The sequence below is a fragment of the Mustelus asterias genome, chromosome 3, assembly GCF_964213995.1.
Source record: "Mustelus asterias chromosome 3, sMusAst1.hap1.1, whole genome shotgun sequence".
NCBI classification, from domain to species: Eukaryota; Metazoa; Chordata; class Chondrichthyes; order Carcharhiniformes; family Triakidae; genus Mustelus; species Mustelus asterias.
This window is the reverse complement of record NC_135803.1, coordinates 61,537,423-61,775,399: the sequence shown is the minus strand read 5'-3', so window position 1 is coordinate 61,775,399 and position 237,977 is coordinate 61,537,423. Positions and strand designations below refer to the sequence as shown.

The 237,977-nt window shown below is 44.3% G+C and overlaps 1 protein-coding gene and 1 non-coding gene across 2 annotated transcripts; one reads left to right on the top strand and one right to left on the bottom strand.

The window, feature by feature from the left end:
* Positions 1 to 32,280: 32,280 nt before the first annotated feature.
* Positions 32,281 to 157,834, bottom strand: LOC144491355 (pinopsin-like). Its single transcript, XM_078209052.1, has 4 exons — positions 157,528 to 157,834; positions 129,952 to 130,280; positions 73,380 to 73,610; positions 32,281 to 32,826 (listed from the first exon to the last, which is right to left on the bottom strand). Exons 1-4 carry the CDS (start codon positions 157,772 to 157,774, stop codon positions 32,578 to 32,580), a joined length of 1,056 nt encoding a protein of 351 aa, XP_078065178.1. The 5' UTR covers positions 157,775 to 157,834; the 3' UTR covers positions 32,281 to 32,577.
* Positions 157,835 to 163,425: 5,591 nt separating this feature from the next.
* Positions 163,426 to 163,507, top strand: trnas-uga (transfer RNA serine (anticodon UGA)). Its single transcript has one exon. It is a non-coding gene; the product is annotated as a tRNA-Ser (tRNA).
* Positions 163,508 to 237,977: the final 74,470 nt, after the last annotated feature.

The following is a 237,977-nucleotide window of genomic DNA, read 5'->3' as shown; positions in this document are numbered from 1 at the left end:
AAAAGCCAACTTCCCTTGGACAATTGCGCAATGCTGGGAACCATCCGACAAAGCGATTTAAATCACTAACTTTGGGTGGTAAGTGTTACAATAACAGTTACTCTGAAAGAGCTAGAAGAAATATAAAACCACTTCTAACTTCAGCGTAACTGTGTTAAATACTCGGACCGAGTGCCGCACAGGATTCAGTCCACACAACCTACCCCAGGAAGGACTCCGACACCCCCAGTAAACACCCCACCCATGGTATTCCTCACTCACATCATGGCCCTTTAGATCATTTTGATCATCATGTTAAGTGTGCCGGTGAAAGGAACCTCATTCACTAGCTTTGCAAGGTCATGTTGGGCAGAATTCTCCCAACCCACCCACGGTGGGTTTGATGATAGACGGACACAGAGAATCTGGCAAACTCATTGCTAAAGAGTGGCGTGCACAAGGCGGTCCTCAGTTTGACAGAGACTTTGAGATAAGTGTAACAAATCTTTCTGCCTTAGTGCTACACTGCTCCTGATCCACTGTTCACCACCCTACCGGTGCAAACCGGTTCCTGCCCACAATCTCCATGCCAAGCTGGTCTTCATGGACAGCACCGTGCAGCTGGACCCATGGACCCTCTTGAGTTACTGTCTCAGATCAGCACTGTGCCTGGGGCTGGGTAGCACAGGGGTCTCCTTCCATACACCAGTGTCTATCTGGACAGCACTGAGCCGTGGGACTCAAGCAGCCACCGCAACTATGATCCAAAGTTCAACTGAGGGTGGCGTGCAAGGTGAGGTCAGTGGGAGGAGGTGGCAGGAAGTGATCTGACAAAGACATGTGGGGGAAAAGCTCGCAAATGAGGGGATCAAAGGGATACCACATTGGTTACTGGAAGACTCCAGATGTGGTGGGTGGAGGTCCAAGTGAGCATGGGAGCCTTGCAGGTGATGGGCTCAGGGTGGAAGGAGGTTGAATTAAGGAACAGATTTCTTCCTGAGGCTGTTAGTCTTTTCCCTCTGGCTTGCTGACATCCTGCACAGTCTAATAAAAACAGGTGGGCTGGAGAGGGTGATATGAGTGTGCTGGACTGGTGTTTAAATATGGCACCAGGACCTTTGAACCCATCAGCTGATGGCGGACAGACGAATCAGCTGCCACCAGCCGGCGACTCAGAGGGGAACTCACTTTTGCATAATTAATGAGGCTCCAAGTTCTGAATCTGGCGCGGGATCCCACTATTCTGCTTGGCAGGTAAAGTGCTGCCAGAGCCACACACCACTGCACTTAGTCCCAAAATGGGAGAATTCCTCCCATCATGTTTATTTTTGGCTATGTAAAACTGAGGAAGAGGTGTTCTCCTATCTCATCTGCATTCTTGAAAGGTGAAGGAACTGTGTACAAGGAGAGATGTGTTTATGCCTGGGGGTGGGTCATTTAGGTGCAGCTCCATGTAATCTCTGTCATCAGGCAGGGTTTTCATGCTATGAGCTCATCCTCAGAACTCATGTGAGTTGCTGTCTGCCAATTGCTTTTCTGACTTTCCAAGTGTACATCTGCTAAGCTGACTAACAAATGGAGGACCATGCCACTTCGCGCTGCCAAAGCTCGGCCCCTCTCAGCACATTAGGTCTCTGACATTCAGGCCGACAACTTTGAGCATTTCTCAACCTGTAATCACCTGGATTGCAGCCAGAAGCTTCTTGTCACAATGTTGGATTGCAGTGCTCTGCATCCCAACACCTAAGCACCCACTAAGACATATGATGCGAATTGCAAATGGCGATTTTTGACGGCCAATAAACCTTTTGAGCATGGTCTGGAAGTGCACAATGTTAGGGGGAGCACTGGGATAGGAGCGAAGGTGCACTGAAGCTGGAGTCTGCTCTTTATTAGTAATAGCTCTTCAACTGGAGGGCTTCATGGAGTCTGAGCATTTTGGAGTTTGCAATGAGTCAAAGAGTCATTGAGGTTTACAGCATGGAAACAGGCCCTTTGGCCCAACTTGTCCATGCTGCCCCTTTTTTTAACCCCCTAAGCTAGTCCTAATTGCCCGCGTTTGGGCCATATCCCTCTATACCCACCTTACCCATGTAACTGTCTAAACGCTTTTGAAAAGACAAAATTGTACCCGCTTCTACTACTACCTCTGGCAGCTTGTTCCAGACACTCACCACCCTCTGGGTGAAAATAAATGCCCTTCTGGACCCTTTTGTAGCTCTCCCCTCCCACCTTAAACCTATGCCCTCTAACTTTAGACTCCCCTATCTTTGGGAAAAGATATTGGGCCCGATTTTACCAAAGCTTCACGCCCATTTTCGGGCGCGAAATCGCGGTAAAGTTGGGTGTCGGGCCTATACCACGATCTGCACCCGATTCCGAGCAGACCGCGGCTTTACCGACACCCAATTCGGGCGTGGGTCCGGCCCGCCCCAAATCGGGCGGCCCGACGATTTAACTGCATTAGCATGCATTTAAAATGACTTAATGAACCGCGCGCCCAACCCTACCGCCAAATCCCACTTTACCGTCTTCTGGCCCGTTCCGCATCCGCGCTGTAAGCGACCTGCAAAATAAAAGTCTGAAGTCGTCGCTGCAGCTTCCGAAGAGCGGGGTCAGAGCCTGCAACGGCTCTCTGACCCAGGTCATCCTCTGGTTTGGGGGGGGGGGGGGGTGGGAGGAGGAAGGGGGGGCGGGACCCAGATCATCCTCTGGCCGGGGGGGTGGGGGGGGGTTCCGCTGCCAGTCTGTGGCCGATCGGTGGGGAGGGAGGGGGCAGGGGATCCACCGCCACTCTGCGGGCGATCCCTCCTCCCCACCGGAGGAACGAATCCCTCCTGCCGGAGTGGACGTGCGACCATGCCATTCCACAAAACCATCTCTCCCGCTCTCTTTGCCCCTGCAGGGAAGAGTAATCTGTGGCTGGTAGTGTACCAGTGATGGTGTATCCCTTTACAGGCCCAGCTTGGTCCTTCTCCAGTGTCTCCTCTTGGACTTGTACTGATCTTGTAGCTGGTTTTCATGCGGATCCACTGTGGAATCGGCCGGTTCTGCTTCATCTTCTTCACGAGGAATCGCTTCATCCTGAAGGTTTTGTGGGACGGCATGGCCGCACGTCCACTCCGGCAGGAGGGATTCGTTCCTCCGGTGGGGAGGAGGGATCGCCCGCAGAGTGGCGGCGGACCCCCCTGCCCCCTCCCTCCCCACCGATCGGCTGCAGACTGGCAGCGGACCCCCCCCCCCCCCCCCACCCCCCCACTGACCAGAAGATGATCTGGGTCCCGCCCCCCCTCCTCCTACCACCCCCCCCCCCCCCCCCCCAACCCCTCCTCGCCGACCAGAGGATGAGAGGATGATCGTCAGAGAGCCGCTCTCTCCGCTTTCTGCTTTTTTTTTCTTTCGCGCCTGGGCGCGCTCTGTCAGATTTTTTTGCGAACTGCGCATGCGCAGTTCAGAGCTCCGATCGGTCCGCCAGCGCTAAGCCCCGCCCACAGCGCGGATTGGACCGGAGCCAGCAAAACGTGTATGGGCTCGCTGGAAAGAGGATTCCAGGCGCAGATCTATCTGACGCTCAGATTCGGCACTGAGACTCAAAATGGTAAAATCAGGCCCATTGACTATCTAGCTGATCTATGGCCCTCAGTTTATAGACCTCTATAAGATCAGCCTTAAGCTTCCTTCGCTCCAGAGAAAAAAGCCCCAGTCTATCCCGCCTCTTCTTATAACTCAAACCATCAAGTCCTGGTAGCATCCTAGTAAATCTCTTCTGCACTCTTTCGAGTTTAATAATATCCTTTCTATAATAGGGTGACCAGGGCAGTGGTCTTAAAGGGGAGACATTTTAATGCCTGGCATGCAAGTGGTTGAATGTTGTCATCCTCAGGTGGTTACATATAGTAAAGGTGCATTTGAATAGATTTGCTGCAAGATGCAGTTGAAATTGCACTCAAAGTGCATTTGAAATTGCACTGGTCTACTTAGGTTGCAGTTCAACTTTCTATTCTTAATTTATTTGCATAATCACAATCATAAGTGGTGTGTTTGGAATTTGATATCAAACTACAAACCATGAGAAAGGCATCAAAGTTTTACTTTGGAGCTTATAACATCAAACAATGTCAGAAATATTGTTAAGTGAATGTACAAGAATATTGTTTGCTATTATCAGCTAACCATTCTGCGGGAGTGTGGAATAATGTGACATTTTGAGATATATGGCTGGGAGTGAGCATTAACTCACCTGCAAAATTACATTGCTCTGCTGTACCCACGACACCTATTGTTAGCAAGTACATTTCCATTCAGAAATTCCATACACAACAGAACTCATTGAAGAGCAAAGTGTCATGAATGCTGGAACTGGGAAATGAAAACAGAAAATAATGGTAATATTCAGTGGGTCTGGCAGCACCAGAAAGCTTTCATTGTCAGGAACTCGGGCATTAAGGGAAGGTGATCAATTTGATCATTAACTAATTTGGGGACAAGGCCCACTCACTGCTGTTGTTGCAGAAGATTCAATTTTGAACACCACATACTCAGGCTGAGATGAAATTTAAGGGGACCCAAGTCCCCACCTGGTAGCTCATGGACCATAAGACCAGAAGTAATAGGAACAGGAGTAGGCCATTTGGCCCCTTGACCCTGCTCCACCATTCAATAGGATCATGGCTGCTCCAGCATTCCTCACGTCCTCTTTCCTGCCCTTTCCCCGTAACACTTGTTTCCCTTGCTGATCAAAAATCTATCTAACTCAGCCTTAAATATACACAATGGGCAGGACTTTACGGCCTCACCCATCCTGAAACCGTAAAATCCTGCCCGAGGTCAACGGACCTTTTCAGGTTCCGCCCCTTCCGATTCCCATGGTGGGTCGGGCGGCAAAGTTCCGACCAAGGACTCTGCCCCCACAGCTCTCTGTGGCAAGGAGTTCCAAAGGCTCTCAAACCTCTGAGAGAAGAAATTCCTCCTCATCTCAGTCATAAATTGGCACCCTTTTATTCTGAGACTATACCCACTGGTCCTAGACTCTCTCATGAGAGGGAACATCTTCTCAGCATTCATCCTTCCGAAATGGCGGCCGGTGCTTGAAGCCAGTTTCACCAGCGTGATTAGGCTCTGCCCTACCCCCGTACCAGCGCCAAGCTCCGAACACTCCCAAAAAGTGACTGTCGAAAGTGTGCCTGAGAGACCGGCACGGATCACCTCATGTTTCTCACCACTATGACATTTAGAAATTTTTGGAGAAAATTCCGCTCAATATCTTTCAGTGATGTGAAAGGGGAAAGAACTGAAATCAAGTTGGCAGTTCTGTATTTCAACAAGAAGTTGAAATACTTCTGTGAAGTATTTACTTTGCACTGCCTTCATAGTTGAGAAAAAGAAATATTCATGTTATTCCAAAGAATTGTACTGGGAGCTTGATTGAGTACCATAAAGAACTAACGTACATATTTCTGTTCGCAACCTTGATCTGTGACCCTCCAAACTGGTCCATATTTGTCAGTGGATTTTAACGGCTTTGGTGTTCCAACTATTCAAATAAATATAAAGCCAGATACTCACATCACAGTTACACCCTTGTTTCATTTACACAGCAGCTAAATCAACAGTTCCAACCTTGGGTGTCCTGAGAAAACAAATTAATATAATCCTTGGATAGCGGATGTTGTGAAGATGCTTTGCTTCTGATTGTTTAATGATAATGTGGAGATGCTGGCGTTGGACTGGGGTAAGCACAGTAAGAAGTGTCACAGCACCAGGTTAAAGTCTAACAGGTTTATTTGGCAGCACCAGCTCTCGGAGTCTCAGGCTCCTTCGTTAGGTGAGTGAGGACTTGTGTTCACAAACAGGGCATATACTGACACAAACTCAATTTACAAGATAATGGTTGGAATGCGGGTCTTTACAGGTAATCAAGTCTTAAACGTACAGACAATGTGAGTGGAGGGAGGGCCAAACACAGGTTAAAGAGGTGTGTATTGTCTCCAGCCAGGATATTTAGTGAGGTTTTGCAAGCCCAGGCAAGTCGTGGGGGTTACAGATAATGTGACATGAATGCAAGATCCCGGTTGAGACCGTCCTCATGTGTGCGGAACTTGGCTATCAGTCTCTGCTCAGCGACTCTGTGTTGTCGTGTGTCATGAAGGCTGCCTTGGAGAACGCTTACCCGAAGATCAGAGGCCAAATTCCCATGACCGCTGAAGTGTTCCCCAACAGGAAGAGAACACTCTTGCCTGGTAATTGTCGAGCGGTGTTTATTCATCCGTTGTCGTAGCATCTGCATAGTCTCCCCAATGTACAGTCGGGTACAATGTTCCCCAGTTATGGGACCCACACTTTCCAATTATTTTCCAACCGGCTTGAAAATTTGGTGAGAAAATCTGGCAGGGCAGGTTGCCCTCCGCTTTTCTAAACTCGAGACTACACTTTGAATCAAAACATGAAATTCCACCCTTTGTCTCCTATCGTTTCTTAATGTTATGGAATGAGAATCATTGTTTGACAGTCTGGGTAGGATTTTACGGCCTCGCTTGAGCGAGACTGGAAATTCCCACCCGAGGTCAATGGATATTTCTGATGTCCGCCCCTCGCCCGCTCCAATTTTGTGGCGGGTGAGGCGGTAGAATTGCGGAGTATGTGTCCAACTGAAATGAGGAGGAGTGGTTCGGAAACCACTTGGTTTGTGGAAATATTGAACTCTATTGACATATAGACACAAAAGCAGGATCAAAATTCCAAACTTGATGAATGTTTTAACATATAAAATCCTGCTCATGGGCTACCACAAAGTCAGTCAAGTTGATCATCTTCAAACCTTGTCGATGCACACTTTCTACTGATTTACAAGCTGCAGGTGGTGAAAGTGTGTACCTCCTACCTCCACACACACCTGCACAACTCCACATTCCCTAAGCTCACCCGTGTATCTGTCCCCTTTCAGATACCTAAGAGGTGCAACCTGACCAGGCAGTGGAAAAACACCAAAAAGAGAACAATGGTGCAGACACAGCACTGACACTTCATTTTATACTTGTCGCCACCAGGTCATTTACTGTCACTCCTGAAATAACACTGACAGTGACATATCTTAGAGGATAGATTCAACACAGGACCTGTCCATGATGAGATACTTGGCATGAGCGGGCAGCAGTCAGATTAGAGCAGAATATTAGCCCAGGTGCCAACTCATCAATGGACAAGGTTGCACACAGGTTCTGTTGCAGAGGAGTCTGATGAAGACTTCAATGGGAATGCCTACTGAAGAATGCTGACCGGCATGCAAAACAAAATACTTGGTGCATTGGCAAGCCTACCAGAAGGTTTGTGGTCAATGTTAAGGCACATAGAGGAGTGCAGCACCAATCTGAGACAAAGCTTGGAGTCTATGCTCCATAGAATTTAAGTGGCGGCCAATTAATGTGTGGACCCAACCATGTTGCAACATCTGAAAGCCAATGTTGCAGCCTCCATTGCAGCAGAGACAACAGCCACACAATGTCTGAGTGTTGCAGTGGAAGCTTAGACTTCTGTCCTGCAAGGTCAGCTCGCTACCCTGAAGGCTCAAGCTGCTGCTGTTATAGCTGTGGATATCAAGCATGGTGTCAAACAGTCTAACTAATCTGTCCTTTCATAGATTGCCTGGATTCCTATGAGATATCTTGGTGTGTCTGACTGGAGCACCAACTTGCTGTCTTCTTTCAGAGTTACAGCATTTGTCCTCCTGCCCTGCCACTTCACAACCTTTCTGTTTGCTCTCAGCCTGTCAACCTAGACTCCTGCTACCCATGCAAAGATGGTGCAGTCAAAGCCAAGCCTTCTTCACCCAGAGCTGCTCCAAGGTAACTGCAGTCTCCTCCACTGGAAGTCAGCAGCTTCCACTGGCCATGCTGTAGTCACATCAATAACACTGTGTAGGAGTACTAGTAAGAAGTTTAACAACACCAGGTTAAAGTCCAACAGGTTTATTTGGTAGCAAAAGCCAGACAAGCTTTCGGAGCTCTTAGCCCCTTCTTCAGGTGAGTGGGAATTCTGTTCACAAACAGAGCTTATAGGGCAGGGCAGGAGGGCAAATGCTGTAACTCTGAAAGAAGACATTGTGTGGCTGTTGTCTCTGCTGCAATGGGGGCTGCAACATTGGCTTTCAGATGTTGCAACATGGTTGGGTCCACACATTAATTGGCCGCCACTTATAGAGCTCTGTTTGTGAACAGAATTCCCACTCACCTGAAGAAGGGGCTAAGAGCTCCGAAAGCTTGTGTGGCTTTTGCTACCAAATAAACCTGTTTGACTTTAACCTGGTGTTGTTAAACTTCTTACTGTGTTTACCCCAGTCCAACGCCGGCATCTCCACATTAGGAGTACTAGAACAGACAAAGGCACCTGGAAGACAGGTACGCAGGGAACACACAAAGGGAATTAATTGACTTCTGCATGTGATAATGGATAAATGTAATTTATAAATTTGGTTTGGGATGTTTATTTTGTGGAGGCTGTTATTTTTTATTGTGGGAATGCAGATGCTGAGATGGTCAGTGACAAGGAATGGTCAGGTGGAGTCTCAGCATTTCTGACAGCATCTGTGGGGAAACAGAGTTAACATTTTGAATCTATGAGATTCCTCTTTTAAAGAAGAGTTATATCGGACTGGAAAAGTTAACTGTTTCGCTCTCCACAGCTTTTGTTGAGTTTTTCCATTTCTTTCAGTTTTTATTTCCGATTTTCTGTATCCACTGTATTTTGCTTTTATTAGAGAAGAATGGAGACAATTGATGATTAGGGAATTGGAATTACAGTTACTAGCATTACAGCCAGATGAGTTCATAGACAGCCCGGCTAGAAAGTGCTGTCGAGATTGCTTTGTCTTTCCCCTCTCCCTCTTCTTCTTTCACCTCTTCCTCCTTCTCTGGCTCCTCAGCCATTTGCTGTATAGTTTGTGGCAAGGCTTATGCTGGCGAGTTGGTGCAATATGCAGCAGGCAGCATGAATCTTCAGGTGCTTCCTGTTGAATACACCAGACTTGGTGGTCCAGGAAGTGGAAGTGTTGTTTCAGAGTGCCACTGATCTGTTCTATCATATTTTGTGCAGTAGCATTGTATGCATGCTGGATACATGTATGTGTGAGTGTGTGTGTTGCATTCTAGACTCATCAATCATGTGGTCACCGGACAGTTCTTCTAGCCCAGTAACCAGCTTTAGGTTTGTACAATGATTCAAATACAGCTGGCATCGTGAAATGCCAACTATAGAAAGCACCACTGACTGCTGCCTGGATATGGGGCATTGGCCTCTATCTTTCACTCTCTATGGTTGCATGACAACTGGGTAAAGTGGAATTCCTTTCAGTTGTGTTATAAGGAAGAATTTCCGTGGTGCCCACAAAGTAATATGTGTGCAATCAATGCTTTCCTGCAGCATCAGGAAGACTGCAATCCCAGCCAAGTACATATTCATTCTGATTGCTTGTCTCCGGCAAGAGAGAATGAAACGTAATGAGGCCACATTATTAGATATCGCTCTTGGGGCTAAAGGGATCAATGGATATGGGGGAAAGGGAGGATCAGAATATTGAATTCACTGATCAGCCATGGATGGCTGACCATCAAAATGAATGGTGGAGCAGGCTAGATGGGCCGAATGGCCTACTCCTTCTTCTAGTTTCTATGTAGAAGGTCTCAGTGATCTTCCTTATGCAACAAACAAGATGGTGGAAATATCTCCAGACCAAAAGGAGCCAGCTGCTTAGAATGTCATCCTCACTGTCACCTTCACCATCACCATCATTGTGATCCTTATTCTGGCCTGTGGCTGTAGCCCGTGGAAGATTTCAATGGGGCCAACCTTGCTAAAGTTCAGACCTCTTACATATTGCTCCTTACTGATGTTCAGGTAGAAGAATTACTCCTTGAAAACCAGAATAGTTATGGCCTACTGCTAATAGCCTGTAATTCCTTCCTCCTCCCACTTCCAGCAGCTTGTCCTGCTCTGCATGACCTCTGTTCACTCTCCAAGTCATACCACAGTCCAAGGAAATGTCCACTTGTTCACCCATGCAACTGGTTTGTGCAGGAGCCTTGAAGTTCCTGCCATACCAGTCCAAATATAGAAAGCACCAACAAAAACAGAAAATGCTGGAAAATCTCAGCAGGTCTGACAGCATTGTGAGGAGAGAATAGAGCCAACGTTTCGAGTCTAGATGACCCTTCAAGAATGCACCACGTACAGAATCAAAGTAATACCCAGAGGGAACAAACCAGCAACCTATAAGTAACTGATGAAACCTTTTAGATAATTGGGGCGGCATGATGGCACAGTGGTTAGCACTATTGCTTCGCAGTGCCAGGGACCTGGGTTCGATTGCGGCCTTGGATGACTAACTAAGTGGAGTTTGCACATTCTCCCCATGTCTATGTGGGTTTCTGCCCACAGTCCAAGATCTGCAGGTTTGGTGGATTGGTCATGCTAAATTAGTGTCCCAAAATGGGTAGTTAGGAGGATTAACAGGGTAAATATGTGCAGTTACGTGGATAGGACCTGGGTGGATTGCTCAGTCAGAGAGTCAGTGCAGACGCAATGGGCCAAATGGTCTCTTTCTGCACTGTAGGGAATCTATTCTATTCTATAACACTGGCACGTTTGGGTCCCTCCTGTTGCTGCATGCTCTTTTAGATGCCAGAGTTCAAAGAGAGTGTTTACTCAAAAATGGCACTGTTGCTTTCAAAGCACTGCTGCATGCTGGCTGGTATCTCAATCCGCTAGCTCTTTATACCTCTGTTCATTACATGCTCACTAATGTCTGGACCAATATGGCATTAAGTACACTTTAACTCACAAATGTGCATGCATGCTGAAGCTTTGACTTTGGAGTTTTGAAGCACTCACAGCATACTAAGAACAGGTGCTAATGAGCTCAATTTTTCACCAATAGAGTCTGTACAATTCTCCCCCTTGTCTTGGAGCCCAATGACCAAATCTAATGTAGGTTTCTCAAAGGAGAGATGTCAGGTGAATGTTATTATAATGAATAGTACTTTCTGGTCTCTAGAATTATTTTAAAAATTATCTAGAAACCGATCACACACTTTTGTTTGAATTCACATGTCAGCCATTAACTTGCCTTTAAGTAAAACATGTAATCCAATTTTGGGATTAATTCACCCGTAAAGTGTAATCTTACACAGTCTGTTGCCCTACAGATTGTCTTTCCTTTGCAGTTGCTTTTACTTACATAGAAATTACGACATGTAAACGGACTGTTCACCCCACCCAGCCCATGTGGATATTCATTCACCACATATCACTAGATTAGTAATCCAGAGGCTCTGGGAACACAGGTTCAAATGCCACCAAGGCAGCTGATGATATTTAAATTCAAATAATTAATTCAATTATTTAAACAAAAAAAAATCGAGAAATGAAAGCCAGTCTCATTAATAACACCAGAAAACTATCACTGATTTGTTGTAAAACCCATTTGGTTCACTAATATCCTTTAGGGAAGGAAATCTGCCGCCCTTACCTGGTCTGGCCTACGTGTGACTCCAGACTCACTGCAATGTGCCCTCTGAAATGGCCTAGCAAGCCACTCAGTTGTAGCAATCCACCACAGAAAAGTCAAAATAGATTACCTGGCATTGATTTAGGGAATAGAAAAGCCAACGGCACACATGGTCCTGCAAAGTCACCTCACTAACATCTGGGGGGATTGTGTTAAAACTGAGAGCGTTGTCCCACAGACTCCTCAAGGAAGAGCATGATACAATCATACTCACTGACTCACCCTTTACAGCCAATGTTCCAGACACCACCATCACAATCCGTTGGTATGTCCTGTCTCACTGGCAGGTCCGACTTAGAGGTGGTGGCATACTAGTATATAATCGGAAGGAAGTTGACTTGGCAGTCCCATGAAATCACACGGTATCAGGTCAAACATGGGCCAGGAGACTTCCTGCTGATTACCACCTACTGCCCTCCCTCAGCTAATCTGTACTCCTCCATGCTGAACAGAGTGTGGCAATGGCACAGAATATATTCTGGGTGCGGAATTTCAATGTCCATCACCATGAGTTTCTCGGTAGCTCCATTACTGAGTGGGCTGATCAAGTCCTGAAGGACATATGCATCAGACCTACTAGATCTTGTCCTCATCAATCTACCTGTTGCAAATGCATCTGTCCATAACAATATAGGCAGTGACCACTGTACAGTCCTTGTGGAGACAATGGCCCAACTTCACTTTGAGGTTAGCCTCCATTATGTTGAGTGGCACTATCAATGTGCTAAATGCAATTGCTTTAGAACAAATGCAGCTGCTCAAAACTGGGCATTGATGAGTTACTGTGGGCCATCGGCAGCAACCGAATTGCATTGAACTACAACCTGTAACCTCATGGCTGAGCATATACCCCACTCAACCATCACAACCAAACCGGGCGATCAATCCTGGTTCAGTAAAATTATAGGAGGGCAGACCAGGACAGCATCAGCCATATGTAATGAGGTGTCAACCTGTTAAAGCTACAAGATAAGATTACTTGCATGTCAAAAAATGGGAGCAGAATGCTAAATAATTCCACAACCAATGGATCAGATCAAAGATCTGGAGCCCTGCCACTTCCAGTCACAAAAAGTGTTGGACAATTAAACAAATAAGAGGAAGAGGAGGCCTTACAAATATTGCCATCCTAAATGATGGGGAGAGCTCAGCACATCAGTGCAAAAGACAAGACTGGAGCATTTACAACCATCTTCAGTCAGAAGTGCCAGGTGCAGACGGGGGTATTCACAGACATCTTCAACCTCTCTTTACAACAATCTGAGGTCCCTATCTACTTCCAAAAGACGACCATCGTCCCGGTACCTAAGAAATACAAAGCAATGTGCCTTAATGACTATCGGCTGGTGGCTCTGACATCCATCATTATGAAATATTTTGAAAAGATAGTCATGGCACGAATCAATTCCAGCCTCCTGGACTACCTGTTATCTACCGCCGCAACAGGTCCGCAGCAGACGCCATTTCCCTGGCCCTGCACTCAACCCTGGAACACCTAGATAACAAGGACACCTATGTCCGACTCCTATTTATAGACTACAGCTCAGCCTTCAACACCATTATTCCCACGAAACTCATCTCCAAACTCTGCGGTCTGGGCCTCGCCTCCCTCTGCGACTGAATCCTGAACTTCCTAACTCACAGACCACAATCAGTAAGGATAGGCAACAACACCTCCTCCACGATCATCCTCAACACTGGTGCCCCACAAAGCTGTGTTCTCAGCCCCCTACTATACTCCTTATACACCTATGACTGTGTGGCCAAATTCCCCTCCAATTCGATTTTCAAGTTTGCTGACGACACCACCATAGTGGGTCAGATCTCAAACAATGACGAGACAGAGTACAGGAATGAGATAGAGAATCTGGTGAACTGGTGCATTAACAATAATCTTTCTCTCAATGTCAACAAAACAAAGGAGATTGTCATCAACTTCAGGAAGCGTAAAAGAGAACATGCCCCTGTCTATATCAACAGGGATGAAGTAGAAAGGGTCGAGAGCTTCAGGTTTTTAGGTGTCCAGATCACCAACAACCTGTCCTGGTCCCCCCATGCCGACACTATAGTAAAGAAAGCCCACCAATTCCTCTACTTTCTCAGAAGACTAAGGAAATTTGGCATGTCACCTACGACTCTCACCAACTTTTACAGATGCACCATAGAAAGCATTCTTTCAGGTTGTATGACAGCTTGGTATGGCTCCTGCTCTGCCCAAGACAACAAGGAACTGCAAAATGTTGTGAATGTAGCCCAATCCATCACGCAAACCCATTGACTCTGTCTATACTTCCCGCTGTCTGGGCAAAGCAGCCAGCATAATTAAGGACCCCACACACCCCAGACATTCTCTCTTCTGCCTTCTTCCTTCGGGGAAAAGGTACAGAAGTCTGAGGTCACATACCAATCGACTCAAGAACAGCTTCTTCCCTACTGCTGTCAGACTTTTGAATGGACTTACCTTGCATTAAGTTGATCTTTCTCTACACCCTAGCTATGACTGTAACACTATATTCTGCACCCCTTCTCTATGAACGGTATGCTTTGTCTGTAGAGCGTGCAAGAAACAATATTTTTCACTGTATGTTAATACATGTGACAAGAATATATCAAATAAAAAAAAAGGTGGATAATTCAACTAAGCCTCATCTGGAGATTCCCAGCATCAAAGATGCCAGTCTTCAAACAATTTGATTCATTCCACATGATGCCAAGAAATAGCTGAAGGCATTAGATGCTGTACAGGCTATGAACCCTGTTAACATCCTTGCTATAGTACTGCAGATTTGATTTAAACTGGCATTAAAAGCTGGGGTGATTAAATTTGATACCCATTTACTCCCCAATCAAATCATAAGCAAGGGCATCACTAGAAAATATCTTGCACCTGTAAACCAGGGGAACACTTTATTGGAATCATTAAACATTGGGTATTAAAGTGGCAGGATGTTGGTGCCAATAAAATCCACCTGCACAGTACAGATACTCAGAATAGCATTAAAATTGTTAGCTTCCAGGCATTCCCTCTCCCCTACTCTTTCCTCCCTAATGTCGTCCTTAATCCCAGCAGACTAATGTGCATAAAGAATTGGGAACATAATCCTATCATCCTATAACCCTTTGGCTTCTTAAAATAGGCAAGTTTTTTAAATATTGGAGCTTTGTACACAAAGTTTATTTTTAATTTAAAAATATGTAAAGGAGAACAAGTGAAAGCACCAATTGTACATTTGACCTAAATGTTATCTCCATGTAAACATTCTACTGAGACAAACAACCAAATAATGACAGTGCCTTTTAAGGATGACATCAAAGTTACTCCCAGCTGAGATTTAGCACTGAGAATTTCACAAAATTAAGCCAATATTCCAAATGTAAATATTCACTAATCAGCCACAGAAGAACTTTGTAGACTGCAGCAAGCCGATTGCCAACAGTTGTGGAGTTGCCACATTTGTTGATAAATTGCAATTATAATTCATCATGACTTCACAGTGCCATCCCCACTTATGAAGCAACACATGCACAATAATTCACTTTGATCTACTGTCAATGAAACATCCCGTGGAGACAGAAGGAGGAAGTCTCAAATCATAATCCTAGCTTTAATTTAGAGTTTAAAATTGATGTGCAATGTGGAAGAAGACAACAGGTGGAAGAGAAACATAGAAACATGGAAACCAGAAGCAGGAGTAGGCCATGCGGCCCTGTGAAATGGAACGGAATGTTCCGTTCCTTTCTGTGGTGGGCATCATGGCTGGTGTGAGCGGAAAATATCGTGAGAGAATGAAATCGGTTTTACAATGTTGTCAAACCAGTTTGCGACAGCGCCACCAAGCCTCCAATGGCGGGCTGAGTTCCCTTCCGTGCAAGGTTGGGAATGTCTTTAGAATAAATGCAAATGTCATGCCTACTCCTTAAAAGTGATGCCGACCAAAATCCTTCCCCCCATGCTGAATCTTTGTGCATGAGACGCAAAAACCCAGTCTGCAGGTGCAACAGGTGATCAAGAAGGCAAATGGGATGTTGGCCTATATCGCAAGGGGGATAGAATATAAAAGCAGAGATGTCTTGCTGCATCTGTACAGGGCATTGGTGAGGCCGCAGCTGGAATACTGTGTGCAGTATTGGTCCCCTTATTTGCGGAAGGATATATTGGCCTTGAAGGGAGTGCAGAGAAGGTTCACCAGTTTGATACCAGAGATGAGGGGTGTTGATTATGAGGAGAGACTGAGCAGATTGGGTTTGTATTCGTTGGAATTTAGAAGGCTGAGGGGGGATCTTATAGAGACCTTTAAGACAATGAAGGGGTTGGATAGGGTAGAGGTGGAGAGATTCTTTCCACTTAGAAAGGAAGCTAGAACTAGAGGGCACAGCCTCAAAATAAAGGGGGGTCTGTTTAGGACAGAGTTGAGGAGGAACTTCTTCTCTCAGAGGGTGGTGAATCTCTGGAATTCTCTGCCCACTGAGGTGGTGGAGGCTACCTCGTTGAATATGTTTAAATCACGGATAGATGGATTCCTGATTTGTAAGGGAATTAGGGGTTATGGGGATCAGGCAGGTAAGTGGAACTGATCCACTTCAGATCAGCCATGATCTTATTGAATGGCGGGGCAGGCTCGAGGGGCTAGATGGCCTACTCCTGCTCCTATTTCTTAGGTTCTTATGTTCTTAACAGCCTATGATTGGACACCAAAGTCTTCCACATTGCCACGTAAGCGTTGTACACATGGCGAGTTGCACTTCACTCAGGATCTGAGATTCATTCACCTACCTCATGCAACGGTTCTGCCACGGAGGAATCTTCATCAATCTCAGCTGCCAACAGCCTTTTGATATCGGGGTGTGGGGTTGAGGCAGGAGCATTGGCATGGAATGTGGGGGGCTCCTGTGTGACTGTGTGGAGTTTGTGCATTCTCGCCATGTCTACATGGGTTTCCTCTCGGTGCTTTGGTTTCCTCCCACACTCCAAAGATGTGTAAATTAGGTGGATTGGCCATGATAAATCTGCAGGGTTGTGGGTTACGGAAAGAATGTGAATGAGGATGAACTCAGTGAATGAGTTCCCTGAAGGCCTCTTGGATGATTGGTGCATTACATTGTGAAGCCGAGTAAAGGGCCAGGCAGCGGATATGAGTACTCTCAAATGAGGAGAGCTACACAGCTGAGCCAGGTTCTCAGCCCTTCATTCACAATGCACTACATCAGCTTGGTCAGCAATGATGAGCACTCATGTGAGATTAATGCCAACAAGTGACACGAATGGATTATGTTTGTCACAGCCTTGACATTCCCCAGAGCGAGGTGGGAGTCAGGAGCATTGGTGCAACATGAGCTGCTTCACATACCGGTTACAATAATTCCGCCCACACGGTCACTCATGAGAAACGTCAACCTTTTTCCCACACCCCACAACTGATCACATTTCTTGACTAAACATCTAATGCCAATAAGTCTAGTGTCATCATCTAACAGGTATGAGGAAGGGTAATGTAGAAATACACTCTACACACGTCCTGGTTTCAGAGGGCGATTATTTACCTTCACTATTACCAATCTCACTCAACCACCAGTGACTCAGCTGTCCTTCTGGGAAGAAATAGGACCTTTGCATCCTCACAGTGACACACATCTTTTTCACATCCGCACTGCAGTGAGATGACCATCAGGAAGATGGACGCTGCACCGATTGCTATCACCAATATTATGTGCACTGAGGAGAAAAGGAGGGGAAGACAACAATGGGAGTGCCAGGTAGACCAAAGACAAAGGATTCACCTTCATTGGGAAGGGGCAGCAGGACACTGATGTTGTGGCTCCCAGGGAGCTTGTCCATCACACATGTCTTTCCTGAGGATGAACAAGAAACAGCGTCTCTGATCTTTTCGCATGACCAGGGATCTAGTGGCTCATATATTCCACCTTCACCAGAACATGGTGCCATGGGGACTGGGAGGACATCCATTGTCAGTGACACTTAAAGTCGCCACCACCCTGAATATCCATGTCTCTTTCCAGGGCTGAACTGGGGACTTCTGTGGGATCTCTCAGGCTTCAACAAAAAATGCATCCAGGAGATAACAGACACTTTCTTCTCCAAGGCCCTCAATTACATCAATTTTGTGAGAGATCAAGCCAGGACACCATGGCACTGGGATTCAGAGCTATTTGCAGATTCCCACAGGGGCAGGGTGCCATCAACTGAACTTCTGTGGCTCTCTCTGGCAACAGACACTCTAGTACATCCATAGGAGGGGTTTCCAATCACTAAATGTGCAGTGGGTGCACGCCACACCATGCAAATCCTGCAGGTTTGCACAGGTTTCCTGGAATTGTCCATGATTCCTTTATCTTAAGCAGATCACAGATGATGGACATCTTTGACAACCCAGAATCCAGGGTTGGCTCCTGGGGCACAAAGGGTACCCGTAAAGGGCATGGCTGATAATGCCTGTCTGAAGGCACAAACCACTTTGGAGAGAAAGTACAATGATGCTCATGTCGCTACCCAAATATTGGTGGAACACACAGGCATTTTAAAACTGAAACTCTAATGCCTTGTTAGATCTAGTGGGTAGCTGCAGTACAATCCCCAGAGGATGCCACAAATCATGGTGGCACAGTGGTTAGCACTGCTGCCTCACAGTGCCAGGGACCAGAAGAAACCCATGCAGAAATGGGGAGAATGTGCAAACTCCACACAGTCACCCGAGGTCGGAATTGAACCTGGGTCCCTTGCACTGTGAGGCAGCGGTGATAACCACTGTGTCATTGTGCTACCCCATGGGCCCACATTAACAGCAGCGTGGCTAACCTTCCATTGCAACTATCCACCTCACTCTGAGTCTGAATACTGACACATTGAGGCTCACATCATCCTGACCCTTTGAAGAATGGCAAGACCTCGACAGAAGATGTCCTTCCCGAGATGGGGTGTTAACTCGAGTAGGTTGTCCTGGAATCAGACATCTGAAGGTGCAGTCTCTTGCAGCATCTCTCACATATCCCAGTCATGCCAGATGTCTGCAGGAAGCAACAGCTGCTCTACCATCTTTGCTGCACTCTTATCTGCCAGCCTTCAGTGTCACAAATCATCCTCCAGGAGAACCCACAGCAGCAGCAACTCTGCAACACCTTCACATTGAGGGGCAAAACTTGGGTCAAGGCTGCCCAGGATGGAATGCATGTTTCAGACAACCAATTAGACAAGACTGAATTCTCCGTTTCTCCTTCTTCGCAAGTGATATGAGATCTGGCCCTCACACTGATGGGTGGCAGCTGCATTCCTCCTCAACATTTGTTATAGAATCATAGAAATCTGACAGTACAGGAAGAGGCCATTCGGCCCATCGAATCTGCACTGACCACAATCCCACCCAGGCCCTACCCCCATATCCCTACATATTTTACCCGCTAATCCCTCTAATCTACACATCTCAGGACACTAAGGGGCAATTTTTAGCATGGCCAATCAACCTAACCTGCACATCTTTGGACTGTGGGAGGAAACCGGAGCATCCGGAGGAAACCCACGCAGACACGAGGAGAATGTGCAAACTCCACAAAGACAGTGACCCGAGCCGGGAATTGAACCCAGGTCCCTGGAGCTGTGAAGCAGCAGTGCTAACCACTGTGCTACCGTTCTCAGGCCCAGGCATCATGGTTGCCTGGGCCTGAGAATATGGAGCATGCATTGGTTTCATAAACTATTGCTCCTATTCAACTGTTTCCCTCTGCATAGTTTGAAGCCAATAGATGTGCTCTCAGAACTTGCTAAAAGGCAGCACAATATATCACAATTTTCAATCACCATCGCTTAACTTAGCAAGTGTTTAGCTGAGGCTGCTCACAGCATTGCATTCCTAAATTGGGAACGGAGCCTAAAGGTCACCAGACAGACAACCGAAAGATAATATACTCTCGGATGGAAACATTAGCAGCATGACTACAAGGTGGCTAACAGAGGCATAGCCTTGGCACATTGAAATGGCATGGTGCTCACAATTATTGGCGAGTTTACTGCACACACATTTGGAAAGTCTGAAATGCGATTGGCACACAAGAGCATACATGGTCTCTGAGAAGGGACTCATTGCTTGCATACCCTGCTGTGGTGCAAAGAGTACTTGGAGTTCCAGGATACATGACCCTTCTCTATGTCAACATCTCTCTTTCTACACTAGACCGTAACCTTTTCTGAAAGCAGATAGCTGGTAAAACACTTCAGCCTCACTGTTACACATGCAAGATTTGGCAGTGAATTACCCAGAAAAATATGTAAAACAGGTTCTCCCACAGGGAATTTTACAGTTAGGACGATACATCACTGATGTCGGGAATGATGTGTGAATGGGCACACACCGTTGTGCAATGGGAGCAGGCTATATGGAGGCGAGATGCATGATTGTGTTATCAGCAATAAGTTAGGGAGGGACAATAATGGCACACTTGTTTGACACTGATCCAGCTCATGAGAAAGAGGAGGCAAACACGAGTAAATGTGTTGTGATCTGTGGACATTGATGAACATTATAAGCATGCGGTTAAAATATATGCCATTGTAGTGCTCCTAATATTCCTTAGATCTCCTAACCCTATCATGACGTTTTGGTGTTTCCCCAACATCTACATATCTGCCGACTGCTACGCCTTGTTGTCTGGGATGGCTTTGGGGCATTCTTTGAAGGGCTAAGAGCTGGAGGGCCCTCTAAGCAGGAGTGTAAGTAAAATAACGTATGGAGTACAAACAGTTAAAAAAAAAGTTTGAGAAACTAATTACATTTATAAAGTCAGGCTGACCCTGAAACAGAAAAAGGTGAACCAAGCAGCGAGGAAGCTTGTTTTAAATCAAGGATCAACATGAAAGCAAAAAGATTGAAGTGACTGGCTGAATATTGCACAATGCTCTGATCGATCCTCCCAATGAACTGAGTTGTCTGAATGAGAAACAGGGCCACATGAGCTTCTCTTGGATCTTTGTTCTTTTGCTATATGTTCAGAGGTGCAGAAGGGTCAAATGCTGCCTGATACTTCCTGTGGAGGAACGAATAGCCTCAGCTCTGTGTCTCCTCGTAACATTGTAGCAGGATCAGGAGATCAGCGCGTGGGATAATCAAAAGCAATGGGATGATGGACAAGAAGACCACTCACTGGAACATTTCTAAAGATATTGAACAGTTTTCATGGAGGACCAAGGCTCTTTATACAGGGGTTCAATATTTCTAGTTGCATGTTCTATCCTTTGTGAATGAGTAGGGGTTGCTTTAATGAAGGCATATAATAGAATTAATGAACCTTTTTGTGAAGTTTGTAATTTTGATTTGTAGCGCATGAAAGCCAAAGGACGGAATTTGCTCACCATGGGAATCATAGCGGGTGGGACAGAAATTTTGGTGGACCATTAAAAGGTTTGTTGAGCTCGGGTGGAAATTTCTGGTCTTGGGATGCGTGTGACCTGAAAATCCCGCCCAAGAACTTTCCCGCTTACTCAGCGCAATAACATCACAAATCATGGAATTATAGGGTCATAGAATCCCTATAGTGCAGAAGGAGGCCATTCAGCCCATTGAGCCTACACCAACAACAATCACACCGAGGCCCTATCACCGCAACCCTCCCATGTATTTACCCCAATAATCCCCCTGACACCAAGTGGCAATTAAGCATGGCCAATCAACCTAATCTGCACATCTTTGGACTGTGGGAGGAAACCGGAGCACCCAGAGGAAACCCACGCAGACATGGGAGAATGTGCAAACTCCACACAGACAGTCACCCAAGGCCGGAATTGAACCCAGGTCTCTGGCGTTGTAAGGCAGCAGTGCTAACCACTGTGCCACCGTGCCACCCAAATGATAATGATATGCTACTTGTTATATGCATGTTGTTGCACTGTGGGTCAGCATTAAAAGTTTAATGTCAGGAATTGTACTTCAACTGACAAATGCTACCATGGAAGAATGGTCAGTTGTTAATGAAAATTTCCTGATATATGTTGAATTTCTCTCTGATGGCCCCATGTACTGATGAAGTTACTGTTTTTGCTCATGTAACAAACTTGATACCCCTCCACTTGGGCAGCAACTACTGACCTAAAATCTGTGGCCAGCAACAAAGCAATCATGCCTAACATTGACCTCAAAGAAAACTGTCTGCAGAAGATATAGCCAGCTCTGTGACATCGATCTCACCTTGGCCAATGTTAATTACACCCTGCCGCAACTATAAGGGATCTTGACATCCAGTAACAGTGATGCCACGAAGCAGACTAAACTGCCAATCACCTTGAAGAATTCTCACAGCATGAAAACCAGGAAGTAAAATGTACAGATTATCCTTTGTTTTGGAGAGAGTGCAGAAGAGGATTACAAGAACGGTTCCAGGGATGAGAAACCTCAGTTATGAGGATAGATTGGAGAAGTTCACCATCTTTTCCTTTTTCTCTGTCCTCCCTAAATACTGAATACTCTTTCTTCAGTTCCTATCCCTGGTCACCCTGCAGCCATGTCTTCGTAATCCCGACTATATCATATCTGTTTACATCTACTTGTGTGATTAATTCATCTGATGGGCCAAATGGCCCTATTCTGCACCATAAGAATACTGTGACATTGTGATTCACATTTTAATAATTTTATAGAGAGGGAAATGAAAATTGAACATATGTATGGGATTAGGGTAGAAGCTGAAATATAAACAAACTGGACTTGCTGGGCTGAATGGCTTCCTTTTGCGTATAATCATTCTATGACTGTATTTTTAAAATCTCTGGATTATTTTCATTATAATGGAAGATATTTAATATTAAAGGGTAAATTTTCCTGTCCTGCCAGCTGCAGGAATTGTAATGGGTGGGACAGATAATTTGACAAACCGCTCAAGGTTTGTTCACGCTGGATGGGAATTTCCCATCTTGAGGTGGCACGACCAGGAAATCCTGCCCTAAGAATAAAATGAGCTTTTCAGGGCCAGGGAGATTGTTCATCAATAATTATGACCAAGTACAACATTAAAGATCCAGTTTTATTGGCCATGCTAAATTGGCCTTTAGTGTCCCAAGATGTATAGGTTAGGGGGATTAGCAGGATGAATACGTGGGGTTACGGGGATAAGATATTCTGTTGGAGAGTCAGTGCAGACTCAATCGAATGGCCTTGTTCTGCATTGTAGGAATTCTATGACTCTACGATAAGACATAACTTTTTCAAATGTTTTTACAATGAGAACAATAGTGTTAAAAGTGGAAATTCATATCAATTCAAAGAGGTGGATGTCTGAAATATCTATCTCGGAGGACTTCTACAGGGCCCTGTGTGGAGGAGAGGGCAATTACTGACATCAGCTTCTGGATTTCCACATTGAGGTTGCCAGGTGAAGTTGCCTCAGTTTCGCAGACTACTGACTGTTTCAGTTTTTGTTGAATTGGTTTCACTTTTAATGGAGTGTTATCTTTTCCTTTGGTATTTATGCAGGAGAATATGCCAACGCTATTTCACTCTGTAATATGGATCAGTAAGGTGATTTTATTCACCAAATCTATATTCTATCTTTCTGCGAGGAGGTGAATGGAAAACACATTTTCCACATTTTATGCTCATTCAGAATTCTCCTTGGCAGCTTAAAAATGAAACATCAATAGCTCTGCCTTACTTGTAGTTCAGTAAGTACAAATTGCGCTCTTCTGCTGCATTTAACCAATGATATGGACAGCACCTTGTGTGGAACCAAATTAGTAAAATTTCTGCTTGTCTTCATTCATTTGATTTGAGGTTCAACCCAGTCAGACTCTGAATTCAGTGGCGCTTGTTAATTTTAGTTCCTCAGGATCATTGTCAATTGGAGCAATGTGAGAGACAGAGGCAGCCAACTGTTAGTAGATAATGGCAATGTTCAGGGCCCAGCATGCTGAAAAGGCAATAACTTGCATTAAATCAGAGAGACGTTGTTCAATTTCATCAAATCAAATTTGGATGCTGTTGCTAAAGATCAAAAGAGCATAAAATATCTGAGAATATCTGCCGTGTTAGTGCTGTAAGGATTGCTTTAAGGTTACAATGGATGTGTATTTGAATTCACACCTCTCTCTATCGCTGTAATTTCCTCCAGCCCTACAAGTTTCTAAAATATTGGTGCTGCTCAATTCTAGCCTTCTGCACACCCCTGATTTTAACCACTCCACTACTGGCGGCTCTGCCCTTCATCTGCTGGCTCTAAGTTCTGGAATTTTCTCTGTAAACCTCTTTAGTTCTTTCTTCCTTGAAGACACACCTTCAAACCTACCTCTTTGATCAAACTTTTGGTCATCTGCCCTAATATGGCTATAGATATAATAGACCGTAACATGGCATACATAGATAGGTGAATAGAAAGGGAGAAAGTGGCAGATGCAATATAGACAAAGTGGTACAGTTCTAAAGGGTGTGCAGGGACACAGGGACCTGGGATCAAGTGCAAGGTTCTTTGGAGGTGGCAGGGTATATTGAGAGAATGGTTCGCAAAATGTTTGGGATCTTGGATTTCATAAATAGAGGTATTGAGTGCAGGAGCAGGGAAGTAGAGCTGAACCTTTATAAAGCTCTGTTTAGGACAAATATTAGAGCATTGTGTCCAATTCTGGTCACCACAATTGAGAAAGAATGTGAATGTCCTTTAGAGATGGCGGAGGTGCTGTACCAGAGCAGTTCCAGCAATGATGGCATTAGCCACAAGGTTAGGTTGGAGAAACTAGTGTTGTTCTCTTTAGAGCAAAGAAGTTTGAGGTGAGATTTGATGAAGAAGACAAAGAGAAACTGTTCACGTTAGCTGACGCTACAAGCACTCGAAGATGCAAATTAAATGTTTTGTGCAAGTGATACGGGGGGGAAGTGAAGAAGAGCTTTTTTACACAACAAATGATAATGACTTGATTTGATTTGATTGATTTGATTTATTATTGTCACATATATTGGTATACAGTGAAAAGTATTATTTCTTGCGCACTATACAGACAAAGCATACCATTCATAGAGAAGGAAAGGAGAGAGTGAAGAATGCAACGTTACAGCCAGAGCTTGGGTGTAGAGAAGATCAACTTAATGTGAGGTAAGTCCATTCAAATGTCTGATGGCAGCAGGGAAGAAACTGTTCTTGAGTCGGTTGGGTACATATCTTGTCCCCGATGGAAGAAGGTGGAAGAGTATGTCCAGGGTGCGTGGGGCCCTTAATTGTGCTGGCTGCTTTTCCGAGGCAGTGAGAAGTGTAGACAGTATCAACAGGTGGGAGGCTCGTTTGAGTGATGGACTGAGCTTCGTTCACGACCTTTTGTAGTTTCTTGCGGTCTTGGATAGAGCAGGAGACATAGCAAGCTGTGAAACAACCAGAAAGAAAGACTATTCACGCAGTCCCCAATTACCACAAATTCTGCAGTTGAGTATCCTGCATTTGGGGACATTGCAGACATCAGCACACCTGGAATGCAATGGGATAGCCTCATCCTGGGAGATCAGCCTGCCTGATCATTGACTCTCCCCGGAAGATGCTGTCTGCAATGGTAGTGGAAGCAGAGATCATCATTAATTTCAAAACAAAATTGGTTAGGCATTTGAGTGTAGCAGGGCTACAGGGATAGAGCTGGGGAATGGGATTAATTGCATTGATCTATAAAGAACGATCATGGACTCCATGGATGCAATGGCTTCCTTTTGTAATGACTCTGTCTATGACTCAAATCAAATGGGATCTTGGGCATAAATAATAGACTATAGGGCCACTGTAGTTACTCAGGAAGGCTGACTGGAAAGGAAAATAGTTTATTACAGAACGCAAACTAAAACCACTCCCATGGTTTACAAACAGGTCCTTTTTTCTCGTTTGTTCTCTCATCACCTGCTGCAGCTTTATCCTTCAGAATTCAGCCAGTTCAATCAGTAGTGTGGTGCTGCTGGGCCACTCTTGGTGATGGACATTGAAGTCCCTCACCCAGAATACATTCTGTGCTCTTGCCACCCTCAGTGCTTCTTCCAATTGCTGTTCAACATGGAGAAGTACTGATTCATCAGCTACGTGGGGGCTGCAGGCAGCAATAGGTGGTAATCAGCAGGAGGTGTCCTGCCCCATGGTTGACCTAGAATCAATGTCGGTAAGTCCCAGGACAATTCTCTCCTGACTACATGCCACCATTCTGCCACCTCTGGTGGGTCTGTCTTGAGGTTGGGACAAGACATACCCTGGAATGTTGATGGTGGTGTCTGGGACATTGGCTGGAAGGTATGATTTGGTGAGTATGACTATGTCAGGCTGTCACTTGACGAGTCTGTGAGACAGTTTTCCAAATTTTGGCTCAAGCCTTCAGATGTTAGTAAGGAGGACTTTGAAAGATGAACAGTGCGGGGTTTGCCTCTGGTATTTCTGCCACGTGAATTGATGTCGGGTGGTCAGTCCTGTTTAATTCCTTTTAGGCTTCGTAGCAGTCTTGTATATGATTTGCTGGACCACTTCAGAGTTAACCACATTGCTGTGGCTCCGGAGTCACGTAGAGGCCAGACAATGTAAGGATGGCAGATTTCCTTCCCTAAAGGATGTTAGTGAACCAGATGGGTTTTTATGACAATCAACAACCCATCTCTCCAGGGCATCAACCTGGGTGTATGGATTTCTAGTCCAGGTATAGAACTGCCTCCTCCTTGTACATCTTTTACTCTTCCACCTGCACATCCCAAAACATTTATGTTCTTGAGTTACTATTACCTGGCACACCTCAAATGCAACAACTAAGATGCAGCTAGAGGCATGAAATGCTACATTTCCCGTTCTGGCTGTGTCACAGTCTCATGAGAGAGATCCAGCACTGTGCCAGCTACACAGCCCCAATCTCAGAGGACAAATTGGGTTCATAACACAATCACTTCACAACACAATTACTTGCTGTGTCTGATCCTTTGTGTGTTCTAGGTGGTCCAATGTGTTTGACATTGAGCCAGTCAACTAAATCAAGAATCACACTTAGATGTTTAATTTAATCAGAGTTTATCAATATGACAATCTAAACTGGCTCAGACATCATTTTAATAAAATTTGCTTAACAAGACAAAATATCCTTCATGACTTCTCTAAATCACAGCAATAATGAATACATGCTCATATTTTTAACATTTTAATACCACAGACAGTAACACTTAGTTATATTGTGCTTTGAACTTCAATGCCATTCTATTGATTCTATATGAAACTTAGTCGATTCCTAACATGTTTTATGAGATGAAAATCAACCCAGCAATAAACATTAACACTCAGATCTAGTATGAAGTTTGCATTGAAATAAGCTCTTCACTCTCTGCTAACTGGAGGCGACACAGTGGCATAGTGGTTAGCACTGCTGCCTCACAGCACTAGGAACCCAGGTTCAATTCCCGGCTTGGGTCTGTGTGGAATTTGCACGTTCTCCCTGTGTCTGCGTGGGTTTCCTCCAGGTGCTCCAGTTTCCTCCCACAGTCTAAAGACATACTGGTTAGGTGCATTGGCCATGCTAAAATCTCCCTCAGTATACCTGAACAGGCACCGGAGTGTGGCGACTTGGAGATTTTCACAGTAACTTCATTGCAGTGTTAATGTAAGCCTACTTATGACTAATAAATAAACTTTATATGTAGGCTTCTCTGCTTCATCGAAGCTTTGAATTGCTGGAATTTTGCTATGTATTTAAGAAAGACATTTAGAAGATCAAATCTGCGAAAGCTAACGTTAATATAAGTTCAATTACATACCATTTATCAGCATATGAAAACTACTGAACAGATGTTGTTTTACAATAGACAATTGGAAGCTTTTTTTAAATAATGCAATTCACATGGCCAACAAAACCAGCCTGAAGAACGAAGCACACTAAAATATAAATACTTTCATTGTGGCATTTTGTCACATTTTACAGGACGAAAACATTGTAACAAGATGACTAATTCGAACATACAACTGGACGCGATCTTATCGGCTGTTCCCGCCTCGCCCCCATTGCAGCAAATTCAGAGAACTTGGTACCCGAGCAAATCTCCGTTCACTGCAGTGGGATGGGAAAATCCTGCTGGTGTGAACAGCCGTAACAACAGTGTAATGCTATTAGCTTAGTGAATTGGTAACGGATGCAAAAACAGTAAATGGATTACTAGCCTTTTCCTGTAGTGATTTTACCCTTCAACAGGTAGTGAAGTAATTCTTCCCCACAAGTGATTTAATGGCTTATTTTGTGAATATCTAAGGTATCCAGCCCATAACGTTTATTTCCAATTTTGTGTTTGTTGAATTACCAGTTCTCTGATAGGATGGCAGGGCTATTCCCAACTGCCCTGGGAAGAGGAAAGAATAAATGCCCAACATTTTATTCTTGCTTCCTATTCATTGGTCTTTGCTGGAAGAGCAGGGTTGGATGTCAGGTAACCTGCCAGCACTCTTTCAATAGTGTTCATTGTGGAAGCGCGCCCCAGCAGGGAGTCATCATTCGAGGGAAATCTGGTCCTGCTCCTTGGTTTATATCTATGAAAAGGCGACCAGAATTATTAATAGCTAAGTTTAATCCAGCAAATTCCCTTTCTTGTGCCTCAATCATTATTTGAAGATGTGGCTGGACTTGTGGCTGTCAAAGCAGGACTTTAACTGTGTGCTGGAGATATAGCGAAAGAAATTATGTTGATGCAGAGTTAAAGTCAACCTCCAGCTGCTCTTAGCTCCACTGATGCTTAAAATTGGACAAAGCCCTTCTCTGGACCCGAACCTATCACCCTTTTTCAATGAGGACTCTGTGTATTGTAATGCTGAGACACACAGAGAGGGAATACCCCAGATTGGATCCTTGTGACAATCAGAGTCTGCTGATTTCAGTTGCATAATTGCAGACATACTAAAATTATCCTCAGCAATTTGCAGCTGCAGAGAGAAAATGTTCAGGTCAAGGCTCCTAGCCCAAGGTGCATTAACCGGTTTAACCTTAATATTCAAGCAGTCAATGTCAAAACCTTCGCGGATGATGACAACCATGATTGTTGGCAGTTTCATGCATTTGGCGTTTGTCTAAATTCGTACTGGGGGGATGGGGAGCAGTGGAGGACCCCACATTCAGAACATTCACAATAAATTAAACCAAAAGATAGCATTTAATAAATTCTAAATGCACTAAATTCACAGTGCTTACAATCACACATTTTAACATTATCATCTGTTTATCTTTTGATTTATTTAGCTCTCACTTCTGACTGGAACTGTGGTGCTTAAAGACTGATTATAAGTAAGAACTAAAGTGAAAAACAGTTTGGTGAGCTGCTTGACTACCAAACAAATTGAATTCAGATTATTTGCCAAGGGGAAAATGCAACTGAACCAGTCAGAAACATAATTTTCCTCTTGACTGGAACATGAAATAAGTACTGGCTGTCATGGTTTTAAGCAAGTATAGTCATCTACAGTTGAAATGTACATGTAGTATTTGTTCTTACTCTGCACAGCTACTTGTAAAATATATTGTTTTAATGTAACAAGTTTTTATGTTGTCAGCAAAGAGACAACAACCAGATGGTTTGTACATTGCTTCACATATCACATTTTTTCAGTGAAGATGGTAATGCGATACTCCACAGTTGCTTCTTGTTTGAGTGTTTGATTTCAGTTTGAAGAACAGCATCAGTTCTGCTTTCCATAAATAATAGCAAGCCAGCATTCCAATGAGAATACAAATCATTGTCATACAGATATGCCAACAGGATTTTATCTGTTGTTCTGACTGCAATGCATACAGGTATAAATTTTTAAATGATTAGAAACTTATCTCAACGTGTGTGAATGCAAAACAGTTTGATTTCTCACAATCCATAGCCTGCTGTTCTCATGAAGGCTTTAACATGTTTATTATTGACGAGTTAATGGCTGTATTAAATTAGCAGATGGAGGAATTTCATGCAGACATGCCATGCATTTATTTCTAACATCGTGATGAAAGTTCGACTCCAGAGTTCACATAATAAATAGAGATTATCGCTGATGTTTGAATCCTTAGCAATGTTGTGGTTATTCCTGCAGGCAGTTTTTTGTGTGTGCTTGTATATACCCTATTACAGAGAGGGACGAGGTAAAAAGCTGAGAATAGTCTGGATATTGTGAATTAGAGCCAGAGGATGAAGAATAAAATTAAGAGACAGCCAAGTGTGTAAGAGAGAGTGTACAAACAAATGAAGCGACAGATTAAAAAATGAGCAGTATTAACTGGGAAATAAAGAGAATGCAAGAGATAGAAGGAGAAAGTAAGTTAAGGCAATATTGGAAAGGAAGTATTATAAAAACAGATACGCAGAAAAAAAGCAGATTAATGAATAAATAGCAGAATAATGTGCCAGTTGAGTAAAAGGTGGGCAGGGAAATTTGTGGGCGGGGAGAAAGTTAAAGGAATAAGTACACATTAATATTCACTTGTAAGAAAGAGAGTGTGGGATAGAGAGACAGACACACGGAGGGAAAAATCCCTCTGATCCTTGAAAATAGGCCTCATTATGTGCTGAGATTAGCACAGATTATTGTTCCGTGGATGACAGTATAGTTGTTGTTTTTGAGATGTATTGAATTTGACTTTCTTTTATGATTTCCGTTTTCTCCAAATATGTATCTTGATATTTTTCTCTGAGCATTCTCGTTAAAGCTGTTCAAAATGGATCGATGGATTCATTTAAACTAGGATATGGGGAGAATATGGTTGTTCATAAGCAGCTTTCATGTTAGTTACATTAAGAGAGACAACACTTGGCATGTCATAACATTCAAGGCTATGGGCCAAGTGCTGGTAGATGGGATTTAGTTGGGAGTTCAGGTGTTTCTCATGTTGGTGCAGACCTGATGGGCCTGATTCTGCACTGTATGATTCTATGATTCCAGCAGGAAGTGAAACAACAGCAGCAAACAATATATGGAGTCCACTTTACAAACTTAGGATAGAGGTTCAATAATAAAAGCAAAGCTGGAAAATTTCCGCAGCTCTGGCAGCAACTGTGGAGAGAAAAACAGAGGGTGGAATTTGATTATTTTTTTCCTCCCCAAAGTGTTATCTCAGGCAGGAAAAGCGAAGGGCAGCACCCCAGCTGTCTCATCTGCTTTTCCTGCCAAATTTTCAAGCATTTTGAAAGAAAATGGAAGGGACAGGACCCAAGAAGCCATGCTGGCAGGGCAGACTCATTCAGAGCCCGCCAGCAACCTCGGCCCCCGACAGGTCGGGGTGCCACTTTTAAAGGGCGCCTCAATCGGAAAAAAATACCAATTTAAAAGAGGACACCCCCCCTCGCAGAAACAAAAACCCGCCCCCAAGGACACAGGGAGAATTTCTTACATGGGGGAATAACACAGCGGGAAAGCCTGCTAATGATATCTAACTGGGTTCCTGACCTGACATGGTGGGAACACCATTAAGTCAGTGGCAGGCGCACGAACAAAGTCAATGGCAAATCCCGCCTGTGTAAAAGCCGTTTCTGGACTCCCATTGGATTTTCTGCCTACACCAGCTTTCCCGCCTGCTGAAAACGGGGGCGGAAATTACCCTCAGAGTCAATATTGAGTCCAATATCATTCTTGTTCAGGCTGCCATTTTGATACGTCTAATTTATCTTTTCGATAGTCTATGGGGGCGATTCACCCAAAACATTTTAAGTGCCAAATTTGCATGAAAATTGGAGTAGCACCCGCCGATTTTTTTAGTGGGATGTTCAGATTGAATCTCCAACACTCTGAGCACTGCAGAGTGCCCGAGTGTGAATCATGTTGAAATTCAGGGGCGGGACCTATTCCCACTGGAGAGGCCGGCAACATAGTGCTGAGTGGGACACTGCACATGAGTCAACCTGTCAGTGCCAAGATCAGTGCATGCGCAGTAACCCCGCACTGCCTGCCCCACGATTGCTGGCAAGCCCCGCGACTCTGCATCACTGCCCTCCCCACCTCCTGATTGCTGGCCTCCCGGACATCCTTGGGCCAGCCCCTATGTCTCCCCCCACACCTCCCCCCTCCCCAGCATGCCTTGATCTCCCCCCTTCCATCGATGGCCCTGACCAATCCCGCATTCCCGACCGCGCAGCCCCGATACTCCCCCTGCAGGCCAACCGACCCCCCACCCACCCTGATGGCCAGCCCCGATTGCTAGCAGAGTTGTAGAGGGACTCCCCACTCTCATGGATTGCCCCCTGATCCCCCTTCCCAGTTAGGCCCCACCCCCTCGGCATGGCCCGATGATTGGTGGGCAGTGCTAAGGTGCCACCTGGGCATTGCCACTTTGCCCCTTGGGCATTGCCAGGGGGCAGTCTGGCACTACCAGGCCATAAATGCCCAGTGGGCACCCCCCTTACTTCAGACCCGCTGGGTGGCCTCCATGGCCCCCCTTCACTCTAGCAGGGTCGCGCGGTTAGCTCCCGGTTAGTGGGGAACTGTTGTAAACTCCGCTGGAGTGAACTACTCCTGGCAGTGGGGGAGAGGCTAGCGGGCCCTGAGGCTTCAGCCCCAGGCCCACCAATGATATTTAAATACTCATTGAAATATTTAAAGTAACTCCACACCAATTTCCAGTGTGGGGCTGACGCTGCCTGAAATCCGGGGCTTGGAGATGTGCGGAGGCCATGGCACCCAGCTGGATGCCCACTAAATGGTTCTGCTTACGTCTCCTGGCCTTGTTAGAGCAGCGCAATCGGCTGGGAGAACCGCCCCCCATATTCTTAAAACTTATTCCATGTTATACATTATTTTATAGAAAGCCAGGGCAATAAATTGTATTATGATTGGGCAACTTTGAAACATGCAATATTTAACATGGAATTGGAGAGCCAGCCATGGCTCAGATTCTCAATGTCCAAAAGATTCATTGATCCATAAGAATACGTTTGCTCTCTGTACTGTTCAACCATCACACAAAAAATCTATTTCATTTCGATTGTTGTTGCAGGCAACTTAGCTTTCACCAGCTGTGGATTAATATAATTTCCATAGGAATTTTTTTCCTTCCAAAGCAGTGTTCATGTGTCATGGAGTTGCCATCAAAAGTTTCCATTTGGTTAGTCGTTGTAGTGTACCACTAGAGAAACTGGTGGCTTTGAAATTTCACACGAAAGGTCTTTGTCTGCATCTTTTTGATCGCTATCAGACCGGCTTTTATACGCTGATGTGTGTTGAGCAATAGAGGCCTTTAGGAAGCTGGTGGTGTTCTTTCTTCGATCATTCTTTGTAGTCTTCGACAGACTTTTGGTGCTCGTACCAATGGGTAAATTCTGACAGCTCAGCAGTGCCTTAAAACATCTGTAGAACTAGACAAATTAAAATAAATGATCAGAACATTCGAGTAAGTCTTCACCAGTTAGTAGAATTAGTGCTTTAGTGGTGACATTATCTGTGAAATAAATCCAATTTGGCAGTCACATAAAGACCTGTGGCACAAGCTAATACGTTAGCAAATGCATAAATCAAACTTTTGGCACTTTCCATTACACCTTTTACATGAAGAACAGTGATTTCTCACCTAATGTTTGTTTGATTTTCCATTCTTTTCTTCAAAGTGTAGATGTGTAACCTGCCCTCGGGCCTATACCACCTTCCAACAAGTTTCAAGCCTCCCACAAGTGACAATTTATGCCTGAAGCACCGTCTACAGTCATAAATTTCATTTGGAAGAAAATGTGTCATAAAAGCTTTACTGTGTTATTTGATTAGGACTTGGACCAGACAGCAAGTAAAACAAACAAATAATCAGCTAAATCTATGAAAGTTAAGTTGACAGAATCAAAATTGACGTAATTTGTGGTAATTACGCAATAACAGAAAGGCCATAAAATGCAGCTCCAGAACACCCATTTTTCCAGCATTATGAGTTCCATTTAAGTTTATTTATTCGTGTCACGAGTAGACTTACAAAGAAGTAACTGTGAAAATCCCCCAGTTGCCACACTACGGCACCCGTTTGGGTACATTGAGGGAGAATTTAGCGAGGCCAGTGCACCAAGCCCGTACATCCTTCAGACTGTGGGAGGAAACCAGAGCACCCGGAGGAAACCCAAGCAGACACGGGGAGAATGTGCAACTCCACACAGACAGTGATCCAAGCCAGGAATCGAACCCGTGTCCCTGGCGCTGTGAGGCAGCAGTGCTAACCACTGTGCCACTGTGCTGCCCATTTGCTTTTAAAATGACAGACCAGATGCATGTGCATGTTTGCCTGTTCTGGATGCCACTTTGGTGAGGTTGTTAGTGTAAATAAAAGGAGAGATGGCTGGAGTTATGCAGAGTAAGTGGATCATGACATCTATCAACATCCAGTGCTAAGATGCTACCATCGCTGCCATTTTGGAGCTCAACACTCCAGCCAACACTGTCTCTTAAACATGCACAGCTAAACACCGCCTGTTCAGCATGTTAATTGCTGCTTAATTTCTACCGGTTCTTGTTGCAATTGTAGAAGTGTTTTTTGGTTTCTAGAATCATTTAAGTCTACAGGGAATGGTGTGACGCATGAGGTAGAACTTTGTTTGAACTTCAGGCCTCCCAACAGCCCACGGGAAGTTGAGGAACAGATATGTAAGGAGATTCTGGACAGGTGCAGAAAAAATAGGGTTGTTGTAGTGGGAGACTTTAATTTCCCTCACATAGACTGGAAATCGCTGAGGGCTGGGGGCCTGGACGGGGAAGAATTTATAAAATGCGTACAGGAAGATTCTTTGGAACAATATGTTGACAGTCCAACTAGAGAGGGGGCTATACTCGACCTAGTACTGGGGAATGAGCCCGGTCAGGTCATCAAAGTTTCAGTGGGGGAACATGTGGCAAATAGTGACAAAAAATCTGTAAATTTTAGGATAGTAATGGAAAAAGATGAGTGTTGTCCTATGGGTAAGGTGCTGAATTGGGGGAAGGCTAATTACAGCCGGATTAGGCAGGATTTGGTGGCTGTTGATTGGGAGAGGGTAAATCCACATCTGGCATGTGGGAGTCTTTTAAGGAGCAGTTGATAGGACTGCAGGACAGGCATGTGCCTGTAAAGAGGAAGGATGGGAAAGGTAGGATTCGAGAGCCGTGGATAACGTGAAATTGTGGGTCTAATCAAAAAGATTAGATGAGGTCCAGGCAGCTAAAAACAGATGGAGCACTGGAGGAATACAGAGAAAGTAGAAAAGAACTCAAACAGGGAATTAGAAGGGCAAAAAGGGGTCACGAAATGTCCTTGGCAGACAGGATTAAGGAGAATCCTAAGGCATTTTATCCATACGTTAGGAACAAGAGGGTTGTCAGAGAAAGAGTCGGACCTCTCAAGAACAAAGGAGGGGAATTATGCTTAGAACCCAAGGAAGTAGGTGAGATCCTAAATGAATACTTTGTATCAGTATTCACAAAGGAGAGGGACACTATGATTGGTAGTGTCTCAGAGGGATGTGGAGACCCGTTAGAAGAAATCTCAATTATAAGGAAGGAAATGTTAGGTGTTTTAGGAAGCATTAAGGTAGACAAATCCCCAGGGCCAGATGGCATCTGTCCTAGATTACTGAGAGAGACAAGAGATGAAATTGCTGGGCCTCTAACAGGAATATTTGTCTCTTCACTGGACACAGGTGAGGTCTCAGAGGACTGGAGGATAACAAATGTGGTCCTGTTATGTAAGAAGAGTAGCAAGGATAACCCGGGTAATTATAGGCCGGTGAGCTTGACGTCTGTGGTAGGGAAATTGTTGGAGAAGATTCTTAGAGATAGGATGTATGCGCATTTAGAACTGAATAATCTCATTAGTGATAGACAGCATGGTTTTGTACGAGGGAGGTCATGCCTCACAAATTTGGTTGAGTTTTTTGAGGAGGTGACAAAAACGATTGAAGAGGGAAGGGCCATGGATGTCGCCTATATGGATTTTAGTAAAGCGTTTGACAAGGTCCCTCATGGCAGGCTGGTGCAAAAGGTTAAATCTCACGGGATAAAAGGTGAGCTAGCTAGATGGGTACAGAACTGGCTTGGCCATAGAAGACAGAGGGTAGCAGTGGAGGGGTCTTTTTCCGGTTGGAGGTCTGTGACTGCTGGCGTTCCGCAGGGCTCTGTACTGGGACCTCTGCTGTTTGTGATATATATAAATGATTTGGAGGAAGATGTAGCTGGTGTGATCAGTAAGTTTGCGGACGACACGAAGATTGCTGGAGTTGCAGATAGTGATGAACATTGTCAGAGAATACAGTAGGATATAGATAGGCTGGAACATTGGGCGGAGAAATGGCAGATGGAATTTAATCCAGATAAATGCAAAGTAGTTCTAATGTAAGGGGGAGCTATACAATAAATGGCAGAACCATCAGGAGTATAGACACACAGAGGGACCTGGGTGTACAAGTCCACAGATCCTTAAAGGCGGCAGCACAGGTGGAGAGGGTGGTGAATAAGGCATATGGCATGCTTGCCTTTATTGGACGGGGCATAGAATACAAAAGTTGGCATATGATGTTGCGGCTGTATAGAACGTTGGTTAGGCCACATTTGGAATACTGTGTCCAGTTCTGGTCGTCACACTACCAGAAGGACGTGGAGGCTTTGGAGAGAGTACAGAGAAGGTTTACCAGGATGTTGCCTGTCTTAGCTATGAGGAGTGGGTAAACTGGGGATGTTCTCCCTGGAAAGACGGAGGATGAGGGGCGACCTAATAGAGGTGTATAAAATTATGAAGGGCATTGATAGGGTGAACAGTGGGAAGCTTTTTCCCAGGTCGGAGGTGACGAACACAAGGGGCCACAGGTTCAAGGTGAGGGGGGCAAGATTCAACACAGATGTCAGGGGGGACGTATTTTACACAGAGGGTGGTGGGGGCCTGGATTGCACTCCCCAGCAAGGTGATTGAGGCGGACACGCTGGGATCGTTTAAGACTTATCTAGATAGCCACATGAACAGACTGGGAATAGAGGGATACAAACGAATCGTCTAGTTGGGCACATGAGCGGCGCAGGCTTGGAGGGCCGAAGGGCCTGTTCCTGTGCTGTATTGTTCTTTGTTCAAGGATTTGATAGAAACCACCTCCTCCGAGACATGATTGCAATAGTTTGCATCCCTCTTTGCTCACAGTATGATAGCGAGAGTGACACAGAGTAGGGAAAGTTGCCGGAAGGAGGCGGAGGAGGAGGGGGAGAAAGGGCTCTCAATAGGAGGCCATTTCTATCCACAGCATTTAATGAGCAATTCTCCTCCTCAAATCTCAATGAGGAACAGTGTGTTAAAACTTCTCTATTTCTCTGAGGATGTCCTCAGCGAAATCTGTCACCTGCAGCAGCCTCAGAGCCAGCTGAGGGTTATATCACCAGCGGCTGTGAAAGTGATTTATTTTGCATCTGACTCCTTCCAGGCTGAAGCAGGTGATTTAACAATATCTCCAAGTTCTGTGTTCGCTTTTGCACGATGGAGGTCATTGAAACTCTGAATTTCAAGAGAGCTAAATACATTGCATTCTGTCCAGCTGGAGGGAAGTAGGTAGAATGACCAAGTGGCTTTATAAAGTTTCCAGGTTTCTCTCAGTGCATAGCGCAATTGACTGCATGCACATCACTTTGTGAGTGCTGTGTGTCTATTCTGATATGGTATATTGGAAAGTCTACCCCATCCAGAAGGAGTTAAGTAGATTCTGCATGACTTGTGCCTTTTATTGTAGAGATCATGCCCATGGAACTCAGGTTGGCTGTGCGTAGCTGTTGGCTGGAGATCAGAATTGCTCCAAGAAGGAGGATCTTCACGAACAAGAACAAGACAGAGTTTGAAGGACCTTATGACTGAGTGTGTTCACCAAAATTTGAGTGTACTGCTGAGCCAATTCGTAAGAGCAGTCTTAGTTGTATATGCCATTTACTGTGCAATTTATAGTTCATATTCAACCAAAATGTGCTTGTTTGAGTTAATTGTGGACGCTAGGGTATAGGATCAACAGTATTTTGTGTTTGCTTTGTTGACTCTTGTATGCTAAAAAAAAATCTTCTTTTAGTAAGTAAATAGGATTTTAGGGCGATCTTGACACCGATCATCACAGCTATCCGCTTATACTACCTTCTCAAAGTTTGGCTGAGGCTTCCTAGCCACCCCTCTCCCCAACTCTCCTCCCCTCAACCTCATGCACCCCGGCCTCCAGTGCTGTGTTAGAAAAGCTTGCAGCTGCCTCTCTGCCACGTTGTCTTGTGTTTTTTGTCATTCCCGTATCAAAGTCACTTCTAGAAAGACTTCCACCCTCTGCTCCAGCCAAATTATGTCTCCCCAAAAGAGGTGAAGCTTGGCTTTAAGTGGCTTAGCTTGAACTTCCGCCAGCTTCTGAGGATTCTTTCCCCTCAAGTCAGGCATATAACCACTCAACAACATGCTTAACAGTGACTGAATGCTGCAATCATTTGAATGAGCAGGCAGAATGAGTTTGCATGCTAGCAGCATCGGAAATAATGGGCAAGGGTTTATACCCTTATTGCTCTCCCAGCACTCGTTATAGGGAATTTTTGCACTGTTTGCTTTTAACCTTTAAATAAAAGTTTAACGTTCCCTGCGAGAATCCTTATTGACCCAGCAGATCAGATCAACGAAACAAATTCTCACTGGAAGCAGCTCATTTTTTTGAAGCCCATTATCTGGGAGAAAAGGTCAGAGTTATGTGCTGCTTGCAATCATGGAGATGTGTTTCTGAGTGACAGGAGTGTCCAGGTTTGAGTGTCCTATTTGTACAAGATACTGCACTTACTGTCAAAATGCAATCCATTAAATACTGATGAGCTGGAATGACTGTCAAAGCTGATTTTGAAATTAATGACCCGCAAAAGTTGCTTGTCAGCCCCACAAATGATTAGCCTTTAAAAGATTATAGTTTTGACAGCAGTCATGCTGTAACCAACTTATTCAAAAAGCATGTAAACCTTATTGAAGAATCACATATACAATCAGACATAACAATGGTGCTGATTTTAGTGGCTAGGCTAACCCTGCTATTATAGAGTAAATCACTAAGCAACTTCTGTAACTGCGCAGCCACGGGTAAATCTGGATAACAGCAAGCTGCTAGTTGGAATTCTCCAGCCGTTCATGTCCTGTTGCTGCTGCCAATGAAAACAGAGAATTTGGTGCTCAGCCAGATCTCCATTCACTGCAGTGGGACTGGAGAATCCCAGCCCCGTGGGCGAGGTCAGAGAATCTGGCCCATAGTCCGCATTATCTTACTGTTCCAGAGGCTCTGCTAAAACAGTATCTCACTGACAGACGCGACATTGAAATGCATGGAACATGTTAAGCCCTCACAAATCTACCCTTGTATTCAACAATCTAGCTGTTGGAGATACATCAGGCCATTACAGCATCGGGTGGAGTAACCACTGCAGAGTTCTTATGGTGACAAAGTCCAATTTTCACAATGAGCACTCTCCATTGTGTTGTCTTGCGCCTTCACAGTGCTAAATGGAATAGATTCAAAACTGGTCTAGCCACTGAAAGCTGGGATTCCATGAAGCCATGATGTGGAGATGTTGGTGTTGGACTGGGGTAAACACAGTAAGAAGTTTAACAGCACCAGGTTAAAGTCCAACAAGTTTATTTGGTAGCAAAAACCACAAGCTTTCGGAGCACTGCTCCTTCGTCAGGTGAGGCTCGTCATATGACTCACCTGATGAAGGAGCAGCGCTCCGAAAGCTTGTGGCTTTTGCTACCAAATAAACCTGTTGGACTTTAACCTGGTGTTGTTAAACTTCTTACTGTATTCCATGAAGCAGCAGCGTAACCTCATAGCACAGCATATCCCCTCACTCTATATGATCATGAAGCCAGGGGCCCAACTCTACTTCAACGGGCAGTGTAGGAGAGCATGCGAGTATCACCAGGACTAGTTAAAAATGAAGTGCAGAGTAAAGCTACAACACAGAACTATGTGCATGCTATACAGTGGAAGCAGTATGCTAGAAGCAAGGCAAAACAATCATATCAACAGATCAGGCCAACATTCTGCAGCTCTGTCACTTCTGCACATGGTACTGGTCAATTAAACAATTTATTGAAGCAGAAAGTTCTATGGAGCCCAACAGGTCAATGCAAAAGCCTAAGCTGGAGTGTTCCCAATTTTCTTCAGCCAGAAGGGTCAAGTGGATAAGTCCAATTTAGTCTCTTCCTGAGGACACAGCATCACAAGTGCCAGTCTTCAATTGATTTGATTCACTCCTTATGATATTAAGAAATGATTAAGTGCTTGGGAGACAGCTGAGACTATGACCCTCAAAGAAATCTGACTGTCTTGCTGAAAACTTGTGCTCCATAACCAGTGATGTATCTCGCCAAGTTGTTCCAGCACAGCTACAACACTGGCATCACGAACAAAGTGGAATTTGCCGAAAAATGTCTTGTCCACAGAAAGTAGGAGAAAATCCAATCTGACTAATTTCCACCCCATCAGTTTACTCTCAAAACTCAGCAAAGTAACAGAAGGTGTCATTGATAGTGCTATATATCAGCACTTACACTGCACTGACCTGCCCACCCATGCTCAGTTTGGGAGGACCATTTAGTTCCAGACCTCATTTCAGCCTCAATTGAAACCATACCAAAAGAGAGAAATTCCAGAGGTGAGGAGAGAGTGTCAATCCTTGACATCGAGGCAGACTGAATCAGTTTTGCATCAAAGGAATCTAGCAAATTTATGTCAGTGGAAATTTGGGAAAACTCTCCAAGGGGTTCCAACTAATGGAAAGGAAGATTGTCATGGCTGTTGTCATGGCTCATCATCTCCCTCTCGGCCAGAGAGGAGTTGAAAATTTGGGTCAGAGCCCCTGCAATCTCCTCCCTTATCTCCCACAGTAGCCTAGGGCACAATTTATCTGGACTGAGAGATTTATCTCTTACTTATCTTATTTAAGGCTGCCAACACCTCCAATGCCTTGTCCTTCCCTATTTCAATTTGCTCAAGAACCTTACAGTCTCTTTTCCTGAATTCCACACTGTTGTCCTCATTCTCTTGGGTGAAGACAGATGTGGGTATTCATTCAACACTCTACCAATGTCCTCTGGCTCCACCCACAAATTGCCTCCTTGGTCTCTAATGGGCCCTACTCTTTCCGTGGTTATCTTCTTCCCATTGATATACTTATGCTGTATATATGGGGAATCACTAATTGATCTCTCTGTGGAGCTCGTTGAATATGAATTCCTTAGAACTCATCACCTGAGCCCTTTATAAGGCAGATACCGGGAAGGGTCTGCAGAACTAGGTCCTCATAGAAATCATAGAAACCCTACAGTGCAGAAGGAGGCCATTCGGCCCATCAAGTCTGCACCGACCACAATCCCACCCACGCCCTACCCCCACATATTTATCCGCTAATCCCACTAACCTACGCATCTCAGGACTCTAAGGGGCAATTTTTAACCTGGCCAATCAACCTAACCCGCACATCTTTGGACTGAGGGAGGAAACCGGAGCACCCGGAGGAAACCCACGCAGACACGAGGAGAATGTGCAAACTCCACACAGACAGTGACCCGAGCTGGGAATCGAACCCGGGACCCTGGAGCTGTGAAGTAGCAGTTCTAACCACTGTGCTACCGTGCCGCCCCGTCCTGGATAGGAGTTGTAGACCACGGAGCAGTGGCTTTATTTTGTGTTTAACAATCAATGCCGCTCCTTTCCAGTCAGGCTTCCTGACTTATTAAAAGAACAATTATCACCGGGGCATAGAGTCAAACAGGTTTACAGCATGGAAACAGGCCCTTCGGCCCAACTTGTCCACGCCGCCCAGTTTTTATCACTAAGCTAATCCCAATTGCCTGCATTTGGCCCATATCCCTCTATACCTATCTTACCCTGTAACTGTCTAAGTGCTTTTTAAAAGACAAAATTGTATTCACCTCTTCTACAACCTCTGGCAGCTTGTTCCAGACACTCACCACAATCTGTGTGAAAAAAATGCCTCCTGGACCTTTTTGTACTCTCCCCTCTCACCTTAAACCTATGCCCTCTAGTTTTAGACTCCCCTACCTTTGGGAAAAGATGTTGACTATCTATCTTATCTATGCCCCTCATTATTTTATAGACCTCTATAAGATCACCCCTCAGCCTCCTACACTCCAGGGAAAAATGTCCCAGTCTATCCAGCCTCTCCTTATAACAAACCATCAAATCTCGGTAGCATCTGAGTAAATTATTCGGCACTCTTTCTAGTTCAATAATATCCTTTCTATAATTGGGTGACCAGGACTGTACACAGTATTCCAAGTGTGGCCTTACCAATGTCTTGTACAACTTCAACAAGACGGTCCAACTCCTGTATTCAGTGTTCTGACCAATAAAACCAAGCATGCTGAATGCCTTCTTCACCACTCTGTCCACCTGTGACTCCACTTTCAAAGAGCTATGAACCTGTACCGCTAGATCTCTTTGTTCTATAACTCTCCCCAACGCCCTACCAATAACTAAGTCCTGCCCTGGTTCAATCTATCAAAATGCGTCACCTCACATTTATCTAAATTAAACTCCATCTGCCATTCATTAGCCACTGGCCCAATTGATCAGATGCCATTGCATTCCGAGACAACCTTCTTCACTGTCCACTATGCCACCAATCTTAAGAACAAAGAACAAAGAACAATACAGCACAGGAACAGGCCCTTCGGCCCTCCAAGCCCGCGCTGCTCCCTGGTCCAAACTAGACCATTCTTTTGTATCCCTCCATTCCCACTCCGTTCATGTGGCTATCTAGATAAGTCTTAAACGTTCCCAGTGTGTCCGCCTCCACCACCTTGCCCGACAGCGCATTCCAGGCCCCCACCACCCTCTGTGTAAAATACGTCCTTCTGATATCCGTGTTAAACCTCCGCCCCTCACCTTGAACCTATGACCCCTCGTGAATGTCACCACCAATCTGGGAAAAAGCTTCCCACCGTTCACCCTATCTGTGCCTTTCATAATTTTATACACCTCTATTAGGTCACCTCTCATCCTCCGTCTTTGCAGTGAGAACAACCCCAGTTTACCCAATCTCTCCTCATAACTAAGCCCTTCCATACCAGGCAACATTGTGGTAAACCTCCTCTGCACTCTCTCTAAAGTTTCCACGTCCTTCTGGTAGTGTGGCGACCAGAACTGGGCGCAGTATTCCAAATGCGGCCGAACCAACGTTCGATACAACTGCAACATCAGACCCCAACTTTTATACCCTATGCCCTGTCCTATAAAGGCAAGCATGCCATATGCCTTATTCACTACCTTCTCCACCTATGATGTCACCTTCAAGGATCTGTGGACTTGCACACCCAGGTCCCTCTGCGTATCTACACAGATATGTGTAGATACGCAGAGGGTTCTGCCATTTATCGTATAGCTCCCCCCTACGTTAGTTCTCCCAAAATGCATCACTTCGCATTTATCTGGATTGAACTCCATCTGCCATTTCTTTGCCCAAATTTCCAGCCTATCTCTATCCTTCTGTAGCCTCTGACAATGTTCCTCACTATCTGCAAGTCCAGCCATTTTCGTGTCGTCCGCAAACTTACTGATCACCCCAGTTACACCTTCTTCCAGATCGTTTATATAAATCACAAACAGCAGAGGTCCCAATACAGAGCCCTGCGGAACACCACTAGTCACAGGCATCCAGCCGGAAAAAGACCCTTCCACTACCACCCTCTGTCTTCTGTGACCAAGCCAGTTCTCCACCCATCTAGCCACCTCCCCCTTTATCCCATGAGATCCAACATTTTGCACCAGCCTACCATGAGGGACTTTGTCAAACGCTTTACTAAAGTCCATATAGACGACATCTACGGCTCTTCCCTCATCAACCATTCTAGTCACGTCTTCAAAAAGTCCACCAGGTTAGTGAGGCATGACCTCCCTCTCACAAAACCATGCTGACTATTGTTAATGAGTTTATTCCTTTCTAAATGCGCATACATCCTATCTCTAAGAATCCTCTCCAACAACTTCCCGACCACGGACGTCAAGCTCACTGGCCTATAATTTCCCGGGTTATCCTTCCTACCCTTCTTAAATAACGGGACCACATTAGCTATCCTCCAATCCTCTGGGACCTCACCTGTGTCCAGTGACGAGACAAAGATTTACGTCAAAGGCCCAGCGATTTCATCTCTCGTCTCCCTGGGCAGCCTTGGATAGATTCCATCAGGCCCTGGGGATTTGTCAGTCTTTATATTCCCTAAAAAACCTAACACTTCCTCCCTTGTAATGGAGATTTTCTCTAATGGGTCAACACTTCCCTCCGAGACACTCCCAGTCAACACATCCCTCTCCTTTGTGAATACCGATGCAAAGTATTCATTTAGGATCTCCCCTACTTCTTTGGGCTCTAAGCATAATTCCCCACTTTTGTCCCTGAGAGGTCCGATTGTTTCCCTGACAACCCTTTTGTTCCTAACGTATGAATAAAATGCCTTTGGATTCTCCTTAATCCTGTCTGCCAAGGACATTTCGTGACCCCTTTTTGCCCTTCTAATTCCTCATTTGAGTTCTTTCCTACTTTCTTTGCATTCCTCCAGAGCTCCCTCCGTTTTTAGCTGCCTGGACCTAACGTACGCCACTCTTTTCTTTTTGACCAATCCCTCCATTTCCCTGGTTATCCACGGTACTCGAATCCTACCCTTCCTATCCTTCTTTCTTACAGGCACATGCCTATCCTGCAGCCCTAACAACTGTTCCTTAAAAGACTCCCACATGCCAGATGTGGATTTACCCTCAAACAGCCTCTCCCAATCAACAGCTGCCAATTTCTGCCTAATTCCACTAAAGTTAGCCTTCCCCCAATCCAACACCTTGCCCTTGGGACACCACTCATCCTGACCCCAAACTCGTCCCCAGCCTCTACACTTGTAGACATAATTTTTTGATCCCCACCCCCCTGCCATATTAGTTTAAACCCACCCGAACTGCACTAGCAAAACTCCCAGCCAGGATATTCGTGCCCTTCCAATTTAGTTGTGACCCGTCCTTCTTGTACAGGTGCCCTCCTCTCTTGAAAACTTCCCAGTGATCCAGGAATATGAAGCCCTCCCTCCTGGACCAGTCCTTTAGCCAAGTGTTCAATTGTACTATCTCCCTATTCCTAGCCTCACTGGCCCTAGGCATTGGGAGTCGCCCAGAGATTGCCACAATCTTGGTGTCATCTGCAAACTTACTAACCATGCCTCTTAAATTCTCATCCAAATCATTAATCTAAATGACAAATAACAGTGGAGCAGCACCGATCCCTGAAGCACACCGCTGGTCACAGGTCTCCCGTTAGAAAAACAACCCTCTACAAGCACCCTCTGGCTTCTGTTGTCAAGTCAATTTTGTATCCAATTGACTACCTTACCCTGAATCCTGTGAGAATTGGCCTTATACAACAGCCTACCATGCAGCACCTAGTCAAAGGCCTTGCTAAAGTCCATGTAGACAACATTGACTGCCCAGCCCTCATTTATCTTCTTGGTTACCCCTTCAAAAAACTCAATCAAATTTGTGAGACATGATTTTCCACTCACAAAGCCATGCTGACTGTCCCTAATCAGTCCTTGTATCTCTAAATGCCTGTCGATCCTGTCTCAGGATAATTTCTAACAACTTACCCACTATAGACATTAGGCTCACTAGCTTGTAGTTCCCAGGCGTCTTTTCTTCTATGTATTAGACTTGATGAGAGTAAGTTTTACAAAGAGGAACACAATGTTGCTGGAAAATGGTGACAGAGTATCCATTCATTTGTAAATGTTGTAATGAACTGAGTCTCCTCGTTGTAATTTTAATCTACTTTGGGAAGACCGGATTGACATGTCTACATTGTAGTAATCAAATCCCCAGGGCATTGTGTTATTCGCCTGATGAAAAGACTTGTGATTAAACATGTAAACCATATAATCAATTAAATTGTTAAAACACGCTTTCAGCTTTGTAGCACACTACTATGCTTTTTAAACTTCTTCTTGAATAATACATTTTTGGATGTCAGGAGAGGTCGGAAAAAACAGACAGGTTGTTGTTTCTCAAGAAGAGCTGGCAAGGAGCTGTGGAGCATGACCATGGAGAAGACAATGCTTCACAGAGACTCTGTCTGGGACCAGGGCTGAGTACATACTCAAGAGCTTGTTCAAAATAGAAAGGGGGGAAAATGAGAAAAGATTAACAGTCACCGTCTTGGATTCATGTAATATTTGAACATAACATCATCTGCCCTGTATTTGACCCTCGGTTGTCTTCTGGCAGTCCCTTCTAATTAAGTGATACAGGGAAGCACCCTGCATAGTTAATGCCTGGCAATAATCAAGCTAATTTCTTATTATAAAATCAGCCCAAAAGTCATGCTTTTAGGTAGAGAAATAATGCAAGTTAGACACAAGGGCCATGAAATTCTGCTCCATTACCCTCGGCTTTCAGTGCTATGAGTGTAGTTTTGCCTCGTAAGAGACATTCCTGGCACCCTGTACATAGTTTTGGTGCTAGTCACACCTGACGCCATTTTGGTGAGAGCAATGGAATCCCTGCGATGAGTATCTGCTGGAAGTGTGCAGAGTAGGCAGATCATGATGTCACTCAGTGTCTAATGTAGATGTGATGCAGGCACTGCCATTTTGGAGCTCAATCCGCCAGCTAATTTCTTCGCTTAAAAAGGCACAGCTGAACATGCAGAAAGGGACCCAACCAGTGTAATTTAAAGGGATGATCAAATGGGTGAGTTGCTGACGATTTCTATTGGTTCTTGCTGGGATTGTGAGAGCGTTGGTTGGTTTTTAGAGTTCTTTAAAATTGTTAAAACCTACAAGGACTTCAAGGATTCAATCGCTTCTCAGCCATTTGGCTCAGATCAAGTGTCAGATCAGGCTCAAGATGGGGTGCAATGCCTTATCTTGTCAGCTTGGATCGTGTTTGTCTCTCTTGAGGGGTCTACAAATTGGATTCAATTGGATTTTGAATTTGGTTTTCGGAGCAAACAAGGACTGGGTTTGGGATTGCCCGGTCCATTCAGAACATTGGCTTTGTAACTTTAAGGATGGAGTAAAACATTTTTGAAAATATTAAAAATTTTCCTTCCTGGCACAGGTGCAACAGTTTGCATTTCAGGGAGAATGAGCAGAGGCAAAACAGAGCATGAAAAATTGATGAAAGCAGGAGGGGGAAGGCAGAATCTGAGAGGGATTCAACTCCCTCAACATCCAGCTAGTGTACGGTCATACTCACTGTAGCATCCGGGTCAATGCCTGCTCTCCTGGCTGCAGCCATGATGCCTTTATTCTGAGATAGTCCACTGTGTCAGCTGCATTTGAGCCACCATGTCAAACCAGAAGGTCGCTGGTTTGCTGGACATCAATAGCTGACTGGCAGGAGGTGCTCCGTCAAGGTAAGTCATCCTTCCAATCCCTCTAAACTCTCACCATGGCATCATTTAATTAAACTGCTATTCTCTTCATGGATCTCACACAACCATCAGTGGGGAACACTTAGCACCACTGATTTGCTTAAAAAAGCTTTCACATCACCATCTACCATGCTGCTCACACTCCATCCTCAACCCTTTCTGGGAAGGGCGCGCCACACACAGGGAGCATACATGTTTCCCAGCCTCTGCTCCATCCCTTCCCATCACATTCCTTTCTTTCATTTTCACCCAGCACAAGCTGACCCATAACAGATGGGAAAGATCCCAGACCAGGGAATGGGAGTGGGCGACATAGTTACCCTCATGCATTTTGAGGAGTATGTCATTGAACTCACTGGGGAGGACAGAGATTGATATTGGGAGGAAAGTGAGATCAGATTGCCCCAGCAACATACATTCACAGTCAGTGACATGAAATCTTGTAATCCATCTGCTTGCGAACCAAAACTTTCTTCTCTCTTAAAGGAGCCAGTAGATCAAGGCCCACAATGGTGACCAACTTAACCCCCAGACCATGTCAGGTGAGAAACCAGAGAAGAACTGTCACAGCGCTCCCCCATATCCTCCACTAGTGCAGAGACACACAACTTAGTGGGACATAGATTTAGATTAGGCTTGGGCTTTACTACTGGAGTACACCTCACTGACACATCCCTGCAGCAGTCAGAGACAGGGAAAGCGCAAATCTTGGGGCTGCTGGAGACCAGAACGTTGATGAGTCCAAGTCACATGATGAGTCTCTGTGAGTGGTCGCTAACTCAATGCTGGAGATACAAAGACAGGTGGCAGAACATCAGGTGGACATGAGGCAGTCACTCAGCAGCCGAGAGTGAAGGATGGAGGGGTTTGTCCGCATTCTGTCTGGCACCTTTGCTGTTTGTAATATATATAAATGATTTGGAGGAAAATGTAACTGGATTGATTAGTAAGTTTGCGGGTGACACAAAGATTGGTGGATTTGCGGATAGCGATGAGGATTATCAGAGGATACAGCAGGATATAGATCGGTTGGAGACTTGGGCGAACAGGTGGCAGATGGAGTTTAATCCGGACAAATGTGAGGTAATGCATTTTGGAAGGTCTAATACAGAGAGGAAATATTAAGTAAATGGCAGAACACTTAAAGAGTATTGATAGGCAAAGGGATCTGGGTGTAGAGGTACATAGATCGCTGAAAGTGGCAACACAGGTGGAGGTGGTAGTCAAGAAGGCATACGGCATGCTTGTCTTCATTGGCCGGGGCACTGAGTTTAAAAATTGGCAAGTCATGTTGCAGCTTTATAGAACCTTAGTTAGGCCGCACTTAAAATATAGTGTTCAATTCTGGTTGCCACACTACCAGAAGGATGTGGAGGCTTTGGAGAGGGTACAGAAAAGATTTACCACGATGTTGCCTGGTATGGAGGGCATCAGCTATGAGGAGAGGTTGGAGAAACTTGGTTTGTTCTCACTGGAATGACGGAGGTTGAGGGGCGACCTAAAGAAGTCTACAGGACTATGAGAGGCATGGACAGAGTGGATATTCAGAAGCGTTTTCCCAGGGTGGAAGAGTCAATTACTAGGGGGCACAGGTTTAAGGTGCGAGGGGCAAGGTTTAAAGGAGATGTACGAGACAGATATTTTACACAGAGGGTGGTGAGTGCCTGGAACTCATTGCCGGGGGAGATAGTGAAAGCCGATACGGTAATGACTTTTAAGGGCCGTCTTGACAAATACATGAATAGGATGAGAATAGAGGGATATGGTCCCCGGAAGGGTAGGGGGTTTTAGTTAAGTCGGGCAGCATGGTCGGTCCAGGCTTGGAGGATCGAAGGGCCTGTTCCTGTGCTGTAATTTTCTTTGTTCTTTGAACCAAGGCCTCCATGGTGGTTGCCAACCTTGCTGTGATAACTTTGCGGTGTCTGTGTGTTGTTCACTGGCGGTGGGATTATCTGGTCTTGCTGCTGTCAACGGGATTTCATATTGATGTCACCCCACACTGCCGCAAAACCCACGGATGGGAGTGTGCTGCTGGCAGTGCCAGAGAATCCCTCTGGCGTGAACGGCTGGAGAATTCAGGTCAATGTCCCTCTAAGAGATCCACATTCATTCAACCTCACTGAAGATAGTTTGTGTGATGTCAGGGAGATGTGTTAAATTTTTTAAATCAGAAGTAAGTGATTAATGTGCTTGTAACCTATTTATCCTCATGACACACCCTGTGTGAGGCCATTTTGTTTTCCTTTGTACCTCTTGGTACTTTATTCCTAATCAAAAAAGCCAATTAAGTCCAATCAGAGTCCCCATGAGGGACAAACCAGATCCAAGCTGACATTACAAGCGTGGGTTTCCTCCGGGTGCTCCGGTTTCCTCCCACAGTCCAAAGATGTGCGGGTTAGGTTGATTGGCCAGGTTAAAAATTGCCCCTTAGAGTCCTGAGATGCGTAGGTTAGAGGTATTAGTGGGTAAATATGTGGGGGTAGGGCCTGGGTGGGATTGTGGTCGGTGCAGACTTGATGGGCCGAATGGCCTCCTTCTGCACTGTAGGGTTTCTATGATTTCTTCTATGATTACAAGAACATACATCCCATCTTGGGCTTGATCAAACAAGATCCAAGCTGACAAGATGAGGCATTCCACCATCCTCCCAGGCTTGATCTGAGCTTCAGCTTAGCCAAAAGGCCCAGATGGATTTGAAAAATTGCATCAGGTAAGGCCTCAGTTTAACCTCATTGGCTACCCAGATCACTTGCTTTACCCAAGCACAGGCCGGCCATGATTGCAGGCATCAGCACACCCCAAGTACAATGGGCTAGCCACACCCCTGCCTGATCAAGGTTTCACCCCTGCTGACAGCTCGACAGCCTTGAGGGATTGACAGCAGCTGGTGGAAGTGCTGCTGGAATACACCAGACCATCATTCCAGCACCTTAAAGCAGGCTTGTTCAACTCAATGCAGCCCATCAAACTTGTTTGATATTTGAATGATTTATATTTCAAAAATGCTGTAAAGCTGCTTACGCAATCGCAGACTTTCTCTTCCCTACATTTGCTGATAGGATCACTAGTGAGCCTACCAGCAGCAAGTGCAGGATGGAATCAGTCTGTGATTGGATGAGCAGCAAAGAGTGTAAAGGTAAGGTCCAGACTGTGAGGCAGACAGAATGGCAGGGCCACGGGGAGACTGAGTGACAGGGCCAAAGAGAGTAGGGGTGAAAAGCGAGGCAAACAGAACGGCAGGGCCAAGGGAAGACTGAGTGACTGGACTAAAGAGAGTAGGGCTAACCATGAGGCAAACAAAACGGCAGGGCCCAGGCGGGCCTGAGTGACAGGGCCAAAGAGAGTAGGGGTGAACTCAGTGGGCCTGGAGGTCTGGAGTGCATCTGCTTCAATGCAAGGAGCGTAACGGGCAAGGCAGATGAACTTAGAGCCTTAATGCTTGCGCGGAACTTGGATGTGGTTGCAGTGACGGAGACTTGGTTAAAAGGACAGGACTGGCAGCTGAATATTCCGGGGTATAAGTGTTTTAGGCGAGACACAGGAGGGGCTAGAAGAGGTGGGAGTAGCAATACTGGTTAGGGAGTATATTACAGCGGTACAGAGGGTGGACAATTTAGAAGGATCATGTAACGAGACACTGTGGGTAGAGCTGAGAAACAGGAAGGACGCAGTCACTATGCTGGGGGTATACTACAGGCTTCCCAACAGCCCATGGGAAGTTGAGGAACGGATATGTAAGGAGATTCTGGACAGGTGCAGAAAAAATAGGGTTGTTGTAGTGGGAGACTTTAATTTCCCTTATATATATTGGAAATCCCTTAGGGCTGGGGGTCCGGACGGGGAGGAATTTGTAAAACGTTTCCAGGAAGGTTCTTTGGAACAATATGTTGATAGTCCAACTAGAGAGGGGGCTATACTGGATCTAGTACTGGGGAATGAGCCCGGTCAGGTCATCAAAGTTTCAGTGGGGGAACATGTGGCGAAAAGTGACCACAATTCTGTAAACTTTTGGATAGTCATGGAAAAGGATGAGTGTTGTCCTATGGGTAAGGTGCTGAATTGGGGGAAGGCTAACTACAGCCGGATTAGGCAGGATTTGGTGGCTGTTGATTGGGAGAGGCTGTTCGAGGGTAAATCCACATCTGGCATGTGGGAGTCTTTTAAGGGGCAGTTGATAGGAGTGCAGGACAGGCATGTGCCTGTAAAAAGGAAGGACAGGAAAGGTAGGATTTGAGAGCCGTGGATAACCAGAAAAATTGTGGGTCAAATCAAAAAGAAAAAAGAGGCATACATAAGGTCTAGGCAGCTAAAAACAGATGAAGCACTGGAGGAATACAGAGAAAGTAGAAAAGAACTCAAACAGGGAGTTAGAAGGGCAAAACGGGGTCACGAAATGTCATTGGCAGACAGGATTAAGGAGAATCCCAAGGCATTTTATACATACATTAGGAACAAGAGGGTTGTCAGAGAAAGAGTCGGACCTCTCAAGAACAAAGGAGGGGAATTATGCTTAGAACCCAAGGAAGTACGTGAGATCCTAAATGAATACTTTGCATCAGTATTCACAAAGGAGAGGGACACTTTGATTGGTAGTGTCTCAGAGGGATGTGGAGACCCGTTAGAAGAAATCTCAATTACAAGGGAGGAAGTGTTAGGTGTTTTAGGAAGCATTAAGGTAGACAAATCCCCAGGGCCAGATGGCATCTGTCCTAGATTACTGAGAGAGACAAGAGATGAAATTGCTGGGCCTCTAACAGAAATCTTTGTTTCTTCATTCGACACAGGTGAGGTCCCAGAGGATTGGAGGTTAGCAAATGTGGTCCCGTTATTTAAGAAGGGTAGCAAGGATAACCCGGGTAATTATAGGCCAATGAGTTTGACGTCCATGGTAGGGAAATTGTTGGAGAAGATTCTTAGAGATAGGATCTATACCCATTTAGAACTGAATAATCTCATTGGCGTTAGACAACATGGTTTTGTATGCGGGAGGTCATGCCTCACAAATTTGGTTGAGTTTTTTGAGGAGGTGACAAAAATGATTGACGAGGGAAAGGCCATGGATGTCGTCTACATGGATTTTAGTAAAGCATTTGACAAGGTCCCTCATGGCAGGCTGGTGCAGAAGGTTAAATCTCACGGGATCAAAGGTGAGCTAGCTAGATGGGTACAGAACTGGCTTGGCCATAGAAGACAGAGGGTAGCAGTGGCGGGGTCTTTTTCTGATTGGAAGTTTGTGACTAGTGGTGTTCCGCAGGGCTCTGTACTGGGACCTCTGCTGTTTGTGATATATATAAATGATTTGGAAGAAGATGTAGCTGGTCTGATTAGTAAGTTTGCGGACGACACAAAGATTGCTGCAGTTGCGGATAGTGATGAACATTGTCAGAGAATACAGCAGGATATAGATAGGCTGAAAAATTGGGTGGAGAAATGGCAGATGGAATTTAATCCAGATAAATACGAAGTGATGCATTTTGGTAGAACTAATGCAGGGGGGAGCTATACAATAAATGGCAGAACCATCAGGAGTATAGACACACAGAGGGATCTGGGTTTGCAAGTCCACAGATCCTTAAAGGTGGCGGCACAGGTGGAAAAGGTGGTGAAAAAGGCATATGGCATGCTTGCCTTTATTGGACGGGGCATAGAATACAAAAGTTGGCATATGATGTTGCAGCTGTATAGAACGTTGGTTAGGCCACATTTGGAATACTGCATCCAGTTCTGGTCGCCACACTACCAGAAGGACGTGGAGGCTTTGGAGAGAGTGCAGAAAAGGTTTACCAGGATGTTGCCTATTATGGAGGGTATTAGCTATGAGGAGAGATTGAGTAAACTAGGGTTGTTCTCCTGGAAAGACGGAGGTTGAGGGGCGACCTAATAGAAGTTTATAAAACTATGAAGGGCATAGATAGGGTGAACAGTTGGAAGCTTTTTCCCAGGTCAGAAATGACAAACACAAGAGGTTACAAGTTCAAGGTAAGGGGGGCAAGGTTCAATACAGATGTGCGGGGGAAGTATTTTACCCAGAGGGTGGTGGGGGCCTGGAATGCACTACCAAGCAAGGTGGTTGAGGCAGACACGCTAGGATCATTTAAGACTTATCTAGATAGCCACATGAACAGACTGGGAATAGAGGGATACAAACGGATGGTCTAGTTAGGAACACATGATCGGTGCAGGCTTGGAGGGCCAAAGGGCCTGTTCCTGTGCTGTATTGTTCTTTGTTCTTTGAAAAGCAAGGCAGACAGAACGGCAGGGCCAAGGGGAGACTGAGTGACAGGGCCAAAGAGAGTAGGTGCTAACCATGAGGCAGACAGAATGGCAGGGCCCAGGAGGCCTGAGTGACACGGCCAAAGAGAGTAGGGGTGAAAAGTGAGGCAGACAGAACGGCGGTGCTCAGCGGAAACTGAGTGTCCCACGAGACAGCCAGAGCTAAATGGGTTTTTGTTTTGCAGTTGCACTGTTATCAGGCACATTGTATATAATGTCGTCCATGGCAGATTGTGCCATTTGTTTTAACCATTAGTTGCACAGAAGCAGTATCAAAAGTAGCGGAGCTGAAAAAAATGAATGTTCAACCGCAGCTGTGTCCATGACAAGGTAAACTACTGCCTCCAAATGTCGTTTCTTGTTTTATTATTTCCTTCCAAAATCAGGTGGCCAGATTGTAAGGTAATGCACTGCATTGCTGGAGCTAATGCAGTTATATTTCTATCATTACTCTGGATTCAATGGGAAAGCCTCGACAATATGAAAGAGATGCTTTGTGCAGTCTCCTATTTCACATTAGGGCCATTGTTAATGCTTTAGTTAAGTATCATGACGCACATGCTCTCAGGCATAACTAAAAGAGGAAATGGATGGCCGGCATGACATGTTACTGAATAAATCACAGAATTGTTACAGTGATGAAGAAGCCCATTCAGCCCACCATGTCTGCACCGAGACAGAGAAATCTATTAATAGTTCAAACCTAATCCAGGAGGAACCACTTTATCCTTGAAGATGTACAGTCGATATTTAATTTTTCATTTATAACTGAAAACAAAACAGAGCTACAAAATGAAATGGCATGTTGGACTTCTTAACAACATTACTGTTTCCAATTGGCAAAGCATCGATAGTACATTACACCAGTGAAGAGCCAAAGAAACCCTACAATTCACAACTCCAGTTGATTTACGAACGACAATAGTCGCTTTCAAGAGGGAAGTGAAATGTAGCTATTACTGTGAGTGAAAACTGAAACACACAGGTGCAAAGGGCAGCTGCATCAATCTACCAAAGCAATCAATGTTATTCAAGATGTAGTGCATGGGAGCCCCAAAATTGATCTGTTTCGCAACCATTCATTAATCACATAGGAAGTGGCAAATTTGTTGTGAAGTGCCCATTTTTGGCAATTAACCGTGGTTAAATCAGACGGTGCCCTAATAACTAAAATTCATCATCCTCCCAGGCGAAAGGACTTCTCATTTTCAAGAAGCCAGTGGTCATTAATTCTTTAATTTAGGTACCGTTTCTACATTCCATTTGCTCTAAGTCAAAGCCACTGTGAGTGGTGGTGTCAGCTCCTCTATGAAGAGAAAGAGAGACCATGGCTGGAATTTTACCGCCCCAGGAATCGGAGCGGGCGAGGGACGGACAATGGAAAGGTCCATTGACCTCGGGCGGGATGAGCGAGGCCGTAAATTTCCAGCCCAGATGTTTTCAGATGGATGACCTTTGGTCAGAACTGACATATTTATTTGTGGGTCATGTGCCACAAGTCTGATTATCCACACTCAATGTTCAGAATTACTCAATTGTTGCAGTCAGGTTTCAAGGTTATGGGGCAGAGAGGGAGGGGCAGTGAGGGGGAGGGATGTAGTGGGGGAGGCGGGGGGTGGGAGGTAGGTGCAGAAGTGATGGGGGTGAAGGAAAGTTTGGTCACTTTCTTAAGTTGTGTGGAGCTGGAAGGCAAGATGTTCTTATTGGCCAGGTATAAATAACCTGAAACAAATGTTGTGGATGCATTTTATACTCAGTGTGTAAACAAATCACTCCAAGTATGGCTGCCTTCCATTGCCCTGATTGTTATATGTGGCATAATAATTTTTTTAGGGATTGAATATTTAGTCTAGGACCAAAGGGGTAAAATGGAGATGAGGAGGAATTTCTTCTCTCAGATAGCAGTGAACCTAGCAGACTTCTGCGCTAAAGAGGTCTGTAGAGGCTGGGTCATTAAGTTTGTTCAACACTGAGATAGACAGGTTTTTAATTAGTAAGGGAATCAAGGGTAATGGCCATAAGGCAGGAAAGTGGAGTTGAGGATTATCAGATTAGTCATGAACTCATGAGTGGAAAAGCAGACTCGATGGGCCAAATGTCCTACTTCTGCACCTATGTTTTATGGTGTCATTGAGTAGTTTGGAGGGCAGGGCATTAAAGCAAGGTTATCCACACAATCATAGGTTGGTTACAGCATAGAAGGAGGCCATTTAACTGTCTCTGTGATAGTGCTGAAACATACAACTCAGTCCCACTCCTCCACCTTTTCCATGTAGCACTAGTCCAATAAAATCTTTCCTCTTCAGATAATTATCCAGTTCCCTTTCGAAACTTCAACCACGTCTGTCTCCATGATGCGCTCAGACAGTGTATTGCCAATCCAAACTATTTATTGCATAAAGATGTTTTCCCTCATGTTGCTTCTGGTTCTTTTGTTGATAACCTTAGGGTTCTCAACCTTCTGCCAATGGGAACTGTTCTCTACATTTCCTCTATCCAAAGCCCTCATGATTTTAAACTTGTCTAACCCTTCTCTGCTCCATGGAGAACAGCCCTGACCTCATAAATCTATCCACATAACTGAACACTGTCCTCTGCCGGCCATCATTGCCCCTCCTCCTCCACCCCCTCTGGGGGGATAGGGGAGGCTCCATCCAGCCCAATCATCTGCCACAGGAAATTATGTTTTCTCTTCAAAGCCAGAGCCTTCTGCAGCACTGGGCCTCTGTCATATCAAGGTAGTTGGATAGCTGCCTGTACACCCTGGTGTCTTCTGCAGGCCCATCCCTTGCTGGCCCTGAACACCTTGTGCCTGCAACTCTTCTCTGAGGTGATGCCTGAAGCTCCCGGCTTCCTCTCTCATCGGCCCCTCTCTTCCTCCTTAGCGAAGGTGCCCTCTACTGAGTAAACAGGAGCCACCTGAGCAAATTGGGCTGAGATGTGCACAATGTACCAATGGGTTGAAATTCTCAGTGATTTTACAAGACTACAATGTCCTGAAAAGTCAAGAAAATATGCAAAGAAACTAAAAATTATTGAAAACATTTTCACAACTCTCGTATCTTCTTCTTTGGCAGTGCCTCAGGGTTGAGGATGACTTGCTTCCACTCCGGGGAGGTGGGTTCTGCAGTGACTGAACAGTCCAATCCTGGAGCCGCAGACTCCGCCACAGGTTTGGCAGGTGGTGTTTGATGAGGTGAGTGAGTGAATGCTCTAGATTCTGCGTTCTCTTTCCGCTGTTTACACTTGACCTCTGTGTGCTCCACCTGGTGACGCCCGAGGTGATTAGCGCCTTCACAGAAGCTTCTTCTCTAGTTTTTGCGTTCTAAGGCAAACGATTCCCACGTGTCGATGGGGATGTTGCATGTATTTAGGGAGGTACTTGTAGCGTTTCCTCTGCCCTCCTAGTGATTGCCTGCCATTTCGGAGCTCGATGTGGAGCATTTGTTTCAGGAGTCTTGTGTCAGGTCAGTCCATTGCAGCTAGTTGAGCGTGACCAGTGCCCCGACACTGGGGATATTGGCCTGGGGGAGGACGCTCACATTGGTACGTTTATCCTTTCGGTGGATTTGCAGGATTTTGTGGAGGCAACATTGGTGATATCTCTCCAGGGATTTGAGGTGTTTGCTGTACATTATCCATGTTTCTGATGCCTACAGGAGGGCAGGTACCAAGGCTGCTCTGTAGACCACGAGCTTCGTGCTGGATTTGAATTCCAGTATAGGCTCATTACAAACTCTCACTAACTCTTGCCAACTCGACCTGTCTTTGTTCCTGCCTCCTTTTATCCCATCCTTGGTTGGCAAATTGGCAAAAAGGGATTGGCGGCCTGCATATGTGTCAACCTAAAAATCTCATGGGCAATGTAAAGCTCAAATCAATTGATCCTTTAATCCTTTTTAACTAGCTTCTTAATTGTTGGCGGGCGCGCATCCAATTTGTGTTTGCTGACCGAAATATTGTACAAGTGCAATTGAGGCCGGGATGCGCAACTGACATCTTCTCATGCAATTTCATGTACATTCACGTCGGGCACATACTCGCACTTTGAATGTGAAATTCTGGCATGGGTCGGCCCTAGTCAGTTAGATGGAGCTTGCTGATCTCCAGCAAGGCTGCAACAGCCATTGCTGACATAACTTAGTGAATACGCAGTAGAAAATGGCGCAGCTGGGACATAGAGCGATTTGCAGGAGCTGGCAACAAACTAGCCCAAACAACAGATCTACCACAACAGAGTTAGTTTAATGGATCAGTGAATATCAGGCTCATAATTAGAGACAGACTCAGTGAAATGTGCAACTTGGCCCACCAAGATCTCGAGCAACAATCAACAGTCTGCATTGTGCTCCCAGTGGCAATGGAGATACACACATCCCTCATCTGTTGTGCCAGATGGTCTGTCCAGGGATGAACAGGGGATATCACAGAAAGTGGTTGCTTCTCCATGCATCATCCCATGTGATGTTTTGCTACTACACTTCAGGTGGGATTTTGTCCAAAGGAAAGAAGTGTGAACAGCAGCCTCTCTTGACTATGCTGATATCTCTAGACATTCCTTGTAATTGGTAGGAGAATGGACACAGTAACAAAGACAAAGGCATTTGGATAAACCAGGTCTGGCAGCATCTGTAAGGAGAGAAAAGAGCTGACGTTTCGAGTCCAGACAACAAAGCTTTAACAAAGGGTCATCTGAACTCGAAACGTCAGCTCTTTTCTCTCCTCACAGATGCTGCCAGACCTGCTGAGATTTTCCAGCATTTTCTCTTTTGGTTTCAGATTCCAGCATCCGCAGTAATTTGCTTTGATCCAGGGATAAACCAGGGCACTCACTGTACAGGCAATTGGAATGCCAAATCAAAGCTTGAATGGACAAGGGGGGCAGCTTGTGACCTGCAACATGCTCTTAAGCAGGTTAACACAGTTCCATAACAGTGCACTTAACGCACTTTTTAAAGTTTATTTTTTAGTCACAAGTAAAGGCTTACGTTAACATTGCAATGAAGTTACTGTGAAATTCCCCTGGTCATCACATTCTAGCACCTGTTCGGGTCAATGCACCTAACCAGCACGCCTTTCAGACTCTGGGAGGAAACCCACGCAGACACAGGGAGAATGTGCAAACTCCACACAGGCAGTGACTCAAGCCAGGAATCAAGCCCAGATCCCTGGCACTGTGAGGCAGCAGTGCTAACCACTATACCACCGTCCTGCCCCGAGTGTATAGTGTATAGAAATAGGCCATTCAGCCCAACCAATCCATGCTGGTGTTTATGTTCCACTCAAGCCTCCTTCCATTCTCCCTCATTTAATTGTCAACTTAACCCTCTATTCCCTTCTCCCACAGATGCTTGTCTAGCTTTCTCTTAAATTAATCCACACTATTCATCTCAGCTACTCCCTATAGTAAAATTCCACATTCTCATTACTCTCTACGTAAAGACATTTTTCTGAATTCACTATTTGACTCCTTGGTGACTATCTTATATTGATGACCTCTAAGTTTTGCTCTTCCTAGCAAGTAGAAGCAGTTTCTCTGCATCTACCCTATTAAAACCTTCATCATTTTAAAGATTACCATTAGGTGACTAGTCAGCCTTTTCTTTTCGAGACAAAAAAGAGCCAGCCTATAACTGCATGCGTGCTAAAAGTCTGTATTTCACAAAGGCGGACAGTGTTTTGGGTCAATATCTACTTGTCTGGGTGTTCTTTAGATAGTAAGAAGTCTAACAACACCAGGTTAAAGTTCCACAGGTTTATTTGATAGCAAAAGCCACTAGCTTTCGGAACAGGCTGTTCCTTCATCAGGTGGGTGCGAGTTCTGATCACAAACAGGGCACAAAGACACAAACTCAATTTACATGAATAATGATTGGAATGCGAGTCTTTACAGCTAATCAAGTCTTAAAGGTACAAACAATGTGAGTGGAGGGAGCATTAAGCACAGGTTAAAGAGATGTGTATTGTCTCCAGACAGGACAGCTAGTGAGATTTTGCACATCCAGGCAAGTTGTGGGGGTTACAGAGAGTGACATGAACCCAATATCCCGGTTGAGGCCGTCCTCATGTGTGCGGAACCTGGCTATCAGTCTCTGCTTAGCGACTCTGCGCTGTCGTGTGTCGTGAAGGCCGCCTTGGAGAACGTTTACCCGAAGATCAGAAGCTGAATGCCGTGACCGCTGAAGTGCTCCCCAACAGGAAGAGAACAGTCTTGCCTGGTGATTGCCGAGCAGTGTTCATTCATCCATTGTCGTAGCGTCTGCATGGTTTCCCCAATGTACCATGCCTCGGGACATCCTTTCCTGCAGCATAACAGGTAGACAATGTTGGTTCCGCACACATGAGGACGGCCTCAACCGGGATATTGGGTTCATGTCACACTATCTGTAACCCCCACAACTTGCCTGGATGTGCAAAATCTCACTCGCTGTCCTGTCTGGAGACAATACACATCTCTTTAACCTGTGCTTAATGCTCCCTCCTCACATTGTCTGTACCTTTAAGACTTGATTAGCTGTAAAGACTCACATTCCAATCATGATTCATGTAAATTGAGTTTTTGTCTTTGTGCCCTGTTTGTGATCAGAACTCCCACCCACCTGACGAAGGAACAGCCTGTTCCGAAAGCTAGTGGCTTTTGCTACCAAATAAACCTGTTGGACTTTAACCTGGTGTTGTTAGACTTCTTACTGTGCTTACCCCAGTCCAACGCCGGCATCTCCACATCATGTTCTTTAGATACACATCATTGTGGATTTAAACTTCCTAAGCTATTTAAGAGTTATCCCATCAATCAATCGAGCTCACATTTAACGTGTGTGCTCCACCAATGTTGCTGGCTCCCACAGCACAGTTGCAATCACGGGGTAAAGTTAAAGGAGTAAATGTGAACATTTTCACCACTGGTTAAATCTGACCCATCAGTTGTTGATTTTCAGAATCAATGGGCAAATATTTGTCTGTAAGAGCACTGCATTCAAATACAAAGATTGATTCGTGTTTCTGCAGTGTGGATAGATGACCTTGGAACGTGAACCTTGAAAGTAATTGTTAAGGAACTTTCCAGTATTATACACTGTATATAACATGACTTTTAAAAGCAAATTCATAGACCCTGAACTGCACATTGGAATACCAGTGGGGGCACAAATTTGTTTTGAAATTCCTCTCTTTCTGCTTGTCGAGAGGTTGTATGAAAGGATGGGGAAGAAAGGGGCAGCAAGGTGGCACAGTGGTTAGCACTGCTGCCTCACACTCCAGGGACCTGGGTTTGATTCCGGCCTCAGTTCACTGTCTGTGTGGAGTTTGCACATTCTCCCTGTGTCTGCGTGGGTTTCCTCCAGGTGTTCCAGTTTCCTCCCACAGTCCAAAGATGTGCAGGTTGGGTGGATTGGCCATGCTAAATTGTCGCTTAGTGTTGGGGGACTAGCTCAGGTAAATGCATGGGCTTATGGGAATATGGCCTGGGTGGGATTTTGGTGGGTGCAGACTCAATGGGCCGAATGGCCTCCTTCTGCACTGTAGAATTCTATGATTCTAATGTTTTAGGTTAGTACCTACCTGAAAGTAATGACATTTCAGACAAGCATGTTGAGTTTTGCATAGTTTGATTTCATGGTCCTGGTTTCTAAGGATTATAATTGGACCTGAGACATCCATTTATACTGGACCTTATCACATCACTCTAATATCCAGGATGTTTCATGTACAGTCATCTGTTTATGAAATGGAGAGACAGTTTATGTGCAGGAAAAATTAGCAGTCATTTTGCAGACAGCAAGATCCCAGCAATATTAATGAATATCTAGTTAATTTCTTTGAATGGTATTGGTTGAGAGAGAAATGTGTGTCAGAAAAATAATGTCTATCTCATTAAGAAAATTAAGTCTATCTAAAATGCAGAAACAGACAGATTAGTTTTGGTTGAACGTCTCATTGTAAGAATGACACCGCTGTCAACCCATGTTTTAGTACAGCATTAGATTCTCGGCCTAGGTTACGTGCACAAATCCTGGAGTAAGACCTTGAATTACAATCTTCTGAGTGAAGAGTAATGGCAAATGAGCCAATCAGAAGGAAGAAAGATAACCAAGATTTTACATTAAATTTATGGTTCCATTTAATTTGAATTCTGTGAAAATCAGGTTTGTTTACACAAATGGGTAAGGATGCATCACATTGATGTAGAGTGATATAGTCCAGTAGGATAGGATGAGTAAAATGTGGATTATATACTTGTTCATGGGCCAGATTTTCATGTTGTTCGGGTGGGCGTGTACCTGATGGATAAAAACATCCAGGCCATGGTATGCTTGAAGAAACAGCTTCTTGGTTACTTATCATATTATGAATTGTACGACTACAGAACTGATTTCATTCCACCCATGAAAGAGGGAGCTTTAATCATACATGCCAACCATCAGTATTTTCTACAGACAATGAATGTTTCGGACTTGCGGCATCTGCTTATAAATATTGACTGTAAAGGAGCAGTAAGCTATCAAATTTTGTTGCTGCTCTGAGATTGTTTGTGACCACCATTGTTGGCCCTTTATTCCCTCTTTCCTGAGCTTCCTGCTTAGTTATCATTGGAAGAAAGAGAGAAAGTGGGATCAGGGATTGAATTGAACTCTGACCATATCAAAAGCTTTTGTAAACTAAAATTATTCATTGGATGAATTCACAATGGTATGATTAAAATGAAGAGTTCATTCATGTGAATTAAATGTTATCCAGAGCGAGTAAAATGTTACATTATGAGTAATAATTAAACTGTGATTAAATCAATGTTTCCCAGCAATGTGAACCATTAAATGTGATTAAAAATAAGATAGGAATTTGAATGAAAGTTTACCTCATTATACCTTCTGAGGGCCCAGCCAAACCCCTATCTAATCTGTCAACAATGGAAAAATGTCGCTTCTGTCAATAGTGATACAAGTCATGGTGTAGAGGATGAATGCTCAGGACAACACTGGTCAACTTGAAGCATCAAGGGCAGCCTAAATTGGAGTTGGTTATCTATCAGCAATTATGGGCCTGATTCTCCCATCGCGACCCGCAACTTTTCTGGCGGGTCTGGTCCAGAGAACCGTGTGCCGGCCATTTCGCAGGATTCGCGCATGTGTTGGGAACGCATGCAAGTCTCCCAGAGCCGGAGAACAGTCACAGTCAAGACCGCACTGGAAACTGGCAGGAAGAAATTTGAATTTTTAAAAATGTATTTTAAATATATTTTGCATGTGATTATCGGGCCCGGCTCGGAACTTGCCGGGCCCGATAGAATCTCCCACCCCGCCATGAGTACTTCATTCTGGAGGGGGTTAGAGTAGCTCCCCACATTCGGGGAACTAGTGGGAGACCCCGCTGGACTGAAGGGGGGGGGCAATCGGGGCCCCCCAGGGAGTCAGGCAGGAGGGGGGGGGTGCCCCTGGGCACCCTGACAGTGCCAGTCTGTCACCCCTGGCACTTCCCAAGGGGCAAAGTGCCCATTGGGTATCGGGCTGTGCCAAGGGGACAGGGCCTATTGTGGACAGGACCTGGGGTGATTGGTGGGGATGGGGAGTCCCGCTGCCACTCTGTATTGGGATCGGTCTGGGATGGAGGGAGGGCAGCAATTGGGGTGGGCTGAGGGGGGGGAGATGATATTCCGGGTGGGGGCCTGCCCCCGGGGGGAGGGGGGGGTGAGGGGGGTGGGGGGACCACCACTGCTGGGGGGGTGGGACCGAGGTATCGGGGTGCTCCGGGCCGGAGTGGGGGGGGGGGCAGGGGGTCGGGGCTGGCCCAGGAATTGCTGTGGGGGCTGGGATCAGGCTGTTGGGGCAGTTGGAGGTGCAGCACTGCAGGAGTCCCGGGCTGGCCAGTGATTGGGCTGGCCAGCAAACGGGAGGTTGACAGTTTGGGGCCACTGCGCATGTGCAGAGTTCCAGAACTGGAAGTCTGCACATGCACACTCAAACTCTGGCGCAAATAAGCCCCGCCCTCCTGAATTTTTAATGATATTCATGGCTGGAACCTCTTCAGTGCACAGAGTGCGGAGATTCAAACTCTGGCGCAAATAAGCCCCGCCATCCTGAATTTTTAATGATATTCATGGCTGGAACATTTTCAGTGCACAGAGTGCGGAGATTCAGGTGAGAAGCTGAACTGACAAGACAGTCGGGATTTAGAACAGTTTTCCCGTCAATTCAGCACTTTTGGGAGAATCGCCCCCTATGTGTGCAGAATGCAGAATATTGCAATGCATTGGTTGGATCTGTACTTGAAGTGCTGTAAGCTTCAGGGTTATGGACCAAGAGCTGTAGGGAAGGATTGGACTGGGTAGCCCTTTGTTGGCAGGTGCCAAAATAATGGGTCCAATTGGCTCCTTCTATGCCATAAATGTTCCTATGTTTCAAATTCCAATTGCAGGAGTTGGATGTCATAAAGTTGTCTCTCTTCCTGCCAATGATAACTAAGCAGGAAGTCAGATCTCAGGAAAGCGGCAATAATGTAACTCCATTAGTTTCCTATTATTTGTACTTTTTCCTTCTACTTCAAAGGCAGAATTTCACAAAGTTCCCAATGCTACAAAAAGAACCAAAATGTCACAACCTCAGACGCACCCCCACAGCCCTCATAAAAAAAATGGCATATTTTCCTCTTCTGCATTCCTGAATCAATTTAAATGAATGGCCCAAAAAGTCCTGGGCCAAAGATGTAGAATTTCCCAATATTCGGGACAACCAAAGTAGAAAAAGATAGAAAATGATCTGTTGAATATGGAGGCTTATAAATATCCTGGGATATATCTTGTTCCAGTCCTACTCCGGGGCTCCCTCTCCCAACTTTTTTTCCAGTATTGGTGCCGTGTCCTGTTCTTGCCCTGAATTGGAAAGCTTCATCAACGTTGCTCCCAATTATCCACCTTTCTTTCAGATTTACGTGATGCATGTCCAATACTTGCCACCTGTCCCTTGACTTCTCTGTTGCCGTTTCAGGTGATAGTCGCTCAATTAACATTCTTTAGAAGCTAACTGACTCCCATAGTGACCCTAACTGCACTTCCTCACAACATGTAAGAACTCCACTCCATTCCCTCAGTTCCCCAGACTCTGTCATATCTGGTCCAATGATGCAAGCTTCCACAACAATGCTTCTGAGATGTCTTCCTTTTCCTTCAATCAAGGAAGTCCCCCCATACTATGGTTGCCAGAGCTCTTGACCATGTTTGCCAGATTTCCCGGACTTCTGCGCTCATCTCTTCCCCTCCCTCCCACCACCATAAGAACCCTTGTCCTCACCTTCCATCCCATCAGTCTTCATATTTAACAGATCATTTGCCACCATTTCACCACCATCAACATGATGCCACCACAAAATACATCTTTCCCTCCCCTTTCAGCATTCCAAAGGGACCGTTCACTCGGTGATACTCTGGTCCACTCCTCAGTCACACTCAACATCCTGTCTTCTTCTCACAGCACTGTCCCATCAGATGTAACACCTTCCCATTTACCTCCCCTCTCCTCAGCATCCAGGGCCTCAAACACACCTTCCAGGTAAAGCAGTGAATTTTGTGTACTGTGTTCAATCTAGTCTGCTGCATTCACTGCAAACACTGTGGTCTCCTCTATTGGAGACACCCAAACGCAGTCTGGGTGACCACTTTGCAGACCAGCTCTGTCCCGTCTGCAAGCGTGCTCCCGAATTTCCAGAGGCCTGTTATTTTAATTCTCCACCTTGCTCTCATGCTGACATCTCTGTCCTCGGCCTGCTGCACTGTTCCAGTGAGGTTCAGTGTAAGCTTCAGGGACAGCACCTCATCTTTCAATTAGGTGCAAAACAACCTTCTGGACTCAACAGTGAGTCAATTTTAGACTGGAAACTCTGTCCAACAATGTGTTTCCTTTTCTTTGCTTGTTTCATTTTTTTTCTCTTTCAATCAACTGCACACGTGCCCAAGGGACATCTTTGTTTCTTTTCTTGCCCCCTTACCATTTCCATTTGCCCTGAAGACTCTTCAATCCTTCATTGGTAAGGCCACACTTGGAATACAGTGTGCAATTCTGTTCACCCTATTATAGAAAGAATATTATTAAACTAGAAAGAGTGCAGAAAAGATTTACTAGGATGCTACCGGGACTTGATGGATTGAGTTACAGGGAGAGGCTGAATAGACTGGGACTTTTTTCTCTGGAGTGTAGGAGGCTGAGGGGTGACCTTATAGAGGTCTATAAAATAATGAGGGGCATAGACAAGGTAGATAGTCAATATCTTTTCCCAAAGGTAGGGAAGTCTAAAATTAGAGGGCATAGGTTTAAGGTGAGAGGGGAGAGATACAAAAGTGTCCAGAGGGGCAATTTTTTCACACAGAGGGTGGTGAGTGTCTGGAACAAGCTGCCAGAGGTAGTAGTAGAGGCGGGTACAATTTTATCTTTTAAAAAGCATTTAGATAGTTACATGGGTACGATGGGTATAGAGGGATATGGGCCAAATGTGGGCAATTGGGATTAGTTTAGGGGTTTTAAAAAAAAAGGGCGGCATGGACAAGAAGGGCCTGTTTCCATGCTGTAAACCTCTATGACTCTAATCTCTCCTGGCTTTCAACTTACTGAATGCAGACCTATCTTCTATGCTTGCACCGCTCCCCGCGCCCCCCCCACCCCACCCCTACCGCTGCCCCCCCCCACGCCTTGCTCAAAATCAACTGCATCCCGAACTTCTCCCAGTCATTTGAAAGATTGTGGGTCTGAAACATTGACCGGAATTTTACCATCCTGCCCGGCACGGGAATCGGAGCGGGCGAGGGGCAAACAATGGGAAGGTCTGTTGACCTCGGGCGGGATTTTCCGGTTTCAGGATGACGGAGGCAGGAAAACCTGCCCAGTAACTCTGTTTCTCTCTCAGCACAGCTGCTGCCTCACCGACTGAGGATTATTTCATTTTTAATTCAAGAAATCACAAAATAATAGGAGCAATTTTGACTTTTATAGTGTTGATAGAACACAATGAAAATTAAAATGAGAGCTGTAAAATTGTCTGCCAAATTGCTCATAAAGCTTTGTTCTTCAGTGTGAAGTTTTACTGTCCTGTAGTGTCATTTCAGGCAACCTTTGCAGAATTGACGTGAAGCCAACTGATCCATGGTAAACAATAAAACACTGAAGGTGTTAGAAATCGAAGATAAAACCAGGAACAGTGGAAATGTTCAGAAGGTCAGAAAAGGCAGGCATGCTTTGAGTGAGCAAACTCTTTGTTGGAACAAGAAAGTGAAAAGCCTTTTCAAATGGAACGAGACAGCTGGGCAGAAGAAGACAAAAACAACATACACACAGGAAAACAAGTAGAATGACCTGTGAACTGTTTGAATAAAATAAATAGGAGGAGAAAAAGCAATAGTGATATTTGCAGGAGAAAACTGGGGGATATCTGAGAGGAATCAAATAAATTAAATGAACAGAATTTTAATCCCACTCTGTTGAGTTTCAGGGGGGTAGGGATGGGGGCTGTGAAATTTAACAGTGCCCTGTCCGTTCATGCTTTAGCCACTGAAATTTTACCAAGGCAGGCAAGGTCTAAGGCCATCCTCACTCCAACTGAGGCCCATAAGTGGCCAATTACTAACCACTTACTGCATCCCCACTTGCAATCTTGAGACCAGCAGGAGGAGGTCAGGGATGGTGAAGAGCCGCCCAGAAGGTTACTCTGCTTAGCCTTGGGCAAGAAAAGTGAGGCAATTCCCTCTTGGGCCCTCTTCTTCGATAGCGACCCTCCTCCACCCCCAACCCAAAGTCTGCCTTCCCCAGGTGCTCCCTCCTCCACTGGTCCTTCCAACCCTACTTCCAGCCGCCCCCACCCCCCCCCCCCCACCCCACCCCACTTCCCCCTCGCCGACCTTCACTTCCCCACATCAATGACAGTCCCCGCTGCAGGATCCCGGTAGTTACCTGGTCCTGGGTTTCCAGCACTTAGACTCATCAGTCTAGCTGTAGTCCCTGCAGTGGCCACTACTCCCAGAGGTGCTGCTGGAATTAAAGCTGCCAGTAGTTGACCTGTAGTTCTCTGAAATGAAATGTCCTCTTGAGTGAGGGACAGAGGTCCTGTCTCCTTCCTGACTCCCTGTGTTTCAATCAGTGGTGGGAAAGTTCAAGGACAGCCCCCCCAACCTGTGGCCAATGGAGGCCCTTAAGTGACTAATTAAGGGTTATTTAAGGACCCCATCCAGCCAGTACTCTTGTACAATTGGGGGGGGGGGTTGCTATGTCACGTGGGGAGACCACCCAGTAAAAGCTTGAGGCCTCCTCGTGTGCCAGAGTTGTGGGAAGGGCCATTGATGGGTTGGTTTTCCCACCAAAGCATCTCTCTACCGCCTTTAGCAATGGTTACCCCCACCCCAACCACCCCACCAGGGGCTGCTTGACTGACCTCTTGCATGGATTCTGAGGCCTTCTCCATTCCAGCAGTGAGCACTACTCTCGGCGGCATTGTTAGGATTGAGGAGCTGTTGGGATCAGATCTTCAACTTTAAAAGGAAGGAGACCCAGGGTTGCCCCAGCTTCCTGACATGCTGTCAGGGTCATCATCCCTGCCCGTAACTTAGGCCCCAAGGGTGGAGCCTACCTTCCAACAGTGTTCTGACAGGAGATCTCCTCACTCTGCCTCAAGCAGCCTTACATTCCTGCCCTCACCTGGAAATGTTGACACTCCCATCACACAAGTCTATGTATGCACAACTCTGAACCCTTTTCTGAATGGCAAGGATTACTTCGCTATTTCTAAATAATTTGGAATCTGGTATAAGTTCAGTGAGCTGTGAAAATATATATAAATTGATTTGCAATTTATGGGAAGATGGTGGCATCGTGGTAGTGTCCCTGGAAAGTAATCCAGAGGCCCAGGCTAATGCTCTAGGGACACTTGTTCAATTTCTACCATGGCAGCTGGGGGAATTTATATTTGGTTAATAAATCTGGAATTGAAAACAAGTCTCAGTAATAGTAACCATAAAATTGTCATCCTTTATTGTAAAAACCCATCTGGTTTAGCGAAAATAATCTACTATCCTTCCCTGGTCTGGCAGACATATGACTGCAGACCCACCACAATGTGGCTGATTCATAACTGCCCTCTGAAATGGCCTAGCAAGCCAGTTCAAAGGAAATTGAGTCAGAAACTCTGATAACATTTAAGAAGTATTTAGATATTCACTTGCACTGCAGTAACCTCCAGGGCTCTGGACCAAGCACTGGAAAATGGGATTAGTGTAGTCAGATCTTTGTTGATTGGTGTGGACACCAGTTGACTGGTGTGGCTGAATGGCCTTTTTCTGTGCTGAGGAAAGGCATGGTGGCACAGTGGTTAGCACTGCTGCCTCACAGCACCAGGGACCAATTCCAGCCTTGGGTGACTGTCTGTGTGGAGTTTGCACATTCTCTCCGTGTCTGCGTGGTTTCCTCTGGGTGCTCCTTAGTCCAAAGATTAGGTGTATTGGCCATGCTAAATTGCCCCTTAGCACCTAAGATGTGTAGGTTAGGTGGATTAGCCATGATAAATGTGTGGGGTTATGTGGTTAGGGCAGAGGGATGGGCTTGGGTAAGATGCTCTTTTGGAGAGTTGGTGAAAGTTAGAAAGAGTTTTAAGGATGGGGGGAAGGGATGAAAGTAGAAAAAAGAATTTCATGTATTAAGCTTCCTCCTTATTCAGCGTTTTTTGAACCAAAATAAATCACCCAGTAATCATTAAGATGGGGAAGGAACTTTAGGCCAGCAAAAAGCGAGCGGTAACAATGTATAACATTTATGCTTTATACTGGCAGCAATCCAAAAAGAAGGAAGAGGCACAGTAAATACTGTAGATGGGAAAAGAAAGTTGCCAAGGGACAGTGATTAAGTGAGTGGCACAACTGCATTAGAAGGAGTTGAATGTGGGAAATGTCTTTAAGGGCCCTATTTTACCATTTTGATTCTAAGTGCTGGGCGGACTTGAAACTGGGAGTGTTTCAGATCCGACTTTTAGACCCGTTCTCAGGTGCCCCCATACGCACTCTGCCTGAAAAAAATATCAGCGATTCCAAATCGCACTGCACAAGCCTGTGGGCGGGGCTTAATACGCCTTCAACTGCGCATGCGCAAAAAAAAAGATAGAATGCCGTTCCCCTGCCACATTGCCCCCAGGCCAGAAAATGCCTCCCCCTGGCCCCCACAAACATTGCCCCATCCCCTCAACATTACTGATCCCCTTATTCCCCCCACCTTCCCCCCCGCCGCCATCCAGACCGATTGTGGGCCTCTCCCCCTTCCCCCCCCCCACCCATCTCAGGCAGAGTGGCAGCGGACCCCCCTTCCCCTTCACTGATCTCAGGCAGATTGGCAGCGGACCCCCCCATCCCCCCCATTGATCTCAGGCAGAGTGGCAGCAGACCCCCCCCCTTCCCCCCCCACCGATCTCAGGCAGAGTGGCAGTGGACCCCCCTTCCCTTTCACTGATCTCAGGCGGAGTGGCAGCAGATCCCCTTTCCTCTCACTGACTTCAGGCAGAGTGGCTGTGGATGCCCCCTGCCCCCCCCCCCCAACACACACACACACAACCGATCTCAAGTACAGAACCGGCAGATCCACCTTCCCCGACTCTCCCCCTTCCCCTCCACTGATCTCAAGCAGAGATTCGTCGGATGCTAGACACTTACCTCCTCACTAACTGGAGCGTCCGAATTGGACTTTTGTGGAGCATATCTGTTTCATGCCGATTCTGGATGGGTGAATGCGGTGGTAAAGGGGGAAGTGACGGTAAAGCTGGTTGCGCAGCACATTAAGTCAATTTAAATGCATGCAAAGGGGGAACCGGTCTGGAGGCGGGCACGGATCACGCTACTCGCCTCACGCTGACTTTACCGAAAATGGGCGCCACACGATGGTAAAATCGGGCCCTAATTGTCTTATGAAGTGTTTGGGCCTCTACTTGTTGGAGTTTAGAAGAATGAGAGGAGATCTAATTGAGGTATATAAGATGCTAAAAGGGTTGACAGGGTAAACGTGGAGTGGATATTTCCCCTTGTCGAACACTCTGGAACAAGAGGCCATAATTTTAGGCTAATGGGTGGCAGATTTAAAACAGAAATGAAGAGGAATCTGTGGAATTCTCTACCCCAGAGTACAGTGGCTGCTAGAACACTAATCAAATTTGAGGAGGAGATAAATAGGTTATTAATTAGAAGCGGGATGAAGGGTTATGGGGATTGGGCAGGAACATGGAGATGAGGTCAACCATGATGATATTGAATTGAATGGTGGAGCAGGCTTGATGGCTGAATTGCCTACTCCTGCTCCTAGTTCTTATGTTATATGAGTGCGAAGTCTTCCACTTTGAATTTAGGAAAGAAAAATCAGTAGTTCCTAAGGAGTGAGAAACTAGGAACTGTGGTGGAACAGAGATAATTAGAGTTCCAAGTCACTAAAAGCTGCTGGACCGATATGAAGAAAAACTCAAGAAGGCAAATGGAATTCTGGCCTTTAACTCAAGGAGGAGCAGTTATGTTACAATGATACAAGGTTCTGGGTTAGACCGCAGTTAGAATACTCTGTTTCCACTTACATCTCAGAAGGATATATTGATCTCAGGTGGGAAGCATAGGGGGTGAACCCCAAGGGGGCATAAGATTAAAATGAAAGCTCAGCTCAGGTGACGTCAAGGAACATTTCTTCGCACAATGTGATCACTCTCCCCCAAAAGTTCTATCCAATTGAAAATTCCAAAATTGAGATTGCTAGGTTTATGTTAGGAAAAGACATTAAAGATTACCAACATAAAGCGAGTTGGTGGGGTTAACATACAGGTCAACCATGATCTAATTGAATGGGTTTGATGAGCTGAAAGGTTTACTTCTGTTCCTGTGTTTCTCTTACCAATATAATGTTACAAAAGTGTAAGTGACGGAGAGAGCACTCAGTTACTACTGACATTTTTCAACTTGGCAAATCTGAATGAGCACATTATTTCAGATTGCAATCTCCATATAATCTACAAATATTCAACAACTGCCCTTTGAAGCCTCCTTCCTTTGCATGAAATCATACAGAAGAATCATGGAATCCCTGCAGTGCAGATGGAAGCCATTTGGCCAATGAGCCTGCACTGACAACAATCCCACCCAGACACTCTCCCCGTAATGCAATGTAACCCTGCTAATCTCCCGAAGGGACAATTTAACATGGCCAATTAACCTAACCAGCACATCTTTGGACTGTGAGAGGAAACTGGAGCACCCGGAGGAAACCCAAGCAGGCACAGAGAGAACGTGCAAACTCCACACAGACGGTGACCTGAGGCTGGAATTAAACTTGGGTCCCTGGAGCTGTGAGGAAACAGCGCTAACTACTGCCACCACGTCACCCACAAATCAAAGTTTCATTTCCTATCATGTGGAAATTATTAATACTTTTACTTTTAACACTACATTGGTCTACCCTGGGGTATAACTTGATATGGTTGATGCAGTCTTGGATTAAATCACAGAATGTTTATTTGGCTCTCGTTTGTCTTCCCCATGTTGACAAACATGTGCATTTTAAATCAAGCTGCCATTGTGAGTGTCTCACAAATCTCAGTCTCTGGAAGAATCATATATTTTAATAGCTGCCACACACTTTGATTTCAGAATACTGAATCTTCAAAGATAAGTAAGGCTCTGAAATGATCAGTTCCATTTCAAGCTATGAAGGTTTAAAGTCACTGGTGCAGCTTTGGTAATTAATTATAAACAGCTTTGAAAAATCTGGGAGTACACACTGCCAGAAGGACGTAGAGGCTTTGGAGGGAATACAGAAAAGTTTTACCAGGATGTTGCCTGGTATGGAGGATAATTGCTATGAAGAGAGATTGAATGAACTGGGATTGTTCTCCCTGGAAAGACGGAGGCTGAGGGGCAACCTGATAGAAGTTTATAAAATGATGAGCGGCATAGAAAAGGTGAACAGTTGGAAGCTTTTTCCCAGGGCAGAAATGACAATTACAAGGGGGCATAAGTTTAAGGTAAGGTGGGAAAGGTTCAGTAGAGATGTGTGGGGGAAATGTTTTACACAGAGGGTGGTGGGGGCCTGGAATGCGCTGTCAAGCGAGGTGGTTGAGGCACGTTAGCAACATTTAAGACTTACAGATCTGGATGGGACAATGTGATCAGTGCAGGCTTGCTGGGCCAAAGGGCCAGTCCCTGTGCTGTACTGTTCTTTGTTCTTTGGGAGAAAGACACTGTTATTCTTGGCACAGCAGTAGCTGGGTTACAGGGTGGCAATTTCAATCTGCTGCCTCTTTACTTGCATTGCCAACACAAAAATCCTTTATCCAGGTTGCATTACAATATACTTCAACAACAACAACAACAACTTGCATCAATCTAGCACCTTTAATGTAGTAAAATCTCCAAAGGTGCTTCACAGGAGTGGTATCAAACACCTCAAGTTACATTAGGAAATATCAGGACAGATGAACAAATGTTCAATTAAAGAGTTAGATTTTAAGGAATGTCTTAAAGGAGGATAAAGAGAGATCGAGAGGCCAAAATGTTTAGGGAGGGAGTTCCAGAACTTAGGCCCAAGGCAGCCTCTAGCATGTCCGCCAATAGTCAGGTGATTATAATCGGGAATGTGCAGGAGGCCAGAGTTAGAGGAACAATATCTCAGTGGCTTGTAGGGCTGAATGAAGTTAGAGAGATAGGGAGATTGTTGAAGTCATGGAGAGATTTGAAAACAAGGATAAGAATGTTAATATCTGCAGCCAGTGTAGGTTGGTGAGTATAGTGATGATGGATGAATGGGACATGCTGCAAATTAAGATACCAGCAGCAGAGGTTTGGAAGATTTTAAGTTTACGATGAGTGGAAAATGGGAAGCCGGCCAAAAGTGCTTTGGAACAATCAAGACAAGAGATAAAAATGGCACTGGTGTATTAAAATTTCAGATTCTGGTGTGCCAAGCAGGAAATGCAGATATTCAATTGCACGTTAAGCATCTCAACTTTCACACCACTGCAGTTTTGAATCCATCCCACTCCCCCACCACGCCAAAGACGGATATTCTAAGTATTTACAGTAGAAATGACCTCTTGTTTTGTGGGTCTGTGATTCATTCTGTTGTCAGATGGAGGAAATAAATGTTGACAATTTGAATGCTGGAATGTGATTTTTCTCCCAGACCTGCATTAAAGAAGTGTCAGCGACATCAAACAATCTTTGCATGCATCTTACCTGTTTGTTCAGAAATACATAAATAATGGGGTTATAGACAGTGCTGCTCTTTGCAAGGACCGATGGGACAATACTGGCAATTGGCGAGACCAAGCCAGGATGTCCAAAAGTGGCTACAAGTGCTACAGTTCCATACGGCAACCAGCAGAGTAAGAAGCAGATCACCATTAGAGTCACCATGAGCAGCACCTTGCGTTCCTTTGCATGTCCTATGGAATGTCTGGCAGTCACCTGTTGAGACAAAATGTAGGGGAAAATATCTGAAACACATAAAGAGTTCAGATCCAAGAGTAAAATTAAGCTGGAGTTTGTTATAGGTTTGTCGATAGAATTACTGCATTAGCAAAGATTTGGAAAATACAGTTATAGATTTTAATCTCCGCTTTAACCAAATCCCCTTTCATTTTGTGGGGAATGGTTTCACATTATAGCTAAAAGGTTGTAGAATCTGAAGGTGCCCAACTTTGATACAAAGAAAGGACTACACAACTCCTAGAATCACAGAATCCCTACAGTGCAGAAGGAGGCCATTTGGCCCATCGGGTCTGCACCGAACACAATCCCACCCAGGCCCTACTCCCATATCCCCATATATTTACCCTGCTGATCTCCCTGACACTATTTAGCATGGCCAATCAACCTAACCCACACATCTTTGGACTGTGAGAGGAAACCGGAGCACCCGGAGGAAACCCACGCAGACACAGGGAGAACGTGCAAAGTCCACACAGACAGTCACCCAAGCCAGGAATTGAACCTGGGTTCCTGGTGCTGTGAGGCAGCAGTGCTAACCACTGTGCCACCGTGTCCTGATTTGCAAAGAATCAACACTTTTATACAGAGAAGTGGTGGACTCATGGCAGAACATACTAACATAAGAAATAGGAACAGCAGATGGTCATTCAGCCCCTTGAGCCTGCTCCGCCATTCAATAAAATCATCTGTTTGCATTTCACTTTCCCATTAACCATTAATTATTGGTCAAAAAGAAAAGAGAGGTGTACGTTAGGTCCAGGCGGCTAAAAACGGAGGGAGCTCTGGAGGAATACAAAGAAAGTAGGAAAGAACTCAAACGAGGAATTAGAAGGGCAAAAAGGGGTCACGAAATGTCCTTGGCAGACAGGATTAAGGAGAATCCAAAGGCATTTTATTCATACGTTAGGAACAAAAGGGTTATCAGGGAAAAAATCGGACCTCTCAGGGACAAAAGTGGGGAATTATGCTTAGAGCCCAAAGAAGTAGGGAAGATCCTAAATGAATACTTTGCGTCGGTATTCACAAAGGAGAGGGATGTGTTGACTGGGAGTGTCTCGGAGGGGAGTGTTGACCCGTTAGAGAAAATCTCCATTACAAGGGAGGAAGTGTTAGGTTTTTTTAGGGAATATAAAGACTGACAAATCCCCAGGGCCTGATGGAATCTATCCAAGGCTGCTCAGGGAGACGAGAGATGAAATCGCTGGACCTCTGACGCAAATCTTTGTCTCGTCACTGGACACAGGTGAGGTCCCAGAGGATGGGAAGATAGCTAATGTGGTCCCGTTATTTAAGAAGGGGAGGAAGGATAACCCGGGAAATTATAGGCCGGTGAGCTTGACGTCCGTGGTAGGGAAGTTGTTGGAGAGGATTCTTAGAGATAGGATGTATGCGCATTTAGAAAGGAATAAACTCATTAACGATTAGTCAGCATGGTTTTGTGAGAGGGAGGTCATGCCTCACTAACCTGGTGGAGTTTTTTGAAGAAGTGACTAGAATGGTTGACGTGGATGTTGTCTATATGGACTTTAGTAAAGCGTTTGACAAAGTCCCTCATGGTAGGTTGGTGCAAAAGGTTGGATCTCATGGGATAAAGGGGGTGGTGGCTAGATGGTTGAAGAACTGGCTTGGTCACAGAAGACAGAGGGTGGTAGTGGAAGGGTCTTTTTCTGGCTGGATGCCTGTGACTAGTGGTGTTCCGCAGGGCTCTGTATTGGGACCTCTGCTGTTTGTGATTTATATAAATGACCTGGAAGAAGGTGTAACTGGGGTGATCAGTAAGTTTGCGGACGACACGAAAATGGCTGGACTTGCAGATAGTGAAGAACATTGTCAGAGGCTACAGAAGGATATAGATAGGCTGGAAATTTGGGCAAAGAAATGGCAGATGGAGTTCAATCCAGATAAATGCGAAGTGATGCATTTTGGTAGAACTAACGTAGGGGGGGCTATACGATAAATGGCAGAACCATAAAGGGTGTAGATACGCAGCGGGACCTGGGTGTGCAAGTCCACCGATCCTTGAAGGTGACGTCACAGGTGGAGAAGGTAGTGAATAAGGCATATGGCATGCTTGCCTTTATACGATGGAGCATAGAGTGTAAAAGTTGGGGTCTGATGTTGCAGTTGTATAGAACGTTGGTTCGGCCGCATTTGGAATACTGCGCCCAGTTCTGGTCGCCACACTACCAGAAGGATGTGGAGGCTTTGGAGAGAGTGCAGAGGAGGTTTACCAGGATGTTGCCTGGTATGGAACGGCTTAGTTATGAGGAGAGATTGGGTAAACTGGGGTTGTTCTCACTGGAAAGACAGAGGATGAGGGGTGACCTAATAGAGGTGTATAAAATTATGAAAAGCATAGATAGGGTGAACAGTGGGAAGCTTTTTCCCAGGTCGGTGGTGACGTTCACGTGGGTCATAGGTTCAAGGTGAGGCAGGGGAGGTTTAACACGGATATCAGAAGGACGTATTTTATTCAGAGGGTGGTGGGGACCTGGAATGTGCTGCTGGCCAAGGTGGTGGCGGCGGACACACTGGGAACGTTTAAGACTTATCTAGCTCGCCACATGAACGGAGTGGGAATGGAGGGATACAAAAGAATGGTCTAGTTTGGACCAGGGAGCGGCGCGGGCTTGGAGGGCCGAAGGGCCTGTTCCTGTGCTGTCTTGTTCTTTGTTCTTTAACCTCCAATAACCTTTGATTCCCTTGCCTAACCTATCTACCTCTGCTGTAAATATATTTATTGACCTCACTTCCACCATCTTCTGAGATAGAGGGCAGAATTTTCCCATCCCGCCAGCCATGGGAATCGTAGCAGGTGACCATGCAAAGGTCCGTTAACCTCGAGAGTGATTTTCCAGTCTTGGGGTGAGCGTGGCCAGAAAATCCTGCCCAGAGAGTTCCAAAGTTACACTACTCTCTGAGTTAAAAAAAACTCCTCATCTGTGTCCTTTCCCTGATCTCTAACTGTAAACTCAACAGAAGACTGTTGGGAAGCCTGGAGTAACTCGCTGAATAGTGAAGAATCATCACAAAATTTACTGACAGAGGTCCTGGGGATTTGGACAGGAGGATCAAAGTTTGCTGATGAAGAAGACTGTGAATGCAGCAGAATGTGAGTTGGAATGGACAACCTATATGTGCAGGGACGGATGGAATAGTCACAATAATGTTACCGAATGTGATTTTCCAGCATTTTCTGTTTTTGATTTAACGCACTCATGTCTGCACTTGTAGACCCTGCTTGCAACATTCTATATAATAATGACCCAAAAAGCTATCAGGATAACTGTTCATTCCCAACAATCCCGGGTTATTCCAAGTAAAAATAACATGAGATGGGCTTTATCAACCTGTGTTGTCACTAAGATCAGCTATTTCCACCGAGAATACATTGCCTGATGTCAACCCAGCCTCAGCTTATCTTCCGCTGAACCTCATTTGTACCTATCAAACCTGTAGTCTTGATTATTTAAACCCACTCTTCTATCCTCCATAAACATGAGGTCCATAAACATGTGTGGCATGCTGGCACAGTGGTTAGCATGGCTGCCTCATAGTGCGAGGGACCTGGGTTCGATTCCTGGCTTGGGTGACTGCGCACATTCTCCTTGTGTCTGTGTAGGTTTTGTCCAGGTGCTCTGGTTTCCTTCCACAATCCCACAAGATGTGCTGGTTAAGTGCATCGGACATGCTAAATTCTCTCTCAATGTACACAAACAGGCACTGGAGTGCAGGACTGGGGGATTTTCACATGAACTTCATTGCAAGCCTACGTGTGACATAAATAACTAGGTTATCCAAAATCTTGCTGCCCATGTTCTCGCTCACACCAAATCCCACTCCCGGATCACCCCTGTGCTTGCTAACCTACATTAGTTCCCTCTCAAGCAACTCCTTGATTTTAAAATTCTTATCCTTGTTTTCAAATCCCTCAATGGCTTCACTGGTATGTAGAATTCTCTTCACCGGAATGTAGTGGAAGATGGATCTTTGAATTTATTTAAGGCAGAGTTTTAAGATTGTCATTATGCGAGGGAGTCAAGAGGCAGACAGGAAAGTGGAGGTGTAATCTCTTCTACAATTACAATCCTCCACGATATCTCTGCTATCTAATTCTGGCCACTTGAGCAGCCTTGATGTTAATGGCTCCATGCTCATAGCTGCAAAGGCCCTAAACTCTCTAATTTCCTCTTAAACCACTATGCTCCTCTACTTATCTTCCTTCTTTTAACACATTCCTTAAAACCTACCGCTTTGACCAGGGGTTTTTTGGCCATCTGCTTTAATATCACCTTATGTGGCTTGGTGTCTGATTTTGCTTCATGGAGCTCTGATGAAGAACCCGAGACATTTTAATACATTAAAAAAGGCTATCTAAATTTAACTTGTTATACAAAGGAATGCAATGCTACTGAATTGAGCTTCACAGTTGGAAACACTTTAATGTGCTTTTATTACATGGGTGTTTTACCGGAGTCTGCCTGGCAAGCAGTTGAACATTTGCTGTCCAGGTGCTGTTTGTTGGATTGGATCTGAAAGAGAAGATACCTGCCCGCTGTCTGGTACCTTACACTGGTTAGAAGCACAGGCAGTGACTCTGGTGAAAATAGTAGGTCCACAATGCCACCAAGGTAAACCAGGCTATTTATGTTTCCAACCCCAGGTAAAGTGAAGAGCAATCTTCTAGTCATCAACTGCATTTAAATAACATGAGGGCACCTCATTTCTGTTCATTAAGAATTGTTCGCTTAACTTTGAAACTTCCCACTGTGTTCGATGATTTAACTGACAAGACCGTTCCAGTTGGTGAGAGTCAGGGCACACGAAGCCCAGAAAATTTAGCATTCAACAATTTTTCTGGTTGGGTTTGAGAAAATGAAAGAAATGAAATCACATCAGACCTCATGTTATTCCAGAATCAGGGATCACAGTCTGAAGACACGGGGTAAACCTTTAAAATAAAGGGCATCACAGTGGCACACTGGTTAGCACTGCTGCCTCACAGCACCAGGGACCTGGGTTTAATTCCAGCCTTGTGTGACTGTGTGGGGTTTGCACATTCTCCTCTTGTCTTCAAGGGTTTCATGCGGGTGCTCTGGTTTCCTCCCACACTCCAAAGATGTGCAGATTAGATTCACCATGGTAAATTGCCCCTTAGTATCAAAAGATGTGTAGGTTGGGGGCGATTAGCAAGGTAAATATGTGGGGTTACAGGAATAGGGTCTGGTTGGGATGCTCTATCGGAGTTAGTGCAGACTCGATAGGCCGAATGGTCTCCTTCTGAATTCCACGGATTCTATGAGATTCTATGAGATGTCGATGGATGGTTTACAATATGTGAAACCCATAAATGCTGACAGTGTACCAAGTTCTCCCATGTAAGTTGCAGCTTAAATTGATGTCATGTGGAAGTATCCATTAAGTGCTATGCAGATTGTGAAGGGTGAACAGTAAATGTTGAACAAATTGATGGGTACTTTGTGACATGCATTCTAGATTTGTATGACTTCTGTACGGTTCTGTTGAATAGCCTTTCCAAGTTCCCTAATGTATTCAGCTTTTTTCCCAGCTTTTTTTCCTGGATGTTGCAGGTATGGTAAGCCTGACCTCCGTTTGACGTGATGGACTGTCATTTTAAGAATAACTGCTGCAGAGGAAAGAACCATCTTCAGTTGTGCAGGTCACCTCCACAGCCATCATAGGAACATAGGAGCAGATGTAGGCCATTTGGCCCTTCCAGCCTGCATCATTCAATAAGATCATGGTTGGATCTGTTTGTAGTCTCACCTCCACTTTCCTGTCTGCCTCTTGACTCCCTCGCATAATAACAATCTTAAAACTCTGCCTTAAATAAATTCAAAGATCCATCTTCCACTACATTCCGGTGAAGAGAATTCTACATACCAGTGACCCTTGGTGAAAAACCTCCTCCTCATCTCTGCCTTAAAAGGAAGGCCTCTTATTTTTAAACAGTGTCTCATAGATTTAGTCTCCCCCGCAAAGAGGAAACATCCCCTTGGTACGCACCCTAACCAGTTCCATCCAGATATTGTATGTTTCAATAAGATCACCTTTCATTCTCCTAAACTCCAATGGGCATCGGCCCAATCTGTTCAACCTTTCTTTATAAGACAACCCTTTCATCCCAGGAATAAGTTCAGTAATTCTTCTCTGAGCTGCTTCTAAAATAATGATATATTTTTTTAAATAAAGAAACTAAAACTGCACACAGTACTCCAGATGTAGTCTCACCAAGATCCTGCACAGCTGTCTTAAAATTTCTTACTTTTATACTCTGTTGCTCTTGCAATAAATGCCAATATTCAATTTGCATTCCTAACACTTGCTGTACCTGCATATTAACTGAATGTGATCCATGTACCAGGACACCTAGATCCCTCTACTATCAAGTTCTGGAATCTTTCTCCATTTAAATAGTACATTGCTTTTCTATTCTTCCTCACTTAACTGGTTTTTACAGGCTATTTACCTCTGCTTGACAACTTACATCTCTACCTATCTTGGTATATTTGGCAAATTGATTAACCATAGATTTGTTCCCTTCATCAAACAAGAGGTCCTGTGCTCAGATTGTTCATTCTCTGTTTGCACAGCTATCCAGTTCCACACAAACATCTTTTTTTCTCCTGGATTTCTGTAGAAGAAAGCTGAGCTGGGGTTCAGAGGAGTGGGCAAATGTCTTCACACACATGGGAGGTCTAAGTCAAAGAGCTTGCCTCCCTTGCTTATTATCTGCCAAATCCTTTTGAAAAAGAGAATTGTTTTGGTGCTTTCGATGTGCAACTTTGTAATGTAGGAAAACAAATATAGCTTTTGAAAAGGTTGGGAAATGCTCTAGTCAATTGAAGCCCACATATGCCACATTTCACAGCTGCATTCGAAGAACTACCAGGTTATAAGTTGTGCCTCCTACTTATTAAGCATTCTCTTGGGAGCTGAGTCAGCATGGAAATAGCCAGGGTCAACTCTCTCTGCCACTTGCTCACTGTGACACAACTCCATAATGAACATTACAGTATTTTTCTCTGAGTGCTTTCACTCAGGACATGGTATGCAGTGAGAATAGATAGCATGGTTTAGAGGAACAGGTAGCTTTGGAACTAAGCTTTTCACCACTAGGCGCATTTAGGCATGCATTTGGGTCAAACCGTTATAGGGAGTACACAATAAATGGGGATATACGAAGAGGGTTAGATGAAGTGAGAGATCTTGGCGTACAAATACATAGGTCCCTAAAGACAACCAGATATGCAGGATGGCGGGGCTGGCCAGCGATTGAGCTGGTCAGCAATTGGGAGGCTGGCAGTGCGGGGCTAGAACGTATGCACTGATCTTGGTGCTGAGAGATTGGCACATACGCAGTGGCCCGCTCAGTACAATGCCACCAGCCTCTCCAGCGGAAATAGGCCCTGCCACCTGATTTTCAGCGTGATGCATGCTAAGGCACTCTGATGCAGAGTGTGCGAGCTTCATTTTGAAAATCCCACTGAAAAATCAGTGGGATTTACTTCAGTTTTTATGTGAATTCTGCATTTAGAATTTTTTTGAGAGAATCCCACCCTTGGTCTCTCAGGAAATCAAAGGGTATGGGGAGCTGGTGGGATAAAGTGGGCTTGACGATCTTGTTAAACAGAAGGCATGAGGAGCTTTATGATGTACTCTCACTCCTATTTCTTTTGTTCTAATGTAAAATTAGCATACAAACTTTTCGTACATTTGTACTAAATTGTGTAGCGTGCTATTTAACATTAGTCTTAGTTCATTAATTTTTAAGGCCACATGCTTGAGAAACAGAGATCTGAAAAGATTTTGATGCCACTGATCATGTAATGATTAGCATTTACTGCGACATTGAAAACAGCAGGATTACTCTAACTTGTCAGGAATAGAAATCTCCCATATACAGTGAAGAGATATATTGTACAGCTAAGTTCAGTGGGCTGGACGCCAGGTTTGTGATGCAGAGTGATGCCAACAATGCAGGTTCAATTCCTGTACAGGCTGAGGTTATTCATGAAGTCCCCACTCTCTCAACCTTGCCCCTTGCCTGAGATGTGGTGATCCTCAGGTTACATCACCACCCGTCAGCCCTCCCCCTCTAAGACGAGAGCAGCCGATGGTTGTCTGGGACTATGGCGGCTTTACCTTTACAGCCAATAGTTTCAGACTAATTGGCGCAACTCTTTGTTCAAATTACAGAGCATCATACTAGTGACTGTGGTTTCTTTTAAAATTGATTCATCAGAGCACTTCATATGGATGTTTTTTTTTAACATTTCACTAATTGACTTTTCGTCAAAGCTTCACACTTTGCTAGAAGGAATCTATTTACTTATTTTAATGTGCCACTCGCAAAATCAATATTCTAGACTGTGGCATTTAACATGTCAATTACCTGAGATTGCAGAGATTAACATGTGGATTAGTTGGTTGCAGAGATTACTAATGCTCAATGTATGTTTATTCTCTTATTTAAATACAATTTGGCATGCCTTTGTGACCAAAATCATTTAAAAAAGTTGCCTATGAGTTATGGACATCAGTAAAATATGTATTTATTACCAAACCCTGAATATGCTGAAAGAATGTTGATCCAGGTGCTTTTTTCAACCATTGGGTGATGTGATATCGGTGATGCCTTGTGGATCCCCGCACTCACCTCCATTTCCCAATGATGTCACGCCCCACCCAATGACAATGGTGCGACACGATGGCACAGTGGTTAGCACTGCTGCCTCATAGCGCCAGGGACCTGGGTTTGATTCCAGCCTTGGGTGACTGTGTAGAGTTTACACCTTCTCCTTGTGTCTGCGTGGGTTTCCTCCGGGTGCTCCCGTTTCCTCCCACAGTCCAAAGATGTGTGGCTTAGATGAATTGGCCATGCTAAATTGCCCCTTGATGGGCAAGATGTGCAGGTTAAGTGGATTAGTAATGATCACTGTGTGGGGTTAGGGTGGGGAATTGGGCCTCGGTAGAGTGCTCTTTTGGAGGGTTGATGCAGTCTTGATGGGCCGAATGGCCTCATCTGCACTGTAGGGATTCTATGATTTATAATGCCGCACCCTCCAGCAAAATCATGCCCCATGCCCAATGATGTTTGTATTTCAAATGCTAAATAGTTATTGGTCTTACTTTAGCCAATGTTCATCCCTCATGTGAACAAATTATTACAGGATATTAAAGGAGAATTCAGTACCTGCCCTTGATGAAAGTTTTTAAAAGTTTTTAAATAAAGATGCAACATTGATTCAACACATTTCATTTCATTAGACAGTAAATACTAATTTAAAATGATACTGTGATCCTACAAAGCGCACACTGCAGGTGGTTTTAAACTCATTCTTTCACTATTTATCTGTTAGCATGTTGTTTCCTGACCTTTCAGTTGCATAATCGACAGTGGTAATATTACGGGAGTCAATCTGACATATCACCAGTGAACACTGAAACCACAGGTAGCCACTCACTTACTCAGCTCCCCCTGAAAATAACGTGATTGGCACAGAGAGCCCCCAAATAATTCCTGTGGTTGCTGCATCCACTGTTTGAATAAAGTAGACAGGTTTAAGCATTTGTTACAATATAGCAAACAGAGGAAAGTTGCGTCAGAAATTAACCACCTGGGGCACAGTGGTTAGCACTGCCGCCTAACAGCACCAGGGACACTCGTTCGATTCCCGGCTTGGGTCACTGTCTGTGCGGAGTTTGCACGTTCTCCTTGTGTCTGCGTGGGTTTCCGCTGGGTGCTCCAGTTTCCTCCCACAGTCTGAAAGACATGTTGGTTAGGTGCATTGGCCATGCTAAATTCTCCGTCAGTGTACCTGAACAGGCATCAGAGTGTGGCGACTAGGGGATTTTCACAGTAATGTCATTACAGTGTGAATGTAAGCCTACTTGTGACACAAATAAATAAACTTAAACCATCTGTGTAATAGCACCAACAAAAATTTCACAATCATCAAGGTCCAGAGGGTCATCCTGAGGTGCATCCAGGACATTCAGAACTCAGTGGATCAGTGTCTGGGTCACTGATTCAAACACACGGCTGAGCACGATACTGTGCTTCCTAATAATGTGACTAACATCTTCAGAGAGCAACGTTGTGCTGGGAATTTGCCACTCTGTCTGGGTTGGTATCTCTGGCCAGGCACTGGGAAGAGAAAATGTGGCCTTGCTGTGGGCTGTGTGCCAAACTGATTACTGCCCCAACGCGTGGCTGCAAATAACCGCAGGAGCCCCAATTTCCTCGCAGCTTGGCACAAATTGGGTGCGAATCCGGGGGAAAGGCGTGCTGTCTGTAATTAGCAAAGAAATAAATGCTGGTCTAGACAGCAGCGGCCACATTCCATGTGGGAAGCCCAAAATAGGCGGGTCTAAGTATGAACCAGAGGTGATCATCCACCTTCAACTGCAGAACCAGGGAGAACACAGAGGAAATGAGACTTAAATGAGTTCAATTAAAATAAAAAGAAATAGCATTAAAGAGGAACTACATTTGGAAGGGAAATAAGTGGAACTTCAAATAAATGTGACTTAACCAGTTTGCAGCTTGGGTCTAATCCGACAGAAGGGAGATAGGAGGACACAGTCACAAAAGCCAGGCTGCAATGATGCAGGAAAGCTTGAGCCAACGCTTCCCCTGAAACATCCCTGATATCCCCCTGCCACTCTCCAGCAGCTAAACTCCCTGTTTGATAAGCCACGACAGGTCAACTTCCTTTGCTCAAACCCCTTCCATTCTTCATCCTCCCTAACCCGCTCCTTTAGGGGATCCTGGCACCCACTCTTCCCAACCTGCTCTTTGTGCCTTCAGCAATTTCTTGACCACTCTGGGGACTGATAACATCATGGCTTCGGCAGGAGCCACCACTACTGGCGTAAGGGAGAAGGCGGTGGTGGTAGCAGTGCCTAGGGGGCAGTGGTGAGGGTGGATCTGGAGCCAGGGTGAGGGCTGAGGCTGGGGTGGGGACCTCAGGTGATATTGCAGCTTTGACCGGCCTGGCAGAAGGCACCACTTTGGCCACTTTAGTTTAGGTTTTTCTTTCTTCTTCTCTCTTTTGGCATAGAAAACATTGAGGCTCTTGTCATCCTGCTCGGCCATGCTGGGCTGCTGGTAGTGGGAGAGAATGCCCCTTAAAGGATCTAGCTTTAAGCCTTCATGGTGACCTGTTGGAGTGGGGAGGGACTGCTCACCCGTCCCCAGAGCTGCTCATCGAACAGGGTGTCAGGGCTGGGCCTGAAGCCAGACACTCACAGCCATCCCGGCTTGGTGACTCAGGGGGGCAGGGCAACACAGGAGGGAATGGAAGCAGGCCAGAGGCGCCTGGAGTAGAGTGGACAGCAGCATGCAGAGACGGACTTACAACAACTCTGAGCTCCGCGCTCTAAGGAGACTCAACCAATCAAAGCCTGATGTTGCTTTGCATTGCCTGCTGACAGCTCTGAATGTGCCGATTGAGTCTATCAGACTCTGATTGGCTCCCCCACAGCCATCGGACAGCCTGGGGCTCCCATTGGTCAGGGCCCTGTGCCGTGGCATAGTGTGTTTCATTGTAAGTCTGCCTCTGCTTGATTGGCCAATTTTGTAAGTATTCAGAGTAGATACATAGCATGGAAATAGAGTCAGATATAAGGATGAAAGCAGGAATGATCAGTTATATAATTATCTGAACATTCTAAAATGATCCAAGAAGAGTGTTAGCAGACAAAATTTGACATCAAACCACATTATGAAATATTGGGAGAATGATCAAAAGATTAGTTCAACTGGTAGGTTCTAAAGAACATCTTTAAGGTGGAGATTTAGGGAGGGAATCCCAGATTTTAGGATTGAGGCAGCTGAAGCCATGACCAACAGAGATGGAGCAGAGGAAATCAGAAAAGTGCAAGAGGACATAGTCGCACAACACAGAGACTAGGGAGAGTTTAGGGGATGGACCAGATTAAAGGGAGTAGGAAGAGTGAAACCATGGACAGAAATGAACACAGGATGTGGACTTTAAAATTCCGGCATTGCTGGGTTAGGTATGCATCGTAGATTCCCTTCCCTGAAGGACATTTCTGAATCTTTTGGTTTTTCTGACTTCCAGAGTGACATCTTAAAAATGTATTCATTAAGAGGAAGCAGGTGTCATTGGCAAGCCAAGCATTTATCACCCATCCCTAATTGTCCTCGAGAAAAAGCACTGTAGATACACCCATGAAGGTTCTGGATAGAGAAATCCAGAATTTTGGCTCATCAGCCCGTGAAGGGACAGTGAAACTTTTTCCAAGTCAGGATGGCTTGGAGGAGAATTTTGAGGTAAGGCTGTTCCCATGTGCCTGCTGTCCTTGACCTTCCATGTAGTAGGGTTTATGGGTTGTTCTTGAGACAGCCTTGGTGAGTTACTGCAATGTATACTGTGTTTGGTACATACTGCAATCACATTGCACTAGTGGTGGAGAGAATGAATGGATGGGGCGAGTAAAGAGAGATGCTTTGTCCTGGAGGGCATCGAGCTTCTTGAGTGTTGTTGGAACTGCACCCATCCTAGCAAGAGGAGAGTATTCCATTGCACTCTTGACTTGTGCCTTGTGGATGGGATTTGAGGAGTCAGGAGGGTGAGTTACTCACTGCAGAATTCTCAGTCTGCGATTAGTTCCTGTAATACTATTTATGTGTCTGATCCAGACAAGTTTTGCTTTAATAGTGAACCCTGGGATTTTGATAGTGGGCGAGTTATGATAATAATGCCATTGTAGAAAGTAAAAGCTCATGGTATAGGGGCATGGATTGAAGAATGGCCAGCTAACAGGAAACAGAGAGTTGGCATAAATGGGTCTTTTTCTGATTGGCAGGATGTGATGAGTGGTGTGCCAAAGGGTTCAGTGCAGGGGCCTCAACTTTTTAAAATGTATATAAATGACTTGGATGAAGCAGCACTTACAATCCAGACTCTTCTGTTTTTGATGCCTTGGTAGGCAAATGCAATATAATCTTGAAAATTATCATACTCAGTCTTCTCATAGTTCATTTGTTGATTAAATTAACTCATTGTATGTGGGTCAGAAACATTTGTCATTCTGTCACAAGCTATCTTCAAGCTTCCTATATCCATTTGAAAGAGACAGAGTTGTATCTCCAGGGCATCCTGTTCTACATCAATGAACTGGACTATGTATGGTTGTCAACTCCTAGTCACTCCCTTTCCTGAATTTTCAGCTTAATATCTGGGCCTGTGTGTTTCAACCGTGATATTGGTAGGTCATTCCACACCTTCGGCAAGTCTTCAGAGCTCTGGCAATCATTTGAAGATTTACATCTGACAGATCTGATACATCAGTTTTGCTCCTACATTTTGATTCATGGATAAAACTTTAATGCCCCATTTCATTTTTCCCAATGGTTCATCTAGTGAAAGTTCTGCTGTGTGTGAAAGTGAGAACTGTAGATGAAGAAGATGTATATGTAGATCCCAGGGTGATTCTGAGTATGTTTTCCTCAAAGCTTTTAGGCTAGATTAAAGAGAAACCTTGTACAGCATCCCAGTAATTTTTGATTATCAGGTAGCCATTGCCATAAGGTGTGAATGTGTTGAATGTGGTATGTAGAGATCGGTTACCTCTGTTGGTTGCAATCACTAGAGTGTAATGCAGAATAATGCCAATGGCATGTGTTCAATCCTGTACCTGCTGTCGTAGTTCACGGAGGCCTGGTCCTTTGCCTTGCCCCAAACCTATGGAGTAGTGAGCCTTAAGCTATATCTAACCAATTATCCCTCTCAGGTGGAGAGAGAGCCCTTTGGTCCTTCGTAGCCGATGCTAATTGTGAGAGCAGGAATTGGGTTGGTGACGGTGCTCAGCACAGTTGGATTGCAAGCTTACACTCATGCAGAATGGCCAACGCAATGAGGCACAGATTCCCACTGAGGAGGAACTGTAGCATGGTGAGAAAATGTTGCTTCTTCAGTAAGGATATACATGGGAGATGACTGTTACATTTGCAAGCTGCTAATCTGCAAAGGTAATATCAGTTTATGCTACACTGTTAACAATTATAAAATGAATTATTGTTGCTTCTGACATATAAGTTGACTTGATGTATAAGATGACACTATTTGATTCAACGCTAAAAGTCATTTTTTGCATATACTCGGAGTACAATCAACCCCTCCGTTTCAGCTATGAAATGCGTTACTCACCTTAGTGGTCAGCCTCACATTTTTACTGCAGAAATGCTTGTTTCACCTACATAGTTCTGGAAGTCGGCACATGGGATCAAGCAGGCGATACTGACTGTGTTGAGAGGATGATGCATAGGAGTTTAAGGCACGCCCACATTGAGCAGATCTTGCGTGACATGGTGAGTGACAAATGGAAATGGACCCTCCAGCAAAACACATAAAGTACAAAGCTGGTTTCATGCTGAAAGTGCAACATTTGCGAACTTGTCGAATAACTGCTGTCTGAGGGAATTCGGTGTCAGTGAAAAACTGTTGCGAGAATAGAAGAAGAAGAAAGCTGCATTGAAGAAGATGCCCAAGACCAAATGCACCATGAAAATAGGTTTCAGCCACTGGCCTGATTTTCATATCCGTGCGTTGAATGGGTTCTTGAAAATCGACAGAATGGTTACATCGTCACCGGGGCCAAATCAAACCCCAAGTTCAGCAAAGACTTCAGGCCAGTGGGGTGAAGTCACTTTAATGAACAAAACAGTCTAATGTTGTGGCAGAAGATCTCGATGCCAAAATTATCATTTTCCAGCAATTCATCAGCAGACAGTGGCAAAATCACAAGTACCCATTAAGTCACATCAGTAACATGCCCAGCAGCTAAACTGAGAAGTGGAAAGGTTCAAAAGCAGTTCTTGCAAAAATTACAGGCCATGGTTTTTTTTGTTTCTTCATGGGATGTGGGCATCATTGGCTGGCCAGCATTTGTTACCCATCCCGAATTGTCCTTGTACTGAGTGGCTTGTGAGGCCATTGCTGAGGGCAGTTAAGAATCAACAATGTTGCTGTGGGTCTGGAGTCACGTATAGGCCAAACCAGGTAAGGATGGTAGATTTCTGTCCCTCAAGGGCATTAAGTGAACCATTACAATCAATGATAGTTATCATGGTCACTATCACCAAGACCAGCTTTATTAATGGAATTTAAACTCCATTAGCTGCTATGGTAGGATTTGAGCCCCATGTCCCCAGGGAATTAACCTGGACCTCTAGAGTACGAGTCCAGTGACATTACCGCTTCTCACCTCACTGATAAGTCATGATTCACGATGGTACTAGCCTGCATGGCCAATGGATTGAAATTAAAGCCTGTGGCGATTTTCTGAGGGTGAAACCATGCCAAACATCAAGGTCTCTGCAGGAGTTTGTGCATGTCCATGCTAACGGTTGGATAGATGAGGTTGGAGTAAAATTAGGCTTGGATAATGTGTGGAATAAACATTCCGGTGGTCCACATAGAGATTTGCAGCTTTTAGTGTGGGATCCCCTATAACTGATGACAGCAAGAGGTGCCTGTGAAAAAATAACACGTTGCAGTTATATCAGGAGGTCTAGTGTACGAGTGATTCAGATGGAAGAGGAGAAAGTTTGGTCTCAAACCAGTGTCCTCTGTTTGAACAGAGGGAAATATGATAGGATGAGGGATGAATTGGCTAAGGTAGACTGGGAGAGCAGGCTGGCAGGTAGGATAGCTGAGGAACAGTGGAGGATTTTTAAGGAGATCCTTTTCAGTTCTCAGCAAAAATATATTCCAGCAAAAAACAAGGATTGTAAGAAAAGGGAGAACCAGCCGTGGATAACGAAGGAAATAAAGGAGGGTATTAAAATAAAAACAGCTGCGTACAGAGTGGCCAAAAATAGTGGAGAAACAAGTGATTGGGAAAAATTTAAGAAACAACAAAGAGAGACTAAGAAAGCGATAAAGAAAGGAAGGATAGACTATGAAGCTAGGCTAGCAATTAATATAAAAAATGATAGTAAAAGTTTTTATAAATATATAAAAAGGAATAGAGTGGCTAGAGTGAATGTTGGACCCTTGGAGGACGAGAGGGGGGAGTTAATAGTGGGAAATGAGGATATGGCTGAGTCTTTAAATACGTTTTTTGTGTCGGTCTTCACGGTGGAGGACACAAATAGTTTGCCAAATATTAACGATAGAGGGTTGGCAGCAGGAGAAATACTTAATACGATTAATGTTACCAGAGAGGCAGTGCTGGGTAGACTAATGGGACTGAAGGTGGACAAGTGCCCGGGTCCGGATGGAATGCATCCCAGGGTATTGAAAGAAATGTCAGAGGTAATAGTGGATGCGTTAGTGATTATTTATCAAAACTCGTTGCATTCTGGGGTAGTGCCGGTTGATTGGAAAACGGCTAATGTTACGCCGCTGTTTAAAAAAGGAAGGAGACAAAAGGCGGGTAACTATAGGCCGGTCAGCTTAACGTCTGTAGTAGGGAAAATGCTGGAATCCATTATTAAAGAGGAGATAGCAGGGCATCTGGATAGAAATGGTTCGATCAATCAGACGCAGCATGGATTCATGAGGGGAAAGTCGTGCTTGACGAACATGTTGGATTTTTATGAAGATGTGACGAGGGCGGTTGATGGAGGAGAACCGGTGGATGCGGTGTTTTTGGATTTCCAAAAGGCATTTGATAAGGTGCCCCATAAAAGGCTGCTGAAGAAGAGTAGGGCACACGGAGTTGGGGGTAGTGTGTTAAAGTGGATTGGGGACTGGCTATCCGACAGGAAGCAAAGAGTCGGAATAAATGGGTGTTTTTCCGGTTGGAGGAAGGTAACTAGTGGCGTGCCGCAGGGATCGGTACTCGGGCCGCAACTGTTTACCATTTATATAGATGATCTGGAGGAGGGGACGGAGTGTAGGGTAACGAAGTTTGCAGACGACACAAAGATAAGTGGAAAAGTGAATCGTGTGGAGGACGGAGAAGATCTGCAGAGAGATTTGGACAGGCTGAGTGAGTGGGCGAGGATATGGCAAATGGAGTATAACGTTGATAAATGCGAGGTTATACACTTTGGAGGAAATAATAACAAATGGGATTACTATCTCAATGGAAACAAATTAAAACATGCTACCGTGCAAAGGGACCTGGGGGTCCTTGTGCATGAGACGCAAAAGCCCAGTCTGCAGGTACAACAGGTGATCAAGAAGGCAAATGGGATGTTGGCCTATATTGCGAGGGGGATAGAATATAAAAGCAGGGATGTCTTGATGCACCTGTACAGGGCATTGGTGAGGCCGCAGCTGGAATACTGTGTGCAGTATTGGTCCCCTTATATGAGGAAGGATATATTGGCATTGGAGGGAGTGCAGAGAAGGTTCACCAGGTTGATACCAGAGATGAGGGGTTTGGATTATGAGGAGAGGCTGAGGAGATTGGGTTTGTACTCGTTGGAGTTTAGAAGGATGAGGGGGGATCTTATGGAGACTTATAAGATAATGCGGGGGCTGGATAGGGTGGAGGCGGAGAGATTCTTTCCACTTAGTAAGGAAGTTAAAACTAGAGGACACAGCCTCAAAATAAAGGGGGGTCGGTTTAAGACAGAGTTGAGGAGGAACTTCTTCTCCCAGAGGGTGGTGAATCTCTGGAATTCTCTGCCCACTGAGGTGGTGGAGGCTACCTCGCTGAATATGTTTAAAGCGCGGATGGATGGATTCCTGAGCGGTAAGGGAATTAAGGGTTATGGGGATCAGGCGGGTAAGTGGTACTGATCCACGTCAGATCAGCCATGATCTTATTGAATGGCGGGGCAGGCTCGAGGGGCTAGATGGCCTACTCCTGCTCCTATTTCTTATGTTCTTATGTCCATCCTTCAACATTTGATTGTGTGTCTCAACAAACCATTCAAGGATCATATTTGCATCAATTGGACTAGGTGGATGATTGCTAGAGAGAGAAAACCTTCAAAAATAGTGGAAATGTGTGTGCTGCCCCACTTGATGTTTTGTGTGGTAACATTATTAAATCCTGGGACGCTATTCATGCAAAAGGTGTCGTCAGATCACCACACATGGATGAAGTGGAGATGCTGGAATTGTTCTCTTAAGTGTAGAGGCAGCTAGGAAGAGATCTAATAGAGGTATTTAAAATCATGAAATGTTTAGGTAAAATAAGTAAAGAGAAACTATTTCCAGTGGCTGAAGGGTCATAAAGCAGAGGGCACTGCTTTAAGGTGATCAGCAGAAGAAACAGTGGTGACATGAGGAAGAAACATTTTCACACAACAAGTGGTTAAGATTTGCAATGCAATGGACTGACGTGTAGAGAGATGGATGCAGATACAAAAGAGAATTGTATAAATACTTGAAGGAAAGAATGTTTTTTCTAAGTGTTGTCTCGGGTGAGGAAGTGAAGGGTAGCCTGCCAACTACCTTGCCAGGTTTTCACACCATATTTTCAGACTGTTAGAAGAAAACGGAAAGCACGGGTCCCACAATCTCATGGTGGCAGAGCTCAACCCTTCAGCAACCTCGGCTGCTGAAAGATCCAAGCACTTTTTTTAAAAACTGGAAATAGGAAAAAGAACCCACCCCTCCTCGACTTGAAGGATCTTACTCCATCCAATGGACACCAGACTCCCCCAGGGAACTCCACCTCCCACAGACCTCCTCAATGGAAGACCCCTCTGAAGTCTTGTAAACACTGCCAGTGTGATGTCACTCGAGGTAGGGAGGAGGATTCCTAGTGTGAGGGGATAATACAGCAGGAAACCCACCAATGATATTTAAATATAGAGTAATAGGGTTCCCAAGCTTTCATGGTGGGAAACTCATTACATCATTGGCAGGGATAGAAATAATCTTGCAGGGAAATCTCATTTTGTAACTCTCCCCTTCCATTCCCTCCTGCCAAAAGTGGGGGGCGAAGAATCCTCCCATTATAAAAATTCATCTTAATGTAATTGCTCTTTTCGTGCTACTGATAAGACTTGTCTCACTGGCAATTAAAAATGGGGTGAGCTCTATAATATATAGGCAATCTTCTCCGACAGTTTATCATCCAAGTGGGAAAGGTGAAAATTACAATCCGGATTTTACTGATATACTGATAACAGTAAAGGAATTAAGGGTTATGGTGAGCGGGTGGGTAAGTGGAGCTGAGTCCATGAAAAGATCAGCCATGAACTTATTGAATGGCAGAGCAGGCTCAAGGAGCCAAATGGCCTACTCCTGATCTTGGTTCTTATGTTCTTATCATGTTTTTATACGAATGTGTTCGTTACTTTTCTGCCCATTTAAGGTGAACAATATCAATATTGGACCATGAAAAGCTTCATAGTTTCAGGTATCATAGGTCAACTGTAACATATTTTGATCTAGGTTTGTCCAAGAAAATTCTAAACTGGAGTTTCCTTCTGTCAGTCTTTCCCACTTCTCTCCTCACCCATCTTTTAGCCTCTCAATTCAACTGGCCCAAGATGCCAACTCATATTAAACTGGATTCATTCTAAATTGTCAAACGGGTACAGCTTCATGAATTGAGCATATGTTCCCTCGGAATGAAGCTTGACTGTTAGATCCTAATCCTCACAGGACATAATAAATATTGTGAAGTTCTTTGACTCTAAATATTTTAATTTCATATTGTTGTTTTTCCACATTTCTTAGATGTTGGAAGTGCTAATTGGTGCTCTATTCTTCAGATCTGGACTTTGATTAAGGGATTGTCAGTGTAATGACAAATGTGTATCTCCAATATGCAAAAGGAACGACAATGCTTCACGGAAAGGGAATATTATATGAAAAAATTCAATTGGGACTCAAGAAATGAATCAGAAATTAATATTTGATTTCAGATGCCTGCTTGTACCACTGCTGAGTATGTGAATACATGTCAGCATGATGTACTGATCGGATTAGAGTCCTTCTGTTCAAATTAATAGTGTGTTAGACAGTCTCTTCAGACAAGTGACAAAACGTTAACAGAACCTAACATTTACTTTACGAATCCAATTACTGCCAAAATGATTCATTATAAGACAACTTATTCTATAGTTTTAACCCATCACACTTTATTAATTCAGGATACATGATGGTTCCCAACAACATACAGTATTTAAGTAACAAATAAACTAAAACAGGTGCAATAAATCAGATCTAATAAGAATCCACCATATGGTTCAGCTCTTACCGGGGTTTGGAGTGAGAAATTAAACTATCTCAACACAACTAAGTTAACAGTGAGTAAACAGGAAGGACAATTGCCTAAATTTTCCTCATTCAACCTGTGAATAACCTGATGAGATACGTTGAAATTTATTTGTACGTTTCTTTCAAACTGCTTTATCATCAGGCAGATTTCCTTCATTCACACAGTGCAGGTATGTGAACTTGGGAGACAATTGCAAAGTTGGGCTCAGTGCTATTTTTGCTTGCTACAAGGTTCTTTACAATTACAAATTGTATTAACAATCTACATTTTACTTAAACCATTCTCTGGTACCAAAAGACTGATGGGTTTTGCCATGCGTTCCAAGTCCATGATGTACTACGGCTGGAGGGCTTCAGACTCTGGCCCTCCCCATTGAGCCTTTGCAGTGCCTGCCCCGAGATTTTGTGCATCCCTCAGCAGCTGGTCTGGGACCTTGGAATTTGCCAGTCTGCAATATGTTTCAGGCAGACCAAAAATGTTTTTCACCAAGTTGATGGCCTTCCATCAGCAGTTGACGTTTAAGTCAGCGTGCGTCCCTGGGAACAGCTGATGCACAGAGGCCTGTGTTACGGAGCAGTTCAGGATAAACACCAATCAATCTCTTTCCATAACTTCTTTGCAGAAAGAACTGGTGACAATCTCTTCCCCACTGCAGCCACCTCAAAGGCATTGTGTGGAGGTAATGTGACTTTGGGTGTGTCGGAAATTCTTGACCATCTCATTACCAACCAGATTATATCTTGGTGCTTCTTTATAAGATCTGACCGTGAAGCGTTCTGCTAAATGACTTTGACAGTCTTCTCCAGGAACCATCTGATAGGATACACCATCTCTTTTTTCCCCAGGGTCTTGAGGATGTTATGGTGCAGACTTGATGGATTTGTGCTCGAAGGTATTTTTCTGCAAATGCCAGGTGGTACTGAACGGAACGTTTGACATGAATGTGGCAAGACCCATCCTTCGCAACACCAGCGACAGGTAGAACATGGTGGTGTTGTGGACTGAGGATGCATATATAGTATGAGAAATTGATTTTTTATATAATTTTGGGGAATTATTGTGTAAAGAAGGCCGCATCAGTGTTTATGTGGACCAGTTGACAGGGGTATTTGCAGACATCTTTAACCTCTCCTTACATCAATCTGAGGTCTCTATCTGCTTCAAGAAGATGACCATCATACCTATGCCAAAGAAAAGCCAGGCAGCCTGCCTTAATGACTATTGCCTGGTGGCTCTGACATCCATCATTATGAAGTACTTTTAAAGGTTAGTCATGGCACAGATCAATTCTGGCCTCCCAAATTGCCTGGATCCACTACAGTTCACCTATCGCTGCAACAAGTCCACAGCAGATGCCATCTCCCTGGCCCTGCACTCAAACCTGGAACACCTAGATAACAAAGACACCTATGTCAGACTCCTATTTATTGACTACAGCCCAGCCTTCAACACTATTATTCCTACAAAACTCATCTCCAAACTCCATGACCTCGGTCTTGGTTCTCCTTCTTGACTGGATCCTAGACTTCCTAACCCACAGACCGTAATCAGTAAGGTTAGGCAACAACATCCCCTCCACGATTATCCTCAACACTGGTGCCCCTCAAGGCTGTGTCCTCAGCCCCCTACTATACTCCTTACACACCTATGACTGTGTGGCCAAATTCCTCTCCAAGTTGATTTTCAAGTTTGCTGATGACGCCACCGTAGTGGGTCAGATCTCAAACAATGAGATCAGTACAGGAAAGAGATAGAGAATCTGGTGAACTGGTATGACAACAATAATCTCTCCCTCAATGTCGGTAAAATGAAGGAGATGGTCATCGACTTCAGGAAGCGTAGTGGAGGACATGCCTCTTTCTACATTAACGGGGATGTTGTGGAAATCGTCGAGAGTTTCAAGTTTCTAGGTGTCCAGATCACCAACAGCCTGTCCTGGTCCCTCCATGCCATCACTATAGTTAAGAAAGCTCACCAACACCCCTACTTCCTCAGAAGGCTAAGGAAATTTGGCATGTCCACTACGATTCTTCACAATTTTTACAGATACACCATAGAAATCATCCTATCCGGATGTATCACAGCTTGGTGTGGCTCCTGCTCTGACCAAGACCGCAAAAAACCACAAAGGGTCGAGAATGAAGCCCAGCCTATCTTGCAAACCGTCTCCCATCCTTTGACTCTGTCTACACTTCCGACTGCCTCGGAAAAGCAGCCAGCATAATCAAGGACCCCACATACCCCGGATATATTCTCTTCCAACTTCTTCCATTGGGAAAAAGATACAAAAGTCTGAGATCACGTACCAACTGACTCAAGAACAGCTTCTTCCCTGCTGCTGTCAGATTTTTGAATTACCTTGTATTAAGTTGATGTTTCTCTGCACTCTAGCTATGACTGTAACACTACATTCTGCACCCTCTCCTTTCCTTCTCTATGTATGGTATGCCTTCTCTGTATCGCGTACTAGAAACAATACTTTTCACTGTATACTAATACATGTGACAATAATAAATCAAATCAAAGTGCGTCAATTATTTAATTAAGTGGGCAAAGGTTAATGGAGGCCTTTTGGATGGAAGAGTTGAAGGTAAAGGAATAAAGGTGTTTGCATTTATAATAAGACTTCCCTGGTCAAGTGGTTTATAAGTAAATAGGCTAGGTTTAGAAATAAACATTAGAAGATACCTAGGGACCTGCTGGTTTCAGCTGTTAAATTTCAAAGCAAATTAAAAAGCTTTTATAGCTTGCAAAGATTTGTAAGTAAACAGGGAAGGTTATTAAATTCTGTTTGATTTGAAAGTGAGAGCCACAGGAAAAAATGAAAGATTTTTATACATTGGGGGACGTAAGCCCAAAGGGGCGGAACGGTAGCACAGTGGTTAGCACTGCTGCTTCACAGCTCCAGGGTCCCGGGTTCAATTCCCGGCTCGGGTCACTGTCTGTGTGGAGTTTGCACATTCTCCTCGTGTCTGCGTGGGTTTCCTCCGGGTGCTCCGGTTTCCTCCCCCAGTCCAAAGATGTGCGGGTTAGGTTGATTGGCCAGGTTAAAAATTGCCCCTTAGAGTCCTGAGATGCGTAGGTTAGAGGGATTAGCGGGTAAATATGTGGGGGTAGGGCCTGGGTGGGATTGTGGTCAGTGCAGACTCGATGGGCCGAATGGCCTCCTTCTGCACTGTAGGGATTCTATGATTCTATGAACTGTTGACGACAATGGAATCGTAGTTGAAAGGTAAAAAAGATACTGAAGCAAAGATGTTGAGAGCTTGGGGTTGAATATGTGAGGAAAAGCTACTGGAAACTACCCTAAGCTGGGAGAAGAGGTGCAGTTTGAATCAGCCATCCACTCAAGCCAGAAAAGTCTTGAGGCTATAAAAAGCAGTTGGATTTCCACAGCAGAGTGGGGTCGAGTCTGAGAGATCATGTGGTTTGCTTTATTAAAACAACAGCAGCTTTACCTTGGGGTAATATTACTAGATTTTTGGAGGTAAATATCTATAAAGGAATATTTATAAATAAATATATATAAAGCCTGATGTTTACTTTTGAGTCTGACCAAATAGGGAACCTTTTTGGGGGAATATTTTGTAAGACTAATTTTTACTGTAATATTGTGTGCTTAAGTTTTTTTTTCCTGTTAATGAACCTTTTGCTTTTAATTTTAGTTTTAAAATCCCAGAAGTGTTATTGGGTTTTATGCTGCTGACATTTTCTTGTCACTTTCAGAATATGAGTAAGAGGGTATGGCCCATATACCAAGTTTCCTTCTGGGATTTGTGGTCATAGCAAGAACTTTGTGCAACCACACACAAAGGTGGCATCCCATATGAGGGTGGTGTTGGGTACATATTGCCCCCCTCACTACCTCCCTCCCCCCACTTAACACACCCGACCCCTGGAGGCTTATACATCATATTCTGCAGACATGGTGCATTTTCAAGTTCCAAATAACATGGAAAATGGGCTAGGGTGATTGATGTGGAGATGCCGGCGTTGAACTCGGGTAAACACAGTAAGACGTTTAACAACACCAGGTTAAAGTCCAACAGGTTTATTTGGTAGCAAAAGCCACACAAGCTTTCGGAGCTCCAAGCCCCTTCTTCAGGTGAGTGGGAATTCTGTTCACAAACAGGGCATATTTACATGAAAGTTTCACTGGCTGTCTTGTCTGGAGACAATACACATCTTTTTAGCCTGTCTTGATGCTCTCTCCACTCACGTTCTTTGTATCTTAAAGACTTGATTAGCTGTAAGTATTCGCATTCCAACCATTATTCATGTAAATTGAGTCTGTGTCTTTATATGCCCTGTTTGTGAACAGAATTCCCACTCACCTGAAGAAGGGGCTTGGAGCTCCGAAAGCTTGTGTGGCTTTTGCTACCAAATAAACCTGTTGGACTTTAACCTGGTGTTGTTAAACGTCTTACTAGGGTGATTGACTCAGTGGAGAAGCAAGCCAGACCAACCGCATGTCCAGGTGAGTACCTCATATCTGACAGCCATCTTCCTATCAGAGGTAGTGTCACTCCTACATGTCCAATTTCTGTTTGACCCTGGCTATACACTCCTCCCAGTGTTTGGTGCATGACCCATTCTATCCAAACCACATTCCCAGCACTTTCAGATAGTTTGAGCTGATGGTGAAGGAGACAAAGGATCAGTCAGCCCAGTTTCCAAAGAACATATTTGTCGTTGCAGCTCAGATATAGGTACTGCAGCAAATTGCCGTAAATTGAAGGCACTGTGACTGTTTCCAGCACATCAGGCCTGCACAGTGCAATGTGTTTGATCGTACACCAGCAGGACATTGAGGGAATGGTATCCTTTCCAGTTGCAGTACATCTCAGGGTTCACATCCATCGTCCGAGAAGCAATGTGCGAGAAGCCATTGGCACTCTGCACCATGGGAAAGCTAAAATACTCACAAAGCTGTCCATTGAGAGAGAATGGAATGTATTCAGCTCTTTTTGCATACAGAGTCTCGGTGAGCCTCCTTTCACAAATCTGCCAACTCTCAACATTTAATCGCAAGAGATGGAATTTCTCGGTGAAATTATGTTTGTCTCATGACCCTGTGAGAGCTCCGAAATCTCAGGACTTTGGTGCCAATCTGAGGTGAGGCTGGCAGAGGCGCGCGATGGAAAGAGACCTTGGTAGTGATGCCGGCGGCTCTTTGTAGGTTGGACTGGGTACCTCCAAAGAGCCCATTTTCAATAACTGTTTGTGTTCTGTGAAGTAAGTCACACATTAACAATTGTGTTCACTTTAAGGAAAATACAAGATATCAGATCTTGCACCTGCCTGCAAAAATTCTTTAAAAAATGGTCACAGATCATAGCACAAGTGAGATATATTTGCAGAAAGAGCTACTCAAGAATTACATTGCAAGATGTTAAATCTTTCATGTGTTTAACAGATCCAGATTAATCTCTTCTGCTTTTGCAACCAATCTACAGCCTTGTCTGTAATGAATAGAAGTAACATCTGTTGCCAGTCAAACTTGAGGCCTTTTGTTAGCAAAATCCCACTTTGAATTTAAATCAATCGAAACAGAACCAACTCCAGACATTTTAATATTAATTCTAACACATCGGTCATCACTATGCCATGGATATTGCTCAAAGGAATGGCAGTCTATCCTGAATTTCTTCCACACACATACAAACTCACCTTATTGTGTTTCCCCCAATGTCAGTGCATGACATTTTATCGAATCATAGAATCCCTACAGTACAGATGGAGGCCATTTGGCCCATTGAATCTGCACCGACTCTCTAACAGAGAGCCTTAACCAGGCCCATCCCCCCCATCCTATCCCTGTAACCCCACTAATTGTAAATTAGTGGGATTTACCCTACTAATCCCCACATTTTAACATCTTGGGACACTAAAGGGCAATTTAGCATGGCCATTCCACTTAACCTGCACATCTTTGGACTGTGGGAGGAAACCCACGCAGATATGGGAAGAATGTGCAAACTCCACACAGGCAGTGACCTGAGGCTGGAATTGAACCCGGATCCCTGGCGCTGTGAGGCAGCAGTGCCACCATGCTGCGCTGTGCAGGCAGTTGACTCTTTATTGCCATATTCAAAAATATATTGGTGTCTTTCTGAGTTTGCAGTACCAGTAAAAAGGACATGCAGCAGGACAATTTGATCTATTACCCTCTCTGTTCAATCAGTGCACCATTGCATACCTCAAAGGAGATGCAAATGAACAGAGGGGACAGAACTTGTCTGTTAAAGTATATTGCTGAGAAGGAGCACAAATACATTCTTACGGTCATGTAACTAAACATCAAGGTTTGTCCATTCATGTACAGCTTTGATTTTACAAATTCCACAGTGGAATTTAATATCCAATTCCCCAAGGTGGGTTTAGTGTTGGATGGGGACACCACCATCTTTCCATCTCTGTCCCAATTAGATCCAGTTTGGGAAGTGTCAGATACTGCACTTGTTGGATAAAAGAACATGATGTGATCGCATCTAGTGTTCAGTGCAAACAACAACAGAGGTTTATTCAATAACTGTCAACTCTACAAAGGCTTGATCTAGAGTGAGGCAAAGCCCACAAAGCAGCCAATTATATCACAAACCATATATGTGACTAAACTCTTAAAGGGACAGCACCACTACACAACAACAATCCCAAATATATAACAGTTCCAACTCCACAGCCAATTGAGGTTCTTACTGGGCAATTAATGCCTTACGGGTGTCATCTCATTGATAGATGGGAGACTCAACCATTCGGGAAGCCAAAAAATGTCAAACCCTGTCAGGGTTCCTTGCAGACTTCCGAGGGTCCTTTGTTCAAAGGCACTCTACACCTGATCAAGAAACCCAGCATGAGGAAGGCGAAGACTGCTGAAAGCAAGCCTCCCTGCTCTTGCTCCAATCCCCCTCGTTTTCCTCTCCTGCAACCACCCCCGCATCTGCAATATCATGATCACATTGTCATCAGCTTTGACAAAGGGTCATCTGGACTCGAAACATCAGCTCTTTTCCCTCCTTACAGATGCTGCCAGACCTGCTGAGATTTTCCAGCATTTTCTCTTCTGATGCAATATCATGTCCCCTGCCCCACCATCACTCACCTGTGGCCCCTGGCGCTGCCGAGCAATGCGCAGCTGGTGGCCTCTGATGGGCTGGCATTTCCGCCCCTGGGGTCCTTGATATCTGGCAATGCTTACGGCTGCCCTTTTAAGTGCATGATTGGCATTTAAATGAGCAGACCTTACCTAAAGGAGATGACACGGGGCTTTCACCTACTCTCCAGCCTCGTTAAGTATTGGCCCCAGTTGCAATGACTTCTCACTGGCAAAATGATTCTAATGGTAAAGGAATTCTCTATGTTCGGATTACAAGTGGTTGGTTTGGAAGTGGTTGATTTTCATCCTCACCACCTTTGGGTTAATCTGAAGGAGTGACCTTTTATAGCACTAGCCCAAAGTCAGTGGATAAGCAAAAATCAGCTGAGATGATGAAAGGTGGCTGATCTGATATTGCAATCTCTCCGCTGGTGCTGATGTTGCAAATTACCTCAGTTATTTATGGCTGACACGCCAGGCCATGAATCATGTCACCATTAAAGGTGTAAAACTTATTCATTAGGTGACACCAGCCTTGAACAATGTGGGAAATTATAAACTTTTAATGCTGTAATTACTTCTATGAGGGGCATCCAAGGTGAATGTGGCACTTTCACAACTCACACAGATCAAGATTTCATCTTTGGATCAGTTTGAACAACTGTGTCTGATTTTAAACAATTAACTCGAGCTGTAAAGTCTCCAGTATCTTTCATGCTTGATGGCAAAGTTCTATATCATTGGGAAAAAATGGTTCTATCAAAGTTGTACAAGAAATTAGCACTGGCGGAGAGATTGCAATATCAGATCAGCCACCTTTCATCATCTCAGCTGATTTTTGCTTATCCACTGACTTTGGGCTAGTGCTATAAAAGGTCACTCCTTCAGATTAACCCAAAAGTGGTGAAGATGAAAATCAACCACTTCCAAACCAACCACTTGTAATCCTAACATAGGGAATTCCTTTACCATTAGAATCACCTTGCTGGTGACAAATCATTGCAACTGGGGCCAGTAGCAGGGCAAGAGGGGAAATATCTTCATGACAGAACGTGATCAGGATCTGAAAAACTCTGCCTAAGAAGTCAGTGGAAGATGATTCCATAAGTTACTTTACAAGGGAGTTGGACAGGTGTTTGAGATTGAGAAGCCTACAAGTTTACTAACAGAAAAAAACAAGAATGCAGGACTTATCATTCCATAAATTGTTATCCATGCATTGGCCTGAAGTGGTGAGCTGTTTGTGGTGGACTTGAGTTGTGCTTTTGTCCTGCCTGGACCACCGTTGTGTGTTTGTTATGCCTGGACACATCCCCTGCCGGCTCGGCTCCTCCCCTTGTCACCTAGTATAAAGGTGGTTGTCTCCTCCCCCTTGTTCAGTCCGGGTTGGTTACCTGTTGGGATGTGCTCCTGATTCTGTTATGAATAAAAGCCTACAGTTGTATTGGCACACAAGTAGTCTTTTGCCTAATTGATAGCGCATCACTGTTAACTATTTAAAAGCATAAAAACACAGAAAATATACAGTGCAGAAGGAGACCTTTCAGCCCATCATGCCTATGCCAGTCAAAAAAAGGTTATCCTACCTAATCCCACCTTTGGTCTGTGGCCCTGTCAGTTACATCATTTCAAATGCATAATCAAAGGCTCTAACAGGCTTTCAGACAGTGAGTTCCAGATTCCGTTACCCTTTGGGTGAAATAAATTCTCCCCTCTACTTCCGTCAATGAATGTAAAGCTATGCCCTCTTTGCTCAGGGTAATAGATCCTTACTCTCCACACTTATCTTGGCCTCTCACAACTTTACATACCTCAATTCAGTCTCCCCTCAATTTCATTTACTCCAAGGAAACAATCCCAGCCTATCCGGTCTTCTCTCATAAAGAAAATTCTCCATCTTGGCAACATTCTGGTAAATCTCCTCTGTATCCACCAGTGCAATCATATCCTTCCTGCAAGGTGGCCACAGTACTGTGTACACAGTACTCTAGCTGTTAGCTAACAGGTGTTCTAAACATTTCCAGTATAACCTTCCTGTTCCTATATTCTATGCCTTGGCTAATAAAGGAAAGTATCCCATGTCCCTTCTTAACTACTCTACCTACCTGTCCTGCTACCTGGTAGCTGTGAGTGTGAAATGGAGAGATTCAACAGTCTTCATGCTCTTGCTTTTCACATTCTTGCACCATGACTTGATCAGGTTGCACCTCTTGGGCATCTGAAAAGAAAAGGCCATGGGGGTAGGGCTTGGAGTGAGGTGAGGGGGGCATGAGCACACCATCTGTAGATTGTACATCAAAAGAGATCATGGGCTGTAAGGGGGAAATGGGATGTGAGAAAGAGATGAGGTGGGAGTATATCGTCACCTTCCATGCTTTCAGCCCTGCCAATAGCCAAAACCTCTGTCATGGCCATGTACTCTAACGATAGCAAACACGATCTCCTCTATAGAGGTGAGAACATGGAGCTATGCCATGTCCCCTGCCAGTTAGTTGCTACTGATGTCAGTTGTATGCCACTTTTTTTCTGCAATAGAGACAGAAATGTCCCGGTGCATGTGATACAGTGTGCTTGGGTGACCCAGCAGTCATGGTTGAATAGCTGGGAGTGTGCACAAACTGTGGGATGTGTCTTGCAGCAATCTCATGTGTGTAATGGTGAGATGAAGTTATGAATGTGACGTATGAATCATGATTGATAGAGATTGCTGCTAAGTGAATGGCGGGTCTCTGATATATTGAACACTGTGTGAGGTTGGGTGCAGTTGGTGAGATTTGAACATTCACTGATCTTGACAACCGGTACCAAGTTATTGAACTTCTTTCAGAACTTGGTTTTGGGGCTACACTGCTTGCATTGACTTATATGGTTATCTGCTTGCATTGCCTTCACTGAGTTACCCTGGAGCACCTCCTGGTCTCCTGTGAATACAGGATCTCTTCCCTCCTGTCCATCTCCTGTACCAAGGCCTCTAGTGCTGCGTTTGGGAATTCCGGAAGCACTCACTGCTAAATTATGACATTCCTTGTCATTATTAGGTCAAAGTTACTTCTGCAGTGAATTCTAGCATCTGCTTCAGCCAGAATGCATCTCTCCTTTAAAAGGTACAGACTTGCTTTTCGTACGTAGGCTAATTTGAGATCCTGCTCGCCTTTCATAATGTTATGCCATCTGTTGAGGTGCAGCCACTTAACATCATGCAATCATTGAAATTAACAGGCAGCACAAAGTCTGCCTACTGCCTGCAGATTTAATATGGGTTGTCTTCAGCCACCACCCCATGAGTGCAAAAACATACACATTGTTGACCTGTTTTTGTGCATAAAATCACCAGTAGCATCTGTTTAATCCGTTCCCAGTGTTTCTAAACTAACAGGCTGACAGAAGAACATATTATTAAACGATTCATTGCTTCGACTCAGTAACCTCCAATAAACTAAATTTGTCCAACCAAATTACTCACTCTGCAATGCAATAATTGTGAGATGATTATTACCAATAAATTCCAATGATGGGAATGAATTCAAAATTTGCAGCCTTTTCACCATTAATAAATATCAAAGCAGAGAAGGGGATGATGAGTATGTACTCAAATTGGAATGAAGTGATTCGTCAAGCTCCATTAGGCTTTTGCTGGGGCCTCAACTGTATTCACTATATTTATTGATAACTTAGATAACACAACAGACAACCATAAGTCCAGTTTTGTCAATAGTGCAAAGATTGTTGGTAATTCATGTAGACGGGTGTATAAAATTACAAAGGGACATTGACAGACTAATTGATTATGTAAACCCGTGGAATATGAGCTTCAGTGCCGGTCATTCATTTTGAATATTAGTTAAATTATTAAAATTAGTTAAATAGTGAAAAGCTGGAAATAGCGGAGGTCCAAAGAGATTTAGGATTCACTTAACACAGATTAGCAAAATGCCATAGCCTGATACAAACAAAATCATGATGACAAATAGAATGGCCTTTATAACTAGTTATAGAATGTAAAGTGAAATTTCTGCTGCAGCTATACAAAAACTTGGTTCGACCTGTGACCAAGTGGCCCACAGCCTGAACAGCTAGGCCAGATACAGAATTGAATAATCCAAATTAGACAGCAGCCAGGCCTGATGGGAATTCGGACAGGCCAGGTTTAATACACACACATGCACAGACAGATCAGAGGTGAGCAAGGGCAAGTCTGGACTTGTATGGGAATCTGGAACCAGAAGTGCTCAACCTGACCAAATCAGGACAGTATTTGTGTGTTCCCTTGTTTCAGTCAGACTCTCTGGCATCTGGGATTCCCATTGTTACCCTACATGGAAAGGGAATGCATGCACCTGGGGATGGACACCTAGGGATCCCTGGCATCTTGCATATATGGAATCAGCAATCTCGTTGGGTGCTGCAACTCCTGCCTGGTAAGCTCATTGGTTAGAAGCCAGAGAACCTTCCAGAAGGGCGTCATGAGGGTGGATAATAAAAGACACCTGGAGGCCAGCCCCAGCGAAGACTCGGTGTTCGTAGCAGAGACACAGCAAGGATCGGGCGAGGAAGCAGCAAAGACTGGAGACCAACCTTCGCCATGTGGTTTGGAACTCAGCGAATACCCAAGACCAAGACTCGTACCTGGTGGAGTGAGCCTGGCCAATTCAATTTCACGGGTAGTATCTAGGTTTTGGATAGATTAAGGTAGAGTTGCTTATTTGAGTTAATAGAGTGTTGTAAGAAGTTTGGTACCATGAGTATGGAAATAAAGACCAAAGTGTATTTTAAGTATAATTGCGAGTTGACTCTTGCCCTTTGTTTGTCACATAAGTAAGAGCACCTGGGTAAATGGTCGAAGTGTCGAAATTTCCAGACAACATTTGGGGTGCCTGGGTGGGCCTTCAATAACAAGTGACCAAAAGTTGCTCCGAAGTTAAACCCACCAGTCCTGCATTCTCAGACATCAAGTCTGCATCTGAATTAAGATGGCAGTCACCCCACATGACGGCCAGGATTCAAGTGAGGAAGAGTACATGCATCCGACCAGTAACTGGGCCATAAACCAGGACTGCGATTCTCCCATCCCAACCTGCTAATTTTTTGGTGGGTTGGGCTGGGATAATCGCCTGTGCGCCTATTCCCAGGATTCACGCATGCGTTCTTGATGCGCTCCATGCACTTCCCAGCGGCGGATATCCGGCGCGATCGGGACCATGTTGGAAACAGGCAGGAACAGGAGGTAAGTTATTTTAATTTTATTTGAATCTGATTTAAATGTTATTATCAGGCCTGGGTGACTGAATTTTCCGGGCCCGATAGCATCTCCCACTCTGCCAGTACAATTTCACTCCGGCGGGATTTACAGTAGCTCCCCACTTTCGGGAAATCAGCGGGAGACCCCGCTGAAGTGAAGGGGGGGCAATCAGGGCACCCCAGGAGGTCGGTGGACGGGGGGGGGGGGGGGGTGGTGCCCCTGGGCATGGGCACCACCCTTGCCCAAAGGGCAAAGTGCCCATGACCAGGGAGCACCTTGGCACTGCCCACCAGGCATCAGGCAGTGCCAAAGGGGTGGAGCCTATGGGGCGGGACCTAGGAGCGGGGCTTAGGGACGATCGGTGGGAGTGGGGGTCCCACTGCCAGTCTGCATGGGGATCGGTCGGGACTGGAGCGAGGCCAGCGATCAGGGCAGACTTGGTGGGGGGGTCTGCCTCCCGTGAGGTGGAGGGGGGGGGTTGGTTTCTGCCGGGATGGTGGGGGAGATCATCACTGCTGTGGGGGGCAGGGCTGGAGATTGGGGTGCTCCGGGACGGGGGAGGTCAGGACTGGCCCACGAATGGATGGGGGGGATGCAATCGGGCCGTGGGGCCTGGGGGGTGAGTGGGGCTGCTGTGGAGACAGCACTGCGAGGGTCCCGGGCTGGCCAGCAAAGTGCAGGCTGACAGTTTGGGGCCACTGCGCATGCGCAGAGATCTAAAACTGTCAGACTCCGGTGTGAATAGGCCCCGCCCCCAGAGCTTTTTATGATATTCATGATTGTGACCTCTGCATTGCACACAGTGGGGAGATTCGAGTCTGAACTCCCACTGAAAAAACAATTGTGATTTACACCAGTTTTATTGCAAATTCAGCACTTAACTGTTTTGGGAGAATCGCCCCCCCCCCGGAGTGTCTGTAAAGTGAGATGAAGAAACAGCAGATTCGAAGCTAGGTTAGTCAAGGAGTAAGGTAAATTCTTCAAGTCAACCCTGAGGGGTGCTAGGCAATATCTCTTGTGCAGTGGCTCGGAGGGACTGGGCGGGAGTTTAGTGAAAAGCAGACCCCTACCCCGGCTGACTTCCATACCCCTGTGATGAACCCTCAAGAAAGTAATTGTAAAAAAATAGCAGAGTGCCCAGAGTGAGAGGAGACACAGAGAACATATATGAGTAAGAAATGGCTCAAGTGGGTTGAGTATTGCAGTAAGTCAGTGTCACAAGATAAGGGGAGGAGATATGGAGAGACCTAGGGAAGTGTGCTTCCAAGCTTAGCAAGGCCAGCTGTATGGAGCAGCTCTGTGCAAAGGAAGCTGAGAATTTAAAATTCAAACAGCAGAATACAAAGTTGAGGGAAGAGTTAGAGAATATGAAGCAAGAAATGGAAAAATGAAAACAAAAGCCTTTTTTTAAAGTTGATTTATTATTGCCACAAGTAGGCTTACATTAACATTGCAATGAAGTTACTGTGAAAATCCCCTAGTTGCCACACTTCGGCACCTGTTCGGGTACATTGAGGGAGAATTCAGCATGGCCAATGCATCTAACCGCACATTTTTCAGACTGTGGGAGGAAACCAGAGCACCCAGATGAAACCCATGCAAACATGGGGAGAACATGCAGACACTGCACAGTGACCCAAGCCAGGAAGCAAACCCGGGTCCCTAGCACTGCGAGGCAGCATTGCTAACCACTCTGCCACCATGCTGACCTATTTATCCTCACAAGAACCTTCTGCCATTTTATTTACTTTATCTCATTCAATTTTTCCTTTTCCAGTCTCTGTCATGAACATGTCTGGTTTCTCCTGAAGTGCAATTCGCCCAAAGTAAGTTCCACATTCCAGATATTCTCTGGGTAAAGAAACTTCTCCTGAATTCCTGAAAGGAAATCTTGGTAACTATCTTACACTTATGGCTCCTGGGGAAACATATTCTGCCTGATTTTAAAAACTTTTCTATTCACCATTAAATTTCTGCCTGGAATAAAGAAAGTAAGAAGTTTAACAACACCAGGTTAAAGTCCAACAGGTTTATTTGGTAGCAAAAGCCACACTAGCTTTCGGAGCTGCAAGCCCCTTCTTTAGGTGAGTGGGAATTCTGTTCACAAACAGAGCATATAAAGACACAAACTCAATTTACATGAATAATGGTTGGAATGCGAATACTTACAACTAATCAAGTCTTTAAGAAACAAAACAATGTGAGTGGAGAGAGCATCAAGACAGGCTAAAAAGATGTGTATTGTCTCCAGACAAGACAGCCAGTGAAACTTTGTGGGGGTTACAAATAGTGTGCCATGAACCCAATATCCCGGTTGAGGCCGTCCTCATGTGTGCGGAACTTGGCTATCAGTTTCTGCTCAGCGACTCTGCGCCGTCGTGTGTGGCGAAGGCCGCCTTGGAGAACGCTTACCCGAATATCAGAGGCCGAATGTCCGTGACCGCTGAAATGCTCTCCAACAGGAAGAGAACAGTCTTGCCTGGTGATTGTCGAGCGGTGTTCATTCATCCGTTGTCGCAGCGTCTGCATAGTTTCCCCAATGTACCATGCCTCGGGACATCCTTTCTTGCAGCGTATCAGGTAGACAATGGCATTCGGCCTCTGATATTCGGGTAAGCGTTCTCCAAGGCGGCCTTCGCGACACACGACGGCGCAGAGTCGCTGAGCAGAAACTGATAGCCAAGTTCCGCACACACGAGGACGGCCTCAACCGGGATATTGGGTTCATGGCACACTATTTGTAACCCCCACAGAGTTTCACTGGCTGTCTTGTCTGGAGACAATACACATCTTTTTAGCCTGTCTTGATGCTCTCTCCACTCACATTGTTTTGTTTCTTAAAGACTTGATTAGTTGTAAGTATTCGCATTCCAACCATTATTCATGTAAATTGAGTTTGTGTCTTTATATGCTCTGTTTGTGAACAGAATTCCCACTCACCTGAAGAAGGGGCTTGCAGCTCCGAAAGCTTGTGTGGCTTTTGCTACCAAATAAACCTGTTGGACTTTAACCTGGTGTTGTTAAACTTCTTACTGTGTTTACCCCAGTCCAACGCCGGCATCTCCACATCATGGAATAAAGAACCCAGTCTTTTCAATCTTCCTTGATAGTGGTATATTCTCAGTCTGTGATTGCTTTGGATATTTTAAAAATCACAGTTTTAAATTTACTTTTTGTCAGGCTTTCTTCTTATATTAAAAATAAAGTCAACATTCAGATACCAGTGAGAACTCCATTGTTCCCATGTGTGCTGAATGTGATGTGGCAGTTGACCTTTAATTTTGGGGCACCAAACTCCAATCATACTGTTCAGGGCACGTTGTACCTCTGGGAATCCCTGAATAGAACTCAGGACCATATGTAGCATTCTAGCTCAATGAATACTGTATTTTCAAGTGCATGCCCCTGGGGATAATTTGAAGATATCTGAAGGTATTGAAAAACTCTGTCTCATACAACTTTTGCAGAAGAGAACTCCAAAGATTCATGACCCCCTGAGAAGAAAACAAAAACCTCATTCTTGTTTTAAGTTGGTGACTCATTGGCCGCGATTTTACCAGCTTGCCTTGTCCATGGGCGGGGCGAACCTGTAAAATCGTGTGAGCGCCGAGAAATCAAGATCGCGCCCGATTTCTCGGCTCTCACGATCTTACCAGCAACGGGTATCCGGCGCGATCAGCCTCTCGCCCACTTCCAGCAAGAGCCTGAATATATTATTTAAATGGTCATTAGCATGTGATTAGCAAGGCTGAGGTGCAATTGTCCGGGCTCACCTACCTGTGTGGCCTCACTGGGAGAGATGCTCTTCAGCGTGGAATACACCTGGTCCCAACAAAGGAGAACAGTCATGTTCGTCTCGCCGGTCGAACTGGAGGATATTGAGCCCCCCCCCTGGGGAGGTCGAGGGCAAGGGAGGGTGACCCTCAAGCAGTGCCAGCCTGGCACCTTGGCACTGCCAGCCTGGTATCTTGGCACTGCTCATCGGGCAGTGTCAGAGGGCAGGGCCAGAAGGGGGCAGAGCCTAAAGGGAGAGGGCCAGGCCAGGGCGGCCCAGTCGGGGAGGGGAGGGTAGGATGACATTTCTGGGCACTATGGGGCTTGTAATCGGCCGTGGGCCCTTGTGATAGCAGGGGATGGGGCTGGGTTGAGGCCGGCTGCAACAGCGAAGGCCTGACAGGTCTATCTCTCTCTGTCAGGCCTCTGCTGATGCAATTATGTATGTGCAGCCATAGAGGTCTGCACATGTATAATAGCTCCCTCTGCTGCTAGAGCAGGCTGGCTGGTGAATTAAACCCCGCCCACTGCCTCTCGTGGCTGGAAACAGTCTAGCCCATTTTTTTGTGCACTAAGTGCATACAATTGGGAGTAAAGACTCGCTCCAAAAAACGGATCTGAAACTCTCCCATTTTCACGCTAGCTGGATACTTAGAATTTTTCTAGTAAAATTCTGCCCATTATTTTTAAATAGTTCCAGTCTCTCCCACAAGAGGAAACACCCTTTCCACACTCACCCTATCTAGTCCCCTCAGGATTGTAAAAGTTTCAATCAAGTCACTCCTTCCTCTTCTAAACTTCAGTGGATACGAGTCTAGCCTGGCCAACCTTTCCTCATAAGTCAACCCCACCCATTCCAGGTATTAATCTTGCAAACATTCTCTGAACTACTTAAAAAATGCAGTCACATCCTTCCTTTAATCAGGAAACCAGTATTATACACAGCACTCCAATTGTGACCTCACCAATGCCCTGTATAATTGAACCATAACCTGCCTACCCCTCAAAGTAAAACGATAACATTCTATTAGCTCATTACATATTGTAGCTGCAGACTAACCTTTTGCGATTTATGCACCAGGATACCCACATCCCTCTGCATCTCAGAGCTCTGCAGACTCTCAACAGTTATGTAATATGCTTTTATTTCCATTTGTCTTGCCAAAATAGACAATTTCACATTTTCTTACATTTGCCAGGTCTTTGCCCACTCCCCTAACTTATCTATATTTTTTTCATAGCTTCCTTCACAACTTATTTTCCAACCCATCTTTATGTCATCAGCAAATTTAGCAACCATCCAGGTCATTTATCTAAATTGTGAAGATTAAGACCCCAGCACTGAATCCTGTTGCACTCACTCACCACATTTTGCCAACAAGAAAATGACCCATTTATGCCTACTTTGTTCCCTATCAGCTAGTCAATCGTCTATCCATGCGAACATGTTACACCATACACCATGAGCTTTTATTTTCTGCAATACACTTGATGTAGCACTTTATCAAATGCCTTCTGGAAATCAAAGTTCAGTACATCCACAGCACATGTTACTTCTTCAAAGAGCTTCAAAGAAATCAGTTAAATATGATTTTCCTTGCACAAACCACATTGACCCTATCTAATTACTTTAATTTATCTCGGTGCCCTGCTTTAAAAATAGCTTCTAATGACAGATGTTAAACTAACTGGCCTATAACTTTCTGCTCTCCCTCCCTTCTTGAATAAAGGAGTTAGTTACATTAGCTATTTTCCAATCTAATGTAACCTTTCCTGAATCTAGTGAAAATTAAAACCAATGCATAAACTATCTCACCAGCCGCCACTTTTAAGACCCTAGGATGAAATCCATCAGGACCTGGGAACTTATTAAGCCCCCGTTCCAACAATTTGGTAAGTACCACTTCCTTGGTGATTGTAATTTCCTTGAGTTCTTCAATCCTTCCCAATTCTTGATTCACAACTCTTTCTGGACAATAGATTTTACAGTTATTCTCTAAAATTAACATATGACTATTGTTGTAATAGGGGATAAAGAAGCATCAAAGAGCTTACACATTATTAATTAAAATTACACCTTGGTATAACGCTGCTGTATAAAGTTAGCCCTGAGGTTTGATTTGCTGAATATTAAGTCTTTTCCAAACTGGATACCTGAATAATTTGTCTGCTGAGCAGGAAATTGAACAGTATTAACAGATTCGCCTGAGCAGTTTTATTTCACTCAGTTTATTTTCAACATTCCTGTTTTCAGGAGGAGGTTACCGAATGTAAAATGGATTTTATCTTTGATAAATGCCTCGTCACTTTCTTCCAACTTTCCCATGTAGTCTGTACTGAACTATTAACAGTGTCAAGTTTACTGCTCTTGACTAAATACCAGATTAAACAACAGCTGGAAATGCCAATTCCCAGAATAAAGTAAAAAAGACAAATTTTCATTTGTACGTCATGATTCCGAATCTCAGGATGCCCAAAGCACTGTACATAGAACACAGAGCATAGAACAGGACAGCACAGGAACAGGCCCTTCGGCCTACAATGTTGTGCCGAACATGACACCAAATTAAACTAATCCCTTCTGCCTTGGCCCATATCTCTCTATTCCTTGCATATTCATGTGCTTATCCAAAAGCCTCTTAAACACCCCTTTCGTATTTGCCTGCACCACTAGCCCTGGCAGCCCTCCAGACACCTACCACTCTGTGTAAAAAACTTACCCCTCACAAATCCTTTGAAATTTCCCTCTCTCACCTTAAGGGCATGCCCCCTAGTATTAAACACTTCAACTCTGGGAAAGAGATTCTGACTGTCAACCCTTTCCATGCCTTTCATAATTTTATAGACTTCTGTCAGGTCTCCTCTCAGTCTCCACTGCTCCAGAGAAAACAGCCCTAATTTATCCAGCCTCTCCTTTGAGCTTATGCCTTCTAATCCAGGCATCATTTGTAAACTTCTTCTGCACCCTCTCCAAGCCTCCACATTCTTCCTGTAATGTGGCGACCAGAATCGAATGCAATACTCTAAATGCGGCCTAACCAAAGTTTTCTAAAGCTGCAACATGACATCCTGACCCTTGTACTCAATGCTCCGACCAATAAAGGCAAGCACAGTGAAGGATTTTTGAAATGTAGTCACTGCTCTGATGTAGAAAATTGAAATAACTCCACCAAGGCTGGTGTCTCTTCACTAAATTTAGATTTATTTACAAAGTAAGCGACACTTAGATAGATACTTTCTTGTACAGAGTATACACCCAGAGTTGTCGTAATCTTGACACTCCACATTATGTGCACATGTAGAGCTCCCTGATTGGAAAAGCCATTACTTCCTTAATCAGGGAGCTCGTATTCCAAGAGTTCCACAACATAGCCTCGTTAAATGCATTACAAAAATGCAGCAGTCTATTTGGGAAAGCAAGCTCGTTTAAACAGCAATTAAATAAATTGCCAGATATTCTGCTTTGTGGTGTTGACTGAGGTATAAATATTATCCACAATACGATAAGATACTCCTCCCCTATTCTTTAAGTTATTCCATGGAACCACTTATGTCCATCTGAGTGGTCAGTTGGTTTAACATCCTTTACGAAAATGTAAATACGTTTTATAATTCAGAATTTTTCATCAATCTACCTTACTAAAGATATTTTTTTTGCACTGAGGGACATTAACAGATCTCAGTTACTAAGCATAACTGAATTCCAGGCTGTAGATGGAATTTTCTGTCGCTGTGGAGGCAGATTTGAGCAGATTCTGAGCATCATGTGTCAGGTTGTCTCCCACCCTTGTGCCATCTTACCTGAGGCAGGTGTTTGGCAGCAGTGGGCAGAGGCTTGGCAGTGGAAAGAAGCCATTTAGGACTACTTGAGTGACTAACTAAGGGCAAGATGCAGTTGCTGCTGAGATCTTCATGGCAGTGGACAGGCCTCCTGTGATGTCCAAAACCCAGTAAGTACTTGAGGCAGGCCCGGAAGCAAATGGTGTTCCCGGGCCTGCATCCTAAATTCCACAGGGATCAAGGGGCACAGCCGTGACTACAAGCAATCCTCTGGAGAAGTTCCTTCTCGTCAATGATAGCCAGACAATAGGGCCATTCCCATATGTCTTGCTATGTCCTCATTGTCCCTACATGCTTCAGTAGCACACACCTCTCATGTTGGAGTTGCCATTTATCCACATCTTAAATCCCTCTGCCTCTCACTTTGGGGACCCATCAGCCAGCCTTAATTGGATGACGAACGTGGAGAAGACCTCTTAATGGGCCATCTCCAAGATCTGAAATTTCACTATGGTGAGGCTATGCCCCCACTATCCAAAGAGTCAGTGGGGAGCACATTTGGCTCCAGTTGCTCTGGTGCCATGTTACACACCAACCAACATTTATTGGCATGAGCCAGGACTTCCATTCCTCACTTGGGAGGAAGTCTCGCTTTGGAGAGCTGCCGATGTATCAGATTGGCCAAGGCTCTCCAATCTCTCAAGGCAGAACACTGCAAGGCCAGAAGAGGCACTGGCACTCAGTTCCAGGTGCCAGAAAACAAGGCAAGTGATAGGTGCCCCAGGATAGGGAGGGAAGGGAAGGCCGGGGGGGCGGTGGGGTTATAAGGGTGCTGTTTGGTGTCTCCAATGGGAAAAAGGAGAGGGAGATCTGGCCTTAAGGGGAAGGCACCACCAGTCAGAAGGAGACTTCTAATGGAGGCATACCCTCCCATCCAAGATCCAACTATCTTTACTTAGGTGCTTTCAACCACCTCCCAACTGAACTAACAGCTGCCTGCCAGCCTAAAAATTGAGGCTGGACAGGAAAAGTTATTAAGTGGCCACTTAAGGGCCTTCATTTGGGCAAGAACAGGCTTCCCATCTGAGACTGTGGCCACCCCAGCTTAAAGTCACTACCAGGTCATGGCAGACAGAGCCCATAGAGAATCCTGTCCATGCAATTTCATGCTCTGCCCTCCCTTCCTCCCCACTCCCGCACCTCAGATCCCTCTGAGAGGGAGTGCAGCATTAAGTTCCAGCCCAGGAAGCTCATGCAGGCATGAAGGTCAGGATCTGAAAATTGTTCCCACATCCAAGAGCCCACTAAAACCAGAGGATTCCACCGGAAGTCTCTAGTGTCAGATTAAGTATGAACACGGGAATGTCATTTAAAGTGACATAGCACCAGTCTAATTACTTCCATGAAGATAGCTGCTTTAAAAGTTCATTTTCAATTTCCATCATGTATATGTTCAGAAATCAAGTTGCTCATAACTGCATACCCACAGGCAAAGAAATCATGCAGAGAATCTGAAATATGTGGCCAGTGCAAATTTAATCAAAGGAATGCCTCAATCATGAAGCAGCTCTGCACTCTGTAAGATTTATGTTACTATAGGCTCCTCTAAGCTCAAAATCTTTATGTTTAGAATACATCCGGCAAATATAAATGTTCCATTTATAGAATCTTGAAGTGATACTCAGTAGTAGTTGCTGGTCCCACTGCTATGGAAATATACTCTATTAATACGCCAGAGTGATTTACAGCAACTTTAAAACATTTGTAACAAAATGCTTCAAGAATCACTTTTCCTAAAGCACATCATTGAAAAAAGGAACCCTATCCCTTGATAGAAACATATTTAGAGTAAATATATGACTAAAAATTAAATTCAAGTGTCACGGCTAAGCATTAAAAACAGTCGGGTAGATTTTCTTTGTCACCTGGGTGAAATATCACTTAACTGGTGGATTATCCGTTATGGAAAACACCTGATATTTGAGTTCATTGAGTTCAATGGAAATAAAAATGAGGCAGTTTCTATAATGGACAGATGAGCTGCAAAGCCAGGGCTCTCCCGAGGTTTACCAGACTAATCCCTGGGATCACTGGATTGTCCTATGAGGAAAGATTGAGCCTATATTTTCCAGAGTTTAGCAGAGTTGATCCCATTGAAGTGAACAATATTCTTATAGGATTCGACAGGGTAGATGCTGGACGCATGTTTCCTTTGATTGGGAGTCTAGAACTAAGGTGCACAGTCTCACAATAAAGGATAGGCCATGTAGGACAAAGATGAGGAGTTAGCTCAGCCGGGGGTGGAAAATCTTTGGAATTCTTTACCTCAGAGAGCTGCTGGGGTTCAGTCATTCAGCATGTTCAAAGCAGAGTGGGACTGCAACCTTACGGCACCAGGGATCCGGGTTCAATTCCGGCTGTGGGTGACTGAGGGTGTGGAGTTTGCATGTTCCCCCATGTCTGCGTGGGTTTCCTCCAGGTGCTCTCATTTCCTCCCATAGTCCAAAGGTGTGTCGGTTAGGTGGATTAGCAATGGTAAATGTGTGGGGTTATGGGGATTGGGCGGAGGGGAAGTCCTTGGTGGGATGCTCTTTTGAAGAGTTGGTGCAGATTTGATGGGCTGGATGGCCTCTTTCTGCACTGGAGGGATTCTATGGTTCTTCTATGGATATATTTCTGGATATCTAATGACATCAAGGAGTATGAGGGTAGTACAGGAAGTAAAAGATCAGTCATGATTCAGTTAAATGGCGGAGAAGCCTTGAGGGGCCGAATGACTTCTTATGCTCCTATAAATGAAAATTCACCCATGTTAGTAAATTAGAAACACTATGGCCAGAATTCTCCAGCCATTCATGCCTCACTGCCAATGTAAGTGAGAACGGATAATTTGGCGCTCAGCCAAATCTCTGTTCACTGCTGTGGAACGAGAGAATCCAGCCATCAGGAATGGCCAGAGAACTCCGGCCCAAATCATTCCGAAAACTTGTGCAAAGACCATTGTAAAGGTTAACATCTTTCTCCAGAACTGAAGTTAATTTCATAACTGTGAACAGAGATCTCAAATATGTGATCATAGAAATCATAGAAACCCTACAGTGCAGAAGGAGGCCATTCGGCCCATCGAGTCTGCACTGACCACAATCCCACCCAGGCCCTACCCCCACATATTTACCTGCTAATCCCTCTAACCTACGCATCTCAGGACTCTAAGGGGCAATTTTTTTTTAACCTGGCCAATCAACCTAACCCGCACATCTTTGGACTGTGGGAGGAAACCGGAGCACCCGGAGGAAACCCACTCAGACACGAGGAGAATGTGCAAACTCCACACAGACAGTGACCCGAGCCGGGAATCGAACCCGGGACCCTGGAGCTGTGAAGCAGCAGTGCTAACCACTGTGCTACCGTGCCACCCGTGATGTACTTTTGGCTGTTGTAATAATAGATATTGATCATTAATAATGATAACATTAACTGCTTCTCTCTCCACAGATGCTGCCAAGCCTACCTTGTATTCCCAGCATTTTCTGTTTTTTACAGATTTGCATCATCCACAGTATTTTATCTATACATTTTATTATGATTTATAAATTACATTTTAGAGGTCCATGTAACATCTATATTTTATTGTTTAGAGCTGTCTTGATGCCATCTAAGTAAGACTAAAACAAAGAGTTCATCTTTCTTGTGCTAAAGTTGATGTGAGTATACAGTGAACTTTCGCTTTTTCTAATTGAATTGCTCATGGGGGAGCGTACGGCATAAACGTTGTGACACTTCCAGTCATCTGAGAGAATGGAGATTCCCTTAAGTCTCAGCATTCTCCAATGCAAAACATGCTCGGAATTATGAATTTGGAGAATGTTTGCCAAAATTTGAAGTGTGCTTAATACCCCAATGTTGACAAACTTTGCTGAGATTAGCACAAAAATCTATATCAGATCAAAGAGATCTAACTGGGTAAGAGAACAAACTAAATATAGATGCTAAGGTAAAAATATGTGACTCCAATTCTATGCTGCATGGTTGACTCATACTGCCCTCACCATTCTGGGGAATGGACATTAAGTGCTGGTTTGCTAGTCTTGCCCACGTCCCAAGAACAAATTTAAAAAATAAGCATGAACCTAACCTGAACCAAAATGTAGGTTTAAAATAGACACGATTGGTTTTATCTGATACCTGCTCTTCTGAGAATGAATATCCTCATTTTACAACAACTATGATTCGAACAGGGATCGGGCCAGATTTTAAGGCCTCTCTCAGGTGAGACCAGAAATTCCTGCCCTAAGGTCAACGGAGATTTCCATTGTCGGACCCTCGCCAATTCCGTGGCAGGTGAAGTTGCAGATTTCCGGCAGACTTCGACTGATGACACCTTGACTGGACTGCTTGATTAAAAGCAGGTGCAGCTTGAAAAGAAGTCCAAGCTACATTTAAGGTTATGCTGTGATTAAGTATGATTGTCCTGAGAAGAGATTTTTCAGAATTTTAATTGTTGGTTGACAGAGCTTCTGGGGGCATTCAATTCAGGGTCAAAGCAACAACATTAGATTATGACTTTGGGCATCTTAACTCAAGTTGTGTCTGATGTCAGGAGGAAAAGATATTGCTCTTAGTGATCATATTTTAGCCGTTCCTTCTGATCCCAGCCGAATCATCGAAGCATCGGTGCAGTCTCTCGGGGAAGACTGTCGGCTGCAACAAGAAACAGAAGGGAGAACCCGTCCCCTTTGAAGAAACCTTTGAGCAGAATTTTTTGGTCCTTCCCACCGGTGGGCTTTCTAGTCCCACCGAAAGCAACCTCCCCATGGTTGGCCCAACACATATGGCCACTGACTTTGGTGGGACTGGAAGATCCTGCTGGTGGCCAATGGTGAGCCGCCTCCGCCGCAGGAAAACACACCTTGGCGGATCGGAAAATCCCGGTCCTCGTCTTTCAGTAAGTGACCAAGTGAAAGGATGAGCGAGTTGGTGGTTAGGCGGGTGAGGGCAGCTGGGTGGATGAGGTGGGTAGGTAGTTGGAGTAAAGTTGAGCTTTGGGGGGGGATAGTTGGGTCTGGTTGGACGGTCACGGTGGTAGCCGGGTCTGGTCGGATTGGTAGTTGGATGGTCATGGGAACAATAGAGGTGAACAGGTGGTAGTTTGGTCTGGTTGGTGGTAATTGTATAGTGGGAATGGTGGTCGTGGGATAGTCAGGTGGTTGGGGGGTATTCGGATGGTCAGGAGGATAGTCAAGTCGGGCTGGGTCAGGGATTGATTGGGGGGGGTGGGGTTTGATTCTGGTACTCAGTTGAGTTACACTGGCTAACCACCAAGTTAGACTCGATATTAAACAGTGTAGCATTTCCAGAGTAAGGAAACAGGTAATTCCTGCGGATCCATGCCCTACGCTTAGGTTTGGGACTTTCACAGAGGGTCCCAGGCAGTGGAAATCAGCCCATTGGATGTTTATACTTTCTGGGCAATTTTCACATATATCTGTACATCAGAACTTCCATGGGGACCTGGACACACACCTTAGACGCACATCTCAAACCCATCAGAATGTGTTTCAGGCAGATTACTACCTGAATGGCTGTAAATTGGGAGAGGGGAGTGTGCAGCGGGACCTGCGAGTCCTTGTGCATCAGTTGCTGAAGGTAAGCATGCAGGTGCAGCAGACGGTAAAGAAGGCAAATGGTATGTTGGCCTTCATTGCGAGAGGTTTCAAGTACAGGAGCAGGGATGTGTTGTTGCAATTATACAGGGCCTTGGTGAGGCCACACCTAGAATATTGTGTGCAGTTTTGGTCTCCTTTTCTGAGGAAGGATGTTCTTGCTCTCACGGGAATGCAGCGAAGGTTTACCAGGCTGATGACGGGGATGGTGGGACTGATGTATGAGAAGAGATTGACTAGGTTAGGATTGTTTTTGCTGGAGTACAGACAAACGAGGGGGGATCTCATAGAGACTTATAAAATTCAGGGAGGATGTTCCCGATGGTGGGTGTGTCCAGAACTAGGGGTCACATTCTGAGGATTCAGGGTAGACCATTTAGGGCGGAGATGAGGAGACATTCCTTCACCCAAAGAGTGGTGAGCCTGTGGAATTCATTACCACAGGAAGTAGTTGATGCCAAAACATTGAATGTATTCAAGAGGCGGCTGGGTATAGCACTTGGGGCAAATGGGATCAAAGGTTATGGGGAAAAAGCAGGATTAGACTATTGAGTTGAACAATCAGCCATGATCGTGATGAATGGCGGTAAGGCTTGAAAGGTTGAATGGCCTCCTCCTGCTCCTATCTTCTATGTTTCTATTTTTCTATGTCCCACCTTGTGTCCCATCTCCAATGATCCGGAGTCTGGAAAATTTGGTTCAATGTGTCAGTTCAGGTGTTTGACGGAAAGGCCCAAGTGTGAGCACGTTGCAGTTGGAGAATAATCGTTAACATAGTATAAAAAATAAATACTGATTAACTAAACTGAGTCTTCTTGGCTCATGTTCTTACGATCTACTAAACAATCAAGACATTCAATTTATTTCAGTGGTTTTGATAAAGCAGTTATCCATAAATAAGTAATGAAATACTTGAGCAGTGATATAACCATACGATTCTTTACACTGTGGCAGCCCCAATCATTTAGTAAAATGCACTTTGATCATTTCAAAGCAAAACATGTTAAGATATGGTTGTCTTGGTTCTAAATTTGTCAGTATTACTATGACAATTGTTAAAATACTGGCAGCAATAGAATCACAGCATGTGGGCAGTTTAAAGATGTCAGGGTCAATTTATACAGAAGGTCTCTGTTCATTTGCTGTCACTTCAGTGGAAGAGCTGTATGAATTCAGGAAAAATTGTATAAATGTTGTTGTGTTAAATTGAGGGAGTTGACCTCCACCACCCCATTCACCACCTGACTGGTGTTTCCCCCCCCCCCCCCTCGGCCTGTTGTTGACGACTGCCTACAAATAGCAGTGGGGGTGAGTTTGGATCCTGGTACATTATCTCTTTTTTTGCACCCCTCTTACTGCCACTTCCTGGGTCTGTCATGTGCAAGAGAATGGTAGGCTGCGGGAAGTGGAGGTGAAAGGCCAAAGTTCCCCAATGAAGAGAGGGAGCTTGCAGGGTTCTACTCTCCCTCTGTCTGGTCACAGAGAGTTAGGAGGGAATTTTAACCCCAAGAGTGGCTGGGTTGGGGATGGGTGGGGAGCAAAATTTGGTGATTTTTTTTTGCAGTACTGCAACCAGGCTCCAGCGTGGCAACTTCCGAATTAGCAAAGATGCATTTGGATTCTGGAAGTTTTGCTGAAGACAGGCATTTTCTAACTGGATGAATGAAAAGCATTGGTCTGGGAAGCATTAATGAGGTATTTTTAAATTGTTTTTAACTTGCCTCCATATTTCACTCCATCAGAATGGGTTTCCTGTGCTTGTGAAAATTACCAATAAAATGGAGGCCAGATTAAGCAGCAGTACAGGTGGGTATTTAAATTTGTCATTGCCCCAGTTGAAGAAAAACTCGCCCGTTGAAACTGGTGTCTCAGTTCCCTCTGGCAAATGTTCAACAGAGAGTTTTTGCATGGATACAACTTTATTTTAAACTTTGAAGGTTTCAAATTGACAAGATCAGCATGGGGAGGAACTTGGATTGCAAATCAGTGATGGCTTCTTTCCCAGTGAAGAATGGCTACAGTGAGCAGACACTTGGATTTGTCTCTTTGACTGTATTCCCATAGGTCCAGGGAGCCACTGACTGCACAGGCATGACTATTCAAACACAGGTGTGGAGATGCTGGCGTTGGACTGGGGTGGGCACCGTAAGAAGTCTCTCAACACCAGGTTAAAGTCCAACAGGTTTATTTGGAATCACGAGCTGATGAAGGAGCAACGCTCCAAAAGGTCATGTTTCCAAATAAACCTGTTGGACTTTAACCTTGTGTTGTGAGACTTCTTACAATTCAAACACTACCACAGCAACCAGGAGGTACCATAAACTGCAAGGGATATTCACCCATCAATATGCAGCTGGTGTGCAACCAGGAGAAGAAGTTGTCAGAACTGCAACAGATTTCCTCAGCACGACTATCATACATTCATATCAAGGTGAGAGTGGGGAAGTGAGAGAGGTGCAGATAGAAAGTCGGGGAACCCTAGCTGATTTCCCCTCTCTCTCCAATGCAGGGAACACTTGGCAGTGATCAGGAGCAGGGACCCTGTAGCCCAACATCCCGGATCTTTTCTTTCCTGGGAGCAGACTTATCGGAGATGAGGGATGTCCCCATCCATCTTGGATCATAGTCCCAATGATTAAGGAGTGATTCATGAGGGCATGTGCCCACCATTGGTGTTGCTGAGCAAACTATTGAAATAGATAGGTCAGGAGGCAACATTCTGTACTCACCAGCCAGTGTGAACAGAGTGATCATGGTGTGCTGTGTTCTGCACAACACACACTGCAGGGAGGGTTACAGCTGGAGGAGGATAAAGGGGCTGATATTCCTTCTCTCTATCTGAGACCAGTGGGTAGTAACCAGAAGCAGGGGCCATGGCTAATATTACAGCACTCCTGCCATTCACTTCCTCAGCGATCTCTAACCATACCAGCTTGGTCAGAGCGGCAGCTTTATTTCTCCCATTGCAGGGAAGAATTAAGTTCTTCCTGCCCTTGGCTGCATCCAGTGTTGCATAATTGAATCTTGCAGCCACGCTTACTCAATGTCACCATCCATTCCTGAACTCCCTCAATCTCCCTTTGTTGATTGTCCTTTTAAATATAGCTCTGATGCTGCTGTACAGGTCCACACCACACCTACTGAACATTCTGGCGATGTAGAGCCTGGAAGTCCAAATGAATTGGTACGATCGAGATGCGATCACAAATTCCAGCCCGCTCAGCTGTCCTCTGGGTTTTTTCCATGCTGTCCCATTCTCCCTTCCCACTCCGATTCTGAAGCCACCTTCAAAATAATATCAGAGCCTTCCGTGCTGGAGACCTTCAGGCAAATTTTAAAGTTCCTTGCAATGTATTCTGCAGTGGCAGTCACACAGTAGACAGCTGGAATTGTGAAAGAGGTCAAGAACCCCAACAAGGGGGGGAGGTTTAACACAGATATCAGAAGGACATATTTCACACAGAGGGTCGTGGGGGCCTGGAATGTGTTGCCGGGCAAGGTGGTGGAGGCGGACACACTGGGAACGTTTAAGACTTATCTAGACAGCTATATGAACGGAGTGGGAATGGAGGGATACAAAAGAGTGGTCTAGTTTGGACCAGGGAGCGGCGCGGGCTAATTGTTCCTTGTTTCTCGTTTCAAGGCTTCATTCTATGATCATCTTGCTGGTGCCAGTACAGAGCGAGACTGCGGATAGTTGGGAACCTGTCTCGGGGGCAGGGAATTCATATGGTGTTCGTGGAAGTGGAAATGACTAGGGTTGGGAAGCATTTTCCGATCTCCTGGACTCGTTTCGATCGCCTCAGGGGGTCGGAGAGGAATTTCCCAGATTTTCTTTCCCCATATTGGCCCTGGGGTTTTCACTCTGGGTTTTTGCCTCTCCCTGGAGATCACATGGTCTGGAATGGGGGGGTGGGGGTGAGTTAATAGGTTGTGATGAACAAAGCATCGTAGTTGTGAGGGACAGCTCGGTGGATAGGATATTGGTATGTAGATAGGCTGGAAAATTGGGCGGGGATCCTGGATTCAGGATTCAATCCTGGACCGGGGAGCGGCGCGGGCTTGGAGGGCCGAAGGGCCTGTTCCTGTGCTGTATTGTTCTTTGTTCTTTTGTTCTTTGTTCTTCTGACAATCAGTTTGACCCCAGTGCCTGGGTTTCAATAACTGAACCCACAGGTTACCAATGTGAACAGGGAAGAGCTAAGCTGGGCACAAACTGCCCAGGCCTATGATCGAAAGGTCTTGCAATCTCAGACACTCAGGAGCCGATTATCCGATCCCGACCCTCTAATATTTTGGCGGGTCAGGCTGGGAGAATCGCGTGTGCGCTGATTCGCGGGATTCACGCATGCATTCCCAACATGCGTGCATCTCCCAGCGACAGATATCCAGCGCAGTTGTGACCACGCTGGAAACCGGCGGGAACAGCAGGTAAGTGATTTTAATGTAATTTAAACGTCATTATCGGGCCCGGGACTGAATTCTCCAGACCTGGTAGCATCTCCCTCCCCGCCAGTACAATTTCACTCCGGCGGGGTTTAGAGTAACTCCCCACTTTCGGGGAACTAGCGGGAGACCCCGCTGGAGTGAAGCGGGAGCAATCAGGACCCCCTGGTGGGGGGTCGGGCAGCAGAGGGGTGCTGCACCCTGGGCATGGACACCCTGGCAGTGCCAGCCTGTATCCCCAACACTGCCCAAGGAGAAAAGTGCCCATGCCCAGATGGCACATTGCCCTATGACCTGATGGGCAGTGCCTATCGGTGGGGGTGCCACTCTGCATTGAGATCCGGTTGGGGCTGGAGGGAGGCCAGCGATCGGGCAGACTGGTGGGGGGGGGTTCTGCCAGGGGGGATGGATCTGCCTCCTGTGGCGGGGTGTCAGCTGGAGATGGCGTGGTGGGGGCAGGGCGGGGGGGCGGAATCGTCACTGCTGGGGGGAGGAGGGTGCGGGAGATCAGGGCATTCCTAGACAGTGGAGGGTTGGGGCTGGCCCAGGAATGGTCATGGGGGCCGTGATCGGGTTGTGGGTGGTGGTGGTGGTGGGGGGGGGGGGGTGGGGAGTGCTGGAGGGGCAGCACTGTGAAGGTCCCAGGTGGGCCAGCGATTAAGCTGGCCAGCAAACGGGAGACTGTCAGTTTGGGGGCACTGCGCGTGCGCAGAGTTTCGGAACTGTCAGTCTCCGGTGCGAACAGGCCCCACCCCCCACACTTTTAATGATTATCGCGATAGTGACCTCTGCATTGCTCAGTGTGTGGGAGATTCAAGTTTGAACTCCCACTGAAAAGACAATTGTGATTTACACCAGTTCAGCACTTAAAACGTTTTTGGGAGAATTGCCCCTTCAGAGTTCCGTTACAGATAGCCCAGAACAGCGTGGCCATTATTATCCCTCTGAATGTTAACCTTCCTATAAAACCCCCAGAACCTTTCGAAGAATCGTTCCCAGGTCACCCAAAAATTCCACATCCCAGGAAAGATCAATGTCCTCGCTGAAGCCCAAACCCAGGTTTAAACTTCAAAAATGCAGCAGGGAACTGCCATGGTCCCTGTTAGCTGTGTGTGTGGTTTGACAGTCTGAATTAGAAAATGAGTGCCGATCTCATCACTTTCTGCTTTTCTTTCACAAGATCAGACAATAAAAAAAGAGAAATGTAATTCATTTTTTTTGTCTCCAAGGGCTGGGGAGCTGTGACACAACATCATCCAATGCTTACAATATTCTACTTTAACTTTGATTACATCCTTCATTCATAGCAAGAGCAACAGTATTTTATTACTATTAAATAAATGGAACCAACTTGTAAGATATTGCTTGTCACTCATGACAAGTGTGGTCCATTCATTTATTTGGCTGTTGCCTCCAGAGACATCAAAAGCTAACAGAGATTTAATTTTATCCCTGACTATTTGAAGAGTTTGAAAATGAACCCAATCTGTCACAAATACAATTTAAATCATACTACAAATATTAAAGCAGCAAGTGCCTCTACTTAAAATATTTTGGCCTGGATTTTGATGGTGAAACTGAAACATGCAAATTTATCAAGAATCTTTTTTGGGACCAGATAGTGAGAATCAGGCAGATGGGCAATCAGATATCATTCAAGTGGAGAGTATGATGAGGCTGTACAGTCACCAAAATTATTCAGTCTGTACACAGAACAAATATCGTTAGTGACGAGAGATCATTCCAAGTAAGTTATATTTGTGTTGTGGTTATGTTTAAGTTTAATTTATATTTTGTATTTGTGTGTTGATAGGAAACCTGGGCTTTGGTTTCACTTTTTCGTGAGGCCTGCACTATCTGTGAGTCTGTTTTATACCTGCATTTTAATAAGGTTTTATGACTCTTGAAGGGAAGTTAGAAAAAACACAAAAGCAGAAAAAACCGTGCTGTTGCCCAGCAAAAGAGGTCCACAGGCACAGGGAGAAACAGAAAGCAATTTTAGTTCAGTTGGAAGCAGGTGCCAGGAGGAGCTGGCAGGAGAGGGATTTGCAGAAATTAGATTTCCCAACAGAACAGGAGAAGGTCCCACAAACCAAGGAGTGGGGGACACAAAAGAGAAGCTGAGGAAGACACTTAGGTTAAGGAACAAGAGCTGGGATCTGAACAAGATCCTGTTCAGTTAAGTTAAAGTGAGGAGCAGAGGAAAAGGCTCCACATTAAAGAGAGAAAGTTGTGGGAAACAGAATCAAGGCAAAGTTGGCTTGCGAGAAGCCAGGAGATTAGAGGAGACAGCCAAAGGTTGTTGACTCCTGATCATGGGCCTATGAAGCAGTTGTGTTCTGTTGGTATGGCTGAGTATCTGAGAGTGTTCATAGAAGGTGAAACTTGAATGCACATGGCAATCCAGGGGAGGGGAACATAAGAGAGATTGAAATCCCAGTGGTGGATCCTTGTTGAAACATTCTCTTGTCTTAACATACAAATACAAAATATAAATTAAACTTAAACTTAGAGCTATTGCTTATTCCGAACATGCATAGCAAAAATATAGCTCACAAAAATATCTCTAGTTCCAAGTGCAAGCATAGTTTTGGATAAAATTCTGAGGTAAATTCTTCAGGAGTGGAGATTGGAAACCCGTGCGTGAAAGAAAGAAGGGGGATTTTCTGGCCTCCCTGTGGCGTGTTTCTCTCAGTGGGTGGTGGCACAACATTTTCCAGAAGCAGGATCTTCTGGTCCCGTCACTGTCAAAAGGATTTCTCATTGACTGCACTTCGTGCCACCAGGAAACCTGCAGTGGGGGTGCACCATCGGCAGAACCAGACGATCCCGTCTGTGTGAACAGCTGGAAAATTCAAGACCAGATGGCTCACAGTGTGACAAGACTTGGACAGAATTGATGAGAAATCCATGGAAGTTGCTTACGTCTGTCACTTGGTTTCAGAATGTGTGGCCAACCACAGTTTGCCTATGAGTGCATGATCTATATACTTACCGTGAGTATAAGATAGATTTTGTAACTTGTGTCATCCTTACAAATCTATACATATCTGCAAGGGCATATTATGGGTAAAGGAGTGGTGCAATATAGTTTTCCTTGTTTAATAAATGTTTTATTATTTTTTAAAAGTTCATCAGCAGACTCCTGTGACTCTGTTCAGTAGCCGCCCTCCAACTTTCCAAAGCAAAAATAAAGGTTAGGATCTGTCAAACCACGTCCCATTCTAGAATCTGACTTGTTCAGTGATAATATCAACTGTGATAATAACAATATTCAGAGAATTAGATGCACTTCCAGAGGTACAATTCCGAGGTACCGACCTAGCACTGGAAATGCCAACAGCAAACCCAGCCTGTCAGATACCTGGGAGTATCACCACCTGGAAGCTCCCCTCCAAGTCACATCCTATCCTGATTTGGAAATATATCACCATTCCTTCACTGTCACTGGGTCAAAATCTTAGAATTCCCTCCCTAACAGCACTGTGGGTGTATCTCAAGGACTACAGTGGTTCAAGAAGGCAGCTCACCACCATGTTCCAAAGGGCGACTAGAGATGGGCAACTAATGCTGGCCTCGCCAGCGATGCCCTCATTCAGTAAATGATTATTTTTTTTAAAAAGTCACTCTGGAACAAGTAGATAACTTTGTCTATTTTGGACAAGTGATACCGAAAGATGCAGATGTGATTGTGAAGTCAGAAGAAGCACAGAGATAGCCAGAAGTGATTTCAGAAAGATGAAGTATGTGTTCACAAGAAAACTCAAACTTGTAATAAGGAAACAAAAACGCACAAGATGTGACATTCTATCCACTTTCCTGTCTGCCTCAGTAACCTGGACAATAAATAAAGAGTTGTGGAAGGAAATCGAGACCGTTGAAATTTGGATGGAAAGACATTAGCGAAAAATTCCACATACAGAACATAAGACAAATGAAGAGCTGTTTGAAATTGCCAAAGTGAAAAGAACTCTTAAGAGGTGACATCCAGAAAAACACAAATGCCAACATTTTGGCCATTTGATCAGAGCTGAATAGCTGCAGAAATCTCTCCTGGAGGCCAAAGAGGAGGGTGGCAGAAAGAGGGATAATTAGATGATGATTTCAGAAAGATGATGAGAAACCACAGAGTGGTTGCAGATGAGCTATTGTGAATGTGTGAGGATGGTGCAAGACAAAGGAATGTGGCATACCCTATCAGCAGATCTCCTGGTAGGAGTTGCTCCAAGAAGCAGCAAGCAGAAGGCTGGGAGCAGTTCGCCTAACTGTTCTCCTGGTCATCAGTGGGCTGGGTGATGGGTTCCTGGCTTTGACTGTCAGAGCCTTGAAGGTGGTTATGTAATATAATTGTAGGCTCCAAAAGGCTCTTTCAAGCATTAATTCTGTCCTCCCACTGACTTCAATCATTCAAGTACAGTTCACAACACTTTCGCCATCTTCATATAAAAAACAAGAAAATATTCCTTACTGTTTGCTTTATTTTTTAAAGTTACATTTGCCATGAGATCTGCTCAGCAATGGAACACTAAGCTGTTCCATTCACAGCACTGAGCATGAGGGCTGATTGTGTTACAGGGCAACTCCGTTCATTTGAGTAGCAAGACCACATGTACCGCAGGCATTTATTGAATTACTTGAACTTACAGCACACTATAAAAACAGCTTATGGCATTTTAAACATGAATTACTTTTTGAGCAAGATCCTGTTGCTACGCAGTCAAACAGCTGGTACTATCTAACAGCCACAGTTGATCGTGAACCACTTCATCCTGGGGAAATGTATTCTTGGCTGGAAACACTGCTATCCTTTGCAAGTAATGTGAAGCTTTCTTGCTGTGAGTTTTGATATCCCCTGGTACACTGAATGTCAGGTCCATTACAGGTGATGATTCCAATTCTCAAGTTGCTCACCCATTATGTTGCACACATTAGGGGCTAATTTTGATTTGGGTCAATAGTGTGAAATGGGCATCAGCAAGTTTGCAGCCTGTTTTACATCTCTCTCAATGTTCATTGTTACAAAGCAGGCTACCAGTTCGCCATCTGCCTCTTCACACTATCACGCAAAGTCAACATTAAGCCACCACGCACCTGCACCGACACCAGAGTATACTCACACCTGCCTATTCAGAAAGATGGGCAATGGTGGGTTGCCAGCTCATTATCACCCATTTTACACTATTAAAAAGTGTCAAAGTTACCCCATTCAATTTAATGGATGGAGAATACAGAGACAGAATTAAAAGGGCTGGAATGTTTAGCCCCAGAGGATGGTTTGGCAGGAAGTGGGGAGGGGGTGTGCTATAAAACTAGACACCAGGCCATGGGTGCCATTCCTGGCTCCGCGCCTACCCACCAGCCTCCACCCCATCACAATTTTATCATTTGATTGGCTGCTACTCTCTGATGTGGGACTTCTTCCACTGATGCAGGTAGTAGACCCAGCTCAAGCCAATTAATGGCATAACAGCCATTAACTGGCAGCGGGGAGAGCCAGCAAAGTGGGGGCAGGCTCATTCCTGACATTTACGCTGGGAAACAGGGTCACCATCAAATCCAGCCAATAAAATGATAGAACGGTTACAGCACAGAAGGAGGCCAATCAGCCAATCACATCTGTACTAGCTCTCTGCAAGAGCTTCTCAGCTAATTCCATTCCCTCACCATTTTCCCATGTATCATTTTTCTCTTCAGATAACTATCCAAATTCTTTTCTGAAAGCTGAAATGGAATCTGCCTCAACCATATTTTCAGGCAGTGTCTTCCTGATCCTAATCACTTGCTGTGCAAGTAGGTTTTTCCTCATTTCACCACTGCTTCTTTTGTCAATCACCTCAATTGGTATCCTCTAGTTCTCGACCATTCTGTCAACAGGGAGAGTCGCTGCCTGTTACTTGGCCAAGTGGAACTTTTCCTTTGGAAATAATTACATTTTACTCACACCAAATGGTAAACATTTGCTTCTCATGTATAGGTATTGTTCAATAGTCATCAACAATGGAGCTCTGAAACAAGCACCATCTTATAATCCATTGTCTAACTGAGCATACCCTCTACCTGAGGTGATTCCTCAGTGCTGGTACAGTAATGCATACATGAGTACTAGATGGGAAAGTATACGGTGCGACTTACCTTCTTTACTGTCAGCAGCATTCTTCCATAACAGTAGACTATCACCAGAAAGGGGATGACCAGACAGAAGGTGAAGAGACACACTATATAAGACACATTGGCGATGTCTTTTGCATACCAGTTCACAGAACATGTAGTTCCTGGTCCCTCAGGACCGTAGTGACTCCATCCGAACAGAGGGGGCAATGTCCACATCAATGAGTAGATCCAGGAAAATGAAATCCCAGCAAATGCCTTATGGTAGTTCGTTCTGTCAGCTTCTGTCACTTCAGTGATTGTAATATAACGATCATATGACAATATAGCCAAAGATATTAATGATACAGTACCTGCAAGGAAAAATGAAACACTTTACTGAGTGTTTAGAAAAATATATGGACATATTTAAATTATATAAGAAATTCCATAAGAATTTACATATTCGAATTCAGTAGTCCTCACCAAAAACAATTCCTGGTAAGGATGACTTATATTCACCTCAACTAGGACTTATGAATATCAGCAGAGTTTTCAGTCAGGTATGATGTTAGATATGCTCCTTCTGTATAAAAGTATTTTTTAACATGAGCAGTTGTTGGTTTTCTGCACTTTATCGTATTTGAAATTCCTGCTTCATTAATTCTTCTGGCCCATGAATAGTCAGGCAAAGGACAATGCAATACCTGTGTAAATGAATAATGCCAATGTGAGCTAGCGATGGTAACGGAAGCTAATAATACAAACGGAAACCAGGGATACGAATGTGGACGGTTTTTTGATTTCTCACAAAACTGTTTACTGCCTCCAATGACTTTTCCATGGACACTGGCGGGATTTTCCAGTCCTGCCGAGACCAACGGACTTCTGAATGGGTTGCCGAGTTTTACGGCCGCGTCACAACACGACAATAAAATTCACCCCATGAGTCCATTCAAATGAGGCATACTTGGGTTTGAAGGGGGTTAAATTTGATCACCCTTGATAACGGATCGTGAAGTGCGAATGTCCATTACTTCTGAAGCAAATAGCACATGAACTTGGTGCCCATTTGCCTGTTTGCTAAGTGCAGTCCAACACTAAACACACTGCTGAGTGACTGCATCGTTCAGCAGAGAACCAAAGATTGTGACAGGCTAGCTCTGATTAGGTGAGTCTGTACTCCTTAAAGGTGCTGGAACGGATTGCAGAAGAGTCTGAGCATCAAGAAGAGTAAATCACGGCGCAACAAAGCACAGAGCATGTTAAAGGTAGTCTGAGGCTGCACGCGATGCATTGGCGGTGGAGGAGGAAAAGTGAAGAGACATTATTGAGGTATCAGGAAACATTCTAGACTACTCTAGGAAGACATAGTTGTCGAAATCAATGCCAGGAAAAAAGGCCCAAGGCATGCAGCGTAACAAAGGTCAACACCCTCACATTTGAAGTCAAAGTCAATGAATTTAATTTCAAATGCCATATTCCAAGCAGTAGTGCCACTCACTTTAAACACAGTTCAAAGCATCACAGCTCATCTTTAAACACTGCTCAAAGCACCATACCTCATCTGAAACAATGTTCAAAGCACCACACCTCATCTTAAACACTGCTTATGGCACCACACCTAGATAACACAGCTCAGCCTTCAACACCATAATTCCCACAAAACTCATCTCCAAACTCCAAGGCCTGGGCCTCAGCACCTTCCTCTGCGATTGGATCCTGAGCTTCCTAACTCACAGATCACAATCAGTAAGGATAGGCAACAACACCTCTTCCATAATCATCCTCAACACCGGTGCCCCACAAGGCTGTGTTCTCAGCCCCCTTCTACTCCTTATACACTTATGACTGTGTGGCCAATCCCCCTCCAATTCGATTTTCAAGTTTGCTGATGACACCACCGTAGTGGGTCGGATCTCAAACAATGACGAGACAGAGTACAGAAATGATATAGAGAACCTGGTGAACTGGTGCGGCAACAATAATCTCTCCCTCAATGTCAACAAAATGAAGGAGATTGTCATTGACTTCAGGAAGCGTAAAGGAGAACATGCCCCTGTCTACATCAACGAGGACGAAGTAGAAAGGGTCGAGAGCTTCAAGTTTTTAGGTGTCCAGATCACCAACAACCTATCCTGGTCCCCCCATGCTGACACTATAGTTAAGAAAGCCCACCAATGCCTCTACTTTCTCAGAAGACTAAGGAAATTTGGCATCTCAGCTACGACTCTCACCAACGTTTTACAGATGCACCATAGAAAGCACAGCTTGGTATGTCTCCTGCTCTGCCCAAGACCGCAAGGAACTACAAAGGTTGTAAATGTAGCCCAATCCATCATGCAAACCAACCTCCCATCCATTGACTCTGTCTACACTTCCCGCTACCTCAGCAAAGCAGCCAGCATAATTAAGGACCCCATGCATCCCGGACATTTTCTCTTACCACCTTCTTCCGTCAGGAAAAAGATAAACTAGTCTGAGATCATGTATCAACCGACTCAAGAACAGCTTCTTCCCTGCTGCTGTCAGACTTTTGAATGGACTTACCTGGCATTAAGTTGATCTTTTTCTACACCCCAGCTATGATTATAACACTACATTCTGCACTCTCACGTTTCCTTCTCCATGAACGGTATGCTTTGTCTGTATAGCGCACAAGAAACAATGCTTTTCACTGTATGTTAATACATCTGACAATAATAAATCAGATCATCTTAAACACTGCTCAACGCAATGTACCTTTTTTAAACAACACTCAAAGCATCACACCTCATCTTAAACACTGCTCAATGCACAACAACTCACCATAAACACTGCTCAACGCACCGCACCTCATCTTTTTTTATTATTCATTCATGGGACATGGGCATCGCTGGCTGGTCAGCATTTATTGCCCCTCCCTCGTTGCCCTTGTGGCCAAACAGGCCACCTAAGATGGTGGTCTGCACAAGCACGCTTGTGCTCAAGCGCTGAAACAGACAGGCTCAAAAGAAATTGGTCAGAGAGGAACAGGCTGCAGCTGCAAGAGCTGGAATACACAGGATATCGGCCATCTCTGGCACAAAGGACACTTTCTGGTCAAACTGGGTTGTTTACCAGAGGGGCACCTTAACCCCTTATTTGGGAATGAGGTATCTGACCAAGTGCCTCCAGTACCTACAGGCATGGCCATTGGGTACACACCCAAAGATTGGGGTGGCAGCACCTAATTGGACCCTATCGATCAGGGTGATCGAGTCCTGATCGATAGATTGGCATTGGCCAAAAGGGAGCTGTGCAACAGAAGAATCTCTCTCTCCCTCTCTCTCTCCTCCCCAACAAATGACAACAACGATGACCACCACCAGCAACGACTAAAACGAGGAGAGCCACCCCACCCAAGAAGGAAGGAAGACCAGCCAGATTATCAAACCAGACCAAAGGACCAGCACACAAATAAAGGCCATTATCTGCCGAGGTACTCGCCAGGCATGCAAAACTTAAGTCAAGGTCTAGTATTGGACTTGAACTTCGATATTCTATAAGATATTATTCTTGATTGGGTGGGTGATTATTAATCATCTGTAAATAAATATTGTTGCATTAACACGAGGTCCAGTCGCAATTCTTTGTCCACCGTATAAGGATTAAAACAGACTGTGTGGCAGGCGCAGCAACATAATTGGCGACTCTGGTGGGACATTGACAAGAAGTAACTTCGTTGCTCCGATATCGAATCCCACAGAACCTAATATTCCTGGAGATTTAGCCTGAGCACGAATTAAGACAGCAAATGCCCCATGTGACAGCCAGGATTTCAAGTAAATCAAAGGTAGTGAAAGGTCTATATTAAACGATTATTTAAAACTCAGAGCCAACAGGTGTATACTCCTTATTGGACAAATTGCTGCTTTCAGGAAATTGTTTATTGTTCGTGTGTTGTTACTAACAAGGAGGATAGGGTAAACTCCATAGCTTTATATTAGAATCCAGAGGGATTAGGACCGGAACATAGCCTAAAGCTATACCAGTCAACTCCCTACCCCTTGTCGTTGAGTATAGAATAGCAGGAAACATTACAGAGACGGAGAGGTGTCCTATATAGGAAACAAAAATCAGGGAATATATTAAGAAGAAACGGTGGCCCCTATGGGAAGAATTTTGTGCCAATACTGAGGCGGGACCGGGATCCCTAGGGCGATCCACTAGGAGTATTGGGACGATCTGAGGAAAGTTTAGGGAAAACGGGCAGTCAAAAGTGACAAAGCGACTGCCATTGTGAGCTGCTTAGGACAGCTGCTAGGAACAGAAAAGAATTAAACACAGTTCGTAAGGAACTGGGGGAATTGAAGCAGGTGCAGGAGGAGAAGGAGGGACAGATTAGGAAATTAAAAGAGGAAAAGGAGGAGGAGATTAAGAAACTAAAGGAACAGCAGCAGGAGAGGATAGAACAAATAAGAGCCGAAAAGGACAGAGAGGTGGAGCAATTAAAAAGAACAAATCAGGCAAATTTATTACATCTGGGCAATTTTCAGGCCCAGTATGAGAGAGCCTACCAAGACAGCCCAGCGTGCTGTTTTGGCCAAAGGTGAAGCCGAGCAGGCGGTAGCACGATTGAAAGCTAAGTGCACCGATCTGCAGTTGGCAATAAAAGCGCTACATCAAGCCAGTAAAGAACAGAGACAGGCAACCACTGACCACTCCAAATGCCAGCGAGAAATTTCATGGCTGGAATCCCTATTATCGGTTCAAAACAGATTTGTGTATACATTTGGAACAGTAGAGGAAGAGGAGATAGAGAATGCAAATTGGGGGAGTTAAAAGAGAATGCTAAGCTGTACATTACACGAACCGAGGATTGGGATCCACCACCATCTTTCCCAGGGGAAGTCATACCCACCGTGCTCCCAGATTCACCTCCAGTACCGATGCAGCCAGTGATGACTGAACATTGGATAGGAGTGGCTCAGGGCCCAGCTGTTACATACACGACCCCGTTTACGGCGGCACAATTGGCCGAAATTGCAAATAAAATCCCAACCTTTGAGCCATCGGTTGACCCACACAGTTTCTTTGAGGAGGTTAGGCAGCAAAAGATAATGCACGGGCGAGATGAAAGGGAAGAAGTAAAGTTAATAGTCGTGTGCTTAAGCAAATCTGTACGGTCTGCCCTGCCAGCCCCTCAAAATGTCAGGGAAGGAGCCTTGAGCGAGCTCAAGGAAGCGATATTAACCACGATAGGATTAAATAAAGGGGATCCTGTAGATGGGTTAAATAAATGTAGACAGAGGAAAGGGGAACATCCGACTGCCTTTGTCGATTATTTATAGATCCACTTCACGGGAGTGTATGGGGAATTAGATTAAATGAAGCCGATTCATCCAAATAGGCTAGGACATTAGTGTCACACACCACAGAGGAAAGCAAGAAAGCCTGTGTTAATTTTGACCCCGCAGAGACCACACACAACGAAGCATGGGTTCTCCGACGGTTAGCTCGAGTCTGGGAACAGGAAGTTCAGGGACTCCCAACGTCACGGTCAAATAGGGAAGCTGGAATTCTTCCGATGAGGGCTATCCAGAGTCCAATATGGAGAAATGAGGGTAGAGGGGATCACCAATACCAGAGAGGTACAGCTCCACCTTACACAGCAGCCCCGGGGAGAGATAGAGGGACATGTTTTAATTGCGGCAGCCAGGACACTTCTCCCGAGAATGTAGGAGCCCCCTCCACCCTATACACGGTCCCCGAAACAAGCAGAACCACCGACTCCACCAGTTAGGCCAGCTCCTAGATACAAGAGAGAACACCACCCGCCACCAATAGAAGGTCCCGGTCGCCCCATGCATACCGTGAGCGCTAACCCACCACTGTATCCAACGGTCCCCATCTATGGGACCGTATATTGATGGTGTTCAGCCTCTCCAGCCTGGGTCTGTAGCACCAGGTGGGATAGCGTAGGGAGATCCCTAGTTAACAGCGAAGTAAGAAGCCACCTCGTAGAATTCCTTTGGGATACCGGAGGCTTCCGAAATACCCTGAATATATCAAAATTGAAGACAGACATCCCTTGGCTAACGACGGGTACAAACACATTCAGTGGATTCACAGGGCACGTGCAGGAGGGACACATTACAGCCCCTATACAGGTCCGCCTAGGCAACGAGGCGTATGACCATCCGGTGGTGTTAGTTGACCTTCCCCCAAATGCTAAACACATTCTTGGGTCGGATACATGAATAAATGTAATTTTTCATTTGATTCAGCTAATTGACGCATTTGGCAGATGGCTATGATTAGTAGAGCGTTGTCAATTATTCCAGTCGGGACATATGCTAATAGGGCCAGCACAATAGGGGAATTCTGGTTTGATCCCTTAACGATTAGTAGTGATCCAGCCATCAGGGAGGTGCTTCAAAGAAACAAAGGGGTGTTTGCGCAGCATAAGAATGATTGTGGCCAGATACCTGGGGAGGTGTTAATTGAAGGACCGGATCTGAAACCTCAGAGACAATACGGTTTCTCCAGACAGGCAGAGGGGGAGGTGACAAAAGTAATTGATAGTCTGTTACAGCAGTGGGTATTGAGACAGGTGGCATCAACAAACAATGCACCAATATGGTCTGTAAAGAAAGCAGACGGATCATGGAGGCTAACGATTGATTATCAGGAATTAAATAAGGTTACCCCACTCACGGCCCCCACGGTAGCTTTAAGCCCCGTCACCATGATGAGACAGGGAGCCCAGGCAAAGTTTTTCACTGTACTGAATATCAGAAATGGTTTCTGATCCATCCCTTTAAATTGGTCCTGCCAGTACAAGTTCATCTTTGTCTTCCAGGGACAGCAATATACTTAGACTTGCCTACCACAAAGTTTCCCTAATTCCCCGCCCATCTTCCACAGACGACAAGCTACCAGACTAGGAAAGTTTTCCCGACCCAAGTGCTTGGTCCAATATGTCGACGATTTATTGTTACAGACTGACACCAGAGAGGAGCATGTAACATTGTTAGATGAATTGCTCACACTCCTCCACTCATTAGGCTGCAAAGTCAACCCAAAAAAGGCCCAACTTTTGCAACTCAAGGTCATATACCTAGGTATAGTGATTACCTATGGGAAGAGGGAGATCGAATAGAACAGGATAGACTCCACAGCGCACCTCCCACTGCCCTGAGACGTGAGTGCCGTCTGATCTTTCCTAGGATGAGTAGGGTACTGTCAGAATCATATAGATGGCTTTGCCACCAAAGCAGCCCCATAGTCCGAATTGTTAATGAAAAACTCGACCTGGAAATGGACTGCGCAGAACAAAGCTGCAGTAACCGATTTAAAGCATGCCCTCGCCACAGTGCCAGCCTTGCTAGTCCCTGACCCAGTTCTACCCTACGCCTTAGAGGTTGCGGCCACCAACCACACACTTTTGGCAGTATTGTTACAGGAACGACACGGTAGACCTACGCCTCATGAGTATTAGACCCAGTCGAACAGGGCTTCTCTGGGTGCAAACGACACCTGCTTGTGGTATTTTGTGGTTGTATCACAACTTGGTATGGCTCCTGCTTTGCCCAAGATCACAAGGAACTAAAAAAGGTCGTGAATGTAGCCCAATCCATCACGCAAACCAGCCTCCCATCCATTGACTCTATCTACACTTCCCGCTGCCTCAGCAAAGCAGCCAGCATAATTAAGGACCCCACGCACCCCAGAGATTCTCTCTTCCACCTTCTTCCTTCAGGAAAAAGATACAAAAGTCATGTACCCTGCTGTGTCAGACTTTTGAATGGACTTACCTTGCACTAAGTTGATCTTTCTCTACATCCTAGCTATGACTGTAACACTACATTCTGCACTCTCTCATTTCCTTTTCTATGAATGGTATGTTTTGTCTGTATAGCATGCAAGAAACAATACCCAGGAAACGTATTTCCCTGGACACCTTCTCATCCACTTCCAGGTTCAAACCAGACCCTTAGCCCTATCACGCTACAGCCAAAAGCCTCCTCCACACCTGAAGTACCCTTAGGGGTACTGATCGACCTGGACATAACTAGAGGACTGGTGCAACTCACTAGATATCAGCCCTCACAACATTATGGATTCCCCCATAATCATAAGTCTTACTAGCCCCAGACCCAACAGTGAGGCCCCGACTAAACAATACCGGGTTATTTTGATGGGTACACCCAAGGGAGCCCTACCAAATCATCCATTTTGGTAGGAATAACAGCAAAATGGACTATTATTTAAATGGTAAAAAATTGCAGTATGCTGCTGTGCAGAGGGACCTGGGTGTCCTTGTGCAGGAATCTCAAGGAGTTGGTTTGCAGGTGCAGCAGGTAATTAAGAAGGCAAATGGAATTTTGTCCTTCATTGCTAGAGGGATGGAGTTTAAAAACAGCGAGGTTATGTTGCAGCTGTACAAGGTACTGATGAGGCCACACCTGGAGTACTGTGTACAGTTTTGGTCTCCTTATTTGAGAAAGGAAATACTGGCACTGGAGGGGGTGCAGAGGAGATTCACTAGGTTGATTCCGGTGTTGAGAGGGTTGCCTTATGAGGTCAGACTGAGTATATAGCCTGGGGCTATACTCATTGGAATTCAGAAGAGTGAGGGGAGATCTTATAGAAACATATAAGATTATGAAGGGAATAGATAAGATAGAAACAGGGAAGTTGTTTCCACTGGCGGGTGAAATTAGAACTAGGGGGCATAGCTTCAAAATAAGGGAAGCAGGTATAGGACTGAGTTGAGGAGGAACTTCTTCACACAAAGGGTTGTGAATCTGTGGAATTTCCTGCCCAGTGAAGCAGTTGAGGCTACCTCATTGAATGTTTTTAAGGCAAGGATAGATACATTTTTGAACAGTAAAGGAATTAAGGGTTATGGTGAGCGGGCAGGTAAGTGGAGCTGAGTCCACAAAAAGATCAGCCATGATCTTATTGAATGGCGGAGCAGGCTTGAGGGGCCAGATGGCCTACTCCTGCTCCTATTTCTTATGTTCTTATGTTCTTATGATGTCGCATCCCTCACCTGGGTAAGGGGCCAGACACATAGATTGATTAGAATGGGAGATGAGGATAAAGGACCCTCGAACCCTGAACCAAACACAGACCCAACAGTGCAATCCAATGAACAGACACAGGTATAGAAGCCAGGTGAGGATGTAATGATGGAGCCCCATGAGACAAATGATTCAGAGGATGAGTCTCTGTTAGAGTCATAGAGGTTTACAGCATGGAAACAGGCCTTTCAGCCCAACTTGTCCATGCCACCCTTTTTTTTTGAACCCCTAAGCTAGTCCCAATTGCCCATATCCCTCTATACCCATATTACTGCCTAAACGCTTTTTAAAAGACAAGATTGTACCCGCCTCTGCTACTACCTCTGGCAGCTTGTTCCAGACATTCACCACCCTCTGCGTGAAATAATTGCCCCTCTGGACACTTTTATACCTCTCCTCTCTTACCTTAAGCCTATACCCTCCAGTTTTAGACTCCTCTACAATTGAGAAAAGATATTGACTATCCAGTTGATCTATGCCCCTCATTATTTTATAGACTTCTATAAGATCACTCCTCAGCCTTCTACGCTCCAGAGAAAAAAGTCCCAGTCTATCCAGCCTCTCCTCATAACTCAAACCATCAAGTCCGGTAGCATCCTAGTAAATCTCTTCTGCACTCTTTCTAGTTTAATATTATTCTTTCTATAATAGGGTGGCCAGAACTGAACACAGTATTCCAAGTGTGGCCTTACCAATGTGTTGTATAACTTCAACAAGACATCCCAACTCCTGTATTCAATGTTCTGACCAATGAAACCAAGCACGCTGAATGCCTTCTTCACCATTCTGACCGCCTGTGACTCCACTTTCAAGGAGCTATGAACCTGTACCCCTGGATCACCAAACATGCATCACCTCGCATTTATCTAAATTAAGCTCCATTTGCCATTCATCAGCTCACTGGCCCAATTGATCAAGATCCTGTTGCAATTGGAGATAACCTTCTTCACTGTCCACTATGCCATCAATCTTGGTGTCATCTGCAAACTTACTAACCATGCCTCCTATATCCTCATCCAAATCATTAATATAAACGACAAATAACAGTGGACCCAGCACCGATCCCTGAGGCACACTGCTGGTCACAGGTCTCCAGTTTGAATAACAACCCTCTACAACCACCCTCTGGCTTCTGCATAAAGCCAATTTTGTATCCACTTCGCTACCTCATCCTGGATCCCATGAGATTTAACCTTATGCAACAACCTACCATGCGGTACCTTGTCAAAGGCCTTGCTAAAGTCCATGTAGACAACATCAACAGCACTGCCCTCATCTACCTTCTTGGTTACTCCTTCAAAAAACTCAATCAAATTTGTGAGACATGATTTTCCACTCACAAAGCCATGCTGACTGTCCCTAATCAGTTCTTGCGTCTCTACATGCCTGTAGATCCTGCTTCTCAAAATACCTTCCAACAACTTACCCACCACAGATGTGAGGCTCACCGGCCTGCAGTTCCCAGGCTTTTCCCTTTTTAAACAAAGGCACAACATTTGCCACCCTCCAACTTTCAGGCACCTCATCTGTGAGTAACGATGATTCAAATATCTCTGCTAGGGAACCCGCAATTTCCTCCCTAGCCTCCCACAATGTCCTGGGATACACTTCATCAGGTCCCGGGATTTATCTACCTTGATGCGCCTTAAGACTTCCAGCACCTCTTTCTCTGTAACACTCCTCAAGACATCACTATTTATTTCTCCAAGTTCTATAACATCCATGCCTTTCTCAACAGTAAATACCGATGAGAAATATTCATTTCGGATCTCATCCATCTCTTGTGGATCTACACATAGATGACCTTGTTGACCCTTAAGAGGCCCTTCGCTCTCCCTTGTTACTCTTTTGGCCTATTTGTAGAAACACTTTGGATTCTCCTTTGCCTTACCTGCCAAAACAATCTCGTGTCCCCTTTTTGCCCTCCTGATTTCTCTCTTAACTCTACTCCTACATCCCCTATACTCTTCAAGGCATACTCTGTTGGGGAATTTGTTAACGGAAATGCTGAATGATGAAATCTAAGGTGCTCCAAATGATGAAATTCAGCCGACAATGCAGACCAATGCAAGGTACAAGAATCTCTGATGGAAACACCCACTCAGAATCCCTCAACCTGCAGGTCCACTGTGACCGACCGACATTAAAATGTCCACAGTTAAATAAAACCAAATCATTCCCATGTCGTCCGTATAATGCTAATACAATTAACCGGGTTACCTACACAGTCGACACCATGCTCTTCAGCCAACTTTCTTCAATTAAGACAGAACTTCAAGGCAACAATACTAAATTTGAAAATCATCGAGGCGACTGTGCTAACTTTTAAAATCATCGAGATGACTGTACTAAATTTTAAAATCGTTAAGGCAACTGTGCTACATTTTAAATTCATAGAGGCACTTGTGCTAAATTTTAAATTCGTTCTGCCTTCGAACCCCAAGACACACATGGAACGGACACCTTATCTAACCCATGTCCTGCAGGACGTACCGATGCCAACCTCTTCAGGTCGTGACAGACCAACTCCAATGCTATTTGAATCCCTAGGGCCAATGGTGACTGCTGCTAAAACAAAACAGGCTGCCTTGATTTTGCTGGCCAGTTTCAACAAGCTCTTTTCCGACCACTCCATGACTCGTATGTTTATTGATCTGAACAAAAATTTGCTCGGCAGTGGTTCCCAATTGGAAAAAAAAGACAACAACAAACGCAAGCGACAATCGATATACCCGGGTCCTCCTGACCACACCATTGTCGATAGTGTTAAAAAAAAAACCGGGGGGGGGAGGGGGGGCATGGGCAGTAATACATGTATATAGATCAAATATTAGACACAATAACAGCAGAAATTACATTGATCTCCTCAGGACAACGACGGACGATGAGAAATGATGCAACTTAGGATCGACCTCATTGGACTCATCATCAGGATAAGCGCGCAGGACACCCCAAGCAAGATGAACTTTCTGTATCCCAACTATTTCTGGTTTGCCCCACCTGACGTGGGGGAATGTGAGGGTGGTGTGTTTTGGGTGCATTCCGATAAGAGTATAATGTTTGGGTGTAACAACCAGCGGCTGATATACAAAAAACCAAATGGCAGTTCAGCTGAATGTTACAAAGATGTGCGGGTTAGGTTGATTGGCCAGGTTAAAAATTGCCCTTTAGATTTCTGGGATGTGTAGGTTAGAGGGATTAGCGGGTAAATATGTGGGGGTAGGGCCTGGGTGGGATTGTGGTCGGTGCAGACTCGATGGGCCGAATGGCCTCCTTCTGCACTGTAGGGTTTCTATGATTTCTATGATCTGAGTGTCACCGTAGCAGGGGAATGGTAGAGATTTTCAAATGGGTGCCTCGTCATTGGATGCCTGGCTAACAGCCCAGAAAAAAAGTTAGAGCTTGGGCAGCGATGCCCCGGGACACTCAGAAGTATTTTGACTTGTATCAAATAAGAAATGGGCAGAAGCCAACCCCAAAACCATCCCACTCTATTTGTCCTGAAGCTACCCCTGGACCACAGAACTAAAGCACACAGGGAAAACGCTGTAAGGCAACATCCACCACGAATTAGTACCTGTGATGGTGGATATAGCTGGGACCCAACTGCCAGAGTGGTCCTCTCCCCAACTTAAGAGATCATACATCCACCTGACTCGCAGACTGTTCGGACGAAAGATAGGAATGGATGAAAGACAGGAAAGATCCAGGAGAGTATTAGTTAATGACATGGCCACAGCATACGGGCAGGGGTATCAACCATCAACGCCCTTGATTTAGCCAACCTGGGCAATAAACAGAGGATCCTGACCCAACAGGTTAAACAGACACTAAATTCAATTAATGAGGACAATCAGCAAGCTGCTGAAGGGGAACTGACTGGGAAGACAGCCAGCAGCCACATGGTCACTGTATTAGAATGACACACCAAAACAATCAATCAAATTCTTAGGGAAATATTGGAGGATGATAACCGACAACAGAACCAGACTTTGTGCAGTGCATATGGACAGTGGATGATAGAGCAGCTAAGGGAAAACCTAGAGCAGGTAAGCAGTGGACAGGTTCCATCTTGGATTAGTGATGAACAGATGGAACACCTATTTACGGGTAAGAAACACCCCAAGTTATCTGGCTGCCAGGTGCGACAGTTGACCAAAGTCTGGTTCAATGACGACTGCAAAGGGACTCCAGGGAAAGCCCTGGGAATGATATTACGGCTCCCCCATAATCACTGACGATCAGGTCGGACTGAAGGTCTTTGAAGTGGAAAATATAGGGACTATCCATGAGGATATCTGGATAGGGTACGACGGCACTTTACTGTACGCAGTGAAGAAAGAAGGAAGACTCGTGGGCACGACTTTGGACAGATATCAGCAAACTGATGAAATAATCGCATGCCCGGTCCCAGTTTACTTAAATGAACATGCACTATGTGGCTTCAGAACAAACACTAGCCTAAATTGCTCAGTAGAAGCTTGTAGCCTAGACACAGACATAACTCGGGTGGCTTACAAAGGAGCAGGGAAATACTGTCTCACCACCTCCCTGAAACAATATCAGTATGGCACGACACACTACATTCTGCATCAAACCAGACATACCAGCCAGAGTGGGACTCATTCAACTAATAGACATTCACAAGAGGGAGAGGGTAGATTTAAATGCCACTGACGAGCTCCGACAGACCCGAGGGGAGTACTATGAGAAATATGACACAAACCTAAAGCCCCGACCGGAGGAGTTGAACTAGATTCAGATAGAATTGGCTACACCCTTCACTAAACCTTCACCAAAGTAATACAGCAGACCCAAAAGATGAAAAGGAAAAAAGGATTGGACCCTATCAATTAGGGTGATCAAGTCCTGATCGATTGATTGGCAATGGCCAAAAGGGCGCGAAAACCAACGAGGTATAAAGGGTGCTGTGCAACAGAAGAATCGCTCTCACTCTCTTCCCCAACAAATGACAACAGTAGTGACCACCACCAGCAATGACCAGCACGAGGAAAGCCACCCCACCCAAAAAGGAAGGAAGACCAAAGCCAGAGTATCAGACTAGACCAAAGGACCAGACTACACAGAGGACTACAGAGACCAGCACAGAGATAAAGGCCAATATCTGCCGGGGTACTCGCCAGGCACGCAAAAGTTAAGTCAAGGTCTAGTATTGGAATTGAACTTTGATATTCTATATAACTTATTGTTGATTGGGTGGGTGATTAATAATTGTGTGTAAATAAATATTGTTGCATTAACATGAGGTCTATTCGCAATTCTTTGTCCACCGTATAAAGGTTAAAACAGACTCTGCGGCAGGCACAGCAACACCCTTGACAAGGTGGTGGTGAGCTGCCTTCTTGAATTGCTGCAGTCCATGTGTTGTGGGTGGACCCACAATGCCATTAGGCAGGAATTCTAGGATTTTGACTCAGCGACTGCGAGGGAACGGAGATATATTTCCAAGTCAGGATGGTGAGTGGCTTGGAGGGGAACTTGCAAGTGGTGGTGGTGTTCCCATTTACCTGCAGCTGTGTCTTTTTGGATGGAAGTCGTCATGGGTTTGGAAGGTGCTGTCTAAGGATCTTTGGTGAATTGCTGCAGTGCATCTTATAGATAGTACACACTGCTGCTACTGAATGTCGGTGGTGGAGGGATTGAATGTTTGTAGATGTGGTGCCAATCAAGTGGGCTGCTTTGTCCTGGATGGTGTCAAGCTTCTTGAGTGTTGTTGGAGCTGCACTCATCCAGGCAAGTGAGGAATATTTCATCACACTCCTGGCTTGTGCCTTGTAGATGGTGGATGGGCTCTGGGGAGTCAGAAGGTGAGTTACTCGCCGCAGTATTCCTAGCCTCTGACCTGCTCTTGTAACCATTGTCTTCATATGGTGAGTCCAGTTGAGTTTCTGGTCAATGGTAACTCAAAGGATGTTGACAGTGGGGCTTTCAGTGACGGTTACAACATTGGATGTCAACATAAGAACATAAAAACTAGGAGCAGGAGTAGGCCATCTGGCCCCTCGAGCCTGCTCCGCCATTCAATAAGATCATGGCTGATCTTTTCGTGAACTCAGCTCCACTTACCCGCCCGTTCACCATAACCCTTAATTACTTTACTGTTCAAAAATGTATCTATCCTTGCCTTAAAAACATTCAATGAGGTAGCCTCAACTGCTTCACTGGGCAGGGAATTCCACAGGTTCACAACCCTTTGTGTGAAGAAGTTCCTCCTCAGCTCAGTCCTAAATCTGCTTCCCCTTATTTTGAGGCTATGCCCCTTCGTTCTAGTTTCACCCACGAGTGGAAACAACTTCCCTGCTTCTATCTTATCTATTCCCTTCATAATCTTATATGTTTCTATAAGATCTCCCCTCATTCTTCTGAATTCCAATGAGTACAACCCCAGTCTGCTCAGTCTCTCCTCATCAGCCAACCCTCTCAACGCCGGAATCAACCTAGTGAATCTCCTCTGCACCCCTTCCAGTACCAGTATATCCTTTCTCAAGTAAAGAGACCAAAACTGTAGCGTGGCCTCACCAGCACCTTATACAGCTGCAACATAGAACATAGAACAGTACAGCACAGTACAGGCCCTTCCGCCCTCGATGTTGAGCTGAGTTTTGTCCGAAATCAAGATCAAGCTATCCCACTCCCTATCATTCTGGTGTGCTCTATGTACCTATCCAATAACCGCTTGAAAGTTCCTAAAGTGTCCGACTCCACTATCACAGCTGAGTAAAGAACCTACCTCGGACATCCCTCCTATATCTCCCACCATGAACCTTATAGTTATGCCGCCTAGTAACAACGACATCCACCCGAGGAACATAACCTCGCTGTTTTTAAACTCCATCCCTCTAGCAATGAAGGACAAAATTCCATTTGCCTTCTTAATTACCTGCTGCACTTGCAAACCAACTCCTTGAGATTCCTGCACAAGGACACCCAGGTCCCTCTGCACAGCAGCATGGTGCAATTTTTTACCATCTAAATAATAGTCCATTTTGCTGTTATTCCTACCAAAATGTCAAGGGGCAGTGGTCAGAGTATCTCTTATTGGTGATGGTCATTGCCTGGCATTTGGTGGCGCAAATGTTACTTGCCACTTGTCAGCCCAACTTAAATGCTGCCCAAAGCAGCACACTTCATCTTAAACACCGCTCAAAGCAAAACACCTCATCTTAAACACTGCACCTCATCTAAAACACTGTTCAAAGCACCACACCTCATCTTAAACACTGCTCAAAGAACAAAACCTCATCTTGAACACTGCTCAAAGCAAACAACTCAGATTAAACGATGCTCAAAGCATCACACCTCAAATTAGACACTGCTCAAAGCGCCGTATCTCATCTTAAACACTGCTCAAATCACACGCCTCATTTTAAACATGGTTCAAAGCACTGCACCTCATCATAAAAACTCCTCAAAGCCTCAGAGCTCATTTTAAACACTGCTCAAAGCACCACACCTCAAATTAAACACTGCTCAAAGCATCGCACCTCATTTTAAACACTGCTCAAAGCACCACACCTCATCTTAAACATTGCTCAAAGCACACGCCTCATTTTAAACAATGCTCAAAGCAGACGCCTCATTTTAAACACTGCTCAAAGCATTGCAACCCATCTTCAACACTGCTCAAAGCACCACACCTCATCTTAAACACTGCTCAAAGAACAAAACCTCATCTTGAATACTGCTCAAAGCAAACAATTCATCTTAAACGATGCTCAAAGCATCACACCTCAAATTAGACACTGCTCAAAGCGCCGCACCTCATCTTAAACACTGATCAAATCACACGCCTCATTTTAAACACTGCTCAAAGCACAACATCTCATCTTAAACACTGTTCAAAGCACCGCACCTCATCTTAAACACTGATCAACGCATCACACCTCATTTTAAACACTGCTCAAAGCCCCACACCTCATCTTAAGCAAAGTTTAAAGCATCACACCTGAAATTAAACACTGCTCAAAGCCCCACACCTCATCTTAAACACTGATCAAAGTACCACACCTCATCTTAAACACTGCTCAAAGCACCGCACCTTAAATTAAACACTGCTCAAAGACCCACACCTCATCTTAAACACTGATCAAAACACTGCACCTCATCTTAAACATTGCTCAAAGCACACGCCTCATTTTAAACACTGCTCAAAGCACCGCATCTCATCTTAAACACTGTTCAAAGCACAACAACTCATCTTAAACACTGCTCAAAGTGCCGCATCTCATGTTCAACACTGCTCAAAGCACAAAACCTCATCTTGAACACTGCTCAAAGCAAACAACTCATCTTAAACACTGTTCAGAGCACCGTACCTCAAATTAAACACTGCTCAAAGCACAACATCACATCTTAAACACTGCTCAAAGCACTGCACCTCATCTTAAACACTGCTCAAAGCCCCACACCTCATCTTACATGCTGCTCAAAGCACCACATGTCCCACAAGCACCACCAATGATCTCTAGGAATCAGGAGCCAGTTAACATTCATAGCTTTACCTCACCCTCCACCCTCAGAACTGCTGCAAGCTTCACGCCCACAACAGAACCAAGTTCAACAATCTGCCAGTTATTTGACCATAACAGCCACATCAACCAAGTAGATATACCATACTCATTGACCCACTTCTTTCATTCTGGCAGGACAAGATGGTGCACAACCAAAGACCACAGGAAATAACCACAGGGGATAGGCGTGGTTGCATATTTTTACCCAATGCTCAAGGTGGCTTACTGAGGAGTATTTAGCTCAGCACTTCAATGGACATCCTAGGGAAGACCAATGGTCATACACAATGAATTAGTGCATTGGCAGACTTGTCAGAAAGTCTGCATCCAAGGTCAAGGAGCACAGAGAAGTCCAGTACTAACTTAGCAATGAACTTTGTGCAGACAGGGAACCCATCCTTTCCAACATGGAAGGAGTAGCCAAACTCTGTTAGGACGCTTGTGGATCCAACCATATTGCAGATTGTGATGGCTGATGCCTCGACTTCCATTGCAGAACCCATCCAGAAGCCGCACACTCCCTGGATGCAAGGTCAGACCGAAGTCATGCAAATTCAGCTGCCTGCCACCCATGCCAACTTACTGCGGATACCAGTGTTCAAATGGACTTGCAGGCTGACACTTTGTGTCACTTTGTGCCCAGGTGGACATGGTGATGGTTAGTTACAGAGTGAAGATAAGGTGTGAGAACATTTGTGATTGTGGAATTAGGGTTGTATTTACTGTATCGGGTGCACACAGAGGAGTTAGTCAAGGACAGCCCAACCAGAGAGGAGCTGTATTAGTTACCTCTTCCTCTCCTTTCTCCTCCTCCAGCTTCTCAGCTTTTTGTTGTATAGCTCATGGCAAGAGCTCATCATCATGATGGCGAAGGTCTGCAGCAGACAGCAGGCCACGGTGAATTTTGACATGCATTCTGCTGAGTACTGCAGGGCTTCCCCATAGAGATCGAGGCTGTGGAACTATTGATTCAGCATGCTAATGATCTGCTCTATCACATTTAATGTGACAACATGGCTTTCATTATATACATTCAGCCCCTGTATGCATGGGTTGCATACTAGAGTCATGAGCCATGCGGATAGTCCTTGTCGCCCTGGGCAAAGAACAAAGGTAAATACAGCACAGGAACAGGCCCTTCGGCCCTCCAAGCCTGTGCTGATCATGATGCCCTAACTAAAAAAAAACCTTCTATCATTACTCAGTCTATTCCCTCCCTATTCATGTACTCATCCAAATGTCTCTTAAATGTTGCTAATGTGCCTGCTTCCACCACATCTTCTGGCAGCATGTTTGACACATCCACCACTCGCTGCGTGAAAAGCTTCCCCTGCACATCTCCCTTAAACTTTCCCCCTCTCACCTTGAACCTGAGCCCCCTTGTAATTGAAAACCACTCTTTGGTTTGTTATGGCGGTTCGAATGCAGCTGAAATAGTGAACTGCCACAGAATGAAGGCAACATGACTGCTGCCAGGATATCAGACAGTGACCTGCATTGATTTTCTGCACTTGGGCAACCTTTTGGTTGTGGTTCACCTCACAGTTGACAACTGATGCCCACAAAGTGATGTGAGCAGTCAATTACATCCTGCACAGGGAAAAGCCAACAAACCTCATGCATGTTCACACTGTCTAATTCTCTCTGGCAAGCAGCAATGAAGTCCATTCTGCTCTTGGGGTCTCAGCGAGCTCCTTTAAAGCCATAATGGCAAAGAAAGAGGCCTTTCAGCCTACCAAGTTAATGCAGCTCCCTGTAGAACAAGCCAGTCAATCCATTCCCCTGTTTTAACCCCAAGGTCCTGCAACTTGATGTACCTTAAGTGCCCATCCAATTTCCTTTTGAACTCATTAACTCCACTTCTGGCCACCCTTGTAGACCGCAAGTTAAATACTACACTGGACGGAAAATTTGTGAAATGTTGCAAATATCACCTGCTCAAGTTTGATAGGTTCATGGTCACCTTTACAGCACTACCCATGCTACCCTTGCTTTGAGTTTGCAGTTGTGGATGTAACAAGTGGCACATTTCAGTAAGGGTATCCTTACTGAAGCACAGACCTCTGATACACTGCCCTCACTGAGGTTCACCAACTCAACAAAATGTCATCAGGTGCAGTTTTCAATGAAGGTCAGTGACCAGGTGTAGTTGCCATTTTGGAGCCAAAATGGCTCTCATCATACCGCAAAACATGAGTGAAGAAAGCAAAGTTTGTGTCCAAAGTTTGCGTGAATGACACCTCATCTTTTGTCAATCGGCCTGAGCTCAGGATTTGCAAACTGTGGCAGTTACTCGGGCGAGAATCTCCTCAGAGAGTCTACTTGAGGAGAAAGCGGTTTGGATGCAATTGGTCGCCATGTTTCTGATGTGTGTGTGCACCTTGATGCTGAATATATTGAGATTGGGGCACCTCGGTGATGTGGAGTAGGTAGGTCGGCAAGGAAATGGTCAAGCATTGATTAATTATTAATTTAGAACAGAGAAGTCAAATGGGCAGGATGCTGGAGAGGTTTAGGTGTAGATTGAGGTCCGGGACGTACAATCATAGAATCTCTACAGTGCAGAAAGAGGCCATTTGGCCCATCATGTCTGCGCCAACTCTCTGACAGGCCATCTTACCTAGGCCCTATCCCCATAACCCCATGTATTTACTCCACTAATTCCCCTAACCTAGCATCTTGGGACAATAAGGGACAATTTAGCATGGGCAATCCACCTGTACATTTTTAGACTTCTGGGAGGAAACCAGAGCGCCCAGGGAAAACCCACGCAGACACAGGGAGAACTTACAAACTCCACTCAGACAGTCATCCAAGGCCGCAATCGAATCTGGGTCCCTGGCGATGTGAGGCAGCAGTGGTAATCACTTGAGGCTGGCTGGAGTGTGGGGGGAAATATTTATCGAGGCATAGAAACCCTACAGGGAAGAAGGAGGCTATTTGGTCCATTGAGTCTGCACCAACTCAGCATCTTACCCAGACCCACCCTGCCCCACCGCACCCCCACCACCCTATCCCCATTACACAACACCATGAGCCAACACCAAAATCCCCGTTTTGAGTGAAAACCTTAAGCTCGAATGCACAATACTAACTTTGATCTGTTGTTTGTCAAGAACGTGTGTACTTAAAGAAAAAGCACTTCTATTTATCACACACATCATAGTTTTATAGTGATGAATGTCAGTAGGTAACAGAGTGCCGAGTGTAATGCAAGTTCAGCACCTTCAGCAAGTTCGCACTGAACAGCAAACAAATGAACAGCATCTGCAGTATTTGGCTTTTGACAGTTAATACTGTCTGTGCTTAAATTATTCTGAAGCAAAATGTTTTGACATTTCACTATGAACTGTTGAACAGTCGGTTGGCATTTTGTGCAGGTTCCTAATAAACCCAATTTGAGAGGCAAAGAACAAAAGTCAAATCTGCGGTGACTGGAAACTTTGTTCACAGCAGCAATTTAAAGTTGATTTATTAGTGTCACAAGTAGGCTTACAGTAACACTGCAATGAAGTTATTGTGAAAATCCCCTAGTCACCATACTCCGGTGCCTATTCGGGCACACTGAGGGAGAATTTAGCATGGCCAATTCACCTAACTGACTCAAGAATAGCTTCTTCCCTGCTGCTGTCACTTTTGATTGAACTTACCTTTCATCAAGTTGATCTTTCTCTGTACCTTAGCTATGTCTAACAATACATTCTGCACTCTCTCGTTTCCTTCTCTATGAACGGTATGTTTTGTCTGTATAGCGCACAAGAAACAATACTTTCACTATGTTAATACATGTGACAATAATAAATCAAATATCTTTGGACAGTGGGAGGAAATCTGAGGACCCGGAGGAAACCCACACAGACACGGGGAGAACGTGCAGACTCTGCGCAGACCATGACCGAAGCCAGGAATTGAACCCAGGTGCTGTGAGGCAGCAGTGCTAACCACTGTGCCACCATGCTGCATTGAAGCTGTCGTACAAATTGCCACCTTGCAGATGGACGAGCTTCTCCCGAAGGGTGCTACTTGACAGGAATCTGCGAGTCACTCATTCCATGATTCGCTGGTATGGAAAACCCCGGGTTGAAAAAGTTCAACAGCCAATTATCATAACTCCGCCCCGGTTAAAACCAATGGCCAGAACTAGCTTCTCCGGGTAAGCACTCAACAGCTTCCCGGAGTGACATTTTACTGATTTATTCGATTCATTTCCTCTCAGTCTTACACCTCAATGAATAGAATAAATGTTATGGTAGTCAGACATTCCGATCTCCCCGGCTGTGTTTTGGTTTTATTAATATTTATTGAGCTTTTGCGCCGAGCATGGAGTACAACTGATAATGAATGCGGGATCTCACACACAGTTCGAGTAGACAACCTCATACATACAACCTCAGGGCCCTGAACACTAATATATTTATACTGGTTCAGTACAGGTTCAGCAATCTAATTAGACATGTCGTCGCTGGGCATTGCCACCCACTCCACCCTCAGATCGGAGTACTGTGCTCCTAATCTTTCCTTTGTTAAATTTGACCAGATTTTACTGGAAAGAAATTAAGAGTCTCTGAACTGAACTGACCCATGCTGTTCCTAATCCCGACTCCGACTGCTATTTGGCACCAAGCATCGCTCGCTCGCAGAACTGCCAACGGCCATCACAGAATCATCTTCAAACTTTATGGAAAGTAGCAGCTCGCAGTGATTTCTGTACAGTTGCTGTATTTGCACATCAACTATCCCCATAGAAAGCTCAATTGAGCAGTTATCAGTGCGATCATTGTTGAAGACTGTCAATTAATAAACTTATCTTGTCTAGAAAATTAACAATTACAAATGGGCTCCCTCATTCCTTCAGATTATGAATTACTTTAGGAGATTTTAAAAACTTTTTTGTAATTGTCTTTCTTTCCTCTCCTTTTAAACCCAATCTTGGTTTCGTTTCTATTTCTTTCTGCGCCTGTTTTGAATCTAATTCGCCCTCCCTGTCAAGTCCTTCCGCTGTCTCATTCTTAATTCTTTAATCTCTTAGGTTAAAGGTATTCCATTGATCATTAAGGTGCTAGATGTCTTCTCGCCTTCACCATATCACTCAGAGCTAATGGGGCCGGTCAAGAGATGCCACACTGCAGGGAAATCAGACCTCCACATCATCACTGCAGGGAAACCAGACCTGTTCTTCCATTCTGTGTTAGCTCCCGGTGTCCTTGACGATTATTCGTCACTGGCCATGCAGCCCCCAGTTCTAATTGTAGTTACTTCATTTTAAAAGAATCTTAGCAAATTGTGGCATGAGTTCGCTATTGGAGTGTGAGGAACACAACAGTTTAATTGGGCCCCAATAGTGTAATGGCTGCGAATTGTAGGTTTCAATAAGTTCGGAGTCTTTACGTTCATCACCTGCTGTGACAATGTTATTATTTAACAAAAGTGATAAATACATAAAAAAGAATGAGTCTTGTTTCCAAAGCTCCTTTCCACCGAGGAAACTTTAGTCTGTACCTTAAAAAATCTAACTCTATTTACCTTTACCACGCCTAACATTTAATTTCAGTTTCGCGCCATCCACTAGATTTATTGAAGTGAACACTAGAGTGAGAATTATGTTCTACTAACGAAGGGCATATATGTTTATTGTTTATTGCGAGAATTTACATATACATGTTTATTGCGAGAATTTCTGAAATATTGAAAATAAAGTCAGTCCTGAGTATTTGAGAACTCATTTTCGCCTGACACACTGATAGTTCTCAATCCTCTTTGTGGTCGACTGGTAATACTTTGGAGCGGAGTGTGGCAGGGATTCATTTCAGGAAATCCAAATTGTGCAACGATTTGTACCCTGGATTTCAGCATTATATTGTAGGTAATTTATCTCACTGAAAACATCTGTGGTGTTCTGAAAGTGCTTTGAAACGTTTTGACAACACAAGCACGCATTATAACGGGATCTAGGGTGACACTGCAGAACAGCACTGAAAGCACCGTCCAAGGTGCTGACTCTGATGGAATGTTAGAGGGGGACACCGGCTGATATCTTAAGTGGATGTAAAAAGTTCCCATGGCATTCTTTGAAAGAGAACAAGTGGGTTTGCGAATCAGTCATTAAGCTCGCTTATTTATGTGACATGCCCTATACAAATTAGCTGCCACCTTTTCTGTATTGCAATGGCAACTACATACACTACGGAAGTACTTCCCCGACTTCAACAAGTTTTTGGACATCTGCCAGGATATAGGAACATACGAAAATACAAACATATGAACAAGGGTCATGTGTAACTCCAAATCTTCATCCACCCGATAACCTATCACCACCTTGCTCACCAACAAACTATCTACCTCTGCTTTAAAAATATTCAGACACTCTGCTTCCATCACCTTTTCAGGAAGAGTTCCAAAGACTTACAAACCTCTGAGAAAAATTCCCTTGTCTCTGTTTTAAATTGACAACACCTTATTTTTCAAGAGTTACCCCTAGCTCCAGATTCTCATACAAGAGGAAACATCCTCTACACATCCACCTTGCCAAGATCCCTCAGGATCTTATATGCTCCAGTAAAGTTACCTCTTACTCTTCTAAATTCTAGTCGATATATGCTTAGGCTGTCCAACATGTCTCATGGAACAACCCACCTATTCCAGGTATTAATCTGGTAAGAGTTCTCTGAACTGCTCCCAATGCATTTGCATCCTTTCTTAAATAAGGAGGCCAAAACTATACAGTATCCCAAATGTGGCCTCACTAATGCCCCATACAACTGAAGCATAACCGCCCTACTTCTGTATTCATTTCTCTTTGCAATAAATGGTTATGTTCTATTAGCTTTCCTATTTAATTGCTGTACCTCCATAATAGCCTTTTTTTATTCATACATTCGAACACCAGGTTATTTCTGCACCCCAGAGCTCCACAGTCTCTCACCATTTAGATAATATGCTTTTTTTATTCTTCGTGAAAAAAATGACAGTTTCACAGTTCCCCACATTATATTCCATTTTGCCAGATTTTTACCCATTTACTGAACCTACCTACAGCTTTTCGGAGTCTCCTCATGTCTCCTTCACAAACTAATTTCCTATCCATCTTTGTGTCATAAGCAAATTTGGCAACCATCCCTTCTATTCTTTTATCTAAGTCATTTCTATAAATTGTTAACAGTTGAGGTCTCTGTGGCACACTGCTCATTACATCTTGCCAACCTGTGGGGGTAGGGCCTGGGTGGGATTGTGGTCGGTGCAGACTCGATGGGCCGAATGGCCTCCTTCTGCACTGTAGGGTTTCTATGATTTCTATGAACCTGAAAAATACCCATTTATGTCTATTATGTGTTTCCTGTTAACCAGCCAAACTTTAATCCATGCCAATGGATTACCCCCTCCACCACAAACTTCTGTTTTATGCAAATCATTTGACCTGGCACTTTATCAAATGCCTTCTGGAAATCTACATCCACCAGTTAGTTCCCCTATGTCCACAGCACAGGCTGACTGACCTGTAGTTTCTTGCTCCCTGTCTCCCTCCCTTTCTAAATAATAGTTACATTTGCTATCTTCCAATCTAATGAGACCTAAAAGTTAAAGCGAATTTTTTAGTCACAAAAAGACTTACATTCACACTGCAATTAAATTACTGTGAAAATCCCTAGTCACCAAACTCCGTCGCCTGTTCGGCTACACTGAGGGAGAATTTAGCATGGCCAATGCACTGAACCAGCATGTCTTTGGGACTGTGGGAGGAAACCGGAGCACCTGGAGGAAACCCATGCAGACATGGGGAGAATGTGCAGACTCCACACAGACAGTGACCCATGGCAGTATTCAGCTCCCAATCCATGTCCACCTGCCTCCATGTCTCCATAATGGCTATCAGATTGTACTTATTTATTTCTAGGTGTGCTCTTGGTTCATCCGTTTTGTTACCTTCCCTGAATCTAGCAGGTTAATTTTGGTAGCACGAGCTTTTGGAGCACTGCCCCTCCATCAGGTGAGTGAGACTACCAAATAAACCTGTTGGACTTTAACCTAGTGTTGTGAGACTTCTTACTGTGCTTACCCCAGTCCAAAGCTGGCATCTCCACATCATCCCTGAATCTAGGGAGTTTTGGAAAATAAAAGCAAATACATCAACTATCTCACTAGAGACTATTTTTAAAATCTTAAAATGATATTCATTAGGATTTGGACACTTGTCAGCCCACAGCTTCAACTATTTACCACTTCTCTGGTGACTGTAATTTTCCTCCCATTTCCTGGTTTATAGCTGCTTCTGGAATGCTATTTGTATGACTATTGCAAAATGCCAGTTCAATTCATCTGCCATTCCATTATCAATTCTCCAGACTCACATTCTATGAGACCAAAGCTCACTTCATTAACTCTTTTTGTTTTTAAATACTTATGAAAGCTCTTACTGAGTTTTATATTTCTGACTAACTTTCTCTTGAACTCTAATTTCTCCCTCCTTATTAATCTTTTGGTCATCATTTGCTCTTCCTTATATTTTGTCCAATCTTCTGACCTGTCTTTGCAAGTTTATGCTTTTTCCTTAAGTTCGATAATAGTTAACCACGGATTGTTTGTCCGTCCCTTGGATTTTTTCTTGCCCCTTGGAATCTATCTATTTTGTGCATTCTGAAATATCCCCTTAAATGTTTGCTATTGACTTAACTCTTAACCTAATTTGCCAATTCTCTTTAGCCAACTCACCTTTCACAGCATCATAATTGCCCTTATTTAAAGTTAAAAACAGAGAGCTGGATTCTCCAACCTCGCTCGCAGCCAGGATTCTCCCCTCCCACTGCAGTGAACAGAGATTTGGCTGAGCACCAAATTCTCTGTTCTCACTTGCAGTGGCAGTGGGGCATGAATGGCTGGGGAATTCCAGCCATAGTCTCAAACCCATTCCTCTCCCTCAAACTGAATGCAAAATTCAATCACACTATTGTTGCTGCTACCTGGGGTAACTTCACTATGAGAACATTAATTACTCCCATCTTGTTGCACAATACCAGGTCCAGTAAAGCCTGCTCCCTGGTTGGCTCCAGAACAGGATAATCTCAGAAATTATCCCAAAAACATTCAATGAACTCTTCATCTCGGGTGCTTTTGCCCATCTGACTTTTCCAGTCTGTGTGTAGATTGAAATTTCCCATGCTTACTGCTCTGCCTTTCTGACAAGCTCCAATTATTTCTTCTTTGTTGCCTCACGCAACACTGGTTACTGTTAGGGGGCCTGTACACAACTCTCACAAGTGACTTCTTGCCTTTACCATTTCACATCTCTACCCCAACCGTTCCCACAACCTGGTTTCCTGAAGTTAGGTCATCCCTCTCTATTGGGCTAATAGCATCATTAACTAACAGATAAACTGAAAAAAGTCTCAAAACTGTTGGACAATTGAAAATTCGGTGATAACCATGATGTGAAGTTGCTGGTGTTGGACTGGGGTGGACACAGTAAGTAGTCTCACAACACCAGGTTCAAGTCCAACAGGTTTATCTGCTAGCACGAGCTTTCGGAATGCTGCTCCTTCATCAGGTGAGTGGAGGAGACTCTCCTGAAGAAGGAGCGACACTCCAAAAGCTTGTGCTACCAGATAAACCTGTTGGACTTTAACCTGGTGTTGTGAGACTACTTACTGTGACAATTGAAAAGGCTGAGGATCCTGCCTTCAGAGTCCACCCACCTCACTCACAGTCACACTCCTTTGTCCCTAACTACTAACCAAATCAGAAGACCTTATCCTGAAAGGTGTGACTGCCTCCTGGTACAAATAATCCACGTAATCCCATTCCACCCCCACCCTGTCCCTGATGCATCTATAGCTCAGTCCCCAGCTCATAAACTCTTGAGCTCCAAGTTTACATGTTAACTGCAGGTTCCTTAATATTTAGTAAGACTTCAAAATTACTACATTCAACAGCAAAAATGGATGCAAGATTTCTCTGCCCACCCCCTCCCCCCTTTTCTAGTCTACACCCCTTTTGAAAGTTACTATGCTGACATGGGAAGGCTGAATGATTATTGCAGTCAATCTCACCAAAGAAAGCGTTGGCGAATCCGTACCAGACACAGCCCATGTCCCCGATCAGCCAGTGGCCCTGGGTGCTGGCGGCGAAGCTGAACGGGGTGCCCAGGGTGCAGACGAGCAGGTCGCTGAGTGAGATGTTGGCCAGCAGCAGGTTGACGGGCGAGCGCAGTGTCTTGTACCGGCAGAAGAGGAGCAGCACCAGGAAATTGTTGGTGAAGCCCAGGAGGCCGATGACCCCCAGGCACACGGCCGTCATCAGGTGGCCCGTGGGGCTGAGGGTGAAATGTCTAGCCGTGCCCGGCTGGTAGAAAACCCCCTCCTCGCCGCACGCACCCCGAACCGCAGCCTCTGAGCTGCAGTTCATACTCAGGTTCAGTGGCAGCATCTCTCTGAAACTGCCCCCTTCCCTTCCCCGTGCAGCAGCTCAGACAACAGCAGAAAGTTTGGAATGAACACCTCTGCTAAAGCAAGTCAGCTGAGTGTTTGAACACTCCGCCGGAATGTTGCGTTGTGCGGATGTGCCGTGCCGCCCTTTGTATTAATACCCTCTGGTTCTGAGTCCAGATGACGTGTGGATGGGAGAGTTAAAGTAAAGCCCCCTCCCCTCCCCCCCAACACTCTCTCTCTGGAGAAGTAGCATTGAACAAGGCACACAGCAACACTGTGCAGGGAGAAGTCCTTAACAAACAGCCCGCAGTGCTATAAGCAGGTACACACATGGGCTAAGACTGCTTCGCCTGTGTGCGCTCTCTTTAGTGAGAAGTCACCGTTGGACTGGAATGGGCACAGTAAGAAGTCTCACACCAGGTTAAAGCCCAACAGGTTTATTTGGAATCACTCAGCTCTCCTTGAACACAGCCCTGTCCTCCTGACCGGGATGTTGGATTTATGTCACATTATCAGTAACACCCACAGCTTGCCTCCTGGGCTTGCAGAATCTCACTCGCTATTCTGTCTGGAGACAATACACATCTCTTTAACCTGTGTTTAATGCTCCCTCCACCCACATTGTCTGTACCTTTAAGACCTGGCTGGCTTTAGGGATTCGCATTCTAATCAGTATTCTGTAACTTGATGTTGTGTCTCTGTGCACGGTTTGAGAGCACATTTCCACTCCATCTGACGAAGGAGCAGCGCTCCGAAAGCTTATGGTATTTGCTACCAAATAAACCTGTTGGACTTTAACCTGGTGTTGTGAGACTTCTTACTGTGTTTACCCCAGTCCAACGCCGGCATCTCCACATCCTGACTCCAACCCGGCTGCTGTGCCGGAGCACAGTTTGAAATTAGCGTGGACTAAGTCTGTCTGAATGGTAACTCTATAACACCTCGGTTAACTCTGGTGGCTGGAGTATGCCTCTCAACCCCTCCCGGTGCATTTTTAGTGTGGAATTAGCAACATGTGCACGATTTTTGTTTCAATTCAAAGAGGAAATTACCTGCCACATCAGTCTTAACTTCAATTGAAGGAGGGAGTCACAAGGGGGAAGCACCCTTTGAAGTTTGTCTTTCTTTGCTCTCAACTTTCTCAGATTTGCTGTCTCAGTCAGCAAGTTGCAAAGAAGTCATTTCCAATGTTACAAGCAAGCCGCACACTCAGCAATACAGGGGTCACCTCCCTTTCCTCCCTTTGCAGCGAGCAAAGAACGAAGAGATTTTTTCAGTTTGGGGGTGAGGCGTTCAGGTCAGTTTCATTTGCAACATTCAAGACCTGGATTTGCCTGACCTCTGACATTGAGCCTCCTGTAAACGTAAAGCCGTGAACTGACTCCATAGGACGCTGAGATGCTTCAGCGTGATTTGGACAGGCTGAGAGAGTGGGCATATTCATAACCTATGTCAGACTCCGATTTATTTACTATAGCTCGGCATTCAACACTATTATTTCCATGAAACTCATCTCCAAACTCTGTGGCCTGTGCCTTGGCACCTCTCTCTGCGATTGGATCCTGAACTTCCTAACTCACAGACCACAATCAGTAAGGATAGGCAACAACACCTCCTCCATGATCATCCTCAACACCGGTGCCCCACAAGGCTGTGTTCTCAGCCCCTACTATACTCCTTATACACCTATGACTGTGTGGCCAATTCCCCTCCAATTCAATTTTCAAGTTTGCTGATGACACCACCGTAGTGGGTCAGATCTCAAACAATGATGAGACAGAGTACAGGAATGAAATAGAGAATCTGGTGAACTGGTGCGGCAACAATAATCTCTCCCTCAATGTCAACAAAATGAAGGAGATTGTCATTGACTTCAGGAAGCGTAAAGGAGAACATGCCCCTGTCTACATCAATGGGGACAAAGTAGAAAGGGTCGAGAGCTTCAAGTTCTTAGGTGTCCAGATCACCAACAACCTGTCCTGGTCCCCCTATGCCGACACTACAGTTAAGAAAGCCCACCAATGCCTCTAATTTCTCAGAAGACTAAGGAAATTTGGCATGTCAGCCACGACTCTCACAAACTTTTACAGATGCACCATAGATATCATTCTGGTTGTATCACAGCTTGGTATGGCTCTTGCTCTGCCCAAGACTGCAAGGAACTACAAAAAGTCGTGAATGTAGCCCAATCCATCACGCAAACCAACCTCCCATCCATTGACTCTGTCTACACTTCCTGCTGCCTCAGCAAAGCAGCCAGCATAATTAAGAACCCCATGCACCCCGGACATTCTCTCTTCCACCTTTTTCCATCGGGAAAATGATACAAAAGTCTGAGGTCACATACCAACCGATTCAAGAACAGCTTCTTCCTTGCTGCCATCAGACTTTTGAATGGGCTTACCTTGCATTAAGTTGATCTTTCGCTACACCCTAGCTATGACTGTAACATTACATTCTGCACTCTCACGTTTCCTTCTCTATGAAAGGTATGTTTTGTCTGTTTGGCATGCAAGAAACAATATTTTTCACTGTATGTTAATACATGTGACAATGATAAATCAAATCTAATCAAAACAGGTGCAGTATAATGTGGATAAATATAAGGTTATCCACTCTGGTAGCAAAAATAGGAAGGCAGATTATTATTTGAATGGGTGTAAATTGAAAGAGTTGGATACTCAGTGAGACCTTGATGGCCTCGTACATCAGTCGCTGAAAGTAAGCATGCAGGTACACCGTGCAGGAAAGAAGGCAAATGGTATGTTGGCCTTCATACAGGAATAGGGATGTTTTACTGCAATTGTATGGGACGTGGGTGAGGCCACACCCGGAGTATTGTGTGCAGTTTTGGTGTCCTTATCTGAGGAAGGATGTCCTTGCTATAGACGGAGTACACCCAGGCTGATTCCTGGGATGGCAGGTCTGTGATATGAGGAGAGACTAAATTGATTAGGATTATATTCATTGGAGTTTTGAAGAGTGAGAGGGGATCTCATCGAAACTTATAAAATTCTAACAGGGTTGGACAGGGCAGATTCAGAAAGAATGTTCCAATGGTGGGGGAGTCTAAAACTAGGGGTCATAGTTTGAGGATAAAGGGTAAAGCTTTTAGGACTTAAGTGAGGAGAAATTACTTCACCCAGAGAGTGGTGAATCTGTGAAATTCACTTCCTCAGAAAGTAGTTGAGGCCAAAACATTGTGTGATTTCAAGAAGGAATTTGATGTAGCTCGTGGGGCTAAAGGAATATGGGATGGGAGGGGAGAGGCGGGATCAGGGTATTGAATTCAATAATCAGCCATGATCATAACGAATGGTGGAGCAGGTACGAAGGACCGAATTGCCTATTCCTGCTTCTATTTTCTATGTGTGTTTATATGTAAACAACAATATGGATCATGTGATTCATTAATAGATTTGTTGAGGGGAATAGATGATTTAAACTAGATTGGTGTGGAGGATGGGATACTGACTGCAAATTCAGAGCAGGAAAAAGGAGATGGGGAATTTGTGAGTGATTCTGAAAGACAGAAGCAGCAGGGGTTAAACAGGTGTACAACACAGGAGTTTGGCAGTGTTAAAAGGAAGACATATAAATGCAAGGAGTCTGGTAAATAAAGCTAATGAGCCGAGGCACGCAGGCACATGACAGCATGGTATCATCGATGTAAGGGGAACTTGGCTTAAAGAAGGACAAAACTGGCAGCTGAGCATCCCTGGATATAGAGTTTTCATGATGTGGAGATGCCGGCGTTGGACTGGGGTGAACACAGTAAGAGTTTTAACAACACCAGGTTAAAGTCCAACAGGTTTATTTGGTAGCAAACACCATTAGCTTTCAGACCGCTGCTCCTTCGTCAGATGGAGTGGAAATGTGACCATTCTCAGTTGCTTCGTCAATGGTCTTCCATCCATCACAAGGTCATAAAGTCAGAAGTGAGGATGTTCATGACCATTTCCACTCCATCTGACGAAGGAGCTGCGCTCCGAAAGCTAATGGTGTTTGCTACCAAATAAACCTGTTGGACTTTAACCTGGTGTTGTTAAAACTCTTACTGTATAGAGTTTTCAGGCAGGATCGGGAGGTGGATAAAAAAGGTGGGAGTGTGGCAATATTGGTTAACGAATCAATGACAAGTTGAGAGAAGGGAAGATGTACTAAATTAAGCATCAAATGAGGCCATATTGGTTGAGCTCAGACATAAAACAGGGGCAGCCACTCATCCCTGCAAGTAGACAGTATTCCATCATATTGCTGACTTGTGCCTTGTTACTTGTAGAGTCAGAAGGTGAATTAGTCACTGTAGAATACCAGCTGCTAACTTTTTTTCGAGCCACACTATGTGACTGATTCAGTTAAATTCTGGTAAATGGTGACCCTCAGGATGTTGATGTTGGAGATTCACCAATGGTTATATCATTGAATGTCAAAGGAAGACGGTTAGATCCTCACTTGCTGGAAAAGACCATTGGCTGGCACTTGTGGAGCATGAATGTTATTTGTCACTTTCAGCCCAAGCCTGAATGTTGTTCATATCTTGCTGTATGCAGACTGGGACTGCTTTGTTTTCTGAGGGTTGTGAATGGAACTGAATATTGTGCAGTTTTTACTGAACATCCTCACTTCTGACTTTATGACCTTGTGATGGATGGAAGATCATTGACGAAGCAACTGAGAATGGTTGGTTCAATTTCACTCCTGTAAGGAACCCATGCACTGATGTCCCGGGGTTGAAATGATTGGCCTCCAACAATTAAAACCATTTTTCTTTGTGGAAATATGACTCCAGCTGGTGGAAAGTTTTTCCCTCGATTCCATAGAATTCAGCTTTACTGGTTCTCCTTCAGGCCACTCTCAATCAAATACTGCCCTGATATCAAGGGTAGCCAATCTCACCTCAATTTTGAAATTTAGTTATTTTGTCCATGTTTGGAAAAAGGCTATTCTGAGGTCATATAGTCCTGGAGGAAACCAAACTGAGAATTTATGATCAGGCTATTGCTGCTTGAAAGCACTGATAGTACCTTTTTTGACTTTGCCAATGATTGAGAATGAATCTGTGAGAATTGATTGGATTAGATTTGCCTCCTTCTTGCGTACAGGATATCCCTGGGCAATTTTTCATTTTTTCTGGTAGATGCTAGTGTTGTAGCTGTATTAGAACTTTTTGGTTTGGGGGCGAAACTTGTCTGGAACACAAATCTTCAGCACTATAACCAGAATGTCGTGAGAGCAGTAGCCTTTTCTGTATCCTATGTGCTCAGTTCTTGATAATGTATGGAGAGAATTGAACTGAACATGGAGCGGATGCTTCTGCTGGTGGGGTATTTAGGAAGAGAGGTTATAGTCTTTGGGTAAGGGATAGCAAATTTAAAATATAGTCGAGGAGTAACAACTTCTCACAAAGGGTTGTGAATCTGTGGAATTCGCTACCCCAAAGTGCGGTAGATGCTGGGAGGTGTTAGATAGATTTTGAATTGGTAATGGATTTGCGACCCCTTTTCGAGCCTGTGGCAAGCTGCGATGGCTGAGTGGTTAAGGCGTTGGACTTGAAATCCAATGGGGTTTCCCCGCGCAGGTTCGAATCCTGCTCCCAGCGAGTGTGATTGGAAATGTTTACTTTGGTTGCTTCAATGCAGCCATAGGCTCGAAAAGGGGTCACAAATCCTAGTAATTGATCATGGGTTGAAGGGCTATGGGGAGAAGGCAGGAAAATGGGGATGAGGAGCATATCAGCCATGATTGAATAGTGCAGTGGACATGATGGGCCAAATGGCCAAATTCTGCTCCTATATCTTATAAACTTATGAATTGGTTGATGGCTGGCATCCACAATGATAGGGACTTGAGGAGGAAGTCCCTATAGTCCCTATCCTTGTGAGACTTCCTCATAAAGTGGAACTGAATGTTGTGCAGTTTTTACTGAACATCCTCACTCCTGACTTCATGACCTTGTGATGAATGGAAGATCATTGATGAAGCAACTGCTGAAAGGTGTGATTCTGTGAACATGACTATCTAAGGCTGTTGCTCTCCCAATTGTGGCACAAGTTATGGTAGCAAGGAGGAATTTGCAGGATCAACTGGAAAGGGTGTGCCTTTGTTCGTTGTAAGTTCTGATTGTTCTACAAATTTTTATAATCTGTAATATCTATGGATTTTATTCTGTAACCACAGTTGAAATTAAATGGTTCAGCTTGACTTTCAGTAGACAGTTAACAGTCAAGGTAATTAGGTAACAGGAAAGCAATTCTTTGTGAAGAAACAACATTATTTTATTGTATTATGACTAAGTTCCTTGAGCTGAAACAGTTGCATGTGTCTCAATGGGCCCAATACAGTTAGGTTTTGTTTTTAAATCAGTTTGAAGGAATGCTAAAATAGTCTGAATTTAGGATGACACATTGGGTGTGATTTTCCTGTTTGAGTACATAGTGGGCCAGGAAATGCCAGCGGGTGGCCAAAAACGAGAATCGTGAACGGCATTTGGCCAGTCGCGATCTTCCTGGGCCATTCTTTTCCACATACTTAGCCTCACACCAGAGAAAAGCGTGAGGCTGAGTACAATATGCAAATACTGATTTGCATCTATTTAGCAAGCCCGGGCCGCTATCGTCCATAACACCTGACACAAATCAATTAAAGCAATGCATGGTTTGTTTAAACTTAATGAGCACGATTTTCTGGGAAAAAAAACTAAGTGCCCAATAGGTGGGAACACAGGAGTTTTTCCCACCTGTTTTTTGAGTGAGCTTAGTTAAATGGATTTCTGGCACTCTGTGCAGCACAAAGGCCGTCAGATGATTTACGCCAGTGGTGATGGGGGTGCCTAGTCCCAACTGAGAAGCCGGTATCAGACTGCTGAGGGAGCCAGTACTGCATGCGCCGATCTTGACATGAGCCTCACCGCACCCCGCCCATCCCGTCGCTGGTCCTGACACCCTTACTGGATCGCCGGCCCCAACCCACCCACTACCCCGACCCACACCACCCGATGGCCAGTCTCCTGATGGCTGAACCTGGCCTCCAAGCACCAGGTTTCTTCCCCGCGGGTGGAGGTCCACACCAGCGGGCTTGACGTATGGTCCCCACCAATGGACACCAAGCATGCTGACATTCCTGGTGGGACCAAAGGCCAATGAGGGCGCCTGGGAGGTCAGGTGCCAGGGAATACCCCTTGGGCAATGCCAGCCTGGCACTGTCCACCTGGCAATGCCAGTCTGGCACCATGGCACACTGGCAGTGCCCACCAGACACCGGGCAGTGCCAAGGGTGTGGGGTGAGGGGTTAAAGCAATGCATGGTTTGTTTAAACATAATGGGTTTTTTCCTCGGAAAATCATGCTCAGTGCTGAATGGGTGGAAAAACAGGAGTTTTTCCCACCTGTTTTTAGAGAGAGCTTAGTTCAATTAATTTCTGGCACTCTGTGCAGCACAAAGGCCGTGAAGGAATGGGGCCAGACCAGCGGTGAGAAAGAGATAGGAGGGGAGGGAATGGGGAGGAACTCTGCATTGGTTGGTCAGACTGGAGCTTGGAGGCCAGGTTCAACCATCAGGAGACTGGCCATCGGGTGGTTTGGGTCGGGGTAGTGGGTGGGTTGAGGCCGGCGATCCAGTAAGAGTGTCAGGACCAGCGACGGGATGGGCGGGGTGTGGTGAGGCTCATGTCAAGATCGGTGCATGCATACTGGCCCCCTCAGCAGTCTGATACCGGCTTCTCAGTTGGGACTAGGCACCCCCATCACCACTGGCGTAAATCGTCTGACGGCCTTTGTGCTGCAGAGAGTGCCAGAAATTCATTTAACTAAGCTCGCTCAAAAAACAGGTGGGAAAAACTCCTGTGTTCCCACCTATTGGGCACTTAGTTTTTTTCCCCAGAAAATCGTGCTCATTAAGTTTAAACAAACCATGCATTGCTTTAATTGATTTGTGCCAGGTGTTATGATTCAGGTCAGAAACTCCAAAGTGTTTTATGGAGCCCGCATGAATCATAAGTTTTGCACCTTGAATTTGGCACCTTGAACATGATTGCCAGAATTGTACCGCCTCGCCCACCCGAGGCTCGTAAAATCCTGCCTGAGGCCAGCGTAGAATGGCGTTCTGCGAGCCTTGCCCATCCTGATTCTGGGGCAGGTGAGGTGGTAAAATTCCAGCCGATATGTTTCACTTCAGGTATGATTCAAATGACCCACTAGAGAGCTTTTATCAAACAAAGTTTATTTAAGAATATAGTTAACCTGTATGGAAAAAAAATAGCAATAACTTTTATTAATTACAAACAAAAACAAAACAATCATGATAATGTATAATCCTTAACAAATATATCTGAGATATTCCAATCAAAACCAATCCCAGAAATAACCCTTTCCACAAGTTTAATACAGCAAAGACTCACATGATACTGGAATTGAATCCTTTAGTTGGAGAATTGAAAATCCTGACTCCTCAGCCTTGTAACTGCTAGCAGCCCTTTGGATACACCCAGAACAGTTTGAAGTCAGAACAGCTTCCCAGAACACCAGGGAGAGAGAGTCTGGTCAAGCTACCAACAGCAGATTCTGTACTCCAGGAGGGCAAGAAGCCTGGCTTTCAGCTAACCAGCAGAATTTCCAAAACCAGAGAGGGAGAGAGAGAGACTTCTTTCCAGCTTGATGTCCCTTCAAAAACTAAATCTCAACCTGCAACAGCAACAGAAAATGAAACCTTGAATTTCCTAGGAAGGAAAAGAAAACTATCCAGAACACATGACCTATCCCAACAGTCCTCCTCCTAACAATGCAGGGTCATAAAATATCCCAGAGTAAAAATAAACAAACCTCACTTAAGTAGCAATAAAAGGACTTCTAGTCGGCAACCGGTGCCATAATGTAAAAACAACTGAAACCACCTGCTTAGAACTGCAGAGAATATGATTTTTTAAAAATCTCCTAAAGGCACACCAACACCACAGAGGGGAAACATCTATTTTCCAATATTATGGTAGAAAGCAACCACAATTGTTGATTTTAATTGATTTAATGTCGATAACAGAATGTGACTTGCTTTATGACTGTTTTGTATCAAAATGTTTGATTTGTTTGTGGTGGAATGTAAACTTCCAAGGACATAGGAAATAGACTGTCTCAGTTTACAACCTTAAAGCAAAGGTATAGTGACACAAGATGATTTGCACCTTATGGTCCAAATTCACCCCTCTAATTGGCTACCTCAAAAAAGGAAGTGCTGAATAATGGGACTGAGGGATGAAATTTGGCGAATTAATGTCTTTGTTGGCACAATATACCATAGCTTCTGAAGTATGACTCTTCTAGACACAGTTCTAGACACAGAAGGTAGATGAGGGCAGTGCAGTTGATGTTGCCTACATGAACTTTAGCAAGGCCTTTGACAAGGTACCGCATGGTATGTTGTTGCATAAGTTTAAATCTCATGGGATCCAGGGCGAGGTATCTAAATGGATACAAAATTGGCTTCTTGACAGAAGCAAGAGGGTGGTTGTAGAAGATTGTTTTTCAAACTGGGGGCCTGTGAGCAGCAGTGTGCCTCAGGGATCAGTGCTGGGTCCACGGTTATTTGTCATTTATATTAATGATTTGGATGAGAATATAGGAGGCGTGATTAGTAAGTTTGCAGATGACACTAAGATTGGTGGCATAGTGGACAGTGAAGAAGGTTATCACTGATTGCAACGGGATCTTGATCAATTGGGCCAGTGGGCTGACGAATGGCAGATAGAGTTTAATTTAGACAAATGCGAGGTGATGCATTTTGGTAGATTGAACCAGGGCAGGACTTACTCAGTTAATGGTACGGCGTTGGGGAGAGTTACAGAACAAAGAGATCTAGGGGTACATGTTCATTAGCCCCTTGAAAGTGGAGTCACAAGTGGACAGAGTGGTGAAGAAGGCATTCGGCATGCTTGGTTTCATCGGTCAGAACATTGAATACAGGAGTTGGAACGTCTTGTTGAAGTTGTACAAGACATTGGTAAGGCCACAATTGGAATACTGTGTGCAATTCTGGTCACTCTATTATAGAAAGGATATTATTAAACTAGAAAGAGTGCAGAAAAGATTTATTAGGATGCTACCGGGACTTGACGGATTGAGTTATGAGGAGAGGCTGGATAGACTGGGACTTTTTTCTCTGGAGCGTAGGAGGCTGAGGGGTGACTTTATAGAGGTCTGCAAAATAATGAGATCATATAGATAGTCAATATCTTTTCCCAAAGGTAGGGGAGTCTAAAACTAGAGGGCATAGGTTTAAGGTGAGAGGGGAGAGATAGAAAAGTGTCCAGAGAGGTAATTTTTTCACACAGAGGGCGGTGAGTGTCTGGAACAAGCTGCCAGTAGTAGTAGTAGAGGCAGTTAAAATTTTGCCTTTTAAAAAGCATTTAGATAGTTACATGGGTATGATGGGTATCGAGGGATATGGGCCAAATGCGGGCAATTGGGATTAGCTTAGGGGTTTTTTAAAAAAGGGCGGCATGGACAAGTTGGGCCGAATGGCCTGTTTCCATGCTGTAAACCTCTATGACTCTATGAGTTCAACATCACTTCAAAGACAAAGGAGAGGGATATCAGCTCTACTGACAGCACCAAGATTCCTGGGATCCTGAGAGATGAGAAATGTCTCTCTCGTCTTCCCTGCTTCTTGTTCGTCATATGTAAAATCTTGATCAATAAATTCTACTTGATTCATAAATACTAGTTGTTCAGTACCTTGTAGGTTAAGCACAGTTGAGGACCTTAGTGTTAGAAATTAAGAATTCTGACTTAGAGTTTTTTTTAAAATTCGCACGGTTTTATACCTAAAAACCCAAAATCTTACAAAGTCAGGTGCTTAGGTCAATGCTGGGTGGTCCATCCTGTTTTATTCTAGACATGTTAGCAGGTGTTTGATATCACCGAGGGCCTTACTTTGCCATTTCAAAAGACAGTTTAGCGTCAAGCACGTTGGTGTTGATCAGGAGTCACATGTAGGGCAGATGGGTAACAATGACATATGTCTTTCCCTAAAGGATATTTGTGAACCAGATGGGTTAAGACAACAATCCAGTTATTTCATGGTGACATGGTTGATGCTAACATTTTATGCTAGTTTTAAGTAGTTATTTGAATTTGACTCCCCAGTTTCCATGGTTGAATTTGAACTCGGATCACTTGATTATTAATTCAGGAGTCTGGATTACTATCAAACTATACTATAAAACTGAACTAGAGTTATAAAGTTTATAGAGTTAGCATGATAATGTCTAATAATGTTTTCCCAAGCAGTGCTCTTAGAAAGAGAGCCATATCTGAAATATTTCAATTACTGACTGTATACCTTTTTAATATAAAATATATCAGGGAATATCAGAGGGAATAAAATCCATATTGCTGCAGGTAATGACAAAATGATAATCACAACTAAACTTTCTGGGTTCTACAAACCAGTATAAATTTTAAATGAAAATGCTTTAGGCTGCCAATCACATGAAAACCAGTTTAATTGACATTACCTACCCAGTGGCAAAATTGAGAATGCTACAATTGGTGAACTTCATTGGACTCACAGAAACATAGAAACTAGAAGCAGGAGTAAGCCATTTGGCCCTGCTCCGCCATTCATTTTGACCAGGACTGATAACACCATATGCAGTGAAACCTGAATAGATCGACATTCCTTTAAGATATGAACACTTCATATCCAGGTAGATGACAGTACACCAGTTTTTTGTCTGTCCCATGTATCCATCTCCAAGCACATTAAAATATATGGATTGGGATTTTCCGGCCACGTTCGCCCCGAAACCGGAAAATCCTGCTCGAAGTCAATGGACCTTTGCATGGTCCATCCACCGCTGCTACGATTCCCATGGCAGGCAGGCTGGGAAAATACCCCCTGTTATGTCCCAACTTTCTAAAAATTACATTATCCATCATAGACATTAATTTTCAAAAGGTCATCAACTTGAAACTCCATGCTGAATCTGCTGCACATTGAAAATTTTCAATAGTTGGGACAATTTTTGGGTTTCAATCTCACTTGTCGCAGCAACATATCTTCTGGGGTAATTTTACAGAGAGACCCAATTAAGAGTCCAAGGGCATCATCCAATTAGGGATGGAGGGCAGGTGAGACCACAAGGCCAGCTGACAGCCTCCACTGCATACGTAGTGAGATTGCTATGTGTGTGTACAAGACGCAAGAGGAATGGAATCACTGAAGGCACTGGTCGCCACTTCACCAGCACTATTCTTTATTACAGTCTCTGGTAGATTGGAAGAAAATTGCAAGCTTCATCCTGCAGAGGACCTCATGCTTGGGTCATTTTAATCTTCATAGATTCCCTTCAGTGCAGAAGGAGGACATTTCGCCCATCAAGCCTGCACTGATAATCCCACCCAGCCCCTTTCCCCATAATCCCACATATTTACCCTGCTAATCCCCCTGAAACCAAGGCACAATTTAGCATGGCCAATCAACCTAACCTGTACATCTTTGGACTGTGGGAGGAAACCAGAGAACCCAGAGGAAACCCACGCAGACACAGGGAGAACTTGCAAACTCCACGCAGACAGTGACCCGAGGCTGGAATTGAACCCAGTCCCTGGCACAGTGGGGCAGCTGCCACCGTGCCACCATGCCCCACAATTTCATTTATTTGACTTGGCGTTCTGACCTTCTGCTCTGTATGTGCGACCTGTTACCCGACAAGCTGCAGACACAGCAGGTTCCCAGGTGACACTGATAAAATCAAATGCACATCAGACAATTGCTGCAAATTGACTGTGGGCTGCCATCACAATACTGAAGCCACCTCCAAGAAATGAGACTTTGACTTAAAAGTATGATTTAAAAGTATGATTTCAAAATTTGCAGCTGATACAAAAATTGGCCATGTAAGTGAGAGTGAAGAGGATAGCTGTTGTCTCCACAATGATATCAAATGGATTGGTTGAATGGGTGGAAAAATGGAATTCTATCTGGAGAAGTGTAAGGTAATGCATTTGGAGAAAACAAACAAGACAAGAGAATACTCAGTAAGCAGGAAGATACTGAGAGGCACAGGGGAAGTGAGAGATCTTGGAGTACATGTCCACAGGTTCTTCAACATAGCAGGAAAAGGTGATAAAAAAAAAGCAGGTGGAATGCTTTCCTTTATTGGATGAGGTATTAAATGCAAAAGCAGGGATGGGATGGTGGAACTGTATATCATGCTGGTTAGGCTGAAATTTTGTGTATGGTTCTGGTCCCCACATTACAGGAAGGACAAAATTGCTCTGATGGTACAGAGGAGATTTACAAGAATGTGGTCAAGGTTTGAAAATTGAAACTATGAGGAAAGATTGGATAGTCTACAGTTGTTTTCCTTCGAGGAGTCTGAGGAGATGACTTGATGTCTTGGTGTACAGTGGCCAGATAGGGTAGACAGGAAGAAGTAAATGATCAAGCGCCATAGATTTAAGGTGATTGGTAGGATTAGAGAGCACATGAGGAAAAACCTTTTACCCAGAAGGTGCTGGGCATCTGGAATTCACTGCCGGAGGTTGAGGCTGAAATGCTCAACTCATTTAAAAGGCACCGGGATTTGCAAATAAAGTAACCTGCGTGTGTCGAAAAGTGAGATTAAAATGAGTAGCTAGTTTCTCTTTTTCTCTTTTTCGGCCAGCGCAATTACAAAGGGCCAAATGGCATCTTTCATGTGCCATTATAGAGATCGAGACAGAAACATGTTGGGGAACCGGCGCAACCTCTTTTGTTAATTTTCCTGGCACCCTCACCTCCAAACGTACCCTTGCCTCTCTCCGTTTCTCTCTTCACAGATCCTGCCACACCTGCCAAGTCTTTCCAGCATCATCTGTCCATATTCTGTTTTTATTTCAGACTTTGCAATATTTTGGTTTTCAAATTTATTGATTTTTATTTTTAGATTTTTATTATTTTGAACCAAGAACCAAATAGAAAACAGTTACACCATTGCACCAACAACAGCTTATTTTTTAGTTTTGTTTAAGAACATTGTGGTATGATTCTTGGCCAGAGGTTACCTATTTGCATATTTTTACTTTACTGAGTTTTCGGCCCAAAGAGAGGCAGTGGCATAGCGGTATTGTCACTGGACTAGTAATTCAAAGACCCAAGATAATGTTCTGGGGGCCTGGGTTTGAATACCACCATGGCAGATGGTGAAATTTGAATTCAATAAAAAATTGGAATTAAAGGTCTAATGATGATCATGAAACCATTAACAATTGTTGTAAAAACTCACCTAGTTCACTAATGTCCTTTAGGGAAGGAAATCTGCTATCCTTACCTGTCTGGTCTGGTGTGGGGCCTTCCAAAGGCTCCATTGTGTGAACATCATCACCGGTGGTGCAAAGGTTCACTAATTCCATGTGCAGGTTTCATAGTCCTGAATACGCCCAGTTCTGGTCGCCACACCACCAGAAGGACGTGGAGGCTTTAGAGAGAGTGCAGAGGAGGTTTACCACAATGTTGCCTGGTATGGAAGGGCTTAGTTATGAGGAGAGATTGGGTAATCTGGGGTTGTTCTCACTGGAAAGACGGAGGATGAGGAGTGACCTAATAGAGGTGTATAAAATTATGAAAGGCATAGATAGGGTGAACGGTGGGAAGCTTTTTCCCAGGTCGGTGGTGATGTTCACGAGGGGTCATAGGTTCAAGGTGAGGGGGGGGGAGGTTTAACACGGATATCAGAAGGACGTATTTTACACAGAGGGTGGTGGGGGCCTGGAATGCGCTGCTGGGCAAGGTGGTGGAGGCGGACACACTGGGAACATTTAAGACTTATCTAGATAGCCACATGAACGGAGTGGGAATGGAGGGATACAAAAGAATGGTCTAGTTTGGACCAGGGAGGGCCGAAGGGCCTGTTCCTGTGCTGTATTGTTCTTTGTTCTTTGTACAAGTTCAATTAATCCTCTTGGCTGTGACGGACATTCTAAATCATGGAGACTAAAAGGTGCAGCCCTTGCAGGTCTCCAGCCATGCCATGACCTCACACTACTGAAAATATGTAGAATCAATCAGACCTCATATAGCAGGTCAACCTCAGAAACTACTATCACCTCAGTCCATGGCCTAATATTGAAATATCCAGAATGTTTCAGCAAATTTGGCAGTTTCAAGGAAGTTGCAACATTACACTTACAGGAGAGTGCAAGTCCATCAATTGATCCACAATGTAAATGCTACATCTACATAAAAGAAAAATTGAAGGTCAACTGAGACAAAATGAAGAGTACAAAAGCACAGCTTTGTAATGTTATCCTTACAAAACACCACATTAGAAGAGTTAAATCCAAGATTGGCATATGCAAAATTCTTCTTGAAGCTTGATGGCAAACATGGCTACTGGTCAGTGAGAGATTCGACACTCATGAACTATAACTGTGGAAAACCATCATTGAAGGATGGCCAGATTCAATTCAGCATGTCCACGAACATGAGACCATTTTGGCCTTACTGGGGTGAGCTAGGCATCTCCAAGGGAGTCATTTTAAAGGCAAGCAGGTCATCATCTTTATGACCTGGTATTCTTCAACAATTTCATCACTCACACATGGACATGGATCGGGTGAGAAGACTCACAAGAGAGTCAGTCTATTGGTTTGATATGAAAAGAAAAAATGAAGTCATTGTTAAGAAATGCTAGGCATGTCAAGAGCATATGCCAAGTCAGCACAAAGCACCATTGATTCTAAATGAACTTTTCACTACGGTGCAAAGAACTTTTAACATGTACATGTAGTCAAGCCCTGAGTACCCATCCTTGGTCCAAAATTGCATCCAACTTCTTTCATGTCCATGGCACTGACTTCATCGTCTTCGTCAATTGGTTTATCAAATATCCCATTATTTGACAATTGCACAATACATCAAGCATAACTATCATTCATACTTCAGTTATTTTCAGCTTAGTTGGTGCACCTAGAGATATGGGTAACAGGCTACAATTATTGATAAACCATTTGAGGTGTGAAAAGTGGAATATCAATCACATTACCTCTTCTCCTCATTACTCTAGATCTAATGGCCTAACTGAATGAATGATTCACATGATGAAATCTCTTATTCTCAAATGTAAACAGAACAAATAAGATCTACACATTGCTATGTTACACCTGAAAGCGATACCTTTATATGCAATTATTCCAATTGCGGCAGGGCTGTTTAGCAAACCAATGCATATCAATTTAACTACTCATACCTGTTCTACCCTCTCAGAAACTGCAGAGCAACTTTTAATTCTGTAAGAGAAGATAACTAATGTGCACAATGAAAATGAGGGTGAAGATTTGTCAAGTTTGCAGTTAGGACAACAAGTTCACGCCCAGGATCCCACAGAAGGTGCATGGCAACCAGCTGAGGTGACAAGGGTTCATTTGGAACCCAGATCTTATGAAGCCATTACACAAAAATGTGCAGTGGTGAAATGTAACAGAGGACAAATTAGATTTGTCTATTTCAGGTTCCAGATCCTAAACCACTGTACAGTCCAATTGCATCGAGGGCATCTATTGTATCAAGATCACAAATGCAACCAGGAAAAACATCCAAGAATGACAATCCTACAGAGCAATTATTGTGAGCAGTTAAAGAAACCTCCAGATCAGGCTGCTATTGCAAGATCTTGATGTACCAGCAGATTACCCTTGAGCCTTAGAAACACATAAATTAATCAGTTCTATATACTTATGTAATGGTTGTTAAACATTAACATAGTTACCATTATATTTCTTTGGAAGGAAGAAAATAACTTTTAAATGAAAGAGGGATGTTATAACATGCCTTTAAGGTATAGCAAAATGACATAACTGGAAGCGGAATGTGTCATTCAATTTAGTCTTAGTTTCATTTCTGCTTTTGAGCAAAGCACACACACACAGTTCTGCTGCAGAGATCTTTAAGCTTTCTACCTATACATAACTGTTCCCATGTCCCTAATCTAAATAAATGAACCCACAACTTTGTTAGGAATGATTTGTGCCTCTATATCATTATAACAACACAATACCTTTTTTCCATTACATTTACCGATTCCAGTTTATACTTCCTCCTCAGTCCTTGTGTTATTCACAATCCATCAACCTAATTTGGCAACAATTGCTTGGTCTGTTCACTCAGGTCCTGAATGCCCCATTTTCCTCCCTGTGAGCTAATTACCTTACACTTCCAATTGCATAAAATATCATCCAGATTAAAGATGCAAGGGCAAATCTAACTAATGGTAGGTGCTAACGATGTTAGATTCATCTAACAAATTATGGCTTGATATCAAATTGATGTGTGTAAATGTATATTACAACAGTTGTGGAGTCCCAAGTGTAAACTGGTGTCAAACAAACAGAGCAGCACAAGATCAGTCTGTTGCGTGCATGACATAATTGGCCCTATTGCCAATTGTAATGCACACTATGCTTTGTTTGTGTCAATGAATGTTATTTTTGAAATAAAGTTTCTGTGACAAATGGATTTGATCAGAGCAGAGTGAAATCAGCATGGGAAATGACTAACTACTGTCCTGTCTAAGGAATTACTAAGGGAGTTATTGCAAGGTTGTCTTTGTTCCTAAACTGTAAAAGGCTTGGAAGATTATCACATTCAGAACACTAACAGGATTTCACATTCAAGACATCATATTTACAAAAATGCTCCAAAGGTTTTCAAGTAGCAAAACACTTAATGAAACAGCTCATTTGTGGAGCTCATTGTAGTTTGTTTTTGGTGGGGGCGGGGGGGAGGGGGGGAGTTGTTTGAGGAACTGGTGTGGGAATAAGGGCAGGGGAAATATTTGCCCCATTGTCATTTTGGAAACAGGAGGCTCAATGGCATTCCTCTTACTGTTGCACTCTCCCCCCCCAAAGCCCCACCGCCTAGTTTTTGCTGAAAGCTTTCACAATTCTCTGTATTGTCACTTTTCATCTGCACCTCTCATTCACACCCCCGTCCTCCAATTCATCCCCTCAACTTCATTAAGTTGCCACTAGCACTCTCCATCCTCCTCAACACTACTCCTACTACTTGTTGTCGGTTTGAGAGATGAAAGACCATGTGGGCGCTATTAAAAAGCCTTTCTTGCTGTTTACTGGACTAAGAACAAAGTCAGTAAGTGATTCAATCACTTTAAATTTTGAACTCAAGTATAAAAAGCAATGTACAAGCAGCATGTTGTTAACACTTGACTGCAGGCATTATTCCTTCTTATGATGCCAGAACAAAGGAAGAATGGCTATTCTTGCATACCCTTATCAAACTGAAACTGGCATTGCCTTAAAAGATATTCCCTTCTTAATACTGAGTAAAGCTCACACTTATTCATAATACCCAAGTTTACATTTCTCTACAGCCTACGTAGATCAAGAACTATCAACGGTGTCAGCAGATCACACAATTTATACTTGTTATTGCTTGTGGTGAACCATCGTTGGTTCCCACTGGATAGTACTGAGCCAGGGCTGGCCAGTACTACAAGGATGTATATATGTTACTGTTGGATTGTACTACTGTTGCTGTTGGGTTAGGGTGGGGTTGTTACACCTGTGTTTGTTACTGTTGTGGCACATCCCAGTCGAGCTCCGCCTCCTAGGAGAGGTATAAGAGTCCCTGCTCTGGCCGGGACCCCTTCAGTCTGGGATAGTGTACTAAAGTTCTGATAGCTTCATTGTTAGTTAATAAAAGCCTTCTTTTACTGAAGCTTCGAGCCTCATGTCCAAATTGATGTGCATCATTGCTTCAACCAGTTTATTGAGAAAATTTAAGTTTCCCCAAGGTTGAATGTTGAACATACTGTCTGTTGCTAGGTTGATCTCTCTCCCGCTCTTTCTATCTTGGACTGATGATGGTTAGGTTATGGTCACCATTAAAAACTAATTGCTATGTATCAACAGTAGGTAGGACAACTCTGGATAACTTTCTGAAATTGGCATCCCCAACTTTACAAAAGTATCACAAGAATTATTGTCTGCTGTTGTGATTCAGTCCCCAAAACAGCAGGAAGTCAGAGCAGGAATGGTGCTGCGACACAGAGTGGGATAACACTCATTTTTGTTACCCAGGAATTTGAAAAGTGCATACTTGTATAATTTGTGTCAGCCTGACTTTGCACCCACTCATGTTAACATAAAAACAGAAAATGCTGGAAGCACTCTGCATGTCTGTCAACATCTGTAAAAGACAGAAACAGACTTAATGACTGGGAACCACCATCACCGACCCCTCCCCCTGCCCCCCTCCCCCACAGCAGAGGCGGTCCACCCTTTGCCATCAGTGGGATCTTCCAGTCCCCCCAATGTCTGTGGTGTTTTGCACAGCTCGTCCATCCAGCTGTAGGGGAACCTGCTGCTGGACGGGTGGGGGTGGGGGTGGGGGGGCGGCGAGGGAGGAAATCGCTTTTGGCGAGACTGGAAGATTCCACCAGGGGAGGGGTCAGAGAAGCCCACATAATATTTAAGATCAGTGAAATTGCATCAAAACCCCACCTATGTAAGTTCACTTTCAGAATTATTGTTGCCCACACAGGTTGGTCAAAAAATCTTTCCCGTATAGAAGTATCATCATTAATACTGTTGGAAAATAAATGTTCTTTTATATAGGTTTTAATATTAAACAGCAATTTATATTTCCATAGGGCTTTAAATGAACTGAAATGTCCCAAGGTGATCCCCGGGGGCATTAGAAAACTATATACAACACTTAGACATATCAGGAGGTATTCGGTCAGATGACCAATAACTTGGTCAAAGAGATAGGATTTAGGGAGTGTCTTAAAAGAGGAAAACAAGGTGAAGGGAATGAATTTCAGAGTTTGGAACACAGGCAACTGAAGGCAGTGCCAACATCGGTAAGCAATTGCAATTGGGGCTGTGAAAGAGAGCAGGATTAAAAGAGCACAGATATCTTGTAGAGTTGTGAGGGTGGAGGAGATTACAGAGATGGGTAGGGGCAAGGATGTGAAGGGATTTGAAAACATGAATGAAAATGTTAAAGTCAATATGTTGCTTGACCAGGAGCCAGTGTAAGTCAGGGAACTTGTGGATGACAAAAGAACAAAACTTACTGCAAATTAAGACATGGGCAGCATAGTTTTGGATGACTTCAAGTTTACAGAGGTTAGAATGACATTGAGGAGAGAGCTTGAGGAGTTTGGCAGTCAGGTAAAATAGAGAATGGCAAGTCCGCAGAACATTTCATATTCACCCAATTTTCTTTTGGGAAGAAAAAAGTCCAACAGAGTAGGAGCCGGGTCTGTGATTGTTCATTTTGCACTATTGACCAAGTTGAATTGGAGTTCCATGACCTCTTGGATTGCCCTATTTTTCTGAAAAACAGCAGAAGGCCAACACCCAAGTGGGCAGTAATCAGATTAAGCCATGCGAGGAGGTAGTTCTGCATAATAGCAGCCTATCAAAATAACTTTAAGAAAATGTCACTGTCCCATGTCACTATGGAGTGGAAATCTGCCACTGATTGCCACTTTAAAGGAAGTTATGTGCCTTTAAAGTTTATTTTCCTTAGAAAAGTGATGACTGCTGAAAACTGTTTTCAAACCTCACGTAAAGCCAATTACCACTGCTGACAGGTAAGAGCAATTGGAATTTATGGAGTTGAATTTTCCCACGAAGTCCTCCTAATGGTCCACTGTAATCTCCAGAGGAAGAAGCACAGAAATTGTGAGAAAAGCCATGAAGCATTTTAACTGAAGTTCTGGTGGAAGATTCGGCAAATTCCCAATGGAAATTCACAATTAGCAATGCAGTGTCACAAACACATACTGCAGACCAGCTTGTGGTTCCATACTAAAGATTGTTTTCTTTAATAAGCCTCAATGAGGGTGGTTTAGGCTGGGCTTGGCACAATCCCCAAAATCTATTGGTTATAAAAGGAAGGGTAGTTGGCCCCAGCTTTCATTGACCCAGTCTGTAATGATTAGCTGAGTGTTAAGAGATGATGGACAGCATAGGACATAGAAACAGAAGTAGGCCTTTTAGCCTCTTGAACATGTTCTTTCATTCAATAGGATCAAGGCTGATCTGTTACCTAAATCCACATAGCTACCCTTGCCCCATATTCCTTAACACTTTACTTCAATATAATAATCTCAGTTTTAAGTTACTATAGATCATGGCATATAAGTAGATCTGGTGTATACGATTACCCAATTTCATCAGCCCCAATTGTTTTTACATAGGAACATAGGAGCAGGTGTAGGCCATTCAGCCCATCAAGCCTGCTCATCTATTCATTATAGTCATGGCTTATCCACTTCAATGCTTTTCCCCACACTATCTGCATATCCCTTTGCATTACTGGTAGTTAGGAATTTGTCAATCTCTGCTTTAAATATGCTCAATGATTGGGGCAGTGAATTCCAAAAATTCGCAACTTTGAGTAAAAAAAAACTCTCCAATCTCTGACCTAAGTGACTTCTCCCTTATTTTGAAATTGTGTTCACTGCTTGTAAACTCCCCAGTTTTGCTTGTTCTCAGTATATTTGTCTTTTTCACCACTCAAGTGGATATTTTACTTACCAGTACCTTATAACTGAGCACAAGGGATCAACACAAAATGGGCTGTGTTGCAAAGATGCGTGGGAATTTAAGACAGGCTCATACAGGGCAGACAAAGCTGCTAACCATCCACACCCATGCCTGTGGTTCATTTTTACACTCGGTGTAAAATCAACCCCATATTTGGAAAGATCTTCCAAACATCAATGGTCAAATTATCTACCAACATCTATATTACCAAATAATGTAGTAAGCAGTGTTGTTTGTGGAAGAGTGTTCTAAATCGCTACCACCCTCTGCATCAAGACACATGGTGGAATTTAGTGCCCTCCTCCATGATGTATTGGAGGTGGGGGTTAGGGGTGCATTTAACCTGATGGGTGGGTGTGTTCCCACCACATTCCCACCTCTGCCTCGATTAAGCCTTGGCAGGAAGGCTGATGGACAACCTTCCTGCCCGCCACCAGTTGACGCCTTTCAATGGGCAATCAACATGCACTTAGGGCCCTCGTACTTCCACTGTTGGTGTTGAACCAGTGATGAATGGGACAATTGCCATGTGAGAAGCTTGAAAAGTAAATCCTGTTGGAATTGCATGCGGGCTTCCTAGGCATTCCCTCTTTTTCAGGAGGTTTAGTGCCTGATGAGGGACATGATGTTGAGGAGAAGGAGCCAGGGGTGGGTGTGTGGGGGGGGGGGGGGGGGGGGGGCGGTATTGAGAGCCAATCCCTTGCTTTGCTTCTGACCCATCCTTGCTTCACTCATCTGCAGCCTGAGCCTGGGTGGGTGCAATGCTCGCAAATGCCACCACTTCCCTGAGTAATGCTGCCTGCAACTGGCAGATGCCAAATTCTGATTGGCCAGTCAGTCTTGGGGGATGTGATTTCCACTCCTGTGGCCTGATTTTACCATTGCGTCGCGCCCGTTTTCAGGCGGGAAAACTTGATAAAGTCGGGCGTGAGGCGATTAGCATGATCCGCGCCCACGTGTGTGCAGATGCCCACTTTACCAAGGCCTGAAAATGGCCACGATCCGAACCGTGCCCGGAGCGGGCACAACGTCAATTTAAATGCAGTTGCATGCATTTAAATTGACTTAATGAGATAGACGCCCAATCTTACCAGCATTTCCCCCTTTACCATCACGTCCGCGCATCCCAATTTGGCGTGAAACACACCTGCCCGGCAAAGGTCTGTTTCGGGCGCTCCAGCTTCTGAAGAGATAAGTCCAGAGCTTCCAATGGCTCTCTGACTCAGATCGGTGGTTGGGGGCGGGGAGGTGGGTCAGATCATTCTCTGGTGGGGAAGGGAGGAAGGAGGAGAGAGGCCAGATCATTGTCTGGTTGGGGGAGGGGGGAGGGCCAGTTCGTTCTCTGGTGGAGAGATGGGGGGTGCAGGGTGAGGGCCAGATCATTCTTTGGTGGGGTGGGGGGGGGGAGGCCAGATGGATCTCTGGTGGAGGAGGGGCAGGGGGGCATGGGCAGAGGGAGTCCGCTGCCACTCTGCGGGCAATCAGTGGGGGGGAAGGGGGGCAGGAGGTCACGATCATTTTGGGTAGCGGGGCGGGGGGGAGTGGGTGGGTGGATAAGGGGGACAGTTATGTTGTGGAGGTAGGGCGATGCCTGTGGGGCCATCGCTCCCGTGCCGCTTTATCCATTTTTTGCAGCCCGGGAGCGATGTGACAGGGGGAGTGCTTTTCAAATTTTTTTTCCACTGCGCAGTTCAAAGCTCTGATTGGAGCAACAGTGTTTCGGGCGCGATAAGCCCCGTCCACAACGCAAATCAGACTCACAATTTTTTTTCAGGCTGAGTGCGTATGGCGGCGCTGAAGAACAGGTTTACAAATCGGATCTGAATTGCGCCCAGATTCAGCACTTAGAATCAAAATGGTAAAATCGCCCCCTTGGTGTCCTTAATCCCAGGGAAGGCCCACCATTGGCCAAGTGCTGTGAGGTAATTAATATTTGTGGGCCAAATACGTGGCTTTTGCCAATTCAGCAGCTGATGGGAGAGAGCCCCTCCGTCTCGATTACACACTGTGGTGCTTTCTAATTTCAGACTTGAAAGATCTGGCTCTAATTTATAACTAGTTTCTCTCAATATACTGTTTATTCCCTTTCATTTCTAAAAAACTTCAAATCAAATCAACTTTTAACACCTTTGAAATTTCATTGAATAGATTCCTTTTTTAAAAATCTCTTCTCAGATCTTAACTCTTGGCGCCCCAGGTATCATTCTAATAAACTTAAGCTACACTCCTTCGAAAGCCAATACATCCTTCCTAGTGTTTGGTACCCAGACCTTCTCTCAGTACTGCAGGTGTGATCTAAACAGATGGTTGATGTATGGCTTCTCACCCACTTTATTCTAGTCCTCTTGGTATAAAGGACAACACATCAGTTGCCATTTTGATAATTTTCTGTATCTACTCATAACAATTTAATGACTTTTATACCTGGCCCCAAGTCCATTTGGACCTTCACTGCTTCCAGCCTTTCGCCATTTAGAAATTACCCTGTTACCTCCTTTTTAAAGGTCCCAGATGAATGACTTCACCTTTGCCTTGATTAAACTTGTTTGTTTTCCAGTTAGGGGTGAATGAGGTTGAATGAGTCAGGAGACCAAGAGCAGGAAGCTTTTGGGGTGCAGGGGAGGCGAGAGGAGAAACCTGCAGAAATACATCCAATCCGGGTTTGAAATTCCAGCTCAAGAAATTCCTTCCAGACAATTAGCAGTAATTTCAGACCCAACCTAACTTGTTGTAAAATAAAGATAGCAATCGATGGGTTTGTGGAAAGACGAAGGCTGAGGGAAGACCTGATAGAGGTCTACAAAATTATGAGGGGTGTAGAGAGGGTGGATGGTCGAAGGCTTTTTCCCAGGGTGGGAGTGTCAATTACAAGGGGACACAGGTTCAAGATGAGAGGGGGAAAGTTTAAAGGAGATGTGAGGTGGAAATTTTTCACAGAGTGGTGGGTGCCTGGAGCATGCTGCCAGAGGTGGTGGTGGAAACAGGTAAATTAGCAACATTTAACAGGCATTTGGATGGGTACATGAATAGGGGGGGATTAGAGGGATATGGTCCGCGAGAGGACAGAAGGTTTTTTTTAGTTTAGTTAGGGCATCATGATTGGCATGGGCTTGGAGGGCTGAAGAGCCTATTCCTGTGCCGTACTCTTTGTTCTAATTTTCAGTAGGAGGTGAATTATTATAAGGGGATTTCTCTGCTGGTTAAATTGTATTGATTCCAGTTCATTTTCTCCCACTCGTCTGTAATAACTATGCAGCAAACAAACGGAGAACTTGTGGGGCATGAAAGGGAGGCTTAATTTTGCTTTTAAACTAGACAGCACATTTATTGTGCAGGACATGAAACGAGGCCTTTAATGCATCAACAAATGGCTCTCTAAGAAAGCAAGTTTCCAGGACATTGGCATTGCCGCTGTCAAAAGAACACCGCACAATAAAATATACATGGAAGTGAAAGAGAGAGGGGCAACAAATGGGTTTCTGTTATAGACAGCCATCACAAAGATCCTTTTGAAAAAGATCAATTCTCAAGGTTTATGGCAGATGATCAATTCTGAATTGACAAACTTGAAATTTTTGAGTGGAAAAAACAACGCTGTCTCATCGGGGATTTCATGAAGGTTCAAATACCAAAGCTTCTTTACTAGTAAAAAAATCTAGTCTAATTATATTTTAAAAATATATATAATGACCTTAAATTGCAGAAGTAAACAAGAATGTCCTTATTTTTTTCTGCCTCTGGTTGGTAAATGTGAAACCAGCACTGCAGACTGTTCTATTAAACTCTCACTGTCAGCTGGACACATTCGTAATAAAGAACTAGGAGGAAAATATTTTTTTTTTTTGCACTCTCGTGCTGACTCAACTGATCTCAGCTTGGGTAGGTCTTCGTGGATCATCTTTGATTCGCCAGGAATGGAAGGTTAGTAACCCGGACACAGGTGTGAGCAACCAGCAGGAATGCAGTGGATGTAGAGTTTACATTTCGCTTGCATTCAACTTATTTTGCTGCAAGCTTAAATTCTGGTGCCAAACCTTTCCTGCTCCTTGTGTCACAAAAGCAAAATCATGAAAGGCTGTGGTCAGGGACGGAGAACAATGAACAGCATGGAAAAGGCATGGTCATCCTAAGTATTGGCAAGCGCATTTGGATCAAATCCAAAACGACAAGAGGCGAGATGGGATTCACAAATATGTTAAGTCACAAAGTACTCGTTTAAACTCGATCAAATCCAAAACGACAAGAGGCGAGATGGGATTCACAAATATGTTAAGTCACAAAGTACTCGTTTAAACTCACTTTGAACCAGAATTGACTTCAAATAATAATTCTTAACAAAGATGAGTTGTACAAATAGAATATAAAAATTGAATGCATAATCTTTAAACTGCATTTTTTTTCTTAAATCATTTGATTAAACTAGGAATCAACAGATATTGGTTTAGCTTAACGAGTCCTCATTTGAAATATAATTAAGTTGCTATGTCACTTTTGTATTATAATTGCAATACAATAATAAATCAAATTGCTTAGGAGATAAAATTGGACACACTATTGATTTGGGTTTTGCTAAATAAATTGCTATGCAATCTTTCACATCGTTAGATTTTAAATTTAGGTAAATGACATGTACTGGTGTAACAAAGATTTCACAAAGGAACTAACCTAAAATATATAGTTATGCCTTATTAAACTTCACTTTACAATGGACAGTCTGGTTACAATAAAAGAGAATCCATAACAATTTGTACTGAAATTAGTTTCCTTTAACTATTCCTGCATTTTCTTTATAACTGTGAAAACAGACACACAACTGCAGAAATACAACCATTCAAATCTTTTATTTTTCAAAGCTAATGTAATTCTCAAATTGTTACACACATTAAAATGAAAAATCCACCATAAAATTGCTGATTACAATGTTCCATCTAATGCACTACAAAATTGGTACTGAACAATTCAGAAATATGAGCCAGAATCCTCTGGCCATCGATGCCCCACCGCCGCTGCCAGTGAGAATGGAGAATTTGGTGTCAGCCAAATTTCCATTCATTGCAACGTGACTGAAGAATCCCAGCTGCGGTTGAGGTCGGAGAATCCAGCCCATGGTTACTAGGTGGTAAACTGACAGTTTTGATTAGATTATTGCCAGTCAAGGGTGGGGAAATGGATTTCAGGAATAGATCAACCATGATGAAGATGAATGGTGGAGCAGGTGCAAAGAGCTTAATGGCTCACCCTGTTCCTGATATTCTCAATGCTGCAGGACAATGATAATGCTGTGAAGATCTCTTTAGTCATGTAATCATTCCCAATGAAGTCAAAACAAATTGAATTCTAAGTGACAGGATATTGACAAGGTCAGACTGAGATCCATACAACAAACAATTGCCTGTAATAAAAGCTAATTTTACTTTTAAGCTGTGAATAGTTGTTCCTTTTTATTTGGCTGAGATCACTTTATTCTTATTTTTAACTGATTTACCATTTGTAATATCTCTAGTTGTAGAATTTGTTCAAAGCACTACTTTGGTCTTGAGTTGACAGGGCAATTAATGTCTAACATGTTATATTGTCAAATGGTTAGCCAGGGCCAATTTGAATTGGGTACCTGATCTTGGAGAGTAATGCTGTATCACTAGCTTCACAAAATGCAATGAGATATATATTTGATAAGATAGTTCAGTTGAAATAACCGGGCAGTGTCGGCATTGCAAGTCTGCCATTGCACTTCCCCCTTTCCCAGGCTGATCTGATTTTTCATTTGGACTTGCCTTCACACAATTTCATCAGCTCAGTTTTGATCTTCCATCACTTTCCTTCATGTGATGATCTTCACCCATATATTTTTCTTTATGAAGTCACCATTGGCACTTATTTGTGTTTCAATCAGATGGAAGGTAACTTCATTGATTATAATTGTAGAAGATTCCAGCCAAGTTTAGTTCTATCCAGTTTTATTTCAACTATCTCCCTCCTCAGGAACAGCAGGATCCTCTTCTTACCTGATGCTCTTTTATTGGGTTGAAGTTAATGTTTTCCCAATTGGCTGTCTTTCCCAATCAAACATCTCTATGAAAAATACTCTATTGACCATAGTTCCAGATTGTTGCAAGCATCGTAAACCAACTAATGTCCACACTTTTAGCATTTTGGTAGTGTAGCAAGACACATAGGAAAAGCAGAACATTGAAAAGCAGTGTGTGTACACGTCAGCACAACATTTTCCTCTTACCAATACATCTGAAAGGTGCATTGAATTCTCTCTCATTAATAACTGGAGTATTTCCCATCCCTCTGTGGTTTCTGTGATCCAATTTTTACTGATAACTCACAAACAAACTGAAGTAGGATGAACTCAAAGGGTTAGTTTAATGCAGACGTTCAAAATGCAAGGAGGTGGGTTTGTGATTTGTCCTTTGCACTCATACAGTAAAGAAAGGGACAGAGAAAAGAAGTTTTTAACAATAAATATTGGAACTTTCCAGAGTCCAGAATCAACATCCAATGAGGCATTGCTTCATGAAGGTCGGCAAGCTATAAAATTCACTTTTCCGATGTTGTTGACTTTACAATAGACATGCAGAGATGAATCAGCTTTGTAAATGATGGTACAGCCTTTCCAGCAGGCACAAGGTAAATGGGGCCAGGTGTTGAACCTGGGCGGATCGCCTTCTGTGTGGCCTGCTAGTTAAATGTTAAAGCAGCAGACTGGATTGCATTTCAAGAAGGCAAACATACCCAAGGGATAAAACACAATTTATTTGCAAGCTCCTCAGAAGGCAGGATTGCAAATGGGTTCTGCTGCAGAAGAGTTTGGAATCTCTTTTGCAGAAGCCATTGAAACTACAACAATTGTTATTTTAAAGCTGTGATTGATAGATTAATTTTAATCAAAGATCTTAAAAGGATATGGGGCAAAAAAGTTTGCTTACAGATCAGCCATGATCCCACTGAATGATAGAACAGACTCAAATGACTAAATCCTGCTGTTCCTGAGGAGGAGATAGTTGAAATAAAACTGGATAGAACTAAACTTGGCCGAAATCTTCTACAATTATAATCAATGAAGTTACCTTCCATCTGATTGAAACACAAATAAGTGCCAGTGTGAGATTACTGCAGCCTTGCATATGGCACAATCTGATGAAGATCATAATGTTAACTTCAGCAATCGTAAATGACGAAAGAATAAGTATGAAGCTTACCTTCTACCTTAAGCAAGTTTATTCTCCAAACAGCTTAGTAGAAAGACAAACTCTTTCAGTTCCCTTTAATCCTGCTTATCACCTGTCTTTAACAATGCAATTGACTTGACAATATCACTGCCAAGGATATAATTGTTGATACATTGACACACAATGCATTGAAGACTGCCATATTATTTAAAAAGATGTATTTGCATTTCATTGAATTTGAACAAGGAGTACTCCAAATATTCTGCAAACAGTGTCCCCAATCAAGAAGCATGGTTAGATGTCTTGATCATGCATGTTGGGTAAAGTAGGATTGGATGATGGGGGAAAGTGGTTGGTTGGAAGGGGTTTAGTGATTGTTGGGGGTGGCAAGCATGTGGCTTAGCTACAATTGCAGTGTTAAATAGAACATTAATGCAAAGGGGAGTACATCGTAATGATGGGATGTGGATAAAGCATGGATAGGGAATGTCAGTGATTGCAATGGGAGGGTGCAGCGTAACTTGGGGGCAGCTGGTGGCACAGCGTAATGTCACTGGATCCGAGATTAATCCAGAGGACCAGGCTAGTGCTCTGCGGCCAGGTTTTCAAATCCCACCATGGTAGCTGCTGGAATTTGAATTCAATTAATAAATCCAGAACCTGAAGTTAGTCTCAGTAACGGCAACCATGAAACTACGATTTTAAAAAAAATCTAGTTCACTAATGTCTTTCAGGAAAGAAAATCTGCCATCCTTACCAGGTCTGGCCCACATGTGACTCCAGCCCCACAGCAATGTTGTTGACACTCAACTGCCCAAGTGTCCTAGCAAGCTATTCAGTTCAAGGCTAATTAAAGATGTGCAACAAATGCCAGCCGTGCCAGCGATGTTCTTATTTCATGACAGAATAAACTTTTGAAAAATCAGTGATCATATGGCTGTGGGTGGTGTGAGACTGGGGAGACCAGTGATCATGGGATATGGGTAGAGTGTGAATGGCAGGGGTGGGGGTGGGGGGGGGAGGTGAGGGGTGGATGGAGAAGGGGGCTGAAATCATAAGTAATTGTGCGGTATGCATAGATTGAAGTTTGGGGGAGAGTTGCTGATTGTGGGTTGATGCTGAGAATGCAGGGGAGGGAGAAGTGTAAGACTTTGGGGACTGATCGCAAGTGGAGAGATGAGCAGTGTTGATTATCACAGAGTGATAAAGGGAAGATTGTACAGAGAGGGGGGTCATGGTGTTAAGGGGATGTTGGAGGGCTGTTTACAGAAGAGTTCTTCAGGCTTAAGAAAGCACTCTTCCTAACCCACAAGCAGTGCTATAAAGGCAATTCCCTTTTGAATCCAACCTGGCCTGCTTCTTTGTACCTAGCAGGTTTCCCAAGGCCAGGGAAACCTGACTAACAATAGTTAAAGATAGAAAACTTTTAAAAAAGAAGACACACATCCAGCTTAAAAAGTTGCAGCAACTGACCTGTCTCCTGGGAGAAGGTTAGGCTGCCCATTCCTCATCCTGTCTCCATTAAAACCAGAAGTGGTCAAGTTCGAGTTGTGCTGGGGGGTTGTATTTAAAGTTTTTAACATTTTTGAAAGCTCGCTCACTTTCTGAGAGCAGAGACAGCCCGACCTGTGAGGGACACACTACTGAGGAGAGGATAAATAGAGAATCAGGCTTGGGGCCTTCACTGGCAGCGGGCTGAGTTTGAAATATAATCAGGAGTGGCATCACAGGAAAACGGTAATTTCATTGGTTTGGTGGCATGGTATAATAGTTAGCACTGCTGCCTCATAGTGCCAGGGGCCCAGGTTCAATTCCCGGCTTTGGTCACTGTCTGTGTGGAGTTTGTATGTTCTTACTGTGGGTTTTCTCCAGGTGCTTTGATTTCCTCCCACAGTCCAAAGATATGCAGGTTAGGTTGATTGGCCATACTAAATTGCCCTTAGTGTCAAGGGGTTAGCTGGGTAATTAAGTGGGGTTATAGGGATAGGGCCTGGGCGGGATTGTGGTCAGTGCAGACTCGATGGGCCAAATAGCATCTTTCAACACTGTAGGGATCTATGATTCTAAATACTAATTTGAATTTCCTATTCTAATTTGCTTTTAGATTAAAGCTAAAAACCAGTTGACAAATTTTAAAAATCTAATTACAAACTAACTAAATAAAATAGGGATGGAGAGCCAGGTGATGTGTTGTACCTGCACGATGTGGGAGCTATAGACTGGAGACTGGATTAATCAAATTGGCAAGGGTAGCCTCGAGGGAGAGATCATTGAATGCATAAGAGATTGTTTCTTGGAGTAATATGTTGTGGAATCAACTGGAGAGCAGGCTATTCTGGATTTGGTATTGTGTAATGAACAGGGATTAATGGATGACCTCATAGTTAAGGATCCTCTAGGGAAGAGTGATCATAGTATAATAGAATTCAAACTTCAGTTTGAGGGGGAGAAACTGGAGTCCCACACGCGCATTTTGGAATTAAACAAAGGTACTTACATAAGCATGAGAATAGGCTTGGCCCCATTGGAGTGAGTAGGAAGACTAAAAGGTAGGAAAGTGGATGAACAGTGGCAGTTGTTTAAGAAGATATTCAATTCCTCTCAACTAACATACGTTCCAGAGAGGAAAAAAGATTGGAAGGTGGGCGGGGGGGCTGTGGGGTGGGGGGGAAGAAACATCCATGGCTAAGCAAGACAACATAAAGACAAAAACTAATGCATGCCATCTTGCAAAGGCCAGTGGCAAGCTGGGAGATTGGAAACTTTTAAAAATCAACAAAGGGTTACTAAAACATAATAAAAAGAGCAAAATGTAAATTATGAAAGAAAACTAGCACAACATATAAAAAAGGATAGCAAAATCTTCTAAATGATGCTGGTCCTTTGGAGGATGAGACCGGAGAGTTAATCATGGAGAATACAGAAATAGTAAGAAGTTTAACAACACCAGGTTAAAGTCCAACAGGTTTATTTGGTAGCAAAAGCCACACAAGCTTTCGGAGCCCCAAGTCCTTTCTTCAGGTGAGTGGGAATTCTGTTCACAAACAGGGCATATAAAGACACAAACTCAATTTACATGAATAATGGTTGGAATGCGAATACTTACCGCTAATCAAGTCTTTAAGATACAAACAATGTGAGTGGATAGAGCATCAAGACAGGCTAAAAAGATGTGTATTGTCTCCAGACAGGACAGCCAGTGAAACTCTGCAGGTCAATGAACACCGCTCGACAATCACCAGGCAAGACTGTTCTCTTCCTGTTGGGGAGCACTTCAGTGGTCACGGGCATTCGGCCTCTGATATTCGGGTAAGCGTTCTCCAAGGCGGCCTTCACGACACACGATGGCGCAGAGTCGCTGAGCAGAAACTGATGGCCAAGTTCCGCACACATGAGGACGGCCTCAACTGAGATATTGGGTTCATGTCACACTATTTGTAATCCCCACAGCCTGCCTGGACCTGCAGGTACAGCAGGTATTAAGGAAATCAAATGGAATTTTGGCAATTATAGCTAAAGGAATAGAATATAAAAGGACGTGTCGCTGCAACTATATAAGGCATTAGTGAGACTACACCTGGGGTACTATGTACAGTTTTGGTCCGCTTATTTGAGGAAGGATGTAGTGTCATTAGAGGCAGCTCAGAGAAGGTTGACTAGATTTATTCGGGAGATGATTGGTTTGTCTTATGAAGAGCGATTGAGCAGTTTAGGTCTATACTCTCTAGAGTTTAGAAGAATGCGAGGAGATCTAATTGAGGTATACAAGATGATAAAATGTTTTGAAAAAGTAGACGATGCTTCCTTTTGTGGGGAAATCTAGAACAAGAGGTCATAGTTTTAGGATAAGAGGTAGTAGATTTGAAACAGAGATGAGAAGAAACTACTTCTCTCAAAAGGTCGTGAATCTGTGGAATTAACTACCTAGAGTATGGTGGATGCCAGTACATAAACTTGAGGAGATAGACAAATTTTTAATTAGTAATGGGTGAAGGATTATGGAGAATGGGCAGGAAAGTGGAGTTGAGGTGAGATGTGATCGTATTAATTAGCGGAGCAGGCTCAAGAGGCTGAATTGCCTATTCCTGCTCCTAGTTCTTATGTTCACTTTGCACCAGTCCAAAGCCCACCCAAATCGACTTTGTGGGTTAATTGTTTAATCCTTCTTTGAAAATTTCCATTCAGCATATCTTGACAGGTTATGCATAATGCAGTCAGGAAGCTTGTTTACTGGTTAAGGTGTTAAAATTAGCAGTTCAAAATTGGTTTGCTGAACCTTGTAAATTATGTCCAGCATGAAAACGTTTACAGGAAACTTCAATGTTCCTGCCTGCAAAAATTTCCGTTCAGCACACCTCGACTGGCTAAAAATATCTATTGGAGTCAGGGGAGGCTTGTTTACTGATTAAGGTGTTTAAAATCAGATTTCTGATTTTATTGGTTCAAAATTGTTTGTTGAATTTTGTAAAGCTGGAGGCATTGGATACTGCAAAGGCAATGGGCCCTGATAACATTCCAGAAATAGTACTGAAGACTTGTGGTCCAGAACTTGCCGCTCTCCTAATCAAGCTCTTCCAGTACAGTTACAACACTGGCATTTACCCAACAATGTGGAAAATTGCCCAGGTATGTCCTGTACACAAAAAGCAGGAGAAATCCAACCTGGCCAATTACCACCCAATCAGTCTACTCTCGATCGTCAGTAAAGTGATGGAAGAGGTCATCAACAGAGCTATCAAGCAGCACCTGCTCAGCAAACCTGCTCAGTGATGCGCAGTTTGGGTTTTGCCAGAGTCACTCAGCTCCTGACCTCATTACAGCCTTGGTTCCCACATGGACAAAAGAGCTGAATTCCAGAGGTAAGGTGACAGTGACAGCCTTTGACATCAAGGCTGCATTCGACCGAGTGTGACATCAAGAAACTGGAGTCAATGGATATCAGGGGGCAAACTCTCCGCTGGTTGGAGTCATACCTGGCACATAGGAAGATGGTTGAGGTTGTGGAGGGTCAGTCATCTAAGCTCCAGGACATCTCTGCAGGAATCCCTCAGGGTAGTGTCCGAGGCCCAACAATCTTCAGCTGCTTCATCAATGACCTTCTCTCCATCATAAAGTCAGGAGGGGGATGTTCACCGATGATTGCACAATGTTCAGCACCATTCACGACTCTTCAGATACTGAAGCAGTCCATGTTCAAATGCAACAACATCTGGACAATATCCAGGCTTGGGCTGACAAGTGGCAAGTAACATTCGCCACACAAATGCCAGGCAATAACCATCACCAATAAGAGACACTCTAACCACCACCCCTTGACATTCAATGATGTAACCATCACTGAATCCCTCACTGTCAACATCCTTGGGGTTACCATCGACCAGAAACTCAACTGGACTCACTACATGAACACAGTGGCTACAAGAGCAGGTCAGAGACTAGGAATACTGAGGCGAGTAACTCACCTCCTGACTCCCCAGAGCCTATCCACCTGCAAGGCACAAATCAGGAGAGTCATGGAATACTCCCCACTTGCCTGGATGGGTACAGCTCCAACAACCCTCAAGAAGTTTGACACTATCCAGCCTGCTTGATTGGCATCACATCTACAAACATTCAATCGCTCCATCACCTACGCTCAGTAGCAGCAGAGTGTACTATCAACAAGATGCACTGCAGCAACTCACCAAATGTCCTTAAACAGCACCTTTCAAATCCACAACCACATCCATCTAGAAGGACAAGGGCAGCAGATAAATGGGAACACCACCACCTGCAAGTTCCCCTCCAAGCCACTCACCATCCTGACTTGGAAATATATTGCCGTTCCTTCAAGTCACTGGGTTAAAATCCTGGAATTCCCTCCCTAACGGCATTGTGGGTCAACCCAGAGCACGTGGACTGCAGCAATTCAAGAAAGCAGCTCACCACCACCTTCTCAAGAGCAACTAGGGATGGGCAATGAACGCTGGCCAGCCAGCAACACCCATGTCCCATGAATAAATTTTAAAAATTATAACTAGCATGAGAATGTTTACAGGAAACTTCAATGTTCCTGTCTGCTCATAAATCCTTTCTTTTTGTTGAATAATAGGTCAAATGAAAGAAGGCTTCACTGTGACCACAACAGGATACATGGACTGACTTGATTGGTTCTAATCACAACTATAAATCAACTAGCAAGTCCGCTTAAAAAGAAAGCAAAATGAGAGGCCGCTTAAATGATATATTTACAACAATTTAGGATAGAGAGATTATGGTGATAGGAAATATATGCAAGTCCTTGGAAAAGTTAAGAGTTTAGTACTGAAGTAAGTACAGGAAAACTGGGTTGCTTGAATATTCCTAAAATGACAAAACAAATGAGGGTGAAGGGCAGTGGGTCCAGTGAAGGTCGAGGCAGCTAATCTAATAATTGTTCGAGGTGAAGAAGTCCATTAGCAAATCACATTGGATGTCAAGGATGAAGGCAGAAAGGAGGCAGATCACCAGATCCTTTAGTCGTGGGGGTTTCGGTTTCAGAGGAGGAGAGATGATCAGGATCATGAGTAATTCAACCCAGATTTGAGGTTGCAAAGATAGGTGTCATACAAGGAAAGTGGAAGGGAAGACAAAGGGCTGGGAAACCAAATGGCACCAAGTAGTGGGGAACATTAAAGGTAAAGATGTTATTTTGAAAATTGATACAGATGCTCAGGTTACAGTTGGTGGTAGAACAGAAGGCAGTGAATTTGGAAAATGAAGATAGAATTTTCTTTAGCAACTGTTGCCTGGGAGCCTCATTGATCCTGATCCAATGGCGGATGCATTGCTGGCAGCTACCATCACTCCTGCTGGTGCTGCCTGCAATTGACAACTGTTGGTCTCTGACTGGTTGTCTTTGGGGTCCTTGATCCAGGGCAAGGCTCAATTGGCATTTAATATGGAGGGTCTTTCCCAAAGGAAGTGAGACAGGGCTCTTGCTAGCTCTCTAGCTGGAAAGCGAGACCACCTTCACCTCCCACCAACACCACCCCTCCCCCCCCACCCCCCCCGCCCCCACATTGTCCATAATTTCTACGTTGAATTCCTCAACATAAAAGCTTAATGTTTTTCAACTAGTAGGTTAGACAATCAGACAGGCAGGTGGTACTCCCCATTGGAAGGAAGGAAAACTGGGCTTTGAGTTAAATGTTTAACCATTTTTGCCATGGACTAAAAACCAGCTGTTAAAACAAGTGCAAAATGTCTGGTCAAAAGGCTGCCCCGCAGTCCTCAGGCAAAGTAATTGTGGAAACTGAGTTGTACCAAAAAAAGGAAGGGATCAATGTGTGAATAGAATGCACGTTTTAAAATCAACGCCAACATACATAATTGAAATGAAAGGATGAAACATCACTAAAACATTAGCTTGTGTGCCAAATAATTAAACAGAAAGAAATGATAATGGCACTGTTGTCTAAGAATGAATTTCTCAAAGGTGGATTTAGAAATTCCGGTATGATTATAATCTAGCACCATCCTTAAGGAGACAAGATACAAAACAAAGAAAGCTGCTATGCCTATGCCTTATTTTATCCATTCCTTTCACCATATACCATTAACAGACTAAGTGGGAGTTAATAACGTTAATGTTCTCCACACTCAGCCAAAGCTGTTCTGTTGTCACTCTCAGTGAGATATACGAGATAGTCCCAGAGTGATACATCCTCTAACATTCACTTCAGCCCAACAGCTAATCTCTGCTATACCCTCCTTCCCGATCACCAAGCTCAGAACTGGAACCCGCAGGCATATGAGGAACCATGGAATAATAAATGGCTGCTCAGCAGATCCAACTCATGCCTTCCACAAGTGATGTTTTGTGGTGTTTTTATAATCGTAACTTCTATGTGAAATCAACAGGATCTGACTTATCACTAAGCTAACTTCCTCAACTTCAACCAAAGGGAACCAGACTCCAGGACATGAAATTTGGGTCTGCAATGTCTAGTTATATCTACACCCAAAGGAAGATAGTTAGAGCAGAGTGTTCTCCCTTCTCCCAATAGTCTAAATTCAATTGTATCTTAGCTAGATTGTAATTTCTGGGATATTGTAAGGTGAGAACTCTTCAGAAATTATTCCCTACCAAAGGGAATAGAAGTTGAGTTTGTGGAGTGCTTAATACAGAAGGTTAGATGAGACAATTTAAGTTATTAGTAAACAGATTAATTTACTATGAAAAGCATGCAACTTGGTGGTTATACCAAAAATATAAATTGCAATACTACCTGATATCCCGAAAAGATAACTATTCTTAAACCTATGAGAGAATCCCAAGTGTAAACTCTTACTAAATACAAATAATTGATTTTTAAAAAGAGGTTGGATATCCATCGGACATCAAAGTAATGTCATCTTGATCCCTGAAAGAGAGAGAGAGATTTATTGGGATGGATCTCATGTGGAGGTGACATAAGAACATAAGAAAAAGGAGCAGGAGTAGGCTATCTAGCCCCTCAAGCCTAATTCAATAAGATCATGGCTGATCTGATAGTGGGTTCAGTTCCACTTACCTGCCCGCTCCCCATAACCCTTAATTCCCTTAATGGTTAAAAATCTATCTATCTGTGACTTAAACACATTTAACGAGGTAGCCTCTACTGCTTCATTGGGCAGAGAATTCCAAAGATTCACTACCCTCTGGGAGAAGAAGTTCCTCCTCAACTCTGTTCTAAATTGACTCCCCCGTATTTTGAGGCTATGCCCCCAGTTCTTGTTTCTATTGTAAGTGGAAATAACCTCGCTGCTTCTATCCTGTCTAGCCCCTTCATTATCTTATATGTCTCGATAAGATCTCCTCTCAACCTTCTAAACTCCAATAAGTGCAGGTCCAGTCTACTCAACCTCTCCTCATGAGCTAACCCCCTCATCTCTGGAATCAACCTGGTGGTGAACCTTCTCTGTACCCCCTCCAAAGCTAATATATCCTTTCTTAAATAAGCGGACCAAAATTGTACACAGTACTCTAGGACCACTATCACACTCTCCCCAAATGTCCAATAATTTGAATTTTTCCCATGTTAGGTGAGAAGACCCTTCTACTATAATTAGATCGCTCATCTAATTTTCAAGAAACAATTTTCAGAATTTATTCTCAAAAAACTAGGGCTATGTAAATGTCAGGTTAGCCAAACCACTTGGTCAATGTAGTGTGGTCAATAAGATAGTAGACCTGGGGCCTAATGTTCCATTTCAGATTGTGGTTTTACTTATCCAAACTGGCATCGTACTCATTGTACTTGTGTGCGAGTTGCCATTGTAAAGACCCTTAGGATAGTGGCTTCTATATATGCCTAATCTTTATCAGCAATTGTCACATTAATGTGAAGGGAATTGACCATGTATATGCTTGGTCAGATTTTACTCTTAGAAAATGCAGCTTGCTGTAGTTGCTTTGGGTTTTACTGAAAAGTAATTTTTAAATTAGAGTGGCAGTGTGGCACAGTATTTAACACTGCAGTCTCACAGTGCCAGGGACCCAGGTTCGATTCTGTCCTTGGGTGACTGCGTGGAGTTTAAATGTTCTCCTAGTGTCTGCTTGGGTTTCCTTTGGGTGCTCTGGTTTCCTCGCAATCTCAAGAAGTGCAGGTTAGGTGATTGGCCTTGCTAAATTTCTCTTTAGTGTCCTAAAATGTATAGGTTAGGGGGATTAGCAGCATAAATACATGAGATTACGGCCTGGGTAATATGCTCTGTTGGAGAGTTGGTGCGGACTCAATGGGCTAAATGGCCTCCTTCTGTTGGGATTCTATGATGTTAAGTTCTTGTATCTATTTCACATATTATAGCCCCTATTCATTTACATTTGAATCTACTGTATCATGTGCTGTATCCCATCAATATAATCTCCTGAGGGAAAAGCTACATAAAGCTAATGAAATGTCTGGTTCTCTCTCCCGAGGTGCTGAGTGACCGGTTGAATTTTTCCAGAATTTTTGGTATTCATTTCAGATTTTCAGCATCTGAAGTTTTTTTGCACCTGCATAAATGCCCTTGACTGCCAAAGAAAAAAGCAGCAAAATACATGACCCCACTTGCATATATCCCCATTTGTTATTTTTCAAAGACTATTCTCGACTAACCCTAACCATACCCCTTGCCGTATTTGACAAGCAGGGATTAATAATGCATAAGCGTGCATAGAATAATTGCAAGAGAAAAACTCATGGAAATGAATACACTATACACATCTCTGAAACAGAAATCCTGCCCACGTCTCTGATACTGCCTTTAAAATCATTGAACAGCACATATGTTTATCAACAGCAAAGATAATTACTGGTTGTGAGCTTACCTTCAAAATGATTTGAATACAAATTATTTCAAAAGCATTATTTATACACATGCTGAGGAACTAATTCCAAATTGATTGCTTTATGAAAAACTTTCTCATCAGCCCAAGTATTTCACATGCAGTTTTTGTTTTACATAACACCTAAATATTTAAATCCTAGCTGGATGCCTTAAAGTTCAGTAAGAAGTCTCACAACACCAGGTTAAAGTCCAACAGGTTTATTTTGGTAGCAAATACCATAAGCTTTCAGAGCAATGCTCCTTCGTCAGATGGAGTGGATATCTGTTCTCAAACAGGGCACAGACACAGAAATCAAATTACAGAATACTGATTAGAATGCAAATCTCTACAGCCAGCCAGGTCTTAAATGTACAGACAATGTGGGTGGAGGGAGCATTCAACCCAGGTTAAAGAGATGTGTATTGTCTCCAGACAGTACAGCTTGTGAAATTGTGCATCTCCACATCATGCCTTAAAGTTAGCAGAGCAAACCAATTCCAAGATTCACTTTGCCAGCAAAAAACAAAATTCGTCCAAAATATTTTCAAAGCTTAGCATTGAGCTATTGGAGGCAGTTTTAATGTTAGCCACTTATCAACACACTGATCAGGCTGGGTTCAATACGGATTTCACACGCTCCAATGTCTTACTTTCCACTTAAGCTAATCAACAGTAATATTGAATGGAGCACAAAATCAATATTCCAACCATTCTCAATCCCAGAGTTTCATTCCGAGGTGGCTGCACAATTCCATGAAATTTTCCCGGGCGGTGGGGGTGTGTGGTGCAGGATAGTTGCAGGCCTGCTGATCCCTGGTAACAGTTTAGAGGCAGCCAAAAGGCCCACCTCAGTACATTGAGGCTTTGTCCCATTTGTGTTATTGTTAGATCCTCTAGTCCTCACATTTTCAGGTTTTCTAGTTCTCACTCCTCATGCCAATCCAAGTTCCCCACCTACCACCCTTTTCCCTTACACCATCCATGCCAACTCATCCAGTATCCACATTTGGGCATGAACCATGCTGCGATGGAATAAAAGTTTCTATTACAGACTTCACTACATGAAAAACACATTCACATCATAGAATCATACAGTGCAGAAGAGTTCCTTCGGCCCATAAAGTCTGCACCAACACTTGTAAAACACCTTACCTCCCACCTAATCCCATTTGGCCCATAGCCTTGAATATTATGGCATGCCAAGTGCTCATCCAGGTACTTTTTAAAGGACGTGAGGCAATATCAATAAAACCCTATTCAATAGATTTAAATCTCTTCCTTAATCCCTTATAAAAGCAAATATTTGTATTTGTAACCGCACATCAAAGACAGCTAATCTCATCATACTCTCTTGAAGCTGTCAAACCGTGAATGTACAGCTCGTTCCTCAGAGATAATAAGAGGTTGCAGAAGTGACCAAATGGTAATAAAGCTATAATGATAACCCTGAGTGTTATGTAAACAAACAACTTCTGAAAAGCAAGCACCAGATTTTCTTCAACTCAGACACAAGCAGGCTGTTTCTTGTTTCTTCAAAATTTAAATGGCGATTGAAATAATTTGACAACTTCACAGGTCCTTTCCACCTGTTGTGAACATTCACATCAATTTACGTCACTGTGCAGGATAAGGCCCTCATTCCAGTGAAAATGGGAGCGGTTTGAACTCCGTTCAAATAGCCTAGCTGGGTTCATGTTTCCCCCCATGTGTGACTCACATCCTGACCCTGTTCCCCTTGCGGCAAAAATAGGATTTGTCGGAATTGGGAGCAGCACTTCTGAATCTGGGATCCCAATGCCATTCTGCATCAGACATGAGCCTCCACAACTCGGAAATCTAAGCCTGTGTGTTCTCACCGGGTCAACATTAGGTTAAAATTATTCTTTTGCTTCTTTAAAATTTTGGCCTGAGCTTTCCAGTTCCTGTCAGAGATGAAAATGTTACTTCATACTTCATAGTTTTAATGTCTCTATTGAGCATAAAATAAACGCTTCCACACTTTTGGATTCACTTATTGGGGGCAATTCTCCCAAAACTGCCGAATTGGTGGGAAAACTGTTCAAGATCACGACTGTTTTCTCAATGCAGCTTCAGACCCGAATCTCCCTTCTCTGTGCACTGCAGAGGTCACAATCATGAATGTCATTAAAAACCCGAGGGGGACAGGGCCTATTCGCGCCAGAGACTGACAGCTCTGGAACTCTGCGCATGCGTAGTAGCTCTGATCTGTCAATCTCCCCATTTTTTGGCCAGCTCGATCACTGGCCAGCATGGGACCCCCACAGTGCTGCCCCTCCAGCACCCCACCACCCCACGGTCCGATCACGGCCCCCACAACAATTCCCGGGCCAGCCCTGACCCCTCCCGCCCCAGAGCGCCCCGATGTCCAGCCCACGGTCCCCCCCAGGAGTGGCGATATCCCCACCCCCCTCACTTCAGCAGACCCCCACACCACTGACCCCCCCCCCCCCCGCCCCAGGTCAGACCCCCCCCCCCCGCGAGAGGCAGGCATCCCCCGGCAGAGCACCTCTCCCGCCCCCACAGCCCTCCCTCCAGCCCAGGCTGCTCCTCATGCAGCAGGACCCCAGCGGGACCCCCCCCCCACCAATCGTTACCTGGCCACAATAGGCCCCACCCCCTTGGCACTGCCCAATGCCTGGTGGGCAGTGCCAAGGTGCCCCCTGGGTATGGGCTCTTTGCCCCTTGGGCACTGCCAGGGTGCCCATGCCCAGGGTGCCCATGCCCAGGGGGTACCACACCCCCTGCCGCACGACCCTTGGGGCGCACTGATTGCCCCCCCCTTCAGGAGTCTCCTGCTAATTCCCCGAAAGTGGGGAGCTACTCTGAACCCCGCCGGAATGAAGTACTCCTGGCGGGGTGAGAGATGCTATCGGGCCTGGCAAGTTCCGTGCCGGGCCCGATAATCACAAGTAAAATATATTTGAAATACATTAAAAAAAGATTCCAATTGCTTACCTCTCTTCCTGCTGGTTTCCAGCGTGGTCTGGCCTGCGACTGTTCTCTGGCTCTAGGAGACGCGCATGCGTTCCCGGTGCATACACGAATCCCGCAAAAATGCCGACATGTGAGAAAAGTTGCGATGGGAGAATTGGGCCCATTGTCTTTCAAATATGAATAATTCACTCCTCCATCACAGATACATCCATCTTCTATATTAGTTTTAAAAAATCATTATTGTCTCAGTATTGTTTCATATTTAATATCATTGTGTTTTCATTAAAATATTTTAAATCTATGAAATGTAATGGCCCAAGTACAACCACATTTTGATCTGAACTCAGTGAAAGCTGATTGAAGGAGGAGCAAGTCATTGTAAACACTACCTGACAATTCTGTTTTAAGTATGAATAAAACAAATCACTGCCTTAAATTTTGTCTCTTTTGTAACTGTGGTAAACCACTGTTAGCTTATTACCTGTATATGTGACATGCCTGGACACATCCCTGCCAACCCTACCCGAGACTCCTCCCCAGTCCCCGCCAGTCCAGGTATAAAGGCAATTGCTCCCCACCCCCCGCCTCAGTCTGGACCAGTTCATCGGCATGGATGTGCTCCAAGTCTTTTGCTAATAAAAGCCTATTTGTTCTTGCATACAAACTTGTCTTTGCTCAATTGATGGTGCATCAGTCACCATGTGTCATGTCCAAGCAGTCCTGTTTCAGAATGTAATTATTCTAATCTGCAAGAAGGGAACCTGCTGTGAAAAGCTGGAGCAGCTGAATAAGCAGTCCTTGCTACTATCTATAGATTTACTCTCGAAAGCAAACAGACTCAATTAAGCATGGACCCAGTCAAATGGGCTGCAGCAGTAAATGGACGTGGGGCAGACTTCAGAATTTGAGTCAGGTTGGCGCCAAAAACTGAAGGAACGGCTTAGCTGAGTCCAACATGCTAACTGTCTAAACATTGAAGTGGCCATGGTATTCTCAGCCTTATGAGGTTGAATGTCTGCTGCTAGCTGGTTTCAGATGCTTTCCTTTTGTGACTGTAGGCAAACATCTTTCTAACAAATGAAAGCAGAAAATACTGGAGGTACTCAGCAGGTCAGACAGCATCTGTGGAGTGAAAACAGAATTAACAATTCTGGTCTCTGTTCTATGGAGCATTTGGTGAGTGAGGAATTTTGTGCAATGAGTGAAGTAGTGCCGTTCTGGTATCGTTAAAAAAGAAACCAAGGGTCCGGATTTACGGGACCCACCATGGGAATTTCAGTGACCCTTTACAATGAATAGGAGTCACAGATTTAATGTTTTTGGGAAGAGATTCAGCAACAATCTAAGGAAGAACTATTTTATTCTTGGGTGTTAACAACCTGGAAGTCACGGTCCTCAAAAGTGATGGAAACAGAAACAATGATTTCAAAGGAAAATTGGGGGGATTAGGTGGTTGGATGGGGCTGATTGTATTACTTTAAAGGGAACTGGCATGGACTAGATGGGATGAAGGGCTCTTTTTCTGTGCCATAATAACTATGTGACTCATCCTAGTGCACTGCTCAATGGGCTGGATTTTTGCAGTGTCAAAGACACGATGGACCTTTAAAAATAGCAGCTTGGATACAATTCCAGGGTCCCTGGCCCCATTCCATATCCCACAATTTTCATCAGCATAGAATAAGCAGGCAGGCTTGTTGTGAGCTCATATCCTGCCGTCTTAACCTGGCTGGTTCCATTGCGGGGTTAGGCATCTCCTAGCCCTCCACAATTTTTAGAGTCTGGCCAGCTTTTCAGGGAATTGTGTTGAAGACCCCACAGAAATGGGGAGTATCATAGTCTGGATGAGGGAACATTTTGTAATTTAAGTTCAAAAGGTCCTACCATTGCCTCCTTGCCAACACCCCCCATATCAACATAAGGCACTTCCATATTAATTTACCCAGTGTACACTGTGCTGAACAACTGATCCCCTTTGTAACAATAGCCTGTGTCAAATACTTAAAAGTTATTTCGTTCATAAAAATTGCTTTTACTGCAACCTTACTAAAATGTTATTCAAACCTGTTAAAATGTATGATTTGATTTATTGTCACATCTATTGGGATACAGTGAAAAGTATTGTTTCTTGCGTGCTATACAGACTAAGCATACCATTCATAAAGGAAAGGAGAGGGTGCAGAATATAGTGTTCCAGTCAAAGATAAGGTGTAGAGAAAGATCAACTTAATACGAAGTAGGTCCACTCAAAAGTCTGATGGCAGCAGGGAAGAAGCTGTTCTTGAGTCAGTTGGTACGTGATCTTAGACTTTTTTTCCTGATGGAAGAAAGTGGAATGGAGTATGTCCGTGGTGCGTGGCGTCCTTGATTGTGGTGGCTGCTTTTCTGAGGCAGCGAGATGTGTAGACAGAGTCAATGGATGGGAGGCTGGTTTGCATGATGGACTGGACTATGTTCACAACCCTTTGTAGTTTCTTGTGGTCTTGGTCAGAGCAGGAGCCATACCAAGCTGTGATACATCCAGATAGGATGTCTTCAATGGTGCATCTGTAAAAATTGTTAAGAGTCATAGTGGACATGCCAAATTTCCTTAGCCTTCTGAGAAAGTAGAGGTGTTGTGAGCTTTCTTAACTATAGTGCGGCGTGGAGGGACCAGGACAGGTTACTGGTGATCTGAACACCTAGAGACCTGAAGCTCTCGACCATTTCCAGTTCATGACTGTTGATGTGGACTGAGGCATGTTCTTCACTGCATTTCCTGAAGTTGGTGACTAGCTCCTTTGTTTTATTGACATTGAGGGAGAGATTATTGTCATTGCACCATTTCATCAGATTCTCTATCTCTTTCCTGTACTCCATCTCGCCATTGTTTAACATTCGATTCACTATAGTGGTGTCATCAGCAAACTTGAAAATGGAATTGGAGTAGAATTTGGCCACGGAGTCAGAAGTCTATAAGGGGCTGAGGACACAGCCTGGCAGGCAATGGTGTTGAGGATAATCATGGACGAGATGTTAAAACCTATCCTTCCTGATTGCAGTATATGGATTAGGAAGTCAAGGATCAAGTCACAAAGGGAGGAGCAGAGCCTTAGGCCACTGAACTTTGTTGAAATAATGGTATTGAAGACTGAGCTGTTGTCAATAACTAGGATTCTGACATAAATATCAGTAACAAATTTGAAGCTTGGCTGAGAGTCCAGGCATCTATTACTTTGTTGAAACAGCTACACCCAGGGGAAAACATTGCTTGAATGAGAGTTCTTTTTTTCTATTCTAGCACCTATTTGCTATTAATTTAAAGATTAAAATCCAACTCAATATGCCTAATACTGCTTTGATTTCTTCTCCAAGTGACCATTCTTCCTGACTGAGTCCGGAGAGATAAGTTATTGAACCATAGAAGGAGGGCATTAAAACTTACAACAATTCTTCCTCAACTAGCATCTATAGAGACACTTCAAGTAAGGAGTCAATTACAATCAGACTATTAGTAAAGATTGATATTCCCTTTTTTAAACTCTGGAACTGATACAGCCAAGATTTGCTAAACTGAGGCCCTAAACACTCTCCTAGGTGGGCGTTAATGATCCCATACATTGTTTTAAAGAACTGCAAGGGAGCTATCCCCGGTATCCTGGTCAATATTTGCCCCTCAGCCAGCAAAAACAAATTATCTGGTCATTATCACATTGGGATATTGATATATGCAGATTGGCCGTCACATTTTCTATCTTTACGACAGTGAGTACATTTTCAAAGTTTTTTTGGGGCTGTAAAGCACTTTGTGATGTCTTGATGACATTTAAGCCACTATACAATGGAAGTCTCTCTTTCAAACTCCTTGTCACCCTGTGGGCACAGAACTAAGTGAATCTACTAAATGGAGTGGCTTGATAAACAGAATGAAGATGTAAAGTTGGTAAGGGTGGCAACCAGCTAGAATATATTGGAGGGTTATCTACCAAAACATAAGAGCTGTGCGCACAGAACTGGGTGAATCTGGATGGCAACAAGAGTATGGCTGGCAAGTAGAATACATGGTGTGTTGTTGTCAAACTGATATTTAACCCAGATTTCCTACTTTGAAAATGCAAATCCGTAGCAGTTACTAGTCAATCAACTGTAAGAGATTCCCTGACTATTTATTTCTAGCTGGCATTTAACTGGCAAATTGTACCGACTGTGTGAGCTGAAGACATACCGTCGAAGGATGTCTGTCCATGCACATGACAAACAGAACTATGTGAACCTATTAAGCTAAACAATGTGGCAATGGGAATGTGGTGAGAGTTGTAAGTTGTTGGGGGGGAGGGGGGGAGATTAAAAGGGAGCAGTGAATAAGTAAAGGGGATTAAGTTAAAGGGGAAACTGATATTAGAGGGATTTGAATTGCTTTCAATGAGAATCTATTATATTTAAATTGTTTGATAAATTGGTGAAACAGGATGTACCCAAATCTTACAATTCTTATGCCAAGTGGGAACTCCAAGATACTTCAACCAGGATAACCACAGTGTGCAGGAGGTGTCCCTAGTTGCTAAACCTCATGCTCGGATTCTAGCTTGTGGAGTGGTTGAAATTACCACTGATCATATGGGAGGTGGAAAATTTACTGGAGATAAAGATGGTCTCTTTGTTAGCTCCTCCCAGTCCAGCAACATATACAACTTGGAAGGACAAGGGTAGGAGATGCATGGAACACTTCACCTTCAAGTCGCACACCATCCTAACTTGGAAACAAATTGTTGTTCCTTCATTGTCACCAGGATTAAATCCTTGAACATTCTCCCCAACAACATTGTGAAAGAATCTTCAATGCGCAAGATTGCATTCATTATCCACCTGTGATGACCACCATCTCAAGGGTGATCACAGGTGGCCAATAAATGCTGACCTTTCCAGCAACTCCCACAAGCTGTGAATGTATTTTAAAAAAGGACACTTTACTGCCTTCCTTCACACTCCTGAAAGCTTTATCACACATGAGGCACCAGAATCCAGTGGGAGTTGTTGCTAAGACTGACAACATTAAGGGTACCTTTGGAGGTTAATGGCTAGGAGCTGACATGACAATTTCTCAACCACTGTCTTTGCTAACGATGCTGTTTAGATTTGAAAAGAAAATTTATGTTTCACCAGTTTTTATCTCAAACACTTTTCATAGTAGTAAATTACGGTTAGAATACAAACCAGTCAAAGGAGCAGATTGTCTGTATACCATCAGCAATCCACCATAGAAAATGATCAGAAAATATTTCATTGTCAAAATATTTGGAGGCAATAGTTTAGTCTTTTCATTTGTGACTTTGGAACGTTTTTAAACTATTTTTGTACATAGTGGATCTGAGTCATTTTAAAATATGCTTCAAAAATAAAGCTTGTTTAAAGTTCACGAGAGAGCAAGATTGGCAGATATGTATTCAGTTCAGAGGCACAATTCAGCGTCCTGGAGCTAATGAAAGTTGATTTTACATTTGCGTGACAGTTCACACTAATTGTTGCAGCAAAACTCCTACAGCAAGATAGGCTGGGGAGCTCGGCTCCAGGGGATTCGGAGGCGATGGAGAGGCAGTAGTCAGTTTTGATTAAAAGCCGACACCAAGGTCAGCAAAATGAAACTTGGATTCTAAAATGTCAGTCAGATAACAAAGAAAGGAGGCTGCAGGAAAACAGTTTCTCCCCTGGGATGTCGGTCAGAATGCAGAGGTGTTACATTGTTCAAGTCTGAAGGAGATATGTTTCTTTGATGCTGCTATATGAATATATTTTGTATCAATAAAAGTAAGTTACTCTGATCTTACTTTTGTGCCAAGTACATCACCATACTGTATTCTCAGTAGTTTAATAATTCAAGTCAGGCTTCGCCATGTTCAGCTTTCAAAAGTGCTGAGGAAATGTACTTGCAAAAGACATCTAGATCAGTTCACTTTGAGTTAGCTCTGTTGTTACTCCTCGGACCTTACTATCTTACAAGACGATGCAGGATAGTATGAATCAAGCTCCATCAATGTAAACCAGGCACCATATGAGAGTCAGCGAGCCAGAGAGTTAGCAGCAAGGAAAGAAAGTTGGAACAACTCAGCAGGTCTGGCAGCATCTGTAAGGAGAGAAAGAAAAGGTTTTGAGTCCTTCTGGTCTTTGCCAGAACGGAAGGGAGGGAGAATGTGTTAGATATTAAAGTGTAGCAGTGAGAGATTGCAACAAAAAGCCACAATTTTAAGAGCAAAAGGTAGATGGCCTGGCTTGGGAGAGGGGGTGTTGGGAGGTTACATTGAGGCAATACATGTCTGGGATATTTTAAAGAAGAGGTTTAAGGAGGAAGAAGGTCACAATCTGAAGTTGCTGAACTCAATATTGAGTCCTGAGTACTGCAACATGCCCAACCGGAAGATGAGATGCTGCTCCTCCAGCTTGCCTGGGCTTCACTGGAACATTACAGTGGGTCAAGGACAGACATGCGTGCGTGAGGGCAGGGTACGGAGTTAAAAGACATGCAATGGGAAGGTTGGGGTCATGCTTGCGGACTGCGTGAAGGTGCCCACAAAGCGGTCTCCCAGTCAACATTTAGTCTCCCCAATGTAGAGGAGACTGCATTGGAAGCTATGAATACAATAAACCAAATTGAAGAAAGTGCATGTGAACTGCTGCTTAATCTGCGCACCGCAATTCATACTGACAAATTGGGGAAAAAGACGAATTTCATGTTTTTTTTTAAACACTGGTATAGGAATGATTTGGTTAGCAAAGCATTTTGCTATTCAGGGAGATGTCTCCAAATGTTTCTGTTAAAGGCTGTTCGTATTCATTAATAATGAAATATTATTCTAGTTGAGTTCCAATCATGTTTCTAGTGTCTGGATGGTTTAGGGGATCTGTTTACACTCTCCTTGCAATATCCAACTGATTCAAAAGCAGCTATTTTCCTGCTGCCATCAGACTTTTGAAGGAACCTACCCTACACTAAGTTGATATTTCTCTACACCCTAGCTATGACTGTAACACGACGTTCTGCACTCTTTCCTTTCCTTCTCTATGTATGGTACACTTTGTCTGTATCGCGTGCAAGAAAGAATACTTTACCCTGTATACTAATATACGTGACAATCATAAATCAGATCAATCAAATGGTTCTTTTGATCCACATTCCACCTTACAGAAGGGTATCTTCTCTTGATAGTTTAGGTGGAATTGAGTAGTTATGTGGGAGGAAACCCACATCAAGGAACTAAGGCTACTAATCTTTTTCCATAGCAGTAGATTTGTAAGTAGTGAAGATCATTCTGTCCAGAAATCATATAATTTGTCCCATTCACAGAAAAAACATTGTTTAACACAAATCTTCAGCCAACATCAGCAACAGAACATTAAATTATTGCCTTTGAATGGATGTCTGCCACCTTCATATCATTGCTTCCTTGATGAACAATTCCCATTATGCAGGTAACAGGACAGCCTATATACCGACTTATCAGCAGCAACACTCAATACCATGGGAGCCACCTTGAATGACTATCGTTATTGATTTCTCTTATTTTGTCTTTTCCTTTTGGCATTCATCTTTTCCATCCCTCAGTATTTCCCTGTATCTTTTGCAGACTTACCTTTTCATCACCTTTCAATGAGTGCAATTTATTAATCATAGAGTCCCTACAGTGCAGAAAGAGGCCATTTGGCTCATCAAGTCTGCACCAAACCTCTGACAGAACACCTTACCCAGGCCCTATCCCCATAACCCCACGTATTTACACCGCTAATACCCCTAACCCATGCATCCTTGGACACAAAGGCAATTTAGCATAGCCAATCAACCTAACCTGTACAACTTTGGACTGTCAGAGGAGACTGGAGCATCCGAAGGAAAGCCACACAGACACAAGGAGAACTTGCAAACTCCACACAGACTGTGACCCAAGGCTGGAATTGAACCCTGGCGCTGGGTCCCTGGAGCTGTGAGGAAGCAGTGTTAACCACTGGGCCATCGTACTGTCCCCCTTTTGTTCAAGTTTTTTCCTCCCACCCTCTGCTGTGATACCCATCCACAGCCATAGAAATTCCGATATTTTGTGACCTGCCCCACTAGTAGACTCCTCACTGCACCCGTTAACTCAAATTGTTTTATCCTGCAAGTTGCCGGAAGTGCGAGCTAATAACAACATAAACTGTGCACCTGAAAGTTTGGTGAATAATGGTATAAACAACATATTGTCCTAACCAATGAAACTTAAGGATTGGGAATCCAAAAGGGGAAGTGGAGAGTTCGCTGCATGTCAAAAAAGGATAGAAGGAGAAATAAAGATCATAGAATAGCATCCTACAGTACTGAAGGAGGCCATTCGGCCCATTGAGTCTGCACCAACCACAATTCCACCCAGGCCCTATCCTCATAACCCCATGCATTTACCCTAGCTGGTCCCCCTGACACCAAGGGGCAATTTAGCATGGCCAATCCACCTAACCCACACATCTTTGGACTGTGGGAAGAAACCAGAGAACCCAAAGGAAACCCACGCAGACACGGGGAGAATGTGTAAACTTCACACAGACAGTGACCCAAGCTGAGAATCGAACCCGGGTCCCTGGCGTTGTGAGGCACAGTGCTAACCACTGATTGAATTGAGAGATTTAAAGAATGGAGACAGGAAAAGTAATGAAAACAATTTAAAAGTTGAACGATGACTTTGTAAAAACCCCCAACAATGGACAAGTTATGTGGATGATGGGAGTCTCGCCTGCTGGCTGGAGAACTCTGTCACACCTCAGCTCAGGGAGGCCTGCAGTGTTAATCATGAGCAGCAACAGGTTTACCTTGGGTTTAAGGACCCCAGTAGAAGATGTCCCACTCCCAAAGATCTGCCAGCAAATTAGAGGCTGCCAGATCTTCATTGTTCAACAACACCACCCAAGCCCCAGATTCACTGAGTGATCCAGCCCAGCCAGATGAATGGTGGCAGGAGGACCATGGTTTCCTCCATGGTGAGTTGTCCACCATCATGCCAGAGGTAATATGATTGAAACATAAAAGATTCATAAAAGGGTAAGACAGGGTAAATGTTGCAAGGATGTTTCCACACATGGGAGAGTGCAGGACCAGAGGGCATAGTCGCAGAATAAGGGAGTGATGATACTGTGCCTTTAAGGAATGTATTTTAATCATGTTTTCTCTGCAGGATGTTTTGAGCAGCCCCTGGCATTTTATCAGAGCCATTTTGTTTGCAGCCGGTATCCTCTATTGTTGCTGAATCAGTATAATTGGCATCATGTTTGTTTTAATTCGAACTAATGCAGTGTTCTCTTGTGTATGTGTTCCGCTGAGATTGCAGAACAGAGCTTGATTGGGATAATTGACATGTCAGGTCATGACTGGGGACAGCTGTGTTTCAGAGAATTTCAGCTTAGCTCTTTCAGATGCTGTTTTGGAAGCTGCAGAGAGAGAGAGGTATTTGTTCCTGTCTCTGAAATCTGAAGACTGTTAGAGACTAAGTTTACTTCTCAGTTGTGCTATCTTGAGGATATACTTTTCTCTGTAAGCTGTTGTTTGGATCTCTGTCCATAGGTGTTAAAAGCTGGATAGCGAGTATCATGTGAGCAAAATGAAGAAGGGTGCATGTCTATGGGGTATTGATTTTAAATTTGAATGACAGAGATAGCTAGCTGTTAAGAATTACACTGCATCATGGTTAAGTCTTATAATTGGTAAAGGTTATGCTAATTCTTTTTGTTATATTCCAACTGTGTTCTTAAATAAACTTTGTTTGATAAAACCTTCCCAGTGGGTCATTTGAATAATATGTGGAATGAAAGACCTAATGCTCACTAATGCTAAAATCAAATGTAAAACTTAGGATTTAGGCTAACTTCACAAAACACCTTGGAGTTTCTGGCCTGGACCTTAACAGGGGATGCTCATTTTAGATAATTTCTTCTCTCAAAGATGGTGAATCTTTGGAATGCTTTACCCCAGGAAGCTTTGGAGGTCGAGGCCTTGAACACTTTCCAGATGGAGTTCGATGTATTTTTAATCAGTTGGTGAATTAAAGATTAGAGAGATGGCAGGAAAGTGGACTTGAGTATTACAACAGCTGTGATCTTATTAAATGGCAGAACAGGCTCAAAGGGCAGAATTCCCGTTCCTATTTCTTATGGTTTTACAGTCTTATGCCAACATTACCAGTGGCAGTGGAATAAAACCACCAGTGAGACTACAGTGACAGCAGAGTAGGAAGGTTATCCACTATCCTTCACGCCTTGGATTTAATTGGGACAGAGGCAGGACGGGAGCAGCCCCCACCCCACTACACTCCTTTCCAATTAGATGTTCCGTGCTACCAAAAGGAGCGAGATTCCACACATTTAGTTATTCACCAGTGAGGGTGGCAGTCATTAACAATTATCACATCATTAAAAGGATTCTGATGCTATTACTAAGTTTGACTATGGGTTGTGTTTAATGGGCAATAAATATGCAAATACAGCAATCACATGATAATCATGGAGAACTTAATGGTGCAATGTAATTTTATGATGCTAAAAAAGTTGTGGCGATCATTTCTGGAGGACGCGTTGTTGGCCAATTTGTGCATAAAAACCAGAGTTCGTGGGTAGGTTGTCTGGTTGCATGCACCCCAATACCAGAAATTCCTGTCTGAGCTCAACGGACAATTAAATGATCTGTCAAATTTTCTGTCTTGCCCGTTACGATGCCTGCAGCAGATGAGATGGGAGATTTTCAGCCAGCATGTTATCTTTTCAGAAAGATTCTGACCCCATATTAATTGGGTATTCTGTCGACAACTGTTGCATCTTCATTTGTCCATTTTAATCAATACATTTCTGTTAAGTACCTTACCAACAGCAATCCAATGTTAATCCTGACAAAGGATGGCCGATAAACCAATGAGATGACAAAAGTCGTCAGTATACCACGGTATTGGGGAAAGCATTCATTCTCTTCCTGCCTTCGTAGCAAATATTTACTTTTAGATTCTTTTAAAATATATTTACCTTTGATGGTGATCACCAAGCAACCACTTAACCCTGAGTGATGCAGAATTGGGTTGAACACTTCTCAGGCCTCTTTTGGCAAGGATGCTGCTCCTTGTAAAACAAGCAGAACACAATCCAATTACTACTGCCATATGGGGAAACCACATATATTATAGGATAGCAGATTCCTTCCATCTATACATTAATATGTAGTCCTCAAAACATGTTTTTTGACCGATATTGAAGTTATTGCCAAATATCACCATGCATTTGATCAATAGAAATGAAGCAATGATGCAGATTTTACTATTGACTTCATGTTGATGCAAAGATGTTTTGGGGAACAATTTTGTTTCAATGTAAGCAAGATAGGGTACAAAGCCTAAAATCTCTGTTCCTTGAGCGTTTAACAGAATGTGAGTGCTGTACAATACTCAGCTCTTACCTGTAGCTTCTTGAAGCTGTTGTCATTGGACAGTGGCCACAGCCACAAGCCATTTTGATTTGCAGGATACACCATGTGTTGCTCATGGGAAGGACGAATGAAACTGGTGGAGCTAGCAGAAAAATCTTTTCAGCTGATGAGTGGCAGCTAAGTCACTGTCGGAAATATTGTGACATATAACATTGCTGTGAAGTAAGTTGTGGCAGTCTACCACTTTTAATGGAACCCACTATCATTTTTGGTTTACCAACAAGACGACTCATGGGAGTGCTTCAGGCGTGTTCCCAACGTCCAGAACACGGATGTAGCAAGTGAGTGATTCACTAAAATACGGCACCATTTTGCAACTTTGGCCATATATGGAATAATCAGTGACTTTTCTGAACCATTGCTGCGTGATGACTTCCAGTGAAAGAAAGATAATCTGATACTAATAAATTTCAATTATGTATTTATGTACAATAAATTGTTGGCCTCTGGTTAGATAGGTCAAAAATGAACTACACAAAGTTGAATCAAGAAAGCATAGAAAGGAGGGGAGGAATAGGTAATATTACAATTTTTAACATTGCGTTTGATGTACTAGAATGAGGATTATTGTACTTTCCTGGGGATTACCCTCAATGGCTCATTTTCTATAGATATGGGGTGTGATCTTACCGGCTCACCGCACCGGTTCATCAGTGTGGTGAGGCGGGAAAACAGCATGCAACCCGAACCAGATTTGTGCCCGGAGTCAAATGGTTTGCAATCTTCCCAGCTCCTTTTTACTGGTGTGAACAGTTTTGTGCTCAAAATAGGCACTATGCTTATTTGAATGGATTTCAATATCATTAGCGAGGTCAGCATGCGAGCGCCCCTCTTTCATCTCTGCAGTGAGACGTCACACTGGAGTGAATCACTACTGCTCTCCAAAAGTGTTACTGCTTTGCCTGAACCACAAAGAGGAGTGAGGAGGTGAGTACCACTGAGCACCAAACTTTGGAGTGCAGGAGGGGTAGTTCTCAGCCGCTGCCATGGTGAGGAGTGGAGTGGGGGTGGGGGGCTTGCATGGGTGCAGGAGTTTGGCGGGGGCTCATGCTGGTCTGGGGGTCCTCAGGTCAGGGATCGTCACTGGCTTGGAGCTTGTGTTGCTCACATTCCCCTGGCCGCTGAATGACCCCCAATGGGTTCCAGACGTGGTCAACTCCCAACCCCACTAATGTCGCTATGGTTACCCTGTTATCTGTCTGCTAGACAGACTCTGTGGTTTATTGCCGACATTCCATCCCAGGGCTCACTAACAGTAGCAGAACCAGGTTTGGCAGCTGCTGCCACAATCAAGGGGGCTCTGCAGGTGTTAACATGGCTCCTCACATTGCATGAACTCTGCAGTGTTGCCTTCAATGGGAAACCATCTTGTGATAGTTATGAGGGTGCTTATCCACCATTGCCCTGAACTCCAAGCCATTCCTGGAAGCAAGCGCACCAGACATCCAGGTGGGTGCACTCGTGCCTATGCCTCAGGAGTTCCCAACGCGGACCCCATCACAACACCCTTATGTCCCCTATGGCAAGGATTGGCAGCCCATTGAGGTGGTACATGGCATCAGGGATGTGTCCGGGATGGGTAACCCTAAAGATTGTCTCTCTCTTCCGCCTCCCGTTTCCTCAGTTCCAGCAGACCTCTGTCTGCCTGAGCCCTCAGACATTCCCACCTCCACATGATGTGCATCAACGGGTATGTGGTGCTCACCAGAAAGTGATCCAGAAGGCTCATGACCCACCAAGTGGCTGTATCTGCATTGGTAGATGGTGTGGCTGAAGCGTGTGTTGACTGTAATGTGCTTTCCATGGAGGTTTCCCTCCGAGTTGGCATATGTCGGCATTGTATTACGGCAGGTAGGGGTTTGTCAAGGGGCTGTAAGAGGGGTTCATAGAATCATACAGCACAGAAGAGGCTCCTTGGCCCATTGAATAAATACTGAGACATTAGAAACATCTGAACTCCCACCTAATCCCACCTGCCAGCATTTGGCCCATAGCCCTGAATGTCATGATGTGCCAGGTGCTCATCCAGATATTTTTTTAAAGGATGTGAGGCCCGGGTGGGGGGGTTGTTGCGTGCTGGAAGGTCAGGGAATGGATCGATTTGGACATAGCAGACTCAACGGAAGGGATGGACACTTATCCTTGTTTCCCAAAGGAGGTTTCTTTTGGCACAGGGCACCAGTCCTTTGTGCCAGTGCATGAGCACTGACAGCCACTGCCACAGCCTCCCAGCCTACATTGTTGGCCAGATCCCTGGGTTGTCAAAAGTCCCGGGGGAAGAAAGTGGCCCAGCTCTTCCACCGTAAACTTTGGTGCTGCTCTTCGTGGTGCCATCTTCCTGGCATGACTGACTGAGGATGCATTGTTAGTGTTGAAATGGAGCTCCCCTTGTTCACAGTGCACAGCTACGGCTACTTTGGGTGAGTCATGCCAGTATGATTCACTTGGAGGCTCTTTCATGCGGGGCCAAAAAGTATAGCACTGAGGACTCCCTTTATGACACATCAATTGAGCTCAATTCTGATATCACCATTGTTATGGTGGGTTAAGGATCAGTACCTTTCAATTAAAGTAGGCAAAGATTGAAATTCCAGGTACTTAAAGGTCGAAAGCCTTAAGATTCCATTGTTTTAGACAAACAAAATAAAGTCAAAGTAAAATAGCTACAATTTTTATATTATGCTGTAACATTCAGAATGAATTAGAATTAGATATATTTGAGTTAGCAAACAAACTATGGCCTAACACCATGTTAAATGTTAGGTGCAAGACATTTCCCACAGATTTCTTAGCATCAGTGATCACTGTGAGTCACAGTCTCTCTTTAAAACCCTGTCTCTTCCTGATTCGGCATTGCACGGGACTCACAAAGCTGCACTCCTGCTTCTAATTACTGGCACACATCCAATGCTCTTGCAGAACGGTAAAGCTAATATTGTCCCTGGGCTTCTCAAAAAATGATGGTAGTCATGATGTGGAGATGCTGGCGTTGGACTGGGGTAAACACAGTAAGAGTTTTAACAACACCAGGTTAAAGTCCAACAGGTTTATTTGGTAGCAAATGCCATTAGCTTTCATTCGTGAAAGCGAATGGCATTTGCTACCAAATAAACCTGTTGGACTTTAACCTGGTGTTGTTAAAACTCTTACTGTGCTTCTCAAAAACTCCAGCCTCCCGGCTGCATCAAGCTATCAATGGCTCCCATGTCTTCTCTGAGCCCTAACTTCTCAGTAAGAAGTCTAACAACACCAGGTTAAAGTCCAACATGTTTATTTGGTAGCAAATGCCACTCATTTGCAACCAAATAAACCTGTTGGACTTTAACCTGGTGTTGTTAGACTTCTTACTGTGTTTACCCCAGTCCAACGCCGGCATCTCCACATCCTAACTTCTCCAAAATGGAACCAGCAACTTCATGCCACCTTCTGTACTCCCTAAAATTTCTCTTGAATCCTAATTACATCAAACAATGATTCTGTTGACGCAAACGAGTTTTGGAGACACATCCATATAAACACAATGAGCTATTTTGGGTTGCTGGTTGTCTATTTGATTTTTGAGTATATTGAAGAGAAATACTTAAGGCACAACGAGCATAGTTGATAACAGTACAGGTGTAATTGTCTTCTTGGAACAACAACAAAATCAATGACGTAAATCCTCACACAATGTGGTTCTTCACACGCAGGCGCAACCTAAGGTCAGTGGTGTAAATCTACATGCACTGTATGTAGATTTTAATGTTAATTTGTTGTGACACATGCAAACAAGACAGAAGTATTTTGTCTTGCAGTCTTGTTTCATTCTCTGTTAATTAGTCGAACAGTGAAGCTATAATTGCATCTATGAAAAATAGAACATCACTGTTTTTTTAATTAATAAACTAATGTGCGGGTATATGTTCATAATGTAGGCAAAAGGAAAGAAAAAAATCATAAGATACAGGAAAAGAATATACACAAATTTCAGCTTTAATGCTCGTTGGTAAAGTTTTATCCTGTGATATTATTTGTTTATCACTCAGATCTCTCTTGTGCTCCAGGAAGCAATTGAGTCTTTTTCATTCTTTGTTTTCTGAATACTCTTAGTTAATCTAACATACAGCAACATTCAGGAAGCTTGGCACCATCCTGCACAAAGCAGCTCACTTGATCGGCACCAAATCCACAAATATCCACTCCCTCCACCACCAAAACAGTGGGGGGAATTTTACCATTTTGAGTCTACGTGCCGGATCTGGGCGTCAAATAGATCCGTGCCTGGAATCCTCTTTCCAGCGCACCCATACGCGTTTTGCTGGCTCCAGCCCGATCCGCACTGTGGGCGGGGCTTAGCGCTGGCGGACCGATTGGAGCTCTGAACTGCGCATGCGCAGTTTGAAAAAAATCTGACAGCGCGCCCGGGCGTGAAAAAAAAAGCAGAAAGCGGAGAGAGCGGCTCTCTGACGTTCATCCTCTGGTCGGGGGGGGGGGGGGGTGGGGGGTGGGGGGGGGGGATAGTGGGAGGGGAGGGGGTGTGACCAATCATCCCCTGGGGAGGGGGGTTGGAGAGGGGGTGTGATGTCTCATCCCCTGGGGTGGGGGGGGGGGGGGGGGGAGAGGGGGTGTGACTGATCATCCCCTGGGGCGGGGGGGGGGAGGAGAGGGGGTGTGACGTCTCATCCTCTGGTCGGTGTGGGGGGGGGGTTCCGCTGCCTGTCTGTGGCCAATCCCTCCTGGCACCATCACTGGTACACTACCAGCCACAGCCATCTCTCCAGCTCTCTCGCACCTGCAGGGAAGAGTAATCTGTGGGTGGTCGTGTACCAGTGATGGTGCCAGGAGGGATCGGCCGCAGACAGGCAGCAGAACCCCCCTGACCAGAGGATGAGACGTCACACCCCCTCTCCTCCTCCCACCCCCACCCCCCTCCCGCCCTGACCAGAGGATGACCTGGGTCAGAGAGCCGTTGCAGTCTCTGACCCCGCTCTTCGGAGGCTGCAGCGGCGACTTCAGACTTTTATTTTGCAGGTCGGTAACAGCGCGGACGCGGATCGGGCCAGAAGATGGTAAAGTGGGATTTGGCGGTAGAGTTGGGCGCGCGGTTCATTAAGTCGATTTAAATGCATGCAAATGCATTTAAATCTTCGGGCCACCCGATTCGGGCACGGGCCGGACCCGCGCCCGAATCGAGTGTCGGTAAAGCCGCGATCTGCTCGGAATCAGGTACAGATCGCGGTATAGGCCCGACGCCCAACTTTACCACGATTTTGCGCCTGAAAACGGGCGCGAAGTTTTGGTAAAATCAGGCCCAGTGTGTGTACCGTTCACAAGATGCACTGCAAGAACTCACGGAGGCTCCTTAGACAGCACATTCCAAACCCACAACCACTGCAATCTGAATGGACAGTGGAAACATACATGTGGGACTACCACCACCTGGAGATTCCCCTTCAAGCCATCACCATCCTGATTTGGAAATATAGGCCAGAAGTTTACCATCCCACCCACCACAGGAATCAGAGCAGGCAACAGGCAGAACATAGGGAAGTCCGTTGCCCTCAGGCAGGATTTTACAGTTTCAGGACAAGCAAGGCTATAAAATCCCACCCATAATCACCATTCCTTTACTGTCACTGGATCAAAATCCAGGAACTCCCTCCCTAACAGCATTGTACCTATACCACATGGACTGCAGCAGTTCAAGGCAGCTCACCACCACCTTCTCAAAGGTAGTTAGGAATGAGCAATAAATGCTGGCCTAGCCAGCAACACCCACACCCTTTGAATGAATTGTTAAAAATCCTTGTAGTCAATTAATAAAACTTTCCATCTCTTTCTATAACTGCAATTCTACTTCTGTTCCTCTCTCCTGGGGCGGCACGGTAGCACAGTGGTTAGCACTGCTGCTTCACAGCTCCAGGGACCTGGGTTTGATTCCCGGCTTGGGTCACTGTCTGTGTGGAGTTTGCACATTCTCCTCGAGTCTGCGTGGGTTTCCTCCGGGTGCTCCAGTTTCCTCCCGCAGCCCAAAGATGTGCGGGTTAGGTTGATTGGCTATGCTAAAAATTGCCCCTTAGTGTCTTGAGATGTGGAGGTTAGAGGGATTAGCGGGTAAATATGTAGGGATATGAGAGTAGGGCCTGGGTGGGATTGTGGTCAGTGCAGACTCGATGGGCCAAATGGCCTCTTTCTGCACTGTAGGTTTCTATGATTCTTTGGATGGGTAAACCTTACAACCTCTGAAAATGGGCACAGTGATTGTGAAGCATGATTAAATACTGGCTGTTGAGGTTGGCTTAGGAAAGTAAAGAATATCACAATAAGGATAGTGCAACTCCAAGGTTTTCAGATGCTGCAGTAGAAACCTTGGCCGTGATTCTCCCATCGCGACCCGCAGCTTTTCTGGCGGGTTGGGGTGGGAGATGCTCATCGCTGGCCTTGTTCCGGGATTTGTGCATGTGCCGGGAACGCATGCGCATCTCCCACAGCCGGTGAACAGTCGCCGGTCAGACCATGCTGGAAACCGGCGGGAAGACAGGTAAGTGATTTGAATCTATTTTTAATGTATTTTAAATAGGTTTTCAATGTAATTATCGGGAACTTACCGGTCCCGATTGAATCTTCCACACCGCCAGGAGTATTTCACTCCAGCGGGGTTTAGAGTAGCTCCCCACGTTTGGGGAACCAGTAGGAGACCCCGCTGGAATGAAGTGGGGGCAATTGGGGCCCACCAGGGGGTGGGGCGGTGGGGGGATGGTGCCCCTTGGACATGGGCACCCAGGCAGCGCCAGCCTGTGCCCCCAGCACCACCCAAGGGGCAAAGTGCCCATTCCCATGGGACAGCTTAGCACTGACCATCGGGCATTGGGCAGTACCAAGGGGGCAGGGCCTATTGTGGGTGGGGCCTAGGGGCAATTGGTGGGGTTGGGGGGTCCTGCTGCCACTCTGTATGGGGATCATTCTGGGATGGAGGGAGGCCAACGATCGGGGTGGGGGGTGATCTGCTGTGGGGGTGGGGAGGGGCGGCCTTCCTTCGTGGGGGCCTGCTTCCTGGGGAGGGGCCTGCCGGTGGGGGAAATCTGCCGGTGTGAGGGGGGGTGGGGGATCGCCACTGCTGGGGGTTGTGGGCTGTACATCGGGGCGCTCCGGGGTGGGGAGGTCAGGGCTGACCTATGAATTGTTGTGGGGGCCTCGATCGGGCTGTTGGGGGGGGCGGGGGGGGGGGGGGGGGTGCTGGAGGGCCAGCACTGCAGGGGTCCCGGGCTGGCCAGCAAATGGGGAGACTGACAGATTGGGAAGACTGCGCATGCGCAGAGTTCCAAAACTGTCAGACTCTGGCGCGATTAGGGCCCGCTACCCCTTGGGTTTTTAATAATATTCACGATTATGACCTCTGCAGCTCACAGAGTGCGGAGATTCAAGTGAGAAGCTGAACTGACAAAACAGCCGGGATCTAGAACGGTTTTCCCACCAATTCAGTGCTTAGTGGGAGAATCGCGGCCTTGCTGCAAAAGGTGAAAATGAGGAGACATGTCCTGTTTCCACAGAGGTTCAAGGCTCAACAAACACATGGCCAATCAGCAGTGGGAACAATAATCATGGAGATTAAGGTTAACTCCAATAATTATGTATGATGAAGGAATCAAGCTGAAGGTTGTCCTTTTTGCCTTAAGAAACATTATTCTGCAGCCAGTTCCCTACATCCACTGTCCCAGCTGTGACCATCTATACTCTGAGCCAATAATAATCACCTCTCTTTAACAATCCAATTGGTTTAACAAGGTCATTGCCAAAGATGCAATCAATCATTTCTTGACAGATTCTCCAAAACAAATTCGACAACACCTTTTTTATTCAGTTCAAACAAATGGAAACATGCTTTAACATGATCCCACATTCCCTTTACCACACTTACATATTCAGATAATTACAAAACTAAATTTGTTTTCCATTTATTATACTATAAGATGCCTCTCTTCCAATACATTTCGAAATTACTAAGATTTCTCTATCATGAGGGCTTCTACTTCTAGTAACATTCCCAGCTTGTTCGATAGTATTCTTTTGGGTCAAGCTCCAACCTCTATTCACCCCCTTCTCTCTTCCTGGACTATGGCTTCATGGGGCAGGATTTTCCAACCGCGCTCACCCCAAGACCGCAAATCCCCGCCCGAGGTCAACAGATCTTTACGTGGTCTGCTGAATTTTCTGTCCCGCCTGCTACAATTCCTGAGGCAGGTGGGATGGGAAAATTCCACCCCTATCTTTCCTGCACATGATCAGAGTCCAGTTTGCAAATCTGAGATCTTTTCCTGGGCTCACAAACCTTTTCAGGTTCACTGTCATAACGCAAACAGTGCTTTCTTGCCACCCATATTATTACCTCATTTTGCCAAATTACGGGTCTTAGCTCCTGAGATTCATACAAAGAACAAAGATAAGTAAGCACAGGAACACGTCCTTCAGCCCTCCAAGTCCATGCCGATCATGGACAGCACGGTAGCACGACAGCATGGGCGGCACAGTAGCACAGTGATTTGCACTGCTGCTTCACAGCGCCAGGGACCCGGGTTCGATTCCCGGCTTGGGTCACTGTCTGTGTGGAGTTTGCACATTCTCCTCGTGTCTGCATGGGTTTCCTCCGGGTGCTCCGGTTTCCTCCCACCGTCCAAAGATGTGCGGGTTAGGTTGATTGGTCAGGTTAAAAATTGCCCCTTAGAGTCCTGAGATGCGTAGGTTAGAGGGATTAGCGGGTAAATATGTGGGGGTAGGGCCTGGGTGGGATTGTGGTCGGTGCAGACTCGATGGGCCGAATGGCCTCCTTCTGCACTGTAGGGTTTCTATGATTTCTATGATGATGCCCTAACTAAACTAAACAAAAACTTCTGCCCTTACTCGGACCATATTCCTTTACTCCCTCCCTATTCATGTACCAATCCAGATGCCTCTTAAATGTTGCTAATGTGCCAGCTTCCACCACCTCCTCTGGCAGCACATTCCAGGCACCCCCACTCCCTGCGGGAAAACCTTCCCCCTGCACATACCCTTAAACTTTCACCCTCTCACCTTGAACCTGTGCTTCCTTGTAATTGACACTAATTTATCTTGCACATTTAACCAATGTTTATAGTTACAAGAGGCCTTTCCTGCTTTTCCTATGACGTGACATCCCTCCACACATTGACCCTTCTGACAGGTATGTTACCTTGGTTCCTATTTTAGGTAGTTGTCCTTTTGAATAAATAGCCTGATCTTGCACTTCTGTGTTACTTTGCTCGTTGTCAATCAATTATCTATTTGCCATAATTGGCTCCTCATAATTGCCCATTATGTATCTATGAGAAATGCCCGGTGCCTGTTCACTCTGACTGCAAAGTTACAGTAAGAAGTCTCACAACACCAGGTTAAAGTCCAACAGGTTTATTTCGTAGCACAAGCCACTAGCTTTCAGAGCGCTGCTCCTTCATCAGGTGAGTGGGATTTCAGTTCACACACAGGGCATATAAAGACACAAACTCAATTTACAAAATAATGGTTGGTAGCGAGTCTTTACAGGTAATCAAGTCTTAAAGGTACAGACAATGTGAGTGGAGAGAGGTTAACCCTCTCTCCACTCACATTGTCTGTACCTTTAAGACTACTCGCATTCCACCCATTATTTTGTAAATTGAATTTGTGTCTTTATATGCCCTGTGTGTGAACTGAAATCCCACTCACCTGATGAAGGAGCAGCGCTCTGAAAGCTAGTGGCTTGTGCCACCAAATAAACCTGTTGGACTTCAACGTGGTGTTGAGAGACTTCTTACTGTGTTTACCCCAGTCCAACACTGGCATCTCCACATCATGTAAAGGTACAGTCAGTGCTAATTAGCTTTGAAGAATTAACTCGAACATTTTGATTCCTGTGTTATACGATTACGACTTTTCCCTCACTGCCTATCAGTTTACTAGGGCCTTTCCATTCTTTCTGCCCTTCTCTTTTGTAATATACTAGGTCTCCCTGTCTCCCTGTCTAAACTGGATGGTGGAAGGCTTGCCAGGTTTTCACCAAAAGAACTCAGCTTTTATTAAAACTTTCTGCTTGTAAGTAAGGTATTTAGATGTACGATCCCTTCTCGAGCAGGGGATCATCTGACAGGATTGAAGGCAACTTCAGATTCCTGCTGCACAACAACCATTTGCAAAGGGTTTTTTGCATATACTGCCCTTGCCAGCACCATTTGCAATTTACAGTCTGGTTGCTCAGCCAATATTTTATGTGACATATCACCTACCACTGTATAGTTCTTTCGCACAGACCATTACTGAACGTACTCTCAGCTGTTGTGTGCATAACTATGATGTTCAAATTTCTAGACATGTCTCCAAATTCCTCACCATTATCTGTCAGGTTGGTGTTCACAATCCTGTTCCCACCTATTTCTCCATGACCTTATTGACAATGGTCCATTTGTCTTTACCATGTATTACAGTAGATATGCTAAATCTGCTTGCCATATCGATACAATGTAGCAAGCAAATACCCCTATTTTTTACTTTTAAGTCGACTGCCACTGTATTGTTAAATTCCCTGGCTAGTGGCAAGCTCACAACAGGATGCAATGGTGTCTTTTCCATTGTACCCCCGAAGGTAACTCAGTAATTTATCTCAATTTCTGCTTATTTCCTCATTGTCCAATCTCATTTGAGGAATGTCAAATTCAGAGTTGCAACAACTAACACACCCTTCTTCTGCTTTTCTTTCCCATCAAAATACAGTTTTAGTATATTAACAAAATATATTCTATATGTTTTCCTTCTATCTGGTGTTCTTATCAAATGATTCACTCACTCAATTTTCTTCCGATTTGATAAGGCTTAATAAACCTTGCTTTTAATGGTCCACTATTATAATTCAGATCAGAAACTCCGAAGTGTTTTATGAAGTCTGCCTGGATCATATGTTTTGCAATTTAAATTTGGCTAGGGTGAGCATGAGATATTTCACTTCAGGTATGATTCAAATGACCCACTAGGGAGCTTTTATCAAACAAAGTTTATCTAAGAACACAGTTAACATTTAGCAATAACTTTTACCAATTACAAACAAGAAAAAAAACATGATATTGTCTAACCCTTAATAAATATATGAAATGTTCCAATCAAACGAACTTCCCAATACAAAACCTTTGCCACAGGTTTAGCACAGAAAATACAAATGCTCACGTGATGCTGGAACTTAGTTCCATGGTTGGAGAATTGAAACTCTGACTTCTCAGCCTTGTAACTTCCAGCAGCCCTCTTGTAGCACACAGAGACAAACATGAAGACAGAACCGCTTCCCAAAACACCAGGGAGAGAGGCTCTAGATACTGACTAGCAACCCACCAACAGCAGAACCTCCACTCCAGGAAGGCCAGGGGAGCTGCTTTTAGCTAGCCAGCAGAATCTATAATACCAGGGAGAGAGAAAAAATATTGCTTTTCAAACCCTTTCTAAACTAAAACAGCAACTAGCAGCCCAAAGCTGAAAGTGAAACCTTCAATTAACTATGAAAAAGAACTGTCCAACATACATGACCTGCCACCTAGCCATAAATTCCAAGTCAATGCATGAGGCCCAGATTTTAAAATAAACAAAACCCAATTAAACGATTGAAGCAGCGACTTCTAACCAGACAGCCTGGCAACAATGAAAAAAACCCAAAGCTGCTTAACTGCAGAGAACACGATTTTTAAAAAAATCTTAAAGGTACACAAACATCACACCACCTACCACTGGTATTAATACTAAAACTTTCTCCCCACCAACAAAACTCCAAATTTTTGATCTCTTATCTGTTTCTTTTTTTCATCACGTGCTGTGCCACTTTTAAATACTGTCTAGCCAACTCACCAGCCTGAGTTAATCTTTCCCTCAAGTTTGACACATAGTCCAACAATGTACTCTCAGAATGCTGACTCGCCAATTTCTCCTTGATTAATTTACGTGGTCCTCTTACTTCATAACAAAAAATCAATTTGAATGGATTGAATTTAGTTGATTCATTAGGTGCATCTCTAATTGCAAAGAGTACGCATGGATTTTCTCTCTTCCAATCCTCTGGATAATCCTCACTACTGGCCCTCAACATGGTCTTTAAAGGTTGATGCCGTTGTTTTAATGCTCCTTGTGATTCTGGATGAAAGGCAGTTGATTTAAGTTGCTATACTCCTAAATTATCCATAACTTCCTGAATAACTTCAAAGTAAAATTGAATTCCTGATAAAATTCTATGTCTGTGGGCAATCCATATTGGTAAAAAAAATTAAGTATCTCCTCTACAATCCTCTGAGCTGTAATGTTACATAATGGAATGGCCTCCTGAAATCTAGTAACCGCATCCATTATGGTCAACAAATACTGATTCCCACTTTTCATTTTAGGCGGGGGTCTCACTCAATCAATTAGGACCCTAGTGAAAGGTTCCTCAAATGCCGGGAGGGAAATTAACAATGCTGGTTTTATTACTGTTTGAGGTTTTCTCTTTCTGACGTGTGACATTTGCACAAAATTCAACCACATCCTTATGCAGTCTGGGCAAATAAAAATGTTTCTTTCCTCTTACTCCTAAATGATCTCCTTCTGGAACCTCATACACTACCTTAAACATAAATATATAAACTATAATATATTATAATATATATTATAAATATATATATATTATATATACACAAATTTGTCTGTATCTCAATTACATTACTGTCATCACACCAGCCCACCAGGGCTTGAGAATTTCACTGCAGAGGACTCAGATGTGGACTTTGATGGGGTGACCTAGAAGAAGCCTAATGGGTATTCACAATGAAATGCTTAGTGTATTGGGAAGCCTGCCAAAAAGAACTTTGTGCATTGTCAAAGAGCTTTATGGAGTTTGGCATTACATTTGCTATGCTGCAGTGGTTCAAATGCCACTGGGCTGAAGCTGGTGCAGGATGGAGACATTGTAACTGCTGCATGCATACCGAGCACTGAGCTGTGTACTGTGAATGGTCATACATCAGTTTCATGGTGGGAGAGTGCAATCCCTGTTGCAGTAGAGTTAGCATGCGACAGCTACTGTCATGTATATTGTTCTGAAGCTCTGCTTTATGTCAAAAGTGACTTAATGAATTTACTAGCTGAAAACCACTAACAAAATTTTTAGAAGACTGAAACTGCACTCCAGTGAGATGAAATAGCAATATCTGAGATGGTTAAACATTTGCATGACTGTATCTCACAAATTCCAAAGCTGTCTAGAAAACTGCATTAGAAGGAATCATCTTGAAGGTGAGTGAATGGGCTATCTCCTAACCCAATCACAAAGCATCCAAGCAATCACTTGGGTTCTCAATTGGGTGTGGACCAAGCATTAGATGTAATCATCTCAGACAATGAATTCTGGCTAAGAAACAAATTAACCCAGCCACAATCTAACCATATAAACCATGGACTTGGAATCCACTAGCCATAACCACGTTTGGGTAACTGGTCACTTAGAAAGAAAGGATCGTGTGATGAGCCAACTAAATCTCTCTTGTGTTCAAGAAATTTCTTTTCCCTAGGCCACAAAACAGAAGTAGAAGAGACATCAAAGTTGAGTGGGACGCTCTCTTTCTCTCTCTGACTCCATTCTGCTTGTCCTATCTGCTGTTTGCCCATACACACTTTGCAGCCACAGTTTTAAGAATCAAACCAGCAACTTTTGACTCCATAAGGACGCATATAAATCATTGATCAATATATTTAAATAATCTCAACGCCAAATCCAGGGGGACCTTTTGAAATGCAGGCATCTCACACACTGTTCCCCAATGACTACTATATATCTGGGAGCAACAAGTTTGTCCAGAAGCTTTGAACTCAGAAAAAAACACCTTTGGCATCTGCCACACAATTCCATGTAGATTTTTGCAAGTGCAAATAACCATATAAAGCATCAAAGACTAGCTCAGCCTGAAACTATCCACATCATCAGCCTACTGCTTAATCTAACCTCCCACTATATAACTTATGGATGTGTGTGTGGGTGTGTGTGTGTTTTTGTTAATTTTGTTAGACTGCATTGTATATATTAATATTAAGATCTTGGAAGGAAACTTGTCTGTCTGTGTCGATGAAATTTACAGCACATAATCAGTTACATACACACACAATTGGCAAAAACATGTTGCGGTGAAAAAAAGGGAGCCATTCGACCACAGTTTACCTTTTCATAATACCATGGGGAAATCTGCATTTTTGGTTGTGTGCTCGTTTCACCTGCTTCTCTCTGGCAAAAAATAATTAAATGTAATCAATGAATAGAGAAACTTAGTATTCCCACTTATGCAACAGTAAATGGCAAACTGAGGTGTTGCAAGGATCTCCAGCTCCAGTCTGGAAGAAACCAAGCACATGAAAGTACGGTACCACAATAGCTATTGGCAATATAGTACTTGCACTGCCCTGATGCTGTAAGTGTGTTTGTATCAGAAGGCAGATTTCAGTGCAGGCATTCTTTTGAAGTGCAGGCATCTCACACACTGTCCCCGACTGACGTTCAGTTGAAGAATTGCCTCCTGAACATCCTGAGGGGAGATGGTTTCCTGTTGAGAGCTCCTTCTCTCACTTCCTGCAGCTCATCCATTCAACCATTCAAAGCATCAATGACTTGTAAGTTGAAGAGCCAGCCAGAAGTAATCAATCAGTAACTAATTTGAAAGTAAAATAAAATACCTTTACTTGTACTCGTTTGAGAAAGATCCTTCTTACGGCTGAGCATGCATGCTGTTCTGCAAGTTTAAAGGACAAACTTTACTGAAAAATGAGCTCTAAAATAGCACCACTTCCATCAAAGAATCATAGAATCCCTACAGTGCAGAAAGAGGCCATACCACCCATTGAGTCTGCAATGGCAACAATCCCACCCTGGCTCTATCCCTGTAACCCCATATATTTACCCTGCCAATCCCCCTGACACTAAGGGGCAATTTAGCATAGCCAATCAACCTAACCCACACATCTTTGGACTCTGGGAGGAAACCGGAACACCCGGAGGAAACCCACACAGACACGGGGAGAATGTGCAAACTCCACACAGACAATCACTCGGGGTCAGAATTGAACCTGGGTCCCTGGCAATGTGAGGCAGCAGTGCTAACCATTGTGCCTTCAAAGCACAACGATTGACTGCATTATCTGCCTCCTTTACATACTTCCAGTGGCCACATTAATGCCCTCACCAATGCGGCATCTGTGCAATTTGCCAATTTGCCCCAAAAGTGTATCCGTGTACCTTGGACACCACTGTGGAGAACGGGCACAATTTCATTAAAGAAACAAGCATGGTTAATCCAAATATTTCACTCCAGTTTTTAAAAAATTAATAGACCATAATATGTAGATGTATTTTACTAATATCAGCAAAAGGGAAAAATAAATTACAAGGTACTGTAAAAGAGCTTGCACAATATACTGTACATGCAGTCTTAATACTAGTAATTATATTCATCCATATTTGTCATTGGTTCTTCACGCTGACATTTTTGCTTTCACTAGCTCTCCAGGAAGTGATCATGAGTCATTCTCATTCTTTGTTCCTATTATATTAGTTCATCCAATGTTGTTCGTAGAGAATAGTGGCATAAATGCAGCATCTCTCATTATAGCTTTTCTGCTTCTCTTCCACCCAAAGAATCATTCAACTCCTACAGTGCAGAAAGAGGCCATTTGGCCCATTGAGTTAGCAACAACTCAGCATCTCACTCAGGCCCACCCCTCCACCCCACCCCTTGTAACCCCATGTATTTACCCCGCTAATCCCTCTGACCTACGCACCTTGGGACACTAAGGGACAATTTAGCATGGCCAATCCACCTAACCTGCACATCTTTGGAGTGTGGAAGAAACCCATGCAGACACGGGGAGAACATGCAAGCTCCCCACAGACAGTTACTGAGGCCCCTGGCGCTGTGAGGCAGCAGTGCTAACCACTGTGCCACCATGCTGTCTTTAGTATTCTGTTCTCTTTGTCTTTCTATTGTTTCCTAGTCTCACTATTTGCACAGCTCTCACACACACACACTCATTATCATCTTAATTTCTTTGCCTCTGATGTTCCTTCTGTCAGTATTTTCTTCCCTGTGCCTCAGTTATCTGCTGTTTATGTTTTTCACAATTGTTTGGACCTTTCATTCCTGCATTGGCTAAGATGGTGCTAACACCTAGGATCTGAAGTTGATTGTGAGATTGAAGGGGAAGTGATTGCAAGTTGGGAGTTTGAGAGAGTCTGGGGACGCTATGATATGTATTGTTGAAAGAGCAACTGGTGTTGAAAGAGAGAGGGAGACTCTGTCCACAAATACATTGAAGGGCAATAGAGCTTAGACTTGGGAAGTTAGTGCATGGTGATTGAGGCTTGAAGTTGAAATGAATGATTAATGATGACAATATATGATTAATACTAACTAGATAAAAAGCTATATATTCTACTATTAAAGGTAAAACTCATAGGGCTGGCAATAATGAAAAGTTCATTCATCAGTGATTATTCCTTTTTTTCAAAATGTTTTGCTGAAGTAACATTAAGAAATCAATAAATTAATTAAAAATTGCACATCAACTGATTCATCTTTTTCTTTTCAGTAAACCGGACTACTGTCTGAATCCACATGACTGAATTCTATTTCTCTTAGTGGAACTAAATTAGTTAATATTATTGTGCATTGGTCACAAATAGCATTCTCTGTGATTGTGGTGCATTATCTCTCCTTGTTCTCCGCACCGCTTTGCAAGCTCCTCCATTATCCAGCTCAGTGTGACTTTTCTTGCAGCTTTCCACTTTTACCGATCAAATTGCATTTCCTGCAAAGGCTTTTCTTTTCAAGAAGCTACAGTTCCTTCTAGCTACAGCTATAGTGCAACTATATGAATGTTAAAATCATCCCAGCGATCAACATCTCTACTCATCCTTATTCCCTCTCATTTTCCCCTGACTCCATCCCTCTTTCCAATCTCACCTTTTATCATGTGTTTCTCTGGCCTGCCCTTCGCCTCTCTGACCTATGACTTCGAAAGATCAGTCCTCAGGAAAGGTTCTTATCTCCTTACCTCAATGAATTTTGAGCTCAGCGTGACACTGAGCCTTTCTTATATAATCTTTATGTTCACAGCCATTTCTTTAACTAGGAGCATTTCCTCCACAGAGCTGATCCTTTCTCCCATTTTGGAGTTCTAGTTCCACTTGAGTACATCTCCCTGGCCTCTTTACACGTGCTGGATCTTTTCATTGGGAACTGCCAGTGTAGCATCAGTCAAATCAATTTTTCTCTCCACTCGCTGACTCTGACCTACCTCCCTCTAACCTTGCTGCTCTCCATTCTCTCAGGTCTAGCCTCAACATTCGCATTGAACTACTGCTGTGTTTGGTGAATAGAACCAACCTCTACTTTACGGAGATCAAACACCAAGTCCCTATTCACCCACCACCCTCTTCTGCCTGGGTGAACTTATTCTCATGTTAACCAACTTTGAATCCACGCATTTTTTTCCAATTAGAAGCTTTTATAAAGGGAACTCGTATGGGCCTTAGCTTTGCATGCCTTTCTATGGGATACATGGAGCACTTTTTGTCCCACTATCACTCTAGCTCTCTCCCTAATCTCTTTTATTGGTCCATTGATGACTGTGGCAATGCTGTTTCCAACTTCATTTCAAATTTCCATTCTTTCTCTCGCCTTCAAATGCCAAATCGTTGACTCTTCCCTTCTATCTCCATTTGTGGTAACAGGCAATGCAACAATATCCATTATAAGCCTTCCAATAATCTTGACTACACCGCCCCTGAATCCACTTCTGAAAGGACTCAATTCTATGGATCATCCTCTGCCATTACCAACACCTCCAGCATCATTCTACCACCAACACATTTTCCCCTCCACTTTCAGAATTCCAAAGTGACCATTCTCTCTGCAACACCCTCCCCCACTCATCAGCCACTGCCACCACCCTCTCCACTTCCCACAACACATTCACATTCAAGTGCAGGAGCTGCAGCACCTGCTCTTTTATGTCCTCCCTTACTGCCATCCAAGGCTTCAAACAATCCTTCCAGGTGAAATATGTACTTGTACGTTTTTCAATTCAGCATACTCAGTGCTCAAGATGCACTCTCCATTGTGCTGGAGAGATCAAATGCAGAGTTGGTGTTTATTTCGCTGAGCAATTCTTTACGGTCCATAAACGTGCCTCTGGGCTTCCAGTTGCCTGCCATTCTAGTTGTTCCCCTTGCTCCCACCCTGACCTCTCTGTCCTCTGTCTCCTATACTATTACAATGAACTTCAAAGGAAGTTTGAAGAACAGCACCTCATTTGGATTAGGCACGTGACAGCCTTCAAAATACAACATCAATTCCAACAATTTCAGATCATAACCACGAATGACTATTATTTCAGACAGTTATAGGCAATGATAATACCATACACGCTTACAGCTCCTCAGATCCCATCTTTTGTTTCTTTACCATCCTCTTTGTCTTGCATCATCAGACCTTTTGCCATTTAATTTCTCCTGTTCTCTACCATAAGACAGATGATTCCTTTAGATCTTTCCTACTCTCACCTGTTACACCAATTTTTTCTAGTTTTAATGAAAGGTCATTGACCTGAACTATTGGGTGGGATTTTCTGTCCTGCCAGCTGAATCTTCCTGTCCTACTGACAGGGAACCGCCCCCCCCCCCCCCCCGACCCCTGACCCCCCCAACCCCCTCCCACTTTCCCAACTATGGCTTCCCTGGTGGTGAAGGGTCAAATTTTGATTTTGATTTATTATTGTCACATGTATTAGCAGATAGTGAAAAGTATTGTTTCTTGCGCGCTATACAGACAGAGCATACCGTTCATAGAGAAGGAAACGAGAGAGTGCAGAATGTAGTGTTACAGTCATAGCTAGGGTGTAGAGAAAGATCAACTTAATGTAAGGTAGGTCCATTCAAAAGTCTGATGGCAGCAGGGAAGAAGCTGTTCTTGAGTCGGTTGGTACGTGATCTCAGACTTTTGTATCTTTTTCCTGACGGATGAAGATGGAAGAGAAAATGTCCGGGATGCATGGGGTCCTTATGATAGGAAATCCCATAGACGGCAGCTGGACCAGGAGATCTGCCATCGGCCCTTGATGGGCTGCCTCCATCTCCGCAAAACTAGGGAGGGGGGCAGAAAATCCTGCCGTTCATGTTGTTTCTCTCTCCATAGAGGTTGAAGGAAATAATCATCAAGTTGGTCACACGAAGAAAAGTTACTGGAATCTTGACCTGCTGAATATTTGTGGCTTTCTTTTAGAACAAAGAACAAAGAAAATTACAGCACAGGAACAAGTCCTTTGGCCTTCTAAGCCTGCACCTGCCATGCTGCCCGTCTGAACTAAAACCCTCTACCCTTCCGGGGACCATTGCCCTCTATTCCCATCCTATTCATGCATTTGTCAAGACACCCCTGGAAAGTCACCATTGTATCTGCTTCCACTGCCTCCCCCGGCAGCAAACTCCAGGCACCCACCACTCTCTGTGTAAAAAAACTTGCCTCATACAGCCTAATAAATAAACTTTAATTTTAATGCCTTTAAACCTTGCCCTTCGCATCTTAAACATATGCCCCCCAGTAACTGATTCTTCCATCCTGGGAAAAAGCTTCTGACTATCCACTCTGTCCATGCCCCTCAGAATCTTGCAGACTTGTATCAGATCACCCCTCAACCTCCGTCATTGCAGTGAGAACAAACCATGTTTCTCCAACCTCTCCTCATAGCTAATGCCCTCCATACCAGGCAACACCCTGGTAAATTTGTGAGTGTTTTCTTTAAATTTAAGATTGGTTTGTGTTTGCTCCAACATCTTTTCTTTGTGCGAACAGCTTGACAAAAACTTCTATCAGCGCTCCAAGATTCCTATGAAATGAAATCCATCCTGTGTTGTCTGCAGCACTGAGTCATTGTAATCCAGGTCTAACACAAATTCCAGTTATGGTAAATTGGAAATTGAGGAACATAGGGAGAATGGCAAATGCATATACAGCTTTTTGTCTTGTACTCATCGGGACAATCACAAAATTGTCCTGATAAGTGCAAGATGAAAAGTATTGACAAAATGTCACCTTTCAGCAATACTCAAGGGACTAAATTTCCCAGTCCCGCTCGCCACGGGAATGATCGCAGGCAGGACGGACAATATGACGGACCATTGAAAGGTCCATTAACCTCGGGTGAGAAATTTCCAGTCTCAGGGAGAGCGAGATCAGAAAATCCCACCCAAGTTCTGTATCACCAAACAACTATTTGTTCGAATGTCAGACTGCAGGTAAATCTTATTAGAGAAAGGTCTGATATGAATTAGGTGTGCATTTTCTTTCCAGACATTAAGGAGACTCCAAAGTCAATTACACTGATAAAATAAGCGCAATGATATATTCATGCAACTATAAAATAATAATTATAAACTCGACAACAACTAATGGTGTAAAAACAGCTCAAGAAGAAACTTAGTAGAATCAACAGTACACATGCCCAACTGATGCAGAATTCACCACACAATCAAAAATACCAAAAAGCTACAAATCAACCACATGAGGTTAGTAGGTTGAGAGATAATTCATGGGATTATTTAAAATGATACGAAGGTAGAGTAGCTACTGAGAAGTTGTTTGCTATGGTGGGGGGATCCATAAGGGAGGCATAATTTGGAATCAGCATTGGACCATTCAAGAGTAAAATTAGAAAACACACATGTTGGGACAAAGTGTGGGAATCAACAATTCTCTCCCCTTATTGGGCTTTAAATTCATTATCCATGAAATTTTGAAGAGTGAGCTTGACATAGTTTGATTGAGTGCTTTTGATTTTTCATTCAAAGAACTTAATTTATGTAGATACACCCACAATATTTTGAAATAGCTGATTAGTGTCTGGATTGTCTGGGCAAGTGCCCTTCTGAGAAATATTGAGATTGGATGAGGAGCCTGTGGACTCCTGAATAATTATTAGGAAAGAAATAGTTTGCTGAATGAAATAAATTTGATGTTTACAATATTAATTACAAAGCCACCCGTTTAACATCTCAGCAATGGGGCATTGTTTTGGGACAAGTGTAAAAAGTACATGAAAGCTGAGAAACAGCAAAGCTGAAATGCAGCAATGATAAGAAAGGACATAAAGATAAAAGATTTACAGCTAGATCGAATTAGAGTGAATCCTATACAGAAAAAAGGACATTGTTCAGAGATAATGGGACCAATCTTAACTTGAGTGGGGTTAAAATCTCACCTAATCATTGTGTTTCTTTGGTTCCTTCTCAGCAAGGATCAAATGTAATTCGCTCTTTTATAGTCACCTTATCCATTGTAACTAAAGATTAAACTGATTTTCAAACAAACAAGATTTACTTCCATCCAAATTTCAGACTCATTTCTGGAAGGTTTGCATTGCATTCCCCAGCCTTTCAGTGTCTCGTGGACAGTTATATAACATGATGATTTCATGAAAATATTATTTTCTTGTAGTGTGTTTCCTTTGTTTTGTTAGGGAATGTCTGTTGCAATGGTGGGGTTTGCAATAAATGAAGTTTAAATGGAGAGTGGTATCTGTGTGTGTACATCTACAATACATCTCTTGCACATCCCCCCCTAATCCCTTTACTCCACCCTTGCTGGATGTACCTTCAGCTGTTTAGGTTGTAAACTGGGGAATTCCTTCCCTTGAAGCTGCCCACCCTTCTCATTTCATCTCCTCCTTTAAAACCCTCCTTAAACCCACCTTTTTGACCAACAATTTTCTAATACTTTGGTTCAGTTTTTGTCTGTTTGTGATTCTGTGATATTAAAGATGCTAATGTAATTTGTTGTAACATATAATATACAACAGCCAAATGAAATGGCACTACTCATGAGTCCTTAAGAAATGGGTCATGGAAATTAATAATATATATCTTAATATATAAACATTAGAATTTCCTGTCCTCTATCATCTGTTCAACTTGCTTATGGACTTTTCAATGTAAACATTGTAAACATCCCCATTAATAATTTCCTATGACATGTTAGGTAACACCCTAATAGCGTTTTCCCACTGAGAATGTTAGCTGCCTGTTATACAGCTACTTCTGACCCGTGAGAGTTCAGCACTGCTGGAGTACATTCGTCACACGGACTGAGGTTGTTCAGGAAGATGGCTCACCATCAACTTCCCAAAAGCAATTGGCAATGGGCAATAATTGCTAGCCTTCTCTACATTGCTCTGTGTATGTGTAAAACTGTGGAAAGCTTTTCCCATTGAGAGGTTGCATTTGATTTCTGCTGCAATTCTGTGCTCTGACCACCAAGTGGGGCTGGAGCATCTTCTAGACTTGTCAAAGTTCTGAGAGCCAGGCATCTTGGAAAAAGTGATCTTTGAATATTTTTTTTGTCTTTATACTTCGACACAACCCCAAAACCGTGGAATGTTTTACCACGCATGGATTGTTCTTCCTTCTACAACCCAATGTTTTTAAAAGCCAAGGTTGGTATCACCGGAACATGGCTGCTCGATCTATCTTGTTCCTCTCTTGCTCTTATTGATCATATTTGGTGGACTAGAGCTGCATTTTGAGCTGCAGCAGTCCTTCACCCTGGTAAATGAATAAAAATGAATAATCCATTTAGATAAACTCCTCCACTATTCTCAAATCCTTCACTGGAAATGGAAAGGGTTCTGCACTGGTGGCTAATATAATTCACCACGACTTTGTTCAGTGATGAGCAGCCAATTTATTTTTAACCAAAGTATATTAGTTCAATGAAGCAGAAAGAACATTAATTATTAAATATTTGATCCTAAAGATACACTAATAGTTGCCTACGAGCTACAAGTTAGGAGAACGTTTCATTTAGTCTTCCTACTGGAAAGATTGACCATTACTGAGATAAGTGCCAATTTTTATTAAGGGTCAGAGTGGCGATGGAGTATAGCCCGAGAAATGTCTTCTGACTTGGTTGAGATGTTCTATGTGGGCTATGTTTCTGTTACCTTGTCCTGTGATGGAATCATTGATGTTAATTTACAAAGCGCCATTTCGATTTACCGGGTCCATATTTTTTATTTGGTATTGCCTCCCCTGTAAATGAGCATCTGCAGCACTTTGCATTTGTATGAGATTTCAACTTGGGAAGCCTGTCTACCTTTAGCAGTGGTGCTTTCATTCTCAGTGATACGTTTAGTTAGGCAATGGTCAATGCCACCCTGTTGATCTGAACAAAGAAGGCCACCAACCAAAGTAAGTGATCTGTAACATTGCTGAAAAGAGAGACATGTTGCTGAAACCTTTTGGCTTGCATTCATCAGGACAAAGGCAAGAATGTCAAATTTCAAATGATCACAACAATTTATACCACAGGAGAAAACTTACCTGTTGTTGACTTACCTGTGAGTTGAACTAGATTGTTTATATCTCGAATTTGGTCCTTATTGTATCTTTGGCTCAAGTACACAAACAATCAATTGGTAGTACAAAATTTCAAGTATAAATTGTGATCATTTGAAATTTGGCATTCTTGTGTTGTCCTGATGAGTGCAAGATGAAAAGCTTTGACAACTTGTCGCCTCTCTTCCATAGAACCATAGAATCCCTACAGTGCAGAAGGAGGCCATTTGGCCCATTGAGTCTGCACCAACTGTCCGAAAGAGCTTCTTAACCAGGCACACCACCGCCCCCCCCCCCCCCCCCCCCCCCCGCCCCCCCCACCTCTCCCTCCACCCCACCATCTTAACCCCATAATCCCATTCAATTACCATGGCCAATCCCCCTCAATTACACATCTTTGGACACTAAAAGGCTATTAACATGGACAATCCACCTAACGTGCACATCTCTGTTGTGAGAGGAAACCGCAGCACCTGGAGGAAACCCATGCAGACGCGGGGCGAACGTGCAAACAGTCACTCAAAACTGGAATCAAACCAGGGTTCCTGGTGCTGTGAGGCAGCAGTGCTAACCACTGTGCCACCATGCCACCCTATTCAGCAATATTACAGTTCTTTACTACTAACTGAACTCTATAAATGCTCATGCTTTATCATGAAACGAGTATCCTCTTCAGCTCCATTCCCATTACAGGTTCTAGTAAACTTTTACTGCAACTGACATTATTGTAATACTAAAGCTAACACAGTGACTGTGTGATTTCAGTCAATATTTATTCAAGTGTCACATAAGAGGCTTGTTGGTAAAATAATGATCCGTGTTATTAAGGTAAATCTGGCAGCATGCATACTAAGTTAGTGAAAGGACTCTTCGCTGCAGCATTCTGTGAGCGAGCCAAGCTCTGGAGCCCCTCAGCATTAGCCCTGTGAGACTGGGCTAAGTTGTCGAGGCCTACAGCCACGACCTGCTGTGTCTCCAACGTGCCCCCGACACCCATGGCCGTGGCCTAATGTGCCTCCAGAATCCAAGTGATGCCCTCGGCCGTTGGCCACTGTGTCTCTGCCATGGCCCGTTGTGTCTCAAGGATGGCCTGCACCCTTTCACCCATGAGGCCAAATCCCGGAGTCAGACTTTCCACTGCAGTTGCCACCCTTGCAGTGTTGAGCTGGGTCTCACGCTGTGTCGGCACCACCTCCTGCAACAGCTCTCTGTTGGACTCCCCTAAACAGCCTTGCAGTCACAGCATGGTTGCTGAAGCCCTTCCACAACTCCCCGGGTTTCCTGATGCATCTTCACCAGCTTCAGGATGAACGAAGGCCTGGCATCTGGCTCAAGGCCAGCTGAATCCTCGCCTCCAGCAGACTTCCGTGTGCCCGAGCCCTCAGGTGTTCCCGCCTCCACCCTTTGTGCATCAGCGGCTGTGGTGTTCTCACTAGTAAGTGACCCAGAAGCCTCAACACTAACATGCCCCACTGTCGTGATAGTCTCTGTGTTGGTGGGTTGTGTTGTTGATGCCTGCGCTAATACACTGTTGCTGCTCTCGGAGGATTCTTCAGGGTCTCCCTCCGAGGTGTTGTCTGAGATGTCTTGGGGTCTTAGCAGGAGCAGCGGGGGTGGGGGGGGGGGGGGGGACGTTGGGTGGCGAGTGTCGACACCAGAAAGGCCTGGAGCATCAGAGCATCAGGATCATCCCCTGTAAGAAAGGACACACGTTAACAGAAGGGAGGGAAAACAACCCGAGCAGCATGGCACTTACTTCATAGAATCATAGAACCGCTACAAATCACAAAGAGGCCATTCAGCCCATCGAGCCTGCACCAATAACAATCCCACCCCATCCTCATAACCCTATATATTTACCCTGCTAATCCCCCCAAAACGAGCATCAATTTAGCATGGTCAATCAATCCAACTTGCACATCTCTGAACTGTGGGAGGAAACTGGAGTACCCGCAGGAAACCCACGCAGACTCGGGGAGAATGTGTAGACTCCACACAGACAATGAGCCAAGCCAGGAATTGAACCCGTGCCCCTGGCGCTGTGAGGCAGCAGCACTAACCACTGTGCTACCACGCCCCTTCAAAGAAGACCTTAGAAATAGCATTCAGCTGATGCTCACTTGCATGCCGGACGCCGACCTGGCTTTGGTTACTCTTCTTTTCTCTGCTTCCCCTGCCAGCTCCAGGGCGTGCAGCTCGGGTACACCACCATCAGTTTCCTCCCTCTCTCGGCGGTTATGTGTGGTTTTCTCCTGTGAGGGCAGAAGGGCGATTGAAAGCATGATGTATGGAAGAGCATGGGGTGCAATGTGTGTCGGGGGTGGTTCACTCGGGTGGGCTGTTCCAGGGCAATGCCTCGCCATTGTGGGGTGCTGACTGGTGGAGTTCCACAGGAGTTGGAGGCAGTGCTGAGGGTTGCGGGTGGGGTTCAAGTTGGGCACGGTTGGTGGCTGTCCCTGTGGTGTTTGCAGATGGCTTCCCCGAGTAAGCGCAGCAGATGTACTGGTTTCAGAATGGGATGCACATTCCCCCTTACTGCACAAAAAAAGTCATTCATCTTTTTCCGGCAACGGTCTCTGGAGCGCAATGCCAGTGCCCTGGCACTTACAGCTGCAGCCACTGCCTCCCAGATGGCATTTGCTACGTGACCCCTTGGGCGATGGCTTTCGGTGGGAAAGGACAGCTCATGTCTCTCCTCCACTGCATCCAGCTGGCGGGCTGTTCAACCTCTGAAAATCTGAGGGCACTTCTCCTCTGTGCCACTTTCCAGTCATGACTGCCTGTGTGTCCATACCTACAGCCTATATACAGCTCTGCCTTGTTAAGGGAGTCCAGGTGCAGTCAGTTTGAGCCACTCATGGGCCCATTGCTTAACTTTCATTCTTAGAATCTTAGAAATCTTAGAAACCCTACAGCACAGAAAGAGGCCATTCGGCCCATCGAGTCTGCACCGACCACAATCCCACCCAGGCCCTATCCCCACATCCCTACACATTTACCCACTAATCCCTCTAACCTACGCATCCCAGTACATGAAGGGCAATTTTAGCACGGCCAATCAACCTAGCCCGCACATCTTTGGACTGTGGGAGGAAACCGGAGCACCCGGAGGAAACCCACGCAGACACGAGGAGAATGTGCAAACTCCACACAGACAGTGACCCAAGCCGGGAATCGAACCCAGGTCCCTGGAGCTGTGAAGCAGC

What these genes read in the sequence shown, in the direction of transcription:
- LOC144491355 (XM_078209052.1), bottom strand. Translation starts at nt 157,774, where the DNA reads ATGACGGCCGTGTGCCTGGGGGTCATCGGCCTCCTGGGCTTCACCAAC. An exon ending in TGCTGCTGACAGTAAAGAAG is followed by an intron (nt 73,611 to 129,951) that starts GTAAGTCGCACC and finishes TTGTCTCAACAG; the next exon opens with GTGACTGCCAGACATTCCAT. An exon ending in ATGTATTTCTGAACAAACAG is followed by an intron (nt 32,827 to 73,379) that starts GTAAGATGCATG and finishes TAATTTGTCTAG; the next exon opens with TTCTACAGATGTTTTAAGGC.